Source organism: Lissotriton helveticus, chromosome 1_2, assembly GCF_964261635.1.
Source record: "Lissotriton helveticus chromosome 1_2, aLisHel1.1, whole genome shotgun sequence".
NCBI lineage: Eukaryota > Metazoa > Chordata > Amphibia > Caudata > Salamandridae > Lissotriton > Lissotriton helveticus.
The window spans coordinates 437421424-437709781 of NC_136058.1; the positions used below are offsets into that span (position 1 = coordinate 437421424).

The 288358-nt window shown below is 45.8% G+C and overlaps 2 protein-coding genes across 2 annotated transcripts; one reads left to right on the forward strand and one right to left on the reverse strand.

The window, feature by feature from the left end:
* The first annotated feature begins 1808 nt into the window (after positions 1-1808).
* On the forward strand, positions 1809-220113 carry LOC144807666 (uncharacterized). The gene is given in 2 exon segments (XM_078673299.1): positions 1809-3380; positions 218379-220113. Coding segments are annotated over 2 exon segments (2778 nt in total). The 5' UTR covers positions 1809-2060; the 3' UTR covers positions 219837-220113.
* LOC144807667 (uncharacterized) lies at positions 62635-66823 on the reverse strand. The gene is made up of 2 exons (XM_078673301.1): positions 66791-66823; positions 62635-66254 (listed from the first exon to the last, which is right to left on the reverse strand). The coding sequence occupies exon 2, from the start codon at positions 65349-65351 to the stop codon at positions 63954-63956; it is 1398 nt and encodes a 465-aa protein (XP_078529427.1). The 5' UTR covers positions 65352-66254; positions 66791-66823; the 3' UTR covers positions 62635-63953.
* Positions 220114-288358: the final 68245 nt, after the last annotated feature.

Consider the following 288358-nt stretch of genomic DNA (forward strand, 5'->3'; position numbering starts at 1 on the left):
TATGTGTTAGATGCGGAAGAACTGTCTTAATGATCTACGGAGCTTAGAAAATACAGACTTTCCGGGCCAGAACCGGGTGCTGTAAGCTGCACTAGTTTCAGGGAGATGGACAGATGTTATGGCGATAGGAAACCCTGACAAACCACAATAATGTTCCACTCTTCCAGGTTAGACGAAACCAAAAATGCTTGAACCAAGGGAGCTGTTGAAAGTGTCAAAGGTGACCTATGAACAGCAAGGTAAAGACAGGAGTTGGTATTTGAGATAATCTTAAGTGAATAGGAAAGAAATGAGAAGTGTGTGAATGGAGTTACTTTCGTTGTATACTTCGTAAAGAGTTACTGGAAATTTTGCAACCCCGCCTGGTCCATCTCTTTTTCTAAACTCTATTGTTGTTTGAATGAAATCTTGACCGTATGCATCTATCTTAAGCAAAACTTTAAGCACTTGGGTGCTCTGAGCACCCTTACTTTGCTAAGTTACTCTGTGAACACTGTTAAATCACCTCGTTTTCAGACATAAATAAGATGTCACCTGATCACCAGAACTTTTAGTTAAATATGTGTGTATAATGAAAAATTCCCTACCAAGTTTCAAAGGCGGTCAAGAAGAAGGGGACGATTTACTAAGATTTTGCTTCACAAAAGTGGCACAAAACAGTACAAAATCTTTTTTTCCTAATTTTTTTTCCAGCAAATACCGTAAAAGTAATGTGAAGCATTGCATTGCACTGCTTCGCGTTACTTTGCACCATGGGGCCTGCCACTGGTGGGGCATGGGCGTTCCCGTGCAACCACCCATTATTTCTCACGCTAAACCCAATTTACTAAATACAGTAGATTGGGTTTAGCGTGAGAAAACTGCGCCCTTTTAAACTAGGCGGTTGGAAGGAGAAATGCTTTCATTTCTCCTTCCTTTTCTGACTTTGCATGCATGCTGCACTGTGCAACAATCATACAAAGTTGGAAAAGGTTTCCCTCATGTCTAGGCATCGTATTTTGTACAGGAAAGGTCTCCTTCCTGTACAAAAACTATGCTCGACTCACAGAGCCACACACCCTAGGGCTCTGGTGCTAAGGTGTGTGCATGGCGCAGGGCTGCTGTAATCAGTGCCAGCGCAAGGGAAAGGGGAGGAGAGAGCCATATCTTTGAAAATATGGTGCTCTCCTGCTCCCTCCCTGTCGCGCAACGCAGTGCAGCCTCGCAGGGGGAGGCCTGCGCTGCATTGCGTGGAGATTTGGTAAATCTCCCCAGAAATGTCTTTTACAACCAGTTAAACATTGTGAATTCTCATTCCATTTTGTTTCAATTTAGTAATTTTAAATATCTTTACATCCAACAGAAAACAAGCCTTGAATGTATGAATTGACCATCAATAATGAAGCGAATGCTGTAAATCTTCAATATTTGCAGAAATATTGAGCTACAGTATTCAGGAAAACCTCAGCGCAGTCGGCGACAGAGGAACCTGCACACAAACTGACAGATCCCGGATCAAGCATCAAGGGCAGTTCAGTGATTGTAAGAGGCTGAGCTGTGCACCTCAACGCCACAAGACGAAGAAATGACCTTATGAAAATTAAGGCAACAACAATAACAAACCGCCTCCTGTATAAACAAGTGTCCAACACCAGCTTTGATCCTGGGATCGGTATGATGTGATTACCTCAGTGCTCTATTTTATAAAATGATGACAAGCCATCATTCCGTGCTCTAGGAGAATTGTAAACTCTTTCTGGCCAAACCACAGTAACCAGAGAAGAGCACAACAGAGCGGAGCCAGACAACTGTCGGGTAAAGGAAAGAGGAGTTCTTATATCTACAATACAACAGACTGTCTCGATTTGCACCGCCCAGAAGGAAGATACATCTTTACCCGCACTCGTGCATAGCCATAATCCAATCTAAAGGCACAATCGCCTACAAAGAAACATTCTACGTATTAGGAGTGTGGCAAATATTTGGTGGCTATTGTATTTTATTGTTAAAACAGAAATCAAACATGCAAAATACTGTGCACATATAAAGTGTGTGAGAAAAACACAAGTGCTTTATTAGCCATGTCGGCCCATCAGGAAATGCAGTCAAGGGATGTAGACAAATATATACCCGACCCACAAACACTAACCAAGAAAGAAGAATCATACACATGCAGCAAGAGCTTTAGTTTGACATCACTACGCACGGTTCATCAGCACACGTACACAGGACAAAAACCATTCAAGTGCAGTGAATGTGTCAAGAGCTTTAGTAGGTTATCAAAACTACATAGACACCAGCGAACACACACAGGGGAAAAGCCATACCTTTGCATTGAATGTGGGAAGAGCTTTAGTCAGTTATCAAGCCTTCAAAGTCATCAGAGAACACACACAGGGGAAAAACCATTCAAGTGCAGTGAATGTGCAAAGTGCTTTAGTGAGTTATCAAGCCTTCAAAGTCATCAGCGAACACACACAGGGGAAAAACCATTCAAGTGCAGTGAATGTGCAAAGTGCTTTAGTGAGTTATCAAGCCTTCAAAGTCATCAGCGAACACACACAGGGGAAAAACCATTCAAGTGCTGTGAATGTGCAAAGTGCTTTAGTGAGTTATCAAGCCTTCAAAGTCATCAGCGAACACACACAGGGGAAAAACCATTCAAGTGCAGTGAATGTGCAAAGTGCTTTAGTGAGTTATCAAGCCTTCAAAGACATCAGCGAACACACACAGGGGAAAAACCATTCAAGTGCAGTGAATGTGCAAAGTGCTTTAGTCAGTTATCAACCCTTCAAAGACATCAGCGAACACACACAGGGGAAAAACCATTCAAGTGCAGTGAATGTGTGAAGAGCTTTAGTCGATTATCATACCTTCAAAGTCATCAACGAACACACACGGGGGAAAAACCATTCAAGTGCAGTGAATGTGCAAAGTGCTTTAGTCAGTTATCAGACCTAAACAGTCATCAGCGAACACACACTGGGGAAAAACCCTATCATTGTAGTGAATGTGACAGTAGTTTTCGCTTCTCTTCAGCATTAAGGTATCATCTGCGAACTCACACAGGAAAAAAACCATTCAAGTGCAATGAATGTCTAAAGAGCTTTAGTCAATTATCAGTGCTACAAAGTCATCAGCGAACACACACAGGGGAAAAACCATTGAAGTGCAGTGAATGTGCAAAGTGCTTCAGTAAGTCATCACACCTACAAAATCATCAGCGAACACACACAGGAGAAAAGCCATTTAAATGCTGTGAATGTGGGAAGAGCTTTAGTAAATTAGAAAATCTAGAAACACATCATCGAACTGACACAGGGGAAAAACGATATATTTGCAATGAATGTGAAAGCATTTTTTGTCGTTACTCAACATTAAGGATTCATCAGCGAACACACATAGGGGAATAGCCATTCAAGTGCAATGAATGTGCAAAGTGCTTTAGTCACTTATCAAACCTCTAAACACATCAGCGAATGCACACTGGCGAAAAACCCTATAATTGAAGTGAATGTGACAGTAGTTTTCACTTCTCGTCAGCATTAAGGTATCATCAACAAACTCACACAGGGGAAAAATAATTCAAGTTCTATGAATGTGGGAAGAGTTTTAGTCGATTATCAGAGCTACAAAGCCATCAGCGAACACACACGGGGGAAAACAGAAGGGCACTGAAAGTGAGAAGGGCTTTTATCAATGTTCGATCCCACACAACCCTCTGTGAATACACTGCTTCATTTAACTCAATGGAAATAATCCTATCGATGCAGAGACCCCGAAAAGATTTTAAGAACATCAAAAATAATATTGACCCATCGGAGGACATAGACAAGAGCTGAACAGTGCAGTTATTATGAGAGGAATGAATTACAGAAAAAGATTAAATTCAAATTATGTGGGACATTGAAATACCAGATTATAGAAGACTGGACTAGCAGTAAAGAAGAAAAGCAGATAACAGTATTTGCAGAATTAAAAAAGTGTTTGTATTCGTGATTGTTCACTTCTGTACACATAGCAAAGCATTATGATGTATCAGGACACACAATGGGAGACGAGCACATTGTGGACTAAAAGGAAAGGAACATTCTTGATTTCTATTTGGTGAAGAAGAGATACAAAGAAAAACATTCAATTGCATCTGATCACACTACCTGTAAAAGCAACACTGAAATATACTGGGACTAACAGCGGTACTTTCAGCTAACTTGTAAACCCACCGCATCCAGAGTGGACATGTTGTCAGGGCTCTGGAGATGGAAGCTTCATTGGTAAAATGTATGTATTACTATTAACAAATGCCGCAGCAGTAGATGTGATGAACTAAAGCGAAGCAACGGTGTTCAAGAAATAACCTATTTTTAGATATAAAAGAGAATATACCTTGTTTTTAAGTAATGTTTGCTGCACCTTTTACACACTGTTATCGGTTGATGGATCAGCTTGTGCCTCAGGCCTTATAACACAGTGTGACGCGTGGCTCCTCTCAAGCTTGGCTTTCTCTATTCATTTGGTGACTTGCCATACTCTACTTTTTACCAGAATTGAGCCACTGTAAGCAGCAGACTCTGAATAATTTGGTGAAATAGTGAAATCTCACATCAAAAGCATATATGTCTCAGGACAATCAGTTGCACTCCCAGCAACTCGTCTTCCACACTGATTGTCCCTTGGTCTCAAATGTTCTGAAGGATTTGTTTTATGAATGCCAGAAGTGAAAGTGACATTCATGAAGCTAAAGCTAACAGGAGTGTGTGGGAGATAGAGAGGGGGAGAGATAAAGAGAGCGAGAGAAACAAAGAAAGGGGGATAAAAAGAGAGAAATGGAAGGGGGGAACAGCAAGTGATCTTTATTCACCTAAAAATAGAAGAAGCAGCCGAATACATGTCAATGTGTGACATCACCAGAAAAAACGGGAAGAATACCTGTGAATTTGTATATTTATTTTTAATAGCTATAGACCCATGTCATGCCAATAAACAGGGCACAAGGAAGGAAAATAGTGAAGGAGCCCATTATCATATGCAAATCACAATGACGTCACATGTGGTGCGTCACAAGAAGTGATGTCAGGCCCTTATAACAATTTTCACATGAAAAGTCGACGACCTGATTTAAAAACAAGAAACATAAAATAATGTAAAAAGATTTTGGTATCCGTTTTTATACATCATGTGTTTTTCCCACTATCAGTTTGTAACTAAACTCGGAAATGACTAAGGGCCAGATGTAGATAAATATATTTTACCGACTCATAAATACCGAATGTTACAGATTCGGTATTTATGAATCGGTAAAATATAAGGAGGGAGATGTAGGTAAATCCAGATGTGGATTTACCGAATCTGTAAAAGTCGGTATTTACCGATTCGGTAAATACCGACCGGTAATGCCCATTCATTCCTATGGGCTTTGAAGCCCATAGGAATGAATGGGCATTACCGAATCGTTATTTACCGAATCGGTAAATACCGAATTTCACAAGGGTGCAGGGGGTGTCACTTTGACACCCTCTAGCACCCCCAAAACAGGTTCGGGTGCCATCTGGCAGGCATACCTGCCCTAAGGGCAGGTCTGCCTGTCATATGGCACAGGTGTGCATGCACACATGTGCATGCACACCGGAATCGGTATTTTACCATCAAATTGAATTTGATGGTAAAATACCGATTTGGTAAGGCTTGTGGGACTCAGAAGAGTCCCACCTACATATCAAATTTACCGAATCGGTAATAATACCGATTCGGTATTTTACAGAATCGTTAATTTACCGATCGGTAAATTTACCGATTCTGTTAAAATATGCCCCCTACATCTCAAATTCCATTTACCGGTCAGTAACGGCCGAATTCGGCCGTTACCGACCGGTAAATGCCTACCTACATCTGGCCCTGAAAGTGTAAATATTTTTAAACCGATATGTGGAACTTGGAAATTACATTTTTAAACAGATTTTAGTGAATAAATAAAATGTGCTTTAAATTTGCGTTTGTTTCCTGATGTTGTTCTTTATCCAGCCCCTAAGCCCCAAAGTGTTTCATATTTACGGTGTATTAAGCAATAGAAAGGCTAATTTTGTCTAGATCTCTATTCCTCTCTTGCATCACTCACACAAAAAATAAAAGGGACTAATGGGCTCTGTTCCGGTCTGGCATGCTCAAACCGGCATGCCGGACCAGAACAGAGCCCATTAGTAGGAGTTTTGCCGACGTCTGTCCGTGGTAATAAACACAGTGGAGCTGGTAAAGTTTTTTACGGATAGAACCTTGGCGAAAGGATGCACAACATATACAGCCATTTGAGTCTACTCCTATTTGTGCAAAAGAAATTACACAAAAAGGCCTGTTATAGAACAATAATTCGCTTCCCTGCACAGACAGTACACTGTTCCAATATTTGGAGGCATTGCTAAAGGCTGCACGAAGGCTGTTCGAATTGTCATACTTGAAATTATTTCTCCACTGGCTTGGTAGCTACAGATTAACCCATTTTGGTTTGTTGTTTGAGATTCATTTTATAACAAGGATTGGTCCTGAAGAAGGTGGTGTTGCCACTGAAACGTGCATAGACCAACACATCACCCATGAGGAACGGCCCCTGAGAGGCAGTGACATCACAAACAACTGATGTTTAAGACCTTCCAGTAGTGAACTGTTTGCTCTTTAGGCATTTGTGGGACCCGTCATAGGGTTGAAACTCTTCTTCTTTTAGCTATGAATGAGAGTGTATGAGTGTCTGCACTGCCACACAGGTATTGACTAACTCCTCACTTCAACGTTAGTACTCTCACACGTATGGTGTAGGGACACATATGTTCGCGACTATCATTTTACAAGGCTGGACTTCTGTCAGTTGCATCTATGGCAGTCTTCCCCTTCTGGGCTCATGTGCTTTAATTCCCTTTTAGAGCTATTGTGTATGACTTGTCTCTTCCCTATAAATTGTGGTTCCCATTACATCTGTTCCCCTACTCAGCTTGTCATTGATTATGTGTAATGTTCAAGAGTCTCTCCTCTCATTTTCTCCATTGTACTACATATAGAATTTTGCAATTAGTGTGTTTGTGTTAAGAATTAACATGTAATTTTGCTCAAGTATATTTATTTACATTGCATTTCATGTTCCCACCTTTTGATGTCACCCCAACACCAATATTCACCACTTGTTAGTATTGTTTCTCATTATCATTCCACAATGGTTCTTTTGCTCTCTCCCTTGTGCAGTCACGATTTTTACGCCACGGGGCCTGTCTCCATACTAAGTCACATTTACATTTGTCTGTCCACTTTTCTTCCTAGGGTTTCCACGTGCTATTGGTGGTCTCGATATACATTTCCCCATTGTTGTGTTTATCTTGGTTTTTGCAACAACTAATTCTATGATTTTCTATTATTTTACTATATGTTTGGTATCTTCCCCAGCCCTGAAGAAGTCACGGGTTACTTCCCTTATGTGACAAAACACCTGTTGGCTGGTTGTTTTTCTTTGTTGTATTATTAAATACATTTGCATATTATACTGGTGTCGACCACAGATATTCGTACAATACGAGACATTTCAACCATTGTTATAACCTTATTACGTGTGCCCAGGACTGTGCTTTCAGTATGTGCATATACTCTGAGCAAACGAGATATGCAGTCAATTTTATTCTAGCTAAGAGCGGTGGTGCTTGCACAATAATAGGAGAGCAGTGTGTGGTCGGTATCACGAATAAGGAAAGGAATATCACTCAGCATATTTTAGACATTTTGTAAAATGTTCGAGGAATGGAGAGCGGTTATTTGAGTTGGTCTTTATTTGGTGGTTGGGGTTGGATTCTAGAAAAGGTGATATATTTAATTGTTCTTTTAATTTGTTGCTGTGTCTTGATTCACTGTCTTCCCTTATGCTGTTCATACTGTGCTACATATTTCTCTCCCAAAAGGATTTCAGTTCATGATATTAATTCAACTATAATGCTTCAAAAGGAGCTTGATACTATTATGCAAATAGATGAGTGTTTTTGGTTCAACTACTTCTCTTGCAGGTTCTGTTCCTCATGTTACTCGTACTACTGATGTTTAGTGTCATTTTCTTCCACTCGTTTGCTATGCATATATACATATATTTGTACTTGACATGTTATCGCCTGTATTCATCTATTGTCTCTACTTCTAGAATTGTAACAACCTTTACCTGATAGCAAGAATAAAGATGTCCGTGTTAGCTAATAAATGCTAAAAGGAGGGTCTGTTAGAGTTGAAATGTATTACTCCCATATTACTCGTATTTTACCTGATATTATGGTAGCATTTAAGTAGCTATTTCGTAATATATTCTTGCTGTATGCATATGCAATTAATAAGTAGAGATGTTACGTTAGGTAGGTTGACATCTGTTCCACCATTTTAGCTTTCGAAGACGCCATTTTGTATTATAATCCAAACTTTTACTTGAAACCTTTACCAGAAATGGTCCTTGGTAAGTTTTGTTTCTCAAAGGTTGAATCTTGCTTGTTAATGCATGCTTTTTCTGTTACATAGAGGCCTTCTCCCACCTGTCTAGTGGGGAGGATAAGATAGATGACCTTGGGCAGTAGATAACTTGTGCCAGGCTGTGGAATCGAAATGTATGTTCTGTACCCCCATTGTATTATGACGGCTACCAGTGTTTTTCCATAATAGGCGGGTCTTTGTGGGCTCCGCAACATACATAATGTAACTTTATGACTATAAGGGTCAGTCCCTCGTCAGCCATCATAGGAGGATGGTCAGATTGATTTCCAGTGCAGGGTACTTTGTGAATAAACTAGTTTGCTTCCATTCTCTACTGTGTCATTAAAGTTTAGGCCGAGAGTGACCCGATGGCCCTAGTTGGGTCACTTCCTTCACAACATTTGCTCTTTTCTTTTTACTGGTCTCCACCTCCGTCCATGGCATTCATTCTTCAAAGTGCAGAGCCAGGTTTCTGATTGGCAGTGCTTTAAAGGGAACTACAGAACTGCGGGTACTCACTCTCCAGAGTACCTGCTTGCTACTCAGAAGTGCCGTACTCTCCCATTACAGGTATCCTACCGATACTGGGCAGTGCAGGTGCTCTCCCTTGTGAATGGAAGAGGTGCAGGTGCTGTCCCTTGTGAATGAAGAAGTGCAGGTGTCTACCATGTAAATGAAGGAATTGCAGGTTCTGTCCCTTGTGAATGAAAGAAGTACAGGTGCTGTCCCCTGTGAATGAAAGAAGTACAGGTGTGGTCCCTTGTGAAAGAAGTTCAGGTGTGGTCCCTTGTGAATGAAAGAAGTGCAGGTGCTGTCCCATGTGAATGAAAGAAGTGCAGGTGCTGTCCCCTGTGAATGAAAGAAGTACAGGTGCTGCACCCTAGGAATGAAAGAAGTGCAGAAGCTGTCCCCTGTGTATGAAAGAAGTGCAGGTGCTCTCCCTCGTGAATGAAAGAAGTGCAGGTGCTGTCCCCTGTGAATGAAAGAAGTGCAGGTGCTGTCCCCTGTGAATGAAAGAAGTGCAGGTGCTGCCCCTTGTGAATGAAAGAAGTTCAGGTGCTGCCCCTTGTGAATGAAAGAAGTTCAGGTGCTTTCCCTTGTGAATGTAAGAAGTGCAGGTGTGTCCCTTGTGAGTGCAGTGGTAAGTAGTGCCCAAATAAAAATTAGCTAAAAGTCACAACACCAGCATTCAGCCTGAACAAGATTTAAAACAACGAACCTCTTCACCTCCCGGCTTTCCGCCTCAAGAAAGAAGATTCCAAGCAGTGAGAAATCATTTATGGCACCTTATATCCACATATTTATCTTACATTGCCTCACATAGCACTCTTTCAGTTCAATTCTCTAATGAAGTTCGAAAACCTCTGTGATTTACTAGTTGTTGTTGTTTATTTAAACACATACTGTTTTTATTCCCTTAGATATTTACCCTTACTGTAACTTGATATTTATATTTCTTACCATTGTTTTTTATGCATATAGAATTGTTTTCTATGTGTAATTCTTTTTACTTAAAGCTATTATAGAGTTCAGATTATAGTAGTATGGATATTCTTCCTTTCCTTACCCCCTTCCTCTCCCCTTTTTAGGTTTTCTTTACCTTCCCTTTCCTCCCCTTTCTCTTTTTTTATATTTCTCATATATATCTGATTGCTTGTATATAACGTTCTTTGAATGTAACAAATACTTCGTTTTTATATATATTGCATAATTTTGAACTTTGCTAATAAACTCATATATTAAACTTAAAAAAAAAACAAGGGCCCGTCCTTTACATGCTATCATATAAAATGTGTTAATGGGTAAAATTCAATCTTGTTCAAATTAAGGGATCGAGGATGTTGGTAGGACCCGTTACGGAAGTGGCAGGTGCTGCCAGGGCACAAGTCCTATGAAAAGAAGTGGGGGGACTCACCAAGTTAGACACTATGCAAGTGACATCATGACGCACATGACGTCTCTACGTAGGGCTATAAAACAAATAAAATAGTGCTATTTGAATTATTTGTGTAAATACTGGGACAGACCACCCCATATGAGTTTTACAGTGTCTGCACTTCTACACAGGAACAGAACAAAGGCAAAAACAATCCTCTCTGAAGTACCTGTGAAGAGATAGCAAGCTGTGTGCCTGTGTTTCCCTTCAGTGGTATTTACATATGTGTGACGTTCCAGGCCGCCTCCAGTCAAGAGATTCAAACAAAAGGACGCCTGATGGCCCCTTAACTTCGGCATGGCTGGAGGTAAAAAAAAGCAAGGATTGGCATAGCCAATAGGTCGCCTTTGGGACCTTATAAGTGTTTAGCCACGCAACAGTTGATGTTGTTGCTCCAAGGATATTGTGCTGCATAACTGAATACTTGTAAGGTCCTAAAAGCGAGACCTATTGGCTATGCCAATGCTTCTTAAAGAGTTAACTACTCTTTCGTATAGCTGACAACCATATTTTTATTAGTTCCTACTTTACTTTACTTTTGTTAGTTTGCTGTAGTAGTTTCATAACTACCCGCCCTCGACGAGTACACTCTTCTTGTGTACCAACTGTAAGCATTCCACAATTTATTCCTGGATTATGCCATCCACATAGGAACAACTCCCTTCTAAGAGTGGCCCATTGTGGACTCATGCAGGGAAGCAAGATGGCGGTCGGCTGAGGCAACCGCTTGCAGCTACTCACACCTAGACCAGTTGGGTCCCCCCTGTCATTAGCCCCCCGCAGCATGTGAATAATGTTATCGGACATATTGGAGAACTTGCTGAGGCTTTTAAATAAAAAGACAGGCAATTCTGTCCCTGCATGTAAGATCGCGACAGGACAGCAGGAGCTACTACTGGCATGCACAAAGCTGTACAGCGCTCTGACTTACCCCAATTGCTGCCGTCTGGGGGTGCACTCATCAACTAGGATGAAGCTAAAAAACTCAGCGGTGACCGAGGAAGAGCGACCCAGCACATGAACAGCCCTACAGCAGATGGGATAGCCGCACGTGTCGTGGTGGAGATGGGAGCTGGAGCGGAGACAACGACTTGGCAACATGGATGTCGAGGCCAGACAACAGCCTGGAAGGAAGATGCTCTATACGCAAATGATGCCATAATAATGGATTTAACCCCAATTGGACTGCAAAGACGACTTGGTGAGCTAATTAGGTACACAGAGGATTATTATCTAAAAATACATATTTTAAAAAGCAAAGTTATGATTTTTTGTGATAAAGGATGTGAGGTCAGAAAAAATTAGAATTGGTTCCTGGAAAAGAGAAATTGGAAGTAGTAAAATTGTATCCATATTTAGGAAAAATATATATTTGCTCTAGAGAGGAATTGGAAGGGAGGAGCTGCGCCCCAGCAGGGCCTCACCGGTCCCATGATTGCTTATCTGTTCAGAGGCCCTGTATTGCGGCCTGGACTAGGTCCTGGGACTGGGACCGTGCAGATGCAGGAGCCCCAAGACGAGAACAGAACTAGTGGACACCGGGAGAAGCATGATGAGAAGCAGGATGAGAGGGGTGAGCCTTCCCAAATAGACTCTACAGCTAGGAGCAGGGGGAGCAAAAGAGAGCATGAATGAGCAGAATAGGGGTATATGTAACTACCTCAGCAGCAAAGATCTTGGCGATACTGCCCAAAGTGAAAATATAGTAAACAATGCTGCAGAAGGTTGGTTTCGAAGATCCCTTTAAAAACTCTCTGCAAAGCTGGAAAACCCCAGCACGGGAAGCCTGTATTGCAGACCTTGTTGCCACCGCACTTCCCTGGGCCACAGGACTACAGTGCCCAGCATCCCTTGGGGCCAACGACGGCAGCAGAGCGTGCAAGAAGGTTCCTAAATTTGCAGCAGGGCTCCTGCAGGGCAGGAAGCCCATTTTGCAGACCTTGTTGTCACCACACTTCCTTGGGCCACAGGACTACAGTGCCCAGCATCTCTTGGGGCAGACGATGGGAGCAGAGCGCACCAGGCAGGGCTCCCACAGCACCTGAAGCCCATTTGACAGACCTTGCTGCCACCGCACTTCCCTAGGCCACAGGACTACAGTGCCCAGCATCCCTTGGCGCCGACGACAGCAGCAGAGCGCGTCAGGAGGCGTTTACATTTGAGGCAGGGTTCCAGAAGTGTGGGAAGCCCATTTTGCAGCCCTTGTTATGTTATGTTATGTTATTTTTTTTTTGTATAGCGCAACGGTTACTCAAAAAGAGTGTCCCGGCGCTTTAGGTAAGGAGAACTGATTCGCAATAACATAACACAGTAAAAAGAGAGTACAAAACAAACAGGTAAAAAAGGAACTGCTGGGAGGCCTACTGGGTAAACAACCAGGTTTTAAGACCTCTCCTAAAGTCAAGAAGACTAGTAGCCCCCCGAAGTGGGAGCGGAAGCGAGTTCCACATCTGTGGAGCCAGCAAATGTATAGGCATAAGCTGAAAGAACGGCCGCCCAGGCGCGCTCTCTTAACTCGAGGGACAACCGCCAGGAGTAGAGATTCTGACCTCAGAGAGCGAGCCGGATGGTAAAAGGCCAGTTTCTTTTGGAGATGCTTTGCTCCCACAGCGTGGAGAGCCTTGTAGGCCAAAGTCATAGCCTTAAAGGCGATCCGTTTGCGAATGGGTAGCCAGTGCAGCGTCAGCAATAGACCCGAGACGCTGGCACGTCTGTTTAGACCAAAAATGGCCCTGGCCGCCGCATTCTGCGCAACTTGAAGCCGCTGCAACAGGTACTCTGGTAGGCCCAGGTAAAGAATGTTGGCATAATCCAACCTGGAGCCTACCAGAGCCTGCACAGTCAGCTTCCTGTGCTCCTCCGACAAAAGAGGCAAGAACCTCCGCAGCATCTTTAATAGACCGAAACAAGTGCCGGTCACCCCAAGGATCTGGGCTTTCATCGTCAGCCCCTTGTCCATCTTAACCCCCAAGTTCTTAGCCATAGGGGAAGAACAGGACGGAGGGAACATATCGATGGGCCACCAGGCCTGCCAGCTGGGCTCCGAGTCGCACCCAAAAAAGAGTACCTCGGACTTATCGGAATTGCACTTGAGGCTGTTCAGTTGGAACCATGTGAACACAGCCCCAAGGCAATTCCGGATACTCTCCCCGTCAAAGTCTGCCCCTCTCTCGCAAGAAAAGAGGAGCTGGGTGTCGTCGGCATACGACACGATCCGGGCACCAAACGACTCCGCCACCGCCGCCAAAGGGGTCATGAAGATGTTAAAGAGGGTCGGGCTCAATATAGAGCCCTGAGGGACTCCGACTCCCAAAGGCGGCATCACGGCGGTGTCAGGCGATGTCCAGACCGTTTGCCGGCGGCCAGCTAGAAAGGACGAAAACCAGCTAAGCACCGTCCCCCGAAGGCCAATCTCATAGAGTCTTGCGAGAAGGCCATCATGGGGGACGGTGTCAAAAGCCGCCGACAAGTCCAACAACACCAAAATGACTTTGCGCCCGGTATCCAACACCCCTTTGATGGTTTCAGAAACCTCAAGGAGCGCGGTCTCGGTGCTACGGTTTGAGCGGAAGCCGGACTGGGTGTCATGTAAGATCTCGTGGGTCTTCCGATGTAATGGTCCGAGGAGAAATAAATTCTCTGACTATGGTAAAAATCTCCTTGCAGGAGTTAGAGGCCGCTTCAATTCTCCCCGCAAGATAGGCTTTTTTTTCAAGGCGGATATCCCGGTGGTAAGCCTTAACCACATCCTTGTAGGCCAACCTGTCCATGCTATCATAGTGTGCCCGCCAGGCCCTTTCGGCTACCTTACACTGCTGCCGCTTAGCCCACAGTGCAGTGGTGAACCAAGGGGCCGAAACCCGCTTTGATGTCAAGCGGGGGGGCAACACCGGGGCCAGGTCATTAAGCCTATCGGAAAGCCATGCTTGCAGGGACTCCAAATCTCTCTCCAGCTCACCGGAGAGAAGACAGGGATGATCCAAAGCAGCCTGAGCTAGCATCTCAGGGGTCACTCTGTTGAATGCTCTGAACGCTCGTCCCCGTTGCTGTGGGACAGGAATGGACGACCTGGCAGTGCCACTGATTGCAAATTTGGCAAGCCAATGATCAGACCACAGAACCGGGAGAGTCTCTTTCACCACCAAAGGAGATGTAGAAAAGACCTGGTCAAGCGTATGCCCCTTAACGTGAGTCGGCCCCTGCAAATAAGGAATAAGACCCAGCGGGATCATGGCCTCGGAAAGCTTTATAGCAGCGGGGTCAGACGGATCGTCCATCCGAAAGTTAAAGTCCCCTGCTACTATACAGTGTTCTGCTCTCAGGGCCAGTCCCAGCAACACCGAGTCGAGGTCTGCAAAGAACGTTCCGGGCGGACCAGGGGGTCGATAGACCAGAAGTCCCTTCACTGATTGGTGCGGCGCTAGCGTGATTGAAAAGGCAAGCGATTCCGAGCCGCGGATGTCCTCCGTAGGCAAGACGGTACACATCGTGCCCTTCTTCACCACCAGTGCGACCCCTCCGCCCCTTCCCTTGGCTCTATCCTTCCTGAAGATGTTATAATCAGGCGGAATTGCCATCGCCACGTCAGGGTTAGAGGACTCTCCCCACCAAGTCTCGGTCAACATTAAACAGAGCGGCTTCTCTGTATCGAGAAGCTCGAAGATGTCTTGCGCATGACTGCACGCCGATCTGGTGTTTAGCAGCATGCAGGAATACTCTGCGCCAGCTATGTTACTAATGGGGGCAGATGACAGCGCCCGGTTGGGACGCCAGCCACAACAAGGGCAACGAGACTTACCTCTGTGGCGGACAGGGAAGACAGAGCAGCAGCGGCTCTCCCGATGATTTAGAGAGCACAGCTCCTCGAACGTATAGCGCACAATAGGTGCATCAGCTTTGCACATGCTGGAATAGCAAAGCCCCACCCGCCGACCGAAACGCCTCCGGGACGCTGACGGGCGCAGACGGGCAGGACTCTGGCTTCACTCAGGCGCGAGTCAGGCGCCTCCGCTGCGCGTCACCGCTGCGCGAGGGGGCGAGCTTTAAGTGCAGCCTCCTCGTTCTCCACACGGAGAACTAGAGCGCTGAGTCAGGTGGCGCGCTGCAAGGCGGCAGCCCCAATATGGCGGCCCAAACTTCCTGACCACAATAATGATGCCGGTGATAGCGCTCCGCTTCTGCAAGCGGTGGGGGGCACAATTATAGTGCAAGAATGTGGGCGCTACCGCGCTGTTTAAAAACCAGGTGAGAAATCACTTTTTAACACACATACAAAAACGAGTAATTATTAGCATTTAAAAGCGCTGCGCGCCTACTGCAGCCTAGAGAAGAAGGCGCCAAAGCGAATAGAGGTGTCTCCTTACCGAAAGGTCGAGCAGCTCCCACCAGCTCGCCTTAAGTGCAGCCTCCTCGTTCTCCACATGGAGAACTAGAGCGCTGAGTCAGGTGGCGCGCTGCAAGGCAGCAGCCCCAATATGGCGGCCCAAACTTCCTGACCACAATAATGATGCCGGTGATAGCGCTCCACTTCTGCAAGCGGTGGGGGGCACAATTATAGTGCAAGAATGTGGGCGCTACCGCGCTGTTTAAAAACCAGGTGAGAAATCACTTTTTAACACACATACAAAAACGAGTAATTATTAGCATTTAAAAGCGCTGCGCGCCTACTGCAGCCTAGAGAAGAAGGCGCCAAAGCGAATAGAGGTGTCTCCTTACCTTGTTGCCACTGCACTTCTCTGGGCCACAAGACTGCAGTGCCCAGCATCCCTTGGGGTTGACGACGGCAGCAGAGTGCACCAGGAGGTGTTTAAATTTGTGGCAGGGCTCCCGCAGCGCGTGAAGCCCATTTTGCAGACCTTGTTGGAAACGCACTTCCCTAGGCCACAGGACTACAGTGCCCAGCATCCCTTGTGACCCACAATGGCAGCAGAAAGCGCCAGGAGGCGCTGAAATTCGCTCCAGGGCTCCCGCAGGGCGGGAAGTCCATTTTGCAGACCTCGTTGCAACTACACTACCCTGGGCCAAAGGACTACAGTGCCCAGTATCCCTTGGGGCCGATGACGGCAGCAGAGTGAGCCAGGAGGCGCTTAAATTTGCGGCAGGGCTCCCGCAGCGCAGGACATGCATGGATGGGCCCGTCTGCGCCCATCAGAGGCTGGGCTTGCCCACACCCCTGAAACCTGCAACTGAAGGCTTACCCCACACGCTAAGGGTACTGTGACTGACTTTGACTTCCACCAAGCTATAAAACAGATCCCCTAATAGTGGTCAGCTAGTTATTCTTGGTCTTTTTCTCTCATCTTCTTGCGCTCCTGCTTAACTATGGGGAAAAGGAAAGTAATTGAGGGGGGGCTGGGAGGCGCACTAAAGAAAAAGACTAGGAAACAGACTCTGAATCCTAGCCCTGGGCTTGAGAGGGACTGGGAACGTTGGGGGAATGTGGTGGACCGAATAGAATCCATACTATCTGATTGTGAGAACTTGCTTACGACATCAATACCATCTACTATTACATCTGCTCCCTTCCCGAGGGCCCCCCAAACCTCCACCTCCTCTACAGCTGCATCTGTTACTCCAGGCTTGGCAGTATACCAAGCCTATTCAAAAAGGTAGTTAGCAAGAAACGGCTGGCGAAAGTCACTGAAGATATGAGGCACAGGGTCAGACTGATTTGCATATGGCCATGTTTGAACTGGGGTGGTGGAGTGAGCTAAAGAATGATGATGGATTAAACTCAGATCAGTTGCCTGGTGGTGAGTGTTTGATTTGCTCCAACGCTCCGCGCATCGTCCCCTTTGGTATCACACTGAAGATATCGAGGCGTTCCCTACCGACTCCCCGGGCATTCATAGCGAAGCCCAAGGTGGGATTTTAGTAAACCTACCTTGAGCAATAGAATTGCATCCCTCGAAGAACAACCAGTTACGTCAGACACACCCATTCACAAGGAGAGCTCGCGACCTATGGGCATAGCCCCTGGTGGGATGGATACGACTCTTCACCTCGGTGGTTGCAGGGTGACGAATACTGAAACAATACCAACTAACCTAGAACTTCAGAGGGAAATTCTAGCCCTAAAAGAAACAATAGGGGCTTGCACCACCCACATTTCCAAATTACATCTCATTAGAGAAGATCGCAGTAGCCCAGAGACATTACTATCCACTTACCTTGACTCACTTTCGCTATCCAAGAAAAGGGCTCCTTTTCTCAAGTTCAGGCTAGGCACGCTATCGGGAAATTCCTAGCTCCAATCCTGGCCAAAGGGTTACGGCCAGAGAGATGGGACGTGGGACTATTCTCTAGATGGCCAAGAAACTTTAAAGGATTTTATGTTTCTCTCTGTCAAGTCTTTAGCCCCCCGAAGGTGCTACCTCAGCCCCAGTTCTTAAAATACTGTATGAGGAGCTGTAAGGATACCCTTCCACTGTGGTATAGAACTGATCAGTCAGAGATCTATCAGGCTGTAGCTTCTTATATATATATATATATATATATATATATATATATATATATATATATATATTACGTTTCACCACACGCTAACAAGCGTGAAAATGCACTCGAAATCCAGTAAATGTTCACCATCCAATTATACCATCCAACAAAGTTCGTGGGTATATATCATTTTATTCCAGCATGGAACACAGTTCATGGAACTAAACCCCCAACGCGTTTCAGCGACAACTCGCCTTGGTCACGGGTGAGTAGTGTTAGCAAATTAAACATTTAAATAAAGTTTTCAAACCTTCGTGTATAAACATAAACAAAGGACAATGTGCATGAAGTAAAACACAGCGGCCATCTTGGCATGGTCAAGTACTAATGATAATGTGCCAAAGTAAAAGACATAGCCATTCGACTGTCTAACTCTTGCAATGATATATGCTGTCACCTCTAGCAAAATATCAACAATATAGAATAGTGTGTCAAATACCCACACCATAACAGATCGGAATATTACTTGTCCCAAGTGGGGAAAGAAACCTTTCTAATTGTGCAAAAATCATGAAAAAATCCTGAAAGAATCCATGCTGCCATGTTCATACAATCACATTCAAGGCAGCACGAAGCACATATAATAGACAAGTGCATATTGGTGACAATGAGAAATCGGGCTGTGAGGGCCCCCATACCCCAGTGGGGGAGGGTCTACCTACTAGGTCCCAAGGGAATCATGGAAACAGATTAGGTCACACAGTTTCTAAGGTCAATCATAGTCAAGAAATAGTCAAAATTATATATAAAACCAAAATCATGATGATGTGTCCTTAAGTCCCAAGTGGGAAATTATGAACATGACCCCATGGGTTGATCACATCTTCTGCCCGGTCTATTCTCCACAGATATGTGTCACCTATAGAGAAACAAGAACGGCACATCAGGACTGCTAATGCCATGTACAAGCGGCCTTCAAAAAAATGTGTAAAAAGAAACAAATACAATATGAAGTGATTTAAAAACAGTAGAATCATTGCTAGGAGTTTGAGAAAACAACTGACGTGATATATACATATGTACATCATTATAGGCAGACCATTGTATAGTTTACTCTCCCAAATACCATTTAAGTTCTTCTTCAGAATTTAGCCCTCCTGGGATGCGTGTATCGAGGTCAAGAATATATTTGCTCTCCAATTGACGCAACCTGCGTATTCTGTCGCCACCCCTCCTCATGTTTGGAATTCTATCAATCACAAAGAATTTCAATAGGTTGCGGTTGCCCTTGTGTTTTTCTTCAAAGTGACGGGCGACCGGCGAGCTTTGGTCCCTATTGTCGATCGCCCTCATGTGCTCAAGAATACGTTTTTTCGCAGGGAACATAGTGCTCCCTAAATACTTTTTGGCACATGGACATACCAGCACATATATCACATGATCAGAGAGGCAGTTAAGGTGTTGTGTAATCGGTTTTTCCCTGTCTTCTATAGGATAATAGACTGATTTGACGTTGCTGCTGAACTTACAAGCTTTACACTTCATACAAGTGAAAAAGCCCTTTATCTCATGAGTCTTCCTAGATGTAATATTAACCTCATTTCTGCTCAGCTTGTCCTTAAGAGAATCAGCCTTCAGATAGGTAATGCTTGGGTTACTACCTAAAACCTCGGTAAGTGTCTGTTCAGTGAGTAACACATTCCAGTTTTTTTTTAAGCTTTTCTGTATCTGCCACGAACTGGCATGGTAAGTAGAGATAAATCTGATAACCTCCTGTTCTTCAGGTTTATCGGTCTTAGGTACCAGTAGCGACTCATGGCTGATGGTGCTAGCCTTCACAAAAGCCGCTTCAATCACCTGTGGATTATAACCACGTTCCCTGAAACGTTCTTTCATTATGTCTCCTTCTCTTAAAAAATCCTCATCTCTGCAAATCACTTAATCTCCCTATGCCTAACAAAAATGAATGTGTCCTTGTGTAACGAAACTGGTGCTATGTAAAGTGCTCTGATACCTGATATCTTTGGGCCAAGTTTGCGCTATATAAAACTCTAAAAAATAAAAAAAATTGTTCGACTGGGTTAAGCTAACTTCTTAAGTACTTTTGAGTTAACATCAGGGTACTGGTAGATTGAACTCACCCAAGGAGGAATATCGAAGTCAGCATTTTCAACACCTGAGGACCGTTTTCAATTTAAGATAATGACCTTTGGTTTGTAAAATGGCCTGCCACTTTCCAAGGGTTGATGAATCGAGTTCTTTCAGGACTGGACAACTGTAGTGCAGCATATATGGATGATATTGCTGTATTTAGTTTCATCCCGGAAGGATCACCTGGTCCACCTAAGGGAAGTTTCAAAAGGCCAGTAAGTTACAGATAGGGCCGATTTCTGTAGTCTACGTGGGCCACCTTGTAGGTGGAGGCCAAGTGCAACCTCTAAACCCAAGATCCAGATCATTGCGGAGTGGGAGGCTTTCAAGACCCAGACACAAGTCAGGTTTTTTCCTGGCTTTTCTGGGTACTATAGGAGGTTTGTGAAGGGGTATGAGACCATTGTGGCACCACTCACTGTAGTTACCTCCAAAAAGCAGACTAAGAAGGTCATCTGGAACACAGGATGCCAAAAGTCTTTTGACACCCTAAAGGAGGTTATGTGCTCCGAACCTGTCTCCTGAAGGCACCGGAGTATGGAAAGGAGTTTATTGTCCAAAACAGCATTTATGAACATTGGATTGGGGCAGTGTTGCCACAAACAAATGATGACGGCCATGATCAAGCAGTTGCCAATATTAGAAGGTGACTCCTCACTAGAAAGCAGAGTTGGAGTACAATTAAAGGGGAAGCCTTTGCAGTAGTTTGGTCCATGAAGAAGCTGAGACCCTACCTGTTGGGGACGCACTTCAAGGTTCACACCTACCACAGGCCTCTTCGAGGGCTGATGCAGATGAGAGGAGAGGCCCCCACATTTCTGAGGTGGTTCTTTTCCCTAAAAGGGTATGGACTTCACAGTGGTATACAGACCAGACGGCCTTTCCATGTCCTTACATGGGAATAGATTAGTTGCTCATCACCTTATGGCTGGGGATGCGGGGGTCATGTAAGAAAGTGCCCTTTTCCTGTGGTCACCCCCACACGTTTTGCTCCAATGCTGAAAGTTATGACTCTGAAAGTGCACTGGAGCTTGCCGCCCAGGCCCCAGGGCCAGGGCTTTCTCCCTAAACATGATGAAGCACATTGGTACTCCCAACTGCAAGGACATTAACCCCCCTACAAGTCCCTAGTAAAGTGGTACCAAGAGTACCCAGGGCATAGGTATTAAAGGGGTCACCAGGGCCTGAAGCGCTATTTCTGTCCTCCTGAGTGACCAGAGTAAATAGTTGACCGCAGGCCTGCCATTACAGACTGCAGAAACTGTGCAAACTGATCCAACTCAACCTTGCCCTCACAATGAGTCACATAGTCAAAGCACGATCTTGAATATATGTCAGTACCCCCTAGGGTAGGCCTCCTCAGCCCAGGAGGTAGGGTGCAGTATATTAAAGGGGTGGACATATAAATGTAAGTTTATATGTCCCAATAGTAGCCCTTTCCATTAAGGACTACTACAAGTGATCAGCAGTCCATAGAATAAAATGGGCTGGCACCAGGGCACACTCAAGGTTGCCAGCTCCATTCAGGTACCACTGAATATGATCATGTTTGGTATCAAACGAAGTGCCTGCTCGGGTTTGATGTGGAATGCACCTTAGTGTTTGCCCACCTGGTAGCCCCAGCATTTCCTGTGCTCTGACTGGCAGCGTGCAGCTGCTACAGCCAAGACAGGAATCTGACCTCCTGCCAGGCAGTGTGAACACTCTCAAGAGCCAGAAATAAAGGCTGAGCTGGGAAGGAGGTGACACATCCCACCCTGACAGGATGGCTAGTGAAGTGCCACATCAAGATGATGAGCTTCAAAGCATGCACCATCACTGATATGCATGCAGGCTAACTTCCAAAGGGGAAAGCCACCCCGCCACCCGAGGCACATTTGCACCCAGCCATTTGGGAAATGTAATTGGTCAAGAGGCATACACCCCTGAAGTTTAGCAACACCCCTAGTGTGGGCTACCTAGTCTGTACAGCCAAGGAACGTTCCTGCCATTTTTAGAAGTGGAAGGATACAGGGTTCTGGGTAGAAAAGGGGACACCCCCAGATGTGGTCTCCTGAGGGGCAGATCTGCTGGAGTAAGTAGCCAATTGACCGCTTGCACCTTCATTTAGCATCTATAGGACACCTCTGACACCAGAACCTCAGATCAGTTAAGAATGCAAAGAAGGTCAAACAAAAGAACAGAGTTTGAGACAAAAGAAGCTGCACAAACCAAAGGCAGGATACTCTGCACCTGTGACAACGCTCACAAAACTGCACAAATATGACTCATCCTGGACTAAAGCCTTGCTCCCCAGTCAGGAGGACCCCTTTGAGAGCCAAAAACACCTACAGCCTGCCTTGGACTAGTGGTACTAGTCCCCGGCAACCACAGGTACAATTAACATCCCAGAAGCAAAGAATCTTTGGCTATTGGGTCCTCTGAGGGATTGCCCAAAAGTAAATGGTCCAGGGCATTGTGGGAAACGTAGTCCTGACCTCCCACAAGTTTTAGGCAGCTACCATTTCCCTGCGGTCCTTCAGACGTCAAAGCATCATCTTTCTAACCTTACCAGTACCAAGGAATGTTGGTGACCAGTCTGGTTCCACCATTTTTACTCGATGCTGCAGCAAGAGGGAACCATGTAGCACCTTCAACGGACCACAGCAGTTAGTCCTGGCCCCTTGATATACCTCTGTAAAATAATTGTTGTCCAGAGATATTCATTTTTGATTTGTGTTTTTGTATCATTAAAGAAGTAATTTAACTAGACATTGCTAATCCGGGCTGAATTTTTCTGGACATTTTAAAAAATGGCGGACGTGTTGCAGTGATGCTCTAATATTTCAGGAATCTTGATACCTATATACTTAATTTTGTTGTCAAACATAGGTTTTGGGGACAAGTAGTCTTATAGAGACAGAAAATAACTCCTGGAGCAACTGTGATGTGATTTTCTTAAACATATGTATGCATTTATTGGGGAATTTTGGGAAATGAAAAATATAAATTGAATTGAGTTGAATATTCCTTGTATGGTCTTTTTTTATTTCATTCGGCCACAACAACATTACGTTATTCAATATTGTACACTATCTTGTACATAATTTGCTAGTGGACCATATTGTTGCATGCGCCATACGTTACACAGGTCCTGTTGCCTACCTTGGGTTACTCCATTAGTTTATAATGGCTTAGGCTGTCTAAAGCCTACCCTGGGATCACATATTTACACACTATAGCTCTAGTGACTTGGAGTGGACACCTCATTAAAATTTGTAAAGTACTTACAAATGTGCTTATTGTCACCTGTAACAACCTACGGTACGAACCTGTTCATTACTTCCTGTGGCTCTTTACTTGTTTATCATTATTCACAATGCAAAACATCACACCACCTCCATTCTATATCAACATGCCAGGGGAACCCCCAATATTATGGAGTAAATGGAAAACTCTGTTTGATAATTATCTCACTGTGTGTGGTCCAAATGTGAATATTGACAGGAAAATAGCATTATTGACACGCTGCCTCGGAGCGGAGGGGCAGGAGGTTCTAGCAATGCCTATCAGAACTGAGCATGAGGCAGTAGTTTAACATGCTTATGAAATATGTGTTAAAAATTGGAAAACATTGTTTGCCAAGAATAAGCACCGTCCTGGATAGATATCGTTTTGGTAAAAGAAGTCAGAAAGAGGGTGAGAGTATAGAAGAATTTGTTTCTGATCTAAGAAGACTCGCAGTGATGTGTACGTTTTGGTGTTTCATTAGATGAACTCATCTGTGACCAGTTTCTGTTCAATTGTATTATAGCTAGGATACATGAAGAGTTACGGCTCAAGGATGACCCCCCCCCCCTTTTAATAAAGTGTTAAAGGTTTCAAAGCAAGTGGAATACATGTTGCCCAGTGTAAAAGCAAAATCTGAGAACAAAAGCAGTTCACTTGAAAATAAGAGGGAGGTAAATGTTGTGAAAGAGAAGAAGGAAATAATTAAAATCAATGCCCAGAGCTTCAAAGAGCAGTGCTTCAGGTGTGGTATAACAGGCCATTTGGCTAACTGGAGAGAATGCCCAGAATGAAAGGCTGTGTCTAAGGGTTGTGGCAAAAGGGGCATTATGTTGCATTTTGAAGGTACAAAATGAGAAAAGATATAAAAGTCCCATAGTATCTGAAATATGTGATGAAATAGTCTTGCAAATGAATGAGTCAGGTGAAGGTAGTCCCAAGGATATTGTAGATGCAATGTTTAATTCTTGCTCCAGACTAACCATTATTTCTGACCAGTATTCAGATACAAGTTCAAAGATAGAGCCCGGTTCAATAACATGGACATACAACCTGGTGGGTGTGGGGGCCAACACACCATGAAAGGCTACTTTTTGGAAAATATTCGGGACTGTGGAAAGAAAACCCTAAGCAAAGTGTACTTGTCTAAGTAAGGTGAAAACATTTTAGGATGGCAGTCCAGAAAATCTTAGGTGTAGCTCTTGACCCTAATGCCTCACTACAAATCCAAGTTCAAGCGATCAAAGAAAACTGTTTTGTATATGTGTCCAGAAGTATTTAGCAGAAAATTAGGATGCCTCAAATCATGCATCCACAAAATTAAGTTAAAACCTAATGCAACCCCTGTTGTATCCAAGGTATGTAGACTACCAGTGAAAGTAAAAAGATTTGGTGAGAACTTTAACTTGAGAAATTATGTGAACAGAATGTCATTGAGCCAGTCGAAGCCACAGAGTTGTTAGCTCCCATTGTGGGAGCACGAAAGCTGACAGCAAGGTGAGATTGTGCGTATATTTAAAAGCACTGAACAAGGAAATAGTGTTTGAAAGATTTCGCCTACCCACGATTTATGAAATGTTCACAGCCTTAATGGGAGCAAACGGTTTTCAACCCTCGATTTGGCATCACCCTATTACCAAATAAGGTTGCATCCTGAGTCACAAGACCTCACTGACTTAATCACACCCATAGGCGCTTCCAGGTTCAAACGTATGCCTTTTGGGCTGGTATCTGCAGCATCAGTGTCCCAGAGAGCAATTTCATCAATGCTCAAAGACATTACAGGAGTATCTATTACGAGGAAGATGTATAAGTATGTGGGGCAACCAAAACAGAACACGATGAGAGGACTGTGAAAATACTAGAGAAATGTGAAAGTTTTGGAATCACAGTAAAAGCAGCCAAGTTCAAATTTGCATGTGAATAAATAACTTATGTGGGGCACAAGATCTCCAGGAAAGGCGCTGAACCAAAGGATGACCTGGATAAACTCTAGCATAAACCTAGCCGTTCGAACCAACAAAGATAAACTACGGTCATTCCTTGGCATGGTAGAGTTTTACAATAAATTCCTAAGAAATTTCACAAACAGAACATTCCAAATGAGGTAGCTAATTAAATTACCTCACCTTGCCCAACAATAACCAAATCCACTCTGTCTCTCATGTTTACAGTGTTTCTTTATTATGGATTTCAGTAGCGTTTCTCAGGGTTTTCCAAAACTATGTTTTTCCAGTGTTTACAAAACATGTTTTTGAAGTGATTGCTATAAAGTACATATCTGATTTAAAGGAGATGTAGAGTCTTTCCATTTTGCTGTGTATTCAATGGATCTATGTAAGACCCTTAAGGATAGAAAGTCTGTGTATTGCACGGTTACTCACAGGCACATCTCATTACCCCTCACACGCACTCAGGGCCTGATTACGATCTTGGCAGATGGGTTACTCCATCACAAACAAGAAGGATATCCTGTTCGCCAAATTACAATTCTATTATATCCCATGGAATTGTAATTTGGCGGACTGGATATCTGTCACGGTTGTGACAGAGTAACCTTGTCTGCCAATTTAGTAATACGGCCCTCAGTCTGGTTTATAGGACTGGTTGTGGATTAATAAAGAAAGAGTGCTATATTCAAATGTTTTGATAAAGAACTTCATGGACGCAGTTAAGGGGCCACTCACCTAATCCTTACTATTATGACACTTCAGGAGTGGAACGTTGGCAGAGAACTGCACGGTACCACCTGCAGGCACGCAGGGGTACTGCTGAAGATTTTCCAGATCTACTCTGATGCTAGGGAATATGCAAATGGTCAGAAACCTGCAGCTAAAAGTGTCAGAATTTCAACCTTTGAGGGTTCACTAATAGATTCTCAGAAATTTCAACCTTCAGGAGCGTGGCCAAGATGGTGGTGGAGTAGGAAGTGCTTTCCTGTCCCTCCGGCACCGCCTGACAAATAGCCTTGATTATCACCCTCCCTGGTGCTCATCCACATCGGCCGCGGAGCACTGCTGTACCTGTGTGCTGTCCTGAATCCAGCGGTGCCTCTATTTTTGGGCTGCAAGGTGGGGGGTTGCTGTTTTGGGTGGTCCGGCCCTGACACTGCCTGCATCCATCGTGGCAGAGGGAGTGGGAACCGGCTTACTGCGGTGCGGTGCGATGCCCTGCCTGCTAAGTGTGGCCGCTCCCATATAGGTGTTGCTCTGCCCGGCGCCGTGCTCGGTGCAACGGAGGAGGCGGATGGACGACACTGAGCCCAGTGGCATGGCGGCCATTGTACCAGGCTGCGGCCTGCCCACGAGTGCCGGGCCTGTGGAGGAGCTCGGACCGGGACGGTGAAGAGCTGCTCGGGTGCCCGCCTTGCCGCGGCGGTAGCGGTCGAGACCCCCGCTGGGTGGATGTGTGCTCCCGTGCCGAGGTGGAGCAGTGAGGTATTGCCTGGGCCCAGCTGGCTGCAGAGGAGCGAGGTGAGGAGTGGAGGGGCGGCTGACATTGGGCCCGAAACTCGGTCCGCGAGCTGGCGGACGGTGGGAAGCCCCCGCGGGTGGCCTCGGCGGTGGGTCTCTGCTGTTCATCTGCCCGCAGGTGTGGCGCTCCTGCAGGGGGGCATGGGTGTCCTTCTGGTAGCAGCCTCATTGAACAGTGTGGCTGCGGACCTTGCTGGCTGGCTTCGGCCCGCTGCTTTTGAAGTCTTTGAGGAGCTTTATATCGGCCCATATATCGGCGGGCGGCACTTTGGTGGTCTGCTTCTCCCCCGCTATATTGGGTGCTCCCTGGGGCCAGTGACTAGGAGAGCGCTGCATGCTTGAGACCTTGTGCACTTTGGGACATAGCGGCCCTTACATCGGCCCGCATATCGGCGGACGACACCTTGGAGATCAGCTTTCCCCCACTTTATTGGGAGCTCCCTGAGGCCTGTGATTGTGCGTCGCTGGTGTTGTGGGTACGACGGAGGGGGGAGAGTACGGGAAGGCCCTCGGCGTGGCCTGAGAGGAGGTCTGTGGCTGTGGAGGAGGAGAGTCCTGGCATATCCCTGCCTTGGTATTTGTAGTTGCCCGACTGTGCTGCAGCCTCTGTGGGGTCCGTGGGACCGGGGGTCGGCCTGAGACCCTGAGTGAAGTGCTCCCCCGCCTCAATTGACTGATTGCTGCAGCGAGGTGCTCATAGGTGCCTTGAGCGGAGTGTTGGAACTGACGGCTAGGAGGAGGGGTCGTGGGCAGAGGGTGGACTGTGCTAGCCCTTGCGCTGAGGCGGCCTTGTGGGGTCTATGGTCCTTGGGGCCTCCTGGTGCTGCTCCTCAGCGATGCTGCTGTGGTTAGTGGATTCTGGGACGGTGGGAGGGGCACCATCTGCGTGAATACGTTGGTGCGCTGTTCCAGCAGATTCTTGATGAAGGGGATGAGCAGGACATTCAGCTGGATCGGGTCCATTGCGTTGGCTAGCCGAGGGGTGCCAAGGCCCCACCACCAGACATCCTGGTGTGTGTGCATGACTTTCAGATGAAAGAACGAATTCTTCCCAAAGCTCGAGATCTTAATCCTGTGCAGTTTCGGGGCCATCAACCTGCACTCTTTCAAGACCTGGCATCCTATACTCTTGTCAAGCGCAGAAGCTTCAAGCCTATCACTGCTTATCTGCGGGAGCAGGGCATCACCTATTCGTGGGGACACCCATTTCGAATTATTTTTAAATGCAAGGGCAAACTTCTGCAGATCCGCTTGCTAGATGCAGCCTTCAAGGCTCTGGGACTGGAGCGGCCCGCACCTCGGGCCGAGTCCGCTGGATCACCTCCTCGGCAGTGCAGACGCCCCACCGAATGGCAGCGAGTTGGGAGATTGCCTCCGCCGGTGAAGCTCGACCTGTCTGCGAGCCTCTTGGCGAGGGAAGCAGCTGTTTCTTCTGTGTCGCTGGTGACTGATAACAGGGGGGTTCCTTGAGGGACGCAAGCCTGGTGTGTAGTAGAGAGTGTGTAGCAGAGAGTGGTAGAGTGAGTAGGAGAGAGTCAGTAGTACAGTAGTAGAGAGTGTGTAGTAGAGAGTGTGTAGTAGAGAGTGAGTAGTAGAGAGTGTGTAGTAGAGAGTGTGTAGTTGAGAGTGTGTAGTAGAGAGTGGTAGAGTGAGTAGTAGAGAGTGAGTAGGAGAGTAGTAGAGAGTGTGTAGTGGAGAGTGTTTAGTAGAGAGTGGTAGAGTGAGTAGTAGAGAGTACGTAGTAGAGAGTGTGTAGTAGAGAGTGAGTAGTAAAAAGTGGTAGAGTGAATAGTAGAGAGTCAGTATTACAGTAGTAGAGAGTGTGTAGTAGTGTGTAGTAGAGAGTGTGTAGTAGAGAGTGTGTAGTAGAGAGTGTGTAGTAGAGATTGGTAGAGTGAGTAGTAGACAGTGAGTAGTAGAGTAGTAGAGAGTGTGTAGTAGAGAGTGTGTAGTAGAGTGTGAGTAGTAGAGTAGTAGAGAGTGTGTAGTAGAGAGTGAGTAGTAGAGTAGTAGAGAGTGTGTAGTAGAGAGTGAGTAAGAGAGTAGTAGAGAGTGTGTAGTAGAGAGTGAGTAGTAGAGAGTGCGTAGTAGAGAGTGAGTAGTAGAGAGTGAGTAGTAGAGAGTGAGTAGGAGAGTAGTAGAGAGTGTGTAGTAGAGAGTGAGTAGTAGAGAGTGCATAGTAGAGAGTGAGTAGTAGAGAGTGAGTAGTAGAGAGTGAGTAGTAGAGTAGTAGAGAGTGTGTAGTAGAGAGTGAGTAGGGAGGAGACCCTTCACCTGCTGTGAAGGAGGTACACCTTAACCTCTGTTGCGGGAGGACGTCACTTTCAAAGTGGCCACTGGAAAGAACGGAGGTGCTCTGCTAAAGTGTTATGATGGCTAGCACTGGCCACATGATAGCGCTTTGTTTTTATTATTGTTAGCCATCTCTAAAAACAATTAAGAAAGCCACACAGCTCGCGCAGAGCTATTCGGCTCTGTTAATGTGTTTTTTTAAGATGCTGCACAGCAGCACGGGCTGCTATGCAGCATGGCTTCAAGTAAATAAAGATAAAGCGATACGGCGTGGTCAACGCTGGCTGCGCAATAGCGCTTTGTTTTTATTTACTTTGAGCCATGTTGCGCAGCAGCCAGCGCTGCTGTGCAACATCTTTAAAACATAGATAACGCCAATATGTCTCAAATAGGCGAAACCGAGTGGCTTTGCCTTTGCCAGTAAGTATTTCGATTTCTGTAGCACTTCACACCTCCGACGTGGCATCGACATGCATGAGCGGATGGATAGCACGCGTCACACCTCCGACGTGGCATCGACATGCATGAGCGGACGGATGGCACGCTTCACACCTCCGATGTGGCATCGCCATGCATGAGCGGATGGATAGCACGCTTTACTCCTCCGATGTGGCATCGCCATGCATGAGCGGATGGATAGCACGCTTCACACCTCCGATGTGGCATCGCCATGCATGAGCGGATGGATAGCACGCTTCACACCTCCGATGTGGCATCGACATGCATGAGCGGATGGATAGCACACTTCACACCTCCGATGTGGCATCGACATGCATGAGCGGATGGATAGCACGCTTCACACCTCCGATGTGGCATCGACATGCGTGGAGCGGACGGATAGCACGCTTCACACCTCCGACGTGGCATCGACATGCATGAGAGGACGGATAGCACGCTTGCCCGACCTACTGGAATACGACCTTGTGGGCATTGAAGACCCTTAATGCTCTTGGTGAGCCAAGTGCCTGCTATATAAAACTGCAAATAAAAAAAATAGTACTTCACAGATATTTTAAAAGCTCATTTCAAGGGTATTTTCAAGAAAGGACCCATTGATATTGAAGTGAGAAACCGTGCGCCTCTCTCTAACAAACAGCCACAATTCTATTGCAGGACCGGAGGCTTCAGATTATGCTTCTCAATCTTTACTAGAAGCTCACAGCAGCCAATGAAAATGCTTGCTTTTCATTATCAATAACGTTAAACACTACATATCCCATCATGACTAGTCTGTAGCCACGCCCCCCTAGTCCATAAGAGGCCTCTGCCTGCCGCCATCTTCCTCTTTCTTTGCTGCTCACAGCTGAGCTAAGTGCACTTTGGTTTACTCCCTCTGCTGTTAGCATTTTGTTCCGCTTTATGGCATAGATAATTACGATGGTGTATTGATTTTTATGTCCTAGCTTTCAGGACGAGGCGTATTGCATTGTGATATGTAAATACCGGTCTTTGGGAGTTTTGTTGCACTGGCGGGAGCCTCGGCGCTCCGCTTTCCTCGTTTCCTTTCCTCAGTGGCTGAGAGACGCGCTCAAAGGCGCGAAGGTAGCTGCGGTCTCTGACCGGGGACAGACGGGCTCCGGTTTTCATTGGAGCCGCATTGGGTGTCCCGGTGAATCCCTCGTGTAGCGGCGCGTATCGCGCAGACGCATTCAGCATTCCCTTGTAGCTGATGACGCAGGTAGTGGCCGGGTGGCTCTCGGCCGCGGCGGGCGTCCAAACGCGCTGATTTTGGGCTATTTTTTAGTAGGAATTCAGTCGCATTTGGGCTGCACGTCGCGGCGCGAACCTCAACTGACAGTTTATAGCGTTTGGGACTTCCTTACCTGCCGGTAGTCCCTCTGTCCCTCGTATCGCCTGGGAAGGTTGTATAAATATTAATAGGGCCTTATTGAGTGTGCACACGCTCGTGGTACTTCGTGTTGGCCTGGGTCACTGACCCTCTTGTTTACAGCTTTGCTGAGGGGGTTGAAGATTTTAGTGAGTGAGTGTGCTGAGAGGGCTGACCTCCCCCTAGACCCTCATTGTGGCTGAGCCTCCTGATTAAGGTGTAGTGTAGTTCCTATTATCCCAATAGGCTCTGCGCATTGGAATAATACCTTCAATAGTAAAGGCCTAGACCAGACGTTAACTAGGTCTACTACTGACGATATTAGACTTAAAGTTTTGGGTTTGCCAGCTAGCTCAGAGTTCACTAGAAACTTTCTCGAATGTTCAGGTAGGAATTAACTTCCCTGATTAGACAAGAAGGGATTTAGTTTCTGACAACCATAGAACATGACAACTTTGCTCTCCCCTAATCAAGAGTGTATCTCGAGAGTCGTGTGAACAAAAGGCAATTTATTTTACTCAGTCAGTACGTGCATTCTTAGTCTCATCAAAATGTAGAGAAAAGGAAGAGACGGGCGTGTTCAATAAAAAGGTGTTATTTATTGATCAGTCTCTTTTCTCATACAAGAGAAATGGATCGATATTATTGCAATACTTATAGTTAAGTAAAGTGCATACATTAGAAGCAGAAGTATAAAATAATACTGTAAAAACATTGATATGGTTTCTAAGCCATATGAAGGTTTAAAATGAATAAAATATATTACATACACATATACATTTGACTAAACATACTCAACTGGTGTTTCTAAATACGCCTACCCCGTGTACCTGACCTAAGTCTAATACGTGGGCGGGAATAGAAAGTTACAGTTTAAGTTAAGTTTGTTTTTGCCAAGTGAATAACTAAAGAATTCTCTGCGAGGGGTTATTCAGTTCTGTACCTGGAATTAAGGATGAATGAGGGATGGTATCTCTCTCTCTGGTCTCGATATTCCAGGCTGCCTGCGAGGGCTACCCGGAAGCGCCGGTGCTGGATCTCTCGGCAGGAGAAATCAGCGCGTCTCGTTCTCAGCGCGTCAGGAAGGCGGGGCTGTGCCAGCGGGGTCTGCTCTGCTCTGGGCTTCGGCAAGTATGGCTGCTCCGTCTCGTCACCACCGCGTGTGTTTGCATAGGGCAATATCGGTAATATTTATACCTTTAAGGTGCCGAGATTGACGTAAGGATGGACATAGATACGTCAATAAGGATGTCATACGACTTGCTCGTTAGCACATTCTTTTGCTGAAGTTCTCGGTGAAATCAAAACAATGGCCTCAGGGTTTTTGCCCAGGTTGTCATAGGTTTGATTTGTTATGAGAACTCCGTATGCCTTATCAGGGGCTGGAGGAATATCGCTTGTCTAATTAGATCGCAAGCGTTATGACCTAATCAGATAACACGTTCCTGTGCCGTAGTGTGACTGCGTCAGATAACGGTATCTGCATCATGGGGGTTTTTTCTACCTCATGGGCTGACTGCTAGTTAACTTGTTGGTTTGTTTAACCAGAATAGGGTCAGGAATAGGGGGATCGATTCAGAACCTATAGGAATACATCACACCCACTCCACGCTAACTATGGACATATTTACTAATCTATGCATAGTAAAACATACTATAGAGTATAGTGTATACCTTACCACCCCAAAATACATAAATGCATTTTGAAATTTTCCAAATATACGGAAGAATTGCAATCATATGTATTGTATGCACTCAAGCTGTAGAATAATGCCAAAGTAATCATGCATTTGTATACATTATTGCTATTTGGCATATGATAATTTACACATGAAACGGCTCTTAATACAGAAAAAAGGTTCGAGACCATTCCATCACACAATAAAATATTTATGAACATACCAGCGGGCAGCTAATGTCTATAAGCTGTCTAAAATTTAGAAACCTTAGTTCTCTAAGAATAGTTCGTACTTTAAGCAGAAGATAGTGTCCCGAAAAATATGCAAAAATATTTTGGGGCTGCTGAAAAATTGCTGTCCGTGAACTGGAGGTAAAATTGTTCATGTGACTTTATTTTTAAAGTTGAAGGCCGAATTCAGGGAATGCCGTGTGCGAGCTTGCTCAAAAGTCTTTATTTCTGCTCTGGTGAGAACATCATATCATTTAGGCTTTCGAAAAAGCTGTCAACAGCTTCCTGGGAAAGTTCCACTAACTCGGAAAAAGGTGTAACCATGCATTCGTGCGCATGATTGTTTCCATTGACGTTCTGATTCGCATTGCTGACAGAAGGTCGTACCTGTTCGATGCTGCTTTCATCTTGAACTTCACTACCCCTTAATCGTAGTGGTGAAGCTTCCACGAATGCCGTCATCAGGATTGGTAGCCTTTGAGGGCAGCACAAAGCGTGAACCTTGATCGGGCTCAACAATGTTTCTGCATCCATTGGCGCATCCGATTGTAGCGTCAGACAGGTGTCTAACACGCATTCTTCTCCGCATAGCAGACACCTTAATACAGGTAAAACACATCTTTGCCACATTGGTCGAAATGATAGAAACCAAGTCATGTTCAGGTCTCTAAGCCGGGAGAGTCCCAGGATTTTTGATATCCGGTCCCGGTATCCAATGGCTAGGATTGTTTCTTCCCTTGTCGCAAGAGTTTGGTCTGTGACATGGGTTGCCATAACAAAAAATAAGGACCAAGAATAGTATTCCTGCAATTAGTCCCAAGATCAGGGGAAGTCCGCCAAAAATCGAATGGACGAAATCTGGAAAAATACCCAGTATGGCTTTGAATGGTGTTAATGCCATCGAAAATACTGTCTTAAATACCTTTGAGACCCCATTGGTATCAGAAATATTTAAGATTTCATTCAGGATTTCCGCGAAATGTAAGGGGAATTAGTCGATAACAATGAATGTATCTCTGCAGTCGTCCTTGCGACTTGTAGATCATACGTTTCTTTTGATGACGTGAGCCTTGTAGGCGTCTGAAGAAGCACTGTTTTCATTCTGCTTAAAGTATCTATTCGAATAGAAGTAATTTTCAAGTTGGGCCATGCCCTTGCCTCCCTGTCTGGAAAGGAGCTGGGGAACAATGAGCGTCCACAGCACTTGACCTTCGCAGTCGTAGTTACGAGATAAGGAGTCCCGGGCATAAGACTACAACATCTGCGATCTACAATTAGAATGTAACTCCCATTGTAGAGTCTTTGAAAGAATGGTTCTATCTCTGTTGCAGGTGCGCCTTGCTGGTGACATGAAAGGTTGTATGAATTCCCTTCACAGGCTCCATGCAAACTAATTCCGTTACACAGAAGCGTGCCGCTTAGTGACATCGCACAATTATTGCCACTAAGAAACACTTTCTGTCCTTTATTACTGACACATGCATGTGAATAGGGCAGGTTCCATGTTGTTTTAATGTACCCCTTTCCCAATTTCTCGTACATGCCAGCCTGTATATATTTTTGGCAGTATTGAAATCTGAAGGTTGAGATTGGAATATTTATTATCCCATGTATTATCCATTCACTGACAGGTCGTTCTGACATTGTCACTGGTAATCTTTCGAGTTTTTCAATGCTCAAGATTGTATAATCAGCACCCTTTTGTGCCATACTGATTTGTCTATCAGTAAGGTTAAAGATTTGGAATAGTGACGTTGTGTTGATTAAACGCCAAGGCACATAGCCTGAACGCATATTTTGTAACGTCCAGCCAAGCTGTACAATAGAACGCAATTGAGACTGACCGTGTTGTAATAACAGTAAGTCTTGCGATAATATGTCGATTGCTGAAGACACAATGCTGTCCAAAGAAAAAATTCTGGAGGACAGAGTCATTAACCCATTGTCCACTACAGAAAGTGATTTTTCCAAATTAATACGGTCAATTTCCCGTATTCTCTCTGCTGTTTCAATTTGAGTAACCTTCCAGGCCTCATTGTATGCTGCATATACAGAGGCTGCTATGAAACGTTTTTGACGCTGTTTGCGCGGTCCCATAATGAAATCACGCAAGTCAGCACCATCAGTAAGTAAAGTTAGGTGTTGCTTAATTTCTGTCAGTGTGGAAGTTTGTAGCCATTGAAGGCATAATTTGCCCACACTGTAGGTGGTTATTATCCCTGGGTGATGTCTTTGAGGATATCTAGGGTCTGGCCTGGTCATTTTGAACCCCTGTGTTTTGTTCAGGAATCTGTCTTGACAGTTATTAGTATCTGTGGGCCAGATCAACCACTGTTTCCAATCAGGATGTGTTCTGTATTGTACTGTACTGTATTGGTTTAATACATAATTTACGTCTATCTCCTCATCTGTAGAGGTATTGCTGTACATTGTTGGTTTTAGAATAGACGGTTTATTTAAGTCTTTTATTTTGGCTAGGCCAAGACAGGTAGTTTGTTGAACAGTGTCGTTTAAAAATATCATTTGTTCTGGGATCATGCAGGCTCTAAACAAAGATTCTATACCCTGTACTTGCCATTCTTTTGTGCCCCAAACACTTTTCAATTCAACATTTTTGTCCCAATAATCAAAACCAAAAGTATTCATTTGTTCAAAAAATGAGTCCGAATATATCAATTTTGTGTTTGTTATCATGGTCTTAGTTCCTGTCTTGTTTGACAATTTGAAATAAAATGCTTCAGCATTACTTGTGTTAAAACCTGAAAAGTATGAATATTTGTCATAGAAGGTTCTTGAGCTTCCTTTTGGAGGGGTTGCACAATGTTCCCATTGATTATAATTTAAAACATTTCTAGGTTGTGCAGATCTATGTAAAAAATGGTTACCATAGTGGTTATAACAGTACATACTATCATAATTTGTAGAACCCTGCAAATAATCATGTTTGGTAAATTTAGCAGACATTACTAAGTCAGACATCATATTATTAATGCTTTCGAAGTCCCAATCATCAGCAAATGAGCTTGGTTTTACAAAGTCACTCAATGAGATCTTAATTTGGTGTGGATATTTCAGGATTTCGACCGGACCATAAATTTCATAGTCAGTGTTGTCCCAGGCTACCCCACCCGGTATCGGATTGGCTGTGAAGTTGACTGAAGAAAGTTCTCTTTTCTCGACGTGTGACGATGTGTGTGGTTTGAGGATCAAGTTGATTTTCTGACTTGCTGTGTCCATTTTAGCATATTTTCCCTCAATGAAGCGTCCCAAAGTAAGTACCATGATGAGCCAAAGTATGAGGATAAATGCACCAAAACCCACCCAAAATTCGATCCATGGAGAAATCAGATATGTTTCTTTCAGTTGTTTCAAAAGTTCTTTAGCTTTATCTTGAAAGGTCTTTGATGATGGCTGTGTCTTTGATTCACTGAAGCCTTCAGAGGAATCATCGAAGTTTATGAAGTAGCCGGATGCAGTTCTGTCAATTGTTCCAATTGCTTCAGGATTACTGTTTCTTGCATTTTCGCTTGGTACTTTATTATAGATTGGTGTGTCTCTGCTAAATGTTTTTATTTGGGTTTTCAGAGGTCTGAGTTCTATTGCATTGTTGCATAGTCCTTGTCTCTTCGTTAGGACCTCTGTACTGGTAGCAAACCTTGGTGTTCGGCTACTTATTGGGAGTCCACTTGGCCTACTGTTTGTTATCGGCCACATGATTGTGGTTTTACCAGGTCGATGGATACAACTCGGTTCTCCTTTTTACCAGCAAGTGGCGGTAGTACAACAGATCTTGTCCCGTTGATAGACAAGACAGGAACTGCTTTTCTGTAAGAAGGCCCAAATTCCTTCTTTACCGCAATCTTTTCCCTGACTAGATCCCCGACTTTTGGAATCCAGACAGGTCTTGCTGGGACAGGTGGTGGTTCTTCAGTGGCTGTTGGCTGTTGTTTCAACTTTATGTTGCTCAGGTCTTTTCTTGTTTTGTTTAAGTCCTGCAAAATAGCCAAACGGTCTTTGATATCAAAGCTTTTTTCTTTCACCACTGAAGTCTGACTATCAATGTCAGAGATCAACATCCTAGTTCCAAATAATAATTCGTACGCACTGAATCCCTTCAGAGAATTTCTTGGCAAGTTATTTAGACTACGTTGGACACTTATTAGATGTTTGACCCACCCAGCTCCCGAACCTAATATCCTTTCCGTTATAGATTGCTTTATGCCTTGGTTTTTTCTTTACACCATCCCGTATCCCTCAGGAAGGAAGTGAGAAGATTCCCGCTGTGCTATGCTCATTTGGCCATGTTCCCCATCAGGCTGGAGGGCTAGAGTGAAAACAATGGTCAAACGTAGCATGCTCTTAGCGTATATGGCATTTAGACTCGCAAATCTTTGTATAACAGTCCAGACGTCAGCCGAGTGCTGGTGGCCTACATTATAAGTGGAAACTAGCCTGTATATGTTAATCGCAAGCCTTCCTTTTTACCCTTGATTTTTCCTGGAGTAAAATGACGAGGTATTAAACTGTTTCTCTCCCCACTGCGATCTCTGTTGCAGTTTGGGCAGTTTTTTACAAACATGGTGTGACGCAGGCTCATGCCTGGCCACCAGTACCGTGATTGTAATTCTTCCAGAGAATCTTTTAGTTTGAGGTGTCTGAGACCCTCGCCCATATGTGCGTCTGCGATTAACAAGTTTCTCCTGTCCATGTTTGGAATCACTCTATCCCCCACTCCAGGGATTCGAGCAAAAGGGACGGAGTTTGCATCGATTATGTATGTATAATTGAGTGGATAGTTGATCGGTAGCGCTGAGCAGTCGCCTTTTGATGACGTTTTCACCGCCAGCACTGTTTCACCGTCAATGTATTTTAATGTACGCTTTTTTCGAACTACGGGAGCCGATTTAGTGGCTGCCGCTGTGGCTGTCTCAGCCAATGAATTCCCTGCAACGTGAACGCCATCACGCTGATGACTCAGTGAGTGTGTCACGTGAGTCTTTGGTAGTTCTTTTTGTAAAAGAGCTATTTGTTCCCAGAGCAGTTTCTGCTTTATTGGTGCATCTGTGTCATCTTTGTAACCGTTTTGAATCCATGTCTGCAAATCCTTGTTATATGATTTGACGCAGTAATATGAATCTGACACTATAAGTGTCGGGAATTCGCGATCCGCATTATCTAGCGCCATTTTCAATGCTAGTATTTCAGTTTGTTGTTCTGAATTAGTTTCTACTGAGTGTGTTTTTGTTAATAGAGGTTTTAGTTTACCTCCGCGCCACACTTCTTTTGTAATCCCACATGTGGTGTTGTATGCCTGTTCTCCCCAAACGGGGGGTTGAGCATGTCCGTCTGTATAAATTACACAGGCGTAATGTCGTAAAGGCAGAGGGAATGTTCTTTCATATTCTAGATTTTTTAATTCTTCTAGTTGCTTGGAGTACGGCACATTTTTCTAGAAAATTGTCAGCCAGGCTTTTGCCTTCACTTGATAATTCATATCCTAAGAACAGGACTGTCAGATGGGCAATTCTGGATTTTTTAAAGTTGAATTTGTAACCCTCTGCTGCGAACCCAAGTATTTTGGTGTTCACTCTCTTCAAGTGAGTCTCCAAGTCATCATCTGTTAAGTAAATGTCGTCGACATAAGATAATGCTTCATCATCATATATTTGTAGTAATTCTGTTACTCTCGCTGAGAATACTCCCGGGCTGTTCTTGTACCCCTGGGCTAACCGACAGAATTGTTTTTGAGTGCCATTTATTGAGAACGCAGACAAATATCTGCTCTCTGGTGCTATGTTTTGACAAAAGAATCCATTAGAGATGTCTAATGTTGTTTTGTATTTTTTGCGCACTATGTTATTCATTAGTGCAGCACTATGCGAATTTTGCACTGCAAAAGTTTTGCAACATGTGTTAAGGTGTCGGTAATCCAAAACTAGACGATATGAATTGTCTGGTTTGGAGACCGGAAACAAAGGGTTGTTCATTTGTGAGGTGCAAGTTTCAATCACCCCCTGGTATTCTAGCTGATCTAGTATTTCTTTTACCTGTTTTTTAGCTTCTTGCTTAATTGGGTACTGCCTTTGTGCAGTAGGTTGTGACTTTAACTGGATTTTGTGAGGAGGAGAGTCCTCATCCCATCCCACGTGATTTTTATATAAAGCAGGGGCTAGAGCCACTGCCCACTTTCTAGCAAGTGTGTATTTTTTATGAATTGGGATATGATTTGAGAAGGCAGGCATAATTACTTCTTCGCCATGAGGGCAATCCCTGACAAACTCTGGTGGCCAGTCTTTTTCAGCTAGAAGGATATCATAGCCCTTGGAGAGATTATCCCAAAATAGTCCCCTTATTTTTCTAGTCTTATCCCCCTCTATACGCAATGTTATTTCGTATATTTTGTGAGGTTTGCTAACTCTGGTGTCTGCAGTTTCCACTTGAAGATATTCATTCGTGTCCACTGTCTCCAGATGATTCATAAGGACTTTGCGAGCTATGCTCACTTCTGCTGCGCTGTCTAGCATTGTCTGAGCCCATTCCCCGTTTTTCAGTTGTGTCCTCAGAATTCTCGGCATTGTTAACTATTTTAATGCTGGCTACCTTCTTCTTTGGAAATTGTAATTTCTTTTTTAGCTGAGCAGGTTCCTTATCTTTGGACTTGGTGTGCTCTTCTCTTTGTTCTGATCGTCCTCTTCTTTCCGATTTCTGCGAGGAAGTCTGAAAAGATTGAGAGGGACGTGTATCAATGTCTTGATATCTATCAGGCTTTTTTATATTATCCCTGTTTCTAAGGTTATATCTTTTCCCAGAGGGGTCACTCTGGGGTGACCTGTGTCTTTGGTTCGGAGATTTCTCTCTTCGCCTAGGAGACCTTCCTCTGGACTGGAATTTCTTTTCTTTGGGATTGGATTGTTTGTTTCCATCCCAGCTCTTTTTCTGTGATGTTGAATTATTATTAAAAAATATTTTTTCAGGACTTTCAATCAGTTGTGGTTTTACTGGTATTCCACCTAAACTATCTCTACCTAGTTCCTCATAGGATTTTTCTATGATTCTGGCAATTTCAGCTGGTTGGTCTGCTATATCTGTCTCCTTTAACCTCTGGCGGATCGCCACGTTTGCTGCTTCTCCCTTTATGTTGGCTAACAATATAGCCGAGACCTGCTTGAAGTCTTTTAGTAATTTCATACCAAGAGTTAAAGCGGGTTCTGGACCATATTCATCTTGAATTTGTTTTAGCACATCTGGTATTACCGAAATGGATGGAACACCGTGTGTTTTTGTGTAGATGGAAGCAAAGACTGTACCCCAAGTGTCACAGTCCTCAATGTGTGGTGCGATTCCCATTGGAAGACAGATAGTCAGAATCCTGTGCTTTTCTAGCGGGGTGGTGTCTGGAAACACCGCCTCTATTTGGGTGATTTTCTGGGCTAGCCAGAATGGTATTTGTTCCCGTTTAGCCGGTACTTTACCTAGGCAGGACTGGATGTTCTGTGGTGTAATTTTATTTGTGTTCCCCTGGTGAGGGGTCAGCTGCGGGAGTTTAATCGCTGGCTGAATTGTTGAAGTCCGCATCACATACTGGACTAATTGTCTATGTATTTTTATTAATTGTTTTAGCTGTGTTAATAGGTTAGCTGCAGACATCCCGTCGATGTCTGGATGTGGTGTGTATCCGGCTAGGACCGGCCACGTTGCTCCTGGTCTACCTAAAGGACCGAGCCTGGTGATGTGATTATTATGTTTTAGGGCGCCATCAAATAAGAGCAAATGCTCTTGAAATTTGAGTGGTACTTCCACCTCCTCGAAAGGAGTGTACGTTTCAGGAGGTTCCTCTATTTTGTAATAGTGGAAGTACTTTGTTACAGGATTTGCTGCTGGAAAATTTATCCATGAATAGTATACCTCTGTCTGCCGATATTCGTGTGCCTCAATTACGAATATGACTGTACCACCTCTAGGTGTCAGTCCATTTTCTATAAGTTTTATGGTTATAGATTTCCTTTTGATGACCGGGATGAGTATTATATCCGGGTCTGCGTCTTGCATGGTAGCATCAGCTGCTGCGAGTTCAGTTGCTAATCTAACTGCCTCTCTTTCTCCTTCACTGTCTGACATTATACAGTCCAGAAGGTTATTTTGTTTGTTTGCAGATCAGGTTTCTTTATGGAAACAAAGATTAGATGCACAATATTTTGGAACAGTGTATCCTTCAACGTTGACTATACCAAGAACCATACATAGGAGTTCCCTCCTGCGAGGTCTGGCGGATATGACCTTTTACCCACTCCAGACGTCTTTGGAGTATTATGGGAGAAAGGGGTCTGAGTGAGAGAGCACGACTGAGTTACTTTAAATGTCTTACGTTAGTTTTATCGCCCTTTCCAAACGCGTTGGGCGCCATGTAGTGTAGTTCCTATTATCCCAATAGGCTCTGCGCATTGGAATAATACCTTCAATAGTAAAGGCCTAGACCAGACGTTAACTAGGTCTACTACTGACGATAATAGACTTAAAGTTTTGGGTTTGCCAGCTAGCTCAGAGTTCACTAGAAACTTTCTCGAATGTTCAGGTAGGAATTAACTTCCCTGATTAGACAAGAAGGGATTTAGTTTCTGACAACCATAGAACATGACAACTTTGCTCTCCCCTAATCAAGAGTGTATCTCGAGAGTCGTGTGAACAAAAGGCAATTTATTTTACTCAGTCAGTACGTGCATTCTTAGTCTCATCAGAATGTAGAGAAAAGGAAGAGACGGGCGTGTTCAATAAAAAGGTGTTATTTATTGATCAGTCTCTTTTCTCATACAAGAGAAATGGATCGATATTATTGCAATACTTATAGTTAAGTAAAGTGCATACATTAGAAGCAGAAGTATAAAATAATACTGTAAAAACATTGATATGGTTTCTAAGCCATATGAAGGTTTAAAATGAATAAAATATATTACATACACATATACATTTGACTAAACGTACTCAACTGGTGTTTCTAAATACGCCTACCCCGTGTACCTGACCTAAGTCTAATACGTGGGCGGGAATAGAAAGTTACAGTTTAAGTTAAGTTTGTTTTTGCCAAGTGAATAACTAAAGAATTCTCTGCGAGGGGTTATTCAGTTCTGTACCTGGAATTAAGGATGAATGAGGGATGGTATCTTTCTCTCTGGTCTCGATATTCCAGGCTGCCTGCGAGGGCTACCCGGAAGCGCCGGTGCTGGATCTCTCGGCAGGAGAAATCAGCGCGTCTCGTTCTCAGCGCGTCAGGAAGGCGGGGCTGTGCCAGCGGGGTCTGCTCTGCTCTGGGCTTCGGCAAGTATGGCTGCTCCGTCTCGTCACCACCGCGTGTGTTTGCATAGGGCAATATCGGTAATATTTATACCTTTAAGGTGCCGAGATTGACGTAAGGATGGACATAGATACGTCAATAAGGATGTCATACGACTTGCTCGTTAGCACATTCTTTTGCTGAAGTTCTCGGTGAAATCAAAACAATGGCCGCAGGGTTTTGCCCAGGTTGTCATAGGTTTGATTTGTTATGAGAACTCCGTATGCCTTATCAGGGGCTGGAGGAATATCGCTTGTCTAATTAGATCGCAAGCGTTATGACCTAATCAGATAACACGTTCCTGTGCCGTAGGGTGACTGCGTCAGATAACGGTATCTGCATCATGGGGGTTTTTTCTACCTCATGGGCTGACTGCTAGTTAACTTGTTGGTTTGTTTAACCAGAATAGGGTCAGGAATAGGGGGATCGATTCAGAACCTATAAGAATACATCACAAAGGACTCTCTTGTGGGTTCATTTCTTTAAGCCACCCCATAATGTCGGAATGGGAGCATTATAATGAGGAATATGCAGAGGAGGAGACGTTTGATGCAAGGCAGTCGAATGCCTTGGAGGACAATCTAGTAAGTGCATTGGATGCTTCAGTCCAGTCCTCGGTCAATAGGGCTATGGAGACTACGGTCCCACAGACAGTGCAGCAAGCCCTTGCTTCAGCCCTTCGCCCTATAAGAAGACAGCTTGAGGGCTTCGCCAAGAGGCATGGCTTCGACAAGCCACAGAAGAAGAAAACCGAGGCTTCCACCTCGGGTCAACCTGCGGGTGACTCTGCCACATGGCCTCACGCACAGGCCTTAGCTACCTTGCCAGACATGGCTGACCATTCATATTCAAGCGGTAAGGCCAAAGCAAAGTGTAGGGTCCACGATACGGACACAGACACTAACACTGATACTAACACCGACACGGATACGGATACATCAGAAGAGCATCCCCCTCCTAAGAAGGCTAAGAAGGCGCAAGCAGAAGGCCTTACACCGGTTAATACCCCATTTACCTTTGACCCTTCGGAAATAATGCACCCCAGGTCGCAGGACTGGGTTCCGCCTACGACAGTGGCGGCATATATTCACGACAACCTCCGAAAGAGCTTCCCGAGGGAAGTGCGGAACCGTCTAAAATCAGAATGCCCCAGACCTGACATCCCGAATAAGGTGGCGGAAACGCCAGAGATAGACGCAAGTATTCTAACTTTTTTGAAGAAGTTTACGAAGGACCCCAAACGAGGTTTGGACAGGGCTTGGACAGGGTGCCAAGACAAGATGTTGGATGCTATAGGCCCTTTGGCCAAGATTTTAGAGATGGCCTTGGCGGCCAAAGAAGCTTCTACTCCCATAGACCCAGATGTGTTGGCCGGATGGACCCAAAGAGCCATCTGCTTGTTAGGCAACGCAAATTGTGCCATCTCTTCGGAGAGGAGGAAGTCTTTGCTTATGAAAATGGATACCAACTTGACGGAACTAGCTGATGCGGAGCTAGGGCCCTTGGCTGAGGGACAGTTATTTGGGGACAAATTTGTCAAGGATGTCTCCAAATATGTTGGAACTTTCACAGCGCTAGACAAGGCCCAATCGGGCATCAAAAGAGCGCTAAACCAAAGGGTTTTTACCAGGGCCGGACGAGGCGGGGGTCGCTCGTCAGGCCGAGGAGGTCCTCCAGGCTCCCATAGAGGCGACTTCGGCAGAGGCAGGAATGACTATGATTCCACCCGTGGTGGAACCTTCTACCCTTCCCGTGGGAGGTTCGGCAGGAACCGGTTCCAATCCAATAATAACAGGGGGAACTTCAAGCACCAGCAGAACTCAGGTGAGAATAGCAGATGTTTCTCTTCTTCCTTTGGGGGGACGGACACAGCACTGCCTGGGGCAGTGGAGGGAGCTTACACAAGACGCTTGGGTCTTGCAGACAGTTCAAGGTTTTCACTTGGAGTTTTACTCTCGTCCTGTTCAATCAGGTATGCCGGCAGGTCTCCATTTTTCCCAACTAGATCTCAGTTTTATAGACGAGGAGATCTCAGGCTTGCTGCAGAAACACGCAATAGCACCAAGTCAGCAAGGTCCTCACGGGTTCTGCAGCAATATCTTTATTATACAGAAAAAAGGGGGAGGAAACAGACTGGTGTTGAATCTCAGGGAATTCAACCAGTTTCTCACATACAATCACTTCAAGATGGAAGGCATCCATCTTTTGACAGATTTACTACAGGTAGGGGACTGGATGGTCCGGTTGGACCTGAAGGACGCTTATCTCTCTATTCCAATATTTCCCCCGCATCGCAGATTTCTGCAATTCAAGTGGAGAGACCAATGGTACGAATATTTGGTTCTGCCTTTCGGTCTCTCCTCGGCTCCTTGGTGTTTCACCAAGGCAATGAAGCCGGTGGTGGCATACCTCAGAGAGCGGGGTATACGCCTCATCATATATCTGGACGATATCCTGATAGTGGATCAGTGCCAGCAGACACTCTTGCGGCACCTCACATTGACCACAACATTACTGCAGGATCTAGGCTTTGTGATAAACAACAAAAAATCGGTCATGGTTCCCACTCAAGTGATAGACTTCCTGGGTTTCACAGTGGACTCCAGGACTGCGCAGCTATGCCTCCCGAAGGACAAGCTAAAGGATCTAAAGAAGGAGATCAGGAAACTGCTGAACAGTCAGACAGTCTCCCTCAGGGAACTCGCCAGAATGGTGGGAATATTGGCGTCATCAGTCCAAGCGATATTCCCGGGCCCTCTACATTACAGGGCTCTGCAGCAGCTGAAGATCAGGCATCTTCAGCGGGGTCTCTTGTACTCGGACAGCATCCCTCTCACGCAAGAAGTGAGGACGGAGTTGCAATGGTGGCTGGGGCATGTCGATGCCTGGAACGGCCGAGCTATCTTCGGCTCCCTCCCGGAAATCACGATAGAATCAGATGCCAGCCGCTCGGGCTGGGGCGCACGTTGTGGAGACATCTCCACGGGCGGAAGATGGAATCCGGAAGCTTTCTCTTCATATAAATTGTCTAGAGCTACTCGCGGGGTCGTTCGCGGTGCGGACGTTGTCCCCGAAGCGAACATCCTGTTGTATCCTTCTGCGCTTGGACAATGTGTCAGCAGTGAGGTACATCAACAAGTTGGGCGGCACGAGGTCGTCCATGCTTGTGCAGATAGCCAAGGACTTTTGGCACTACTGCCTTCAAAATCAGATTTTGATAATCGCGGAATATCTACCGGGTCACTCCAACCAGGTGGCGGACTGGAACTCGAGATTCCTCAGGGACTACAGCGACTGGAAGTTGCTCCCGAGGGTATTCCAGTGGCTGGAGATGATTTGGGGTCCGTTCAGGATGGATTTATTTGCGTCCAGACTAACTTACCAGATTCCACGGTTCTTCAGTTGGAGACCGGATCCGTTGGCGCAAGCAACGGACGCATTTCTCCAGGACTGGTCGGAGGGGGTACAGTATGCCTTTTTCCCACTTTTTACTGATCCCCAGAGCAATGTCTCAAGTGATCAAACAACAAGCGGAGGTAGTCATGGTGACTCCTTGGTGGACGTCTCAATCATGGTTCCCCAAGCTGATGCAGTGGAGCTGCGACCTACCCAGACTCCTCCCGGAGTCGATGGCGCTATTGCTGGGCCCTCATCAGGAGAGGCACCCTCTGATAACGGAGGGCAGACTTCTGCTGATGGCCTAGAGGCTTTCAGGGAGCAGTGGCAAGTGCCAGGGGTTTCGAGCAGGGCTTCCGATTTCATCAAGCAAGCCTGGGCACCATCCACGAGGAAAAGATACTCCTCTGCCTGGAAAGGTTGGGTGGGTTGGTGCATGGAGCGACACCTGGATCCCGTGGGGGCAGAGCTACCCCATGTGCTGAATTTCCTATCGGATAAAGCATCCGAGGGTTTGGCTTATAGATCAGTCAACAACTTCAGGTCAGCCATTTCAGCGGGCCATGTCCAGCTGGATGGGAAACCAATAGGTATGCACCCGATTGTGTGCAAATTACTTAAAGGCATTAGGGTGGCAAACCCCCCAAAACCAAAATACTACGGTTTGTGGGACGTATCTTTGGTGTTGGATCTCTTTACCAGATGGCCGGAAAATTCTCTTTTATCCAGGAAGCAGTTATCAGCTAAACTAGCCATGTTACTCTGCCTTTCGGCATGTAGAAGATCGTCAGATGTACGCGCGCTGGATTTAACAGGTAGAGTATTTACTCCGGAAGGTGTTTCTTTTACCATAGTTAGACGCACTAAGACATTATCTAGTCATGTTTCATATAATGCATTTCAGGAAAACGAAAAGTTATGTGTTGTTAAATGTTTGAAAACTTATGAGGAATGTACAGCGGCTATTAGGCCTCAGGGCTGTTCGCAGCTTTTGATTGCCTTACAAAAGCCTTTCAAAGCAGTGGCTGCTGCCACCATTGCCAGATGGCTTCGTTATGTTATGAAAGAAGCTGGCATTGACATCACCATTTTTGGTGCGCATTCTGTTAGAGGAGCCATGGCGTCAAAGTCATTCAGGTTGGGTTCCAGCATTCAGGATATCATGCGTAGTGCAGACTGGTCGTCAGAATCGACCTTCAAAACATATTATTATAAGCCGGTGGGGGATATTACCTCTGTAGTTTTTAATAAGCATTAAACAAGCATAATCTGAAGACTTCGGTACTGCAATAGATTCACAAATTTGCTAGCATTCGCGCCAAGAATTTGCAATTCTATTAAGGACACGGAGGCGAGGATTATCCCACCCGGCATGTTATGTATAAATGCTTGCCCACCCAGTGATTATGGTGGTTACGGTTTCATATCCTTTATTCCAGGTTCTGATAAGAAGAACGACTGAAGGTTAGAGAATGCCAGGATATTACGCCTGAAGATGTTTGGTTCTTCCACGTTGGAGGATTTGCAAGGTTACCCAAGTTGTTGTTGGAGCTGTTCGCCTTAAAGAAAGAGGAAGATGGCGGCAGGCAGAGGCCTCTTATGGACTAGGGGGGCGTGGCTACCGACTAGTCATGATGGTATATGTAGTGTTTAACGTTATTGATAATGAAAAGCAAGCATTTTCATTGGCTGCTGTGAGCTTCTAGTAAAGATTGAGAAGCATAATCCTCGCCTCCGTGTCCTTAATAGAATTGCAAATTCTTGTCGTGAATGCTAGCAAATTTGTGATTCTACAAAAAATGCAAGTGAATCTGCCTTTTTTTCTGTCAATTACATTATCCCGTACCCCAATCCCACCCCCTTTCCAGCAGTAAAAGTAGAAGGCTAGCTACCTGCCAGTTCAGAATCCGTGTGACGAGCATGGCCACGCCCTCTCATTACACTGACAGCTGAATTTTGTAAGTGCTTCATCCAAGCCGGGCCCAATTATACTTTCTTGTTTCTGCCTTCCTCTATTGATGCTACAATATGTTTACAATTTGTAAAGTGTTTTAGCTACCGATCACAGCTACATCTAAGCCCCATAAAACTCATAAATACACCAATAAAAAAACGAGGGGGTGGGGAGGAGATTGGGCCAATCAAATGCCCCTACGCATTTGTCATGTTATGTAAAATATATGTATATCAAAGTGGTAAAAACGCCTCTTTTTTGCCCAGAACCTGCCCCCAAAAAAAGAGGACTGTGCTGTTCATCCATGAAAATAGGGTTGCGACGTGGCTCAATGTCAGCAACATGTGCAGATATGTGACCGGAAGACTACATGTCCCAGAATGCATCAGTTTAAAAACAAACGCCAATGATGGCTGCATGGTTCCACCAGGTACATGACAACTACAATGAGAAGACAGTATGGCACTCAAACAAAGATCGGGTAGACATTTAAATACAGAAATGAAAAAAAGGTGGGTTGAAAAAAACAGCTTTTCTTTTCAACATATATTTGCATTTAAAGTATAGAAAATGGATATAATAGGCTAGGCATATACCTATGGACGACCGACCAAAGGCTGCTACCCATCCACCATATGAAGGATGTGCACCTCGAGAGCGGACGCCGCCCACAATATGGCTCCTCCCTCTGACCCCTACCACAGCATCTCAGAGTGCAGCCTGGCAGCATGAAGGTTATGCAAACACCATGCAAATCTTACCTTACCTTCGTTTATACAGCCCACAATCACAGAGGGCTCTCAGCGCTGAGCGAACAATCACAGCATGAAACAATGCCAAGGTTTCGATTTCTTTCAGAAACTCGATTCGCCTGGATAGCCAGTCCGCACTTAGACAGCGGCCACTGAGGAGGCCTGATGCCTATTCTCGCCAAGCAGACTTTTAAAAAATATATATTTTTATTAAAAGAACAGGCTCCACAAACAATGACATACTATAAAGCATCAGATAGTATGGGGGCGTACAGAAGGCACGGTCATACATAATACAGTTTTGAACGTTTCGATCTGCTTACCAATACAAAGATACAGACACATCATGAGCAAGTTTTGGAGACAGACTGGGTGTCCATTAATTCCCCCCTGTACATTCTCCATGCTGCCCATATTTTCTCCCACTTCTTGGGACACTCTCTACTTTTATAAATCACTTTCTCAGCCCTCTTGCACCAATCTAGGTCATTTTCCCAGTCTTCCACTGTTGGTACCACATTACTACCCCATAGCCTTTCTTTATCCTCTTGGCCACCATGCTCGCTAACGCCAGCCAGATCTTGAATGAATGAATGAAATGTTATTTATCTCCGCGCAACTATGCCCAATGGGCGTCAAGGCGCCTAACTCCAAAACTAGCTGACGGCAAACAGAAACCAGGAGCTCACTGGTAGGCTTTAATGAAGCACCAAGTTTTCAATGCCTTCCTGAAGAGATCCAGTGAAGGCTGTGATTTTATCTCTAAGGGGAGAGCATTCCACAGTTGTGGTGCAAGAATGGAGAAGGCTTTGCTCCCCCATCTCGCCATCCTGGCGCGCGGGACTACCAGTTGGTTAAGCTCGAGAGAGCGGAGGCATCTATTTGGGACATACCTAGTTAACAAAGACCCCAAAGCATCATTCGGGCCTGCCCTCAGGGCGCTGTAGGTAAGGCAAAGAAGCTTAAACGACACTCTGGAAGGGATGGGCAACCAGTGGAGACTCTTCCTTGCCAAGGTTGCAGAGGTCCGCCATGGGAGGGCCAAAACAAAACGTGCCGCGGCGTTTTGAATCACCTGCAGGCGTTGTAGAATACCCTTGTTGGCCCCGGCATAGAGAGAGTTGCAATAATCAAGCCTTGAGCCAACAAGGGCAACCACAACCTGTTTGCGTGCCTGTGGGGACAGATAGTGAGCAATTCTTTTCAGAATTCCAATGACCCCCCAACAGGTGGCCACTGTCCTATTGACCTGAAGCTCCATGGAGAGCCGAGTGTCAAAAATGACGCCTAGGTTCCTAGCAGATTCGGTGGGTGTGGGGCAGATGCCTAACGATGAGGGCCACCACTCACCTGACCACATACCCTGGTCTTTGCCGAAGACCAGGACCTCCGTTTTGTCACCGTTCAACTTTAGTGAGTTGAAGACCATCCATTCTGCAACAAGTTGCATACAGGCTTTAAAGCTGGACGAGGTGACGTTTACGGAGTGGGTCAGGGACACCATAATCTGCGTGTCGTCGGCATACGACACTACCTCCATCCCCTGAGATCTTACTAGCCTTGCAAGGGGGGCCACATAGATATTGAACAGGGTCGGACTCAACGCCGACCCCTGTGGCACCCCACATTGCAAAGACTTAACAGGGGAGAGGTAGTCCCCAAGCATCACTCGCTGCTCTCTCTGATGTAAAAAGGAGTTCAGGAGACTCAGAGCCGGACCTGCTACCCCTGCCTCCCTTAACCTAGATGTTAACGTGGAGGGAGACAGGGTATCAAAAGCCGCTGTAAGATCCAGCAGGACTAGCACAGTGGTCTGCCCAAGGTCGACTTTCCGACGGATGTTATCTGCGACCTTAGTCAGGGCCGACTCCGTGCTGTGCAGCTTTCTGAACCCATGTTGGGACCCATCCAAAAACCCTGAGGCGTCCAAAAAGTTGGACAGATGACAGTTCAGATGAGCCTCCAACATTTTGGCAGGCGCCGGCAGCAGGGAGATGGGCCTAAAGTTCTTCAATAGACCAGGGTCAAGGGTGGGCTTTTTAAGGAGGGGTTTTACAATAGCCCTCTTCCACGCCCCTGGGAAAACACCCTGCTCCAGAGCACCATTCATAATTTCCAACATTGGAGGAAGAATAGTAGCCCTACAGATCTTTAGTATTCTCAACGGGACCGGGTCCACAGGGGAAGCAGATTTTGTTTTATCTAATAGGCGATTAAGACCTTCCAGAGAAAGCATAGGAAATTGATTAAAGACTTGGGGAGTAGCCGCATCCCCAGATTCCAAAAGTTGGACTCTAGAAAAGTCCTCCTCCCCAAGTGAGTTCCTCTGAGATTGAAGAGCCACATAGATATCATCTATTTTTTTATAGAAGAAATCTGAGATGTTATTGCATAGCTCCTGTGAAGTGGCCACAGGGTCGGGCAGCTGGAGTGAGCATAAGGAGTCAACGATCTTGAAAAGCTCTTTGGATGACGTAAGAGAACAGGTTAAGTTGGTGAAGTAGTCCTGTTTCTCCTTGATTACTCTGTTCTTATAATCTCGTAGCAAGCCCTTGTAGACCTCACGGTCTTTGGGATCCCATGATTTACGCCAGCATCGTTCCTTCCTTCTACATTTTTGTCTGAAGGATCTAAGTTCTTCCGTAAACCATGGGGCTGTCGGCTTATGCCGGGCCACATGTTTGAGTGAGGGGGGGGGCAGCTCATCAGCTGCTTTAGTGATGGAGTCTGCGAGTTCTTGGGCCGATCTTCTCCCACTTAGGCCATGTAATGTCAGACGTAACACCTAGGATGTGCCATCGGGCCTCCAGTGGGACCTCAGAGCCAACCACTTCCGACATTATGCTCGCCAGTCTGGACCAATATGCCCGAATCTCAGTGCAGTCCCACAAGATATGGAAGAACCACATCCCTTCAGACAGAACTCTGAGTCAATATATCCTATTCGGTATTGTGTCGTGCACGGGGTGTAGGAGTGGTGTAAGATGCGCAGCTGAGCAAGCCAAAAGCAGGCACGGATTGCCACTTCCCGGGGACTCTGGAGGGCCTCCCTCCAATCGTCTTCCTCCAACAACCCAACCTCGGACTCCCATTTTTCACGCAGAGGCTCCAGTGGATCACTGATGTGATTGATTAGCTTTTTATACATAAGGGAGATGGCCTTATCTATCATGGGATCAAGCAACAACCTATCTTCTAGCGGTGTAGTTGTTCCCCGTGGTGCAGATGATAGTATATGGCATGTCAGAGCTGCTGGTAATGGAGGAACTCCCCCTTTCCCTTTTGGAATTCTGCCTGCAGGGCAGTGACCTCTAGCATGTCCCCTCTTTTCCAGATATCACCTAACACATCAATGCCAATAAGGCTCCATTTGGCAAAGGCCCTTCATTTTGGCTACCTCAGGAAGATAATTCCCAGCCCATAGTGGGGTTTATGCCGTTAGCTTCGCTTCCCACCCCAGCAGTTTATTCGCCCATTTCCACATCTCCACAACTGCGGCAGTTTATTTTGGCAAGGGCGGACTACGTCTACCTCTGCGTTAAAGAGCGGCCAAGTAGGTATCTCCCCCAAAGACCATGCGGTCCACCCTGTAAGCCAGCTCATCCAACGGCACGAACCCTCACCCATTGATGTTGACTAATTGTGCCTCCCAGTAGTAGAGCCTAATGTCTTAAACAGCGAGCCCCCCTCTCGTATGCCCCCCGCTGGAGTTTCTTCAGTGCAATTCTAGGGCACCCCCTTCCCCAAAGAAGTGTGCGCTGCCCGACTCAATTGCCCAGAAGATCCTCTCCGGAACTGGAAAGGGAGCACTTTGCAAAGCATAGAGCAAGCGGGGAAGGGCCATCATTTTGAACGGCACATCCTATCAGAGAGATCGAGAGGGTTCTCCAATGCTCAACGTCCCCTCTTAACCTCTCCAATTGCGCGTATATCTTCAGATGCAGAAACTCTGTCTCCGAGTTCGTGATCCAAATACCTAGATAGCGGAAAGTCTTCTTCCATACCAGCCCTCGACAGTCCTCTGATAAGTTAGGCGTAGGTCCTGCCATCAGATGACCCAGGGACTTTTCCCAATTAATGAGGTAGCCGGAGTACTCGCCAAACTTGCGCAGGATCTGCATGAGTCTGTGGATTGAGTCAGCCGGACTCTGTACGTAGAGTAGTACATCGTCAGCGTATAAGGATATAAGCTCTTCCCAGCCACCCCCTAGGTCGATACCCCGCACCGCAGGATCCGTTCGTACCCGTTCGTACCCAGGCCACCAATGGCTCCAGGGCCAAGGCGAACAACGTCGGGGAGAACGGACAGCCCTGCCTCGTGCTCCGCCCCAATTGAAACTCCCTAGAGAGGGCTCCGTTGACACGAACCCTTGCAAGCGGCGCGGTGTACAGCAACCTTACCCATGCTCGAAAGTTATCACCAAATGCCAGTCTGGCCAAGACCGCATATATATATTGCCATTCAATACTGTCAAAGGCTATATGGGCATCCAGTGACAATAGGGCCGCTGGGACGTTCGTGCGGTCGTACACCGCTTGGAGCACCCCAAACAAGCGACGTAAATCAAGCCTAATGTTTCTGTGCGGCATGAAGCCCGGATGGATTAGGGATTGAATGACCGCCCCCAGTCTAGTGGCTAGGATTTTGCCTAGGACCTTGGTTTCGTAATTAAGGAGTGAGATGGGTCTGTAAGAACTGCATAACTCCTGTGGCTTGCCGGGCTAATGTATCACCACAATCGTTGTAGATCTAAGATCCTTCGGGAGTAGCCCGTCCTGTTTGGCCTCATTAAACATTTTTAGCATGTGGGGTGCTACCCTCCCCACCACACAGCCGAACGCTTCAGCTGGAAACTCTTTGGGGCCCGGTGCTTTCCCTGCTTTCAAATCCCTCATAGCAGCCTCTACCTCCTCCACAGTAATGTCAGAATCTAGGGTATCCCTATCGTCAGGGTCCAGTGTGGGCAGTTGGATGTCCTGCAAGAATTTCTCACACTCCCTTTCCCGCCTCTCTGTGTGCCTCTGATAAATAGCCTCGTAGTATTGAGCAAATGCCTCCGCTATGCCTATCCCTGTATCTCGTGTAGCCCCGTCCAGTGTTCGTATCCCACACACCCAGGTCCGGTCCCTGTTGCGCTTTCGAGCCAGGCTATCATTTTATTAGCTTTGTCCCCCAAATCATAGACGCGCCTCTGCGTGGCAATAGCGCGAAACTTCGCTTGGTCGGTCATGACGTCCCTCAGTTCCTTTTCCTTAAGTCGCAGCTGATGACGTCTTCTGTTCCTGCTCTTGTGTCTCAGGCCTGGCGCTCTCTAAAGGGTGGAACTCTGTTTCCAAACTATCAATTTGCGCATGTTTTTCCTTCTGGCGTCTACCCATCTTCGCCTGCACAAAGTCCCTGACGAGCCCGTCCAAGTGGGCAGTCTCAAAAAGAGAAAAGTGTACGTCATAGAATGCTCTTTCCCAATGGCTGGCCACCGTTTAGTATGTGGTCAGGTGAGCAGTCCCCATTAGGGTAAAAGAGCTTCAACCCCCCAGGGAGGCTGTTTTAGCCAGGGATGCAGCAGCTTCCAAAAGTCAATGGCTCTGGCCCTAATGCCACATCCTCTCCCATCAGTTACGAGAGTGACACCTCAACTTAACTTACTGACTGGCCTTCTTCCAGTGAAGGATGGGCCCGCAGCCACACCGCCCATGAGGAAATGCCCTGCTTGAGGCAACAGCAGAACAATCTTAATTCCTCCCACCACTCCAATTCACCCATAACGGGAAACGCCGCCGGTTCTTGACAAACAGCAAGGGTCAGGGGATGAAAAGTAGCTACTGTAAAAGCGTTGATGGACATGAGCTCCTGTAAAAGCTTTAATCGCTTTGAGGCTTGGAGAGGAACACATGACTGAGGGAGGTCCACACATCTGTCTTCAAATTGGAGGGGTGCGCAATCATTAAGGCATGCTGGGGGTGCTGAAACACCCCCAATGGATACAGGTAATGTGTCTGGGATCAGACTTTTGGTTGCTATACAAATTACAGTCTATGTGATAATAAATGTCATGAAAATCTACAGAAAAAAAATGGCCCACCAGTCCATGAAACAGCCCCACAGGCAGCCAACACCATGGCTCTCATACTGACCTGCGGGACCAGTCCTGGCGCTGCCACACTGTCCTATAGGCCGGTCCATCCCTCGACTGGATGTGGGAACAGAGCATGTGCTCAGGGTCAGAGACACTTTGAACATTGTTTCCGGGCGTGTGCACCGGAAACAATGCCCATATATTGTACAATAAAATTAAACAAATACACGCTGGCTGCACTCAAAACCTCAATGAAAGCCCCTTGAGAAATGCTAAAAAGGTGAGACAAATGTACTTTAGTGCAGGAATGTGGTGAGATGCAGTACAATGCATACATGCCAATAGACCTGATTCAGATGAGAGACACCGATTTTTCAAGCCAAAAATGGCTTTATTTTAGCTGTCTCCCGCCTGAAATTGCATTTTCTACAGTAGAAGTCAATGGGGAATTTTCATTCTCCCGATTTTTTATTTTAAATCTCCCACGTCCCTGTCATGAAATTTTGGCATGTGTGACAATGTGTTACACTAACCCCTGATGCGTGGCACTTGGCACGGCTGATACTTGAAAATGCCTCCTCCCAGGTGGAACATCATGAAAACTCTTGCACCTAAATTCAAAACCAAAGTGAAAAATAGAATCAACAAAGAACAGCTTTCACCTAGTGTAAATACAGAAAGGCAGACTCCCTGATCCCTAGAAGATAAGTGGAAGAAGCCATCAGCACCCACTCCCTATAAATACAACAACATACAAAAGAAAGACCAGTAACATTAAATACAGAAGCTGTTTCCCTAAAGATTAAATAGAAGCACCTAAAAGTGATTGAATTCAGCAAACTCCTCCTTTACTCAAGCATGTCCCTAAATTGCAGATTTGTAAAGTGTGACTTATCACCCCTAAGGGTATCCAGGCGCTGGGGCCGTCAGGGAGATTACGTGAGCTGTTGCCCAGAGTCACATGATGCTGAGCTGCGGCCAATGCTGGGGCTTGAGCAGTGAGCCCTGTGCGCTGGGGTCAGCTGCTCTGGCCGCTGCACCACATCCTGGGCTCCTCTCCCTCCACCTTGGATGGATCTTGGTGGCCCGCAGCTCTCAGACTCCCCCCACATGCACAGACCAAGCATGAAACCTCAGCATCATCCTGGACTCCTCGCTTTCAATGAAGCACCAAATCAACGCTGTTTCATCCTCCTGCTTCCACACGCTCCGCCTCCTTCATAGGACCCCCACTGAGTCCAGGAAAATGGTCACCGATGCGCTCGTCAGCAGCAGACTAGTATACGCCAATGCATTCTACGCCAGCACCACCCAGAAACTCCCACCAAAACTGCAGACCTCCCAGAATGCCTCCCCCCAGACTAATCCTGAACATCCCATGATGCAACCACATCACCCCCATCACTGGCTACCTATCAATAAAAGAATCACCTTCAAGCTCACGCATACCTACAAAGCCCTCCACAACACCAGACCTGCATACCTCAACCAATGCTGCTCCTTCTACGCTCCCACTTGACATCTACGCTCTGCCCAAGTGGCCCTGGCAACCATCCCACGGATCCACAAGACCACGGCTGGAGGAAGATCCGTCTCCTACCTCGCTGCGAAGACCTGGAGCCCTCTGCCTCTGCACCTCAGGCAATCACCATCGCTGCCACAAATCAGGAATGTCCTCAAGACTTGGCTCTTCGACTGAACTGCAGACCGACCCCCACTTGTACACTCAGCGCCTTAAGTCCTTGACTTGTGAGTAGTCATGCTTTATAAGATTTCTGATTGATTGATTGATTGATATCATACCTGGGCAAAGCTGTGATAGAGAACAGCCAAACACAGGGGGAAGGTATGCTGTGCGATCCATCTCAAGAAACTCGATTCACAGGGTTTCTATGTACTGCTTGTGCTATGTTTTAGCATAGAGCTTGAAAGTAGATCTAGGGTGGTAGGATAAAAGAACTTCCCAACCATATTAGAAAAGTTTATATTATTTTTCCTGAGCATGTCATGCACTACTACATTTATTTTCGCCTTCTGTGTGGTTACCGTTCATAATTTATGCAATACACCTAGATTTTATTACTACATATTTTAAAGCATATCCCATGCTTCGTAAAGCAATTTCTAGTGTTATTCACTTATGAAAGAGGGTTCGGATTTTCACTTTGTGTCTGAATTACTTAGTGGGAATGATAACGACCAGAAAACACTTCCTGCACAGCACTGCACAGTGGGCGGTGTATGAACACAGTTCAATGTGGTTTCCCATTCGTATTGGTGCACTGAACTGAGTCCGTGCCCAGGAAGTTTGAAATTCAACCCTTACGGGTCATGGGAGGGTGGAGGCAAGACTGTGGCACTTTCATTCTTGGAAGTTTGAACGTTCAAAGCATCACTCGACTACGCTTTCCCACACACACTAAAGGGCACATTGATCTGTCCAGCCAATGAGGCATAAGTTAGAAAATACCCTCCGCTGTGCATTAAAAAGATATTTCAAGTCACCTCTGAGTTCCATAACCCTAACTCGGAGCTCTGATTGGGCTTAGATGCCGACTGGCCCATCTGACATCATCCTGACAGCTCCCTACACACATAAAAGGCACCGACAAACATCAGGGACCACGCTGAACTTGTGGAGGTGTAGCATGAGTGTCCACACTATTGAAAGACTCTCCAGTGTGCCGTGACCCACCCAGAGAGCCGCAGCCTGCGTGCATCTGTAGCCGTGGTCTCCCGTGGATTGCTCTGGCCACCTGAGGCCGGGTCCGGTCGGCAGTGGAAGAGGGGGAGATATCGCAGAGACGGGCCTAGAGGGCTGCTGGTCTAGATAACACTTGTCACCCCCAGAAGGAGATGCCCTCTAAGAGACGGGCATGGGCAAGAGGCGCAAGCCCTCTGGTCGATCTGCAGGCTGCAGGCCTGGGATACATGCCGAACAGCACCTCCCCAGCCACCACAACAGGGTGCACCATCCTCCCATCGCCCTCGGGGGCTACTATGCGAAACAGAGGACCCTGATCATTGGAACAGGCACGGAAGGCTGGGTATGATGCTTTCCCATAGCATATCTCGTGAACACAAATTGTTGCTGTCTTTCTCAGTGCAGACTAACACATTGGGATGCGCTGAGAACACCTTAAGTGAGTCTGATGCCCTGTCCCGGCGGGACCGAGAAGGATATGGAGCATTCAGACCGACGCGAAGGGTCCCACATGTGAGGACCTTCCCCAGTACTAGAAGCCAGGAGTAATCCAATCACCACCCCAGCACGGAACATTGGACTCCTTTATCGCATTGGTGAGCAACAGATGGGGAAGAGCGAGGCGTCAAAGCGGAGATTCCTTATGCCTACCTGGCAGCAGTGATTGGTGGGGCGGACGTGTCCTACTGATTAGAGGGTTGAAGAGCGGGCACCAGAGGGGAGATTCCTTACACCTACCTGGCAGGAGTGGCTGCTATGGCAGACGCGTCCTATGAAATAGAGGGTTGCACACTGGGCCCTCACCGTACTTCAGACTCGGACCACTCTCAACTCGCTCCTGCACAAAGATGGTCAAAAAAACGACAGCCCAAGGGGGACACGGATAGTGGGGGGAAGGAACCTTTCCATCTTCTAATTGAACAAGAGGCACTGCAGACCACTGCCCCACAGAGCTCACAAACCCAGGGAGAGCACTTTGACAAACATTTGCGGGCAATCAAAGATGTGAAGGCTACACTCAGACATAAACTGGGCACTCTAGGAATAGAGGTGGGGCTGTACAGGTCAACTTTACAGTCAGACTGGAGACGTATGATTGTGTCTTGGTAGGAATGTGCCCTACACTGACCGAGATGCAGTCACACTTCAAGGCCATGCAGGTGAAGGTTGCAAAGCTGTGAGATAGGGTTGAAGATGCAGAGAGTCTCGAAGAAACAACATAAGATTGGTGGGACTCCCAGAGGGGCCAGAGCGGCCTAACATGGAGCTCTTCTTAGAACAATGGCTCCATGACACAGTACTTGGCAGTAAGAGATCAACCTTCTGCTCAAAAGAAAGGGTGCCTAGGGTCCAAGGTAGAGCCTATTCCCCGGACTCCCTGCCGCGGCCAGTATTGGCATGACTCTTCAACTACCGGGATCGCAACCACATTCTACAAGTGGCAAGTACCAATTGCCCATGAAAATTTGAAAATCGCACAGGGACTATATATCCAGGCTATACGGCTGAAGCGGAATGCTTATGGGGTTCCGTCACGTCACGCAAGCAGAAGCTGATTCAACTGAAGCTAAAATACTCGCAAATTTTCCCAGACAAACTGCAAGTAGTGGATGCAGATGCCGCAATAATCTTCGAAACACCGTGGATGCCTGGGAATGGATGAAGACAAAAGGGGTGCCCCAGGTCCCAAGCTGTACTCTCCCACAACAAGACTGGCACAACCCCGGTTAGAAGAGAGGGCTGCGTAGGTCTTCCTATAGCAAGCCTACAAATGGGCAAGCTGCACGCAAACAAGCCAGGGTCATGCTGGAACTGTAATCTTGCAGCAGCTCCACCCCATCACCCACACTTCAGGGGGAGCCTTGCTGCACGGAGAGTTGGCCCTCGCCTTGGAGAACATTCCAGCAGAACTGTGAACGGGCCCTGCTCTTGCCCTGATGACAGAGGACAAGGTGATATGACCCCAGAAACAACACTAGGAACCTGCGTTGACAGCCTTAGACTGAACATAATGAAGGAAAGCAAAGGTGCTCTTGATGTGCAGAAGGGAGGGTGAGAAATGGAGTTACATGAGGTCTTGAACTTTGATTGAACTAACGCCCTACAAAGCCAGCGTCGGTGTTGTCGTCAAGGCTGCCGTCCACAAGAGATGAGAGGAGCTTGTGCTGAAAAACTGCTGTGTTGCAGCGGTTCCAATGGCGTCCTCTGCTGTTGGCTCAGCAGATCTGTGAGGTGTCTGCGAGGGAGAGGGAAGCTAATCGAAGCTGTCTGGTCGGTTATTGGAAGGTCAGGCGTATGCTGATGTATGCTGGCCCTTGGTTGTGCAAGGCCATGTAGGCATGAGTCATCATCTTGAACTGGCCTCTCTTCTGAATCGGGAGCCAGTGTAGTTTCTTGAGATGGGGTGTGACTTGTGTCATTCTGTCAGGGTGAGTATGAGTCTTGCCACTGAGTTCTGTATTGTCTGGAGTCTCATCTGGAGGCGTGCAGTGATTCTTACGCAGATTGTGTTTCCAGTGTTCAGTCTGCTAGTGATGAGGGCTTGCATGATGGTCCTTCTGGTGTTTGCCAGGAGCCATCTGAAGCTCTTGTGGAGCCTGCAAAGGGTGTGGGAGCAGGTTTATGAGATTGCGTTGACTTGTTTCTTCATGGATAGCTTGCTATCCACAATGATGTAGAGGTTGCAGGCATGGTATGTTGATGCGGGGGTATGCCGTGCTACATGGGATACCATGGCTCATTCCATGGTGAGCTGTTGTTCCCAAAAATGAGGACTTCCATCCTGTCTGTGTTGAGTTTGAGACAGGTGTACTTCATCCAAGCCCCTTGATACAAGCCCTGGCAATGCCGAGTATACGTGGTGGGGACTTTAATTCTGCCCATGACACCTCCCTAGATAGATCCTTCCCCCCACCACAAGCCGGGAAGGCAATCAGAATGACTCAGATGTGAAACATCTGGTGACAGATAAATCCTCGTACATGAGAATACTCGTTGCTCTCACCAGTACACTAGCTGCACACCAGAATCGTCTTGCTCCAATGCAATCCCTCTGTGGCTTCCTTGGTTTTGTGACCTGAATGTCTAGGCCACACACTTTCGGACCACAACCACCTCGAAATGATGATTCAGTGGGGCAGATGACATGCACCAGTACCTACTAGGAGGCTGTATGCCCCGGCCCTACAGGACAGAGTCTTCTGTGATACTGAAGGTACACATATCGCAATCTTTGAGGCGAAGGAAAGAACTGCCTCTACGACAGTGATAGAGTGGGATACCTTTAAGGGTTTCACATAAGGCCTGTGCATCAAGATGTAGCACGGTGTAAAACATGCCTTGCGAGACCAGAACCTCTCTCTTGAACAAACAATATGAACAACGGAAATATATCTGGGGTAGCTGCATGAAACTAGAACACCATCACCCCTCTCCGAAAGGAGTAAAGAGAGGAGATGGTCAGACTAGGAACACTACACTATCAGATACTAGCATGGCTCCTAAGGTCGTTGACCTCAAAGACCCCCAGAAAGGCCACCAGATCCCTAGTGGGAGTGATATTGAATGTACAAGCAGATATAAACCAGGCTTTCCTGTAGTACCAGACGTCTGTCTACCAGGCTGTGGTGGGAGTGCAAGCGCCCCAATTCGATGAGTATTTGAACAGACTGTTGATCTCCAGACTTAACCCCCTTCAGGGACATACACCAGATGAAACCCTGACCACTTAGGGAAATTGGCTTCATGATTGACTAGATCGCGTGCAATAAAACTTCTTGGATGGACGGGTTCCCGGTGGACTTTTACTTCACCTACAGAGCAACCCTCTCTCCAAAGCTACTCCAAATGTACCAACAGGCCCGGCAGGAGGGCACATTGCCGGGATCCCTATGGGAGGCTATGATATTGGTACTGCCTAAACCCAAGAGTGACCCTCCTGGAGCTACGGTCCTACTGGCCACTGTACACCAACCACAAGATTTGCAGGAAGGTCCTTGCAAACAGGTTGCTCCCCTGCCTCTCTACATTGGCACCAAGACCAGAATGATTTCGTACCTGGGAGAAAAATATGTCTTAACCTATGGCGCCTCTGCAGCTGATGGAAAGGAATCTTCAAGAATTTGCCTCCATACACAGCACTCTCACTAGATATAGAGAAGGCCTTCAACACCCTGGAAATAGTTTTACTTATCGAAAGTGCTGATGTGCATGAAACTAGGCCCAGAAATATTACACTGGATAAATCTCCTCTACACCAACCCGCTGTCACACATCCGGACAGGCAGAGACCTCAGTTTCTTTTGAAGCATGCAGCAAAGATGCCCGCTGTCGATTACTTTTGCCATAGCCATGGATCTGTTTGCTGCCCTGTTTCGTTCACAGGACCCAGCAATCAATATACCGAGTGAGTCAAATTGAGAGGACATATCACTGTATGCTGATGATGCATTTGTGTACCTCAGGAACGTGCATTCGTATCTACCACAGGTGATGGATGTCCTGGACGATTTTGGTAGGGCTTCTAGACTAAGGCTAAATTGGACCAAATCCAGCTTATATCCCATGCGCAGACTAACAACTTAGAACAGGAAGTGCTGCCCAATTAGCACCGGGGTGGCACCCTGACATCTTCAGGTATTAAGCGATGAACTTACCACACCGACAAAGAACGTATACAGGGCAACTTAGGTGATGTCCAAGTTTTGCAGTTCCCTGTCGTTTTGGGGCTCCCTGCAACTATCGACCCATGGGTAGAGTGGAAGTTGCAAAAATGCTGTTAATACATTTAATACTGCTTCTCAACCCCTCTAGTTTACCTGCCTCGGCGCTTCTTCAGGAAATTGGACTCTGTTTCTGTTCTTATGGACCTAATCTGGGGAGCGGGTTACAAGAGAGTCGTGCTTCGCAAACTATACTCTTCCTTGGAACGGGCTGGGGGATGTACATTTAAAAGACTAATAAAGAACTACAAACTACTGTGTGACTTGGAAGACGATTATTTCTCAATACAGCCCTTGTTTGTGATCTCATTACAGTTCTCACATTATCACCCACACAAGAAGAGATGGGAGCCTGGGGTGTCTGATCACAGAAACTCATTTACATACAAAGGGGGGTGAAAGCCTGTTCACAACGCACAGCACAAGTTGTTTATGTAGCAGGTTTAAGGGATTCAGGTAACAGTGTGTGTGTTGTATGACAGGAGCAGGTAGTCTTAGTTGCTGAGACATGAATCTCTGACGGGTGGATCTTTAGCTCTTTCAAATGTTTGAGAGCGGGTGGCAGACTCAAATTCTGGGGGCACAGATACCAACAGCTTCACTCATAATCTTTGCTTTTTGCATCTACAGGTGGTGCAGATGCCACCTAAGAGAGCAACGTTTCCAGCTAGGCAGTGTGTTTTCTGGAGTCAGCCTGCTTTGATTTTCCCAAACTTTGGTCAGCAAAGGTAAATGTCTCTCCTACTAAAGTGTTCTTAGCTCGCTTTTGGTACCGTGGCTTGAGCAGTATGGCCTAAGGCGCGCTCGAAGGTAAAGCAAAACAGTGGAAGTCACATATTTCAATACAGTTTATTAAAAATAGACTAGGAACTTAAGGATTCAAACCAAGTTTAGATCAAAAAGAATATTTAATATTTATTCAGAAGCAAAATCTAAAGGAGGGCTGTGATTTAAGGATTATTAATTACAAAAACAACTGTCAAAACCAAACAAAAAGGAAAATGAATTAAAAAAAAGCAGATCCACTGAATCAATCAGGAAGTCACCTACAAAATTGTAGCTGACTTCGATAGCTATGCTCGAGAGGACAAAGATACGTTTAGTCTCTGGTAATGATTAACACTGGAATTTGATGCAAGGTTTTTGGCTGAATCAGTCTCAGAAGGTGACGAGCAGCACAGAAGTGACTTGAAGTGCAAAATTCCCACAGAGTAGAGTTGGGTTATAAAGTTGAACTTGAATCCATGGTCATCAAAATGTGGGAAACTTCAAGCAGTTACAACAGCTGCGAAGTCTTCGGCGCTTCCAAGTTATGGATATGGTTCAAGGTTGATGATAAGAGCCAAAGCATGGAACCTGGCAGGCCTGAGGCATGGTTAAAGGGATAGCAGGTTCCATTTGAAACAAAAAGAAGATGGAAAGAGGCCACTCGTGTGGATCTTTGTAATACGAGGCCATGTCCCATTGGAACAGAAGTCATTAGGACTATTTAGGGTGGATCCAAGAGTGGCTTGCATATGGCTGGCCTTGTCTGTAGTTACACAAAGACTAGAGAACGATGTGGTGGGATGTTGCCGAGATTAACTACCAGTTCATCCATCACCTTTAGTTTTCCTCAATGATCAGCCCTACGTGGCACAAACATGAACAGATGTTGGTCCCATCGAGACCTACGACAAAGGGACTCCTGCTGCAGCCCCCTGGTGAGGCTCATTAAGGTTGGAAACAGTTCGAGGTTACATGCATTCCTGATCCTAGCAGCGTGGCCTCAAAGTTCAGGATCGCCTTGGCCTTTGTGGGTCAGAGCCATGGCTTATAAACACTCAGGGAGCAAAACACGCTGAATGGAATGAGGCCACAAATAGTTACAAAAGAATGAGGTTAATTCAAGCATTTCCATCCCACGCTGTGTGCTTCTTTCGGTAGACAGTTTGAAGGACAATCAATGGATCGATGTCTTTGTGGCGGCTTCATGTAAATGTTTTGTGAGGCTGAAAGCTCCATCCTCAGGGTTGACAGTGAGCACCTTTTATTCTCCCACATTGTCTCTCTTATGTGGAAAGGTTACATTCACAACTGAAGTTTTTGTTACATTGAGAGCACTGATCATTTTCTTTCTCGTTGTGGGTTCTCTCTTGTTGAATGATACTGAATCTCCAGCAGACGCTTCCCAGGCATTTAGAACAATGACAAGGTTTTTTTACAGGTAAGTTCTCGCAGGTTGAGTGAGACCAGATTTACGACTGAAATTTTCCAGCATTCAGAGAGCTAAGAAGGTTTTTCCCCAGTGTGAGTTCTCTCATGTCTAGTGAGAGTTGTTTTCAATCTGAAGCTTTTCTGGCATTCAGGGCACTGATACGGTTTATACCCAGTGTGGGTTCTTTCATGTACAGTAAGGTTGGATTTCTGACTGAAGCTTTTCCAGCATTCAGAGCACTGATAAGGTTTTTGTCCAGTGTGTGTTCTCTCATGTGTAGAGAGATTTATTTTCTTACTGAAGCTTTTCCAGCATTCAGAGCACTGATACGGTTTGAGCCCAGTATGGATTCTCTCATGTTGAGTTAAACCGGATTTGTCACAGAAACTTTTCTGGCATTCAGGGCACTGATAAGGCTTTTGTCCAGTGTGGGTTCTTTCATGATTAATTAAACCAGATCTATGTCTAAAGTTTTTTTGGCATTCAGAGCACTGATACGGTTTGAGCCCAGTATGGATTCTCTCATGTTGAGTTAAACTGGATTTGTCACAGAAAATTTTCTGGCATTCAGGGCACTGATAAGGTTTTTGTCCGGTGTGGGTTCTTTCATGATTAATTAAACCGGATCTATGTCTGAAGTTTTTTTGGCATTCAGAGCACTGATACGGTTTGAGCCCAGTGTGGGTCCTTTCATGTCTAGTAAGGTTGGATTTCTGATTGAAGCTTTTCTGGCATTCAGAGCACTGATAAGGTTTTTGTCTAGTGTGAGTTCTCTTGTGTTCAATTAAACTGCATCTCTGACTGAAAGCTTTCTGGCATTCAGAGCACTGATACGGTTTCTGCCCAGTGTGGGTCCTTTCATGTTTAGTAAGGCTGCCTTTCTGACTGAAGCTTTTCCAGCATTCAGAGCACTGATAAGGTTTTTGTCCAGTATGAGCTCTCTCGTGGTGCGAGAGAGCTGATTTACTACTGAAGCTTTTACAGCATTCAGAGCACTGGGACAGTTTATACCCAGTGTGGGTCCTATTATGTACAGAAAGGTTGGATTTACTACTGAAGCTTTTACAGCATTCAGAGCACTGATAAGGTTTTTGTCCAGTGTGAGTTACCTGATGTTGAATCAGACTGCCACTAAAACGGAAGCTTTTTTGGCACGTGGAGCACTGATACGGTTTATGCCCAGTGTGGGTTCTTTCATGTAAAGTGAGACTGGATTTCTGACTGAAGCTTTTCCAGCATTCAGAGCACTGATATGGTTTTTGCCCAGTGTGGGTTCTTTCATGCACAGTAAGGCTGGATTTGCGAGTGAAGCCTTTCCGGCATTCAGGACACTGATGGGGTTTTCGTCCAGTGCTAGTTTTCTCATGTTTAGTGAGGTGGGATTGATGGCTAAAGCTGTTCTCACAGTCATTGCTCTTATTCGAGTTGTTTGTTTCTCCAACTTGGGTCTGTTCCTGGATACATGCCATCTTAAGACTAAATCTGATTCCAGAGTCTGTACTTGTTTATGTTACACTCAACATTAACTTCTAAACTACACTGCAGGTGCTCTTCTTCACATTTGTATTTAACTAATTATAGTTTTTTTTCCTTGAGATCATTTTCCTACCTTTAAAGGCACCTATCTAACTTCTCTTATAAACTTTCATAGAGGAGCCCCTTGTGTTTACTAAGATGCTCCTCATGGATTCATTTTCTCCAAGTTATGCCCGGTGATTTTGTGACTCCAGTTTATCACATTTGATTTAGGAGTTTTAAAAGCACTGATAAGGTCTTTGGGCTTTAGTGTTTGCCTGTTAGGTATGTTTGTTCATACAACTAATGGCAGGTGATCAGGGCATGCCAGGGTGGTTTATGAATTATCAACAGCATATGCTTCCTATATTGGAAATGATAATCCAGCATCTTTGCTGTAACGACATCTGAAAAAGCGTATAAGGAGACGGAGACAAAAGCTTGCACTTTTAAACCAAGTATATTAGTCTTTTGATGGTTCTGTCACATCACAACACGTCTACGGATGCTGATCTGTTGGGGAGGGTTTGGGTCTCCAAAGCATTTCTCATAAACCATCAAACAGAATTTACTACACTGAGTATTCCCAAGTGCACTGCGTGGGGATCAATTATGGCCATTGTTCTCCTCAATTTCAGTTACTGACACTTGGTAAACATGTATGGCCATTTTACTATAGGGATTTGACAACTTTCACATTCACCAGTTTCTTCTTCACCAACATCCTCACCGTTCCTGACACATAGAATTTGTTTCTTCTCTAGAGCTCGAGAATGTTTTAACTTTCCTTGAAATAATCCTTTTAGTTGTTTTTCACTAAATTTAAACCTTCTGTTTTTCTTTCATGCTTCAATCACCTGTAGAAATGGAGTAAAAAATTGTAAATGAACACAAAGAAAAAATATTTGTGACCTTATACTTTGCACAAAGAAAGTATTGACCAAAAACAAGCCAGGAAATCAGTTGAGTATCATTTCTGATAGTGGTGAAACAGCTCGGGGACACTGTAGATCGGGAGCTTCGGATTACTGGAGCTCATGGATGTGAGAGAAAACGTATTTAATATTTAAGAAAGAAACACAAGTTGCGCATATATTGTGACACAGATTCTCAGAAGCACCCAACACTATCAATTTTCAATTTCTGTGGCAAAGGCTGGCATCAAATGAGATATTTGTAATACTTTTAAAGACTTTCAGATGTTATTTACTCCCCTGCCCACCTAGACTGTTAATCTATTCCTTTTTCCAGTGATCTAGGAAGGGACATTTTATTGAACGAAGGAATTCGCCTTGTTGTAATCACTGCTTTAAATGCCACAGTAGACTGACGCTGTGTCCAGTTAGCTGAGTGGAATTCACTATTTCAAATTGTGCGGATGATAAGGACTCACTTGATGGCCCAGAACTCATCAAACTCCTCCGTCAGGACCCAGCTACTGCAACACCTGAAAAGAGAAAAAAACAGCACAACAGTAAAGGAAACCAAAAAGGGTCAAGAAAAGAAAAACCCAAAACAGAGGAAAGAGAAAAACGGCTATCTTCCACTCTCACTACAGGGTCCAGCACAGGAAACTCTGAAGCCGATGCTTGTGAACCCATAAGTTACTTCTAAACACAGTGTCCCCAAGGTCAGCACCAGGTGCAGCTCCACTGGTCGCACCACCCTAAAGCAAGCCCTGTGTGCATGTGTGTCCACACACATGTACTGTGTCTTTTGCTTGTAGTAGAAAAGACAGAAACTGGCAGGATGGGAGGACGCAAAGAGATGGAAGCCAGATCCAGAGATGAAAAATGCCGAAAGAACGGACAGAGGGAGGAAGAGACAAATGTGCCAATAGTTAAGGAGCTGCTGGGCAAAACTGACCTAAAAAGGAACTGGACTTGCACTACACCCCCAACATTTCCAGGAGGAATGTGGCTACATCATATAATTATCAGAAGTTTGATAACAACAAGAATAGTGCACAGAGGGAGTCAAATGTTGAAGTTGAAGAGACAAAAAAAACAGATCAAGAAAGGGAAGAGAGAAAGAAGAAACAGGGGAAAAGGAAACTTAGAGTTATAGGAATCCTTACCTGACAATTATTTTATTTTTTTGTTCCTCCAAGGGTGGCAGCCACGCTGCACTGCCTGGTCATCACAGCATATCTTGAAAGGAAGTAAAGAAATTGTTTTGCGTCAGACGACTATCACACTTCATCACATTTTACAAATAACCGTCCTAAACTTCCAAAACAAAATAATTTCTTGATCTCTGGAGGCCATTGTGAAGCAACTATGGTTAATGAATAAATACTTTTTTGGTTCACCAAGAACCATGATCCCTTGCTGGAAAAGGTCTCTGTGAATATAGAGTGCACCCACAGTCTCAGAGAACAAACCCTAGCAACCCAGTCCATGTCTTCATAACCCCCATCTTTCCATTTACAGACCATGAAACTTTGGAATCAAAACAATCTGGTTTGCAAAGGTATGTTAAAGTCCTTGTATATAATTCTGCCCACCGTTCATAAATCACTCAACCAGACTCTTAGATTTATACAAACCATGCTCTCTGAGCAACTGCAATTCAAGCTCAAGCTGATGCAGAGTTTGAATGCTGAGCAATGTAAGCAACAAGGCATCAATGTGTTGGTGCTTTTGATTGATAAATTATTTAAAGGTGTGATGCGGAGGGTCAGTGTCTTGTGAGCCATATAGGATGGCGACCCAAGGACTAGAATTTGGAATTGAATCTTCACAAGACAAAGCTTATAACATTGAAATGTTGAGAACTCCATTGAAGACAATGGAGCAGCGGCAGCCTATGCAACCTGATCTAGGCCCGCTGCTCTCAACATTACAATGTCCTAATACACAGCCTCTGCCTCTCTGAAATATATGGATTGGGCAGTAGAAGGCAGAAGATAGAGCCTGCATCATGGCACACAAGAGCCTCCCGCAGCTTGCAGTGTCACTGGCGTCTCAGAGGGAAGAGGGGGGTTCTGCTTATCTCCTGCATCTCCCCGGCTCACCTGAATGATGAAAAGCAGTTTAGCCGAACCCAGGGAGAGCCAGGGGCTGACTTCAGCCTCCTTTACCACCTATTGCGGTGAATGCACAAATACAATATATCAAAGATGTAGATGTAATAAGTTGACACCCCTCAAGTTGTGAAAGGGAGGAGGGAGGGATAATGTCAGCCTCCGTGTCTTTAATGAAATCCAGATTCTCTGGTCATGTTAATAGGAGAATCGCAATTTCATTACAAGACCGGAGGCTACATTATGCATGTTCGTAGCCCCGAAGGACCACCTCAGACATATGCTCGATAGGCTTACAGTAATGACGAGCAAAGGTATTAGCATTTGACCAGTCAGCAGCTTTCAGAATATCATCCAACTTACCACCTGACCAGAAGGACTTACTGGCCATAGCTCCTCTGACAGAATGTGCTTGAAACTTAGAGAGGTCAACACCAGCGAGCTTCATGGTAGACTTAACCCATCTAGCAATGGAGGTGGAAGAAACAGGTTTGAAAGGTTTCACAAAGGAAACTAAGAGTTGATTTGCGTCATTGGGGCGCAGGAGAGACATCCTAGCGTCATATTCTTTCATGCAAGCAACCACACAAAGTTTAGGAAAGGTGTCAAAACGAGGATAGAAGATAAAATCTGACATCGTTTTGGTTCTTCTAAGTAATTCGAACTTGACACCAAACATATCATAACATCTATTTGAAATGTCTAAGCTTCTGATGTCAGAAACCCTCCTACAGGAAATTAAGCACAAGAGTGTAGCAAGCTTAAAGGAGAGAAACTTTCTATTAAGGGAAGAATTATCTGGCCAGGAACAAAAAAGGTCTGAAATGCACTTGACATCCCAAAGGGTCTGGTATTTAGGTCTAGGGGGTCTCCTTAGTCTTATACTCTTGAGGACCCTACAAATGAGAGGATTTTTACCTACTGATTTACCGTTGATAGGAGCGTGACCAGCGGAGATTGCGGATCTGAAGCAGTTAATAGAGCGATAGGAAAGGCCTCTGTCAAATTGTTCGACCAGAAAATTAACGATATTCACGACAGGAGTCTCCACGGGATCCAGACTCCTTTCCAGGCACCAATTAAACCATTTCTTCCAAATGCTGTTGTATCTAAGGTGTGTCCCAGGTGCCCAAGATTCTCCGAGAAGAGAGAGAGCTGTCGACGAAAGTCCAGACAGCTCGTTAGATTGCCTGACACTTTCCAGGCAAGAAGGTTCAAATTCCCCTCGAGAATAAGACGGTGATCTTCCCCGTCTGCGTTTGAGACCAGGCCTGGAGAGGCTGGGATCAGAAAGGGGATGTCGCATGCTAGTTCCAGGGCTGTCGGGAACCAGGCTTGGGACGGCCAAAAGGGAGTTATCAGGATCAGGGAGCATTGATCCGATCTGACCTTCTGAAGGACTCTCTGAATCCTGGCGAAAGGAGGAAAGGCATAACCCAGGAAGTGGGACCAGGGTTGGAGAAACGCGTTCACAGCAAGAGCGCCCGGGTCTGGCATCCAACTGAAGTAGTTGGGAAGTTGGAAGGTAAGCCTGCTGGCGAATAGATCCACGTCCATGGGACCCCAAAAGTGGGAGAGGGAATTGAAGACGTTCACATCGAGTTTCCAGTCCGAGAAGTCTATAAGGAATCTCGAATTCCAGTCTGCTGAAATGTTCGATTTCCCGGGGAGATATTCCGCCCTGAGGGAGATTTTGTATTCCAGACAGAACATCCAAAGTCTCCTTGCAAGATTTGAGAGATCCGCAGATCTCGTCCCTCCAAGGCGATTGATATAGGCCACAGCGGAAACGTTGTCCATCTTCAGAACAACGGACCTCCCTTGGATGGAGTGTTTGAAGCTCATAAGAGCGTATAAGCCAGCCGTTAATCCCAGAAAATTTATGTGTTGGGAGGATTCCGATAGGGTCCAAACCCCACCGGTGTCCTGGTCCCCCAAACGAGCACCCCAGCCATGAAGACTGGCGTCTGATTCTAGGACAAAATCCGGGGATGAGCCGAAGATAGCTTTGCCGTTCCAGGCGTCTAAGTTCTCCAGCCACCAAATGAGCTCTGTTCTGGCATCCGGATCCAGAGAGACAAGGTCCCCATACCACAGACCTGAATTGAGAGCATTCCTCTTTATTCTCTGAAGTGCACGGTAGTTCAGAGGGCCGGGAAAAATAGCCTGGATGGAAGAAGAAAGGAGCCCAAGAAGTCTGGCTAGTTCGCGGAGAGTTAAAGACTCTTGTTTCAGAACGGACCTGATCTCCTTCCGGATCTTGGCAATCTTCTTGGCCGGAAGAAGGAGGAGACATTTTGTGGTGTCTAGAGTGAAGCCGAGGAATTCTATAGTTCTGCAGGGAGAGAGCATGGATTTGTCTCTGTTGATGATGAACCCTAGGCTCTCTAACAGGTTCATGGAGGTTTCTAGATCTCTTAGGAGGTCTGAATGTGATTGGGACATGATAAGAATATCGTCCAAGTAAATGATGAGGCGGATACCTCTCTCTCTTAGAATTGTAACGACACACTTCATGATCTTGGTAAAGCACCAAGGGGCAGAAGAGAGGCCGAAGGGAAGAGCTTGGAACTGGTAGAGATGTTCCTTCCAAGCAAATTGAAGGAAGGGTTGATGTTCCTTGTACATGGGAATCGTGAAGTAAGCGTCCTTCAGGTCTAACTTGGCCATCCAGTCCCCTTCCAGAAGGAGATCCCTCAGGAGGTGGATACCCTCCATTTTGAAATGGCGATAAACTAGGAATTTGTTGACTTCTCGAAGGTTTATTACGGGTCTCCAACCCTTGTCCTTTTTCTGAACGAGAAACAGTGTGCTTATGAATCTTGCATCGGACCAGGGAACCTCCACTATTGCGTCCTTTTTGAGCATGGAAGCGATTTCTTCCTCCACGATCTTTTCTTGATCTTCTGAGAGGACAAAGGGGCGGGGTAAGTGTGACTGGACGGGAATCTGTAAGAAGTCTATCCTGAAACCCATGACGGTCTCTAAAACCCATGGGTCTTGGGTAATTGAATCCCAAACATGATAAAACTGTTTTAGCCTGCCCCCTACTATGGGAGGGATAGAAAAAGGAGTAGTACTGACTTGTAGAGTTGGAGGTGTTGGAAGTACCTCGACCTCTTGAGCCGCGGTTTCTCGGGCCTCTTCCTCTCTGGGGAAAGAAGGGTTGTCTAGGGGGGTAGAAGCCCCTGCCTGTTCCTCTGAAGGATGAATAGGGTCGTTGGTTGCCTCGGCCGGAAGAGCGACCCCTTCTACCGGCCTGGCCAAAAAGGTTGTTGTTGAACACCCGCCTCAGGTTACTTTGGGCTCTGTCGAGGGCGGTGAAGGTGGAAACGTATTTGCCAATTTCTTTGATAATGTCCTCTCCGAAGAGGAGGCCCCTGGGGTTCTGGGAGGGCTCTTTTTCAGCCATATCACCTAATTTAGGGTCAATCTTGTTCAAAATGGACCTTCTTCGTTCAATATTTAAGCTCGAGTTGGCATTACCAAGGAGGACGATGGCCCTCTGGCTCCATCCTCGGACAAGATCAGTATTTAAGGGTGTGGAGGAGAGGTGGGATTGCTCGGCCATATCGAGGATCCTAACAAGGGGTCCCAAGACGTCCAGGAGGCGGTCTTGGCAGCCTTTAAGGGCTCTTTCCAATCCTTTTCTGGGGTCTCGCCCTAATTTAAACAAGAATTTGATAAGACTAGGATCTAGGTTGGGGGTTTGACAAACCCTCTCATCGATGGTAGGTCTGGGGGATTCAGACCTCATAGTATTCCTGGTGTTTCTGTCTAAAAGGTTTCTCAACCAACGAGAAACGAATTTAGAAACATGATCCTGCGGGAACCATTTAGAACTGTTGGGGTGAGAGATGTTCAGGGGAGAGAACATCTCCTCTCCGACAGGATTGAGAATAATATTCTTAGAGGAGGGTTCCGGGTCAGGTTGGGAGTTAAAGTCATGGTGGACCTCATCCAGGTCGAAGACGAATTCGTCTGAAAGGTCTTTGGAGGCATTATCATCAAAGGAGGATGAGGAGGAGTCAAGACCAACATTCTTCCTTTTTTCGTTAGCACTATCCCAAAGTGTGTCGCGAGGGACACCATACACATTTGTGCCGCCATGGGCACCGATCAGGGTAGTGTCCCGAGGGACATCAGGTTCAAGTGGGGCGCGATGGCCACCCATCCAAAGCGAGGTGCTAAGACCTCCTGTACTGTGAGAGGCGCTAGGGCCCGCAGTGCTTTCGCAATGTTTGGTCTTTTTGGGTCTCTTACCGTGTAGGGGAGGATCCTGAGGATCACACGGTCTTTTGGAGAGCATAACTTCTTTAAGAGAAGACATCATACATGCTTTAATTTCCTGCTGAAGGAATTTTTTGAGGGAGTTGTCAAGGGGGGCCGGTGAACTAGCAGTGGCGTCATCGGAATCCATGTCAGACATGGTGTAGTAGGGTCAGAAGAGGGTATTAGCAGGTAGAGTAAGCAACTTCTCCTCTTTATTTCCTCCTTCCTCTATCACCTCCTCTTTTTTTTTTTTTTTAGGTATTATTATTGTTTTTTGATATATTTTTTTTTTTTTTTGGTTTGTAAGGGGTAAATCTATTTATGAGGGACGTGTAAATCTAATCAGGGAATATATCACAGGGTAAAGGGGGGGTTTAAGCATGAAAGGGCAGTTACAGCATGTAAGGGCAGTCAATCCGGTTTAAGTACTGTTAATCCGGCTTTAATATGGATTAAAAGAGCCTTGGGGGATGTTTATAGCGTTTGTAGCACTAACGCAATGCGTGGAAGTCTCTCCGGCGGCTGGAGCGGAGCAACTGGCAAAATTGCCGAGGAGTGCTCGAGCTCAGCCGCCGGGGAGAGGAAAGTCGCTTGGGAGGAAAGGCACGCAACGCGGGCGTTGCTAAGGTGCCTTCCTCCAAGCGGCGCTTGCTCCGGGAAACCGGAGAAAAGGAAGCAAAGCAGTCGGGAAGGCGAAAGCGCCGAGAAAGCAGTCGGAAAGGCGAAATCTCAGACGGGTGAGAGGCGGGCAGCGAAGGGGACGCTGCGGGGTCAGACAGGAGAAGGGTGTGAGGGAGAGCGAAGGACGACCATAAATTGGAAGTCCATGGAGGGGGGGGGGGTGGGGGAGGTAGAACCAGCGCCACCCGGGTGATAACAAGAACGTCCCTGGAAGGGGCAGGGCGCAATAGGATTAAAAACTACATAACAATTCAACAATTAAAATTAGCAAAACGACATTTACATAGCGGACCCTGAACACAATATGAAAAAGGCATTAGATAAAGATATAAGCCCAAAATAGCTTAAACAATACAAGGAAATTGCCATAAAATAGCGTATCAAGTAAAGATATGAGAGAGAAAGAAAGTAGTGACTTATCTGCTGGCGAGCCGCTTTTAAAAGAGGCAGATCATCTCCTAGATACATCCTTTGTTATGACTCTAGAACTTTATCCTTTGTGATGTAGTGCGGCTGTGTGAGTTGCTATTAAAGGATAAATGCATAATGTAGCCTCCGGTCTTGTAATGAAATTAACCACTGTGGTCCAGCATGCAGCTGTTAACTGTTGAACATTCATAGCAACAGCTGTGAAACAAAGGTTTCGGAGTACCGGAGGTGTTTCAACCCCCTAGGTCTCTGGGACACCTTTGTTTTATTAATTAACACATTCTGCCCTCATGGGGCAAACAGTGTAATGACCTTATAGTCAGCCATAGCAGGCAATACTACCCATTAAAGTACCGCTCCCTTGATAAAGGCCCTTGCCTTCTGAGCTACAACAAGCTTCAAAGCTATATTACAGGTTTCAAATAATTACTAAAGGCATAAACATGGGTACTCAGTCAGAGAAATAATTATCATAATATTGCAAGAGACTGAGAAAAGACAGACTCAGAAATAACTCTAGCTGTAAAGTCAATAGACAGACCACCATAACAAATGTGTGCTAAGAAATAAGATAATATTTTTCTATAATATCAAATAGCAAACTGATATAGAATCTGCTTAGTTAACAATCAAGGAATCGTTCTTAAGTTTTTAGACAGAGAAACACATTATTGACATGGTTCATGATGAGGTAAAAATGACAGCAATCAATGAATGTTCATGAAAACATGGCACAACAAAATGTAATTTAATAAACTACACCCACAAAATGAATAATTAATTGTGACTCTTCCCCATAAAGCCACAAGTCATTTTACAAGGTAATTCTCTAACATAATAACTGGATCTTAATCACAGTTTAAGTTTGTGGCCATTCATCATTGACCCAATTTGTACGGGAATATTTGCTGACAGCTTATTAGTTGTTTATTAGAAATGCCAATAACTTGGACTCCTTACCCAAGAGGGGTGGGTTGGGAGCTCCTGTAAGTCTGACTGTGGAACGGGTAGCTCTTTTATTGATTAAAAGTGATGCTGGATTCCCATCTACGTCTTCTTCTACAAAAGAGCCACTCTGGGTGACCTCTAGGACTGCACCAAGCATGCCATCCTTCTCCCGTCTCAGGCACCGTCATTGTGTCTGATTCAGTCCAGTAGAAACTCCTAGTGTAGATGCAAGTTGTGGAAAATCCTTATTAATCACTAATGGATTTTGTTGAAATCCTAAATTTGTTGAGAATTTGGCGTTCTATTCTGCATTGGGCTGTGGGACTATCTGGACTGAAGGCATGTTCCAATTTATCTGCCTTTGATTCTGCATGCTCGTCACAGAGGCCAGTTGGGTTGGGTCCATTGACTGAGACATCCCATTCGGTGCCATCTGATTCATGTTCAAGTTTCCCAGATTCCTGCAAACATCGCAAGGATCGTGTCTTATTCTGCACATTATTAGTGTTTGAGGTATTTAAATTGCCACGGTTAGTAAAACCTATACCCTGAGCAGGGCCGGACTGGCCGTAATGGGCTTCGGGTGTTTCCCCGGGAGGCTGGAACAGTGGGGACCAATTCTTCAGTGCTGGGAAACATATTGGTCACTGGGGCTGGTTTTTCTGTGGTGCTGCTATATCGCCCCCCAGCAACAAAAGAAGCAGGGAGCTGGTCCGTCATAATTGTCAGGCCTGGTTTGGGCTCCCAGTCCGGCCCTGACCCAGAGGAACAAAATTTCCTCCTTGCACATACTGAATATCATTACTCTGCACACCAACGCCGTGCATATCCAAATTCACACCAGCAACAAACCCAGAATCAAAACGAGAATACAATCCGTGAGAACCACTTTCGTCACCCGTTTGGTAAAATGTTGTCTGAGCCATCATTATTTTTATTTTGATCTTCTTCTGCTTAGAAATAAAATTGTCACTAGAGTACTTTGGTTACAACAAAGTCTCATCCAGAACGTTGGTCTGCAGCCCCTCACATTTTGCTGGATAGGTGCACTAACCTCTGGATGCAACGCTAAATGATGCGTCCTCTTTTACCCGGTCTTCGACTTTGCAATATTATCTTATAATACATAATAAAATATTTTGAGGCGCTTCACTCTGTGGCTCTTCAATTGGCCAGTTTACAAACAACTTACACTCATTCCACAAATCTCTTGGGACAACAATTAACAAACTTAACTCAGCTCTCGACCACCCTGCCTGGACGAACAGGTCTCATCTCCACTGCATCCCTCCTGGACAGGCCTCACCTCCTCTGCACCCCTGGACAGGCCTCACCTCCTCTGACCCCTGGACAGGCCTCGCCTCCTCTGCACCCCTTGACATGCCTCACCTCCTCTGCACCCCTGGACAGGCCTCTCCCCCTCTGACCCCTGGACAGTCCTCGCCTCCTCTGCACCCCTTGACAGGCCTCACCTCCTCTGCACCCCTAGACAGGCCTCACCTCCTCTGCACCCCTGGACAGGCCTCACCTCCTCTGCACCCCTGGACAGGGCTCACCTCCTCTGACCCCTGGACAGGCCTCGCCTCCTCTGCACTCCTTGACAGGCCTCACCTCCTCTGCACCCCTGGACAGGCCACTCCCCCTCTGACCCCTGGACAGGCCTCGCCTCCTCTGCACCCCTTGACAGGCCTCACCTCCTCTGCACCCCTGGACAGGCCTCTCCCCCTCTGCACCCCTGGACAGGCCTCACGTCCTCTGACCCCTGGACAGGCCTAACCTCCTCTGCACCCCTTGACAGGCCTCACCTGCTCTGCACCCCTGGACAGGCCTCTCCTCCTCTGCACCCCTGAACAGGCCTCTCCTCCTCTGCACCCCTGGACAGACCTCATCTCCTCTGCCCACCTGGACAGGCCTCACCTCCTCTGCACCCCTGGACAGGCCTCACCGCATCTGCACCCCTGGACAGGCCTCGCCCCCTCTGCACCCCTGGATACAGGCCTCACCTCCTCTGACCCCTGGACAGACCTCACCTCCTCTGCACCCCTGGACATGCCTCACCTCCTCTGACCCCTGGATAGGCCTCACCTCCTCTGACCCCTGGACAGGCCTCACCTCCTCTGCACCCCATGACAGGCCTCACCTCCTGGACAGGCCTCACCTCCTCTGCACCACTGGACAGGCCTCACCTCCCCTGCACCCCTGGACAGGCCTCACCTCCTCTGACCCCTGGACAGGCCTCACCTCCTGGACAGGCCTCTCCTCCTCTGCTCCCCCTGGACAGGCCTCACCTCCTCTGACCCCTGGACAGGCCTCTCCTCCTCTGCACCCCTGGACAGCCTCTCCTCCTCTGCACCCCTGGACAGGCCTCTCATCCTCTGCACCCCTGGACAGGCCTCACCTCCTCTGCACCCCTGGACCGGCCTCAGCTCCTCTGCACCCCTGGACAGGCCTCACCTCCTCTGCACCCCTGGACAGGCCTCACCTCCTCTGCATCCCTGGACAGGCCTTCCCTCCTCTGCACCCCTGGACAGGCCTCACCTCCTCTTCATCCCTGGACAAGGCTAACCTCTGATGTAGCCCTGGACAGGCCCAACTTCCGCTGCACCCCATGACAGGCCTCACCTCCTCTTAATCCCTGGACAGGCCACTCTTCCTCTGCTCCCCTGGACAGACCTCACCTCCTCTATACCCCTGAACAGGCCTCACCTCCTCTCCTCCTCTGGACAGACCTCACCTCCTCTGCACCACTGGACAGGCCTCACCTCCTCTGCACCCCTGGACAGGCCTAACCTCCTCTGCACCCCTGGACAGGCTTCACCTCCTCTGCACCCCTGGACAGGCCTCACCTCCTCTGCACCCCTGGACAGGCCTCTCCTCCTCTGTACCACTGGACAGGCCTCAGCTCCTCCGCTACCCACTCAGGCTCAGGGGGGGTGGAATCTGATCCATGGATTCATACATTGCAACCAAGTGAGTTAGCAGCTCTCCTACCATAGCAGAAACCTGTCCAGGCTCTCTCCTCCTCCTAGGAGGGGGGGGGGTCTGCGAGAGTCTGTCAGGCCTCTTTCCTCCTCTGCAGCAGGCTGGACACACAAGGAGAGGCCGAAAGTGATGTCACCACTGCTTCTGGTGCTGTTTCTGCCGCCGCTGACCCGGAAGAGGAAACCCTTCTCCCTTTCATCCAATATGCAGCTCAGTGGGTTTCATCAGTGGGCGAGGAGCGCCCTCTGGTGGCCGCTGACGGAACCACCGCCTCCAGGCTCCAGCAGGGAAACAAGCTTTGGTGACTGTAAAGACCTGGGTTTTTAAATGTCACGGAGGTGTGGACACTCACAGTCCATGACAGGGTCTTGTATGGGAAACAAGCATTGGCGCCTGCAAAGGAACAGACATGACATTCATGAGTGAATTTAAATGACGACTTGTATTTCATTCAATGTGTGCAATGTAGACACAGCTGCTGCAATGAGACTGGGCAGCGTTTCTAATGTTCCTGTTCCTGGGGGTGATTTTTTATATTTGACAGGGCCGTGAATCCTCAAACCATAGCTGCCAAGGTTTCAGATTGCTATGGGTGACATTTTCATAATTTCAGTGAAATTATGAGTGACATTTCAATGACTATGAGTGACACTGACTTGCGGCGGGCAAAATCAAGTAATGAAGATTAGGGAAACAGATAAATATCAGAAATTACCCCCATTTGAGCAACAAGAAACTCTAACAAGGTCTTAAAACTGCAGCAAATCAGCAGAAATGGAAGGAAGGGCACTAACCGGAGACAGCAGCATGACTGCAGCTCTCAGAGACAGAGACGTTTTCCCCCTGAAATAAAACCAAACACATAAGTCCATGGAAAAAGCGAAATATCAGAAATTACTACGCCCTTTAAAACAGTAATAAGCTTTGGAAAGACGTTCAAGCTTCTACATAGCCTCTGAATTGCAAACTTACTAACCTACAGCCCCTTTCTAAGATGAATGTTACTGGAAGGGGGCCTGCTACAAAAGGCATATGTTTTAAAACTCACTATTGACAGGGGAGTGGGTCAAAGAAATTATACAACTCCACCACCCCGAACACCCTAAGGCAAAGTATACAAACAAGAAGGGGTGGAGAGATTAGAGTACACGTGTAACAACACGAGACAGAAAAAATAGATCGGTTTTGAAAACTGCCCTCACTCACACACAAAAGTGTGTGACATGCTTCATCGTCGGGTCTGCTTACAAAACGGCCTGGTGTAGCCACACTCAGGGCGGAGCATAAGGGAAGGTGAAAAACTAATAATGTTTTGAGAACCTAGTCTTCTCTTCTAACACGACCCATCCTCATTCTTTTTAACCCCTTCCATGCTGATGACGACCCCCAGCCATCATACACTACGGGGCTCGTGTGCTGATGACGGCTGGGGGCCATCATAAACCCGCCCACTCGCGATTCTGCCGCACAGGCGCAGAATCACAGCCGCATGGAAGGGGTTAATCCTGGTTGTGGATCCTATAAATAAAGGTTTCATAGGTATCCACAAACCAGTTTTAAAGCACTTTCCCATTAACTGCACTTTGTCTTATCACCATTCCCAGTCACAGGGTGATATTCACTGTTCTATCACTTGGTTTGTTACATTTGTGTTGTGTCTTGTCATTTCTCAATATTTTATTATTTTTTCCCCTTCCCTTATGCTCCGCCCTGAGTGTGGCTCCACCAGGGCGTTTTGTAAGCATATGTTTTAAAACTTCATGGGATATAAATTGCACACAGATGATCAATCATGGTAATTAAGAAATCATTTTTAGAAGCATTAAATGTGAACTGTAACTCGTCCAAGCATGTTTTTTTTTAAGGGACCACTTCTCCATTTCCATCTTCATACTGCTTTTCAAAAAAGGTTTTTGTTTTGGCGTTTATAAAAACAGAAGAGCTCAGGTCTTACAAGCAATACTCTGCTTAGGCCGCATGTGGAGTGCAGGGCACGTGCACACTCCAGTACGGATGACAGCGCTAGGTCAGGTGTAACATGAAAACAAAGTACAGAACTCCCATGATTGCTTTTAGGTGACCTCAAGACGCCACAATGTACTAAAGAAACAGCCCATGGAAAATAAAATGCAATAGTTTAGACAAAAACGCAGTCATGTAGCTAAGAACCGGAGTATGTGCAAAACAAGAGAGGTTCGGTATTAAATACACTCGTATCACTGCTAAACAATTCCCAAGCAGGCCTCTGCAACAGATTATGAAATAACTGCATAACATTATGATGTGAATGCAGAGCCCGCACACTGCCCAGATGAACAGAAGGGCCCTGCACACATTTGTTTTCAGAAGTTGCTGTCACGGAGAGCTACAACATAGATACTGAGCACGTGAACTGAGCTGAATTAAGATCGCTAGAAGAAACCAAGAGAACCCGTTTACTAAATAGATTAATTCAGTCTAAAAACAACGCTACATTGGCACAACTTAGCTGAATAGCTTAACAATTGTGACAAATGAGGCCTCTGTCTTTACAACAATGGAATAAGACACCTACAATGTATTTGCATGTCTTGTAAAAAAAAAGCTCTGCCAGACACGCTAATTACATGATGAAAGAGAGCGCACGACGGGAACGTTGTACCACACATAAATCAAGGACAATTTGCAATTAAAGAAGTTTTTACTTTTTAAGGAACGCTACAAATTGAAGATATTTTCCATTCTTATTGAACGATGCCACTCCAGTAAGCGAAAACATATCCGGGACTGCATAGAAGAGGGTTTCGCTGTGAATAAGCAGCACAAACTTTTACTATTTAGTACAAACAACTCAGGTCACAAACTGGCAGTGAAAGCATTAGGACCGGCAGTACTGGCAGCGCGCTAGCGCTATTAATAAAATGTAAAGTACACTTTGAAGAAAACGGATACCTCTTGGGGAGCAGCAATTGTATGGGCCGGACCTCGCCGCAATGACTACCTCCGACAATCAACTCTCTCCCGCTGCTTTGCACCACATCAGGGTTTGCATTTCTCTGCTGCTTTCTTGTCCACCTCCCTCTTCAGGGGCTCACTCATAAAACAAGGAAAGAAGCAGGTTGTAGTCACAATAAAGTCATGAGACAGAACCATCAGGTGTGACCCACACATGGGTCTCTCACTCAGTGGAGGGGGTCTGAGGATGGAGGGGGTGTTTCACCCACACAGGGGTCTCTCACTCAGTGGAGGGTGTCTGAGGATGGAGGGGGTATTTCCCCCACACAGGGGTCTCTCACTCAGTGGATGGGGTCTGAGGATGGAGGGGGTATTTAACGCACACAGGGGTCTCTCACTCAGTGGATGGGGTCTGAGGACCGAGGGGATATTTCACCCACACAGGGACGGTGGCGAGGGCGAGGGCAAGGTCAGCGGAGCAAAGCTGGCGGTTCGGGGTATAGACGATGAGTCGTCTGCAGAGGTACGCTGGTCCGGTTTTGTGGAGTGCCTTGTATGTTTGGGTGAGGCGCTCGAAGGTGATCCTCTTGTTGACGGGGAGCCAATACAGGTCTCTCAGGTGGGATGTGATGTGGCTGTGGCGGGGGATGTCGAGGCTGAGGCTTGCAGAGGCATTCTGTAGGCGTTGTAGTTGTTTCTGGAGTTTGGCCGAGGTTCCTGCATAGAGGGCGTTGGCGTAGTCCTGCCTGCTGGTGACGAGGGCCTGGGTGACTGTCCTTCTGGTTCCGGTGGGGTTCCATCTGTAGATCTTGCGGAGCATGCGGAGGGTGTTGAAGCAGGAGGAGGATACAGCGTTGACTTGCTGGGTCATTGACAGCGATGAGTCCAGGATGGACCCCAGATTGCTTGCGTGGTCAGTGGGAGTCGATGAAGCTCCCAGTGTGACGGGCCATCAGGAGTCGTCCCAGGTAGACGGGGTGCAGCCGACTTGTCCGAGTTCCGTTTCAGACGGCTGTTCTTCATTCATTCGGTGACTGCCTTCATTCCTTCGTGGAGGTTGGTTTGGGCGGTGGTGGGGGGCTTGGTGAGGGAGATGATCAGCTGGGTGTCGTTGGCGTATGAGATGATGTTGAGGTCATGCGATCGGGCTGTGGGGGTGAGAGGTGCCATGTAGATGTTGAAGAATGTCGTGCTGAGGGATGATCCTTGGGGTACACCGCAGATGATCTTGATGGCTTTAGATCGGAACGGAGGGAGGCGAACACTCTGGGTTCTGCCAGTGAGGGAGGAGATGGTCCAGTCCAGGGCTTTGTCGCGGATCCCTGCGTTGTGGAGGCGTGTGCGTATGGTGTGGTGGCAGACGGTGTTGAAGTCGGTCAAAAGGTCCAGGAGGATGAGGGCCGCAGTTTCTCCATTGTCCAGCAGGTTCCTGATGTCATCGGTGGCGGCGATGAAGGCAGTTTCGATGCTGTGGTTGCTGCGGAATCCGGATTGGGATGGGTCCAGGATGTTGTTCTCCTTGAGGAAGAGGGTCAGTTCCCTGTTGACAATCTTCACAATGACTTTTGCTGGGAACGGGAGTAGGGAGATGGGCCGGAAGTATTTGAGGTCCTTAGGGTTCGCCTTGGATTTCTTGAGTAGGGCGTTGATCTCTGCGTGCTTCCAGCTCTCCGGTAAGGTGGCGGTCTCGAAGGAGTTGTTGATGATCTGGCGGAGATGGGGTGCAATGGTGGAGCTTGCTTTGTTGAAGATGTGGTGCGGGCAGGGGTCTGATGGTAAGCCGAAGTGGATGGTGTTCATGATTTTGATGGTGTTGTCATCGTTGACATGGGTACAGGAGAGCAGGGGGTTGGTGTGGCTGGGGGGCGGTGAGTCGGAGAAGTCGGTGGCTGTTGGGGGGGCCTGGTTGTTGAAGCTGTTGTGGATGTCTGCGATCTTACAGCGGAAGAAGGTGGCTAGGGAGTCGCATAGGTCTTGCGATGGCACGATGTTGTTGGAGTTGGAGCTGGGGTTGGAGAGTTCCTTCATGATGTTGAAGAGCTCTTTGCTGTTCTGTGCGTTGTTGTAAAGCGTTCCTTGAAAGAAGTCCTTTTGGCAGTTTGAATGAGTTGGTGGTGTCTGCGGATGGCACTCTTTTGGGCTGCATTGCTGTCCGGTGTCTGTTCGAGGTGCCACTTCATCTCGACCCTTCAACAGGTCTGCTTGGATGCCTGGAGGTCGGCAGTGAACCAGATGGCTTTTCTGTTGGTGCATCAGTTTGAAGGTTTCTTAATCGGGGCGAGAGTGTTGGCACAGTCGTCGATCCATTGCCTGAGGATGCGGGTAGCAGTATTGGTGTCGGTTTAAACAACAAAAAAGCATCAAGGGTACAAGGCAATATGGCCGCACCTATCTACAATTTGGTCTCTTGTGTACAATGAGAATGGGTGCCAAGAACCTGAAGCCACATACCCCTAGGCTTCCCAGGGCAGTCAACCCAAATTTCACAACAAAACACAATGGTTCAGCACTCCACAGTGAATAATAATGAGCCAATACATTTTGAAGAATCCGTTCAGTAGAGCTTAAAAAATTATTTTATTCTTATTTCTTCATGCAAAGCGTAGCCAACGCGTTTCGTCCAGAGGACTTCTTCAGGGCTACAAAATTAAATATACAGAGATATACATATTACAAACCACTATTTACAGATAAAAAACAGATATTTTAATACTTCAATACACCATAACTTCAAAATACATGATTACTTAGTACAAGTTAAAAAAATGAGACTTTTGCTTTGTAAGCGGACTACAGTCACCTACTAGACGGATTTCCTTACATGTTCATATTCGTTTTACAAAACACATCAGAGCACAGTGATATTTCAGAATTTAACAGAAGGAGAGAAAGAGAGCCTATTTACATATTTCTGTGACTTTACATTTCCAATGGGAAGGCGCTGATCATACATATGTATGTTATGTTTACTTATCAAGTAGATACTATGTTGATCCTAGAATTTTCTACGTTATTCTGATTTCTGATTCTGAAAGGTAGTGAATAGATGTCAACTGTTGATTTTAACGACCAATAGGTGCATTCACGGATGTAATGGTTCAGAGACGCAAAAGTGTGCCGGGATGGCCACCTAGTGTATAGAGAGGAATGTTCTTCTTACTCATACTGATATTTTATGGACATTATGATTGTCCCAGTATCCAACACTAAGGTTTCTACATACCTTGACAATATGTTATTTGTACGTCCTTCGATTATTTGCTTCAATATGTTTAGCAACAACAGGTTCCTTGGATTGTTCAAGGTTTCTCAACCAGTCATTGTGGCGCTTGTAATCCCCCTTTGTAAAAGGATAAATAAATAAAGTCATGTATAGACGTTGTTTGCATTATACGTCCTACACATATTTATGTTAAAAGCATAGAGAAGGACTGAGCCACCAAACATGTGTTGTTACCCATCACGTAATGATAAGGATCAGGAAATACCAGATGTAGGGTGCACTGCTCCTCCGAGCATCCACGGACAGTCTCAAGGGCCCAAGAAACCTGCGATCAAACAAGGGTCCCACCAGCGGCCACAGAGCATATTACGTGCTCCACAGCCGCCGGCGGACCCGCATCAAAACACGGACAACCAAGCTCCAGGAGATCCCCCGGGTGCACCAATTCGCACCGCCCAAAACTAGTATTTCACCGGTCATGTTTTCAATTCCAGAATGGCCAGGACTTACAAAACGATCATAAAATATAAGAAGCCCGTGCTCAAACAACCACTTATAAAAGGATACTACTAGAGTCCAAATCAGTGGGAACACTCAGTGTTAACAGGGTTGTGTTCCAAGACATATCGCTTTGCTGTTAAGCAAGCTCCGTTCGTGGTGACATCGGTTCTAATTTGTAACCCCGAGCCTGCACATAAATGCACGTTAAAGACAATTCTAGATAAAAAATAGAGTACCAAAGGAAGCAATTATTTAAACAGGACCGTTGGATTCCAAAGCAATAGAGACCCCCAACAATGAAACAAAGTGCTCCCAAGATTGGTTCTATTTCATAATATATAATGGTCATGGCAAAGGTAAAGACTAGTCTACTATAAGTAGAGCCTGTTTTAAGTCAAAATACATCCCCACCCTTAAGGTCTTCACTTACTTAAAAATAGTGTCATCATCCTTCACACATCACCGCTTTCAGGAAAAGTCGGTACACACTCATCTCAGAATTGCGGGTTTAAATATCCCGCAATTTGCACTCAGCTGTGATTGATCAACTTCAAAGTGGTAACGAGACCACTCGATTAGAGTCGCCATCTTGAAGTCAACATATATAAATGTAGTATGATTAAGGCACACACAATAGATGTCTTTTAAAGAGGTTAAAGGGAACGGTTCATCAAGATTAAGTACTTTTCTAAGTTAGGAATCAAGGCATGTCCATTGTATACAAAGGGAAATGATCGTGTAACTAAGTCTGATTTATAGACGCCATTTTGGAACGGTCAATCATTCTCTGTATTAGGAAAAATAAGGAATAAGGAAAAATTCTTCAAAATGTATTGGCTCATTATTATTCACTGTGGAGTGCTGAGCCATTGTGTTTTGTTTATTGTTGGTGTCGGTGGTGTCAGTTGGTGGGTTTCGGGCAAGGGTGGCGATTAGCTGGTCTTTGGTGACTTTTGCTCCAACTGCATCGTGGGATCCGTTGTGTGTGGTGGTGCATGGTGGGTTTCTTGAAGGTGAAGTGGATGCAGCGGTGGTCGGTACAGTGGAGTTTGGTGGTGTGGTTGAAGGTGACATAGTTGCTGGCGGAGAAGATGCTGTTGAGCATGTGTCCGGCGGAGTGGGTGGGAGTCATGACTAGCTGGTTGAGTCCGAGGTTGTCGAGGTTGACGAGCAGGGTGGTAGAGCTGCTGTTGAGGTGGAAGTTCAGGTCTTCGAGGCAGATATAGTCCGTGGATGCAAGGGCGTGCGTGCTGACGAAGTCGGGGATGGAGTCGCTGCACTGTGGCCGGGGGATCTGTAGACGAGGGTTCCTCTGATGGTGGTATTGGGGTCAATGTGGATCTGGAAGTGATAGTGTTCGGCGGCGCTGAGAGTGTCGTCGGTGCTGGTCAAGATTCTGAGGGTGTTCCTGTGGATGATGGTGATTCCTCCTCCTTCTCTGTTGGTAAGGTCCCTGCGGGTGATCTTGTAGCCGTTTTGATGGCTATGGCGATGTCGGGTGAAGGGCAGGGGTTCATCCAGGTCTCCGTCAGGAAGGTATTGTCCGGAGAGAATGAGTCGGGTAGGTCCCAGAGTTCAATGGCGTGCTTACGGCAGAGCGGGTGTTGAGTAGTATGCATCTGAGGTGGTGGCGTATTGAAGGCTGGTGAAGCTGCAATTCCGGCAGGAGAAGGATCCTTGGGTGCGCTTTGGGGTGGCCAGGAACCAGGTGTATAATCGCCCGGTGTTGAGTGCGTGGAGGGTGCTGGCGTTGTAGTGGCGATCGGGGTGGCCAGGTGGTCTTGCACTGGGTGCGGTCCAGGCGCGGACGAGCGCAGGCAGGGTTGCATTTGGCGTGCTTTCGGTACAGCCGCCATTAGAAGGGGAGGTGGGAGGGAGGAGCAGGGGACACATCGGCGGGAAGGGGATAGGAAGGCAGGAATGCTGGAGAGCTACAGAGCGAAAAATCGGGACAGAAGCAAAGAATACAAAGAAAAGGACTGTGGTGAAGGGTATTTTTCTTTCTTTGTCTGAAACATATTTTCATTGTCAATTTTGAACACTATGGGTATTTACATATTTTTCTCTACTTTGGTGATGGTTTACTTCACTTTGGTCCTTGTCATTTTTTCTTCACATGACTTGTAAGCTGCTATTTCAAAATCGACTCGACTAGTGCATGCTGTTGTCATGATATAAGCTGACTATGTCTTTGTGTTTTAAATGTATTCTAATTCTGCCTCACTTATGATTATGCCCTTATTTTCCCTTTATTGTACTGTATATCTCCTCATCATATCCCTTTCCGCCCACAGATATGCTTTGTCAGCCAAGACGGTCTTTAGGACACTCACCCATCATTGGTTCTTTCCGAGCTTGAGAGACTGTGCCTATATCATTAATTGTGTTCCGCGCCCTGATGAAGGAAGCTTGAATTGGCACTTTTCCGAAACACGCGTCGGCGCCTTCTGTGGATGTTTATGTTTGAATGTGGTTGTTTGCAGCAGTATGGGAATGTTTTTGGTCTGATTGAATGAGTGAGTGAACTGTATGCCAATCTTTTATTGTTGCTTGTGTCCTATGGCTGATGCTATATTTTTTATGCATGTTTCTTTGAGAAAAATGTATATAAAAATATGAGAAGCAAATATATTTTGCACTAACTATTTTTGATAACTCAGACTAAATAAATTGTGTTTTTTTATGTGAATAAAAAGAAATATTTGATATTACACAGCTGTTCTGTGGGCGTTTCTTAGATTATTGGAGAATTCTCCCTTCTGTATCATTGGGAACTCCACTTTCATGTTGTTTGACTAATTCTCGCCCTGGCGGGTTGTTCCCTTTTTCATTTTGTTTAGGATTCAGGGTCCCTCTTCCATTTTTTGCATCATTACAAAGAAAAGGAATACAACAGTGGGCACAAAATAAAACAGCAGCAGAATACAAAAAAGTAATACAACAGTGGGTAACAGATACCGCAAAAAGTAATACAACAGCATACAAATAACAGGGAAAAAGGAACAGAGCGAACACACAGATACTTACGGCTCACCACTGGGCCAACAGGAATGAGGCGCAGGAGGGAGCCTGCGGGTGGAGGAGGATCTTGAACTCGCAGCAGCAGCGAGATCAGGGACATGTGCACAGACAGGTAGAGCTGTGCGGCATGGGGAGCGACCTGCCTGGATCAGGGTCAAGGGTCGCTCCTTTATCTCACTCTTGATTCATGGCTCTTTAATCCACCACCAGCCACTCCCGGCTCCTTTATCTCATTCTTGATTCCACCTCATGGCGCTTTAATCCACCACAAGCCACTCTCGGCTCCTATATCTCACTCTTGATTCCACCTCACGGCTCTTTAATCCACCCCCAAACACTCACGGCTCCTTTAGCTCACTCTTGATTCCACCTCATGGCTCTTTAATCCACCCCCAGACACTCCCAGCTCCTTTATATCATCTTGATTCCACCTCATGACTCTTTAATCCACCACCGACACTCTTTAATCCACCCCCAGACACTCTTGGCTCCTTTATCTGACTCTTGATTCCACCTCATGGCTCTTTAATCCACCCCAGACACTCTCGGCTCCTTTATCTCACTCTTGATTCCACCTCATGACTCTTTAATCCACCACCCGACACTCTTTAATCCACCCCCAGACACTCTTGGCTCCTTTATCTGACTCTTGATTCCACCTCATGGCTCTTTAATCCACCGCAAGACACTCTCGGCTCCTTTATCCCACTCTTGATTCCACCTCCAGGCTCTATATCCACCCCCAGACACCCTTTAATACACCCCCAGACAATCTCGGCACCTTTATCTCACTCGTGATTCCACCTCTTTGCTCTTTAGTCCACCCCAGACTCTCTCTGCATCTTTATCTCACTCTTGATTCCACCTCGTGGCACTTTAATCCACTGCAAGACACTCTCGGCTCCTTTATCCCACTCTTGATTCCACCTCGAGGCTCTATATCCACCCCCAGACACCCTTTAATACACCCCCAGACAATAGACAATCTCTGCACCTTTATCTCACTCGTGATTCCACCTCTTTGCTCTTTAGTCCACCCCAGACACTCTCTGCATCTTTATCTCACTCTTGATTCCACCTCATGGCTCTTTAATCCACCGCAAGACACTCTCGGCTCCTTTATCCCACTCTTGATTCCACCTCGAGGCTCTATATCCACCCCCAGACACCCTTTAATACACCCCCAGACAATCTCGGCACCTTTATCTCACTCGTGATTCCACCTCTTTGCTCTTTAGTCTACCCCAGACACTCTCTGCATCTTTATCTCACTCTTGATTTCACCTCGTGGCACTTTAATCCACCCTCCGACACTCTCGGCTCCTATATCTCACTCATGTAGGTCCCTGCATTCTCGCTTTGGCACTTTTTTCATCTTTCTCTTCCTCTTTCTTCCCGCTCGTGTGTTTTTCACTCCCTCGTTATGGGTCAAAGTCTGATGAGGGAAAATAAGTGCCGGCCTCCAAAACGAGAGTGCAGATGGGCCCCACCAGCGACCACCGGCTCAAATTAAGCTTTAATCAACATCTTACCTCTTGGTTGATAAATGAAAGAATTTAGGGCAATCGGGCGGGGTGAGGGGAAGAAGAAAAACAGGCAGGAAGGAGAAGAATGAAAGGAAAGAAAACACAAAAAAGAGAATGCTAAAGGAAGAGAATACACACAAGTCACTCCATGACCGCATCTCCTCGACCCATCACTGTGGACTTCAGATACAGCGAATGTCTGCGTCTTAGCTGTTGCTTCTTGCTCAAACGCTATGGAGGTCTCATGATCCTACGGGTGGTCTGGCTCAGGGTGGTCTCATGATCCTACGGGTGGGGGGGGGGGTAATCTGGTCTGTCTCATGGTGGTCTCATGATCCTATGGGTGGGTGGGATAATCTGCTAAATTCTGTGAATAGATTGAATCAAGTGTGATTGTTCTATCTTTGCTTTTTAACGGTATTTTCCAAATTGTCGAAGTCGTGTCAGCAAATGTAAAAACTGTACATTTCTGGTTAATGAACCGTTCGTGGAGAGCGGCGGCATCTACAGTCATCGAGTTGGTATTTTTCAGAAATCAGTCTACAGGGAAGCATTGTTACTGGTTACCTGCTGTTCCTCCAGGTTCCGGGTCTACTAGTTTGGGCAAACCTTTGTTCTCTTTATTGCATCACTTTGTTTACTGTGCGGTAACATGGGCTTCCCCCCTCCACACCTCCACTAAGCGTTATTGCATGGATTCAGAGGAAAGGAGGGATGGCCAGTTCAGACGTTCAGTGCTTCAGGGTCTTTAACCCCTTCGATGCGGATGACAAAGCCAGCTCGTCATGGGCGTTACCAGCGCTACGCGCATGATGAGCTGGCTTTGTGACGGAACGCGGGATTTTCGAATTTTCAGCGCACAGCGGGAAAACCCGCTAGCGCGGTAGCGGTTAACAGCTTTATTTAGCACCGTAATGACTCTTGGTTTGTTTCCAGAATCATGCAAGTCTTCCATATCTGTGGTGACTAACAAGAAAGGGGGGAGAGACGACCCCTCCAACTATCAGCTAATTTCCTTCCTAGACAACATCAGGAAAATCTTTGGGAAACTCTTACAGTCACGACTCGAGACCTGGACAGAGGAGAACTATATTCTCTCTAACCTTCAGGCCCGATCCTGAAAAGGCCAAAGCAGAATCGACCCGGCTCTGAGGTTGTACATGATCTGTATGAAGTACGTGTCCCTGGAAACTCCCCGCTCTTCGTGGTCTTTGGAGACCTAAAATCAGGATTCTATTCTGTTGCCGCTCCGTCCTCCGGAGTCTTCTGGATGAAAGAAGTTCCCTAGCAACTGTTTGAGTATCCGAAAGGATCTGCCCCGCGGCAATCATTCCAGAGTAAGATTCAGTGTAAAAGGAGAATGCACAGAGAAGTTTGAAATAAACATTGGCATTGGGCAGGGTTGCATACTTGCCCCAGCTTTATTCAACATTCACATCAATAGAACTGATTCTCTCAGGAATCTTGGTCTCCATGTTCCGATATTGGAGAAGGAGAATATTCCGATCCCGCTGGTTCCAGATGATACAGTAATATTAGCGCATACTGAAATATCCATGCATCAACTTTTGGAAGGCTTCGAGCTATTCTCTAAAGTACAGAAGTTAATAATCAATAAAGAGAAAAATATATGATAATTAATCCTAAATCAAAGTTATTGTTGACATTCAGGATTGATAGTAAACCAACTAAGCTAATTAAAACATGGCTACCTCGGCATACGAATGGATGACCATTTATATTGGAAAGCTCATCTGTCGAAGTCGTAAACAAACTTGTCGCCACGATTCTACATTTTGCTAACTCAAGCAGCAAGAGACCAATAAAGCTAGCACTGACACATTCAAGACAAATGCACGGGTGGCCTACTCTTATGGTGCTAACTGTGGAATTTTACGAAGGTTCACGATGTTCAAAAACTGTGAAACATCTTCTTGTTACGTGTACTAAACCTGGGTCCTGGCACCCCAATGACAGTATTAACAGCTGAGCTGGGGTTCACCGGAGGATCTCATCCCGTAAGACACCGGGTGCGAGTGTGGTTGACTCCAGCTCTTCCCTCATATAGAATGGTCCTGAAGGAACTGCGACGATGCAGGAATTACAATAGTTTACCCTGGTTCAAGTACGTTACGAACGTTCTAACATACACTAGTTGAGTAGAGCAATAGAATAACCTGGAACTGATGAATAAGGCAACCATAGAACTGGTTAAAAAGAAACATTGGGCATTCATGTGGTGCCAGCAAGAAGCCAGGAAAGGCATCCTTGCGACTAATTACCGGAAAGTAAAATGTGAACCGCACTGGGAGCAGTGCAAGGACTTGCTGGTCCCTCCTGAGAAAAGGGCTTTATATCTCATGTTCAGATTAGGGACTCTTCAGGTGGGGGCCTTTGCTAAATCATGGGTAAATCCCCTGGAGTCAAGTCAAGTCAAGTCAATAAATTTATATAGCGCGCTACATACCCAGAGGGTCTCAAGGCGCTTGAAGAAGGATGGGGAATTACTTGTCAAATAACCACGTTTTAAGTTGCTTTCTGAATGCTAGGTGGTTCTGATTAAGGCGAAGGTGAGTGGGGAGTGAGTTCCAGGTTTTAGCTGCCAGGTAGGAGAAGGATCTACCTCCCATGGTGGTTTTGTTGATGCGAGGTACAGTGGCAAGGGCTTGGTTGGAGGATCGTAGCTGGCGGGGGGGGAGTAGAAGGACAGTCGTGTGTTGAGGCATTCGGGTCCGATTTCGTAGAGTGCTTTGTGTGCGTGGGTAAGGAGCCGGAAAGTGATCCTCTTATTGACGGGGAGCCAGTGGAGGTTTTTCAGGTGACCAGAGATGTGTTCTTTACGCGGGATGTCTAATATGAGCCTGGCTGAAGCGTTCTGGATGCGTTGGAGTTTTTTCTGGAGTTTTGCGGTGGTACCGGCGTAGAGGGTGTTTCCGTAGTCCAGTCGGCTCGTGACCAGAGCGTGTGTGACTGTTTTTCTAGTTTCGGTGGGGATCCAGCGGAATGTTTTTTTGAGCATGCGAAGAATGTTGAAGCAAGATGAAGAAACGGCGTTGACTTGTCTGTTCATCGAGAGTGAGGAATCCAGGATGACGCCCAGGTTCCGTGCGTGGTCCGTCGGGATGGGTGCTTTTCCAAGGGCCACTGGCCACCAGGAGTCATCCCAGGCGGAGGGGGAGGTGCCTAGGATGAGGACTTCTGTTTTGTCTGAGTTCAGTTTCAGACGGCTGTGCTTCATCCATTCTGCTACTTCTTTCATTCCTTCATGCAGGTTGGTTTTGGCAGTGTTAGGGTCTCTGGTGAGTGATAGGATCAGTTGAGTGTCGTCGGCGTAGGAGATGATGTTGAGGTTGTGTTGGCGTGCGATGACCGCGAGGGGGCTCATGTATACGTTGAAGAGGGTGGGGCTGAGTGAAGATCCTTGTGGGACGCCGCAGAAGACTTCAGTGGCCTCTGACTTGAATGGTGGAAGGCGGACTTTCTGGGTTCTTCCGGTGAGGAACGAGGTGATCCATTCCAGTGCTTTTCCTTGGATTCCGACGTTTCTGAGGCGTTGTAAAAGAGTGCTATGGCAGACCGTATCGAAGGCAGCGGAGAGGTCGAGGAGGATGAGGGGGACAGTGTCTCCATTATCCATTAGAGTTCGAATGTCGTCTGTTGCTGCGATGAGGGCGGTTTCAGTGCTGTGCTTGGCTCGGAAGCCGGATTGTGAGGAGTCGAGGGATTTGTTGGTTTCGAGGAATGCTGCGAGTTGGTTGTTGACCGCTTTCTCGATGACTTTGGCCGGGAAAGGAAGGAGTGAGATAGGGTGGTAGTTTTTGAGTTCGGTGGGGTCAGCTGTGGGTTTTTTCAGGAGGGCGCTGAGTTCGGCATGTTTCCAGCTTTCCGGGAAGGTTGCGGAGTTGAGGGAGCAGTTGATGACGTCTCGGAGGTGCGGTGCTATGATGGAGTCTGCTTTGTTAAAGATGTGGTGAGGGCATGGGTCTGTGGGGGATCCTGAGTGGATGGAGTTCATCAGACGGATGGTGTCCTCAGTGGAGATTGGCTTCCAGTCATTGAGGATGTTCAGGGGGGGTGGGGGTCCTGCGGGGGGTTGGTCTTTGGGTCGTTGTCGAAGCTGTTGTGGATGTCTGCAATTTTGTTGTGGAAGAATGAGGCTAGGGAGTCGCAGAGGGCTTGAGAGGGGGTGATGTCGTTGGAGTTGGCTGAGGGGTTGGTAAATTCCTTGACGATGTTGAATAATTCCTTGCTGTTGTGGGCGTTGTTATCTAGTCGGTCCTTGAAAGCGGCTTTCTTGGCATTCCGGATCAGTTGGTGGTGTATGCGGGTGGCGTTTTTGAAGGCGTCCTTGGTGCTGGTGGTTGGGTCTTTTTTCCAGGCCTTCTCAAGGGAGCGACAGAGTTTCTTGGATTTCTTAAGATCATCGTTGAACCAGGAGGCCTTCTTGCTGCCTAGTTTGATTTGTCGTTTTTTCAGTGGTGCTAGGATGTCAGCGCTGTTGGATAACCATTGGGTGAGGTTGGTGGCTGCTTGGTCTGGGTTTGAGGAGTGGGCTGGTGGGTTTTGAAGAAGCGATGAGGAGATCTGGTCGATGGTGATTTTGTTCCAGTTTCTTTGCAAAGTGGGTTGGGGGTGGTTGTTGGATGTGGGCTTGTTGTAGGTAAAGTGAACGCAGCTGTGGTCAGTCCAAAGGAGAGCTGTGGTGTGGCTGAAGGAGACATGTTTGCTGGAGGTGAAGATAGGGTCGAGTGTGTGACCTGCGATGTGGGTGGGGGTAGTGACAAGTTGTTTAAGTCCGAGGTTGGCGAGGTTGTCCAAAAGGGAGGTGGTGTTGCGGTCGTTGTTCTTTTCAAGGTGAAAGTTGAGGTCTCCCAAAAGGATGTAATCCTCGGAGGGGAGCGCGTGTGGAGTGATGAAGTCTGTGATGTCTTCACTAAATTGTGTGCGGGGTCCTGGTGGCCTGTAAAGGAGGGTGCCTCTGAGTGTGGTCTTGGGGTCGATGTGGATCTGGAAGTGAAGGTGTTCAGAGTTGGCGAGATTGACGTCTGAGCTGGTTGAGATGCGGATGGATTTCTTATGGACGATAGCGATGCCTCCTCCTGTGTGGCCGGTACGGTCCTTGCGAATGATCTTATAGCCTTCCGGGATGGCAATGGTGATGTCTGGGGCAGATGTGGCGTTCATCCATGTTTCTGTTAGGAAGGCGACGTCCGGAGAGATGGTGTCTAGTAGATTCCAGAGGTCAATGGCGTGCCTGTGGACCGAGCGGGTGTTGAGCAGGATGCATTGTAGGTGGTTGGGGTTGGATATCTGTTGTGTGTTCGTAGATGAGGAGTTGTTCTTGGTGCCGTCGAACATGCAGGAGATGCAGGAAAAGGGTCCATGGGTGTGTCCAGGAGCGGCTAGGACGCAGTTGGGGGAACGGCCGGGGTTAAGGGCTAGGAGGGTGGTGGCATCGTAAGTAATGTGGGAGGGGTGGACATTACGAGGACCAGGGGCTCTGGCGCTGGGCGCGGTCCAGGCGCGGACGGGCGTAGACGGGCTTACCTTTGGCGCACCTTCGGCGCAACTGGGGCGCGAATGCTGCGCGTGAACGCTGCGCGCAAATGTATCTGTCATATGTGGATGGGAAGGGGGGAGGGGCACGGGAGGGTCAGCAGGGAGGCGGGAGCGGGGAGGAGCCACGGGCTGGGAGTGGAGGCAACAACAACAACAAAAATGGCCTCTTAATGAAGAAACGAAACGGGGCACAGCCGAGATCGTCAATCACAGTTAAATACTTAACACAGTTCAAAATAGCAGTCTCATGCACAGAGCAGCGCTAACGGAACCAAAAACGAGCAGCCTCTACACTAATTATGCAATTTCTGAGTGTCTGGCGAAGAGAAGTGAAAGTAAGTTAATCGTAGGTAGGGCACTCAAAAGCGCTTAGCTGAAACAATACCAGGCGCAGAGGGGGAGCACTCGCAACACGGGTCCAGCAGGGTATCAGGCAGCACTGAGGTAGGCAAGCTGGCAGCAGGCGTGGGAGCGTGTGTGAGCGACCGCTTCGGGACAAGCCCAGGTGGTCACAGCACTAGGAAGGGAGGAGGGACGCTCTTAGTCTGTCTGTGGACGGGAGGGTCAGCAGGGAGGCGGGAGCGGGGAGGAGCCACGGGCTGGGAGTGGAGGCAACAACAACAACAAAAATGACCTCTTAATGAAGAAACGAAACGGGGCACAGCCGAGATCGTCAATCACAGTTAAATACTTAACACAGTTCAAAATAGCAGTCTCATGCACAGAGCAGCGCTAACGGAACCAAAAACGAGCAGCCTCTACACTAATTATGCAATTTCTGAGTGTCTGGCGAAGAGAAGTGAAAGTAAGTTAATCGTAGGTAGGGCACTCAAAAGCGCTTAGCTGAAACAATACCAGGCGCAGAGGGGGAGCACTCGCAACACGGGTCCAGCAGGGTATCAGGCAGCACTGAGGTAGGCAAGCTGGCAGCAGGCGTGGGAGCGTGTGTGAGCGACCGCTTCGGGACAAGCCCAGGTGGCACCTGGAGGCGGGCCGGACACGTGTCCCTATACATAACGGGGGGCCCTGAGTCATTTATGCATTTGATGCTGCTGTGTGATATGCTGCTTAAAATCCAAAGGTACTACCTACGTCCTCTTTTTCTAAAACGTAATCTGAGATGCTGCAGTGCAGCACTTTTCTTATGTTATAGAACTGATCGTATGGAGATTTGCTAGGCAGTTGCTTCGTATATGCAGACCTGCTATAGACAGCAGCGAAGAAAGTGGGTGCAAACCATAAAGCAACTGTAGTGATGGTTTTGCCATTTTCCGAGTTGTCTCTGGGGGCTGTGGTCGTCCTTTGACAGATCTGCCCTCATAAACTGGAGTGTGGCTCGACTCCGGTATTAAAGGCACTAGGGCAAAATGGACGACCAGGAGCCCCTTATTGACAGGACAGGGCATCGAGAGGTATTGTTGCACATTTCTACTTGCACCTGCACTTTATAAAATGCTCGCTTAGGTGTTGGACGTCTATTGGCCCATATCTAAGGGTTAATTTCCATAGGGCTGTCAGCAAAACTGTAACTATTTGGTCAAATCCTCGTTTTTGTAACATAATAGATAACGTTTGCGCAGCAGGCTTGTGCTCTTGTTTTATTTCTGTTGTTTATAAGACAGCTTTCAGGCTTCCTATTAGGTTTAATTGCTCTGAGTGGGCAACAAGCAGACGGAGACACCGGTGTCTGCACCTCGGTATGCGCTTGTTATTTTGGACGCTTTGTAAGATCTAATGACCGCTCTATCTAATTGATTGGTTTTAATAGTGATGTACGTCATCCGTTTGCACTTGCACTTCACGTCAGATCATGGATTATGCGCAAAGTAGTATTTATATGATCTATGCTTAAGTCGTTTTAAATGAACAAGAATTGTGATTGTTTAATTACGTGCTGTAAATATCAATGTTTTAGGCGTTATGGCCAATGTTCCCTCTAATTTTTTTCCTCTGTGTGCGGCAGTGGAGGGTCTCTGTGCGATGCAACCATGGCTATGTGCGCCAGGAACCGAACCTCGCGTGTCTGCGGCGCCAAATGCCACTCGTTTTTGGTGCCCTCCTGCCCTCTGCCCCACTCGCTTTTGGTGCCCTTCTGCCCTCTGCCCCACTCATTTTTGGTGCCCTTCTGCCCCACTCGTTTTTGGTGCCCTTCTTCCCTCTGCCACACTCGCTTTTGGTGCCCTTCTGCCCTCTGTCCCACTCGCTTTTGGTGCCCTTCTGCCCCACTCGTTTTTGGTGCCCTTCTTCCCTCTGCCCCACTCGCTTTTGGTGCCCTTCTGCCCTCTGTCCCACTCGCTTTTGGTGCCCTTCTGCCCCACTCGTTTTTGGTGCCCTTCTGCCCTCTGCCCCACTCATTTTTGGTGCCCTTCTGCCCCACTCGTTTTTGGTGCCCTTCTTCCCTCTGCCCCACTCGCTTTTGGTGCCCTTCTGCCCTCTGTCCCACTCGCTTTTGGTGCCCTTCTGCCCTCTGCCCCACTCGCTTTTGGTGCCCTTCTGCCCTCTGTCCCACTCGCTTTTGGTGCCCTTCTGCCCCACTCGTTTTTGGTGCCCTTCTTCCCTCTGCCCCACTCGCTTTTGGTGCCCTTCTGCCCTCTGTCCCACTCGCTTTTGGTGCCCTTCTGCCCCACTCGTTTTTGGTGCCCTTCTGCCCTCTGCCCCACTCATTTTTGGTGCCCTTCTGCCCCACTCGTTTTTGGTGCCCTTCTTCCCTCTGCCCCACTCGCTTTTGGTGCCCTTCTGCCCTCTGTCCCACTCGCTTTTGGTGCCCTTCTGCCCTCTGCCCCACTCGCTTTTGGTGCCCTTCTGCCCTCTGTCCCACTTGCTTTTGGTGCCCTCCTGCCCTCTGCCCCACTCGCTTTTGGTGCCCTTGTGCCCTCTGCCCCACTCGCTTTTGGTGCCCTCCTGCCCTCTGCCCCACTCGCTTTTGGTGCCCTTCTGCCCTCTGCCCCACTCATTTTTGGTGCCCTTCTGCCCCACTCGTTTTTGGTGCCCTTCTTCCCTCTGCCACACTCGCTTTTGGTGCCCTTCTGCCCTCTGTCCCACTCGCTTTTGGTGCCCTTCTGCCCCACTCGTTTTTGGTGCCCTTCTTCCCTCTGCCCCACTCGCTTTTGGTGCCCTTCTGCCCTCTGCCCCACTCATTTTTGGTGCCCTTCTGCCCCACTCGTTTTTGGTGCCCTTCTTCCCTCTGCCCCACTCGCTTTTGGTGCCCTTCTGCCCTCTGTCCCACTCGCTTTTGGTGCCCTTCTGCCCTCTGCCCCACTCGCTTTTGGTGCCCTTCTGCCCTCTGTCCCACTTGCTTTTGGTGCCCTCCTGCCCTCTGCCCCACTCGCTTTTGGTGCCCTTCTGCCCTCTGCCCCACTCGCTTTTGGTGCCCTCCTGCCCTCTGCCCCACTCGCTTTTGGTGCCCTTCTGCCCCACTCGTTTTTGGTGCCCTTCTGCCCTCTGCCCCACTCATTTTTGGTGCCTTCCTGCCCTCTGTCCCACTCACTTTTTGTGCCCTCCTGCCCTCTGCCCCACTCGCTTTTGGTGCCCTTCTGCCCTCTGCCCCACTTGCTTTTGGTGCCCTCCTGCCCTCTGCCCCACTTTTTGGTGCCCTTCTGCCCTCTGCCCCACTCGTTTTTGGTGCCCTCCTGCCCTCTGCCCCACTCGCTTTTGGTGCCCTCCTGCCCTCTGTCCCACTCGCTTTTGGTGCCCTCCTGCCCTCTGCCCCACTTTTTGGTGCCCTTCTGCCCTCTGCCCCACTCGTTTTTGGTGCCCTCCTGCCCTCTGCCCCACTCGCTTTTGGTGCCCTTCTGCCCTCTGCCCCACTCGCTTTTGGTGCCCTCCTGCCCTCTGCCCCACTTTTTGGTGCCCTTCTGCCCTCTGCCCCACTCGTTTTTGGTGCCCTTCTGCCCTCTGCCCCACTCGTTTTTGGTGCCCTCCTGCCCTCTGTCCCACTCGCTTTTGGTGCCCTCCTGCCCTCTGCCCCACTCGCTTTTGGTGCCCTCCTGCCCTCTGCCCTACTCACCTTTGGTGCCCTCCTGCCCTCTGCCCCACTTGCTTTTGGTGCCCTTCTGCCCCACTTGTTTTTGGTGCCCTCCTGCCGTCTGTCCCACTCGCTTTTGGTGCCCTCCTGCCCTCTGCCCCACTCGCTTTTGGTGCCCTTCTGCCCTCTGCCCCACTCGCTTTGAGTGCCCTTCTGCCCTCTATCCCACTCGCTTTTGGTGCCCTCCTGCCCTCTGCTCACTCGCTTTTGGTGCCCTTCTGCCCTCTGCCCAACTAGCTTTTGGTGCCCTCCTGCCCTCTGCCCCACTTGCTTTTGGTGCCCTTCTGCCCTCTGCCCGCCTCGTTTTTGGTGCCCTCCTGCCCTCTGTCCCACTCGCTTTTGGTGCCCTCCTGCCCTCTGTCCCACTCGTTTTCGTTGTTGCTTTTACTCAGGGCGCCACTCAGCACGGGCAGCATTGTTTGGCAGAGCAGCGCGCTCTTCACAGGCAGGCCCCTCCCTGTTAGTGCACTTCTTAGAGTTTCCTGTTGCTCAAATGGGTGTCATTTTTGATAATTATATGTTTCCCCATATGTTTCATGCTTGATTTTTGCTTCCGATAAAGTGTCACTCATAGTTGTTGAAATGTCACTCGAAATTACAATGAAATTATGAAAATGTGACACATAGCAATTTGTGGCGCTTGAGGCTATGAGGGAGGGTGGGGTAGACTCTGGCCTTTTGTTTATGTATTGCTGTTTATCAGAGCCCCTTCACAGGCTCCGATTAACAGTAATACTTAAACAAAAGGCCAGAGTCTCTCCCGCGCTTTTCTAACAAAAGCGTAGGCAGTTTCCAAACACACGCTGTGTTTGGAAACTGTCTACTCTTTTGTTAGGAAAGCGCGGGGAAGACTCTGGCCTTTTGTTTAAGTATTACTGTTAATCGGAGCCCGTGAAGGGGCTCTGATTAACAGCAATACTTAAACAAAAGGCCAGAGTCTACCCCGCCCTCCCTCATAGCCTCAAGCGCCACAAGCCCTCCCCCCACCTCCTTACCTGCACGCCTCACGACCGCTCCGCCGCATTCGCGCCGCTCTCTTTCAAAGCGGCCGGCGGCTTGACTTCCTGACTGTGTGCGCGCTCCACGCTAGGTGGTGCGTGGTGAGGTCAGGAGCGGTGCGAGCGCGCGCGCACACGCCTTAGAGGGAACGGTGGTTATGGCATAAACCGCTGACAATAAACCTTTGCCATCAAGTACCACACATGCAGGAATGCTCAGTGGGTTGTGCGCTGCTAGATTTAACATGGACGTCTGTGGAAGTGTCCCTCCAGAAAGCAGAGTAGATCATATGGGGGTCAAGAAAGGTTTATTTAAGTATCACAGCTACAGAGACCCCATCCTTCTTCAAGCTAAGACTGAATGACAAATGTCTCTATCCCAGCCCACGGCCCAGCACCCATCCTCACATTCCAGAGTATCATGACACAGGACGACACACCTTCTCCCCCTCACACATTCTAAACTTAAAGAAAATAAAAGGAAACTTAACTATGAATGCAAAGGATACAAAGAACATAATAGAGAATGCATGTAGGAGCTTTGAAAAACTCAACAAAGCGATTTTATAGGCAAAGAGAAAACTGGGGTGCATGGCAAATGGGAAAAGAGCTCACTTTAAGAAACACAATCGTGCAAACGTCGGGGAATACATTTCAAGTGAAGTGGCCCAGAGCCCCTTTCTCCTGCAACAGGCTCTTCCACCTCAGAGCCTGAATCAGGCTCACTCGTCTTTATTGCATTTTTGAAAACCTTGATAACCTTAAACGGAAGACTGAATTTGGATCTGGGAGACTTCATCTTGACCCAGTCTCCCACGTCGACCACTGTTCTCTTCACAGCCCTCCTTTTATCATACAAGATCTGTATTTTTTTATCACCTCTTTCTCTCTTTCCAGTCCTCAATACTGCCCACTGTATGCCTTCAGCATTGGCATGAGACTCCCTTCCACTAGTACTGCCATGTCAACTTGGTAAGTGCACCCACTGAGCAGTCCCTAAACCTTCCCTTTTCGACATGGTAGCCACCCCTAAGGTAGGCCCTAGGGCAGGGTGCATTGTATGTGAGCACTGTGCCACTGCTATTCAGTGCCACAGTGCAAGTGCTCCCTATGTTAATTTGATGTCATGGATTAATGACTCTATGATTGGCTTATTTGGTTTACATGTCAGTCCCTAGTACAGTGCACTGCGTGTGCCCAGGACCTGTAAGTCAAATGCTGCTGGTGGGCTTGCAGCACTGATTGTGCCACCCACAGAAACAGCTTGTAAAGTGTGCCTCAGGCCTGCCATTGCAGAGCCTGTATGCAGTCTAGCACTGCGATGCGGACTTGGTAAGTGCACCCACTCACAGAATTACGTTCATTATTTCTCACAGGGGTTCATTGGGCACATATACACAATAGTAAGCACGGTTATTTTGTCTCACTATCACTTGTGTCACTACTTTTTTTGTGGTTCTCGAAAAGGAGAACAAACACTGTTTTTTCCTGTCTTTTCTTTACTTCTTACACACTCAGAGAGAGAGTTACCGATGATGAGAAGTGGGTAAGCTGGCGATTGTTAGTCAGAAACCCCGTTGGCGGTTCTACCATGAGGTACTTTCTCCCTTCTCTCACATTTTTTTACTGCTGGAAGGTGGGGAGTCTGGATGGTAGCAGTTGTTGTTTTTAGTGAGACACTGTGACAAACAAGAGTAGTTGAACTGTACACACTTGAGGGAATTGAGAAGAGTATTGAAAACCCTGGATTTGTTATTTACGTTAGGACTAAGTGTCTTTTAGGTGAGGCCTTATGTTGTTTATAAAATGCACCCACTGACCAGTCTCTAAACCGTCCCTTTTCTACATGTTAGCCACCCGTAAGGTAGGCCCTAGGGCAGGGTGCATTGTATGTACTGATGTGTGTAGCATGTCCTGGTAGTGAATTACAGCCAATTTTGTTTTTCACTACTGCAAGAATGGCCAGAATGGCAGTTTGGTTATAACACCTTATAATCTTAACTATCCCAAGGAACATGGTAGAAAAACGAATTTAATATGCCTGAACTCAGTATGATAAAATACATATTTTAGTGAAGTTGGTTTTAAACATTCTGTGTTTGAAACTACCACTTTTAGAAATAGGTATTTTCTTGCCTAACCATCCAAGCCTGCTTCTGCAAGGCTGTGTATTCCATGTCTGGTTTGTGAGTGACAGGGGCTGAGGGGGCTCCAGGAGACAGGGTGAGTCAGCACTGGGCTGAATAGACCTATCTGCATGTAGAGTGGTGGGGGAAGTAGCACCTGGGCCTGAATAGGGCTGTGTCTGCCTTCCACAATGCTGGCTCCACCTCCTGTGGTGTGTCTGATGACCCTGGCCCACCCCGACAAAGGAAGAAGCTGTGCACTAGCAGGATGCACCCAGAACTGGTTTATACTAGGTACAGACACTCTCTGCCTTCAGAGACAAAGGATTTGTGTGTATAAAAAGGGGGACCTAGACCCCAGAACTTTAGATCCCTTCTGGGAAACAAGGAGAAGAACAAGAGAATCAGCAGGAGTTATTTGACTACCCCTATACCAGTGTGTTGTTTGCTGGGGATGGCCTGCAGTGGTTTCTTTATTGCCACGGAAAGGAGAAAAGACTTTTATTGAAACTTTCATCATCTTACAGAAAATCTCTAATGGCTAGAATTTGAGCTTGCCTTCTGTCTGAAATCTCAGGGATACAAAGACTTCACCCCATCTGGAACTTTCTTTTCTTGCTGCTACAGAAGGAAATTGCAAAAACCGACGCCGGCGAGCAAAACCATAATCTGCATCGAAGCCGTGAGCGCTGCTCTGACTTACAACGTCGAGCCGACGCCGGCCGCCGTGCCATATCGACACCAACAAGCGACATCGTAACCTGCCACAAGCCCTGAGCGCTGCTCCGACTTTGTGACGTAGACCCGATGCCAGCTGCTATGCTGCATCGCCTCCAAAGCCGACATCATTGTGGAGCCGATCCTCGACGTGGGTGGTCAAGAATCCATCGACATCGTGACATTGTACAGAACCGTGGTTTTGGCGCTATCGTAAGGAACCAACTCCCCTGCTTTGTGCAAGCATCGAGGACCTGACGCATCGCCTCCCCTGAAACAAGGAACCGACGCAGCACAGCGCCAACTACGCTGCGAGCTGTCTTTGTTTTCACTTTTCCCAAGGTACTGTTCTTTGTGGGTCTGTTTTGACTACGCGCTCAAAGCCTTGCACCTCACGGTCGGCGCCGTACTTTGGGATTTCTTTGACCTCGACGTTGTGATAACTCGTCTGTTGCTAAAAACTGCGTTTAATTGAATAACCTATTTTTGAGCTACTTCTACCATCTTATTTCTGCTTACAGTATTGTGGATTTTTGTCGTTTGAGTCTTGTGTTAAGTCTATATTAAGAATACGTATTTTTATAAAACCTGTGTGGTGTACATCTGTAGTGTTTTCCCTGTATTACTGTAAGTGTTCACAAATGCTTCACACACTGCCTCTGAGATAAACCTTCCTGCTCGTGACAAGGTACCACAGGGTTGAGCAGGGGTTATTTTAGGAGTGTCACTCCCTTACTCTGACTAGAATCAAGGGTCCCTATTTGGACAAAGGTGCAAGCCATTGCCGACTAGAGAGTCTGAGACCCCCAGTTCTAAAACCCACCTTTTCATCCACTAAGGTTCTTTTGATCATTACCCACAACAGAGTGACCTCCATGTTGGGGACCCTTCCTTTAAATAAACAAAAGGGAATTTCACCAGTGGACGAACAAGAAGTGAACCTATACTCGCTAATCTACTTCCTCATTGCCATCTCCCAACTTTCACCACAGACAAAAGCTTGTTGCAGAGTCTCTTTAACAACCTTGACAAACCTTTCCATCACACCATTGCTTTGTGGATGGTACAGGGACGCCTTCTTATGCTTGATCCCCCTGGAACTCAGAAACTCTTCCATGACTAAGGTTGTGAACTGAACACCATTGTCTGACAAGAGTGTTAACTGGAAACCCTCACGTTCAAATAACTCTTCTAGAAACTCAATCACTTCACCAGACTCAACGGAATAAACCACCTTTGATATCAGGCCAATGGGAAAACATATCAATACACACGATCAAATAGAGATCCTGAGTCTTCAACTTCACAGGTCCCAAAATATCTATAGAAGTGTCCACCACGGACCATTAGCCTGTTCTCTAATAACCATGGGTTGAGTCCTGCACTTCAATATCCTGTCATAACACGCACATTCAGCACATTCACGCACCAACCTCTCTACATGTACATCCATGGCAGGCCACCAATATTCTTACCTGATACTTTGCTTTGTCTTGGCAATGCCCATGTGCGAGGTGTGAGCAGTCTTTACTAGCTTATCCCTTAGTGCAAGGGGTGCAACCAACTTACTACCACACACGAGGAGACCATCCTCCCCCGCCAGATCTTCCCTAACTTGCCAAAAGCCTTAGAGGACCTCCTCACAGTCCTTCTTCTCACACTAACCACCTTTGACCAAGGTGAGGACTTTCTGCAAGTCTAAATCGATCATGTGATGTTCCCTCCACTCTCTCTCTGAAATCAACCCTTCGCTAATCACACACAAATTAATTCCTTCCTCCAATTATTCACCTCCAAACCTCTCAACATCATCTGTCATTTCATACTCCACACCACGAGTCTTGACAGACGGTGTGCCAGAACTGTAGAGCCACAACCCACTTCCGTATCCCATGGGAGACAGAGTCAATGCCTTTCTTGGAGAAGACCTCCCTAAGAGGTTTGTGGTCAGTACGAATTCTGAACCTTTTCCCCCACAAATCCTTTCTCAGCTTGTGCACTGCCCAGGAAAAACCCAGAGCTTCTTTTTCCACAACAGAACAGTTGCATTCAGCACACCTCAAGGGCCTAGAGAGGAAAATAATCATTTTAACCTCCCCATCAACCTTTTGCAAAAGAACTGCTCCTAACCCCTTTGAGCTGGCATCAGTGATGAGATAAGATTCCTTTGTGGGGTCAAACCTTCATAGACAAGGTGCTTCATTCAGATGTTTCTTAATGCACTCAAACTCTTCCTCACAGCCCTTGGACCAAACACATGTGCCTCCCTTCTTGAGGAGAGACCTCAAACAAGAGGTTTTCCCTGCAAAGTTCGGAACAAACTTGTAATAAATTCAGCCATGCTTAGAAACTTTACAAACTCTTCTTTGTTCAAAGGGCTGTGCAAATTAAAATGGTGCTTACCAATGAGTGTTTAGGTTTGATGCCTGCAGCGGACACAAAACGCCCATGGTACTCTAATTCTTTGACATCAAATTTGCACTGGTCAATAATAAGGGTGAGGTCAGCATCACATAACTTCTTCAATACTGACCTCAGCCTCCCATTATGTTCCTCAAGATCCACACCAAAGATGAGCACATCATCTAGGTACACCTTGAAACCCTGAAGGCTTCCAAGAATGCCCTCCATCGCCCTCTAAAAAATGGAGGCTGCAGAAATCAGTCGAAAGGCATTCTTAGAAACCTAAAGGTACCAAAGGGTGTTACCCAGGAGGTAAGGTCCTGGGAAGAGGTGTGAATGCTCTGAATGTTCTGAAGAGGAGTGAAGGCCGGCCTGGTGATAGGCGGAGGTCAAGTCCAAGGAAGAAAAATGCCTTGCCCACTCAAGAGAACACAGCATTTTAGTTATGTGGGTGAAAGCATAATGATCAACAATAACTGCTTTGTTGAGCTCCCTCAAGCTGACACAGAGCCTAGCCTCCCCATTGGCTTTGCAGGCCATAACAACAGGAGAGACCCACTCCGTTGCTTCAACTTCTTGAATGATAAACTTGGCTAAGAGATTGCCTAATTCAACTTTCATGCTCTCCCTTACTTACAGAGGTGGATTTCTGACCTTAGCTGTTTTTGGAACAGAGTTAGATTTGACCTTTATCCAATGTACATAGTTTTTGAAACAAACACAGTCCACCAGCAAAGACCTCAAGGAATTCCTTGATCCAGTCTCGATTAGCATTACTAACAACCCTAACTGGTGGTAATTATTTTAGGCAGACAGATCTCATTGGGATAAAGGCAGCTATGTAGATCACGTTGATGGAAGCAACTTATGAGCGAGTCCTGCTTCATCGAGACATAGATTTTACCAGGGATGACTCTCCCTTTGAAATCAATTGTGACCCAGAAATAACCCAGCAACTCAATAGTCACCATACCTTAACCTTTTGGTCTAATGTCTGGCTTCAACAGGGTGAGTTTGCCCAGCAGATTACACTCATAAAATGTTTTGGGGACTAGCAGTATCTTGGCCCCAAAGTCGAAGAGCATGCTCACTGGAGCATCATTGAACAAAACTAGCTCCTGAGGGCCATCTCTAGCATTCCCTGTGACAGGGAGAACATTGATTCCTTCCAAATCTTCTTCATAAAGATAAACTTCCCTGACTTTTTTATGCCCGTGGCCCGATCTGCAGCTCTTTGATACGTGACCTTTTCTCTCTTTTTGCACATGGCCTTCCAACCTGGGCAGTCTTTAACCCGTTGACAGTGGCGCGAATTTCACCGCTGTGCGGGCATATTAATGAGTGGGTGCAGTTCGGACAGCCCCTAGTCGTCCTCCGCACATGCCCACTGTGACGTTAGGGGGCCGTCCGACGCACGCAACGGGTTAAAGTTGGCCATATGGCCAGAGTTGCCACACCTGAAGCACTTCCTCTGAAAATTCTTTGTGTTAAAGGGCTTTGAAGTGGTGCTCAATTTGGGTTTAACAAATCTATCCACCACCACCTTGACATTAATGTTCTCCTTTTTATCACCTGAACTGTCTTTGCGTATAATATCAACACACACTTTTGAATGCCCTTGACTTTTGGATATGGTCAGCACTTCTTAAGGCGATGGTGTGTCTTTTTGCCACAGGGCATGTCTCGTTTTGTCGAGGGCGCATCCTAACATGAACTAATCTCTTAAGCGATCCTCTAAAGCGGCACCAAAATTGCATGTGGAAGCCAATGTGCACAAGGTAGTTATGTACTGTTCGACCGACTCATCCTGCCTTTGCATCCTTCTCCCGAAGTTATATCTTACAAGGACAGTACTCACTTTGGGGAGGTGGTGCAGGTGCAACTTGTTGAAGCAGATCTCGTATTCTTTAAGAGTGCCGGAGTCACTATCAGAGTGTTCAGGAAGGTACTCAAAGAATTCTTGTCCCTCAGAGCCCAAGCAATGCATTAACAATGAGGCTTTCCTCTCTGCACTTAAGGAAGTGCCACAGACACGAGCATAATGTGTGGAAACCTTCTTCCACGAGAGAGGAGGAACTTCTGGAGATGTCAACAAGAAGGGAGGGGCAGTGACATTTTGCATGATGTATGAGCTATGTTTGACCTAGTTACTACTTAAGGGTGATTTTCAGTGATCTGCGTACAGTGCACAATATCCACATACCTTATAAGCTGTGCGCATCAGGGGAACTGCGTGAAACTTCAGCAATTAAAATTTCGGCCTATGCGCACAATGCCAGAAACTGTATTTGCTGTGCGCATCAGTAGAACGATCAGCCCGATTACTGATGGCACATATTTATTCAGGGAGGAGTCACTTTAGTTTGGTGCTCAATTCTATGTGTAGATGTAAGTCTGGTGGTGCCTGATAACTGAAAGGCACACATTTGTTTACATACAATTTCATATATGTCTGATTTATTATTCCTATTACAGTGCCTTCTACCTTGAGAAGGCCCGTCCTAGACCAGTGTGAGGACAAAACCCATGCCGACAAATGAGCGACCTGAAGTGTAATACTGAGAAAAAGTAACCTGGAAGATTGCTGTAAATGAAAAAATAATAATAAAGAACTGCATAACAACAGCTGGGTGACCTGGAAGCCGATTGTTTCTCAATATAGTACTAGTTTGTGATTACCTTACAGTGCTCACATTATCATCCACGCTAGAAGAGATGGGAGCCTGGGGTGTCTGGTCACAGAAGCTCATTTACATACAAAGGGGGTGACAGCCTGTTCACAACGCACAGCACAACTTGTTTACGTAAAGTGCTAGTACACAGAACAGGTTACAGTCTTGTGTCTCTTTTTTTCATTTTCTTTAATATATCCTGCACCTTGCTCTGTTCTTCTCTTTCTCTCATTTCAATTCATAGCAAATTACTCAAATTCATTATTGCTTTATCAGCACGGCACAAGTCGGGGGGTAGCCACAGTTTGAAGCGGTCCCCCAACTATTATCTAGAAACGGGACTCAGTTCCACATAGCTCCTTAGCCTGCAACTGGTAATTGTTACTTCGTGCCCCAGCACTGCAGACACAGGCCTCTGAGTGTTTGTTTGTGTGAGTGGCGCAAGAGAGGAACAGAGAACTTGACACAATTAGTCCTTCTATTGCTTAATACAATGGCTGGATAAAGAATAACGTCAGGAAACAAGCGCAAATTAAAAGCATATTTTATTTATTCGCTGAAAACTGTTTAAAAATGTAATTTCCAAGTTCCACATATCTGTTTAAAAATATTTACACTTTCAGTCCTTTTTCGAGTTTAGTTACAAACCAATAGTGGGCAAAACACATGATGTATAAAAACTGAAACCAAAAACTTATGTTTACATTATTTTATGTTTCTTGTTTATTGTTTTTAAAACAGTCCATCAACCTTTCACGTGAAAATTATAAGGGCCTGACATCACTTCTTGTGATGTCACTACCTGTGACGTCACTGTGATTTGCATATGATAATGGGCTCCTTCACTATTTTCCTTACTTGTGCCCTGTTTATTGGCATGGCATGGGTCTATAGGTATTACAAATAAACATTAAATTCACAGGTGTTCAGCCCATTTCTCTGGTGATGTCACATATTGGCATGTATTCGGCTGCTTCTTCTATTTTTAGATGAGTACAAATAACGTACGTTCCCCCTCCTTCCAATTCGTTCTTTTTCTCCCCATTTCTTTGTCTCTCTCACTCTCTTTATCTCTCCCCCTCTTTATTTCCCACACACTCCTGTTAGCTTTAGCTTCATGAATGTCACTGCCACTTCTGGCATTCATACGACAAATCCTTCAGAACATTTGAGGACAAGGGACAATCAAGTGTGGAAGATGAGTTGCTGGGAGTGCAACTGATTGTCCTGGCACATATATGCTTTTGATGTGGGATTTCGCTATTTCACCACATTCTTCAAACAGAGTCTACTGCTTACAGTGGCTCAATTCTGGTAAAAAGTAGAGTTTGGCAAGTCACAAAATGAATAGGGAGAGCCAAGTCGGGGAGGAGCCATGGGTCACACTTAGTTATAAGGCCCGAGACACGAGCTGAGCCATCGACCGAAAACAGTGTGTAAGAGATGCAGCAAACGTTACTTAAAAACAAGGTATATGCTCTTTTATATCTGAAAATAGGTTATTTCTTGAACACCTGTGCTTCGCTTTAATTCTTTATCTACACTGCAGTGGCATTTGTTAATAGTAATACATGCATTTTACCAATGAAGTTTCTCATCTCCAGATCCCTGACAACATGTCCACTCTGGGTGTGTTGGGTTTATAGGTTTTATCACTAATCCGACAAGTTAGCTGAAAATACCACTGTTAGTCCCAGTATTGTTCAGTGTTGCTTTTACAGGTTGTGTGATCAGGTGCGATTAAATGTTTTTCTTTGTATCTCTTCTTCACCAAATAAAAATCAACAATGTTTCTTTTCTTTTAATCCACATTGTGCTTGTCTCCCACTGTGTATCCTGGTACATAATGTCACTTTGCTATGTGTACGGAAGTGAACAATCACTGGAAACAAACACTTTTATAATCCTGCAAATACTGTTATCTGTTTTACTTCTTTACTGCTATTCGGGTCTTTTATCATCTGGTATTTCAATGTCCCACATAATTTGCATTGGATCTTTTTCTGTAATTCATTCCTCTCACAATAACTGCACTGTTTTGCTCTTTTCTATGTCCTCAGAAGGGTCAGAAGTGGAGAAATGTGGCTCAATGGTTAGAGCGGCAGACCCTGATGCAGAGGTCTGGCCCGGGACCTGGGTTCAATTCCCGCCTCGGCGGGTCTTGGGCTCAATTTCCTCGGACCTGATAATTCTCGCCTCGGTGCCTATTCTAATCATGGGTCCCACTCTGCAACTCTGGGCAATAGCTTGCTTAATCTCCACAACGGCCCCAACAGCGCTGGGATGACTGGCTTCACCCTGGGGGTGCCCAGGAGTGGACATTTCACAGGAAAGCCAGGGAGGGTTCCACAGCGTTATGCGTTACAGCACCAGGACACCCCAGTTGGGGTATTAGTGCACTTTACAAGTACAAATTACATTTACATTTACAAGGGTCAATATTATTTTTGATGTTCTTAAGTTCTTTCCGGAATCTCTGCAGCTCTAGGATTATTTCCATGTGAGTTAAATGAAGGAGTGAATTCACTGAGGGCTGTGTGGGATTGAAAATTGACAAAAGCACTTCTCACTTTCAGTGCCCTTCTATGTTTTCCCCCTGTGTGTTTGCTGATGACTTTGTAGCTCTAATCGTCGACTAAAGCTCTTTCCACATTCATTGCACTTGAGTGGCTTTCCCCCTGTGTGTGTTTGTTGATGTTTTCGTAGGGTTGATAACTGACTAAAGCTCTTCAAACATTCACAGCAATCATATAGTTTTTCCCTTGTGTGTGTTCGCTGATGTCTTTGAAGGTGTGATAACTGACTAAAGCTCTTTACACATTCACTGCACTTGAATGGTTTTTCCCCTGTGTGTGTTCGCTGATGACTTTGAAGGTGTGATAACTGACTAAAGCACTTTGCACATTCACTGCACTTGAATGGTTTTTCCCCTGTGTGTGTTCGCTGATGACTTTGAAGGTGTGATAAATGACTAAAGCTCTTCCCACATTCATTGCACTTGAATGGTTTTTCTACTGTGTGAGTTCGCTGATGATACCTTAATGCTGAAGAGCTGCGAAAACTACTGTCACATTCCGAACAATTATAGCGTTTTCCCTCTGTGTTTTATTCGCTGATGTCTTTGTAGTACTGATAATTGACTAAAGCTCTTCCCACATTCAGTGCAATTATATGGTTTTTCTCCAGTGTGTGTTCTCTGATGCTCTTTTAGGTATGATAATCGACTAAAGCTCTTCAAACATTCACTGCACTTGAATGGTTTTTCTCCTGTGTGAGTTCGCTGATGATCCTTTAATGCTGTAGAGAAGCGAAAACTACTGTCACATTCACTACAATGATAGGGTTTTTCCCCTGTGTGTGTTCGCTGATGTCTTTGAAGGGTTGATAACCAACTAAAGCTCCTCCCACATTCACTGCACTTGAATGGTTTTTCCCCTGTGTGTGTTCGCTGATGACTTTGAAGGTGTGATAACCAACTAAAGCTCTTCCCACATTCACTGCACTTCAATGTTTTTTCCCCTGTGTGTGTTCGCTGATGACTTTGAAGGTGTGATAACTGACTGAAGCACTTCCCACATTCACTGCACTTGAATGGTTTTTCTCCTGGGTGTATTCGCTGATGTGTTTGAAGGCTTGATAACTGACTAAAGCATTTCCCACATTCACTGCACTTGAATGGCTTTTCCCCTGTGTGTGTTCGCTGGTGTCTTTGTAGTTCTGATAACCTACTAAAGCACTTTGCACATTCACTGCACTTGAATGGTTTTTCCCCTGTGTGTGTTCGCTGATGACTTTGGAGGTTTGATAACTGACTGAAGCACTTCCCACATTCACTGCACTTGAATGGTTTTTCCCCTGGGTGTATTCGCTGATGTGTTTGAAGGCTTGATAACTGACTAAAGCACTTCCCACATTCACTGCACTTGAATGGCTTTTCCCCTGTGTGTGTTCGCTGGTGTCTTTGTAGTCCTGATAACCTACTAAAGCACTTTGCACATTCACTGCACTTGAATGGCTTTTCCCCTGTGTGTGTTCGCTGATGACTTTGAAGGCTTGATAAGTGACTAAAGCACTTTGCACATTCACTGCACTTGAATGGCTTTTCCCCTGTGTGTGTTCGCTGATGACTTTGTAGTTCTGATAACCTACTAAAGCTCTTTACACATTCACTGCACTTGAATGGTTTTTGTCCTGTGTACATGTGCTGATGAAGCTTGCGTAGTGATGACAAACTAAAGCTCTTGCTGCATGTGTATGATTCTTCTTTCTTGGTTAGTGTCTGTGGGTCGGGTACATATTTGTCTACATCCCATGACTGCATTTCCTGATGGGCCGACATGGCTTATAAAGCACTTGTGTTTTTCTCACACACTTTATATGTGTGCAGTATTTTGCATGTTTTATTTCTGTTTTCACAAAAAATGCGATAGCCACCAAATATTTGCCACACTCCTAATACGTAGAAGGTGTCTTTGTAGGCGATTGTGCCTTTAGATTGGATTATGGCTATGCACGATTGCGGGTAAAGATGTATCTTCCTTCTGACCGGTGCAAATTAGGACAGTCTATTGTATTGTAGCTACAAGAACTCCTCTTTCCTTTACCCGTCAGTTGTCCGGCTCTGCTCTGTTGTGCTTTTCTCTGGTTACTGTGGTTTGTCAGGAAAGAGTTTACAATTCTCCTAGAGCACGGAATGATGGCTTGTCATCATTTTATAAAACAGAGCTCTGCGGTAATCACACCATACAGATCCCATGATATTGGACACTTGTTTATACAGGAGGCGGTTTGTTATTGTTGTTGCCTTAATTTTCCTAAGGTCATTTCTTCGTCTTGTGGCATGGATGTGCACAGCTCAGCGTCTTACAATCACTGAACTGCCCTTGATGCTTGATCCGGGATCTGTCAGTTTGTGTGCAGGTTCCTCTGTCGCCGACTGCGCTGATGTTTTCCTGAATACTGTAGCTCAATATTTCTGCTATTATTGAAGATTTACAGCATTCGCTTTATTATTGATGGTCATTTCACACATTCAAGGCTTGTTTTCTGTTGGATGTAAAAATATTTAAAATTACTAAATTGAAACATAATGGAATGAGAATTCACAATAGTGGTAAAAGACATTTCGGGGAAGATTTACCAAATCTCCACACAATGCAGCACAGCCCTCCCCCCGCGAGGCAGCGCTGTGTGGCGTGACAGGAAGGGAACAGGAGAGCACCATATTTTCAAAGATATGGCTCTCTCCTTCCCTTTCCCTTGCGTCGGCACTGATTACAGCAGCCGTGCGCCATGCACACACCTTAGCACCAGAGCGCTAGGGTGTGTGTGTGAGTCCAGCATCGGTTTTGTACAGGAAGGACACCGTTCCTGTACAAAATACTATGTCAGACATGAAGGAAGGCTTTTCCCACTTTGCATGCATGTTGCACAGTGCAGCACACATGCAAAGTCAGAGAAGGAAGGAGAAATTAATTCAGTTCTCCTTCCTTGTGTCTTGTTTAAAAGGGTGCAGTTTTCTCATGCTTAACCCAATCTACTGATTTTGGTAAAATGGGTTTAGCATGAGAAATCTTGGGTGGTTGCACGGGATTGCCCATGCACCCCCCCTTGGCAGGTCCCAATGTGTGAAGTAATGCGAAGCAGTGCTATGCGCAGTTTCACATTACTTTTACATTATTTCCAGCGCTAAAAAAATTTAGCGCTGGAAAGTAAATTAGGAAAAAAAGATTTTGCGCTGTTTTGTGCCACTTTTGTGATGCAAATACGGCGCAAAATATTAGTAAATCTCCCTCTTCTTCTTTACCACCTTTAAAAATTAGCAAGAAATATTTCATCATACACAGATATTTAACTAAAGGTTCTGTTGATCAGGTGATATCTTATTAATGTCTGAAAAGGAGGTGATTTACCAGCGTTCACAGAGTAACTGAGCAAAGTAAAGGCGCTCACGGGGCACCCAAGTGCTTGAGGTTTTGCTTAAGATAGACGCATATGGTCAAGATTTAATTTAAACAAGAATAGATTTTAGAAAAAGAGATGGATCAGGCTGGGCTGCAAAATTTCCAGTAACTCTTTACGAAGTATACAACGAAAGTAACTCCATTTACACACTTCTTCTTATTCTTTCCGATTCACTTACGATCATCTCAAATACCAACTCCTGTCTTTACCTCGCTGTTCATAAGTCACCATTGACACTTTCAACAGCTACCTTGGTTGAAGCATTTCTGGTTTCTTCTACCCTAGAAGATTGGAACATTATTGTGGGTTGAGGGGGTTCCTATCACCATAACATCTGTCCATCTCCCTGAAACTAGTGCAGCTTACAGAGCCTGGTTCTGGCCTGAAAGACAACTTTAAAAAGCGGTCTTTAGTTCTTCCTAAAGTAGATAAAGTTCTGTAAGATGCAGCTCCTTCCGGGGCTTCTGTGTAAAACCGAACGAGGGGTTCACTGTAAGGCCCGTCCTTTACATTATAAGCGCAGATATGGCAAACAAACGTTGATTCATATAATTTAATATTCAACAATATCAGTCATTTTGTACTTATAGAGAATCCATCACACCCAATAATTTACCTGCCATATCCCCGCAGCAGATGTGTGCATATTACTTTTTTTCCCCCTTTTCCACCATTACATGGCATCTGGTATGACGTTGTCCGTTTGGGGCCCAGGATGCCACTTTGTGACCGGATGGGCATTTGGCAGAGCGGGAGGAGGTCTCAGTTATCCACAGGTGATGCGGCATTTCCACCTTTCCATATTTCACATCTTCTAGTTTATCTCATTTCCTGCCTTCGGTCCCTCTACTGCTCTCTGGCTGCTCACTCACTCTGTGGGGTATATCAGAAGTCAAATAACGGCCTGATACTCACAAGGCCGTGGTTCTCACTTCTTCTACAACACTTATTGTGTCCTAGTTTAGAGTTTGTCCAACAGATTATTGCCTCAAAACTAGGGGTGGGCGAAGAATTCAGCTCTGCCGGCGGAGCTCGCGAATTTTTGCCCAGAGTGCGGAGTTCCAAAAAACTCCATGAAGTAATGCAGAACTGAGTTTTTTTTCTCTAGCAGTTCTCCAACGGTAAGGTGGCGAGCGCTTGTGAGAAAATATAATGCACTAGACCTCCTCCTGGCGAGATTTCTCATTGCGGTAGGTCGCGACCACTCGAGTGTAGAAATCTGCCATTCTCGTTGATGAAGCTGCTACTCGATTAGAATATCAATTTGAGCGGCAGAAAGCAGCAGCGCCCTCTGGCACAACGCGTAGTGCCGTTCGTGCTGCTTTTATAGTACTAGAAACCGGGAATGGGCTTTGGCTCTTAACCAGTCAGGCTAAACCGACCAAACTTTAGATAACAAAACGTGTGCCAGGACTGATAGTTTTTTAGAGACTATTTACTCATGACCTCTATGAACATAACATAAACGTCTGCTTTAACAATTGCATCATTTAATGACCAAGAATTTATTTTTTCAATTTTCAATCTTAGAAAACAAATATATATACTGTGTGTACAACAACATAAACAAGTATTATATATACAATTATATACAATAAATATACAACACATTTGAAATGACGAATTTTTCACTTATACCACATCCATACTTCTTTCATCCTTCCCAAACATACTACAAACAAAACAATCCCTAAGGGCACCAAAATCCAAATACAAAATGAAAATAGATTTAAATCCAAATCTCAATGGTCGAAATTATTCTGAAATGATGTTTAAGGCACTTTTTTTGTAACAAATTCTTGACAAAAAAGCGGATTGAGATGAGCTATGGTGATTCCTTAGAAAGTATGACGTGGGATAATGGTCGACGCGTTTCGAACCCTGAAACTTGTGGGGTTCTCATCAGGACCAAGAAGACTCTACAAAAAACAAAACATAACCATTTGTAGGTGAACTAAAAAATTTACTTAAGTGTGCCTCCCCAATGGCGCTTTCACTACCATGAGTCTTTGCTACCATTCTCCTATGTAGTGGTGGTATATGGGAATCTAAAAAAATTGTTGAAAGTTCTGATTAGGTCCTTCTTTACATGACAAACATTGCATGTTAGTCATATTCATGCATCACATCTCTTATTCTCTCATTCTCTACCCCGACACTTACCCCAATGGGAGGAAGACGATCTGATGGCGGACACACAGCGTGGGCGGCTCGCCTAAGGCTGTTGAGTAGTTCGGATGATCTTTTTCTGTAAGTTTAAAAAAGTAACCACCAATTACGGACTTGTGACCTGCGTTAGCACTTGGTTAGCGCCGAACTGGAAACACGCTCGCATATTGAAACCTTTCTTTGCTGAGCTGCGCGCCACAACCGGTTTTAAAATAGAAGTGATTCCACAATTTTCTTTTGCTTAGCGTCCTGCTTTCTGTTAAAGCAATCTCGGACTTGGATGCAGTCTTACCTGAATCAAGCAAAACTTTCTGAGTTAATCAGAGTCCTAGTTCGACAAAAACGTCCTGGTGAGCCATGGCACAGATTGAATTCAGTCAGTGCCTGAGTGAGTGTGGAAAATTACTTCCTGTATGTCACATGATCGGTCTCACGTAGCAAAGCATTCTGGGACCAGAAGTCCAATGTATATAAAAGGCGGTTCTAAACGAAATGAAAATGTTTTTAAGGTCGTCCTATTGTACCATAGATGGGGCTGTCTGTGTGGGTGTAGAACAATATTCCCTTTATATCGCATAGTCGTTGTTGCGTGAAGCATTGTGGGAACTGAAGTCCTGTATGTCCTGAGGTAGTCCAAATGAAGTGACTGTTGCGCGCGGGAAGTGGGGGTTCTTAGAATTCAAGATATTGCTTTAGGTGAATGTTGCGAGGCACAGGTAGGTGGGCAGTTCTCATGGTGAACCCAATATTTAGTATGAAGGAAAAATATAAAGGTTCGCAGTTCAACCCTTCTCAATCAGTATTCATAGTGTTAGAAAGGCAATGTATATCTTGATGTTATCATCCAGGGGTGCCTTCTGAAAGTTTTGAGGAGGGCCCTCTCAAAGCTTGAAAATTTCAGAAATTTCATTGAGGCCATTTATTGCGGTATTATATTTCATAATTAACAGAGCTTCCCGCTGGCTCAGTCTGGCATCCAGGTCACTGCCGCGTTTGTCATTTTCGATTTTTGATATTACCGTCCATGAGAGTTCAGATTCCTTATGCTCATTTGACATCCAATGGTTGACGAGTGGTGCATTTGCCACATGTCTTCTTATCCGAGATTTGTGCTGGGTAATCCTTTGACGGATCTCTTGCGTGGTCTTCCCAATATACAGTTTTGGACATGGGCATAATATCCCATAAACTACATTTTTCGTTTTGCAGTTAGTAAAGCTTTCATGCTTCCAATGAGTGCCTTCAAAAGAGAAAACTGATCCTTCTACTGTTTGCTCCCACATTTATGATGTCCCAATATTGGAGGGAGTTGAAGCATTTGTCTGAGATTGAGTTGTTGTTCATTGGGCAATGCTGCCCTGACCAGATGGTTTGCCACGTTCATATCTTTCTTAAATGCAAACAATGGCAATTCCGAAAAGTCCTCATGTAGATCTTTAACTAAATGCCAGTTGGTATTGATAATTTTCTTTAGTTGGTGTGCATTGGGACAAAAAGTTGTTACGCACACGATTCTAGTGGATTCCTGTTTTTTCTTTTTTTCAAGCAGCGAGTCCCTGGGGACCCACCATGCTCGTTTAAGGGCGTGTCTCACAAGTTTCTTTCGGTACCCTCTTTCAACCAGTCTTTCGACGAGCTGGGAGGCATGTGCAAAGTACTCATCCTTACAACAACAATTCCTCCGTATCCTCAAGAATTGTCCGAAAGGCAAATTCTGTCGTAGACTTCTTGGGTGGTAACTTGTGTAATGGAGGCTTTTATTTCTGTTCGTTGTTTTCCGATATAGAGTTGTTCCTAAGCCGCCATTTAAGGGAAAAACTTTAACATCCAAGAATGTAATTGCTCGATTTGATGATTCCGCGGTGAATTTAATGTCCTGTGTTTTTGAATTAATCCAGCCGACAAATTCCTCCAGAAGTTCTTGGGATCCGGTCCAGATAAAGAAGACATCGTCTATGTACCTCATATATTTAGAAATGCTGTCCGAGTATGGGTTGTTATTGTAAATGAATTTTTCTTCATATAGTCCCATGTAGAGAACTGCCAGCTCAGGTGCAAAGGGGCAGCCCATGGCTACTCCTTTTACCTGGAAGAAGAATTCGAAGTCGAATGTGAAGAAGTTTCTCTGTAAAGCAAATTTTGCTAAATTTAACAAAAATTCTGTGGGGACCCTTCTGGGGCGTGGTCTAGAATCCAGAAAAAACTCCAACGTCTCCAATGCTTGTTCTTGTGGTATTTGAGTATAAAGTGAAGTGACGTCCATTGTCACCAATAATTGATTTGTAATGTCAAACTGTACAGTCTTTATTCGGTTCAAAAAAGCTGTGGTGTCTTTCAAATGAGCTGGTACTTCGTTGACAAATGGCTTCAGAAAGAAATCAATATATTTCGCCACTGGTTCTATGAGAGCATCACAGCCCGAAACAATTGGGCGTCCTGGCAGATTTGTGTCATCTTTATGTAACTTGGGGAGAACATAGAACACCGGTATTCTGGGACTTGTATTTTGAAGGTAGAGAAATTCTTTAGGACCAAGGATCCCACACTCAAAACCACTTTGAATGATCCTGAAAAGTTCGGATTGTAGATCATTTGTGGGGTTCTTTCCGATCCGACGATAACAGTTGGTATCATTGAGTTGCCTAAATATTTCTTCCTTATATTTGTTTACATCCCAGACCACTATTCCTCCTCCCTTATCGGCCTGTTTTATGACCACAGTTTTGTCATTTTTTAATGTCAATAGGGCATCCTTTTCACTTTTTTGAAGGTTGTATTTGATGTATTGCTTTTTATGTTCAATTGCTGATATTCCTGAAAGCAAAGTCCTTTCAAATGTTAAAACCTCTTTTGGAATTTTATACCCAGAAGGGATAAAGGTAGATTTCTTTTTAAGTCCAGTGACTTCCAACATATTGGAAGGGGGAGAATCTTTAAAGAAAGTTCTGAGTCAAATCTTACGGCAAAACTCCATTGCTTCCAATTTCATCTTAACGAAGTTTGTAGGTTTTGAGGGGACGAAGGATAAACCTTTGTTCAATATGGCAATTTCTGATGAGGTCAATGTGCGTGTGGACAGATTGAAAACTGAGGAGGTTTTTAATTCTTGTAATACTGTCGGCGCATTCTCATTTCCCATGGTTGTTGGTTGTAGCGCATCCGTCCTCGTCCTCTCCGTTGGCCTCTCCCTAAAAAAGTAGTTTGATTTTGTTGTTGTTGTTGTTGGGGATGAGGTTGCTGATCTTGTTGGTTATCCCTTCTGTCTTGATTGTTCCTTGATCCACCAGAATCAGACTCGCCTCCTGATGAGGATGATGAAGTGTCCGAAAATGTAAGGAATTTGTTCCGTGATCTCCCTTGGTTATCTCCAAGGTAGCGTCTTGATTCTGATCTTAAATAGAAGTCTTTGTGCAGATACGGATATGTTGATTCCAGAGAGAAATTCTTTTTGTCAAGATCAAATTTATTACTTTTCGGATTTACTGTAAAGTCCTTAAATTCTAAAATCTCTTTTTCAATTTTATCCAAAAGGGCTTTTGAGTCCGTAATTAATTGGTTGTTTTGGATTTCAGTTTCCAACACATTGATTTCCTCCAATTGTTTAAGTGAAATTCTGTGTGCCGTTTCAACAGTTAAGACCATGAGGTCTCTGCTGCATTTGGTCTCAATGCAGCTAAAGTTTCTTTTATATTCCGGGTCGTCCGTGAAAACCACTGGAATATTGTGTATTTGCAGTCCAGTTGGTATAGTCCCTGCCTTCAAATGTAAAAACAAAAAATGTCCGTGCAAATCCGTCCGGATTTGTTTTTTGCGTAATCTAATTAATTTTTCGGATTCGTTCTGAGTTTTAGCTGAGGTGCTCAATGTAGCAGAAGCGAACACCGGGGGGGCACTAATAAGGTTATGAATATGCTCTTCACTATAAGCGAAAGTATCTTTTTCAGCCATACCCAATATTCAGATATTCCACATAAAAATTGGTTAATGACAAACAAACATACAAACAAATGACACTTACTACCACAGTGGGCCCTACTAATGGAACATGTGTATTACAAACCAATAGCAGGGTTCTTAACTGCCTATTTGAAGTGGTAGCTTGTCACACTTCAAAGTAAGCCTCGCGAGCAGCTGCTCGCTCCTAGACCAGAAACCGGGAATGGGCTTTGGCTCTTAACCAGTCAGGCTAAACCGACCAAACTTTAGATAACAAAACGTGTGCCAGGACTGATAGTTTTTTAGAGACTATTTACTCATGACCTCTATGAACATAACATAAACGTCTGCTTTAACAATTGCATCATTTAATGATCAAGAATTTCTTTTTTCAATTTTCAATCTTAGAACACAAATATATATACTGTGTGTACAACAACATAAACAAGTATTATATATACAATTATATACAATAAATATACAACACATTTGAAATGACAAATTTTTCACTTATACCACATCCATACTTCTTTCATCCTTCCCAAACATACTACAAACAAAACAATCCCTAAGGGCACCAAAATCCAAATATAAAATGAAAATATATTTAAATCCAAATCTCAATGGTCGAAATTATTCTGAAATGATGTTTAAGGCACTTTTTTTGTAACAAATTCTTGACAAAAAAGCGGATTGAGATGAGCTATGGTGATTCCTTAGAAAGGGTGACCTGGGATAATGGTCGACGCGTTTCGAACCCTGAAACTTGTGGGGTTCTCATCAGGACCAAGAAGACTCTACAAAAAACAAAACATAACCATTTGTAGGTGAACTAAAAAATTAACTTAAGTGTGCCTCCCCAATGGCGCTTCCCCTACCATGAGTCTTTGCTACCATTCTCCTATGTAGTGGTGGTATATGGGAATCTAAAAAAATTGTTGAAAGTTCTGATTAGGTCCTTCTTTACATGACAAACATTGCATGTTAGTCATATTCATGCATCACATCTCTTATTCTCTCATTCTCTACCCCGACACTTACCCCAATGGGAGGAAGACGATCTGATGGCGGACACACAGCGTGGGCGGCTCGCCTAAGGCTGTTGAGTAGTTTGGATGATCTTTTTCTGTAAGGTTAAAAAAGTAACCACCAATTACGGACTTGTGACCTGCGTTAGTACTTGGTTAGCGCCGAACTGGAAACGCGCTCGCATATTGAAACCTTTCTTTGCTGAGCTGCGCGCCACAACCGGTATTAAAATAGAAGTGATTCCACAATTTTCTTTTGCTTAGCGTCCTGCTTTCTGTTAAAGCAATCTCGGACTTGGATGCAGTCTTACCTGAATCAAGCAAAACTTTCTGAGTTAATCAGAGTCCTAGTTCGACAAAAACGTCCTGGTGAGCCATGGCACAGATTGAATTCAGTCAGTGCCTGAGTGAGTGTGGAAAATTACTTCCTGTATGTCACATGATCGGTCTCACGTAGCAAAGCATTCTGGGACCAGAAGTCCAATGTATATAAGAGGTGGTTCTAAACGAAATGAAAATGTTTTTAAGGTCGTCCTATTGTACCATAGATGGGGCTGTCTGTGTGGGTGTAGAACAATATTCCCTTTATATTGCATTCTCTACATGGGACTATATGAAGAAAAATTCATTTACAATAACAACCCATACTCGGACAGCATTTCTAAATATATGAGGTACATAGACGATGTCTTCTTTATCTGGACCGGATCCCAAGAACTTCTGGAGGAATTTGTCGGCTGGATTAATTCAAAAACACAGGACATTAAATTCACCGCGGAATCATCAAATCGAGCAATTACATTCTTGGATGTTAAAGTTTTTCCCTTAAATGGCGGCTTAGGAACAACTCTATATCGGAAAACAACGGACAGAAATAAAAGCCTCCATTACACAAGTTACCACCAAGAAGTCTACGACAGAATTTGCCTTTCGGACAATTCTTGAGGATACGGAGGAATTGTTGTAAGGATGAGTACTTTGCACATGCCTCCCAGCTCGTCGAAAGACTGGTTGAAAGAGGGTACCCAAAGAAACTTGTGAGACACGCCCTTGAACGAGCATGGTGGGTCCCCAGGGACTCGCTGCTTGAAAAAAAGAAAAAACAGGAATCCACTAGAATCGTGTGCGTAACAACTTTTTGTCCCAATGCACACCAACTAAAGAAAATGATCAATACCAACTGGCATTTAGTTAAAGATCTACATGAGGACTTTTCGGAATTGCCATTGTTTGCATTTAAGAAAGATATGAACGTGGCAAACCATCTGGTCAGGGCAGCATTGCCCAATGAACAACAACTCAATCTCAGACAAATGCTTCAACTCCCTCCAATATTGGGACATCATAAATGTGGGACCTGTACATGCTGTGAGCAAACAGTAGAAGGATCAGTTTTCTCTTTTGAAGGCACTCATTGGAAGCATGAAAGCTTTACTAACTGCAAAACGAAAAATGTAGTTTATGGGATATTATGCCCATGTCCAAAACTGTATATTGGGAAGACCACGCAAGAGATCCGTCAAAGGATTACCCAGAACAAAGCTCGGATAAGAAGACATGTGGCAAATGCACCACTCGTCAACCATTGGATGTCAAATGAGCATAAGGAATCTGAACTCTCATGGACGGTAATATCAAAAATCGAAAATGACAAACGCGGCAGTGACCTGGATGCCAGACTGAGCCAGCGGGAAGCTCTGTTAATTATGAAATATAATACCGCAATAAATGGCCTCAATGAAATTTCTGAAATTTTCAAGCTTTGAGAGGGCCCTCCTCAAAACTTTCAGAAGGCACCCCTGGATGATAACATCAAGATATACATTGCCTTTCTAACACTATGAATACTGATTGAGAAGGGTTGAACTGCGAACCTTTATATTTTTCCTTCATACTAAATATTGGGTTCACCATGAGAACTGCCCACCTACCTGTGCCTCGCAACATTCACCTAAAGCAATATCTTGAATTCTAAGAACCCCCACTGCCCGCGCGCAACAGTCACTTCATTTGGACTACCTCAGGACATACAGGACTTCAGTTCCCACAATGCTTCACGCAACAACGACTATGCGATATAAAGGGAATATTGTTCTACACCCACACAGACAGCCCCATCTATGGTACAATAGGACGACCTTAAAAACATTTTCATTTCGTTTAGAACCGCCTTTTATATACATTGGACTTCTGGTCCCAGAATGCTTTGCTACGTGAGACCGATCATGTGACATACAGGAAGTAATTTTCCACACTCACTCAGGCACTGACTGAATTCAATCTGTGCCATGGCTCACCAGGACGTTTTTGTCGAACTAGGACTCTGATTAACTCAGAAAGTTTTGCTTGATTCAGGTAAGACTGCATCCAAGTCCGAGATTGCTTTAACAGAAAGCAGGACGCTAAGCAAAAGAAAATTGTGGAATCACTTCTATTTTAAAACCGGTTGTGGCGCGCAGCTCAGCAAAGAAAGGTTTCAATATGCGAGCGTGTTTCCAGTTCGGCGCTAACCAAGTGCTAACGCAGGTCACAAGTCCGTAATTGGTGGTTACTTTTTTAAACTTACAGAAAAAGATCATCCGAACTACTCAACAGCCTTAGGCGAGCCGCCCACGCTGTGTGTCCGCCATCAGATCGTCTTCCTCCCATTGGGGTAAGTGTCGGGGTAGAGAATGAGAGAATAAGAGATGTGATGCATGAATATGACTAACATGCAATGTTTGTCATGTAAAGAAGGACCTAATCAGAACTTTCAAAAAAATTTTTAGATTCCCATATACCACCACTACATAGGAGAATGGTAGCAAAGACTCAAGGTAGGGGAAGCGCCATTGGGGAGGCACACTTAAGTAAATTTTTTAGTTCACCTACAAATGGTTATGTTTTGTTTTTTGTAGAGTCTTCTTGGTCCTGATGAGAACCCCACAAGTTTCAGGGTTCGAAACGCGTCGACCATTATCCCAGGTCACCCTTTCTAAGGAATCACCATAGCTCATCTCAATCCGCTTTTTTGTCAAGAATTTGTTACAAAAAAAGTGCCTTAAACATCATTTCAGAATAATTTCGACCATTGAGATTTGGATTTAAATCTATTTTCATTTTATATTTGGATTTTGGTGCCCTTAGGGATTGTTTTGTTTGTAGTATGTTTGGGAAGGATGAAAGAAGTATGGATGTGGTATAAGTGAAAAATTCGTCATTTCAAATGTGTTGTATATTTATTGTATATAATTGTATATATAATACTTGTTTATGTTGTTGTACACACAGTATATATATTTGTTTTCTAAGATTGAAAATTGAAAAAAGAAATTCTTGGTCATTAAATGATGCAATTGTTAAAGCAGACGTTTATGTTATGTTCATAGAGGTCATGAGTAAATAGTCTCTAAAAAACCTATCAGTCCTGGCACACGTTTTGTTATCTAAAGTTTGGTCGGTTTAGCCTGACTGGTTAAGAGCCAAAGCCCATTCCCGGTTTCTGGTCTAAGAGCGAGCAGCTGCTCGCGAGGCTTACTTTGAAGTGTGACAAGCTACCACTTCAAATAGGCAGTTAAGAACCCTGCTATAGGTTCGTAATACACATGTCCCATTAGTAGGGCCCACTGTGGTAGTAAGTGTCATTTGTTTGTATGTTTGTTTGTCATTAACCAATTTTTATGTGGAATATCTGAATATTGGGTATGGCTGAAAAAGATACTTTCGCTTATAGTGAAGAGCATATTCGTAACCTTATTAGTGCCCCCCCGGTGTTCGCTTCTGCTACATTGAGCACCTCAGCTAAAACTCAGAACGAATCCGAAAAATTAATTAGATTATGCAAAAAACAAATCCGGACGGATTTGCACGGACATTTTTTGTTGTTACATTTGAAGGCAGGGACTATACCAACTGGACTGCAAATACACAATATTCCAGTGGTTTTCACGGACGACCCGGAATATAAAAGAAACTTTAGCTGCATTGAGACCAAATGCAGCAGAGACCTCATGGTCTTAACTGTTGAAACGGCACACAGAATTTCACTTAAACAATTGGAGGAAATCAATGTGTTGGAAACTGAAATCCAAAACAACCAATTAATTACGGACTCAAAAGCCCTTTTGGATAAAATTGAAAAAGAGATTTTAGAATTTAAGGACTTTACAGTAAATCAGAAAAGTAATACATTTGATCTTGACAAAAAGAATTTCTCTCTGGAATCAACATATCCGTATCTGCACAAAGACTTATATTTAAGATCAGAATCAAGACGCTACCTTGGAGATAACCAAGGGAGATCACGGAACAAATTCCTTACATTTTCGGACACTTCATCATCCTCATCAGGAGGCGAGTATGATTCTGGTGGATCAAGGAACAAACAAAACAGAAGGGATAACCAACAAGATCAGCAACCTCATCCCCAACAACAACAACAACAAAATCAAACTACTTTTTTAGGGAGAGGCCAACGGAGAGGACGAGGACGGATGCGCTACAACCAACAACCATGGGAAATGAGAACGCGCTGACAGTATTACAAGAATTAAAAACCTACTCAGTTTTCAATCTGTCCACACGCACATTGACCTCATCAGAAATTGCCATATTGAACAAAGGTTTATCCTTCGTCCCCTCGAAACTGTGGTAAATAAATAATTAATTACCGGTACTATTTTTTAATACAATCAATAAAACAGATAGCTCAATAAATAAGAGTCAGGATTCGAGGTATCTTGAGTCGACAGACTTTAATCAGGCATAAAGGACAGGAACAGGACAGCCTGCAATAGAACGGAATGGCAGCTGCCAGGGAACGGGAAAGGACAAGAGAGGATGGGTAACTTTTTGTAACAGTCCACAGTATATATATATTAAAACAATTGCATTACATTCAATACAGTAGGCGTAGCAGTAGGCGTGACTCGTAGCAGTCGCGAAAGATAAGGGCAAAATGATGTAACAAGAAGGCGTGTACAGGGCGTATACATAGACATGTGATGTAAACGTAACAGAAATGTCATAAACGGGGCGGAAACATGGAGGGGGCTACCTGAGCAGCTGGGACCTCTAACCTAGTGGTGCGCGCAAACGGGCAATGACGTGTTACCAGGGAGAACTGGGGGCTATGACATCTGCGCTAGAAGAGGAGACTAAAGTCTGGAGTGTCAGAGCGACATGTACCCAAGGCATATCTGGTATCTGGTGTTTGGAGTACATATTGATAGAATCCAAAAGTTATCAGGGCAAAGGCTACTAGACACTAAGACTGGTGCATGCATAATTCTACATGTGTTGCGTGTGCGAGGAATATTCTATGAATATTAATACAGTATTTCTCTTACATGGAGACATAAAGGCTAGACCATGACGGAAACTATTGATGCGATGCAGTAGCTTAGGAATGCAGAGAAGGAGGGCTGGACTGATAACTAGAAGCATAACATACTCTTGGCAGACTGGGAGGCAGAGCCAGGCCGGGCCGGGCACTGCGAGGCATGAAGTAAGTGAAGGGTCAGGGATGCAGGTGGGGGCTGTATCGCTCCTCGGAGAGGGTTCAGGAGACAGGAGCTGAATCTGAGTCCGGGCCCTTTTGAGGCCTAGAAACGGGGACAATTCAATGAATTAACGTGCACACTGTGAAATGTGGCAACGTAGGTTTACATAGGCCTAATATTCGTTGCTTTCACGATGACTGGAAACTGGCATACTAGAGATGGACACAACTGTAATTGCGTCTTTAATCGATCAGGAGGGAATACATGCATATCGATCATGCACATATAACATAAGATGGGGAACACGTAGGCACATATAACATGGCAAAATTTACTTTTCCACATTCCCTCCTTGTGCCCTACGTTTCCATCAGGAAACATCAATATTCATGATACCATCTATCATTTCATACAGCATCATCTGCTCGTCTCGAATTGTCTTGGAACGGGATTTAGGACTAGGAATACAAGAGGTAGCACACATGCCGCAAATCGCAGGGCCACATTGTATACAGAGGCAGCAACTGAATATGATCATTACTGCAATACCTAGGAATGACAATACTTTCCATCCCCAGGCAGATATAATACTCCAGAGCCAACCGGACCATGTCCAGGTGCCTGGATTCTGGTGTAACTGATGGGCAATTTTATGAAGTCTGGTTAGAGCTGAATAAACAGACGGCGCGTTATTAGGAATGAAAATGCAGCAACTAGATCCGATGACTCTACATGCTCCTCCTCTATCGGCCAGTATGACGTCAAGAACGAGACGATTTTGGAGCACGACAAATCTCATAGCAGATTGCTCTTCAGTTAAGTTACCTAGAGCAGAAGTAGTCTCATTCACTACTGCTTCAAGGGTTCTGGTTAACCTACGTATTAACTTACTATTCTGGATAGGTCCTATAAAGAAGAAGAAACCTTTATTGAAGTCTTGATACTGTTCTAGGGTAGTTTCAGTTTGATCGACAATTGGGGACTCAATCTCCCTTCTAGGTCTGACGTGTACTAGATGTGTGTTTCTGTGATAATCAGATGGGGCTAGAAAAACTGGTGGCAGTAGGAAGGCAATGTAACATGTTCCATCCCAATCGAGGGGCAGACGAACATATGCGGTCTGACCACAAACAAAATAAGAATGACGTGAGGCTTTAAAAATAGATTTCCCACTGTCACTATACTCGACAGTAGTAGTACAATCACTATGTCCTACATGTGCGGAACCATTCTTTCTGACACATAATTCGCCTTTGACCGGTAGTACTGAAATAGCAGGCAAATCTGGAGTAGTATCAGACTGAACATTCAGGACCATGAAATTCGAGGAATAATTACCTAAATCATATACTTCATTTTCTAGATCTAACCCTGTTCTATGGGAGAGACCTTGCTTGTCTGGAAAACATGTTCTATTCAGAAGGGACATATCATTGGAGGATGACGTTAAAGTGGACCATGCTCCACATGAACCATTATGTGAAAACGGATAAGGAAAGAGTGGCAGAACTCCCTTCGGTGTCTGGAAAGGGGGGAGTCGACCACACACCCAACAATTAGTGGCATTGCTGGTCTGGTGTGAATAGTGTAACATTCGAATGAATGTGTTATTTCGCATAGCAAGACAATAGGATAGCTCGTGAGGAGGCAGATCACTAAATGTGTGCTCTACTGTAGCATTAGAAAACATATGTACATGTGAAATTGGAAAACATAAATGTAAAGCATAACTTGTGCAGGTAACCATAAGACTCAAAAATATCAAGAAAAATAAAATGATAATACATCTTTTAGAGTTTTGACTAACTCTCTCACTATGGGGGTCTATCTCATACATGTCAGGAACGTGTCTAACCGTTTCACCCGAGAGGGACTTAGACAATTAAACTGGCTGACTTTTTTTTACTAGACCGAAGCTTCTCCTTATACTCCTGTTGCGGAGTTTTCTCTAACAGGGGAAGCTTGAGTTCAGAGTCTGTTTTTAGGCAGTCTTTAGGAATAAGGCAGTCCTTAGCAAAAGTCTTTTCTCGTAATCCATGGAATTTTTTGATATGGCTCAGGTGGACCCACCCCTTCCTGCCTTCAAGTTTGACGGCGGTCCTTGTTGTAAGCAACACCATGCGAGGCTCCTTCCAGCGGGGCTCCAGCGGACTTGAACGATCAAAATTCCGGACAAATACGTGATCACCGGGAACGACTTCATGCGGTTTCACCTCGGTGTTGTCTGGAAATGCGGCGGCAACCTGTGAACGACAAGAGTGTAGGGCAGACATCAAGGAAGCTAGGTAATCTGTCAGCATATTACTGGAAACATCTGTAATACTGCGGGGTCTAGGTGTACCCCACATGTTTGGGGGGCGGCCGAATACGACCTCATACGGGGACAGACCTGATCTGGAATGTGCAACCATCCTCATATAAAATAAAGCAACTGGCAGGGCAACCAGCCAGTCTACACCTTTTTCTCTACATACTTTTGCAATGCGGATTTTCAAAGTCTGATTATGTCTCTCTACGAGACCGGCTGCTTCAGGATGGCGTACACAATGGAACTTCCACTGGTACCCTAACAGAAGGGAAACATGTTTCATGAGCTCAGATGAGAATGGCTGGCCGTTATCTGAATACACGACCCTAGGGAGTCCATAGCGGGGAAAGAACTCACGAACCAACTGCCTGGCAGTGGTCGCGGCTGTGTAATCTGGAACTGGATATGCTTCTGTCCACCTGGACAAAGCGCATACAACTACGAGGACATACTTGAAACCTCGACATCGCTCCATCTGAATATAATCCATCTGGAGGACTTCAAAAGGGTGGTCAGGAGGTTGGAATCCACCTTGTTCCACCGGGACACTTTTACCTGGATTGAACTGACAACATATCATACAGGTACGGACATTCTGCTTGGCTGCAGCTCGTAAGTGCTTGTTGAACCAAAGGTTCTGAATACTGTCTAACATAGCTTTTTCTCCTAGATGTGCTGGACTATGTGCGGTATTAATAATGACTTGAACCATAGAGTCGGGGAGAAACCATGTGGCTTTTCCCTTCGTCAACCATCCTTGATCTGTCTGGACCCCTCCTTGTTCTGACCATTTCTTGATTTCTTCGGGAGTAGCGTGTAACTGTATGTCTATGACATCTTGTGTAGGGTCCTTGACTGTCATACAAGTAGTCGGATCTGGAGTGAGTGTCTGTGTCGTGTTAACTAGAATGTCTGGGGTCTGAGCTGTAAGCTTGGCTGTTCGATCTGCTAGATCGTTACCTTGGGAAATGATGTCAGTAACTTTCGTATGTGCCTTGCACTTCATGATAGCGATAGCTGTCGGTAAATGTATTGCCTCTAACAGAGCTTGAATGAGGAGACCATGCTGAATCTTGGTTCCATGAGAAGTCATGAAACCTCTCTCCTGCCAGAGCACTCCAAAGTCGTGTACGACTCCGAATGCGTAACGTGAATCTGTATATATGTTTACTTTCAGGTTCTTGGCACGTATGCAGGCTTGGGTCAGAGCAACTAGCTCTGCTGCTTGAGCAGACAGGGTGTCAATACGATGTGTTTCTATAACTTCAGTTTCAGTAGTCACTGCATACGCGGCTACTAGTTCTCCTGTACTTGTTCTCATACATGAACCATCCACATAAAGTGTCAGGTCGGGATTAGGTAATGCAATGTCTGTCAGGTCTTGTCTTGGCTTTGTCATAGTGTTAACAACTTCCACACATTCATGTGTGGCAGGATTTGAAGTAACTGACGGTAACAGTGTAGCAGGATTTAGAATGTTGCAGCGTCTGATTTCTATGTGTGGCTGAAACAGTGTCAGTTCATAACCTGTTAAACGTGCAATTGTCAAGTGCTGAGTCTGTGTTCGGTTTAAAAGAACTTCCACGGAATGTGGAACTTGTACTGTCAGGGAGTGTCCTAATACTATGGAATCACTTTGTCTGATAGCTAGAGCTGTGGCTGCAACTGACTTGAGGCACGCAGGCAGAGCCTGGGCTACTGGATCTAGTGTGCTCAAAAAATAAGCACAGGGTTTGTACTGTCCTGCTTGATCTTGTGTGAGAACAGATAATGCAGTACCATCACGTTCTGTGACAAAAAGTGTAAAAGGCTTACTGTAGTTCGGTGTTGCTAGAACAGGTGCTTGGCATAAGGCTTTCTTTAATTCATTGAAAACAAGTGTATGTTCCTGGGTCCAAGGGAGGACAGTCGATACGGCTGCCTCCTGTGTCGTTAACTGTATCAGTGGCTTGGCTAGAAATGCATACTGAGGAATCCATTGTCTGCAATAAGAAGTGAGGCCAATAAAAGCTCGTACCTCCTTCTGTGTCTTGGGCTGTGGAAGACTCGCTATTAACTGGATACGGTCTGGTGTCAACTGCCTACCCCACTTGGACAGTAAGTGTCCTAAGTAGACCACTTGCTGGACACAGAATTGTAATTTGGAAGGGGACACCTTGTGCCCCTGCTCGGCCAGAAAATACAGAACCGTGAGTGACGCACGCTCGCAGTCACGTTCAGAACGGGCTGTGATCAGTAGATCATCAACATACTGGAGCAGGGCAGTGTCAGTTGGCATGTGAATATTGTCTAGTTGTCTCTTAAGTGCTTGACTGTAAATACTAGGACTTTCTGTGAAACCTTGAGGAGCTCGTGTGAATTTATAGCTTCTTCCATTTAAACAAAAACCGAAAAGGTACTGGCTGTCTGGATGAATGGGGACACTGAAAAATGCGTTCTTGAGATCGATAACTGTTAAGAATGTAGCTTTAGAATCAATGGCTGTCAATAGGGAAGAAATATCTGGGACTACTGGGTACTGCGGTATGATACATTTATTAAGCTCTCGAAGGTCAATCACTAATCGATATACTGGAGGTGCATTTGGATCAGTACGTTTCAGGACTGGAATGATAGGAGAATTACATACATTGGAGTCAGTTTCTACAACCACTCCTTGAACAATAAGTTCGTCAATAATTTTGGATAAGGCTGCTACAGCCTCAGGTGGCAATCTGTACTGTCTGATTCGTGGCAAAACTATACCTTGCTTGAGAGTCACACGATGGGGTGTGATATGCATACAACCTACATCAGTTGGACCTTGCGCCCATAAATGCTGTGGTACATTCAATAATCTTGGATCAAAATCACGTAATACATAATGACCTTTAAAGTCTCTCAGAAACAATCTGACCCCTTCTGGGGAGCAGCAAATTACTGCACCTAATTCTTTTAATGTTTTAATGCCTAACAAATTTTCTGGACATGATTTCGTAAGTAACAAATCAGTAGTTCGGGACAATGGACCAACTTCTAGAGTGATTGGTTTCGAAATTTCATTAACAATCGGCTTTCCTGAAAATCCAAGGGAAACATTTTTAGAGCCTGAGAGCGGAGCCCCTGGAACCTCGTCATGACTGATAGTAGTCCTACTTGCCCCTGTATCAATCAAAAACTTTCTGTCTTTCCCTAATACTTGACTGTGTACATAGGGACCCTCTTGATCTACAGGTATCTCGATGAGAGGCAAGCCTACCTCCCTCTCTAGGCTGTTTCATGAATACTGCTGATACTCTGGATACTCTGTCTGGGCATACTGGTACATTTGCTGTGTAACATGCTGTGTTGCAGCGATAGGCTGCGGTGCTGGAACTGTCTGTTGTGCATTCTGTGGTGGCTGAGAAGTCTGTGAAACTTGTTCTTGTCTAGGCGGACGTGGTCTTTCTTTAGTCTTGCCAGTAGCTATGTTGTGTTTCAGAACTGCACACTCGTTTATAAAATGACCTGGCTGTTTACAGTAATTGCAAGTCCCTTTAACGGGAGCTGCAGGATGACTGGCTTGATTCGGACCCCTCTTCTGACTGTCTTGTGGAACAGATTGTGCAACTAATACTTTCATTTTCGTGTCTTTCATACGTCTCCTTTCGTGTTCTTGCTCTTCCCTGATTCTGTTCTGGTGATACTGGAGCATTTGTAACATCTGTGACGGAGTATTAGCTTGCCAACTACTTTCGACTTTCAATACTCGATTTTTAACTTGTGGACTTGAATTCTCGACTAGTTTGGTAACAAAAAGATGAGGGTACGATTCACTACTTGTTTTCAAACCACTGTTAATAATAAAACATTTTTCAAATCTAGAATAAAAATCACTAGTGTCTTCATCCTGTTTCTGTTTACAAGCTGAGATTGCATCCCAATCTTCCTTTTTCGTGGCTAGTAACCTTGGCAAAACCTGTATCAATAACTCGGGCAATTCTTTAACTTTACCCCCAAGACCGGTACCTGGTACTCGTGAATTATCTTCAGCTTCTAGAGCTGTCCAATCTATCTTTTTCTCTCCCACCTCCCATTCTTTTTCCTTGAGTTTTTCATATACCCCTGCGGGCAACAGGACCTTTAACATTTTAATGATATCAGGATACGTGTATTCTCCCATACGGAGCATGTCTTTTAATTCTCGATGGAACCCTGCTGGATCTTTGTCGTGACAGGGAATTAACTTTTTCATCTCTAAGAGTTCCATCTTTGTGATAGGGGTGTAAACAAATACTCGTTCTAGCTCACCACCCGCTGTCCTAACTGGGTGTACTTCTCGTAACGGATGCTGTCTATCTATGTAAAATGATTTACTTTCTGGAGGTGAGACACGAACAAAATGCGGATTCAGAAACGTTCGATATTTGTGGCGCTGTTCTAGAATGATACTAATTAAATCAGTACCTAGACCTCTCCATCTATACTGGAGTAACTCGTTCAGAACATCATGTAACGGACCTGGATCAGAATGCTGTCCCTCATACAGTGTAATGAGGTGCTGGATCATATACATACCCACCAGTCGCTGCTCGGCTGGGGGCAGTTTCAGAAACATTCGTGCCACTATTTCGTCTGGAAAAGTGGTAGAATCAGTAGTCCATCGGACTGCTGATCGGGCTAGTTCTTGTTCATGCATGGTACTAAGTTCACTATAACCGATTCGTGATTTCAGAATGTGATCGGTAACTTGAAATACTTGCTCAAGAGAACTTTGTTCTGGTGCTGGAGAAGGGAAAACGTTCTTGTGTTCTAGGCGTGAATGTCGGTCGGGAAGTCTAGTTCTACCTACATACGCTATTCTGGAGGGATTCTCGTCGTCTACCTCTTCAGTATCAGAGTTGTCTTCTTTCTCGGTTACTTGTGCTGCTTCTCGTTTCTCGTGTAACTTTATTATTTCCCTACGGATTTTCTTTTACATACTCTCTATACAGTTCTGTGTCTTGTGTCTTCCCTCGGCTATATGGTCACTCCACCTGGTCAGGACTTTCATTTCTTCCGGATCTTTATCCGGATAATCTTGTTCCCTTATTAAACAATTAATTAGATACTTTAAAAGCATGAGCTGAATCTCGACTTTTCTTTGGACCATGGCGTTGCCAATACTTTCTGGATCTACTCCTGTACGGATGAAACGATATATTCTGTCTAGATATCCTTTCATATTCGGCAGGGTGTCCAAATATTCGGTCACCCGTCTTACACGCAATGAATACAGGACCATATCATCATCGCCTGGGACTGGATCATAACGGCATTCGGTAAGGGCTCGCTTGATATCTGCAACTGACTGAAGCTTGGGCGAACGCTGTAACGCTCGTTCATGTAGCTCGAGTAACGTTAGACGTCTGTGTTGAGGCGGGGTTCCAGGAGGACTTCCCCCCGTGGCCCCTAGACTAGAATTGTCGACGGGTATTGTACGTGCTGGGAGAGTGACTGATGTAGCGGGTACATGTACTGTAGGCTGGACCGGGGGTACCGTAACAGGTGCTGTAACGGGTGCCCCGGTGGCTGGAGGAACAGGAATTACATTATTTACGGGAGCTGGCGGAACAGGATTTGCATATTCTGGGACTGTGTCGTCCAAATAGGACGAGAGAAAAATATCAGCTGCGGTCGGTTTGTGACGTAGCTTGATCGGAACTAATGGCGGCGGAAAATTACATGGTGCTTCCGGGGTTGCTTTCGGCAAGCCCTCCGCAAGAAGAGGATACATACCCTTAATAAGGGCATTTCTCTGTCTGTCTGACTGTTCGGCTTTAACTCGTTCACCTACTTCGATCAATTCCCTTTCTTGGGCTCTTTCTGAGGATTCCCTACTTAATTCTGTTTTTCTGATTTCTTTTTCGGTTCTTCTATGAGATTCTTTGCGCCATAACTCGATGGCGTCTTTCTGGGACTGTCTGGCTTTCTTTTTCCATAATACTTCTTCTACTCGCATGATGCACTCGGCATCCCACGTACCTGATACGGGCCATCTATATTTCTCTTCTAATTCCTTGGTGTAATCCACCCATAAGTCTAGATATAATATGGCACTTAGGCCATGCTTATGATACATAAAATGACCTGGACTGTCCCTAGGCGGGACAGGAACTGCTTCCTCGAGCAATCCTTTTCTGGTTTTTAACTGACGTAATTTCGAGAATAGAGGCATTGCCTAGGCTGGAATCTGGACACAATACAATACACGATAAACACAATAATAACTGGAAAAACAAATCACTCATACCACGACATTGAAAACACATGAAATAACATTTAAAATAACAATTCGGACAGAACACATGAATTTCTCGAGAACAGAACTTACTAGAATGACTAGATGCACTGCTAAAACAGCACGAAACTTACCGGTCCCATAAAGAGACACGTCAGGACCCGCGTCCACCTAGGTGAACACTTCGTGTTGGATCTGCGTACCCAAACCCACGGACCAGAGACAAATTAATTGACCCTGTCTAGATACTACCCCAGCAACGGTACTCACCGGGCAGCAAGAACGGAAGGCCTCGGACTGGACTGCTACGACGACGGACTACGAACTTCGGACTTCAGTTACAGGTGGGCCTCCGGATACCTCGGACCTTGGACTCTCGGCTTGGGCTCTGGTCGGGACTCGCCGCGTTCCTCACCGCCTCGTCTGGATGCTGGACCGCAACCTCCGTCTCCTCCGTGGGCCTGAGGGATACTTGAAGCAGAAATATCTGCCGGTGCGCAGTAGAGTTCCGTCACGGCTGCAGAGGGTCAGGGGGCCTGCGTGGCTTCGCCGGCGCGTGGGGAAAGGGCAAGTCCCTATTCGGGCGCCATTATGTGGTAAATAAATAATTAATTACCGGTACTATTTTTTAATACAATCAATAAAACAGATAGCTCAATAAATAAGAGTCAGGATTCGAGGTATCTTGAGTCGACAGGCTTTAATCAGGCATAAAGGACAGGAACAGGACAGCCTGCAATAGAACGGAATGGCAGCTGCCAGGAAACGGGAAAGGACAAGAGAGGATGGGTAACTTTTTGTAACAGTCCACAGTATATATATATTAAAACAATTGCATTACATTCAATACAGTAGGCGTAGCAGTAGGCGTGACTCGTAGCAGTCGCGAAAGATAAGGGCAAAATGATGTAACAAGAAGGCGTGTACAGGGCGTATACATAGACATGTGATGTAAACGTAACAGAAATGTCATAAACGGGGCGGAAACATGGAGGGGACTACCTGAGCAGCTGGGACCTCTAACCTAGTGGTGCGCGCAAACGGGCAATGACGTGTTACCAGGGAGAACTGGGGGCTATGACATCTGCGCTAGAAGAGGAGACTAAAGTCTGGAGTGTCAGAGCGACATGTACCCAAGGCATATCTGGTATCTGGTGTTTGGAGTACATATTGATAGAATCCAAAAGTTATCAGGGCAAAGGCTACTAGACACTAAGACTGGTGCATGCATAATTCTACATGTGTTGCGTGTGCGAGGAATATTCTATGAATATTAATACAGTATTTCTCTTACATGGAGACATAAAGGCTAGACCATGACGGAAACTATTGATGCGATGCAGTAGCTTAGGAATGCAGAGAAGGAGGGCTGGACTGATAACTAGAAGCATAACATACTCTTGGCAGACTGGGATGCAGAGCCAGGCCGGGCCGGGCACTGCGAGGCATGAAGTAAGTGAAGGGTCAGGGATGCAGGTGGGGGCTGTATCGCTCCTCGGAGAGGGTTCAGGAGACAGGAGCTGAATCTGAGTCCGGGCCCTTTTGAGGCCTAGAAACGGGGACAATTCAATGAATTAACGTGCACACTGTGAAATGTGGCAACGTAGGTTTACATAGGCCTAATATTCATTGCTTTCACGATGACTGGAAACTGGCATACTAGAGATGGACACAACTGTAATTGCGTCTTTAATCGATCAGGAGGGAATACATGCATATCGATCATGCACATATAACATAAGATGGGGAACACGTAGGCACATACAACATGGCAAAATTTACTTTTCCACAAAACCTACAAACTTCGTTAAGATGAAATTGGAAGCAATGGAGTTTTGCCGTATGATTCGACTCAGAACTTTCTTTAAAGATTCTCCCCCTTCCAATATGTTGGAAGTCACTGGACTTAAAAAGAAATCTACCTTTATCCCTCCTGGGTATAAAATTCCAAAAGAGGTTTTAACATTTGAAAGGACTTTGCTTTCAGGAATATCAGCAATTGAACATAAAAAGCAATACATCAAATACAACCTTCAAAAAAGTGAAAAGGATGCCCTATTGACATTAAAAAATGACAAAACTGTGGTCATAAAACAGGCAGATAAGGGAGGAGGAATAGTGGTCTGGGATTTAAACAAATATAAGGAAGAAATATTTAGGCAACTCAATGATACCAACTGTTATCGTCGGATCGGAAAGAACCCCACAAATGATCTACAATCCGAACTTTTCAGGATCATTCAAAGTGGTTTTGAGTGTGGGATCCTTGGTCCTAAAGAATTTCTCTACCTTCAAAATACAAGTCCCAGAATACCGGTGTTCTATGTTCTCCCCAAGTTACATAAAGATGACACAAATCTGCCAGGACGCCCAATTGTTTCGGGCTGTGATTCTCTCATAGAACCAGTGGCGAAATATATTGATTTCTTTCTGAAGCCATTTGTCAACGAAGTACCAGCTCATTTGAAAGACACCACAGCTTTTTTGAACCGAATAAAGACTGTACAGTTTGACATTACAAATCAATTATTGGTGACAATGGACGTCACTTCACTTTATACTCAAATACCACAAGAACAAGCATTGGAGACGTTGGAGTTTTTTCTGGATTCTAGACCACGCCCCAGAAGGGTCCCCACAGAATTTTTGTTAAATTTAGCAAAATTTGCTTTACAGAGAAACTTCTTCACATTCGACTCCGAATTCTTCTTCCAGGTAAAAGGAGTAGCCATGGGCTGCCCCTTTGCACCTGAGCTGGCAGTTCTCTACATGGGACTATATGAAGAAAAATTCATTTACAATAACAACCCATACTCGGACAGCATTTCTAAATATATGAGGTACATAGACGATGTCTTCTTTATCTGGACCGGATCCCAAGAACTTCTGGAGGAATTTGTCGGCTGGATTAATTCAAAAACACAGGACATTAAATTCACTGCGGAATCATCAAATCGAGCAATTACATTCTTGGATGTTAAAGTTTTTCCCTTAAATGGCGGCTTAGGAACAACTCTATATCGGAAAACAACAGACAGAAATAAAAGCCTCCATTACACAAGTTACCACCCAAGAAGTCTACGACAGAATTTGCCTTTCGGACAATTCTTGAGGATACGGAGGAATTGTTGTTGTAAGGATGAGTACTTTGCACATGCCTCCCAGCTCGTCGAAAGACTGGTTGAAAGAGGGTACCCAAAGAAACTTGTGAGACACGCCCTTAAACGAGCATGGTGGGTCCCCAGGGACTCGCTGCTTGAAAAAAAGAAAAAACAGGAATCCACTAGAATCGTGTGCGTAACAGCTTTTTGTCCCAATGCACACCAACTAAAGAAAATGATCAATACCAACTGGCATTTAGTTAAAGATCTACATGAGGACTTTTCGGAATTGCCATTGTTTGCATTTAAGAAAGATATGAACGTGGCAAACCATCTGGTCAGGGCAGCATTGCCCAATGAACAACAACTCAATCTCAGACAAATGCTTCAACTCCCTCCAATATTGGGACATCATAAATGTGGGACCTGTACATGCTGTGAGCAAACAGTAGAAGGATCAGTTTTCTCTTTTGAAGGCACTCATTGGAAGCATGAAAGCTTTACTAACTGCAAAACGAAAAATGTAGTTTATGGGATATTATGCCCATGTCCAAAACTGTATATTGGGAAGACCACGCAAGAGATCCGTCAAAGGATTACCCAGCACAAATCTCGGATAAGAAGACACGTGGCAAATGCACCACTCGTCAGCCATTGGATGTCAAATGAGCATAAGGAATCTGAACTCTCATGGACGGTAATATCAAAAATCGAAAATGACAAACGCGGCAGTGACCTGGATGCCAGACTGAGCCAGCGGGAAGCTCTGTTAATTATGAAATATAATACCGCAATAAATGGCCTCAATGAAATTTCAGAAATTTTCAAGCTTTGAGAGGGCCCTCCTCAAAACTTTCAGAAGGCACCCCTGGATGATAACATCAAGATATACATTGCCTTTCTAACACTATGCATACTGATTGAGAAGTGTTGAACTGCGAACCTTTATATTTTTCCTTCATACTAAATATTGGGTTCACCATGAGAACTGCCCACCTACCTGTGCCTCGCAACATTCACCTAAAGCAATATCTTGAATTCTAAGAACCCCCACTGCCCGTGCGCAACAGTCACTTCATTTGGACTACCTCAGGACATACAGGACTTCAGTTCCCACAATGCTTCACGCAACAACGACTATGCCATATAAAGGGAATATTGTTCTACACCCACACAGACAGCCCCATCTATGGTACAATAGGACGACCTTAAAAACATTTTCATTTCGTTTAGAACCACCTTTTATATACATTGGACTTCTGGTCCCAGAATGCTTTGCTACGTGAGACCGATCATGTGACATACAGGAAGTAATTTTCCACACTCACTCAGGCACTGACTGAATTCAATCTGTGCCATGGCTCACCAGGACGTTTTTGTCGAACTAGGACTCTGATTAACTCAGAAAGTTTTGCTTGATTCAGGTAAGACTGCATCCAAGTCCGAGATTGCTTTAACAGAAAGCAGGACGCTAAGCAAAAGAAAATTGTGGAATCACTTCTATTTTAATACCGGTTGTGGCGCGCAGCTCAGCAAAGAAAGGTTTCAATATGCGAGCGCGTTTCCAGTTCGGCGCTAACCAAGTGCTAACGCAGGTCACAAGTCCGTAATTGGTGGTTACTTTTTTAACCTTACAGAAAAAGATCATCCAAACTACTCAACAGCCTTAGGCGAGCCGCCCACGCTGTGTGTCCGCCATCAGATCATCTTCCTCCCATTGGGGTAAGTGTCGGGGTAGAGAATGAGAGAATAAGAGATGTGATGCATGAATATGACTAACCTGCAATGTTTGTCATGTAAAGAAGGACCTAATCAGAACTTTCAACAATTTTTTTAGATTCCCATATACCACCACTACATAGGAGAATGGTAGCAAAGACTCAAGGTAGGGGAAGCGCCATTGGGGAGGCACACTTAAGTTAATTTTTTAGTTCACCTACAAATGGTTATGTTTTGTTTTTTGTAGAGTCTTCTTGGTCCTGATGAGAACCCCACAAGTTTCAGGGTTCGAAACGCGTCGACCATTATCCCAGGTCACCCTTTCTAAGGAATCACCATAGCTCATCTCAATCCGCTTTTTTGTCAAGAATTTGTTACAAAAAAAGTGCCTTAAACATCATTTCAGAATAATTTCGACCATTGATGATTTGGATTTAAATCTATTTTCATTTTATATTTGGATTTTGGTGCCCTTTGGGATTGTTTTGTTTGTAGTATGTTTGGGAAGGATGAAAGAAGTATGGATGTGGTATAAGTGAAAAATTTGTCATTTCAAATGTGTTGTATATTTATTGTATATAATAGTATATATAATACTTGTTTATGTTGTTGTACACACAGTATATATATTTGTTTTCTAAGATTGAAAATTGAAAAAAGAAATTCTTGATCATTAAATGATGCAATTGTTAAAGCAGGCTTTTATAGTACTGGCACTAAAAATCAGTGAGAGCAGTGCAACTTAATAAACTCTGCACTAGCGGAAGTCTGCAGAGTGCGACAGAGTTTCTATGGCACTTCGTGGAGTTCCGCGGAGTAAAACTCTGCAAACGACGGCAAGGCATTATCAAAACGTGACAGATATCCTGCCTGCCTTATTATAATTGCCACAGGATGTAATGCATTCTTAATGGGGCGGGCAGGATACCTGTCACATTTGTGATGGAATAAACCATCCGCTGAAATCTAAATGAGGCCTTTGGTGTACATTGCGTCCAGTGTGGCTAGCTGGGCTTGACAGATCTTGTGGTTTGTTGGTCTCTCACTGCTTTAAGGTCATCGCCAGGCAGACCTTCTGTCAGCTGCGCCTCGTGCAGATCTTCCTTCCAGGCAGGACTTCTGTCAGCTGCGCCTCGTGCAGATCTTCCTTCCAGGCTGTACTTCTGTCAGCGGCGCCCTGTGCAGATCTTCCTTCCAGTCAGGACTTCTGCCAGCTGCGCCTCGTGCAGATCTTCCTTTCTAGGCAGGACTTCTGTCAGCTGTGCCTTGTGCAGATCTTCCTTCCAGTCAGGACTTCTGCCAGCTGCACCTTGTGTAGATCTTCCTTTCTAGGCAGGACTTCTGTTAGCTGCGCTTCGTGCATATCTTCCTTCCAGGGTGGACTTCTCTCAGCTGTGCCTTGTGCATATCTTCCTTTCTAGGCTGGACTTTTGCCAGCTGCGCCTCGTGCAGATCTTCCTTTCTAGGCAGGACTGCTGCCAGCTGTGCCTTGCGCATATCTTCCTTCCAGGGTGGACTTCTGTCAGCTGCGCCTTGTGCAGATCTTCCTTTCTAGACAGGACTTCTGCCAGCTGTGCCTTGTGCATATCTTCCTTTCTAGGCTGGACTTCTGTCAGCTGTGCCTTGTGCATATCTTCCTTCCAGTCATGACTTCTGCCAGCGGCGCCTCGTGCAGATCTTCCTTTCTAGGCAGGACTTCTGCCAGCTGTGCCATGTGCATATCTTCCTTTCTAGGCAGGACTTCTGTCATCTACGCCTTGTGCAGATCTTCCTTCCAGTCAAGACTTCTGCCAGCTGCGCCTCGTGCAGATCTTCCTTTCTAGGCAGGACTTCTGTCAGCTGTGCCTTGTGCAGATCTTCCTTCCAGGCAGGACTTCTGCCAGCTGCGCCTCGTGCAGATCTTCCTTTCTAGGCAGGACTTCTGTCAGCTGTGCCTTGTGCATATCTTCCTTTCTAGGCTGGACTTCTGTTAGCTGCGCCTCGTGCATATCTTCCTTCCAGGAGGACTTCTATCAGCTGTGCCTTGTGCATATCTTCCTTTCTTGGCAGGACTTCTGCCAGCTGTGCCTTGTGCATATCTTCCTTCCAGGAGGACTTCTATCAGCTGCGCCTTGTGCATATCTTCCTTTCTAGGCAGGACTTCTGCCAGCTGTGCCTTGTGCATATCTTCCTTTCTAGGCAGGACTTCTGTCAGCTGTGCCTTGTGCAGATCTTCCTTCCAGGAAGGGGCTTCGGTCAGCTGTGCCTTGTGCATATCTTCCTTCCAGGGTGGACTTCTGTCAGTCGTACCTTGTGCATATCTTCCTTCCAGGGTGGACTTCTCTCAGCTGTGCCTTGTGCAGATCTTCCTTTCTAGGCAGGACTTCTGTCAGCTGCGCCTTGTGCATATCTTCCTTTCTAGGCAGGACTTCTGTCAGCTGAGCCTTGTGCATATCTTCCTTTCTAGGCAGGACTTCTGTCAGCAGCGCCTTGGGCAGATCTTCCTCCCAGGCAGGGCTTCTGTCAGCTGCACCTTGTGCAGATCTTCTTTTCAGGCAGACCTTCTGTCAGCTGTGCCCTGTGCAGATCTTCCTTCCAGGCAGGGGCATCTGTCAGCTGCACCTTCTGCAGATCTTCCTTCCAGGCAGGACCTTCTGTCAGCTGCGCCTTGTGCAGATCTTCCTCCCAGGCAGGGTCTTCTGTCAGCTGCTCCTTGTGTGGATCTGCTTTCCAGACAAGGACTTATTTCCTCATGGATCCGTTCAAAGGTTGGGAGAGGTAGAACTGGTCAAGGTCATCTTCTTTATTGCAGTTCTACTGGTCAAGCCACAGAGGTCGAGCTCTGAGATGGAGAGTCTGGATTTTCTGAGCTCTATGGAACATTAAGACAGTTCTACCACCTCCAGCACACACTACAAGACTCCAAGAGTCAACGCTACAAGTGCTGCTCCAAGGTTTAATTCAACCAATGTATCTGAACATCCCCTGGCAAATGCCAACTAGAGAAACAATCAGTCATTTGTTAAGCCGGGGGCCGCTACTGATCGAACAGCCAGGTCTTAGTATCCTCCTGAAGGTCAGCAGGTCTTGGGTCTGTCGTAGGCTCAGTGGGAGGGTGTTCAATGTCTTGGCGGCGAGGTCGGAGAAGGATCTCGCGCAGGTGGTCGTTCTTCGGATGCGACGGACGGTGGCGAGTGAGGTCGGCGTAGCGTAGCTGGCAGTTGGGGGTGTAGAAGGAGAGCCGTCTGTTGAGGTAGGCTGGGCCGTTCTTGTGGAGTGCCTTGTGTGCGTGGATGAGGAGCTTGAAGGATATCCTCTTGTTGACGGGGAGCCAGTGTAGGTTTCTCAGGTGGGGGTGATGTGGTACATCGAGGCTCAGTCGTGCCAAGGCATTTTGGATGCATTGTAGTCGATTGATGAGCTTGGTTGGGGCTCCCGCTTAGAGGGCGTTTCCGTAGTCGAGTCTGCTGCTGACGAGGGCCTGGGTGACTGTCTTTCTTGTATCTGTCGGGATCCATCTGTAGATATTGCGGAGCATGCGGAGGGTGTTGAAGCAGGAGGAGGAGACGATGTTGACTTGCTTGGTCATTGGAAGTGTTGAGTCGAGGATGATTCCCAGGTTGCGTGCGTGGAGGTTGGTGGTCGGGGCTGCCCCCAGTGCCGTTGGCCACCAGGAGTCGCCAAGGTTGACGGGTTGGAGCCGAGGATGAGCACCTCCGTCTTGTCAGAGTTCAGCTTCAGACGGCTGATCTTCATCCAGTTGGCAACAGCCTACATTCCGTCATGGAATTTGGCTTTGGCGGTGATGGGGTTCTTGGTGAGGGAGAAGATCAGCTGAGTGTCGTCGGTGTAGGAGATTATATTGAGGTCGTGCTGTCAGGCGACGTGTGCGAGCGGGGCCATGTAAATGTTGAACAGTGTCGGGCTGAGGGAGGATCCTTGAGGTAGGCCGCAGAGGATCTCTGAGGCTTCGGAATGGACCGGGGGGAGGCAGACGCTCTCGGTTCTGCCGAAGAGGAAGGAGGTGGTCCATTCCACGGCCTTGTCTCGGATCCCTGCGGCGTGGAGGCATGCGCGTAGTGTGCGGTGGCAGACTGTGTCGAAGGCGGTGGAGAGGTCTAGGAGGATGAGGGCTGCAGTCTTCCCCTTGTCCAGCAGGGTCCTGATGTCGTCGGTGGCGGCGATGAGGGCTGTCTCGGTGCTGTGGTTGCTGCGGAACCCTGACTGGGAAGGTTCCAGGATTCGGTTGTTTTCGAGGTATCGGGTTAGCTGTCTGTTAACAATTTTCTTGATGACCTTGGCCGGGAAACCATGTCCATGGGTGCAGAGGTGATGAGGTCTGCGAAGCTGGTGCTGAAGAGTTGAGGCCTGTTCCGTGGGGGTGCAGGGGAGGAGAGGCCTGTCCAGGGGTGCAGAGGAGGAGAGGCCTGTCCAGAGGTGCAGAGTAGGAGAGGCCTGTCCAGGGGTGCAGAGGAGGAGAGGCCTGTCCAGAGGTGCAGAGTAGGAGAGGCCTGTCCAGGGGTGCAGGGGAGGTGAAGCCTGTCCAGGGGTGCAGAGGAGGTGAGGCCTGTCCTGAGGGGTGCAGGGGAGATGCCTGTCCAGTGGGAGCAGAGGAGGTGAGGCCTGTCCGGGGTGCAGAGGAGGTGAAGCATTTCCTGTCCATGGGGTTAAGTTCAGGTGAGGCCTGTCCAGGAGTGCAGAGGAGGTGAGGCCCGTCCAGGGGTGCAGAGGAGGAGAGGCCTGTCCTGGGGTGCAGAGGGGAAGAGGTCTGTCCAGGGGTGCAGGGGAGGTGAAGCCTGTCCAGGGGTGCAGAGGACGTGAGGCCTGTCCTGAGGGGTGCAGGGGAGATGCCTGTCTAGGGTGCACAGGAGGTGAAGCATGTCCTGATCATGGAGTTAAGCGCAGAGGAGGCCTGTCCAGGGGTGCAGAGGAGGTGGTACCTGTTCCTGGCTGGGGGTACAGAGGAGGCGAGGCCTGTCCGGGGTGCAGAGGAGGTGAAGCATGTCCTGTCCAGGGGGTTAAGTGCAGGTGAGGCCTGTCCAGGGGTGCAGAGGAGGTGGTACCTGATCCTGGCTGGGGGTGCAGAGGAGGTGAGGCGTATCCGGGAGGGGTGCAGAGTGGTTGAGGCCTGTCCAGGAGGATGCAGAGGATGCAGAGGAGTGGAGGCGAGTCGTCTGCTGGGATGAAACCTGCCCTGTAGGGGTAGGTGGTGAGGCCTGTCCTGTTCTCTTGGTATGAAGAGTGTGGACCGCCTCAGCCGCTGCTCTCACCGCCCAAAGATGCTCCTTTCCAGACATATCATTTTATTTTAAAAGCTCATAATCCAAGTTTTTGAAAAGTATCTGTAGTTACCACAGAGCCTCAGATGGCTCCTGACAAAAGCACACATCTCCTCCAAGCATGGAGTTTATTTTTTAAACCACTGTCTTTAGTAAAGTAATCAAGACTACAACCCCCAGAATGCACTTTTGTATTACATGAAATTACAGGCATGAATATTCGGGGGATCACTCTACGGAAATATTTGTTTCCTCCCGGGGCATCGTGACAGAGACGAGTAGAACAGTTCATGTGGAAGGACGTTCATTCTCAGCCTCTCTCTGCAGATTGTGAGTCCAGTGAGATCTGTGATAATATGAATCTCTCTCAAGGAGATTTTACACAGTTGTATCTGTTTCAGGGAGAAATACAATGAAAAACAGGGGGTGCAAGTCCAGCGCACCAGTCTCTGGTGTCCTTGGATCTCTGAACTGACCCTTCCCTGGTCCTGCAAGAGAGGACAAACCAGGTGTTTAGTCTGGCCTCTCTAAGGCAGCGAGAGCTGGCTCAGTATCCTGGTCCACCAAGTCCCGTCTCCCATCCTGGTCCTCACAAGGCCCCGGCTCACGTCAGGGTTCCAACAGTATCACTCTACATAAATATTTGGTACCTCCCGGGGCATCGTGGCAGAGAAGAGTAGAACAGTTAATGTGCAAGGACATTCATTCTCAGCCTCTTTCTGCAGATTGTAAGTCCAGTGAGATCTGTGATATTATGAATCTCTCTCAAGGAGATTTCACACAGTTTTATCTGTTTCATTGAGAAATACAATGAAAAACAGGGGGTGCAAGTCCAGCGCCGCAGTCTCTGGTGTCCTTGGATCTCTGGACTGGCCCTTGCCTGGTCCTGCAAGAGAGGACGAACCAGGTGTTTAGTCTGGCCTCTCTAAGGGAAGGAGAGCAGGCTCAGCATCCTTGTCCGCACCATACTCTGGCTCATGTCCTGGTCCAGCAGGTCCCGTCTCCCATCGTGGTCCTCACAAGGCCCCGGCTCACGTCCTGGTCCTCAAAAAGCCCTGGCTCATGTCCTGGTCCTCACAATGCCCCAGCTCACATCCTGGTCCTCACAAGGCCCCAGCTCACGTCCTGGTCCTCACATGGCCCCAGCTCACGTCCTGATCCTCACAAGGCCCCAGCTCATGTCCTGGTCCTCACAAGGCCCAGCTCATGTCCTGGTCCTCACAAGGCCCCAGCTCACGTCCTGGTCCTCACAAGGCCCAGCTCATGTCCTGGTCCTCACAAGGCCCCAGCTCACATCCTGGTCCTCACAAGGCCCCAGCTCACGTCCTGGTCCTCACATGGCCCCAGCTCACGTCCTGATCCTCACAAGGCCCCAGCTCATGTCCTGGTCCTCACAAGGCCCCAGCTCATGTCCTGGTCCTCACAAGGCCCCAGCTCACGTCCTGGTCCTCACATGGCCCCAGTTCACGTCCTGATCCTCACAAGGCCCCAGCTCATGTCCTGGTCCTCACATGGCCCCAGCTCACGTCCTGGTCCTCACAAGGCCCCAGCTCATGTCCTGGTCCTCACAAGGCACCGGCTCACGTCCTGGTCCGCCAGGCCCCGGCTCACATCCTGGTCCTCAACAGGCCCTGGCCCAAGTCCTGGTCTTCACAAGGCCCTGGTTCATGTCCTTGTCCTCACAAGGACCTGGCTCACGTCCTGGTCATCACAATGCCCCAGATCACGTCCTGGTCCTCACAAGGCCCCAGCTCAAGTCCTGGTCCTCACAAGGCTCCAGTTCACTTCCTGGTCCTCACAAGGCGCTGACTCACGTCCTGGTCTACCAGGCCCCAGCTCACGTCCTGGTCCTCAAAAGGCCCTGGCTCATGTCCTGGTCCTCACAAGGCCCCAGCTCACGTCCTGGTCCACACAAGGCCACGGCTCACCCTAGCTCACGTCCTGGTCCGCACCAGGCCCTGGCTCAAGTCCTGGTCTTCACTAGGCAATGGATCACGTCCTGTTCCTCACAAGGCCCTGGCTCACTTACTGGTCCTCACAAGGCCCTGGCTCATGTCCTGGCCCACCATACCCCGGATTACATGCTGGTCCATACCAGGCCCAGGCTCATGTCCTGGTCCTCACAAGGCCCCGGCTCACTTCCTTGTCCACCAGGCCCCAGCTCACGTCCTGGTCCGCCAGGCCCTGGCACACATCCTCATCCTCACAAAGCCCTGGCTTACGTCCTGGTCCTCCCAAGGCCCCGGCTCAAGTCATGGACCTCATAAGGCCCTGGCTCACGTCCTGGTCCACCGAGCCCCTGCTCGCATGCTGGTCCATACCAGGCCAAGGCTCACGTCCTGGTCCTCACAAGGTCCTGGCTCACGTCCTGTCCACCAGGCCCTGGCACAAATCCTCATACTCACAAGGCCCAGGCTCATGTCCTGGTCCTCACAAGGACCCGGTTCACATCTTGGTCTTCACCAGGCCCTGATCACATCCTCATCCTCACTAGACTCTGGCTCACATCCAGGTCCTCACCAGACTCCGGCTCACATCCTTGTACTCACAAGGCCCCGGCTCACGTCCTGGCCCTCATCTGGGCCTTGACTGTAGGGTGCGACTTGATTCCAGCGGTGCAGCGAGCACGGGAACCCACATCTGGGCACACCTGGCATATTTATGAATAAGCAAAATGATGGGTGTAATGTTTGAGTTCATCTCTGCCACTTGTAATTACTCTGGGACACATCCCAGCCCAACCTTCTTGCTCTTGTCCTCCGTTGCACCCCAGCCTGCAGCCAATCAGAGTGTTTTAGACGACATTACTTCCAGATGTCTGCTCCAGTAGTCACAGCAGTTCTAACTCTAAGGATCGGCCTGTCTCTTAGAGACATTATGTATGTGGGTGGGGAGGTGGGGGCTCTGATCTGATTAGATCTATCAGAAGCCTTTGACACCATCTCCCACTCCACTTTACTACAGAGATTGCAGATGGTGGGTCTTTGGGGAAAGTGCCTGCTTGGTTTTTATCCTTTTTGAAAGATCTAACCCAAGCGGTGGCATCAGCTAATTTCAGATCAACCCCTAAGACAATTCCCCCTCCCCCGGCTGGTTTTGAGCCCCAATCGTTTCAATCTTTACATGGCCCACTTGGCCTGCCTGATCAAGTCATTCGATATCACCTCTACTCGATGATACACAGATCATTAGATTAGAAGAAAATACACCTGATCGAGTCATTTGATAATCGATATCACATCTACTCGATGATACACAAATCATTAGATTAGAAGAAAATACGCCTGATGGAGCCATTCAATATCACCTCTACTCAAATGTAGACAAATCATTGGTTTAGAATTAAATACAGATAAAATGCTCACTAATTTCAGGAGCTGCCGCCAGGAAGTCGCTGATTGGATGAGCTCAAACTCTTTGGCGCTAAACAGTGGAAAAACGGAAATAGTGGTATTTGGGACCGGAGCCTCATGGCACAAGGGCGGCGGACGGTGTCTTTGGGAGCTCTGTCCACCCCATTCCATCAGGTCAGCAAACTGGAAGTTTGGGTGGACTTACATCTGTCCGTTAAAATCACCTGCTCTACAGGCTTTAGACTGCTGAAAGTTATTAGAAAAATACTTCCATTATCCCTGCTTTATCTAGGAGGGATCTGGTACAGGTTCTGATTCTATCGAGAATGGATTCCTGCATCACTTTATACGTAGGCATATCTGAATATCACCTACTTAGATTGTTGCTGCTACAAAGACAGCAGTTGGGCTTGTTCCGAGGTTAATAAAATCAAGGTCGATCTCCAACAAACTGGTCAAATTGCAACCGCTTCCTGTCCTGAAAAGATGTCAATATAAAGCACTTTATGTCATAAACGCTGTACAATCAGGGGGTTCATTCTTATATGTCCTCGCCTTTTGCCTGGTATCAGCTGGCTGAGGGGTGAGATCCCATCATGCTTTGCGGCGTAAAGTCTCTAAGTTTATAAAAATCAGTATAGATGGCTGCTCTCTGCCTGTGGTGACTGCAGGTACCTGGAATGGAATGCTCTCCCACCTGCCCTGTGTGCCCAAGAAAACACGAGTTCTTTCAGGAAACAAATCAAAACCTTTCTGTTCATGTTCAGAGGCTGTGGGATTTTGATACTTATGTGCTCATACTAGCGCCAGGACACTTCTTTCCCGAACTAGTTATTCAGTGCTATATTAATTTGCTCTCACATCCAGTCATAAGCGATCGATCTCTGGGCAACAGATTGTTGCAGCTATAGACGTCCTAGGAGGAGGAAAGGCTCCGGGATCTGAAAGTCAGGTGTAAAGTTTTACAAAGCTTAGAAAGAAATTCCTGCCTGAGGTGATGCGACACGGCTATCCCTCCTACGAGAGAGTATAGTCTCCCTGATACAATTAGGATTTGTCCCACATAAATCCACAACGGTTCATCTACGGACGGTATTCGCAGTGCTGCATCGGGAAAACACACACATGAAGGCTGGTGATGCCGATAAGGCGTTTGACTCCCTGGAACAGTCTTTTATGATCGAGACGTTTAGGCGCCTTGGTATGTCAGGGAGTTTGAGATCACGTAGGAAGCTGCTGGACACACAGCCTTTGGCCTGAGTTTACGTAAATAAGCTCAACTCAGACGCCATTCATATCACCTGGCAAAACTGGGTATTTGTTCAAATGATTTTAGTCTGACCTATATGAAACAAACATAGAGGTCTGTTTTTTTTAATTTACATCACTAGTTTATTTATTTATTTAAGCACTAGTGGAAATTTTTCTTTTGGTTATATTTTCATTAGAAACCAGTGTTTGGTGTATAAACACAAAATCAGTACAATGACATATTTACAAGTAATACAAAAAACTGTTGTTGTCTAAAGAGTTGAGGACTCGGGAGTCTGATTGATACGCTGCCGATTACCCAGGTTAGGAGCAAAATACTACAAATATCGAAAATAAACATCAATTTCAGTGGTTTAAGTTGTATAACAGTTTCTGCACGTCTACCACGCCAAAGTGCGTTTTTTTTCACCAAATCTAAGATTGTTGGTCCTGAGGAGAACTCCAAATTGGGGAGTTCGAAACGCGTCGACCAGTTGTGTGGTCATTTTGTCAAAAAATTGAAATATTTTTGTTTAAATAGATTCAACAAAAGAAGGTGTAAATATTTTTTTTAAAAAACAAAAATGTAAAATTGTGAATATTGTATATATGTACATTTTCAGAAATTGATATAAGATTTATGTCTATTTTTTTGACATTAGACCTTTAGGATGTGTACTGTTTTTTTTGTTAGATGAATGTAGATGAATGAATGTATCTTGGCCAGTGTGCTAGTTTGGATGTGTGATTTAACCATTGACAAATAGTTTTTTGTATTACTTGTAAATATGTCATTGTACTGATTTTGTGTTTATACACCAAACATTGGTTTCTAATGAAAATATAACCAAAAGAAAAATTTCCACTAGTGCTTAAATAAATAAATAACTAGTGATGTAAATTAAAAAAAACAGACCTCTATGTTTGTTTCATATAGGTCAGACTAAAATCATTTGAACAAATACCCAGTATTGGCAGTTGTTTTGTTGTTTGATAGTTTGGACTCAGCCTTGCTGGTTAGGAGTCACGACCCTGTGTCGTTGTTACACATTCATATCACCTGGGGCACTGGGCAGGGACGCCCTCTGTCATCCGTTCTTTATACCAGGAACAAACCCTTAGGCCTGTGAACTCCAGCAGAGGCATACCATAACCATACTTGGCTGACACCTTTTAGACACTGAAACCAAGAAGAAAACACATCTTTATAAATTGAAAGGTTTATAGTCACGGTGGCCAGGCCTGGAGGTGCGTTGAGAGTTGAGAAGGGCAGACGACGGAACTTCAGAGCTCAATTGTTCGAAATCCTTGAAGTTAGAGGTTTTCTGGACAGGTCCGCTGTCCTCTGGAGGTCTGGTCTTTATTGAAGAGTAGAAAATAAAATATCCTCTTGGAATCAAAAGTATCACAAAATAGGTATAGCCACCATTCAATCCACTCTACTCAATCACATCTACACAAGATCCGTGAATTATACATATATACCACCAAGAAAGAAATTCCATATAATAGCTTTAATATAAAAAAATACAACTCATGTTAGAAGCGTGGCTCAGTGGTTAGAGGCGGCAGACCCGGAAGCTGAGATCGACCGTGGACCAGGGTTCGATTCCCCGCCTCGGCGGGTCTTGGGCTCAAAATTCCACGGACTCGACAATTCTCGCTCTGGTGCCTACTCAAATCACGGGGTCACACTCTGCGACTCTGGGCAATAGCTTGCTTAATCTCCACTACGGCCCCTCGCGGCGGGATGCCTGGCTTTCACCTTGTGGACACCCTGCCGGGGTCTCTCACAGGGGAATACCAGGATGGGTTCCCTAAGCAAGCGCCGGGACGCTTACGGGCAGCTGTGCGCTTTACAAGTCCAACACATTTACATTTACATTTCCTTCATAAGTAAAAAGGAGATTATATATGTGACTCCCTATAAACAGTTCTAATTTTAATCCCCCAGTACAAAATATAATTTGGTGCACTAAAACACTTCAGATAAAAATACATGAGGTACTGGCATCAGTGTGGGTTTAATGTGCTGAGAAGTTTGATACCAAACTTCCCAGGTTTCAGTGTAGCCATTATGGTGTTGTGGAGTTCGTAATGACAAACTCCCAGCACCATATACTCTTAATGGTAGGACTGTACTTACAATGCCCAAGAATGGACTTGGGCACTGTAGGGGTACAGGGCTCTTTCACCTGTACCCTCACCACTGGTATAGTGCACCTAGCTGGAGGGGTGGCTGATCTAGGCCAGGGCAGTGGGTTGTAGGCATGGCTCAGAGGGATGTGTGCCATGTTGACTCTTCACTTTGTTCTGCATCACAACACGCAGCCTGCAAAGGCAGTGTGTGTGTGTAGAGGTACAGGGCCTCTAAAGGTGGCACAATAAGTGCTGCAGCCCTTAGAGGCCTTCTCTGGTCACAGTGCCCTGGGTACCTGTGGTACCATTTACCAGGGGCTGACCTGTGGCCAGATAGGCCAATTTGGTTAGATTTGGGGAAAGAACACAGGCCCTGGGAACCTGATTGGCAGGGTACCAGGGCACATCAAGTCAAATTGCATCAGTGGTCTGGCAAAAAGTGGAGGGGGGGGGTTACTATAACAGAAACCCACTTTCTTTGAACAAAATGTGGAGATGCATACCATGCGTTCTAACTTGTCATTTGCTGGTCTATTTTCCAGAAGAGTCTCTCTTGGAGTCCACCAATCACGTTTCATCGTATTTTTAGCAACTTGTTTGGGCATCCGCGTTCCTTTCATTTGTGCACAAGAATTTCTGTATTCATGAAATAATCACTTTTACCTGAGCAATTCCGTCTTATTCGGAGAAATTGGCCCGAAGGCAAATTGTCACGTAGACTGCATGGATGATGACTAATATAATGCAGGGCATTGTTCCTAACTCTTGATTTGGTAAACAATTAATTTTTTTATAAAGTTCTATAAAGCGCGAACTTAATCCCGAAGGATATCAGAGCGCTTTACAGTTAGAGGGAGAGGAAGGAAAAAGATCACAACAAGACTAAAATGGTGAAACTAATATGCATAAAATCATATAGTGCCAACATAACAGATCCTATCTAATTCAGGGTTAACGTAGAGTGGGCTAGTCAATGATAAAATGACATCAAGGGAGTGATGATACATAATGATGTAAGCGGGGCGAATACAATTATAACAAACAGAATTATTAACCAATGCTGTAGTATTTACAGAGTGATTTGGGTCCATCGTGTTAAGGTAAGAACTTATTAATGAGGAATCTTTTTGCTTCCAATTTGAAAGCATCCTTGGAGGAGATTCTATGAATTTCCGGTGGAAGAGAGTTCCACATTTTTGGTGCAGCGCCAGAGAAGGCTCGTTGATGGTAGTTCATAATCGTCCATTCATCCAAAATTGTGATAGATGACTGGCTACTGGACACACAGAATTGTATATCTACTTATCTGGCATTCAACCATTCAATAAACACATTTAAGATATCATCTTGCCCATCCCAAATGCAAAACATGTCATCAATAAACTGAAACCATTTGTGGATATGATGCACAAATGGATTGCTATCATAGGTAAATTTCTCCTAAAACTTGGCCATGAATAACACGGCCAGTTCTGGGGCAAAGGGACAGACCATCGCTGTCCCTTTGATTTCCTCTCCATGGGCAGCTCGCTGGTGTGACAGTGTCTCCATGAAGACACAGTGAGATGTCTGCCCCAGAACTCATGGCGGAAGGTTGAGTAGTCGCGGTGGAAGGATCTCCTTCTTGGGTCTGAGGTGCTGGTGTTATCGCAGAAGTGCAACAACGGTAGAGTCAGCAGTGGTTGTCTGCTTCTTCCCCCCTACGGTCTCCGAATCAGCTTTTTTTTATTTAGCAGTTGACACTGGCACGTGAGACACAACCGCTACACAGACTTGCTCAGTCAGGGAGACTGGGGGACCCTGGGCACTTCACAGGACTTCTCGACACTCTGCCACATTTCCTCTGTTCCTTCTGGGCCGTTCCTCACAACGGGCTCTGTTGCTGGTCCTCCTCAAAGGGCAGGCCGACTTCTGCCAGACAAGGCTCTCTCCTCTTCCCTCTCATCAGACAGGCAGCTCACAGGGCCACTGCCCGGGGCAATAGTTTCATCCCGGAAGACTTGCAGAAACCAGGCAATGTGCCCTCGCCTAAGGGGGAGTCACTATCAGTGATACTTATCTTGAAACAGCAGCTCTTCGTGTCGGGCAGTAAAGCAATTTGAGTTACAACAAAGCCCATATGATTGTGACACACTTTTCTGTGTTATTTTCAGACCCTGAATGCTTATTCCCTGTCTGGGTTTACCGGTTTCCCTGGTTGCATTTCATCATCCATTTTCTTATGCAACACAAACAAGGACTTTGTGCAGGGTGATTGCTGCTCACAGCAGGTACTGATGATGCTGCCTCCATGCGGGAATACTTACAACATGAGGACAGTAAGTGTGAACCTTCTAAAAGGCGGTCCTGACTCCATCCCTCCACCCTTGTGTCCAAAGTTAAACCCTTCTCGTCTGGATTGCTGACAATATTGCCCGTCTTGTGCCATGTTAGATGATGGGCAATCGCACATGGATGCCACTGTTAACAACATACATACACATTTGTAAACAATATAGAGCCCTGCTACCTTATATTATAAATAGGGCTCCCGGTTTTATGGTATTTATTTTTTATACATTTCCGTCTGTATTTATCCATATTTATTTTGTTATCATTTTATCTGTATTTATCCGCATTTATTTCTGTGGCAAGCAAAAGAAGACGCTGCAGCTAGTATTTTTTCACATTTATTTAAATAGACAATGCACACTTTTTGACGTTTTTTTATAGTATGACTTTGCCCCAGAGGTACTGAAGTGCTTAACATGAGCAACAGTTTGATTACACAAGGTCTTTTTAATTCTTACAGACACTGGCAAATTAAGGGATTTGGTCAGAATCATGGGTTGGTGACGCAAACCCGAGACTTGAGCCTATATATTCACATCTATGGTTGTTAATTCACCCCAGTGCTATGGGTAGTGAAGATGACATCACAATCCTTTTGCCATTGCAGGGTTACATCCACTCTTAGCCCCACGGAAGTCATTTAATTCCTGCTGTGCGGCTAAGAAAATAAAGCTGAGTGAAAATCAAGGCACGTAAACAGGGCTATTAGATTCCTGATTTCTTCCCGTTTTTCCCACAGCAGTGATGACCAGGCAAGTCGGGTGGTTCACTATCTGTACTCCTCACTAACTCTAATTGACCACGGCGTTCAAGTCCCTCCAAATATACTACTCCCATTTCCTTCACCCACCACCTTTTTGGTTGATGTATACACCCATTGCCATATAATTAATAAAATAAATGTAAAGACAGAGCCAACTACGGCCTGGGCTTCGACGAACAATCACGAGGGCTAGCATTCAAGCATTGTTTGAGACGGCACTTGGTGACAGTCGCTAGGGTTAGGTTTCAGATGTGGCAATATCTACTCGCTCGTTTGCATGCCTCTGTGCTTGGCTGGGAGCGAGCATTGCTCTCCAGGGAGAGGCTGCATTCCGGTTTCCTCTCCACCTTGCATCCGAGTGCTCGAGCGTGCATTACCAGGTGATCACTGCATCATGGGAACTCCGGCGGCTTGGGCAGAGCGCTGCACCTCGATCCACCGGTGTGCCAATGAACCTGAACTGCATGCTTGCCTTTGCCACCCTGTAACTAACCTCGGTGCTGGGCTTGGCTCTGGGCTGCAGCTGTGAACCAGGCGCTGCAGCACCTTAGACGTGCAGATGTTCACGTGCACTTTCAGATGCATGGCTGCCTTCCTCGGGCTTCAAATCTACAGTGCTCCAAGGTCAAGTGGCAGACACCGCCCGATATATCTGTCTTTTCTAAAACTGCTTTATGGTGAAGAATGGCTTAGCAAAGGTGCCACGGACACTAAAGAAAACAACCCCCCCTCTCACACCGACCCCCAATACGCTGGTTTCAAACTCATTTTAGGATGGCCGCAGCTTCTTACAGTGAAAATATTCAAAGATTTTGTTCCCCAGACCCTTTCGGAGTTAATGAAGCCATAAACTCGCTGAGGTGCCAGGCCCTCCTTAAACGAGCTCTTGATGGGCCTGTAAGCCTTTAATTTTACATGTAGATCAATAAACAAATGCACTATGAACTATGCCTCCGGACAGGCAGTTACTACGAGCTACGAGTTACTACGAGCTGATGGTGAGACAACAGATGACAATTGTCCTGGTGCTGACAGGATGTCTGGGGGGGCAATTAACCCCCTGGCATGGTCAATAGTGTGTGATCTATTGATAAAGGTTGATAAGCGCTCTCGGCCTGCTGCTGACTGGGAGGGAGAGAGGCTCGCTCATTAACAGATCAGTCTCCCTTGGAAGCAGAGTCTTAGCCCAGACTCTGGAGGGCATGGTGATTTAGAGGGGGGAATAATCTGCAGGACATCAGTAGCAGTTTCAGATTTCTTTCGTGGGCCCCTGTGCGCCTCAGACACTGATTTTCCACAGGGACACATAGACACCATAAAGCGGTTGGTAAGTATTTTTCCGTTTCTATTTATAAATACAGATAAAGGAATACAAGTTTTCCGACTGTATTTATGTGTAAAAATCCGTTTAAACGGAAAACCGGGAGCCCTAATTATAAATACACGTCTTGAAATTCAAACGGGGATGCCAATGCGGGGTCTGGTCATGACACGTGAATGGAACTTTACTCAATGCCCTGTAAGCACCGCAGCCGCCCTCTGACAAGTAAAGTGACCAGTTCAGCTGGTGACCTCTAAGAACATGGCACGCTGCTACCACTACTCACTGTACATAACCAGGGACACAGACCATAGTCTTTGCCCTACCAACAGAGTGGTTGTAGTGTCCGTCAACGTCCCCAGAGCCAGGCTCTGGGTCTTCGGGTCAATTTTGGGCCTATTCATGCAGTGCAAACAAAGTATCTTCTGCCTGCTGAGGCCAAAAAGAAATCAGGATACCAGAGTCACTTGCAGTTCCGTCTCTCAAGGCAAGGGTGCACGGGATTTGGCCGAGGTGGGGGAAAGGGTGACCAAGCAGGGCTCAGCCAGTCTAGATTGTGGTCTTCCCCTAAAACAATTGGCCTCTGATATTTACATTTATTTATGTTAGCCTTTATTTATAAAATCACAATATACTGCAGCAGAACTTTGAGCTGTATGAGAGTCCTACCAATCAGGGAGGAGTGGGAGGAATTGTAATATAATATACACATCTAAAATGAAAATAAAATGCAAGTTAAACTATTCTGTATGAAGTGGTCCATTTGTTAGTGTTATGATTTCTGATGTCTTCGTCTCAAACTAGAGGGGCGCTAATTTGAATCCTGGTTGATGCACTACGGAATAGTGACTTGTATATTTACAGTAATAGGACATCCCTGCCTGTGAGAGAGAGCACTTTGAATATGAAAGCCAATGGTTTAAAGAAAGAATTAAACAACGTAAAATACGCTACACAAATTATAGGATGGGCTGTAGAGAGTATAAGAACAGTCAAGCATATTTTGCAAAAAGAGAGAACATGTAAATGCTTATCGTGATATCAGATGTTACAGTTTTAATAACCGCAATCATACTATAGCTAGTGTTAACCTTTTTTTTAGGTTTCCATGAAAATACTGCATTCCAGAAGTACTGGTAACAACCTTACAGTAGTCTTAAAAATAATTACTCTTTGTCACCGGGAACCTCCAGGTTTGTCGCGTCCTCGGGTGGTCTGCTCCATTGCCCGCACTCATCTAGTGCAGCTCGCTGATGCCAGCACAACTGGAACAGCCTGGCAGGGCACACACAGCTCAGGTATAAAAGCCCTGCTTATTTGGTGCTGGGTGGCAGGAGCTGCCGGGTAGCAAGGATCCCGAAGTGAGTGTCCACATGCCAGTTTGTGGATCGTGTTTGCAACCCAACCCAACCATATCAGCATACTACGAATCTTTGGCCCCACCACACAAGCAAACTGACCCAGGAGTTATAAATTAGCCATGGCGGCTCCAGGCCATTGCTTACATTGATGGCCCCACCCAGGTCTCTGGTCCACTGGACAGCTTTCTAAACAGAGGATGTGTCCTTTTGGGAAGCTGGTAACCCCAGTGCCTCTTTGAAAAGTTCTTTTATCGTGGCGCTCCATTTTAGGCGACCAATTCTCACCCTAGTGGCCTCCTCAACATGGTGCGATGTTTGGGTGACATTCATTCTGTGAAGTTCTGAAGTGTGCATAAAGCACAAGCCCGAAACCCATCAACCTATACCTTTCAGGATCAACACCTAACGAGAAGAACAAACGCAGAACTCAAATGTTTTGATAGACCAATGTCATAGTCACAGTTTGATGCGCTGTAGTCGTTCACCGTATTTGCAGGTCTTTTGTAATTAGGCGCTCCTACCTGGAGACAGTGGTTATGTGGTCACTATTAATAAGGGTTTATTGTCCGCCATTCTGGATACACTGTCTACCTTGACACTTCTGCTTTTCCTTAACCTTTGCGTCTTTGTAAAAGTACCAGTCAACTTTACAAGACAAGTTGGTAAGCTATATAATGTTGTCTATCCGTTGTCGCTTTATCTCCTTTTTGTAAAATATGCCAACCTAACTTGAAATAAGTAAATTTTGTTGTGAGAATAGCTATTGTTGCCAGTGATTTCTTTAATTGCAGCACAGCAATGCCTCCATTCTAAATCGAACATTGATTATACGAAAAGTATTGATTTAATTCCAGAGGTTCTTTTGCACCATTAAGGCGATAAATAATACGTTGACCTCATATTTGAGTTGGATCGGTTTCTCCTATTAGAGTCCCGTCCTTCGTCCTCGTTTTCTAGTGAGCGGCCTAGGCTCTAGAGCAGAGTTATTCAAACTGTGGGGCGGTTCCCCCCTTTGGGGACGTGACGCCATCTCCGGGGGGGTGCGCACTCCACCATAAAATTTCACCTTTCATTGTTTCCCGGCGGAGAGGCAGAGTGGAGCTGCAGAGGCCCTAAGAAGGGGTGCAGACCATCAAAGGCTCATTAACGAGCAAAAGGTCTTTAAAAGACCTGTGAAGTACTCAGGTGCTGCTGTGTGTGCGCCTGCGAAGCTGCCTAATCCCGGGCTGCCACCCACAGACGCAGGAGGGGAGGGTGGGGGGGGTGGGGGGGTGGAGAGAAGCCCTTTAAGTCCAATGGGTGCTGCGCGCCTGTTCTTCACCCATTTCAAATGGGGCTTTTGGAATAGAGAACAGCAGCCGATTAGCACATAGGAATGTCAGTACTGACATGCCACCAATGACGTGGACAGCACCATAGATGGCAGGAAGTGCCGCGAAATTTGCGTGCACAAAGCTTCTGCATACTACTACCTTTTGGTAGTATGGCACTTCTTCACTCCTGCTGTTTGCCCCGTGTGCTGCCTCGCTGTGAAGGATTATGCCTCTGAGCATTTTAAAATCACCAACAGGTAAGTCCGATCTGAAGAGAAAGCGAACAGACAGTCCTTCTTCATAGGGCAACTGCTTGCCTGAAAGTAGTATGTTCACTTTTGGTTTCACAGCATAGTGAACATCGCATACTCCCTGTATCCTATTTTTGACTGTCTCACTTAATGTCTGCCTCTTTCTTTAGTTCTATTGTTTATTTATTTGAGAGTTTTATAACCCCCTGCCAGTAAACGTTTGGTTACTTCACTGGGCAGTTTTGATTTAAACCTGGCACCCTCAGGCATAAAATACCCTAATTAAAGCCCCCTACAACATCCATTGCACGATAGGCAGAGGCTTTGCATCTTCAGGTTTAGCACCCTACTCTAACCTCAGCATCCTAGTCCCTCACCTAGATACGGTGCAGGGTTGTCCTTTTTTTTCAGAGAGGCACCTCTAAATACAGCCCCTTTCTCCAATCTTCACACTCCTGGGACAGACTTGGCATCTTGTGCCAGAGCACCCATAAATACAGCAACATACTAAAATGTACCCCCCAGGGCACCCTTCTACATGTGGTATACACCTGACATTTTTAGGCACAGCTGCTGGGACATTAACCCCCTAGATCACACATCCCAGACACTGGGTATCCTTTGGCCTATTATTATATTTTCAAACTTTCACCCTTCAGAAGCAACTCACTAGCATTATGATAAAAATGCAGGGTCTAGAGCACTACAGAAGTAGGAAGTTCCTTTTCATTGGATGTGAAGGAGAAAGCCGTCAGCCTCAAAGTCTATCCCAGGGATGAACTTGTACCAATCACTACCCCAGAGGAGCCACCTGCTTCACCTGATCCCAGAAATTCTGGCCACTACCATTGTCCCAAAGAAGACACCTGCCTCACTCCCAGGTCCAGGGAACAGGGACATCTTTAGGATTTTGGGGGGGCCATATTCAGAACAGCTTTGAATTTATGATCCAGTTTCAGCTCTTTCATGCCCTCTTCGGTCTGGTCACTGACCGTGCACTGGCACACTGGTCCAAATTCTAAATGTGTTGACATTTCATATTCAGGGATAGTGACGTGTGTATTCAATATTGTAACACAGCGGCAGCTCACTAATATTACTGCAAACAATCTCTGTGACACCCTCCCCTTTCTTGTGTGTGCAGTGCTGTTTTGTTTTAAAATAAACTTTTTTTTATGGGTGTTGCATGAAACTTAAACACATATGTCTGCAAAATGTCTTTAGTAGACTCTCACACAGTAAAAAAATTTTCAAGGAAAATGCTATTTAAAACTATCTGTTTAAGAATGATTCAAGATAGTCAGGGTAAGACTCTCTCCAGAACAGAGCTGGCTCTATCTTGGGTTCCCCTTAAGGGAAGAAACCTGCTACAACCTGTGTATCAAATAAACTGCTTACCTCAATGCCTGGCAGAGGGAGTCAACCGCTTTTTTCATGGAAAGAGAAGCTGTGATAGGATGGGCAGTGCAGGAATGGGGAGTTTTTTCTGGGAGGTGAGAATGGGGCAGTGCTGCTTAGGATGGCCAGAGTTGAAATTGTTTTTTTTTATGCCATTGGAGAGTGCTTCTCAGTGGAGAGCATGGTCTATGATTGATACTCATTTTATTGACCACAGACGTTTCTTTGAGGAAGCTTTGCAAGAATTAAGTGGAGAACCAGTAACAATTTGCACACATTTTATCTTGAAAAATGTAGTTTTGGACTGTGTAGTAAGCCTCTGTCATTTCACCGCACCTACTCGCAAACCTGCAGTTTTCTAAACACTCTTACTGTGTTTAATATTATTAGCCAGATATGGACTGGGAAATGCGGATGACGGTTGATTATGTAGAATACCAGGTTCCAGATTTTTTTTGTCAAGTGGTAGGGGGGGCGGCCCGACATCTAAATAAATTCAGCTGGGGGAGCCCAACCTATAAAAGTTTGAAGACCCCTGCTCTAGAGGGTCATACGGGCTCTCCCCCTCCTTTTGCTTCAACAGTGTTTGCCTTTTGAGATGCTGATATGGAGTTCGGACACCTGCAGTTCTGCAGCTTTAGGATAGGATAGGATAGGATAGGATACATATTTGTAAAGCGCACGAATGCAAACAGCGTCTTGGCGGTAGTGTAAGTGAGGGGATGTTATCCAGATGTCAAACTATGCCTGTAGGAACTGCAGAGTCTTTAAGATCTTCCTGAAAGTTTGATGATTAGGCTGCAGTCGAAAAGTAGATGGCAGCTTATTCCATAATTTGGCTGCCCGATGGGAGAATGCTTTTCCACCCCATCTAGCTCTCCTGATTTTATCTACTTGCATAAGGCAGGCAATGCTAGATCTTAGCGTCCTAGCTGGAATATAGGGCCTGAAAAGTCTCTGTATATCCTTGGCCCTCCCCCATAGAGCACTTTATGAACAGTGCATAAGGCCTTGAACTCCGCTCTTTGCTGTATGGGGAGCCAATGGAGGGCTCTAATTCCCTTTGACGTAGAGCTGCCTTAGGGAATATTTAGCAGCAGCCTAGCAGCTTCATTCTGCAGAGACTGTAATTTGTTATTCTGGGCTTTGTCAATCCCCAGAAGCAGCGCATTGCAATAGTCTAGTTTGGACAGCAGAAGGCCCACTACCACTGTCTTTTGCAGAGGTTGGCCAATGAAAGGGAACATTTTTCTCAATTTCTTTATAAGATAAAAACAGAAAGAAGTAAGACTATGTACCTGCGCTGAAAAATTGAGCTGAGTATCAAAAATTAGCCCCAGATTTCTAACTTTAGGCACCAGCTTAGGGCACTCCCCTGCACTTTTTGGCCACCACGCAGAGTTCCACGAGGATTGTCCTGGCCCAAATTTCATGACTTCCGTCTTATCTGTATTAATCTTTAGGTACGCTTGGTTCATCCAGGTCAGGATCTCCAAAAGGCATCCATGAAACCTGGCTGATGTCCTCGGGTTGTTTGGCCAATGAGATGATTAGCTGCGAATCATCCGCGTAGGATACCATCACAAAGCCATGTTTCCTAACGAGTCTTGGCAGGGGAGTGATGTATATATTAAAAAGCATCGGCGAGAGGGCTGAACCTTGCGGGACGCCACAGGGGAGAGTAAAACCCTCTGATTGCATTCCCTCCCAAACCAGCTTCTGTTCTCTTCCTTCCAAAAATGATGCCAGGAGGGACAAGGCTAAGCCTCCGATACCAATGACCTGAAGCCGTTGGACTAACACCGAGTAATTTACCGTGTCGAAAGCTGCCGACAAATCTAACAAGACGAGAATCGCCTTGCCTCCTGTGTCAACAGTCTTCCGAATCTCTTCAGTTTCAGTTGATACCGTAAGGGCAGTTTCTGTGGAATGGTCGGTACTAAAACCGTGTTGGGTCGAGTCCAACAGATTGTTAGCATCCGAGTACTCGGTTAGAGTATTATTCAGTGTTTTTTCAAGCACTTTAGCTGCCATCGGAAGACCTGCTATGGGGCGATAGTTCTTAAGTTCCGAAGGATCCAAAGTGGGTTTCTTCAGGATGGGTCTGATTATCGCTTTCTTCCAGGCAGTAGGATACCTCCCTGACTCAAGCACCTGATTAATGAGAGGAGTTAATTGGCCGGCAATTTTATTAGCGCCTAAATGCATAATTCTAGGGGAACTGCATCACTAGGTGAGCCTGATTTTATCGAACCTAGTATGTCCAAAATCTCCTCATTCGTGACAACAGGGAAACTAACTAAACTGGCCTGGACTGGTTCTGCCTCAGTATGTAGTTCCTCATCCATGTCTATGCGAGACTTCTGAAGGTCGTCATAGATAAGGTGAACTTTACTTTGGAAATGTGTGGCCATGTTGTTACACATCTCTTGATCTGGCTGAAATCTCTCATCTTGCTGGGGTTTCGATAGGGATGTAATCGCCTTAAACAACTCTTTAGCGGAGTTGCTGGCATTCTCAATCTTCTGCATGTAAATCTGCTGTTTTGCCCGAACGATAGCCTCTTCATACTGTGTAAGGGCCTGATTGTATATCAGTGTACTATCCTTATTGTAATTTTGCCTCCAAAACCGTTCAGCTCTTCTGCAACTGGCTTTCAGGACTTTCAGCTCAGAATTATACCATGGCACCGAGGGCTTAAGTCTCTTACTTGTCACCACTTTCTCCGGGGCCACAGTATCTGCTGCTGCCAAAAGCCATTGATTAAAGACGGCTACTGCAATATCATTGGTCTGACCTGCCCAACACGGAGGTTGTCCTAATGCAGATTCAAAATCATTTAATAGGACCTTATTCCAACCTCTGATTTTTGTTTTCACTACGGCATTCTGCGTATAGCACCCGTCCAAAGTGGTTTTAAACTTAGAATGCACTGCTCTATGATCTGACTAGGGGAGAGCAATCACCTTGGTCACATTCAAGTCTTCATTATTATAGAAAATGCCATCCAATGTATGGTCCGCCTGATGGGTAGACTCCATAACTCGTTGTTTGAAACCAAAGGCTGCCATGTTGTCTAATAATCTGTAGGTATCGGTGTTATTACCTAGATCGAGGTGATAATTAAAATCCCCAAGAATTAGCAAAGAGTCAGAATCCATACGAGATTCCATGTGTGTCATCAGGGCTTGTGAAAAAGCAGCTCTAGGCCCAGGTGGGGGGTAAATAAGAATTTCCTGCAGCTTCCAAAAGTTGTGCACCTTTATAGAGAAACGGAGTGCTTCTGCTGGTTGGTCCGTCACAGGTTCAATGTACACTTTAAAAAGGTCCCAATATATAATTGCTAACCCCCCACTTTATTAATCTCTCTGTCCCGGAACTTCACTGCATAACCCTGTGGTAATGCAATGTTCCAATCCGGCCCCGAGGCATGGTCCGTCCAGGTTTCGGTTAAAAAGAGGATGTCTGGCGAGATATTTTGAATCAGGTCTTCAATTTCATATTTGTTTTTCCCCAATGCCCGTATATTTACTAACACGCACTGAAATTGCTGACATGTAGCTTGCGTCAGCGTATGTTTCCCATTTATATCGGGGGTCAAAATATTATTTGGTGTGTCTTCCATATCGCCCCTTCTGTGAACAGCTGACAGTAATCCCGTCCCAAAGATCCCCTGGTTTTGGGCTTGAGCAGGTCTGTTGACTCTATCGACAACCCCGGGATTAAACACGTATGCACAGCTGGTACAGCCTGACTTTTCTAGGGGCCAGATACCAAATGGCTTGCACTCACAATTCTCAAAATGTAATAGGTGCTGTCTACTGTATGTAGTTACCTGGAAACAGCCCGGGGTCCTGGCCCCGGGCGCGTTTCGGGTGCGGACGGGCGCAGACGTGCTTGCTTTTGGCACGCCGCTGCGCGGTCGCCCCATAGTGTAATTTATACTTCCTGACAGCAACTAGCGCCCCAACCCAGGTGCAGTGCGGTCCCGATTAACATCCGGGTACCGCCAGGGTCAAGCAAGCTAGCCTTTCAACCCGTACAAAAGCAGCAAAGGATGGTGGGGTGCGTAAACAAGAGCAATGTGCCAGATAACGAAAATGTTAAAATTGCAAAGTGCAATGAACTTTTAAAAGAATACTAGCAGAGTGTGGTTCTTGCCAACACAGATACAAATAATACAGCTAACAATGCCGATATTAGCAAGGAGAAACAGCCCAAAACTTACAGGCTGCGCGGTCGCCCCATAGCGCACTTTATGCTACCTGACAGCAACTAGCGCACCAACCCAGGTGCAGTGCGGTCCCGATTAACATCCGGGTACAGCCAGGGTCAAGCAAGCTAGCCTTTCAGCCCATACAGAAGCAGCAAAGGATGGTGGGGTGCGTACACAAGAACAATGTGCCAGATAACGAAAATGGCAAAATTGCAAAGTGCTACGAAGTTTTAAAAGAATACTAGCAGAGTGTGGTTCTTGCCAACACAGATACAAATAATACCGCTAACAATGCCAATATTAGCAAGGAGCAACAGCCCAAAACGTTCGAATGAGTGAATGAAATCCATGCTGGTGGTTTGTACTGGGAATGTGCCTTTTATGTTTATTTCTTCCGTCCAGGCTCCTTTGAGGTGAATACATTGTCATATCAGTGGACAGAGGCACAGAAAGAGTAGGATATGAATACTTCTAAACAGTTTAAGTCTGATGAACGCAGAACTACTTTTTCCTAAGGTTATTACTTGGCCACGTTACATTCTGGTGAATAGTCCATGAGTGTGGGCGCTGTGTAACCCTCCCCCCCACCAGAGGCAATGTCTATGTGGTAATCAAACTCTCGTGTCATCGGTAGGCTAAGTGTAAGATTTATTCACCACTCACCCAACTGCACCAGGAACGTAACTGCTGGGAACACTCCTGGCAACGCATCAACAACATTCCAGGAGCCGCTGGAAGGAATCTATAGTTAAAGAGGCATCACCACAGTCTGGGCCCATTTTTAAAAGCACAGTTTTACTTACAACTCTAGAATAGTTGTAAATACCTCCGATCTTGGACTTAAATGGGGGAGAGGCATAAACTTACTTAGTGATTCCTAAAGCTCACTATATCACAAATTGTAGGTCGGGGTTAAACACAGAGTCTCCTGGTTGCACAGTTTCCTTGTGCAAAACTTACTCCGCCTGCCGTCCCCCTGCAAAACGGGACCACCCGTCATAAGGGCGGGGGTCCTGTGGGGGACATTAAGATGCGCCCGCCACACTGGCGGGCGCATCCTTCATTTTTAGCATAATGCTAAAAATGCACATCATGCATTTCAATGCACAATGTGACAAGCACCGCGCGGTGCCTGCCATGTTGTATATGGAAATGCAGGTACCATGTGCACCCCCCACACCCCTGAATCCCAGGGGGCCCGCACCGGGCCCCGCAAGTGGTTTCCACTTGCCTTTCCGTGGTGGCATTGCCGCCACGGAAAGGCATGTCCCCTCCATTATGCTAATATGGATGGCGGTGTCTCCCAGACACCGCCACCATGTTAGCAGCATTTCCGCCCGGTCGACTCTCTGACCGGGCGGAAAACCGGTGGAAAGTCTTTCCGTCCGCCGGGCGCCCCCGTCATGGTAATGTGGCGGGGGAGAATTCAGTGTGGGCAGAGGTTTTCTGCGGGCAAATGGCCACCGCCATACGGGCGATGGCGATACGCCCGCAATCATAATGGGGCCCTTGGTGTCTATTTCCAGCCTATTTTGGTAAAGTGGTAAAGCCGGGATTAGATGTTATGTCTAGTGGTGTTGTGCGCACACGCCTGTGAATTGCCCACCTCGTTAAGGGTTGTGTCAAGGGTTATTTTTACATCATTTTTCTAGATGTATTGAGCATATTTATAAGTGCCGTCTCACCAATATTTTCATTTAATGGACAAAAGTCAGAAGAAGGTTGAGACCTTTTCTTTTAGCCGTGGAGTAAAAGCTGCTTGTTGTAGGGGACTTCTGTCCCCACAACCAGTCCATGACACTACTAACTAGCGTAGTCAGTTTCCAGTAACGTGTGAGGTACCGGATTTTTAAGAACCGGCACAGAACCGGTAACCCGGCGGTGTCAGGGTACACCCAGAGACCTCGAGTTCTTCCTGATTTAGACCACAGAAACTCAGAGTCTTCTAGGTGAAGTCAAGGACCGATTTTATTGTCTGCAACCAAGGTAACAAGTGTCCTAGAAGTACAACACACGGGGAGTATATGCTCAGGAGACTGCTCAAATTTACAAAGTCAGGCTTCTCTTCTTATACAGAATTTTAAGCTTCAGGCAAACATTCTTGGTTTTTACGGTAGATCATTGACATATTTTCTATACAAAGAGAAAGCAGAGTCATGATGACATGTCCATATTTCACTTCGCCCAGCCCACAACAAATCATCCGGCAAGGCCCAACATTTCATCAGATATCGCTGGACCCCCAATAAAAACGAGCACCTCCCCATCATAAAGCCAGTGAAGCAAAAAGAGTAGAGACAGATGTGAGCAAGATACAGCAGGTGTGTGCGCAATGAGAAGGTTTTATGGCCTGTTGAGCCCTGATGCTATCTTGCTCGGCCACTGGAGAGGAACTGACCTAACAGGTCCGGCCTGGGGCAATGGTTCCGACTTGCATAGGTCATGGAAAAGTCGATCAAGGTGTACGTGTCCTTCTGGGATCGAATTTAGCTGGATTATAAGCCTATGTAAAGGGCAACTCACAAAATGGCTGCCATACATAAAATGGAAGCCGAGGGTTCTGAACGAAAATGACGATTTCAAGGTGAAATCGTCACCCGAATATGCTGAAAATGCTTGTACATGGTGTACTCGTCATTCTCGGTCTTTTGACACCAAATTCATCATGTTTCGACGAAGTTTAATTCTCGAGTCCAGAATTATTTATGTGAGTCCAGAATTTTCAGAACCACAAACCCTCCTTTTGCCCTTACATAGGCAATTAATCTATCCTCATGTTAATCTGAGTCCAGATCTATATTCCTAAAGTCATTGAGATGTTGCTGTAGCATCCTTCTAGTACTTAGTTCATCTCTTGATACAGGCTTCCTTACACATGATGTAACACAGAGGCCACATATTGCAGGAGCACACTGTACGCACAGACAGAACAGGAAAAGAATGGCTAAGACCATCCCAATGACCATCAGAATCTTCCATCCCCAGGCGGATATCAGTTCCCAGAACCATCCCATTAATGACCAATCTCCTTTATCCACATGAATAGATTCGGAAATCTTATGTAGCTTGGAGATGGCCTGGTACACTGTTGGAGCGTTATCTGGGAAGAAAACGCAGCAACTCGATTGGATCAATCTACATACCCCACCTCGGTCTGCAAGTATGACATCTAGAGCGACCCTGTTCTGAAGGGTCATAAGACGATCCGACTGGAGCTCAGCAGTCAAGTTACTAAGGGCACCAGCAGTTTCAGTCACGGTGGACTCAACTATCCTCCCTCGTCAATTGCCTTATGTTCCTGCTGTTTGCCATGGATCCCCAGAACGGCAGAAAACCCTTTGCAAAGTCCCCAAATTCTTGACTTGCAGTGTCTTCTTTGCTCAAGACACCTCTAACTACCCTTGTCCTGTGGTAGTCTGCCGCTGCTGTGTAGGTGGGAGGCAACAGGAAGGAAACAAAACATGAGCCCGAAAAGTGAGGGGGCAACCATGTATAGGCTCTATCATGGCAGATGAAATAAGTACCCTTAGCGGCTAAAAATGCAGGGGAAGTCTGAGACCCAAGAACATACGTTTCTGTACAGACACTTTTCCCTAACTGAGCTCTGGGATTCTTGCCAGTACCTTGCAGACACAGGTGACCCTGATGGGGTACAATCCACAAATCGGGGACGATCCCTTAGCTTGCTGTTTCTCACTCAGAGTAGCTTCATATCCGGTCACGTTCCAATTTATATATGCAAATATCTCATTGTCTGGGGTATGTTCATAAGAGATTTCTCCCTTAATCATGTCGACTATACCCTTAACCAAAGCACTATTCTTGGGATTGTCTTTTGCAGAACGTAGGGGGTGGACTTCACGAGCATATATGAACATTGTTCTGTGTGCCCACACAGAACCATTATGGCTGAAAGGCAGAACTAGATAAGGGATACCTTTATCTGTTGTGTGAGGCATGAGACCACACACCCAACAGTTAGTCGTGTTCATCACTAGTTTATGTTGGTGCAACAGCTGAACAAAGGAGTTATTAATGAACTCTAACCTTCTATTGGATTCATGGTCAGGAAGAGGGTGGAAAGAATGAGAGGAAACGGTAGGAGGAGGTATGGGCGATGCAGTGGGTGCAAATGTTACACGAAAAGAGAATAAAACATAACTTATTAAGAATATCATCATACTGAATAACATACAAATGCACAATATTAGGAAGCTTTTCTTTGTCATCACTTTACACAATTTGTGTTTAAAGTTCGTTGGTTTGGCAGGTCTCTCCACATCGGGAAACTCCATCCTCTCTAAGGTGCTGCCCGCGGTGGGAGGTTGCCTCTGCTAAGGGATGCTTCTGTCAGTCTAGGGCAACTCCCTTGGACCAACCAGAACTACCGACCTAACGTCGTCAGCTGCACCCCAAAGACTTTAATCAACCGCGGCCCTAGCAGCGGAACCCGCATGGCGGTTCAAAAAACAAAAATAAGCAAGTTTCTTAGATGGGAGAGCTGCACTTTCAAAATAGTACTTGGAGGGAAAAAAGATATATTTATTTGTCCATAGGTCTTGGTCTCAAATTGCAAAAAGAAATTACTTTTATTAGTTCGTATTTCTTGGTCTCAAATTGTATCTTCGTTTTCCCGGTACTGTTTGATCCACAAACAAGAGTTCAGGCTCTGTAGTGTTCAAATGCTTGGATGATGGCACAGCCTTTTGCACAATGTTCTCTGTTTTATGTTCAGAGTTAGTTCCTTTTACACGTGCATCGCTGAAAGGTATGACACGTGGCACGGTTTTAAGTTCTGGGTCAGTGACACCCTTCTGGACCCACTGGTCATGTGGCAGAGGTGAAGGGATTCTTTTGCAGTGGACCCCGTGGATCCAGTTGGCCTTCCCCTCCACTCGAACGGCTGACCTTGTGGAAAGAAGGACGAGGTGCGGTCCGGTCCACCTGGGCTGGTCGTTTTTCGTTCTCTGGAAATTCTTAACCAGGATCCAGGAGCCAGGGTCGATGGAGTGACCTGGAGTCTCAGAGACCGGAGGCAGGGTGTCGTGAACCTGTTGATGCAAAACACGCAATTTAGCCATCAATTCATACAGGTAATCCAGCAAACAGGGTGTTCTAGCTCGCTGAACTTAGTGGGTCTAGGCACTCCCCATATATTGGCCGGGCGGCCAAAGACAATTTCGTAAGGGTTAAGTTTCACTCACGAATGCACAGTCATTCTGGTGGATAGGAGTGCTAGAGGGAGAGCGTCGGGCCATTTAAGACCTGTGCTCGCTTGGATTTTGGCCAATTTAAGTTTAAGCGTGCCATTGTAACATTCTACTAATCCAGCTGATTGGGGGTGATTTGCAGCGTGGAACTTTTGCCTAATGCCTAGCCCTTCACATACCTTCTTCATTACACGACCCACAAATTCACTTCCATTATCAGACCAGACCATTCTAGGCATTCCGAATCTAGGGCAGTACTCTTTCACAAGGGCTTTTGCTGTGGATAAGGCAGTGTTGTCTTTTAAGGGATATGCTTCTACCCATCTCGAGAAGGCACAAACGACAACGAGTACATACTTTAAATTGTTGCACCACTCCATGTGGATGAAATCTAGCTGCAAAACCTCGAACGGATTCGTAGGAGGTGCAAAATGACCAGCTGGAGTTGGGGTTCCCCTACTAGGATTGTGTTTCAGACATACCATGCAATTCTTGACCACATTCTCTGCACACTTGGGAATCCCTGAATTTTGCCATACTGGAGCCAACAACTTGCAAATCCCTTTCACACTAATGTGAGTCATTCCATGAGCCATTGTAACTACCGCAAGCACGTACGCATCGGGTAACAACCATCTCTGATGTTCTGACAATTCGATCCAACAACCATTTGCATCCATTCTACCCGTACTTTCTCTCCACATGCTCAACTCTTTCTCTGTGGCCTCAGCTTGAATAGACTTCACACTCTCTATCGTGTCTTCACATATTCCAACATCACCAGTCCATCTTGCAGGGCCTGCAACATACATTCGGCTCATCACATTCCTTGCGGTTTCTTTCGCGGTTTCGTCAGCAAAGGCATTTCCACGACCAACATCATCGGTCACTTTCTTGTGCGCACTACATTTCACAATCGCCACTTGCAAAGTCAGGGTCAGTGATTCAAGAAGCTCATTCACCAACTGACCATGCTGAATCTTAGCTCCATGTGACGTCAGGAACCCACGTTCTCTACACAATCGCCCAAAACTGTGAGCCACACCAAATGCATACTGGCTGTCGGTATAGACAGTCACTTTCATTCCTTTCGACAGCACACATGCTCTCGTAAGTGCAAATAATTCTGCTGCTTGAGCTGAATTATGTGGGATACGTGCAGTTTCAACAACTGTATACAAAGTCGTGACAGCATACGCTGCAGTCGTGTCACCATTCGGAAGCTTGAAGCATGAACCATCCACCCATAATGTACCATCACATTCAGCAAGAGGAGTGTCGTAAAGATCAACTCTTCCTTTTGTCTCTTCTTCTGTTCTAAGAAAACAATCATGCTGTTCTGAAGCATCTGATTCCTCTACAATTGGCAATAACGTAGCTAGGTTTAAAGTACTGCACCTTTTTATGTGCACATGACTTGCTAACAATGTCAATTCGTACCCTGACAATCGAGCACTGGTTAAGTGCTGTGTCTTGGTTCTGTTTAACAACGTGTCTACTGCATGTGGGACCATCACGACTAGTGTATTGTTCATTACTAGGCCAGCAGACTGTCGAATAGAAACAGCTGCTGCCGCTGTGGCTCTTAAACAACTTGGCAATGCTCTAGCTACCGGATCCAAAGTCGACGAAAAATACGCGCATGGACGCTGTTTGTCCCCAAATAACTGAGTCAGCACTGACAATGCACAACCTTCCTTCTCATGGACATACAATGTAAACGGCTTACTGTAGTTGGGGTTACCTAACACAGGAGCCGAACATAATGCTGTGCGCAATTCAGAAAAACTTTTCTGACACTCTTCGGACCAAGGGACGAGATTGGGTGTGTCTTTACATGTTAATGCCACCAAAGGTTTGGCTAATAACGAAAAATTTGGAATCCACTGTCTACAGTACGATGTAATGCCCAAGAAAGCACGCACTTCTCTCTGGGTTCTTGGCACACTCAATTTCGCTATTGTCTGTATTCTTTCTGGGGTCAGTTTCCTTCTCTCCTTCGATAAGAGGTGACCTAAGTAGGTCACTTCTTGTCGGCATTATTGTAATTTGGAAAGTGACACCTTGTGATGAAAATCACACAAATGTCGCAACAATGACAATGTGGCTTTCTTACATATTTCCTCAGTATCTGCAGCAATGAGCAAATCATCAACGTACTGTACAAGAGTAGCATTTTCAGGTAAAACAATCGTATCAAGCTGTGTTTTGAGAGCTTGACTGTATATTGATGGACTTTCACAGTAGCCCTGGGGAGCGCGTTTGAAGCGGAAACTGCGTCCTCCTAAACTGAAGGAAAAAATATCCCTGCTCTCCTCAGCAATCGGGATGCTGAAGAAAGCATTCTTCAGGTCAATCACCGAGAACCACGTTGCAGAAGCTGGAATAATAGTCAATAATGTGGTAATGTCGGGGACAACTGGGAATTGTGGCACAACGATTTTATTCACCTCTCTGAGATCAATCACAAATCTGTACACGGGTGGCTGAGATGGGTCAGTTCGTTTTAAAACAGGTAGAACGGGACTATTGCAAACGTTGCCTCTTGTCTCTTCAATCACATCTCTTTCAATTAACTCATAAACGATCGCTAGCAAAGCTTTCTCGCCCTCACTAGAAATTCTATATTGGGGAATTCGTGGCATTTGAACATTGGCTTTCAATGTTACAACATATGGTGGAATTTCTAAAAGACCGACATCATTAGGACCAGTAGCCCAAAGAATATCTGGAAGGAACGACAATTCTGCTGGAAGTTTGTCTCTCGACAAATACATTGGAGAAACCACTTTCTTACCTAAAGTTAGTTGTACTCCTGAAGGAGAACAGTACAAAGTCGCATACAATCTTTTTAACAGATCCAAACCCAACAAGTTTTCACCACAACCTGTTGTCAGGATAAGGGGTGCTTCTAATTCACGAGGACCAACGGAAAGAGTCAAAGGGTCAGAAATCGGGTTTCTAACCGGGGCGCCAGAAAAACCTACAGAAACATTCATTTCGCCAGACAAAGGTGCGCCAGAGAGTTTGGAGAGCATTATAGAACTCTTCGTAGCACCAGTATCCAACTGAAAAGGTTCTGACACACCTGATGTAATCACCTCAACGTATGGTCCACTCTGATCTACTGGAACTGAAACAACTCCCTCTCTTTGTCTATGGCTGTCCTAGCAATCGTTACCTTCCCAATGTTCATTTTCTGTATAGTAATCATCAACATAGAATTGAGCTGTCCTGTCGGATGCATTATTTTGCTGATCAAACGTATTCATTGACTGTTGCGGTGGAAGGGAATGTGCGTTCTGGGGGACGTTTCCGCGTCCTCTACCTTTAGGCGCTTGCTGAACACCACAGCCTCTTGTATTCGAACCACCATTTGAGCGTTGTAACAGAATAGGGCAATTATACTTGAAATTACCCTCTTCCTTGCAATAAGAGCATTGGTTGGGGCCTATAGGGACACGTGGCTGAGTGTACTCGACTCTTTGCGAGTTCCTGTGATACTGTTGAGGCTGCTGAAAACCATTCTGATAGTTAGTCTGACCACCATCACTCTGATTACCACCACCACGTGGCGGATATGCTTGCTGTAATAAAACCTTCGTTTTCAACTCCTTAGTCTTCTTTTCTGCTCTATCTTTTTCGTCTTTGTCTCTATTTTCGTAATATTGTGCTGTAGCTAATATCTGTGCTGAAGACGAAACTGCCCAAGAACTTTCCGAATCTTTTAACTTTTTACACAACTCTGGAAGCAGATTGTGCACGAATTTATCGACGAATAATCTCTGACCACCTTCTGTGGTAATATCTTGACCACTGTGGTCTATAAAAGTTTCTTCAAACCTGGTGAAGAAATCTGATACCGTTTCATCTTTCTTCTGCTTACACGCAGACAGCTTATCCCAATTTACACGTATTGCAGGCATTATCGTTTTCATGTAATCAATTATTTTACCAGGAAGTTCAGCTATCAAAGGCTCAGGCTTAGCGCCACCAACTTGTCGGGCATCTGCAGTAGCGATATTAGCCCATGAGTCACCTAATTCCTGATCATGATCTGTATGACGAATTTTACTCCATAAAGGCTGTGGAACAACATTTCCAAATAACATATCGATGTCGGCTAAATTCATTATACATGACCCAGCAGTCTGTGACAACTCTTTGTAATACCCTGCAGGATTTTTGCGCGGATCAGGTAATGTCTGTTTAAGGGCTAAAACTTCAGCTCGCTTTCATGGGATATGTACCCACACACGCTGAAAGTGTGGCAGAATAGGTGGGTTAGCAGTTGTGTCACCCTCTCTCCATTGTGGGGGAACTTCTCTCATGGGGTACTGTCGCGCCTTTTTCCTACCAGATGTACCATGTTCAGATTGTGATCCAGAAGTGCCCCCCTTACTCCGATATGATAACAATATCTCAATTGCTTGCTCGACATCAGGACCTACGATCATGCCCTCTCCAAACTTAAACTGTACACAACACAACTCCTGCGGGTTGCATTCTAAATCATTGTCTTCCAAATCCTCGCAGAGGAAAACACACATTTGTTCAAAAACGTATCTCTGCGTCGGTGCTTCCCACTGATGGAAGACTTCCGTGACAGACTCTACATCATATTTTACAGTACCCATAATCCATTTATGAGCTAAACAATTCAATACATCTCTCTCTTGATAGTCAGGCAGTTGACTTCGCAACTGTCTTCGTCCTGTGTTAGGGGTCGTAGTAGGTGACCCGAAAAGAGGTGAGAAAATATTAGTTACAGTGCTGGCCATTCTCTGTCGAACGGAAGGAGAAACTGAAGGGAGAACAGGTGGAAAAACGGGGTAAGATAAGGCAGAAGTAGAGGTGATAGCAGAGGGAGCATTAGGAGAAATAGAAGGTGCACTAGGCAAAGTCGCAGAAGACATAGGTGAAGTAGATGTAGTCCGTGGGCCTTGAGGAGGCTGCACCGAAGAAGCAGGATCCAGCGGAAGAGCAGCTGGTGGTTGCTGTAGAGGAGCAGGAGGCAATGCAATCATAGGTTGCGGAGGTGCTGTAGGATTCTGCGCATAGGGGGGTGGTGAACTTAATAAATGCGTCATTAACGGATCTTTTCCAATATTTTTCGCTGCATCCTGCTTGGGACGCGGCAAAACTGGATAGCACTTATCTATCGCCATTTTACGTTGCCTGTGCAACTGCTCACTCATCTGTTTTTCTTCATTGTCTTTAAACTGCATAGCAGCTTGCATTATGGAAATATTCCCTTCTCTCTTATTTTCTTCTCTAATTTAATTTCCTTCTGTTTGGCTTCTTTACTCCATAGGCGGAAAGAGTCAAACATCGCCGGCCGGGCATTCTTTTTGAAAAGTTTAACTTCGAGGTTATCTAAGATTTCGGTATCAAAGCTACCATATTGGGGCCATTTTAAAACACCATCTTTTCTGGTGTATTTGATCCATACTTCATTGTATGTGATGGGGCGTACTCCGTGTTTGACGTATAATTCGTAAGTTGGAGTTCCAACCGGAGGAACCGGACATGAGTCCTCCAATCGGGAGTCCCTATTACTACAACCAAGACAAAACAAATTTCCAAGTCTAAGACCAGGCATCTTCGCTCTCTAGTCTAGTTCCAAACTTCAAAGGATTATCGATTACGATATTTCTCATGAATACACGAGTCCTTCGGCTTTGGTGCTTTCAAGTACCAACAAAACGTTCCCAAAGGATACCCAAGACTAAGACCAACTAAGGACTGGGAGACGCTCCACTTATACTTAACTGAGATATCGATGACGTCACCAGAAGACTCGTCTTAGTGTTTCGCTCTACCAAACTTCAAGGGTCCAAATCAGGGCGATAGCCAGGGCAGCAGTCTTCTGTAGCCGTCGGGAAGCGGGGAACCTCGCAGCAAAGACCTTCGGACCACATCGACATGCAGGGGTCGATGAAGTGGTTGGCCGTCCTCTGGAATTTTCACACGAAGCTCCTCACGAACCTCTGGCTGGACTGGTACCGCTGGAATCGCCCCACGTTGGGCGCCAATTGAGGTACCGGGTTTTTAAGAACCGGCACAGAACCGGTAACCCGGCGGTGTCAGGGTACACCCAGAGACCTCGAGTTCTTCCTGATTTAGACCACAGAAACTCAGAGTCTTCTAGGTGAAGTCAAGGATCGATTTTATTGGCTGCAACCAAGGTAACAAGTGTCCTACGGGGAGTATATTCTCAGGAGACTGCTCAAATTTACAAAGTCAGGCTTCTCTTCTTATACAGAATTTTAAGCTTCAGGCAAACATTCTTGGTTTTTACGGTAGATCATTGACATATTTTCTATACAAAGAGAAAGCAGAGTCATGATGACATGTCCATATTTCACTTCGCCCAGCCCACAACAAATCATCCGGCAAGGCCCAACATTTCATCAGATATCGCTGGACCCCCAATAAAAACGAGCACCTCCCCATCATAAAGCCAGTGAAGCAAAAAGAGTAGAGACAGATGTGAGCAAGATACAGCAGGTGTGTGCGCAATGAGAAGGTTTTATGGCCTGTTGAGCCCTGATGCTATCTTGCTCGGCCACTGGAGAGGAACTGACCTAACAGGTCCGGCCTGGGGCAATGGTTCCGACTTGCATAGGTCATGGAAAATTCGATCAAGGTGTACGTGTCCTTCTGGGATCGAATTTAGCTGGATTATAAGCCTATGTAAAGGGCAACTCACAAAATGGCTGCCATACATAAAATGGAAGCCGAGGGTTCTGAACGAAAATGACGATTTCAAGGTGAAATCGTCACCCGAATATGCTGAAAATGCTTGTACATGGTGTACTCGTCATTCTCGGTCTTTTGACACCAAATTCATCATGTTTCGACGAAGTTTAATTCTCGAGTCCAGAATTATTTGTGTGAGTCCAGAATTTTCAGAACCACAAACCCTCCTTTTGCCCTTACATAGGCAATTAATCTATCCTCATGTTAATCTGAGTCCAGATCTATATTCCTAAAGTCATTGAGATGTTGCTGTAGCATCCTTCTAGTACTTAGTTCATCTCTTGATACAGGCTTCCTTACACATGATGTAACACAGAGGCCACATATTGCAGGAGCACACTGTACGCACAGACAGAACAGGAAAAGAATGGCTAAGACCATCCCAATGACCATCAGAATCTTCCATCCCCAGGCGGATATCAGTTCCCAGAACCATCCCATTAACGACCAATCTCCTTTATCCACATGAATAGATTCGGAAATCTTATGTAGCTTGGAGATGGCCTGGTACACTGTTGGAGCGTTATCTGGGAAGAAAACGCAGCAACTCGATTGGATCAATCTACATACCCCACCTCGGTCTGCAAGTATGACATCTAGAGCGACCCTGTTCGGAAGGGTCATAAGACGATCCGACTGGAGCTCAGCAGTCAAGTTACTAAGGGCACCAGCAGTTTCAGTCACGGTGGACTCAACTATCCTCCCTCGTCAATTGCCTTATGTTCCTGCTGTTTGCCATGGATCCCCAGAACAGCAGAAAACCCTTTGCAAAGTCCCCAAATTCTTGACTTGCAGTGTCTTCTTTGCTCAAGACACCTCTAACTACCCTTGTCCTGTGGTAGTCTGCCGCTGCTGTGTAGGTGGGAGGCAACAGGAAGGAAACAAAACATGAGCCCGAAAAGTGAGGGGGCAACCATGTATAGGCTCTATCATGGCAGATGAAATAAGTACCCTTAGCGGCTAAAAATGCAGGGGAAGTCTGAGACCCAAGAACATACGTTTCTGTACAGACACTTTTCCCTAACTGAGCTCTGGGATTCTTGCCAGTACCTTGCAGACACAGGTGACCCTGATGGGGTACAATCCACAAATCGGGGACGATCCCTTAGCTTGCTGTTTCTCACTCAGAGTAGCTTCATATCCGGTCACGTTCCAATTTATATATGCAAATATCTCATCGTCTGGGGTATGTTCATAAGAGATTTCTCCCTTAATCATGTCGACTATACCCTTAACCAAAGCACTATTCTTGGGATTGTCTTTTGCAGAACGTAGGGGGTGGACTTCACGAGCATATATGAACATTGTTCTGTGTGCCCACACAGAACCATTATGGCTGAAAGGCAGAACTAGATAAGGGATACCTTTATCTGTTGTGTGAGGCATGAGACCACACACCCAACAGTTAGTCGTGTTCATCACTAGTTGGTGTTGGTGCAACAGCTGAACAAAGGAGTTATTAATGAACTCTAACCTTCTATTGGATTCATGGTCAGGAAGAGGGTGGAAAGAATGAGAGGAAACGGTAGGAGGAGGTATGGGTGATGCAGTGGGTGCAAATGTTACACGAAAAGAGAATAAAACATAACTTATTAAGAATATCATCATACTGAATAACATACAAATGCACAATATTAGGAAGCTTTTCTTTGTCATCACTTTACACAATTTGTGTTTAAAGTTTGTTGGTTTGGCAGGTCTCTCCACATCGGGAAACTCCATCCTCTCTAAAGTGCTGCCCGCGGTGGGAGGTTGCCTCTGCTAAGGGATGCTTCTGTCAGTCTAGGGCAACTCCCTTGGACCAACCAGAACTACCGACCTAACGTCGTCAGCTGCACCCCAAAGACTTTAATCAACCGCGGCCCTAGCAGCGGAACCCGGATGGCGGTTCAAAAAACAAAAATAAGCAAGTTTCTTAGATGGGAGAGCTGCACTTTCAAAATAGTACTTGGAGGGAAAAAAGATATATTTATTTGTCCATAGGTCTTGGTCTCAAATTGCAAAAAGAAATTACTTTTATTAGTTCGTATTTCTTGGTCTCAAATTGTATCTTCGTTTTCCCGGTACTGTTTGATCCACAAACAAGAGTTCAGGCTCTGTAGTGTTCAAATGCTTGGATGATGGCACAGCCTTTTGCACAATGTTCTCCGTTTTATGTTCAGAGTTAGTTCCTTTTACACGTGCATCGCTGAAAGGTATGACACGTGGCACGGTTTTAAGTTCTGGGTCAGTGACACCCTTGTGGACCCACTGGTCATGTGGCAGAGGTGAAGGGATTCTTTTGCAGTGGACCCCGTGGATCCAGTTGGCCTTCCCCTCCACTCGAACGGCTGACCTTGTGGAAAGAAGGACGAGGTGCGGTCCGGTCCACCTGGGCTGGTCGTTTTTCGTTCTCTGGAAATTCTTAACCAGGATCCAGGAGCCAGGGTCGATGGAGTGACCTGGAGTCTCAGAGACCGGAGGCAGGGTGTCGTGAACCTGTTGATGCAAAACACGCAATTTAGCCGTCAATTCATACAGGTAATCCAGCAAACAGGGTGTTCTAGCTCGCTGAACTTAGTGGGTCTAGGCACTCCCCATATATTGGCCGGGCGGCCAAAGACAATTTCGTAAGGGTTAAGTTTCACTCGCGAATGCACAGTCATTCTGGTGGATAGGAGTGCTAGAGGGAGAGCGTCGGGCCATTTAAGACCTGTGCTCGCTTGGATTTTGGCCAATTTAAGTTTAAGCGTGCCATTGTAACATTCTACTAATCCAGCTGATTGGGGGTGATTTGCAGCGTGGAACTTTTGCCTAATGCCTAGCCCTTCACATACCTTCTTCATTACACGACCCACAAATTCACTTCCATTATCAGACCAGACCATTCTAGGCATTCCGAATCTAGGGCAGTACTCTTTCACAAGGGCTTTTGCTGTGGATAAGGCAGTGTTGTCTTTTAAGGGATATGCTTCTACCCATCTCGAGAAGGCACAAACGACAACGAGTACATACTTTAAATTGTTGCACCACTCCATGTGGATGAAATCTAGCTGCAAAACCTCGAACGGATACGTAGGAGGTGCAAAATGACCAGCTGGAGTTGGGTTCCCCTACTAGGATTGTGTTTCAGACATACCATGCAATTCTTGACCACATTCTCTGCACACTTGGGAATCCCTGAATTTTGCCATACTGGAGCCAACAACTTGCAAATCCCTTTCACACTAATGTGAGTCATTCCATGAGCCATTGTAACTACCGCAAGCACGTACGCATCGGGTAACAACCATCTCTGATGTTCTGACAATTCGATCCAACAACCATTTGCATCCATTCTACCCGTACTTTCTCTCCACATGCTCAACTCTTTCTCTGTGGCCTCAGCTTGAATAGACTTCACACTCTCTATCGTGTCTTCACATATTCCAACATCACCAGTCCATCTTGCAGGGCCTGCAACATACATTCGGCTCATCACATTCCTTGCGGTTTCTTTCGCGGTTTCGTCAGCAAAGGCATTTCCACGACCAACATCATCGGTCACTTTCTTGTGCGCACTACATTTCACAATCGCCACTTGCAAAGGCAGGGTCAGTGATTCAAGAAGCTCATTCACCAACTGACCATGCTGAATCTTAGCTCCATGTGACATCAGGAACCCACGTTCTCTACACAATTGCCCAAAACTGTGAGCCACACCAAATGCATACTGGCTGTCAGTATAGACAGTCACTTTCATTCCTTTCGACAGCACACATGCTCTCGTAAGTGCAAATAATTCTGCTGCTTGAGCTGAATTATGTGGGATACGTGCAGTTTCAACAACTGTATACAAAGTCGTGACAGCATACGCTGCAGTCGTGTCACCATTCGGAAGCTTGAAGCATGAACCATCCACCCATAATGTACCATCACATTCAGCAAGAGGAGTGTCTTAAAGAGCAACTCTTCCTTTTGTCTCTTCTTCTGTTCTAAGAAAACAATCATGCTGTTCTGAAGCATCTGATTCCTCTACAATTGGCAATAACGTAGCTAGGTTTAAAGTACTGCACCTTTTTATGTGCACATGACTTGCTAACAATGTCAATTCGTACCCTGACAATCGAGCACTGGCTAAGTGCTGTGTCTTGGTTCTGTTTAACAACGTGTCTACTGCATGTGGGACCATCACGACTAGTGTATTGTTCATTACTAGGCCAGCAGACTGTCGAATAGAAACAGCTGCTGCCGCTGTGGCTCTTAAACAACTTGGCAATGCTCTAGTTACCGGATCCAAAGTCGACGAAAAATACGCGCATGGACGCTGTTTGTCCCCAAATAACTGAGTCAGCACTGACAATGCACAACCTTCCTTCTCATGGACATACAATGTAAACGGCTTACTGTAGTTGGGGTTACCTAACACAGGAGCCGAACATAATGCTGTGCGCAATTCAGAAAAACTTTTCTGACACTCTTCGGACCAAGGGACGAGATTGGGTGTGTCTTTACATGTTAATGCCACCAAAGGTTTGGCTAATAACGAAAAATTTGGAATCCACTGTCTACAGTGCGATGTAATGCCCAAGAAAGCACGCTCTTCTCTCTGGGTTCTTGGCACACTCAATTTCGCTATTGTCTGTATTCTTTCTGGGGTCAGTTTCCTTCTCTCCTTCGATAAGAGGTGACCTAAGTAGGTCACTTCTTGTCGGCAGTATTGTAATTTGGAAAGTGACACCTTGTGATGAAAATCACACAAATGTCGCAACAATGACAATGTGGCTTTCTTACATATTTCCTCAGTATCTGCAGCAATGAGCAAATCATCAACGTACTGTACAAGAGTAGCATTTTCAGGTAAAACAATCGTATCAAGCTGTGTTTTGAGAGCTTGACTGTATATTGATGGACTTTCACAGTAGCCCTGGGGAGCGCGTTTGAAGCGGAAACTGCGTCCTCCTAAACTGAAGGAAAAAATATCCCTGCTCTCCTCAGCAATCGGGATGCTGAAGAAAGCATTCTTCAGGTCAATCACCGAGAACCACGTTGCAGAAGCTGGAATAATAGTCAATAATGTGGTAATGTCAGGGACAACTGGGAATTGTGGCACAACGATTTTATTCACCTCTCTGAGATCAATCACAAATCTGTACACGGGTGGCTGAGATGGGTCAGTTCGTTTTAAAACAGGTAGAACGGGACTATTGCAAACGCTGCCTCTTGTCTCTTCAATCACATCTCTTTCAATTAACTCATAAACGATCGCTAGCAAAGCTTTCTCGCCCTCACTAGAAATTCTATATTGGGGAATTCGTGGCATTTGAACATTGGCTTTCAATGTTACAACATATGGTGGAATTTCTAAAAGACCGACATCATTAGGACCAGTAGCCCAAAGAATATCTGGAAGGAACGACAATTCTGCTGGAAGTTTGTCTCTCGACAAATACATTGGAGAAACCACTTTCTTACCTATAGTTAGTTGTACTCCTGAAGGAGAACAGTACAAAGTCGCATACAATCTTTTTAACAGATCCAATCCCAACAAGTTTTCACCACAACCTGTTGTCAGGATAAGGGGTGCTTCTAATTCACGAGGACCAACGGAAAGAGTCAAAGGGTCAGAAATCGGGTTTCTAACCGGGGCGCCAGAAAAACCTACAGAAACATTCATTTCGCCAGACAAAGGTGCGCCAGAGAGTTTGGAGAGCATTATAGAACTCTTCGTAGCACCAGTATCCAACTGAAAAGGTTCTGACACACCTGATGTAATCACCTCAACGTATGGTCCACTCTGATCTACTGGAACTGAAACAACTCCCTCTCTTTGTCTATGGCTGTCCTAGCAATCGTTACCTTCCCAATGTTCATTTTCTGTATAGTAATCATCAACATAGAATTGAGCTGTCCTGTCGGATGCATTATTTTGCTGATCAAACGTATTCATTGACTGTTGCGGTGGAAGGGAACGTGCGTTCTGGGGGACGTTTCCGCGTCCTCTACCTTTAGGCGCTTGCTGAACACCACAGCCTCTTGTATTCGAACCACCATTTGAGCGTTGTAACAGAATAGGGCAATTATACTTGAAATTACCCTCTTCCTTGCAATAAGAGCATTGGTTGGGGCCTATAGGGACACGTGGCTGAGTGTACTCGACTCTTTGCGAGTTCCTGTGATACTGTTGAGGCTGCTGAAAACCATTCTGATAGTTAGTCTGACCACCATCACTCTGATTACCACCACCACGTGGCGGATATGCTTGCTGTAATAAAACCTTCGTTTTCAACTCCTTAGTCTTCTTTTCTGCTCTATCTTTTTCGTCTTTGTCTCTATTTTCGTAATATTGTGCTGTAGCTAATATCTGTGCTGAAGACGAAACTGCCCAAGAACTTTCCGAATCTTTTAACTTTTTACACAACTCTGGAAGCAGATTGTGCACGAATTTATCGACGAATAATCTCTGACCACCTTCTGTGGTAATATCTTGACCACTGTGGTCTATAAAAGTTTCTTCAAACCTGGTGAAGAAATCTGATACCGTTTCATCTTTCTTCTGCTTACACGCAGACAGCTTATCCCAATTTACACGTATTGCAGGCATTATCGTTTTCATGTAATCAATTATTTTACCAGGAAGTTCAGCTATCAAAGGCTCAGGCTTAGCGCCACCAACTTGTCGGGCATCTGCAGTAGCGCTATTAGCCCATGAGTCACCTAATTCCTGATCATGATCTGTATGACGAATTTTACTCCATAAAGGCTGTGGAACAACATTTCCAAATAACATATCGATGTCGGCTAAATTCATTATACATGACCCAGCAGTCTGTGACAACTCTTTGTAATACCCTGCAGGATTTTTGCGCGGATCAGGTAATGTCTGTTTAAGGGCTAAAACTTCAGCTCGCTTTCATGGGATATGTACCCACACACGCTGAAAGTGTGGCAGAATAGGTGGGTTAGCAGTTGTGTCACCCTCTCTCCATTGTGGGGGAACTTCTCTCATGGGGTACTGTCGCGCCTTTTTCCTACCAGATGTACCATGTTCAGATTGTGATCCAGAAGTGCCCCCCTTACTCCGATATGATAACAATATCTCAATTGCTTGCTCGACATCAGGACCTACGATCATGCCCTCTCCAAACTTAAACCGTACACAACACAACTCCTGCGGGTTGCATTCTAAATCATTGTCTTCCAAATCCTCGCAGAGGAAAACACACATTTGTTCAAAAACATATCTCTGCGTCGGTGCTTCCCACTGATGGAAGACTTCCGTGACAGACTCTACATCATATTTTACAGTACCCATAATCCATTTATGAGCTAAACAATTCAATACATCTCTCTCTTGATAGTCAGGCAGTTGACTTCGCAACTGTCTTCGTCCTGTGTTAGGGGTCATAGTAGGTGACCCGAAAAGAGGTGAGAAAATATTAGTTACAGTGCTGGCCATTCTCTGTCGAACGGAAGGAGAAACTGAAGGGAGAACAGGTGGAAAAACGGGGTAAGATAAGGCAGAAGTAGAGGTGATAGCAGAGGGAGCATTAGGAGAAATAGAAGGTGCACTAGGCAAAGTCGCAGAAGACATAGGTGAAGTAGATGTAGTCCGTGGGCCTTGAGGAGGCTGCACCGAAGAAGCAGGATCCAGCGGAAGAGCAGCTGGTGGTTGCTGTAGAGGAGCAGGAGGCAATGCAATCATAGGTTGCGGAGGTGCTGTAGGATTCTGCGCATAGGGGGGTGGTGAACTTAATAAATGCGTCATTAACGGATCTTTTCCAATATTTTTCGCTGCATCCTGCTTGGGACGCGGCAAAACTGGATAGCACTTATCTATAGCCATTTTACGTTGCCTGTGCAACTGCTCACTCATCTGTTTTTCTTCATTGTCTTTAAACTGCATAGCAGCTTGCATTATGGAAATATTCCCTTCTCTCTTATTTTTCTTCTCTAATTTAATTTCCTTCTGTTTGGCTTCTTTACGCCATAGGCGGAAAGAGTCAAACATCGCCGGCCGGGCTTTCTTTTTGAAAAGTTTAACTTCGAGGTTATCTAAGATTTCGGTATCAAAGCTACCATATTGGGGCCATTTTAAAACACCATCTTTTCTGGTGTATTTGATCCATACTTCATTGTATGTGATGGGGCCTACTCCGTGTTTGACGTATAATTCGTAAGTTGGAGTTCCAACCGGAGGAACCGGACATGAGTCCTTCAATCGGGAGTCCCTATTATTACAACCAAGACAAAACAAATTTCCAAGTCTAAGACCAGGCATCTTCGCTCTCTAGTCTAGTTCCAAACTTCAAAGGATTATCGATTACGATATTTCTCATGAATACACGAGTCCTTCGGCTTTGGTGCTTGCAAGTACCAACAAAACGTTCCCAAAGGATACCCAAGACTAAGACCAACTAAGGACTGGGAGACGCTCCACTTATACTTAACTGAGATATCGATGACGTCACCAGAAGACTCGTCTTAGTGTTTCGCTCTACCAAACTTCAAGGGTCCAAATCAGGGCGATAGCCAGGGCAGCAGTCTTCTGTAGCCGTCGGGAAGCGGGGAACCTCGCAGCAAAGACCTTTGGACCACGTCGACATGCAGGGGTCGATGAAGTGGTTGGCCGTCCTCTGGAATTTTCACACGAAGCTCCTCACGAACCTCTGGCTGGACTGGTACCGCTGGAATCGCCCCACGTTGGGCGCCAATTGAGGTACCGGGTTTTTAAGAACCGGCACAGAACCGGTAACCCGGCGGTGTCAGGGTACACCCAGAGACCTCGAGTTCTTCCTGATTTAGACCACAGAAACTCAGAGTCTTCTAGGTGAAGTCAAGGATCGATTTTATTGGCTGCAACCAAGGTAACAAGTGTCCTACGGGGAGTATATTCTCAGGAGACTGCTCAAATTTACAAAGTCAGGCTTCTCTTCTTATACAGAATTTTAAGCTTCAGGCAAACATTCTTGGTTTTTACGGTAGATCATTGACATATTTTCTATACAAAGAGAAAGCAGAGTCATGATGACATGTCCATATTTCACTTCGCCCAGCCCACAACAAATCATCCGGCAAGGCCCAACATTTCATCAGATATCTCTGGACCCCCAATAAAAACTAGCACCTCCCCATCATAAAGCCAGTGAAGCAAAAAGAGTAGAGACAGATGTGAGCAAGATACGGCAGGTGTGTGCGCAATGAGAAGGCTTTATGGCCTGTTGAGCCCTGATGCTATCTTGCTCGGCCACTGGAGAGGAACTGACCTAACAGGTCCGGCCTGGGGCAATGGTTCCGACTTGCATAGGTCATGGAAAAGTCGATCAATGTGTACGTGTCCTTCTGGGATCGAATTTAGCTGGATTATAAGCCTATGTAAAGGGCAACTCACAAAATGGCTGCCATACATAAAATGGAAGCTGAGGGTTCTGAACGAAAATGACGATTTCAAGGTGAAATCGTCACCCGAATATGCTGAAAATGCTTGTACATGGTGTACTCGTCATTCTCGGTCTTTTGACACCAAATTCATCATGTTTCGACGAAGTTTAATTCTCGAGTCCAGAATTATTTATGTGAGTCCAGAATTTTCAGAACCACACGTGTCCCTGGACACCTACTAGCTCTTCCTTCTATGTTTGTGTTCTGAGCCCCTCCTTCTCCCCTCGGACCCACCAAGGATGTTTGGTCTGTGTGTGAAGGCGCTTTTGTGTACTGGATTCATGTGAGGTGCAGAGCCCATTTCAGGTGTCTCCCTTGTATCTACATAGCCTCTAAAGTTGTGTGCTGTTCCATAACGTTAGTGACAATCTGCATTCTCTCTTCTCACTGCATCCCCCGCTGCTGCTTTTTAGAGTCTCTCCTCGTATTGAAATTCTTTGAAAAGTGATGACCCTTGTAGAGAAGATTATAACCTCTCTGACACCAATTGGTACGTAATATCCCACACCAGGCCCAAAAAAAAGCAGTGCACAGTCAATATATTGATGTTGTAATATCGACCTACCTTAATATCGAGTTTTTTATATCATAGGTACAGAATATCGACAGCAAGAATATCGGTGACCAGAATATCGACCTTAAGGTAAGGAATATTGTTTTATTTAATATCGATGTAAATAATATCTTTAGCAAAAAAATAGTTGGAAATAATATCGAGATTTATATTAGTGTTATGTATTTAAGTATGTTTTTATATGTATGCGTTTAATATATTTAATATTTTTAGTAATGTATTTTATTAATTTTTAAATAAATGTATGAAATGTTTAGAAAATATTAAAATATTTTTCGGTAGATTTTGCGTTTTAGTATTAGAGCGGGTTGTGGGTTTATAGGGGCATAGGGTGGGAAGTAATTTAATTATATTAAATTAATCATTTTTATTAAATATAAATTCATTTTATTAAAATGTTGCGTTTTAGTATCAGATCGGGTTGTGGGTTTATAGGTGAAGAGGGTGGGAAGTAATTTAATTATATTAAATGAAATAAGAATTTTTATTAAATATAAATGAATTGTAATAAAAATGTGCATTTTTGTATTAGAGCGGGTTGTGGGTTTATAGGGGAATAGGGTGGAAAGTAATTAAATTATATTAAATATTAATTTTTATTAAATATAAATTAATTTTAATAAAATATTGTGTTTTAGTTCTGTTGCGGTTTGTGGGTTAATAGGGTAATAGAGTGGGAAGCAATTTTATTATAATTATTTAATTAATATTTGTATTTAATTTTATTTATTAATAATGGATTGTTCATTAATAATTGGCAATCATTTGGATGACTTTATTAATTGATATATATATATTAATTATTCATAATTAGTTATGAATTTTATTTATGGTTATTGCTAATTGCATTATTGTTTATTATTTAATTATTGGTAATTCATTTTTATTAATTGATTAATCGTTAATTATATTCATTTTGTTAATTTTTTATATGTAGCGTGTTGTGTGTTTATAAGGTATCTATGATAATACCACCAAATTGGAATGCACAAACACCTATCCCTACCTGGGTATTTTAATTGACAATAAGTGTAGCTGGTGTCAAGCCATACAAGCAAGGAAACTGTCATTTCTTAGAGCCACTACCGCCCTGGTAACTTTCGCGCAGAACTTGGGGCAGCACCCTTCTCGGGAGTTGCTCCGAATTTACCAAGCAAAATGCTGTTCTGTGGCATTATACGGGGCAGGGGTGTGGGGTTATGTTGCAACCGACATTCTTCAGAAAAAAGAAAATGGTTTCATTAGATACCTCCTGGCTGTCCCTAAAAGCGCGCCGACTTACGGTTGCCATCTGGAATTAAGCTTGGACTATTTATCTGATACCATTGCTAGCCAGTCAATTGTCCTATGTCACCGTATATGGCAACCAAAGGAATGTGACCTGAGCCGCTCTCTGATTATAGATTGTCTAGCCCTAGAAAATTGGAAAACTATCCCTTGGTTGGCCTATGTGGGTAACATTCTTTTAGATATAAATTTAGAAACCTATTTTCTGCACCCAGAAACTACAGCTGCAATATCAAGGGCAAACCCAAAAACCCTATGTCTAACACATTTGCGTGAGCTTCGATTAACGAAGGAGATTTCAAAACCCTCAAATGTCCATCTGATAGCGGCTCAGACCTCTCTTGGGATTCAGCCCTACCTATTACTCTCTATTACAGATTATGACAAATATCTACTAACACGGTTTCGATTCAACATCTACCATCGACTGTTAACATTCCCAAAGCAAAATGATGGGTCTAGTAACCTTCCCCCATGCCATTGTGATGAACTGTCAGAGCAATCACTATTGCACTTGGTCTTTTTCTGTAGTTTATACGAATACCCGCGGAGATATTGGGTTATCCCACTATTAAAACACATGGGTTTGCGCCGCTGTCGGCTGGCGCTTTTAGCCTTGCAATGCTTAGACACCGAATCTAGTGTTAAACCCATAGTTTGTTTTCTGAAGGCCTGTATTAAATATCGAAGAGATTATGATTAGCTCTAAAAAAAAAAAAAGGATTAACTGCTGCTCCGCTATATTTCATGGTCCCAAAAATCGTAAAGAGTGTGGTTCTCCAGTATTTGCTTTTTATGCTGCTAGTTGATTACTACACTCGATTGTACCATTCAATGTAAATGCTTTTGTATCTTTTTGTTTTTAAAATAATGCTGCTTTCCTCAAATGTGTTGCCCATTTACAGTTTCTAGGTAGCTTGCTGTATTCATATAAGAACTGGTCGTACTGCACACCTGTTTTTTTTAAATATTTGTTTATTTGCTGCATCTTTTAAATGTTATATATTTTAATACATTCGTCCTGTAATATTTTAACAAATTTAAAAAAATGTACATGTTATCTGTTATCTTTGTACTTTTATGGAAATATTTTTATCCGAATAAAGTTTTATTGAATTGAATTGTGTGTTTATAGGGGAATAGGGTAGGAACTCATTTATTATAATTAAGTCATTATTAATTTGAAATAATCATTATTTAATAATTACTTATTGTTAAATAATTATTAATTGGTAATATTTTTTTATTACTTGATACAAAATAATTGTGTTCTTTTTTATTTGTAGTGTGTTGTTGGTTTATAGGGTAATATATTTGGAAGTAATATATTATAAATAGGTAATTATTATTTTTAAATAATTAATATGAAATTATTGTTAATTAATTACTAATTGTTAAATATTTTAATTAATTTATAATTAAAATAATGTTCTTTTGTATGTGTAGTGTGTAGTGTATTTATAGGGGAATAGGGTGAGATGTAATTTAATGTTAATTATGTAAACATTTCTTTATTTTTATTGATATTTATTAATAATTATTTTTAATGAAGTTTTTAAAATTTTATTTTTATTAAAATATTAAAATTATAAATGTGTAAAATTAACACCTACGCTATCCACCACTTTCCCTACTGTTGCACTTACTGGAGTGGGAATAGTAATTTTTACCCCAACGCTATCTCACACTTTCTAGACTGTTGCATTTATGGGAGTGGGAATAGTAATTTAAATTTCTACGCTATCCAGCATTTTCCCTACTGTTGCACTCACTGGAGTGGGAATAGTAATTTTAACCCCTACACTATCCAACACTTTCCCTACTGTTGCACTCTCTGGAGTGAGAATAATAATTTTAACCCCTACGCTATCCAACACTTTCCCTACTGTTGCACTCGCTGGAGTGAGAAAAGTAATTTTAACCCCTACGCTATCCAACACTTTCCCTACTGTTAGACTCACTGGATTGGGAATAGTAATTTTAACACATACTCTATCCAACACTTTCCCTACTGTTTCACTTACTGGAGTGGGAATAGTCATTTTAACCTCTACGCTATCCAACACTTTCCCTACTGTTGCAGTCACTGGAGTGGGAATAGTAATTTTTACGATTACGCTATCCAACATTTTCCATACTGTTGCACTCACTGGAGTGGGAATAGTAATTTTAACCCCTATGCTATCCAATACTTTCCCTACTGTTACACTCACTGGAGTGGGAATAGTAATTTTAACACATACTCTATCCAACACTTTCCCTACTGTTTCACTTACTGGAGTGGGAATAGTAATTTTAACCTCTACGCTATCCAACACTTTCCCTACTGTTGCAGTCACTGGAGTGGGAATAGTAATTTTAACCCTTACGCTATCCAACACTTTCCCTACTGTTGCACTCACTGGATTGGGAATAGTAATTTTAACCCCTACGCTATCCAACACTTTCCCTACTGTTGCACTCACTGGAGTGGGAATAGTAATTTTAACCCCTACGCTATCCAACACTTTCCCTACTGTTTCACTTACTGGAGTGGGAATAGTAATTTTTACAGTTACGCTATCCAATATTTACCCGACTGTTTCACTCACTGAAGTGGGAATAGTAATTTTAACCCCTACGCTATCCAACAATTTCTCTACTGTTGCACTCACTGGAGTGAGAATAGTAATTTTAACCCCTGCACTATCCAACGCTTTCCCTACTGTTTCACTTACTGGAGTGGGAATAGTAATTTTTACAGTTATGCTATCCAATATTTACCCGACTGTTTCACTCACTGAAGTGGGAACAGTAATGTTAACCTCTATGCTATCCAACACTTACCCTTCTGTTGCACTCACTGGAGTGGGAATAGTAATTTTAACCCCTACGCTATCCAACACTTACCCTTCTGTTGCACTCACTGGAGTGGGAATAGTAATTTTAACCCCTACGCTATCCAACACTTACCCTTCTGTTGCACTCATTGGAGGGGGAATAGTAATTTTCACAGTTACGGTATCCAATATTTTTCCTACTGTTGCACTCACTGGAGTGGGAATAGTAGTTTTAACCCCCTACGCTATCCAACATTTTCTCTACTCTTTGTTGTAGAGAAAATCGTGAGGGGAGGATAGAATACAGGAAGGATAATGGACTGCCCTAGATGGAAGGGAGTAACCACCTTAGGAAATAAAGGCAGCCCTGGTCCTGAGGACCATCCTTTCAGCATGTATGGTCAGAAACAGGGGTTTGGAACTAAGAGCCTGAAGGTCACTCACCTTCCTGAATGAGGTAATAACCACAAGAAAGACCACCTTAAAAGACAAAAGCCTCAAAAGACAACTATGTAAGAGTTCAAATGGGCAACCCATCAAGAAAGTTAAAACAAGATTCAAATCCCAATGAGGCATCACAAAAGGTGAAGGTGGAAACCTATTAGTGAGGTCTTTAATAAACCTCAAAACTATGGGAGATTTAAATAAGGATGGCTGATCCGGCAAACAAAGAAAGGCCGAAAGAGCCGACAAATGTCCCTTAACAGTGGCCACAGCACATCCCTGCTGAGCCAAGAAAAGTGAAAACTCAAGAACATTCGACAGATGGGCCTTTAAAGGATCAATGAACCTTTCTCCACACCATTTAATAAATCTTGACCATCTATAAGAGTAAATTGACTTAGTGGAGTCTTGCCTGGACGATAAGATAACATTCACTTCATCCGGTGGGAGAGAGAAAGAAATCAGGTTTCCCCGTTCAAGCTCCAGGCATGAAGGTGCAGGCTCTGGAGGTGGGGGTGTAGAACTTGCCTCAGCGACTGCGAGAGGAGGTCTGTCCTGACAGGGAGATGGAGCGGCGGGTGCGATGAGCGGTGAAGTAGATCTGTGTACCACACCCTTCTTGGCCAATCCGGTGCGATTAATATGACTTGGGCCCGTTCTTGGCGAATCTTCCTCAGAACCCAAGGACTTAAGGGTATGGGAGCAAACGCGTAAAGGAGTTGAGAACTCCAATTCAATCGAAAGGCACCCCCCAACAATTCCTGCACCGGATATTGAAGACTGCAGAACAACGGGCAGTGCACGTTCTCGTGAGTGGCAAACAGTTTCAACCGAGGAGTCCAGGACCAGAGTCGCAGAGCCTCTCGGCAGAGACGATACGACCCTACACCTCCCTGCTTGTTGAAGTACCACATCGCGGTAGTGTTGTCCGTCAGGACCTGAACTGACTGAGCACAGAGGGAAGGAAGGAAAGCCTTTAGTGCCAAACGTATGGCCTGCAATTCCAGGAGGATGATATGAAGCAACCTTTCCTCTGGAGACCAAAGACCTTTGACCTCCAGTTCCTTCAGATGAGCACCCCACCCCAGAGTGGAGGCATCCATGATCACTGTAGCCACTGGAGGAGGAGACTGAAAGCGCTTCCCTTGAGTCAGGTTGCCCAGCACACTCCACCAAGTCAGCTCCGCTGCAGCTTCTCTGGAGATCCTGACTGACTCTTTGAGATCTCCGCATGAGTGACCAACAGTATGCAGGAAACAAAGAGACCGAGCAGGCGAAGGACCTTCAGGACCAGAATAACCTCACCATTGTGAAACAAAGGAATCATCTCCTAAATGTCGAGAATTCTTTGAGGAGGAGGAAAGGCTTGACCCACAGTAGTAGCCAGTACTGCCCCTATAAACAGGTTGCGCTGAGAGAGCACCAGGTGAGATTTGGGCACATTTATTGTAAAGCCCAAGTTGAACAACAGTTGAGTTGTTACATGCAGAGGATGAAGCACAATCTCTAGCAACCACGCTTTGAGGACGAAGTCGTCCAGATAAGGGAACACTGGAATCCCGATCTTCTGAGATGAGCCACCACCACTGCCATCACCTTCGTGAAGACCCGAGGAGCAGTAGTAAGACTAAACGGCAGGACCGCAAACTGGTAGTGCTGCGACCCCTCCGTAAAATGGAGATACTTCCTGTGCGACATCAGGATGGGAATGTGAAAATACGCATCCTGTAAATCGATTGACACCATCCAGCCCTCTTGCTGCAGCACCAAGAGAACCTGCGCAAGGGTCTGAATCTTGAATTTCTCCTGTCTGAGGTTAAAAATTCAAGATCCTGGGGTCCAGGATCGGACGTAACCTGCCATCCTTCTTGGGGATCAGGAAATACTGGGAGTAGCATCCCTGACCCATCTCCCGCTCCGGAACCAACTCTATCGCACCTTTCTGTAAAAGCACAAGGACTTCCTTCTGAAGGAGAATTAAATGGTCCTCTGAACAAGAACCCTGGCAAGGAGGGAAAGGTGGAGGAAATTCCTGAAAGGGAAGGGCATACTCATGCTCTACAAGGTTTAAAACCCAAAGGTCTGATGTGACCGATTTCCAACCCTGAAGAAAATGAGACAATTGACCCCCTGCAGGGCCTACATGAATCAGGATGGGGGATCTAGGGCTGCTTTCCTGCATTACCAGGGGAAAGAGGGAAGGTAAAAGAGGAGGAGGAGAGATTACGGGCAGATCCTCCACATGCTCCGCAGGATCTACAAGTGGATCCCCACTGAAACAAGAAGAACGGTCACCCAGGCCCTCGTTAGCAGCAACTTGGACTAAGGAAACACCCTCTATGCAGGAGCCTCGGTCAAACTCCTGAGACAGCTCCTACGCCTCCAGAACGCCTCAGCATGCCTGATCCTTGACGTCCCTCGCTGCAGCCACATCACACTCCACCTGAGAGACCTGCACTGGCTCCCCGTTAACAAGAGGATCACCTTCAAGCTCCTCAACCACGCACACAAGGTACTCTACAACACCAGACCAACTTCCCTCAAAAGACGACTAAGCTTCTACACCCCCACCCGCCAGCTCTGCTCCACCGACCTCGCACTCGCCACAGTCCTCCGCTTCCGAAGAGCGACTTCCGGTGGCAGATCGTTCTCCCACCTCGCCGCTAAGACCTAGAACACCCTCCACATCCAACTTCGGCAGACCCAAGACCTGCTGACCTTCAGAAAACTCCTCAAGACCTGGCTTTTTGAGCAGTAGCAGCATTCCCCCCCCCAGCGCCTTGAGACCCTCACAGGTGAGTAGTGCACTTTACAAGTGATATGATTGATTGATTGATTGATTGATTGATTGATTGATTGGTTCTTCCTCTATAGGACTTATAAAGCGGATTTTGCTGTTGATGTTGTTGTGGCTGACACAAGCTGTGAAAGGAAGACCTTCCAAATCCACAATACTTTTTAGAAGTAAATCCTCTTGACTGGGATTGCAAGCCTAAGTATTTTGCAGTGGCCCTGGCTATCTTTAAACTTCTGAATTGCAGAATCAACTTTCTCCCTGAAAAACTTGACCCATCAAAGAGCAAATCAACCAGAGAAACTTGAACATCCAGAGAAAAACCAGAGGATTTAAGCCAGGCCTCCCTCCTGGTAGCAATCGAAGAACCCATAACTCTGGCCACAGAATCTGCCGTATCCAGGCCAGATTGAATTACCTGTCTAGCAGCAGCTTGAGTATCAGTAAGAACCTCCATAAAATTTCCCCTTTGCTCATAGGGCAACTTGGGTGCCAATTGCTTAGCCGAGTCCATCAAGGCATGAACATAACGGCCCTACAAACAGGTAGCATTGGTAGACTTAAGAGCCATGCTTGAAGATGAAAAGACTTTCTTAGCTGACTGCTTCAGTTTTTCACAGTCCCTGACAGCAAGAGCCAGGGGAAAAGCACCCGAAGACTGTTTAGAGCAGGATGCCTGCACCATCAACCTTTCTGGAGAAGGATAAGAAGACGGAAAAAGAGGATCCCCTGGAGCAGTTCTATATCTTCTTGCCACTGGTTTAGAAACAGGAGAAAAACCACTACTGGGTCTGGGCTCCCAACAGCACAGCTTGCCACAAGCTAATAATAAACAAAAAAGGGGGGGTGCACGTGCCGCTACTCAATTAACCTGGGATTATTTTTTTCAAAACATCCAAATGAAACGCTATGTTTTGTGTTTTTGTTTTCAATTATTTTATTTACTTAAATGATTTATTGAATGATCTTCTATTTGGTATTTCAATTTTTCCAAATTTGCATTTGTTAAGACCTTAAGTACACAACAAAAAAGAACCACAACATTCATATTCACAATAACAATAATACATTTCAAAATGTGTCATTCAAAACTCTCAATCATCCCTCTCTCATACCATTACAGATGAAAAAATATAGAATTTAAATGAGTGCTGGAATAAAAATATTCACAACAAAGCCCTAAACAATTGTTATTCTCAAAAAAAGCCTGTTTGTTCTAATTTCTGTTGCTTTTCTCTATTTTGGGCTTTTAAACAGTCTATGCGTTTCGAACTCGCGTTATATGGGAGTTCTCATCAGGACCATAGTCTCTCTCTCATCAGAGTACAGAGGAAGGTGAATTATCCCCGACGTAATCACAAATTTAGTAACATCAGCCAGTATCCTGCTTTCTCTTTCAACTGCCTGGCACACCCACCACTTAAACGGGGGGCTCAGGCGTCTGTGTGTACACCTCGTGTGCCTCCGCCTTAAGAGTTCGGGGCACGATGCTTCAAAAGGTCTCCTTGTTGATGGAAAACACCGTGTCTCAATCGCGCTGACTTCCGGGTCCGCAAAGGATCACGGGAAAAACACAAAACATAGCGTTTCATTCGGATGTTTTGGAAAAAATAATTCCATGTTAATTGAGTAGCGGCATGTGCACCCCCGCCCCTTTTTGTTTATTACTGGTTTAGACACAGCAGGAGAAGAGAGTGGTTTCCGCCATACCTCCAGAATTGGATCAGTCAAGGCTTCATAAAAAGGTAACAAAGGTTCAACTATCGATGAAGGCGAATGAAGAACCTCAGTGAGCATATTTGGCTTATACTCAACTGTTGGTTAACTATAAGTCCAAAAGCTCAGCCGCCTTTCTTATCACATTATGTTATGGGGCTACCTCTTGAGGTGGAGAAGCCCTTATGGATAAAAGTTCCCACTCAGGAGAAGTGTCCAGCCCACCTGCATCCTGAATGCGTTTTAAAATCATCCACTGATTCCTCTTTGCCACCTTCTTCCACTTCCTGTCTTTGATACTGCTCCTTCTCAAGCAGTCTCTGCGCCTCTCTCCTCGATCGAAGTCTAGGAACTGGAATTGGCGGTGCTGCATGCGGTGCCGACATCCCTGGAGCCCGCGTTGAAGGAGGATCCGAAGGCGGAATCGGTGCCGCACGAAGCTGAGAGGAAACACATAAAACAGTCTTCATGGGGGTCAGTCATGGACATGTGACCGCCACACTCTCTGCCCGGCTTGATTCTAGACTTCCTCGAAGATGACATCCTAAAAGCAACAGTTTACAGAAGAATCTTACTACAATGTATCTCAACAATATGGAGAGAGCCAGAAAAAATGTTACGCGTCGACGGAGCGGAAAAAATGGAACTGACGTCATCACGCCGACGAGGCCCTCTTATGGCTCCGGTGACGTCACACAGAGTCACCTGTGGAGTCGTGGTATTGTGACGTCCTTGTCGGCGTGCAGAACTAGGAAAAAAGTTTCAGTGGAATGCTGGTGCAGGAAATATTCATAAGATGAGGAATCCAAAGGCAGATGTATCCATCAGAAGCTAATGTACTAATATACGCAAAGCCACAATTGGCGTTTTGCTAAATACTTTCGTGCACCCGGAAGATTTCAAAGGAGTATCAGCGATATTCCGCAGGATCTACCACTGAAACAAGAAGAACGGTCACCCAAGCCCTCGTCAGCAAAAGGTTGGACAATGGAAACGCCCTCTATGCAGGAGCCTCGGCCAAACTCCTTTGACTGCTCAAATGCATCCAGACCGGCTCTGCACGCCTGATCCTCGATATACCTCGCCACAGCCACATCACAACCCACCTGAAAGACCTGCACTGGCTCCCCGTCTACAAGAGGATCACCTTCAAGCTCCTCACCCATGCACACAAGGCACTCCACAACACTGGACCAACGTACCTCAACAGACACAGCTTCTACACCCCCACCCGCCAGCTCCATTCCGCCGACTTCACCCTCGCCACAGTCCCCTGCTTCCGAAGAGTGACCTCTGGCTGCAGATCATTCTCCCACCTTGCCGCCAAGACCTGGAACACCCTCTTCATCCACCTACGGCAGACCCAACGCCTGCTGACCTTCAGAAAACTCCTCAAGACCTGGCTTTTCTAACAGTAGCAGCAATCCCCACCCCAGCGCCTTGAAACCCTCATGGGTGAGTAGTGCGCTTTACAAATGATATGATTGATTGATTGATTGGTTCTTCCTCTATAGGACTTATAGAGCGGAGTTTGTTGTTGCTGTTGTTGTGGCTGACACAAGCTGTGAAAGGAAGACCTTCCAAAATCACAATACTTTTTATAAGTAAATCCTTTTGACTGGGGTTGCAATCCTAAGGATTTTGCTGTGGCCCTTCTATCTTTAAACTTCTGAAGTGCAGAATCAGCCTTCTTCAACCCATCAAAGAGCAAATCAACCCGAGAAGCTTGAACATCCAGAGAAAATCAGAGGATTAAAGCCAGGCCTCCCTCCTGGTAGCAATGGAAGAACCCATAACTCTGGCCACATAATCTGCCGTATCCAGGCCAGATTGAATTACCTGTCTAGCAGCAGCCTGAGCATCAGTAAGAACCTCCATAAAATGTCTCCTCTCTTCATTGTAATTGAGTTTATTGTAATTGTAATTGAGTTTATATAGCGCATAAATCACCCGAAGGTCTCAGTGCGCTTGCAGATGCATGAAGGAGTTACCGGAAGTCCGATAGCTAGAAGAGCCATGTTTTTAGGAGTCTGCGGAATCTCATGTGGTTGGGTTCGGTTCTGATGTTTAGGGGAAGGGCATTCCAGGCATCCGGGGCTAGCTTAGAGAAGGATCTGTCACCATTCCTGACAGTGTGAACTTTGGGAATGGTTCGGAGAGACTTGTTGTTGGCGGACCGAAGAGTTCTGACCGGACAGTAGTTGACAAGCTTCTTCTCTAAGTATTTGGGGCCTTGTCCATTGATGGTTTTGTGGACTAGGCAGCAAACTTTGAAGTTTATGCGCTTCCTAACTACAAGCCAGTGGAGGGTTCCAAGATTAGGCATAGATGGGGAGCGGGGGGGGGGTAGATCAAGGACCATCCTAGCTGCCGTATTCTGTAGAACCTGGAGTTTGGCCAGGAGGCTCTCATTGATGGAGGCCAATAGAGAGTTACCATAATCCATCGGCTGATGATGAGGCCTTGGACTAGGGGCATGCGAGAGGAGAGGGGAATCCATTAAAAAATGTTCCTGAGGTTGCGCATCAGCCTGAAACTTGTGTGCACTACCTTGTTGACATGGCTGGCCATGGACAGCTTGTCGTCAATTGTCACCCCAAGGTTTCGGACCGCGGACTTGGAAGGGGGACAGGGCCCTAGTGATGGTGGCCACCATTCATCATTCCAATGTTTGTGGATATTTCCAACCAGCACGATCTCTGTTTTACCAGCGTTAAGCATCAAGAAGTTGTTGGTCATCCAGTCCTTGATTGAGATCATGCACTTTTGGAATCTCAGTTTGGTGTCATTTGGGTCGGGGCCTAGGGTAATCAGTAGCTGCGTGTCGTCGGCGTAGGACACGGTATCAAAGCAGTGGGGACAGAGGAGTGGGATAGTGAAAGATTAAGGGTTTTTGTGAGAACGGGTATCAATGCGGGTGCAATTTTTGCAAGAATATGAGAAGAGGCAGGATCTGTGGGGGATACGGATTTAATTTTATTCAATGAGTGAGCTACTTCGGATTCTGAGAAAGGTTGGAATTCTTTAAGGACTGCAACAGGTGGGTGAGGGGACGAGTCAGCCTGATTGGAAGGTATGTAGGGAGTCATGGTGTTGGTTCGTTTGGGGAAGGATACATGGATAGTATTGATTTTGTCCTGGAAATAAGATGAAAGGGTATTAACCCAGTCCTGGGACTCAATAGGAGGGGGCTGACATGCCTGGGGGTTTGTGAACTCTTTAACTATTTTATATAACTCTTTGTGTGACTTAGTTGCCGAGTTTATCCTGTTCCCCAAATAGGTTCTTTTCGCTACAGCAATCTCATTCATATAGAACCTATGTGCTGCTTTGTAGAGTTGTCTGTCCGATGGATCCTTAGTATGTCGCCATTTGCGTTCGGCAGTCCTAGCCAACTGTTTAGTTATATCTAAGTCGGGGGTGAACCAAGGGGAGAGTTTGTTAGAGCCTCTGGATACCTTTTTAGGGGCAATTACGTCTAAAGTGGAGGTGATTGCTTTTTCTAGGGCCGTTGCTACATCGTTAGGGTCACTGCACTCTGTAATGTGTGGGGAAGAAAAGTGAGTGGTGAAGGATTCGATGTTGATCTTATTCCATGGCCTGCTCCATTCCACATAGGATTTGTCCGGCTGTGAGACATTTGTGGAGATGTAGAACCTAATGACAGAGTGATCTGACCAAAGGACGGGGAGAGTTTGATCAACCACCACTTTGGGTGAGTTTGTGAATAGGAGGTCTAAAGTATGGCCCGCCTTGTGAGTGGGGCCAGTTGCTAACATGTTTAAGCCTAAAGAGTTGATACTGGAGACAAGGTCGCAGGTGTTGGGGTCTAGGGTTAATTCAGCATGATAGTTAAAATCTCCTACCAAGATAAAATTGCTAGAGGCTAGGATGTGCAGGGTTATTGTCTCCATGAGATTGTTGACGACATTGGTTTTGTTGCAAGGGGGCCTGTAGAGAAGAGCTTAGCCAAGTCCATCAAGGCATGAATATAACGGCCCAACAAACAGGTAGCATTGGTAGACTTAAGAGCCATGCTTGAAGATGAAAAGACTTTCTTAGCTGACTGCTTCAGCTTTTTAGAGTCCCTGTCAGCAAGATCCTGGGGAAAAGCACCCGAAGACTGTTTAGAGCAGGATGCCTGCACCACCAAACTTTCTGGAGAAGGATGAGAGGACAGAAAACGAGGATCCCCTGGAGCAGTTCTATATCATCTTCTTCCACTTCCTGCCTTTGATACTGCTCCTTCTCAAGCAGTCTCTGTGCCTCTCTCCTTCTTGATCGAAGTCTAGGAATTGGCTTTGACGGCGTCGCATGCGGTGCCGACTTCTTTGGAGCCCCCGTTGAAGGAGGTTCCGAAGGCGGGATCCGCACTGCACAAGGCCGAGAGAAAGGTCCACTAGACGGCGCCAGGGACTCCATGAATGGCTTTGAAGCCCTCGGAGCTGGAAACTGCCATGATGGAGCTGCCAGCATGAAAGGCACAAAGGGTGCCTGGGCATAGTGCTGAGGCACACCAAGTTGAAGGCCAGCGGATCCACGGTACCCGAAGGTGCTCCGGAGGGGAAGGCTGCACTAGTAAATACTCTGTACATTGCATTTAAAAAATGTGTCGGATCCGAACCTGAGTAGGAAACTGTGGATAAGGATTCGACACAGAATCCAAACGAGGAACCTCCGGAACTGGACCAGCTGGATACACCGGAGCCACTGGATCGACCTCATGCACAGGAATAGCAGGAATTGAAGCAATCTGGAGTGGTAATTCTTCTAAATCCGGCGAACCCCTCAACGCCAAAGACTGTACCGGAGTGCCCTTGAAAGAAGAAGATCTCTCTGGAGTCGTACGAGGAGAAGGAGAAGGTGAAGGAGACACAAAGTCTTTTCAATGACATTGAGGAGCTGGCGAAGGTGACCTCAAAGCCTTACTCTTCGATGAACGGCGCAGAGATCCATATCTTCTCCTCTTTTTGCGTTTCCTCGACTTCAACGAGTGCGAAGCCGACAACTTCGACTTAGCCCTTTTCCAACCTCTTCCTTCCTTCTTCGCCTTAGCCATAAAGAGCTTTGCTTCTCATTCTTTAAGAGCCTTAGGATTCATCTTGCCGCAGCTGGAAGAATCCTCCACGTTGTGATCAGACGACAAACACCATAAACAGTCTTCATGGGGGTCAGTCATGGACATGTGACACCCACACTCTCTGCACAGCTTGAATCCAGACTTCCTTAAAGGCGACATCCTAAAAGCAACAGTTTACAGAAGAATCTCTCTACAATGTATCTCAACATTATGGAGAGAGACAGAAAAACCGTTACGCGTCGACGGTGTGGAAAAAAGGGAACTGACGTCATCACGCCGACGAGGCTCTCTTTTGGCTCCGGTGACGTCACACAGAGTCACGTGTGGAGTCGTGGAATTGTGACGTCCTTGTCGGCGTGCAGAGCTAGGAAAAGTTTCCGTGGAATGCTGGCGCAGGGGATATTCTAAAGGTGGGGAATCCACAGGCAGATGTATCCATCAGAAGATAATGTTCTAATTTACGTGGAGCCACAGTTGTCTTTGTGCTAAATATTTTCGTGCACCCGGAAGATTTCAAAGGAGTATTAGCGGATAGCTGTGGCTGTTCTATACACACTGATGCTTTAATGTCTCTAAACCAGGTTCCATCGCGTAATATTGTTTATTGTGTCCGTGCTGATGACATACTTGAAGACTGCCGATATTGTAGGGAAATAATACTGCTACTGCGCCAGCACATTTATTAGAAATGTTTTAATACAAAAACCCCATGCATAGACTATGGGAGCGCACGCAAGTGCTACATCGCGTTACATGCCTGCCACAGACCTCAGTTCTGCTTATGGGCGCGCAGTCATCAAAAAGCATTGCATCACATCACATTCTTGTCACATCATAAAATGGTGCTTCGTGCCTTTGAGATCAAATCTAAATTAATGCCCTAATAATAAAAACATGACATGCCCCTCCACATGGCTACAGCTGCACGCTGAGGTGTATGTTTTTGCTGTTGTTTAATTTTCCCTGCCCCCCTCACTTTATCAGTCATCAGGGACCCTCGTTTGTTACTGTTACAGCTGTGCGCTGTACTCACGGCTGGGTAATGTGCCTCAGCTGCTGCTGGTTTCCCCCTCACACTTCCTGTAGCCCGGGGGTAGCTGGGGTGGCTCATATACGGTGCACTTAAACCCCTCTGGCTCACTGGCTGAACAACCAACAAGACTGCATAATCAAGAGAGAGAGAGAGGACCAGATAGCTAGTCCTTATCCCCGAGATTATATATGATTTTAATCAAAAGAAGACTAGCTCATAATTAAGAAAATAAATAAAGAGACTCATGTATGTTTTGTCATGGAGTGAGAACACCTGGTGAGTGTGTTCAGAAAGCCCTCACCCACCAACCTAGTTGGTGGCATGCTTCATCATCGGGCCCCACCCAGTGACACCTAGCGTGTCCCGGGTGTGCTTCGACGCCTGATTACAGCGGAGCAGGTATTTTGCTGAGTGTGCAGTGAAGGGTGTTATGAAAGTGAAATTTTAAAACGGCTAGGCGGGGGTCCCAGTATCCGAGGGTAAATTAGACTTTAATACCTGGGCCTCCGTCAGCGGTTAAAAATAAGGCTGTTGGATGTTAGAGGCGAGTTACGACCTCCCACATCCTATGGGTCAACATGTTTCAGCCAGTGCCTTCTATCTATGCTGGCTTTCTTCAGGACCTTAAAAATGTGAGTGCAATTAAACTAGTGAGTGTGTGGTACAGACTATGTGTCTACACGCCCTAAGGTGTTTATCTATGTGTGAGAGGGGGGATTCCCTTCTCAAGAACACCTGTACATGTAACATAAATAGACAGAGACAAAACATACAGGGAAAAAGAGAGTCACTCGGTTGTATGTTATTAGACATATCCGATTGCCGTCACTAGAGCGGTTGGGGTGTAGGCTATAGGAGGCTAGGGTGTAATGGTATTGGTGGTATACCATTACACCCTAGCCTCCTATAGCCTACACCCCAACCGCTCTAGTGACGGCAATCGGACCTCCCACATCCTATGGGTCAACATGTTTCAGCCAGTGCCTTCTATCTATGCTGGCTTTCTTCAGGACCTTAAAAATGTGAGTGCAATTAAACTAGTGGGTGTGTGGTACAGACTATGTGTCTACACGCCCTAAGGTGTTTATCTATGTGTGAGAGGGGGGGATTCCCTTCTCAAGAACACCTGTACATGTAACATAAATAGACAGAGACAAAACATACAGGGAAAAAGAGAGTCACTCGGTTGTATGTTATTAGACATATCCGATTGCCGTCACTAGAGCGGTTGGGGTGTAGGCTATAGGAGGCTAGGGTGTAATGGTATTGGTGGTATACCATTACACCCTAGCCTCCTATAGCCTACACCCCAACCGCTCTAGTGACGGCAATCGGATATGTCTAATAACATACAACCGAGTGACTCTCTTTTTCCCTGTATGTTTTGTCTCTGTCTATTTATGTTACATGTACAGGTGTTCTTGAGAAGGGAATCCCCCCCTCTCACACATAGATAAACACCTTAGGGCGTGTAGACACATAGTCTGTACCACACACCCACTAGTTTAATTGCACTCACATTTTTAAGGTCCTGAAGAAAGCCAGCATAGATATAAGGCACTGGCTGAAACATGTTGACCCATAGGATGTGGGAGGTCGTAACTCGCCTCTAACATCCAACAGCCTTATTTTTAACCGCTGACGGAGGCCCAGGTATTAAAGTCTAATTTACCCTCGGGTACTGGGACCCCCGCCTAGCCGTTTTAAAATTTCACTTTCATAACACCCTTCACTGCACACTCAGCAAAATACCTGCTCCGCTGTAATCAGGCGTCGAAGCACACCCGGGACACGCTAGGTGTCACTGGGTGGGGCCCGATGATGAAGCATGCCACCAACTAGGTTGGTGGGTGAGGGCTTTCTGAACACACTCACCAGGTGTTCTCACTCCATGACAAAACATACATGAGTCTCTTTATTTATTTTCTTAATTATGAGCTAGTCTTCTTTTGATTAAAATCATGAACAACCAACAAGCCAACTGTCTAAAGGCAGACAATGAGGGCTCTCCCCCCCTCCCGCCGCTCAAAGAATGTCATGTTTCCGCCTAGAGCGCCATGCAAGTACACATGGCGGGAAGCACACTCTTGAAAACCGCACCATTGCTCAAAATAAATCCAAGTCTCGGAGGAACCATAACACAGCCCAAGAGAGCGATAATACGAAGTGTCATTTCTGGACGAAGTGGAGCAGGGCACACTGATGTGTGGGATTTCCACGCCCCTCCGACTTTGAAGCTGAGTGAACCGGGTTCGAGTCTGGCAGGAGGCTTATGCTTAGGCAGTGATTTTGCGCAAATCACTCCATGCCTAAATATGATTGTGTTCGTCTGTAGCACAACTGGTGCTAATGTAAAGTGCTCTGATATCTTCGGGCGTAGTTTGCGCTAATTAAAACTGCAACAAAAAAAGGCCAAAGACCACGTAGTATTGCCTATTTTCAACTTTATAATCGTCAAACATTTAAAAAAAAGTTAATTCGACATAGTTATTTAAGAGCCTGTCGCAGAGGCCGTGAAATGTGTTGGTAGGATCAGCATCGAGGGCAAGGATCAGATGCCCATGTAACCTAACATCACCCTTTAAGTTCCTGCTGTTCAACAGCTCCGTAGTTCGGAGGAAGGCTGCTGTCATGTCACGCGCTGGTAAACACACCTCTGATCACAGCTGCTGTCATGTCACGCACTGGTACACACACCTCTGATCACAGCTGCTGTCATGTGACGCTCTGGTACACACACCTCTGATCATAGCTGCTGTCATGTCACGCGCTGGTACACACACCTCTGATCACAGCTGCTGTCATGTCACGCGCTGGTACACACACCTCTGATCACAGCTGCTGTCATGTCACGCACTGGTACACACACCTCTGATCACAGCTGCTGTCATGTCAGGCGCTGGTAAACACACCTCTGATCACAGCTGCTGTCATGTGACGCGCTGGTACACACACCTCTGATCACAGCTGCTGTCATGTGACGCTCTGGTACACACACCTCTGATCATAGCTGCTGTCATGTCACGCGCTGGTACACACACCTCTGATCACAGCTGCTGTCATGTGGCGCTCTGGTACACACACCTATGATCACACCTCCTGTCATGTCAGGCACTGGTAAACACACCTCTGATCACAGCTGCTGTCATGTGATGCGCTGGTACACACACCTCTGATCACAGCTACTGTCATGTGGCGCTCTGGTACACACACCTATGATCATAGCTGCTGATATGTCACACGCTGGTACACACACCTCTGATCACAGCTGCTGTCATGTCAGGCGCTGGTACACACACGTCTGATCACAGCTGCTGTCATGTCACGCGCTGGTACACACACGTCTGATCACAGCTGCTGTCATGTCACGTGCTGGTACACACACCTCTGATCACAGCTGCTGTCATGTCACGCACTGGTACACACACCTCTGATCACAGCTGCTGTCATGTCAGGCGCAGATAAACACAACTCTGATCACAGCTGCTGTCATGTGACGCGCTGGTACACACACCTCTGATCATAGCTGCTTTCATGTCACGCGCTGGTACACACACCTCTCATCACAGCTGCTGTCATGTCAGGTGCTGGTACACACACATCTGATCACAGCTGCTGTCATGTCATGCGCTGGTACACACACGTCTGATCACAGCTGCTGTCATGTCAGGCGCTGGTACACACACCTCTGATCACAGCTGCTGTCATGTGATGCGCTGGTACACACACCTCTGATCACAGCTACTGTCATGTGGCGCTCTGGTACACACACCTATGATCATAGCTGCTGTCATGTCACACGCTGGTACACACACCTCTGATCACAGCTGCTGTCATGTCAGGCGCTGGTACACACACGTCTGATCACAGCTGCTGTCATGTCACGCGCTGGTACACACACGTCTGATCACAGCTGCTGTCATGTCACGTGCTGGTACACACACCTCTGATCACAGCTGCTGTCATGTTACGCACTGGTACACACACCTTTGATCACAGCTGCTGTCATGTCAGGCGCTGGTAAACACAACTCTGATCACAGCTGCTGTCATGTGACGCGCTGGTACACACACCTCTGATCACAGCTCCTGTCATGTGACGCTCTGGTACACACACCTCTGATCATAGCTGCTGTCATGTCACGCACTGGTACACACACCTCTGATCACAGCTGCTGTCATGTCAGGCGCTGGTACACACACCTCTGATCACAGCTGCTGTCATGTCACGCGCTGGTACACACACGTCTGATCACAGCTGCTGTCATGTCACGCGCTGGTACACACACCTCTGATCACAGCTGCTGTCATGTCACGCGCTGGTACACACACCTCTGATCACAGCTGCTGTCATGTCATGCGTTGGTACACACACGTCCGATCACAGCTGCTGTCATGTCACGCGCTGGTACACACACCTCTGATCACAGCTGCTGTCATGTCACGCACTGGTACACACACCTCTGATCACAGCTGCTGTCATGTCAGGCGCTGGTAAACACACCTCTGATCACAGCTGCTGTCATGTGACACGCTGGTACACACACCTCTGATCACAGCTGCTGTCATGTCACGGGCTGGTACACACACGTCCGATCACAGCTGCTGTCATGTCACGCGCTGGTACACACACGTCCGATCACAGCTGCTGTCATGTCACGCGCTGGTACACACACGTCTGATCACAGCTGCTGTCATGTCACGGGCTGGTACACACACCTCTGATCACAGCTGCTGTCATGTCACGCGCTGGTACACACACCTCTGATCACAGCTGCTGTCATGTCATGCGCTGGTACACAGACCTCCGATCACAGCTGCTGTCATGTCACGCGCTGGTACACACACCTCTGATCACAGCTGCTGTCATGTCACGCACTGGTACACACACCTCTGATCACAGCTGCTGTCATGTCAGGCGCTGGTAAACACATCTCTGATCACAGCTGCTGTCATGTGACGCGCTGGTATACACACCTCTGATCAGAGCTGCTGTCATGTGACGCTCTGGTACACACACCTCTGATCATAGCTGCTGTCATGTCACGCGCTGGTACACACACCTCTGATCACAGCTGCTGTCATGTCAGGCGCTGGTACACACACCTCTGATTACAGCTGCTGTCATGTCACGCGCTGGTACACACACCTCTGATTACAGCTGCTGTCATGTCACGCGCTGGTACACACACCTCTGATCACAGCTGCTGTCATGTCACGCGCTGGTACATACACCTCTGATCACAGCTGCTGTCATGTGAAGTGCTGGTACACACACCTCTGATCACAGCTGCTGTCATGTGACGCGCTGGTACACACACCTCTGATCACAGCTGCTGTCATGTCATGCGCTGGTACACAGACCTCCAATCACAGCTGCTGTCATGTCACGCGCTGGTACACACACGTCTGATCACAGCTGCTGTCATGTCATGCACTGGTACACACACCTCTGATCACAGCTGCTGTCATGCCACGCGCTGGTACACACACCTCTGATCACAGCTGCTGTCATGTCACGCGCTGGTACACACACGTCTGATCACAGCTGCTGTCATGTCACGCGCTGGTACACACACCTCTGATCACAGCTGCTGTCATGTGATGCACTGGTACACACACCTCTGATCACAGCTGCTGTCATGTCACACGCTGGTACACACCCCCCTGATCACAGCTGCTGTCATGTGACACGCTGGTGCACACACCTCTGATCACAGCTGCTGTCGTGTCACCGGCTGGTACACACACGTCCGATCACAGCTGCTGTCATGTCACACGCTGGTACACACACGTCTGATCACAGCTGCCTTCATGTCACGCGCTGGTACACACACCTCTGATCACAGCTGCTGTCATGTCATGCGCTGGTACACACACGTCCGATCACAGCTGCTGTCATGTCACGCGCTGGTACACACACATCTGATCACAGCTGCTGTCATGTCATGCACTGGTACACACACCTCTGATCACAGCTGCTGTCATGCCACGCGCTGGTACACACACCTCTGATCACAGCTGCTGTCATGTCACGCGCTGGTACACACACGTCTGATCACAGCTGCTGTCATGTCACGCGCTGGTACACACACCTCTGATCACAGCTGCTGTCATGTGATGCACTGGTACACACACCTCTGATCACAGCTGCTGTCATGTCACGCGCTGGTACACACACCCCTGATCACAGCTGCTGTCATGTGACACGCTGGTGCACACACCTCTGATCACAGCTGCTGTCGTGTCACCGGCTGGTACACACATGTCCGATCACAGCTGCTGTCATGTCACACGCTGGTACACACACGTCTGATCACAGCTGCCTTCATGTCACGCGCTGGTACACACACCTCTGATCACAGCTGCTGTCATGTAATGCACTGGTACAGACACGTACGATCACAGCTGCTGTCATGTCACGCGCTGGTACACACACGTCTGATCACCGCTGCTGTCATGTCATGCGCTGGTACACACACCTCTGATCACAGCTGCTGTCATGTCACGCGCTGGTACACACACCTCTGATCACAGCTGCTGTCATGTCTCTCGCTGGTATACACACGTCCGATCACAGTTGCTGTCATGTGACGCGCTGGTACACACACCTCTGATCACAGCTGCTGTCATGTGACGCGCTGGTACACACACGTCTGATCACAGCTGCTGTACTTGAAGCAGCACGAGCCCTCCTCACATTCTAAGCAGGCTTCCCACCTCCTCCCTCGGACAAGAAGCGGAACACAGCCCCACTTCACCGAGGTCACCCTGCTTTTTAGGGCTCGCCTAGCCATTGGGCTAAGTATAAGAATAACATCTTATTTGAATGCATTCAATGTGCTAATATTATGAGAATATACATTTTATTTTACAATTTAATTTAGAACCGTGGAGAAACTATAGAATTGTTGCAAAATGTTTAAGATGCGATTGTCAGATATTCCTTTTTATGATGGGCACAATCTGATGAGCTTTGTGGGGGTCAACAGGGCGTAAAAGACATTGTCTTTTACAATGCCAATACTTGATTAATGCTTCACAAAGGGAAATAAATAATAATATTAACAATGCCAATAGCTATAAACAATGTCATTGCAAGACCTATTGCATTGTAAATGCTTGTTTATAGGAAGCCAGTGAAGTAAAGGAAGAACATGAGAAACTCATTGGCGTTTGGTTATTGCCATAAGCAGCAGAGTGGCTGCATTTTGGACGACCTGAACTTTATTTTAGAAACTTTTCTAAATGTTGGTGAATTCATCCGCTATAATAATCTATTTTAGCAAGAATAAGTTCTGAGATTTCCGTAAGTCAAAAGGGATAAAGGTAAAGATTTTCTTGAAGATTCGGAATATGAAAAAATGGGAGGAAGTGACAAAATGTCGGTGTCCTTCAAAAGAGTTTGTTCTCAAAGTATACACGAAGATTTTTGACTCAGGTAATCGAGGTAGGCAGCACCCCAACTCCTGCAGCCACCAGGTGGGGCCCAGAACAATGAGTTCCTGCCTAAAAAGCAGAACCTTGATTTTACCCGAGCTCAGTTTTAGACCGTTTTTTTACATCCAACTACGGACTTGTAGCATACACTCATGGAGGTGCAGTGCCATCAGGGTTGCTGGCCACAGACCCCAAAATGTGGGTGTCATCAGCAGAGGATACCATTGCAAAGCCAAAAGATTTTAGAAGGTTAGCCAAAGGGGTTATGTTTAAGTTAAAAAGGGTCGAACTAAGGGCAGAGCCCTGCAGAATCACACACGGTCAACAGAAAAAGGGCGACTTGAAGCCACTGACATCAACAAATTGCTCTATATCTGAAAGGAAAGATTTAACGAGCTTGAGGGCCTTGCCCCTGACCCCTAAAGTGAAGAGACAGTCAATAAGAAGGCTTTGGTTAACTGTTGAAAGCTGCAGAGAGTTCGACAAGATCAGGGCAGCATTTCCACCTGTGTCAAGGGTTTGCCGTATCTCTACTGAGGCAGTAATCAGAGATAGCCCATCTGTTGGCTTCTAAAGTCAAATTGGGTGGCATCCAGAAGTGAATTATTATTAATAAAATTTGAAAGCTCAGAGTTCGCAGCCTTCTCCACAACCTTTGCAGGGAAGGGAAGACGCAAGATAGGCCTGTAATTATTTCTATCGCTACTGACTACGTTTTTTAGGAGAGGTAGAACGGAGGCCATTCTCTATTCCATAGGAAAATAACCAGACGTGAACATCCTGTTGAGGATGTCCCCAAGGAGCCTGGAGATGGCCTCAGGCGGTAAATGAAGAATTCCGGGAGGGCCGGGATCCAAGGGAGAGCTACATATAATTTGGCTAAATAATGATTGAACTTGATCTTCTGATAGAAGATTAAAAGATAGCAGAAACGTATCTCCTGCTGAAGGACGAGCTACCCGTGTCATAGGGCGGGGGGGGCGTGTTTTCTGTTGTACTGATCGAGTCGGGAGGTGGTATCTGCCAGTACCAGACACTCCCTGATCCCAATTCCTTGGCTGGCCTGTTTACTGTTGTTCTGCGAGGTCTGAGGGGGTGGTAGCCATCAGTACCAGTTCAATGCCTGTGTCCTTCTCATTGGTTATACCACAGGGAGGATGCTTGTGCGAACAGGTATTATAGGTAGCTTTGACCATATCTTGAAAAAAAGTTGCTAACAAATTGCAGAAGGATTGGTTGGCTGTAATGTTTTTAGGTCAGGAAGCTTGCTCGGTTTTACCACCGTCGCAAAGAGTTCTTTGGGGATGTTTAAAGAAGATTTAATTTTGACGACACAGTAACTGGATTTTGCTTTAAAAATTATATCATGGTAGGCCTGAATGGCGTGCTTGTATGGGATTTTATCACAGGGATCATAGTGGATGTGCCGTTTTCTTTCTAATGTTTAACTAAACAAGGGGAGTGATTCCTTTAAGGAAGAATGAGGCTGGAATCTAGAAACTAATATCAAAAAAACAAGGTGCCTCAAACACCATAAATAACAAACCATTACTTTATTAGCAGAGGTCCCTTTTATTGACCCTGTATTTATTTCATTTGATCATATTTTCTCTATTTTTATCCCTGTTTAGTATTTCTTCACCATTATATACAACACAAAATATTTGAAAAAGAGGAAGAAAACATGACATTTATATACACAACATGACAAATATGTTACAAAAAACTAATTACACATATACAGCAAAAACTTGTGTTTTGAATTTTTGAAAACTTTTTTCGATTATCACATTTGCAATATTTCATATAAAAAGAAAACAATTTGACACCTTGGGGGCGATTCCGATCCTGGAAAAAAACTGCCCTTATGAAGCGTATCCGGAGCCATCTCCATACGAATAGTACACATCCCGTACGACCCGGCGAGTACGATCCGGACCGGGCTACCAGGACGCGATTCGTACGGTCCACGTCAGGGAGGTAAGATTCGTACGGAAAAGCGCACAATCACACATGCACCGTACGGTGCGTACACCCCAAGATCGCATGGGTACGCTTCGTACCCCTGCGATCATGCGGTGTACGCACCGCACCCCGCGATCGCAGGGTGTACGTACCGTACACCCAGTGAACATGGGGTACGGTGCGTACACCCCAAGATCGCGGGGTACGGTGCGTACACCGCATGATCGCAGGGGTACGCATCGTACCCCTGCGATCATGGAGTGTACGTACCAGACCCAGGGGGTGGGGGGCGTTCTGTACCTGTTTCGAGGCGAACTCTGCCTTTACGGATGTTTTCGGCTCCCATAAAAAAGAGTCGTACGGTGCATACCCGACATGATTCGTACTTGCCGGGTCGGGAATACCAGCCACGAAGCATATGGATGTCGCGTCCGCGGGAAAATCATACAGGGATTCGAGTCGTACGGTCTCTGTACGATTCGTACGGAGTCCAGCCCCTGGTACGAATTGTACTTCCTCATTCGAACAGGGACGTTGAAGGTGTACGATTTGTACGTGAAAAACGCTCCGTACGGCTATACGGAGCATTTTTTTCCGTATCGGAATCGGCCCCCTTGTGTCAGGACTATGTACAATGTTCGTCCTGTCCACCTGTCCTGGCTTATGGTCCTTTTACGGTGGTCTGAAAGAAATTTCTAAAATTATTTACACTAGGGGAGTTTTGTCCTATTTCAATTCAAGCACATGAATAGAGTTCAACTTGTCTTGAAGTAATTCTTTCTAGACCACTTTGTTGTACCAACGCGTTTTGACCTTGCAGCTGTGGGACCAGCACCTTGTTTTGTCTCAAGGTCTTCCTCAGGGCTGATATTGTTTGTAGTGGGACGGGTTTTTGGTGTCGTCGTATTCGTTGAAGAGCTTATTTGCTTCTTCTTTGTTACCCTCTCTTGTGTGGTGGTTATCTTATTCTGGGGTCTGGAATGGCGCTTGAAGTAGCACTTACTTCTTGTCCTTTCAAGTCCGGACTGGGGGTTCTGGCCGCTCTATCCCTCCTGCCTGCTATCTTCCATTTTCAACTTTCTCTCATTCGAGTATTTTTGATATTAGTTTTCTTTCTAGCCTTCTGCAGGCTTGTTTGTGAGCTCTAAGGTTCTCGTCAAACCAAGGTTCGAGGGGAAAAAATTGTTTGTTTTTCTGATTTTTAAATGGAGCAAGCGAATGGAGACTGGAGTCAATCCACTGCTGATAATCATCCGTGGCTGCATCTAAATCTGCAGTATTCTCAAGCATAGATTGATTGACCTGTGCCATCATTAGTTCAGGGGTCATTTTATGCCAGGAGCGGCATAAGGACCACAGCGGCTGAGGATGAACAGTGAGAACATCCGTTTCCAAATTCAGTTGAAGCATAACTGCACGATGGTCTAACCAGAGAAGTGGACATGCAGAAGTGACTTGAAGAGAGGGATTGTCTGAGAAAATACCATCTGAGTGGCCGGCTGAGTGTGTCGGAGCCGTCACTAACGGGGTGAGACCGAGACTTGCCCCAGGGTCTGAGAGATCGATATTATCTTTATCCGCTGAATTTTCAAGATGGAAATTGAAGTCACAGGGTAGAGTGAAATCAAGGGAATTGGATTTAATGTCCTAGAGCTGATTGTTACTATTTGAGAAGGCTGTCCTAGGGTCTGGGGGTCGGTAAATAAGTACCCCATTGAAGGAGTAAGGATTAGAAAGAGGAATTTTATATGCAAGTGCTTCATAATCAGATGCGGCCGGTAATGTCTCAAAGGAGGCATTGAGGTTGTCCCTGTAAATGATTGTTAACCCACCACCCCTTTCCCTAAATGATCATGCCTGAAATTGCACAACAATTAGATCTGGGTGGGATGAAGCATATGCTCAGGTCTCAGTGATGAAAGCAAAATCCAGTGCACAAACTTCTAGAAAGTCCGCAAAATAGGATGCACTCTCTGTTAGAGACCATGCATTAATAAACATGCCTCTGATTTCTCTCTGAGGAGTGGGTAACCTGAAGACATGCGGTGTAGGAGAGCTAAGTGCGACAATCCTAGAGGTGCTCAGAGTGAGCTTTCAATCTGGGCAACTATTCTTGCCGATAGTATCATTCAGAATCAAAGTAGGGCCTAAACAAGGGTTACCTAAAGGTTAGAAAGTGAGCAGCTCATCCTGTACATAGCGGATACGAACAGTCGGTTGGGGGGTGAAACCAACAGGAGGACCGGCGCTGAGCACAGTCTAAGCCTGTACGGGCTTAGACGAGCTTGTCTTAGGCGCCACTTTGGCGCGCCGTAGATCTGTCTTTATAGCACAACCTCCGGGGGGGGTGTCAGAGAGGCATGTACGAAACGAAAGTACTACTCATCACAATATTAGCAAGTTTAAAAGATAATGTGAGGGCAAAATATAAACCTAATTAGGGTCCAGCAACCCCTGCGCCCTTTACACGCTCCCTGGTGAAGAAAATAAATGGTGTCCAACGCTAGCAACACATAAAACAAAAGTCATAACAATCCACCATTGCGCCCTCGCCGCCGTCCCCCGCTTTCGAAGAGCCACCAGAGGGGGAAGGTCCTTCTCCCACCTGGCCGCCAAGACTTGGAACTCCCTCCCGACTCACCTCCGCCTGACCCAGGACCACCTCGCCTTCAGGAAGCAGCTCAAGACCTGGCTGTTCGAGCAGTAGCGGACCCCCCCTCCCCTAGCGCCTTGAGACCCTCCGGGTGAGTAGTGCGCTATATAAATGCAGTGATTGATTGATTGACCATTCCAGTGTGGCGGCAGGGGTGCCAGATACATCCCAAAAGTACATGCTTGTGTAATACAGGGAAATAAAAAATCTGCACATGGTGCTGCTGACAGAAGTCCTGTCTGGAAGGAAGATCTGCACAGGGCACAGCTGACAGAAGTCCCGCCTGGATAGAAGATCCGCACAAGGCACAGTTGACAGAAGTCCTGCCTGGTAGGAACATCAACACAAAGTGCAAGCGACACAAGCCATGCCCGGAAGGAAGGTCTGCACAAGGCGCTGCTGACAGAAGTCCTGTCTGGAAGGAAGATCTGCACAGGGCACAGCTTGCAGAAGTCCCGCCTGGAGGAAAGATCCGCACAAGGCACAGCTGACAGAAGTCATTGACCATTCCAGTGTGGCGGCAGGGGTGCCAGATACATCCCAAAAGTACATGCTTGTGTAATACAGGGAAATAAAAAATCTGCACATGGTGCTGCTGACAGAAGTCCTGTCTGGAAGGAAGATCTGCACAGGGCACAGCTGACAGAAGTCCTGCCTGGAAGGAAGATCCGCACAAGGCGCAGCTGACAGAAGTCCTGCCTAGAAAGGAAGATCTGCACAAGGCGCAGCTGACATCATTTCTGCCTGGTAGTAACCTACAAGCAGTCAGAGACCCACAAACCACAAGATCCTTCAAGTCCAGCTAGCCACACTGGACACAATGTACACCAAAGGCCTGATTTAGATTTCAGCGGATGGTTTATTCCATCACAAATGTGACAGGTATCCTGCCCACCCCATTAAAAATGCATTACATCCTGTGGCAATTATAATGAAGCAGACAGGATATCTGTCACGTTTTGATTAGGCCTTGGTGTAGTTCGCAGAGTATTACTCCGCTGAACTCCACGAAGTGCCAGGGAAACTCCGCCGCACTCCGCGGACTTACGCGAGTGGCAGAGTTTGTTAAGTTGCGCTGCTCTCACTGATTTTTTGGGCCAGGATTTTGTCCCGCACTGTAAAATCAGCACGAACTGCACTACGCGTCATGCCAGAGGGCGCTGCTGCTTTCTGCCGCTCAAATTGACATTCTAGTCGAGTGGCAGCTTCATGAACGAGAATGGCAGATTTCTACACTCGAGTGGTCGCGACCTGCCGCGACCTCCCGCAATGATAAATCTCACCAGGAGGAGGTCTAGCGCGTTATATTTTCTCACAAGTGCTCGTCATCTATCCGTTGGCGAACAGCTTGAGAAAAAAAACTCTGTTCTGCATCACTTTGTGGAGTTTTTTGGAACGGAGAGGGCAAAACTTTTCGAGTTCTGCCGGCAGAGCGGAATTCTTCACCCATCCCTAGTTTTTAGGCAATAATCTGTTGAACAAATTCCTAACTAGGCTCTATGGGCCCGATTCACAGAATGAACTTAAGACTAAATCCTAAACTTACTACTATTTGGTATTCACAGAATACACTTACTACTTTCGGTATTCACAGAATACACTTACTACTTTTGGGATTCACAGAGTGAACTTACTGCTTTCGGTATTCACAGAATAGATTTAAGACTACTAACTTTACGTCTGCACTCGGGCTGGGAATTCCGGCCTGGAGGCGGAGCTTCTGGCTTGGAGGTGGCGCTTGTGGCCCAGAGGCAGGGCTTGCGGCCCGGAGGTGGAGCTTGTCGCTTGGAGGCGGAGCTTCCGGCTCGGATGTGGAGATTTAGCCATGGCTGAAATGTCCACCTCCGGGCCGGAAGCTCCGCCTCTGGGCCGCAAGCCCCGCCCCCAAGCTGAAGCTCCTCCGCCTCCGGGCCGGAATTTCCGGCCCGAGTGCGGACGTAAAGTTAGTAGTCTTAAATCTATTCTGTGAATACCGAAATTAGTAAGTTCATTCTGTGAATCCCGAAAGTAGTAAGTTCACTCTGTGAATCCCGAAATTAGTAAGTGCATTCCGTGAATACCAAATAGTAGTAAGTTTAGGATTTAGTCTTAAGTTCATTCTGTGAATCGGGCCCTATGTCTGCAATAAGTGTTGTAGAAGAAGTGAGATCCATGGCCTTGTGACTATCAGGCCGTTATCTGACTTCTGATGAACCCCACAAAGTGAGTGCGCAGCCAGAAGGCAGTAGAGGGGCAGAAGGACAGGAAATTAGGTAAACTTGAATATGAGAAATATGGAACGGTAGAAATGCTGCATCACCTGTGGATAACAGACACCTCTTCCCGCTCTTCCAAATGCCCATCCGGTCACAAAGTGGCATCCTGGGCCCCAAACGGACAACATCATGCCAAATGCCATGTAATGGTGGAAAAGGGGGAAAAAAAGAGTAATATGCACACATCTGCTGCGGGGATATGTCAGGTAAATTATTGGTTGTGATGGATTCTCTATAAGTACTAAATGACTAATATCGTTGAATATTATATTATATGAATCAACGTTTGTTTGCCTTACCTGCGCATATAATGTACAGGATGGGCCTAACAGTGAACCCCTCGTTCTGTTTTACACAAAAGCCCCAGAAGGAGCTGCATCTTACAGAACTTTATCTACTTTAGGAAGTACTAAAGGCTTGCTTTTGAAAGTTATCTTTCGGGGCCAGAACCGGGTGCTGTAGGCTGCACTAGTTTCAGGGAGATGGACAGATGTTATGGCGATAGGAAACCCCCCTCAACTCACAATAATGTTCCAAACTGCCAGGTTAGAAGAAACCAGATATGCTTGAACCAAGGGAGCTGTTGAAAGTGTCCAAGGTGGCTTATGAACAGCGAGGTAAAGACAGTTGGTATTTGAGATGATCTTAAGTGAATCGGAAAGGAACGAGAAGAAGTGTGTGAATGGAGTTACTTTCTTTGTATACTTCATAAAGAGTTACTGGACATTTTGCAGCCCAGCCTGATCTATCTCTTTTTCTAAAATCCATTGCTGTTTAAATGAAATCTTGACCATATGCGTCTATCTTAAGCTATACCGCTAAGCACTTGGGAGCTCCGTGAGCGCCCTTACTTTGCTAAGTTACTCTGTAAACACTAGTAAGTCACCTCCTTTTCAGACATTAATAAGATGTTACCCTATCAACAGATTTTTTTGTTAAATATCTGTGTATGATGAAATATTCCTTGCTAAGTTTCAAAGGCGGTAAAGAAGAAGGGGGAGATTTACTAACATTTTGTGCCGTATTGTTATCACAAAAGTGGCACAAAACAGCACAAAATCCCTTTTTCCTAATTTCCTTTCAAGCAAATAATGTAAAATTAATGTGAAGCAGCGCATAGTACTGAGTTACATTACTTTGCGCCATGGGGCCTGCCAAGGGTGGTGCATGGCCGTTCCCGTGCAACCACCCAAGGTATCTCACGCTAAACCCAATTTACCAAATACAGTAGATTGAGGTTAGCATGAGAAAAGTGCACTCTTTTAAACTAGGTGCAAGGAAGGAGAAATGCTTTTATTTCTCCTTCCTTTTCTAACTTTGCATGCGTGCTGCAATGTGCAACACGTATACAAAATGGGAAAAGCTTTCCCTCGTGTCTAGGGATCGTATTTTGTACAGGAAGGGTGTTCTTCCTGTACAAAATCTATGCTGGACTCACACACACACACACACACAATCTAGTGCTCTGGTGCTAAGGTGTGTGCATGGTGCAGGGCTGTTGTAATCAGTGCCAGCGCAAGGGAAAGGGAAGGAGAGAGCCATATATTTGAAAATATGGTCCTCTCCTTCTCCCTTCCTGTCGCGCAACGAAGCGCAGCGTAGCCTTGCGCTGGGGGGGGGGGCTGCGCTGCTGTGTGGAGATTTGGTAAATCTCCTCCGAAATTTCTTTTACAACCAGTTAAACATTGTGAATTCTGATTCCATTATGTTTCAATTTAGTAATGCTAAATATCTTTACATCCAACAGAAAACCATCCTTGGATGTATGAAATGACCATCAATAAAGAAGCTAATGCTGTAAATCTTCAATAATAGCAGAAATAATGAGCTACAATATTCAGGAAAACATCAGCGCAGTCGGCGACAGGGGAACCTGCACACAAACTGACAGATCTCGGATGAAGCATCAAGGGCAGTTCAGTGATTGTAAGAGGCCGAACTGTACACCTCCACGCCACAAGACGAAGAAATGAACTTAGGAAAATTAAGGCAACAACAATAACAAATCGCCTCCTGTATAAACAGGTGTCCAACACCACCTTTGATCATGGGATCGGTATGATGTGATTACCGCAGTGCTCTTTTTTTTTCTAATATAATGACAAGCCATCATTTAGTACTCTAGGTGAATTGCAAACTCTTTCTGGGTAACTCACAACAGTCAGAGAAAAGCACAACAGAGCGGAGCCAGACAACTGACGGGTAAAAGAAAGAGGAGTTCTTGCATCTACAATACAACAGACTGTCTCAATTTGCACCGGCCAAACGGAAGATACAGATTTACCCGCAAGCGTGCATAGCCATAATCCAATCTAAAGGCCCAATCGCCTAAAAAGACACCTTCTACATATTAGAAGTGTGGCAAATGTTTGGTGGCTATTGTATTTTATTGTTAAAACAGAAATCAAATGTGTAAAATACCGCACACATATAAAGTGTGTGAGAAAAACACAAGTGCTTTTTCAGCCATGTTGGCCCATCAAGAAATACAGTCAAGGGATGTAGACAAATATATACCCGACCCACAGACACTAACCAAGAAAGAAGAATCATACACATGCAGCGAGAGCTTTAGTTTGTCATCACTACTCAAGATTCATCAGCACATGTACACAGGCGAAAAACCATTCAAGTGCAGTGAATGTGTCAAGAGCTTTAGTAGATTACCAAAACTACAAAGACACCAGCGAACACATACAGGAGAAAAGCCATTCAAGTGCAGTGAATGTGCAAAGAGCTTTAGTCAGTTATCAAACCTTCAAAGTCATCAGCAAACTCACACAGGAGAAAAGCCATTCAAGTGCAGTGAATGTGCAAAGAGCTTTAGTCACTTATCAAACCTACAAAGACACCAGCGAACACACACAGGGGAAAAGCCATTCAAGTGCAGTGAATGTGCAAAGTACTTCAGTGAGTTATGGATCCTTCAAAGACATCAACGAACACACACAGGGGAAAAACCATTCAAGTGCAGTGAATGTGTAAAGAACTTTAGTAACTTATCAAACCTTCAAAGACATCAGCGAACTCACACAGGAGAAAACCCATTCAAGTGCAGTGAATGTGTAAAGAACTTTAGTAACTTATCAAACCTACAAAGACACCAGCGAACACACACAGGGGAAAAGCCATTCAAGTGCAGTGAATGTGTGAAGAGCTTTAGCCAATTATCAGTGCTTAAAAGCCATCAGCGAACACACACGGGGGAAAAACCATTCAAGTGCACTGAATGTACAAAGTGCTTTAGTGAGTTATCAACCCTTCAAAGCCATCAGCGAACACACACGGGGGAAAAACCATTCAAGTGCACTGAATGTGCAAAGTGCTTTAGTGAGTTATCAAGCCTTCGAAGACATCAGCGAACACACACGGGGGCAAAACCCCATCATTGTAGCGAATGTGACAGTAGTTTTCGTGACTCTTCAGCATTAAGGAATCTTCAGCGAACTCACACAGGAGAAAAACCATTCAAGTGCAATGAATGTGGGAAGAGCTTTAGTCAATTATTAGACCTACAAAGACATCAGCGAACACACACAGGGGAAAAGTCATACCATTGCAATGAATGTGTGAACAGCTTTACCCAGTTTTCAAGCCTTTAAAGACACCAGCGTAGACACACAGGGGAAAAGCCATTCAAGTGCAGTGAATGTGCAAAGTGCTTTAGTCAGTTATCAGACCTAAAAAGTCATCAGCGAACACACACGGGGAAAAAGCCCTATGATTGTAGTGAATGTGACAGTAGTTTTCGTTACTCTTCAGCATTAAGGAATCATCAGCAAACTCACACAGGAGAAAAACCATTCAAGTGCAATGAATGTGGGAAGAGCTTTAGTCGATTATCAGACCTACAAAGACATCAGCGAACACACACGGGGGAAAAGCCATACCATTGCAATAAATGTGTGAAGAGCTTTAGTCAGTTATCAAGCCTTCAAAGACACCAGCGTAGACACACAGGGGAAACGCCATTCAAGTGCCGTGAATGTACAAAGTGCTTTAGTCAGTTATCACAACTTCAAACACATAATCGAACACACACAGGGGAAAACCAAATTCAAGTGCACTGAATGTGCAAAGCAAAAACAACAGGTGATGGACAGAATGCAGAACAATGTCATACATTCACCCCAGTACAGAGATCTGGGCCTAAATCCATTGTTTCAGTTGACTGGGGGTGAGTGTTTGTATTGTCAACGCTCCGTCCCTCACCACCTTTGGTTTTTCTTTTTTCTCTGAATGTGCAAAGTGCTTTAGTCATTTATCATGCCTACAAAGTCATCAGCGAACACAGGGGGGGAAAACCATTCAAGCGCAGTGAATGTGTGAAGAGCTTTAGTCAGTTAGGGAAACAACACTTACACTTACAACGCAACTTTTACAACGTACTACCTTTACAACAAAACTTTTACAACGCAACATCCATTACAACGCATGACATTACAACGCAACCATTACAACGCATGTCACTATGACGCATACCACTACAACTAATGCCATTACAACGCATACCATTACAACTCATACACATAGTACTCTTACACTATCCAACACTTACCCTACTGTTGCACCCCCTGGAGTTAGAATAGTAATTTTTATCCCTACACTATCCAACACTTACCCTACTGTTGCACCCCCTGGAGTTAGAATAGTAATTTTTACCCCCTACACTATCCAACACTTACCCTACTGTTGCACCCCACTGGAGTTAGAATAGTAAATTTTACCCCTACACTATCCAATACTTACCATACATGCAATGTAATGGTATGCGTTGTAAAGGTAGTATGCGTTGTAGTGGAATGCGTTGTAAAGGTCGTTTTTAAAGATGCGTTATAATGGCATGCGATGTAATGGGATGCATTGTAATGGATCTTGCGTTTTAAAAAATGCGTTGTAAAGGTATGCGTTGTAAAAGTATGCATTGTAGTGACATACATCCGTCAGTTATCAAGCCTTCAAAGACACCAGCGTAGACACACAGGGGAAAAGCCATTCAAGGGCAGTGAATGTGCAAAGTGCTTTAGTCGCTAATCAAATCTCCAAACACATCAGCGAATACACACAGGTAAAACACCATTCAAGTGCAGTGAATGTACAAAGTGCTTTAGTCAGTTATCACAACTTCAAACACATAATCGAACACACACAGGGGAAAACCAAATTCAAGTGTACTGAATGTGCAAAGTGCTTTAGTCATTTATCAGACCTACAAAGTCGTCAGCGAACACACACGGGTAAAAAACCCTATCATTGTAGCGAATCTGACAGTAGTTTTCGCAGCTCTTCAGCAATAAGGTGTCATCTGCGAACTCACACAGGAGAAAAACCATTCAAGTGCAGTGAATGTGCAAAGTGCTTTAGTTGATTATCACAACTTCTGAGTCGACAGTGAACACACACGGGGGAAAAACCCTATTATTGTAATGAATGTTGCAGTAGTTTTCGCTTCTCTTCAGCATTAAGGTATCATCAGTGAACTCACACAGAAGAAAAACCATTCAAGTGCAATGAATGTGGGAACAGCTTTAGTCACTTATCAGATCACACTTCCTGTAAATACAACACTGAACAATACTGGGACTAACAACGATATTTTCAGCTAACTTGTAGGATTAGTGATAAAACCTATAAACCCAACACACCCAAAGTAGGCATGTTGTTGTCAGGGCTCTGGAGAGGGAAGCTTCATTGGTAAAATGTATATATTACTATTAACAAATGCCACTGCAGTATATGTAATGAACTAAAGCGAAGCACAGGTGTTTAAGAAATAACCTATTTTTAGATATAAAAGAGCATATACCTTGTTTTTAAGTAACATTTGCTCATCTTTTACACACTGTTATCGGTTGTTGGATCAGCTCGTACCTTGGGCCTTATAACTAACTGTGACCCGTGGCTCCTCTCTGACTTGGCTCTCCCTATTCATTTTGTGCCTTGCCAAACTCTACTTTTTACCATAAATGAACGATTGTAAGCAGCAGACTCTAGTTGAACAATGTGGTGAAATAGCGAAATCCCACATCAAATGCATATATGTGCCAGGACAATCAGTTGCACTCCCAGCAACTCGTCTTCCACACTTGATTGCACCTTGTCCTCAAATGTTCTGAAGGATTTGTCGTATGAATGCCAGAAGTGGCAGTGACATTCACGAAGCTAAAACTAACAGGAGTGTGTGGGAGATTGAGAGGGGGAGAGATAAAGAGAGCGCGAGAGACAAAGAAAGGGGGAGAAAAAGAGAGAAATTAAAGGAGGGGGAACAGCATGTTATTTGTACTCACCTAAAAATAGAAGAAGCAGCAGAATACATGTCAATGTGTGACATCACTAGAGAAACGGGCTGAACACCTGTGAATTTATATGTTTATTTTTAATAGCTATAGACTCATGTCATGCCAATAACAGGGCACAAGTAAGGAAAATAGTAAAGGAGCCCATTATCATATCAAATCACAATGACGTCACATGTAGTGACGTCACAAGAAGTGATGTCAGGCCCTTATAATAATTTTCATGTGAAAGGTTAACGGCCTGTTTTAAAAACAAAAGAAAAGAAACATAAAATAATGTAAAAATAAGTTTTTCGTTTCAGTTTTTATACATTATGTGTTTTTCCCACTATTAGTTTATAACTAAACTCGGAAATGACTGAAAGTGTAAATATTTTTAAACAGATATGTGGAACTTGGAAATTTAATTTTTAAACAGTTTTCAGCGAATAAATAAAATGTGCTTTTAATTTGCGCTTGTTTCCTGACGTTATTCTTTATCCAGCCCCTAAGCCCCAAAGTGTTTCACATTTACAATGTATTAAGCAATAGAAGGGCTAATTTTGTCAAGTTCTCTGTTCCTCTCTTGCGCCACTCACACAAACAAACACTCAGAGGCCTGTGTCTGCAGTGCTGGGGCACAAAGTAACAATTACCAGTTGCAGGCTAAGGAGCTAGGTGGAACTGAGTCCTGTTTCTAGATAATAGTGGCGGGACCCCTTCAAACTGTGGCTACCCCCGACTTGTGCCATGCTGATAAAGCAATAGTGAAATTGAGTAATTTATGATGAATTGAAATGAGAGAAAGAGAAGAAGAGAGCGAGGTGCAGGATATATTAAAGAAAATGAAAAAAAAGAGACACAAGACTTTACCCTGCTCCGTGTACAAGCAATTTACGTAAACAAGTTGTGCTGTGCGTTGTGAACAGGCTGTCACCCCCTTTGTATGTAAATGAGCTTCTGTGACCAGACACCCCTGGCTCCCATCTCTTCCAGCGCGAATGATAATGTGAGCCCTGTAAGATAATCACAAACTAGGGCTTTATTGAGAAACAATAGGCTCCCAGGTCACACAGCTGTGGTTATGTAGGTCTTTATTAGTTTTTTCAATTTACTTTAATTTGCAGCAATTCTCCAGGTTTCTTTTTCTCAGTATTACACTTCAGGTCGCTCATAGCTCTCCATCAGTTAACCGTGTTGTTTGATGTAGGATTTGTTGTTGTTGTTCCTAGACCATGTCCCAATCCCTTTGTCCTCGATTTGTCGGCATGTGTTTTGTCCACACACTGGTCTAGGATGGGCCTTCTCAAGGTAGAAGGCGCTGTAATAGGAATAATAAATCATGAATATATGAAATTGTATGTAAATAAATATGTGCCTTTCAGTTATCAGGCACCACCAGACTCACATCTACACATGTAATTGAGCATCAGACTAAAGGGACTCCTCCCTGTATAAATATGTGCCATCAGTAATCAGGTTGATGGTTCAACTGATAATAAATAATAATAATTCTGAGTTTATACAGCGCCTGGTTACACTAACCAGTGTGTCCCCGCGCTAGTCAATGGCCCCAGCATCCCACCTTACAGCTTCCGTGACCCCGTCCACAAACTAGCCCCTAGGGAAAAGAAAGGTTTTTAATTCCTTCCGGAAAGCCACCTCTGAAGTCTCCACACGGAGCCTGAGGGGTAAGGTATTCTATCTGCGTGCCGCCAGGAAACGGAAGGATCTACCTCCCATTCTGGCCCTTCTGGTTTTAGGAACCTGCATCAAACCAGCACCCTGCGACCGCAGCAGCCGAGTAGGAGTGTACGGTGTGAGCAAGTTGCGCAGGAAACAAGGGCCTTTCCCCTGCGCAATCCTATGGCTGACGCAGAGAGCTTTAAACTGGATGCGCTCCCTAGTAGGCAGCCAGTGAAGAGTCTCCAGAGCTTTTTTAGAGGTGGATCTCTTAGGTAGCATCAACACCAGTCGGGCGGCAGCATTCTGAATATGCTGTAGTCTCTGAAGACACCTCACATTTGCTCCCGAGTAGAGGACATTCCTATAGTCCAGCCTGGAAGTAACCAAGGCGTGGACCAGGGCCCTCCTAGCTGACATGGGGAGCAGATCAAGCGTCTTTCTAAGACTCAGAAGAATGCCAAAGCAGGATCCGGCCACACGTCTGGTGTGTTACTCCAAGGAGATTTTAGAATCGATCCAGATTCCGAGATTTTTAACTTGATCCTTGGGTACAGGTAGAGGGCCCAAAGATTGAGGCCACCATGCTGATGTCCCAACAGACTGAGACTTGCCCACAATAAACACCTCCGTTTTGTCCCAGTTCAATCTGAGACAATTATCAGACATCCATCCAGCCAAGTCTTGGAGACTGGACGCAAACCTGCTGGCTGCATGCTCAGCCGGTTGTGTCTAAGCCACAACCAGCTGCGTATCATCTGCATACGTCACCACTTCCACTCCATATTGCTCAGTTATTAATGCCACAGGCGCCATATAAAGGTTAAAAAGGGTAGGACTCAGACTAGAACCCTGAGGTACCCTTTGATTCAAGTCAAAAGACTCCGAACTGTAGGGCCCTTGCTCAACACGAAAGCTGCGCTCGTGGAGAAAAGAGTCCAGCCAGTCCCATGCGTTCCCTACCACTACGCCCCTCCTCAGACACTGCAGCAAGGTGTGATGCGCCACAGTGTCGAACGCGGCACTTAGATCGTGGAGAATCAGTGCCGCGGTCTGAGCCTCAACCACGTCTCCGCAAGGCCTCTGTAGAGAAGAGTAAGGCAGACTCTGTTGAGTGGCAGGCACGAAAACCCGCCTGAGAGGGATGTAGGAGCCTATGGGCTTCAACATGTGCTGTAAGTTGCTGATTAACCAATTTTTCAGCTATTTTGGCAAAGTAGGGAAGGAGTGATATGGGCCGCAAATTGCTCAATTGGGTCATATTAATCTGAGGCTTTTTCCTAAGTGGAAGCACCACAGCTCGTTTCCTGGTTATCGGCACCCTACCAGATCCAAATGACAATGTTAACAGGTGACTAATATAAGGTGCTAATGCCTCAATATTTCCTCTTAGGATTTTAGCTGGAGCTGGATCTTTAGGTGCGCCAGATTTCACACCTCTAGCTACTTTAATCAGCAGATCCTCATCAGGAACCCTGAACACCCTTAGGCAGTCATTTTCTACTGGTCCATCCGCTGGTGTCTCCTCACTACCGGAGCAAGCCCTAGCCTCATTTGGGAAGGTAGAATAAATATCCTTCACTTTATTATAAAAGAATTCCGCTATTTGATTACAAAATTGCGCAAAGCCCGCCTCCTGTTCCCCCAATAGAGGCCAGTGAGGATAGCTCTTTGTAGACCACAAAAAGTTCCTTAGCGGAACAGTCTGCCTTGTCAATCCGCTCAGTGTAGTGGGCAGAGTGAATTTTCCTTATCAAGGCATGGTACCTTCTGAGGCTGGTTTTATACGCAAGTAGCCCTTTCTCCAGATTCTTTCAAGACGCTTGCATGCCGTCTTAGCCTCCCTTAATCCAGCATTACACCACTCTGCAGATTTAGTTTGCAGCATGGAACCCATGCTGGACCAGGGAGCCATTGTATCTAAGGCAAGCTGAATATGCTGGTCCAGGACTTTACAAGCCCCATCAATTGCTGGGCCTAATCCTTCTGGGGGCCCACCCTGCACCAGGCTGGTGCAGAAGTTTTCTGGGGAGAACTTCGCCCATTTTCTCTGCCTTTTATTGGTGCCTCCTACTTTCCCAGAGATGTTTGCCTTGGTATACTGAATTTGGAATGGCACCAAAAAATGGTCCGTCCAAACCATCGGCACAGGAGGATCAGTTTTGAGGGCTTCCCAATTGCAGAAAATTGGGTCCAGCAGATGTCCTAACCAGTGAGTGGGTAGCTCAGACTTTAATACTAATTTTAGGGTTAACAAATCTTGATGAACCTCTTGGGCCAGGGCATTGGAGTCATCGTCGAAATGCAGGTTAAGATCCCCTAACAGAATGAATTTCTCATACCGCATGGCTGGGGCCAGTATATTATGTATGAGGCTAGCAGAAAATTGATTGCTGCCTCCCTGAGGTCTACAAACAAGAAGACCTTTAATTATGTAGTTATTCGATACTGTTATGGAAAAAGCACCAGCTTCACTATCGGATATGGTTACTGGCTCCATAGTACATTTAATATTGTCCTTATGGATCACCGCGATCCCTCCCCCCCTCCCGCAGGGTCTATCCAACCTTCATATCCCATATCCAGGGGGCAAAGTGTCCAATATTTCAGGGGCCGAATCCTCATCTAACCAGGTTTCCGTTATGAAAAGAATGTCCAACTGACTGTCAATCAGAAGGTCCTGTATTTCCACACTGTGTTTCTTGGGTGACCTACAATTAATTAGGGCACAGCTAAGCTCCCTATCAGTCCGTCCTGTATGAACACAGTGGCTAATCGAATACCCACACTTCTCAATGTAGTCTCTCGCATTAAGGTCCATACTGTGTCTACATTTAGACACAGTACCAGTGCGGAAAGCAAACAACTCCTGCTGTTAGTAGGTAAGGCCTACCTGAACTCCTCCAGGGGTCCTGGCTCCGAGCCCCGTCCGGCCGCGGACGGGCGCAGACGGGCTTGCCTTTGACGCGCCTCCGGCGTGCCAGCGGCGCGCCTGCTGCGCACGTCCGCTGCGTGGTCGCTGGGGCATGTGGAATTTATGCAGGATTCTCCCCTGCAGCTAGAGCGCTAACCCTCCAAACCGGAAGTGCCTGACTCTACCTCCCACGCCCTCCACGCAACGGTACTAGCTACCGCGTTGGACCAGGGCGGGTAGGACAGGTCACTGAGATCAGGCGTATGATCCTTCCAGGTAAGGCTAAAGCACCAGGAAGCGCGAGTACAGCAACAGCAAGTATGCCCTTCAGCTATTCAGGTGTCCCCTTCCCGTCTAAAAAATGCGCGATATTAAAATTGCATCCAGAATAAAATGCTGCTCAGTGGGATCACCTTAGGTCACCAAACGAGCGCAGGAGGAAGCTGCCAACGACCCCCTTTACTCACAGCAAATAAAGTTTCTGGGATTGCGCGCATTGGACTAAATTTTAATTGTTGAAGTTTCACACAGTTTCACTGATGCGCACAGCTTATAAGATTTGTGGATATTGCGCACTGTAAGCAGATCACTGAAGTTCACCCTTAAGTAGAAACTAGGTCAAAACATAGTACATACATAATGCAAAATGTCACTGCCCCTCCCTTCTTTTTGACATCTCCAGGAGTTCCTCCTCTCTCGTGGAAGGAGGTTTTCACACATTATGCACGTGTCTGTGGCACTTCCTTAAGTGCAGAGAGGAAAGCCTCATGGTTAATGCATTGTTTGGGCTCTGAGAGAAAAGAATTCTTTGAACACCTTCCTGAACTTTCTGATAGTCTTAATGAATGCGAGATCTGCATCAAAAAGTTGGACTTGCACTACCTCCCCAAAGTGAGTACTGTCCTTGTACGATATCACTTCAGGAGAAGGATGCAAAGGCAGGATGAGTCGGTCAAACAGTACATAACTACCTTGCGCAAATTGGCTTCCACGTGCAATGTTGGTGCAGCTTTAGAGGAGCGCTTAAGAGATCAGTTTTGTCTTGTGATGCCCCCCGACAAAACGAGACACGCCCTGTGGCAAAAAGACACGCCATCGCTTCAAGAAGTGCTGACCATAGCCAAAAGTCACGAGCATTCAAAAGCGCGTGTTGATGTCATACTCAAAGACAGTTCAGGTGATAAAAACAAGAACATTGATGTCAAGGTGCTGGTGGATAGAATCGTTAAACGCAAATCAAGCACCACTTTGCTTGCAATGTATTCCCTGACGTTTGCACGATTGTGTCTCTCAAAGTGTGCTCTTTCCCATTTGCCATGCACCCCAGTATTCTCCTTGCCTATAAAATCGCTTTGTTGAGTTTTTGAAAGATCGTAACTGCATTCTCTATGATGTTCTTTGTATCCTTTTCATTCATAGTTGTTTTCTTTTAAGAAGGTGTGACGTCCTCTGTCATGATATTCTGGAATGTGGGGATGGTTGCTAAGCCATGGGAATTGGTGTTAGCTTGATGATGGATGGGGTCTCTGTAGCTGTGATACTTGAATAAACATTTCTTGACCCCCCCTATGATCTACTGCGCTTTCAGGAGGGACACACTTCCACAGATGTCCATGTTAAATCTAGCAGCGCAAAACCCACTGAGCAATTCTTGCAGGTTTGGTAATTGATGGCAAAGGTTTTTTGTCAGTGGTTTATGCCATAACGCCTAAAACATTGATATTTACAGCACATAATAAAACAATCACAATTCTTATTCACTTAAAACAACTTTAGCACAGTTCATGTAAATACTACACTTTGCCCATAATCCATTATCTGACGTAAAGTGCAAGTGCAAACGGATGACGTACATCACTATTTAAAACCAATCAATTAGATAGCGCGGTCATTAGATCTTATAAAGCGTACCAGGTAACAAGCGCGTTCCTAGGTGCAGATACCGGACCAGTGGGTCTTGAAGACCGTCCAAGGGTACCACACAGAATTCTACGGAACCCGGTCACAAACAGAGAGACCCCACTTTCTGGCCTCTTCCACCCAGGAGATGTTCCTAATAGATCAAGAGGTACAGGACCTTCTGGCCAAGAGTGTGATATGCTTCTCCCACCTTCATCCCAGTGGCTTCCTCAGCAACTTGTTTCTGGTAGAGAAGAGGGACAGGGGGTTCCGCCCATTGATCAAACTCAGGTCTTTCAGCGAGTGGCTGGTTTATCGCCACTTCAAGATGGAGGGTATTCACCTCCTCAGGGACTTGCTGCTTCAAGATGACTGTTTGGAGCGTCTGGATCTAAAAGACGCCTACCTGACGGTTCCCATCTTCCCACCTCACTGCAGATATCTTCAATTTGAACGGAGAGGGCAAATATTTGAGTTCCGGACTTTCCTGTTCGGCCTATCTTCGGCACACTGGTGCTTCACTAAGCTCCTTAAGCCAGTAGTTAAGTACCTCCGGACTCTGGACATCAGATTAATCATCTACCTGGACGACATTCTGCTGATGGACCAATCACGGAACCACCTAATAGCCCACCCAAACACCACCATACATTTCCTGGAAGAACTGGGATTTGACATAAACCAATAGAAGTCGGATCTGACGCCTCAAAAGACCATGACCTTTCTAGGATTCTGTATAGACTCCAGGGTGGCGACCCTGAGCTTACCCAGCCAGAAGTTATCCAAGATCAAAAAAGAACTGAGGAAGGTACTCCGGAGGGACAGGATTTCGCGGCATCAACTGGCGAGGATTGTTGGCTTATTATCGTCCTCGATACAAGCTATCTTCCCGGGCCCATTACTTTACTGGGCTCTCCAGAGGCTGAAGGCAGCTCACCTTGGTTGGGGCCTTACCTATTCAGAGATGGTGACTTTGACGATGGAAGTCAGGACGGAAATGCAGTGGTGGATAGACCACATGGAAGCCTGGAACAGGCAGGCAATCTTCGGATCATTTTCGGACCTGGTGAAAGAGTCGGACGCCCGCCGTCTGGGTTGGGGAACCAAATGCGTCTCGATCTCCATGGGAGGCAGATGGACGGAGGAGGAACTCAGCCTCCACAACAATTGCTTTGAGCTTCTTGCAGGCTCGTTTGGTATACAATACCTCACGAGGGACAGGATATCCTGCTGCGTACTGTTGAGGATGACAAATGTGAGGGAGGACTCCTTTACAAATCCTATAGGGACAAGGAGTAAGATAAGTACTTGAGGTTAGGGGGGTCCCTGATTTCCTCAAAGGAGGAGAGAGTTTTAAGGATACTGCGGTTGGTGAGACGGATACGCACTAGTGCCAAGCCCTACACAATCATTGATACAGTGTACATAAGCAATACCAAAATAAATTGAAATTAGGAGCGGGGGTGACCATACAATTTTTTAAAAAAAGAAGAGTTTAGCAAATTATTCAAGTTATCATGAACGCAATTTATTACATATCCATGTCACAACATGTAAATACACAACATTAAATTAAAATACACCTATGATTTAGATAAAAACTGTGTTGGCGCACAGTGACATTATACAATTAGAATATAAGAAGACAATATAAAAAGAACTAAGGTCGACGCAGCGTTTCGGTGAAGTTTCTTGGCCACCTTCTGCAGCCCAAGCCAGGCGTCAACGGGCCTCTCTGGTGCTGAACACTCTGATTTGGCGTGCACAAGCATGGTTCCTTTCCCTTCTGGAGCTTGCATGGGTCGCGCCGGTACGTCTTCCAACCATTGCCAAGATCTTGACAAATCACCTGGTCCAGCCACACCCACTGGTCCTCGAGGGCCATCTTCATCTCATGGCATGGTGGATTTCAGGCGACACTGGCAGGACTTTGCAAATCAACAGGAAAGAGTAAGGGTTTTTCAACCAATACGTGAGGTGGGAACTCCCCGTCCCCTGAACTCCCGGTCCCCTGCTTAAGTTTTCTACAACAAATGGAGGAGTACCCAGGTCAGTCACACTGGTCCTGAAGAAAACCAACAATCGCTAAATAGTTGAAACATGTAGACCAAACTTCTTTTTAAAAATCACATAGCACACTTCGCTATTTTTAAACACTACACGTCGTAGACACCGCAGCCTACCTAATTAGGCATAGGTGTCACATTCCTTTTTATGGGGGTTGAATCACTCGAGAATAAAGTCTTGTGGTGAGTAGTATTGGCCCCTTTTTAAATTACATATCACCTTAGAATTTCTGCACATATAAAAAGAAAAACAAATACCCACTCCACTGTGGTCAGGTGTCACAGCACACCCTGTTGGCACTCGGCCTTCGGGGTGGGACCCCGATGATGAAGCATGTCACCAACTAGGTTGGTGAGTGAGGGGTCTTCTAAAAGGACATGCTTTGTCCTGTGTAAGGTTGGGGCACGTTGTGCTTCACTGAGCTATAAGCTCTAGGCACAGAGGTTTTCTCTGTGACACCACCAGGGGACACTGGCAGGACGTCAGACTTTCGCAAGGGGCTGAATTTCTCATCCAGCAGGCGTGGGCCCCAGGAACTACCAGGAGTTACTAAGTGGCTTGGAGATGATGGGTTCGTTGGTGTGTGGAGAAACAACTGGATCCCGTGGGCACCAGCGTTACCTGTGAACTTACTGGCAGAACTCTTGTAGTGCGGATACGGTTCGGCCTGCACACATTGCTATGTTAGCATAAGTGAGTTAGTTGCTCAAACGCCATTTTGCTGCTTTTGCACACAGCACTACATGTCTCAGTTTTTGTAAAGACAAACTGCTTGCTTTCATTCACATGAGAACAGTCTGTTTTTCACATCTCTAGACTCACACTGCGACCTCAAGTCTGTACACTGCGTGCAGAAGTCTTCAAGGTCATAATAACAATGTATGCTGTTGATCCAGGTTGATCGGCCCACGCTCTAGACACAACACGCACACAGCTGCAAATATCTGAAACTCAAGTGCCATTAATATTACATTGCAGGCATGTTTTCAGGCACTTGGAAGAAACCCTTCCATCGACAAAGAGCTGTGCTGATCTGGAATGTGATTCACTTCACCTGATTTTGGAGGTATGGGGTTCCCTGTTTTAACCTAGAGATCTTCTATTATTATAATACATAGCTCCTAGCCAAGGGAGAGTGGTACACAAGGCACTGTAGACCTGGTTCCACTATCATTATAATATGATTTTTCCCTTTGTATTTTATGGAATTGTAACAATGCTGATTGTATTGATTTTATGCATCTTTTTACTTATGTTGGGAAAGATACTGCTTCTTAGAGCACTTAGTTGAAATAAACATTTTAAAGTATACCGTGTCTCTGATTACTCAAGTTGTGTACTTTTATGAGAGTAAAAACTGAAAGAGTGTTCTTGATTCCCACAATCCTGAGAGGTTCCTAAGTCGCTTGTTCTGGGTTGTCTAATCATTGGTAGCTTTGCTGTAGTACGGAGAACGAATAAGACACGGATGCAAGTCGGATTAGGGTTCTGGGCACTGAGGTGGGTTCTTGGAACACCATAATACACTGAGGTCCTGGTTTCCTGCGCATACTTCAGTGCACGAGCAGAATCCCAGCAACATGGCACACCTAACGTTTGGTCTTATATTCAAGACAATTGATTAGTGCTTGTATCTGTCCACAATACCCTCACTTCTGTTTCCGGTTAACAGGAGTGACGGATTAACCAACATATACGAATGTGTTATAGGTTCATTCAAGCTTCAGATTTATAAAAAGGTTCACGTTTTGAATTACTACCCTTTTTGTGCTACAATTTATATAAATTGTTTTCCTTCTCGGTGATCTTATGGGCGACATTGATATAGCTCAGCATAGTCACGCAGCGCTCCGGCGTCATTTGACGCAGTTTAGTGTGCCTGACGATGATATGTCTGTCATCTCTGTGGTGAGTGCCGATGCAGCGTTCCCTTCTGACCTTTTCTACTCTTGGGTTATGTTTCCTACAGTAAATGCGGATGATCATACATTCCATACGTACTCTCACACTGCGATACCTGTGAACTATACTCCATATAGGACATAAGAGATTCTGATTTAGGCATGGCAGCATCGTGTTTGGTTGAATGGCGCCCTCCCCCACACCGTAACTCCGGTTCAGTTAGGTCCCTTGTCAACTCCTGGGGCCACTTGGCCAGTCTTCCGGGTTCACACCACATCCACGTTATCTAAATGTCCAGATTGACGACTTGCATCAACTTTATACCTCTTTGATTGGGGTACATAGGGCTTTAGTTCAATAAGTTTCTCGCAATGTCCAGGTGGGGGCACCTGGGGTTGCGGCGCAACCAGTTGGACCGGGCTGTCAATTAGTCCTGTCATGGTTAATTCGGTAAAGGGCAAGCGCCCCCAAACTAAGAACGATATGCCTTATTGGCTTGCTGAGAAACTTGACCAACTGGAAGCAATATTTCCTAATACCACTCCTGTGGAGAAACACAGGATCCTCACAATTAGTTTGCAGAAAGACTTAGTGCCAGAGGTAACAGATTGTGAGAATTGGGGTAAAGTATTTGCAGCAGTATATGCGAAGTGCTTCGGCACACCGTCTATGACTGTCCTCCCTCCGTGATCAAACGTGTTCAAGATGAGCACGGTCCGGAGGCGGGTGTCGTGTTGGGAATGAGGCTTGTTGGAGTGTTTGACGTAGTTGCTGATCTCATCCTTTCGAATGTAAAGGGAGCTGCGGTTAACTTTGAGGTATCAAATGCTTTGCACCTTGTCCCAGATGTGGACAAACCCTGAGCGTTACCGAAAATTATTGTGGAGGCTTATAAGACCATTGGCCACAATAGTTTGGGTGTTTTACTAAATCAGCAGCACAACCGCAAACTCAGACGGCAAAGTCTACTAAAGACGACCGTCCAAATTTTCCAAAACAGAATTGGAAGAATCAAAAACAGGGGAAGCAGCAACAGAAACAAGGGTCACGTCCTGCGTCACCTATACCAGTGTCTACTGAGCACACTTATGATTTGCGCAACTGCACGAGAATTAGGTCTGCTGATAGATTTCAGGTTCCTGATCAACGTTCTCCTCGTTCTTCACAGGAAACATAGGGCATGTAAGCTGGTGGAGGAGAACGCAGAAGAAGTTGGGGCGCCCAACAAGGACGTGAGCAGCCCCGCCCGACTGATGGTAAAGGCAAGCAGGACGACTTTCCATGTCAACGCCCTCAGTTTCAGAAAAAGAAAGTTGCTACGTTAACTGCAAGGTATGCCACAGATAGTGAGAACACAGCTTCGGAACCTGACATGGGCATTAAAAGACTATATGACATTGTTCTTTTGATAGAAGGTGGCATACAACATGTAATAAAAGGGATTTTTTGGGAAAATGTTACCTCTACGTATGACATTCTGTTAGCTGAGGCAGACTGGCACCCGCCTTTCATTTTGGCCCCTCCGAGAGGGGAGGAGGTGATCCTCCATAGTTTTTCGCACACAGCGCCCAAGGAACAGGTGCAGAACTTTGCAGAAGAGTGGGCTCTGGTGCTTGCACCAGCGTTGTATTGTACTCAATTTAATTAAAAAGAAACACTGGGAGTGCTAAAAGTCTTCTTGTAGCTCTTATTTAATTTCACAAATTAACATACAAAGACCCAAATTTGCTTCCAAACAAATAAACTTTACAACAATATACAAGATTAATTTTCTCCTTGTCCTTTTCTCTTCTGTTACAGCCAGTTGCCGACGCGTTTCGTCCTATAGGAAGGACTTCATCAGGGCTGTAAATTTTGAAAACAAACAAAACAATATATATATTCTTAATATACAATCTTGTCCTCAACTTACAATTCAGTATCAAGTGACAATTTTGTCCTCAGACAACAATACTGGTACCCAGGTAACTAGTGTCCACTGTGCACTTCGTTCTGTGTTTATTCACCACACAGCTGTACCTCTAAAAAAACATTATCAAATCACACTTATAAAAGTTCCCAATTAACATAAGTACATTTGTTACTTGAACTATCAACCTTAGATATGCTGGGTTCAGCGAAGGGCAACGATGTTGGAAAGATATAAGTGATCTCAATAGAGTAGGTCCACTGGATATGTCACTAGATATATCTGGTAAGTTCCCAAATATGTGATTACAGTAATAAGTCCGATATGCGCACCTAACTTCTTCCAAAGATATCTGGTCTTTGCTTCGCAGATTTATGACAAACTCTCTCTATCTTCTCCTTCTCGTGAACGAACTGAGTTCAAATAAAAGAGCAATGATTAATGCTCCATACATTGTATTGTGATAGAAAGAGTGTCTATATCGTCATAACCTTTATTGCAGTGTTACCTTAAATTGCAACAAAATATCCCCGGCTGGTGATATCCCACCTGTCACCCCCGAACAGACTTCTTCCAATACTCTTTTAATGTTCTACGCTAGGTTGAATCTGCAAAGAGATTAAGAGACCTTATCTATCATAAAAACAAATGTATCCAAGTTCTTCACTGATCTCTATAAAACTTGTTCCTAACTTGGTAGCGTTAAATGACTTACCCTCAAATTTAAAACATTAGCATTTGTCTTCTTTAAGTCACAGTTTCTTACACAACCTGTGGATATACAAACAGTGCACCTAGTCAGTAAGTTAGGTCCCTAATCCTTCCAGAGTACTATCTTAACCAATAGCAACTATTTCAAGGGTTTACCTCAGAAAATGTGGTTCACTTGGAAATCCTGGTCAGTAACAGGTAGTATCGCCCACTTATATCTTCAAAAAAAGGCCATTCAATCACAAATCAATCTAAAGGCAGTGATAAAATCACACCAATTGTTACTTAGGACCACTTATCCCGTCCTTAACTTAGAACCTACAGCTACTGATATTGTCAAAAATAAAAACTCACCCCAATAATCTTGTTCCTTTGTCTACCTTTCTTTTCTCATGGAGGACCTCCTATGTATAATGGAGCCTACAATGAGAACTTAATATAAATAAATATGGCCCAATAGTCAATCCTCTAATTCCTATTTCAAGTTAGAACATTCTACTCACCATGAGCAAAATCTCGTGATCGTCTCCTGTGTCCGGGTGCGATAAATCCCGCCACAAGGCAGACTTCTATGCTAGTCGTTTTTAAGTCGAGCGCTAGCCAATAAGCGCTCAACAAATGACGCGGCACTCCAACTTGAACTGCATCACCTGCGCGATGCAGTTCTCTTTCACGTCCTCCTCGCATAGCCTGTTTTAGTTGGTTCTTTCTTAATACTCGTACGCATACTTCTCAAAATGTAAACAAAGTTCACCGCTCGACCGCATTGGTCTGACTAAGTATATCCGGTCACATGGTTGAATTTGCACTCCCCCATTGGCCGAACTAAGTCTTTCCGGTCCTGTCATCATACGACTGTATCTGCGGCAAGAAAAATGCCTGAGTTCGTGTCTTCGAAATATTACCTTTAATTTCCTATTGCGCAACTTTGAATAGCTCGTCAGTGAGACGCATTAATACAGGGATTGGAATGTTTGATCAATAAAACCTATAGTCAAAAAACGTGTTTTGTGATCAAGTACAACCGATCACGTGGTTATATGTGCCACTTCTTAAGATGTAAACAAAGTTCACCGCTCGACCGCATTTGTCTGACCAAGCATATCCGGCCACATGGTTTAATTTGCACTCCCCCATTGGCCGAACAAAGTATTTCCGGTCCTCTCATCATACAACTGTTTATGTTTACAGAGCACTGATAACGTTTTTCCCCAGTGTGGATCTTTGTATGCCGTGTGAGATTACGTTTTACACTGAAACATTTCTGGCATTCAGAGCACTGATAAGGTTGTTCCACAGAATGGGTTATTGCATGTTGAGAAAGACGTTGTTTGTTACAAAACCTTTCCTGGCATTCAGAGCACTGATAAGGTTTTTCCCCAGTGTGGAATATCACATGTGCAGTTAGAAGTGATTTAAGTTTGAAATGTTTTGGGCATTCAGAGCACTGATAACGTTTTTCCCCAGTGTGGATCTTTGTATGCCGTGTGAGATTACGTTTTAAACTGAAACATTTCTGGCATTCAGAGCACTGATAAGGTTTTTCCCCACATTGGATTCTTGTATGTTCAGTGAGTCTGCTTTTGTAACTGAAACATTTCTGGCATTCAGAGCACTGAAAAGGTTTATCCCCAGTGTGGGTTCTTCTATGCTGAGTGAGACTGTTTTTCTCAATGAAACATTTCTGGCAATCCGTGCACTGATAAGGTTTATCCCCAGTGTGGGTTCTTATATGCCGAGTGAGACTGTTTTGGTCACTGAGACACTTCTGGCATTCAGGGCACTGGTAAAGTTTTTCCCCAGTGTGGATTCTCATATGCTCAGTGAGATAAGATTTACGCCTGAAACTTTTTTGGCATACTTTGCACTGAGAGTGGTTTTCCCCAGTGAGCATTCTCTCAAATTCAGTGAGATGAGATTTATGGCTGAATCTTTGTTGGCACAGGTAACTTTTTTCCCCAACTTGGGTTATTTTGCTTTGATTGAGACGGGTTTGAACACTGAATTTGTTCTCACAGCCCGTGCTTTTATCAATTGTATTCCTAGAGTTAATATCTCTACTTTTCTCTTGCTTATATGCCACAGTAAGAGTGAACCTGATTTTAGAGTCGGGCTTGTTTAGATAATGTTCAGCACTTATCTCTAAAAGAAATTGTATGTAATCTTCTTAACACTTGAATTGAGCAAAATATGTCTGGAAGCAGCCCTGTAACACCTGTCGAAATGTTTCTAGCAGATATTAGTCTTTTGGTTATAGCCTCTCTGGCAGCAACTTATTTTGTGACTGAAGTTTTTCTCAAATTTATTTGTATAGGTTCTTAGCAATGCAGTGATAAGGTGTTAGTCTGATATTTAATGATTAAGCTGAGAAGTCACTTTTTGCACTGACGTATTGGCAGTAACTGAGGACATTAAAACATGCACAGTACTATTGTGGATCATTAGTCGCAGAACATCAGTTCCTTTTACCCTTTCTATGTTTGGTGTAAGGTTAAGGTTTGTAGTTCTGAAGACGAGGATTTATTTACATTAGCTATAGCACAAAGGTGCTCATTTAATCCATTTTGAAATTTAACAGTTTTACATATCACTCCTGCACAACAGATAATGTTGAGACGATTTACATAGAATTAAAGAACAGTACATAATAAAAAAGGAAACACTCTGAGATGGTCATGAACACAATAAAGTGGTGAATTTTTAAGGTTTTCGCAAGAGTAAGCAGAGTGGATCGAGGTGTTATATCCCGAGGCAGATAGTCTCAAACTTGCGTAACTGGTTAAAAACGGTTGTTGAACAAAGGTGATTTCTAATCTTTTGGTTGTTAGCGTGTCAGCTTCGGAGTCTTCTTTAGTGTCTTGTCTTTGATGGTATCCAGAAGAAACCTTTTGTTATAACTTTCTTTTATGCAGTGTGTCCTTCCTCTCTGGGATTACATGATGCTTTAGATGAACGTTATTCTGTCATGCTGAGGCAATTTGTCTTTCTGATAATATTTCAGATGAGGATGCTGTGATTGGTCTTTCTGGCATTATTTCTGATGCTATGTGCACAGATATGACTTTGCTCTGGGTTAATGAAAAGCAAAATTAGAGACTTCACTTACAGGTATAATACTTTCCTCAGCTCCCACTTCCTCGCCACACCTAGATTTCGGAAATTTTTTAAACTTAGAATGCTGGATGCAGCGTTTCAATTGCCAGGCCACCTACCAGCAAACGGAGCAGTTAGCCATCGGGCAGGGAAGCCGTGAGGTGAACGGCAGGAACAGCGGGACGCGCTGAGAGCGCACTACAGCCCCCAGCAGCACCAGGGGTGACGCGCTCGTGACGCGAGAAGAGCGCCAGGCGGCGCTGAAAGGGAGACGCCGCCGGGAGCCTCGCGGAGCAGCGTTTCAATTGCCAGGCCACCTACCAGCAAACGGAGCAGTTAGCCATCGGGCAGGGAAGCCGTGAGGTGAACGGCAGGAACAGCGGGACGCGCTGAGAGCGCACTACAGCCCCCAGCAGCACCAGGGGTGACGCGCTCGTGACGCGAGAAGAGCGCCAGGCGGCGCTGAAAGGGAGACGCCGCCGGGAGCCTCGCGGAGCAGCGTTTCAATTGCCAGGCCACCTACCAGCAAACGGAGCAGTTAGCCATCGGGCAGGGAAGCCGTGAGGTGAACGGCAGGAACAGCGGGACGCGCTGAGAGCGCACTACAGCCCCCAGCAGCACCAGGGGTGACGCGCTCGTGACGCGAGAAGAGCGCCAGGCGGCGCTGAAAGGGAGACGCCCCCACTCGCCTCGCGAGTCGCGCGCGGGAGAAGCCCGGGACAAGGGCGGGACAGTCTTAGACAGTCCTAGACTGGCCGGGACTGGACTGGGCAACCCCCCTAACATCTGCAATCCAAGCAAGTAAGAGAATTCCCTTTTCTAATAACTTTACTGTGCAGTGTACTCTCGAAAGACTCTCTGTGAGCTTCTAATTAAACTCACTGATACACGCGCTTCATCAAAGTATCTGGTGTCTACTGGCAAAGCCTATACATTATTAGGGCAAATCAACAACACAAACTTAATATGTCTAAAAAAAATAATAAAAAACAGCCCTCTGTTAACTCTAAGCCCATAGTTAACTCTAAGCCCATAGAAAACTATATGCTCCAAGTCATAACTAAAATAAATAAAGATAGAAGAGAATCATTAGGACTAAGTCAGTCGCCTGAACTACAGCTACTAAGCCCAATCCAAAGTCCTCAACATTCAGGTTCTTTACTATTTGATGACTCCACTAACCTAATAGACATTACGGTCCATCCTACTCCAAACTTGGATGATCAGAATAGCCTTATCCTGGATGATGTCGCAAATATAGTGCCACCAGACCAAGGAATAAACATTGAACTTGAACACGAGACTCTGGTGCATAATGTTGATGAATTGCCATCCCCTGAGCAGGAAACTCGACCTTCGAGAAAAAATAGGAAAACTCATCAAAAGCGGATGGGGTTACGCTCAGGTAATAGGAGGAAAAATGCTACTCCGACAGGGAAAAATAAGGCAAAAATCTTAGATGATGGTGTCACTAATGTTCTTGATAAAAGCAATCACGATAAAAGCTATAATGAGGACGATTTGATTCAGAAAATAGCTGACATTATTGATTCTAAAATCAAAACCATCATTAAGCCTTTAATCGCCAAAATTGACAAATTGAACGCGGAGGTAAAAAAGATGAGTGGTCTTCAAGTCAAAGCTGTGGAAGGGGTTGAGACTGTTAATACCCTAGTGACACAAATGGCAAAATCAATCGAACCTAAGGCAAGGAGCTCTATAGAAAAAGAGAGCAGTCCTACGCTCCCTGAAAGTTCAGCCAGGAATGAAACTCATTCTACTAATCGACCCTTGGATACCGCTGGGGTATCAGGACCAAAAGGTAATGTGCCAATAAACTGTCAGGAAACAGATCCTCTTCAATTTATTGAAGAAGCCTCCCCAGTGGTCCTGGTCCTGGCCAATGTTCCCCCGCCAACAGATGCACAATCCGAAACACCAGCATCCTTGTCTAGTAAGGCCCTCTATTGGCTAACAAATAATACGCAAATGGCACCAGGAGGAAAATATCAACTTGCATCCGAGATTAAATCCACTAAGAGGGTGGCGTGGATTGGAAATCGACCGAAAGGATTCAAGGGAGATTGTGTTATAGTGACTTTTTCCCATCCAGGTGTTTTGCCAAATCTCCTAAACCATATCAACCCCCCCCAAAGAAGAGCAGGATCTGTTGTTCCTCTTACGTTAAAATTTTTTTATGGAGAGCAAGAGAATGTGACTTTTCCAAGGACTCCTGGACCTATGTGGAACACTGTGAGAAACAACAGAGGCCCAGGGGTTCCCTTTAATGATTGGGGTGTAGGTAATAGATATGAAGCCCTATCAGGGCTAAATGATTGTGATTGACTGGGCAATAGATTTGAAAACCTTCTAATTCCTGTTGGCATTCATGCTGTCAGGGAAACGGTCACCCGGCCAAATACTGGATTAACTTATGCTTTGATTAATGTAAGCAACATACAGGATGAGTCTGGTAATATGATTAATGCTCACCAGTGTATTGAATGTTCCAAGCATACTGTTAATAATGATATACTTGAGTCAAATGAGAATTTGTCTCCTGAATTGGCTGTTATAGATGATAACATATGTGAATATGATCCTGCCCAGCAACAGTGTGAAGGTCAAACCGATAGTACAAAATCTACCAGTGACAATACCAATATACAACGTACCTTAATGTCCTGGAATGTTGCAGGGTTAAAAAATAAGATTCTCTCACAGGATCTGCTAACTTTCCTGGATTCAAAGGATATAATCCTTTTTCAGGAGACTTGGCAGCTAGAACCCGATCCAATTCAGGGATATTTACATTATTTCATTCCAGCTACCCCGAGCTCAAGGGGAAGGGCAAAAGGTGGCTTGGTAACATGGATTAAGCAGAACAATGACTATTCAGTGTTACAAATAGATACCAATAGTTCTGATATATTACTGGTCAAATTACAGCGACCGCTCAGTAGGGACATCTTTATCTTTAACATCTACTCAAGGGGCCTACCGGGTGGTAAACCCACTAAGGCGGTTGAACTGTTGGATATTCTATTAAAACAACACTGTTTGAATGCCGATATTATTATTGGTGGTGATTTTAATTGTTGTTTTGAACCACTTGATAACCAGGACGTTGACCTCACTTTTGAAGAGGACTTCATTTGGGAAATCCCACAGCTTTCCTTGTTACCCATCAAAAGATGGTCTGAGGCTGCATTACAGTTGAAAGTACTATGTGTTGAGTCTGGGTTGAGGGCCACTAACGGTAGAACATTATCAGATAAGCAGGGTGCCCCTACTTTCTCTAATGGAATTACACATAGTCGTATTGATTATATATTGACTAACAAAGAGAATTGGGGAAATGTTCTTGATATGAGGATTGAGTCAAGGGTGGAAAGTGACCACGACCCATTGATTTTAACTTTTAAATTGTTCGATCTGATGACAAATGAGGAAGAGAGGGAAAATGTTCAGATAAACCTCTCCAACGATCAAAGACACATCAGATGGGCAATCTGTGCAGCTAATGAGGAAAGCATGATAGCTATAAGGGATTTAACAACCCTGGCCATCCAAGAAGTCCAGGATATAAATGATAAAAATACCCCGATAGCTGAAATTAGCAGGATCCATTGTGGTAAATAAATAAATAATACCCTATTTTTGACTAGACTTATAGCATAACAGATAGCTCAATAAATAAGAGTCAAGATTCGAGGTAGTAGGAGTTTCTGCAGGTTTATTACAGCATAAGGACAGGATCAGGACAACCTGCATAGGAACAGAATGACAGGGCCCAGCAGGACAACTGGGGCCCAGCAGGGGAAAAGAGGCCCAGCAGGGGAAAAGAGGCCCAGCAGCTGCTGGGGCTAGGTCTGGGATGAGCGCGCTAACATTCAATAACAAAACATTGACTTATATACATAGCGCAAACACATAGCATTACATTGCAATAGGCGTAACAGTGGGTGGAGTAGAAGGCGTGACGCGTAGCAGTCGCGAGAGATAACAGAAATAAGAGGTGTAACTGGGAGTTTACTTAGACATGTGATGCAAAACGTAACAGAATATGTCATGAATGGGCGGAAACATTGGAGGGGGCTACCTAAGGAGCCGGGACCTCTAACCTAATGGTGCGCGGAAACTAGCAATGACGTGTTACTAGGAGAAGCTGGGGGCTACGAACTCTGTGCTAGGAGCAGAGACTAGAGTCTGGAGGGTCGGAGCGACATGTACCTAAACCCTATCTGGTATCTAATGTTTAGGGAACATGTTGATATAAACTAGAAGTCATGAGGGGAGAGGCTAACCTGACTCTAAGACTGGACCATGCATTATTCTACATGTAGTGCGTGAAGAATATTAAATGACCATTAAATACAGTATTTCTCTAACATGGAGACGAGAAGGCTAGACAATGACGGAAACTATTGATGCAGTTCAGTAGCTTAGGAATGCAGAGGAGGAGGACTGAACTGATAACTGGAACTATAACATACTTTTGGCAGACTCAGAGGCAGAGCCGGGGTGCACCGGGCACTGCAAGGCAGGAAGTAAGTGAAGGGTCGAGGATACAGGTGGGGGCTGTATCGCTCCTCAGCGAGGCTTTCAGGAGACAGGAGCTGAATCTGTGGTCCGGGCCCTTTTTGAGGCCTGGAAACGGGGACTTTATAATTGAATAACGTGCACACTGAGAAACGTGGCAACATTACTTACATAGGCCTGATATTCGTAGTATTCACGAGGACTGGAAACTAACATACTAGAGGTGGACACAACTGTAATTGCGTCTTTAATCAGAAATGGGGAATAACATATGCATATTGATCATGCACACATAACATATGATGGATGAGGCGTAGGGACACAGAACATGGCAAAATTTACTTTTCCACATTCCCTCCTTGTCACTACGTTTCCATCAGGAAACATCAATATTCATGATACCGTCTATCATTTCATACAGTACCATTTGCTCGTCTCGAATTGTCTTGGAACGGGATTTAGAACGGGGCTTGGGACTGGGAATACAAGAGGTAGCACACATGCTGCAAATCGCAGGGCCACATTGTATACAGAGGCAGCAGCTAAATATGATCGCTACTGCAATACCTAAAAAGGACAGGACTTTCCAACCCCATGCGGAAATTATATTCCAGAACCAACCGGACCATGTCCAGGTGCCTGAATCTTGGTGTAACAGATGGGCAATTTTATGGAGTCTGGTTATAGCTGAATAAACAGACGGCGCGTTATTTGGAATGAAAATACAACAACTGGATCCGAGAATTCTACAGGCCCCGCCCCTATCGGCCAGTATGACGTCAAGGACGAGACGATTCTGTAAAACGACAATTCTCATAAAGGACTGCTCTTCAGTTAAGTTACCTAGAGCGGAGGCAGTCTCATCTACTACTGCTTCAAGGGTTCTTGTTAACCTACGAATTAGCTTACTATTTACAACTGTACCTAAATAAGGGAAAACACCTTTATCTATATCAATGAATTGCTCTGCGGCGGTTTCAGTATAATCGACAATCGGGAGATTTCTCTTGTGTCTAGTGTGTACTAAGAAAGAATTCCTATGATAGTCAGGTGGGGCTAGAAAAACAGGTGGCAGTAGGAAAGCAATGTAACAGGTTCCCTCCCAATCGAGGGGCAGACGGACATATGCAGTTTGACCACAAATAAAATAAGAATGACGTGAAGCTTTGAAAATAGATTTCCCACTGTCACTATACTGGATAACAGTAGTACATTCACTATGACCTATATGTACAGAACCATAACTACGGACACATAATTCGCCTTTAACTGGTAGTACTGAAATAGCGGGTGAGCCTGGAGTAGTATCAGACTGAACATTCAGAACCATAAAATTCGACGAATAATTTCCTAAATTATATACTTCGTTTTCTAGATCTAAACCTGTTCTGTGGGGGAGACCTTGCTTGTCTGGGAAACATGTACTGTTAAGAAAAGACATATCTGTTGAGGATGACGTTAACGTGGACCATGCTCCACACGAACCATTGTGTGAGAAGGGATAAGGAAAGAGTGGCAGAACTCCCTTCGGTGTCTGGAAAGGGGGGAGTCGACCACACACCCAACAATTAGTGGCATTGCTGGTCTGGTGTGAATAATGTAACATACGGATAAATGTGTTATTACGCATAGCGAGGCGGTATGCATATTCGTGAGGAGGCAGATCACTAAACGTGTGCTCTACTGTAGCATGAGCAGACATATTTACATGAGGAACTGAAAAACATAGATAGAAGGCATAGCTGGTGCAGGAAATCATTATGCTGAGAAATAATACGAAACTCAGGAAAACGATACATTTGATTGAGCTTTGACTGACTCTCTCACTATGGGGGTCTATTTTATACATGTCAGAAACAGTCTAACCGTTTCACCTAGGGGAGGACTTATACAATCAAACTGGCTGACTTATTAGACCTGAGCTTTAACTTATACTCCTGTTGCGGAGTTTTCTCTAACAAGGGAGGGGTTGTAATAATGTCTTGTGCGGGACAGTCCTTTAAAACAATGTTCTGGCAATCCTTTGAATCCTGGGAAATGTTCTTGGAAATGTTTTTGAAGACTGGTTTCGATCCTTTGAAAAGTTTCACATGAGAAAGGTGGACCCACCCCTTCCTGCCTTCCAACTTGACGGCAGTTCGGGTGGTCAAGAGGACCTGACGTGGCTCCTTCCAACGTGGTTCCAGCGGACTTGATCTGTCGAAATTTCTGATCATCACTAGGGAGCCTGGAACGATCTTGTGCGGTGCCACCTCGGTATTGTCTGGAAATGCGGCGGCAACCTGTGAACGACATGAGTTGAGGGCAGACATCAAGGAAGCTAGGTAATCTGTCAGCATATTACATGAAACATCGGTAATACTTCGGGGTCTAGGAGTACCCCACATATTAGGGGGGCGGCCGAAAACGACCTCATACGGGGACAGACCTGATCTGGAATGTGCGACCATACGCATGTAAAACAGAGCGACTGGCAAAGCTACTAACCAGTCCACACCCTTGTCTTTACAGACTTTTGCTATACGGATTTTCAGAGTCTGATTATGTCTTTCGACTAGTCCAGCGGCTTCTGGATGGCGTACACAATGGAACTTCCACTGGTACCCTAACAAAAGGGAAACGTGTTTCATGAGTTCAGATGAGAATGGCTGGCCGTTATCAGAATATACGACTCTAGGGAGTCCATATCTAGGGAAGAATTCACGAACCAACTGCTTGGCAGTGGTCGCGGCTGTGTAATCTGGGACTGGATATGCTTCTGTCCACCTGGACAAAGCGCATACTACTACAAGGACATACTTGAAACCTCGACATCGCTCCATTTGAATATAATCCATCTGGAGGACCTCAAAAGGGTGGTCAGGGGGCTGGAAACCACCTTGTTCCACCGGGACACTTTTACCTGGATTAAACTGACAACATATCATACAGGTACGGACTTTCTGCTTGGCTGCAGCTCGTAAATGTTTGTTGAACCAAATGGTCTGGATACTGTCTAACATAGCTTTTTCTCCTAAATGTGCTGGACTATGTGCGGTATTGATAATGACTTGAACCATAGAATCGGGGAGAAACCATGTGGCTCTACCCTTCGTTAACCATCCTTGATCTGTCTGGACCCCTCCTTGTACAGACCATTTCTTGATTTCATCAGGAGTAGCATGTGACTGGATATCTATGACATCTTGAGTAGGGTCCTTAACTGTCATGCATATAATCAGATCTGGAATATGTGTCTGTGTCTGATTAACTGGAATGTCTGGAGTCTGTGCTGTAAGCTTGGCTGTGCGGTCTGCTAAATCATTACCTTGGGAAATAATGTCAGTAACTTTCGTATGTGCTTTGCATTTCATGATAGCAATAGATGTCGGTAAATGTATGGCATCTAACAGGGCTTGAATAAGGAGACCATGCTGAATCTTGGTTCCATGAGAAGTCATAAAACCTCTCTCCTGCCAGAGCACTCCGAAGTCGTGTACAACTCCGAATGCGTAACGTGAATCTGTGTAAACATTAACCTTCAGGTTCTTGGCATGTATACAGGCTTGTGTCAGAGCAACTAGCTCTGCTGCTTGAGCGGACAGGGTATCAATACGGTGTGTTTCAATAACTTCAGTGTCAGTAGTCACTGCATACGCGGCGACTAGTTCTCCTGTACTAGTTCTCATACATGAACCATCCACATAAAGTGTCAGGTCAGGATCTGGTAACGGAATATCTGTCAGGTCTTGTCTTGGCTTTGTCGTAATGTTAACTACTTCCACACAATCATGTGTGTCTGGATTTGAACTAACTGATGGTAACAGTGTAGCAGGATTCAAGACGTTGCAGCGTCTAATTTCTATGTGTGGCTGGAACAGTGTCAATTCATAACCTGTTAAACGTGCAATTGTCAAGTGCTGAGTTTGTGTTCGGTTTAAAAGAACTTCTACTGAATGTGGAACTTGTACTGTCAGGGAATGTCCTAAAACTATGGAATCACTTTGTCTGATAGCTAGTGCTGTGGCTGCAACTGACTTGAGGCACGCAGGCAACGCCTGGGCGACTGGATCTAATGTGCTCGAAAAATAAGCACAGGGCTTGTATTGACCTGCTTGATCTTGTGTGAGGACAGATAATGCTGTACCTTCGCGTTCAGTAACGAAAAGTGTAAAAGGCTTACTGTAGTTCGGTGTAGCTAGAACTGGAGCTTGACATAGGGCTTTCTTTAACTCGTTGAAACTAAGTGTATGGTCAGATGTCCAAGGGAGGACAGTCGATACGGCTGCCTCCTGTGTCGTTAACTGTATCAGTGGCTTGGCTAGAAATGCATACTGGGGAATCCATTGTCTACAATAAGAAGTAAGGCCGATAAAGGCACGTACCTCCTTCTGGGTTCTTGGCTGGGGAAGACTCGCTATTAACTGGATACGGTCGGGTGTCAACTGCCTACCCCTCTTGGACAGCAAGTGTCCTAAGTATACCACTTGCTGGACACAGAATTGAAGCTTCGAAGGTGACACCTTGTGCCCCATCTCGGCTAGAAAATACAGAACTGTAAGTGATGCTCGCTCGCAAGCACGTTCAGAACGGGCTGTGATCAGTAGATCATCGACATACTGGAGCAGGGCAGTGTCAGTTGGCATGTGAATATTGTCTAGTTGTCTCTTGAGTGCTTGACTGTAAATACTAGGGCTTTCTGTGAAACCTTGAGGAGCGCGTGTAAACATATAGCTCCTTCCATTTAAACAAAATCCGAAAAGAAACTGGCTGTCTGGATGAATTGGAACACTAAAAAATGCATTCTTGAGGTCAATAACAGTGAAAAACATGGCTTCGGAATCAATGGCTGTTAACAGGGAAGAGATGTCTGGAACAACTGGGTACTGAGGAATAATACATTTGTTAAGCTCTCGTAAATCAATCACTAATCGATATACTGGGGGTGCATTTGGATCAGTACGTTTCATGACTGGAATGATCGGAGAATTGCATACATTAGAGTCAGTTTCTACAACTACTCCTTGAGCCATGAGCTCGTCAATAATTTTGGATAAGGCTGCTACAGCCTCAGGTGGCAATCTGTACTGCCTGATTCGTGGTAACACTACACCTGGTTTGAGAGTCACACGATAGGGTGTGATTTGCATGTAACCTACATCAGTTGGACCTTGCGCCCATAAATGCTGCGGAACATTAGACAATCTTGAATCAAAATCTCGTAATACATAGTGACCCTTAAAGTCACGTAGGAACAGACGTATTCCCTCTGGGGAACAGCATATGACTGCACCTAACTCTTTCAGTGTTTTAATGCCTAATAGATTTTCTGGACATGACTTAGTAAGTAGCAGATCAGTAGTACGGGACAAGGGACCTACTTCTAGAGTAACTGGCTTAGATATTTCATTAACTATGGGTTTTCCTGAAAATCCAAGGGAAACATTTCTTGAGCCTGAGAGCGGAGCCCCTGGAACTTCGGCATGACTAATTGTGGTCCTACTTGCCCCTGTATCGATCAAAAACTTTCTGTCTTTCCCTAATACTTGACTATGAACATAGGGACCTTCTTGGTCTACAGGTATCTCGATGAGAGGCAAGCCTACCTCCCTCTCTAGGCTGTTTCATGAATATGACTGGTACTCTGGATACTCGGACTGTGCATACTGGTACATCTGCGATGTAACGTGCTGTGTTGCAGCAATAGGCTGCGGTACTGTAACTGTCTGTGGTGCATTCTGTGACTGAGGAGTCTGTGAAACTTGTTCTTGTCTCGGCGGACGTGGTCTTTCTTTAGTCTTACCAGTAGCTATGTTGTGCTTCAGAACTGCACACTCGTTTATAAAATGACCTGGCTGTTTACAATAGTTGCAGTTCCCTTTAACGGGAGCTGCAGGATGACTGGCTTGATTCGGACCTCTCTTCTGACTGTCTTGAGGAATAGACTGTGCAACTAGCACTTTCATTTTCGTGTCTTTCATACGTTTTCTTTCGTGTTCTTTCTCTTCTCTAATTCTATTCTGGTGGTATTGGAGCATCTGGAGCATCTGGGACGGAGTATTTGCTTGCCAGGTGCTTTCGACTTTCAGAACTCGGTTTTTAATTTGTGGACTTGAATTCTCGACTAATTTAGTAACGAAAAGATGAGGGTATGACTCACTACTTGTCTTGAGACCACTGTTAATACTGAAACATTTCTCAAATCTAGAATAAAAATCACTAATATCCTCATCTTGTTTCTGTTTACAGGCTGAGATTGCATCCCAGTCTTCTTTCCTAGTTGTCAATAATCTGGGTAAAACTTGAATCAATAATTCTGGTAATTCTTTACATTTATCTCCAAGACCGGTACCTGGTACTCGTGCCTTGTCTTCAGCTTCTAGAGCTGTCCAATCGATCTTTTTCTCTCCCACCTCCCATTCTTTTTCTTTTAACTTTTCATACACCCCTGCGGGTAGCAGGACCTTTAACATTTTAATGATATCTGGGTAAGTGTATTCTCCCATACGGAGCATGTCTTTTAATTCTCTATGGAACCCCGCTGGATCTTTGTCATGACAGGGAATTAATTTCTTCATTTCAAGAAGTTCCATCTTTGATATCGGAGTGTATACAAACACTCGTTGCATTACGCCACCCGCCCCTTGGACTGGGTGGACTTCTCGTAGCGGATTCTGTCTGTCTATGTAGAATGGTTTACTTTCTGGGGGTGAGACATGAACAAAATGCGGGTTCAGGAACGTTCTATACTTGTGGCGCTGTTCTAGAATGACACTAATTAAATCGGTACCTAGACCTCTCCATCTGTACTGGAGTAACTCGTTCAGGATATCATGTAACAGGCCTGGATCAGAATGTTGACCCTCATACAGGGTAATGAGGTGCTGGATCATATACATACCCACCAGTCGTTGCTCGGCTGGGGGCAGTTTCAGAAACATTTGTGCCACTATTTCGTCTGGAAAAGTGGTAGAATCAGTAATCCATCGGACTGCTGATCGGGCTAGTTCTTGTTCGTGCATGGTACTTAATTCGCTATATCCGACTCGTGATTTCAGAATGTGATCGGTAGCTTGAAATACTTGTTCTAAAGAGCTTTGTTCTGGTGCTGGATGATGAAACATAGACTTAGGTTCTGGACGTAAATAGCGATCTGGAAATCTGGATTTTCCTACATACGCTATTCTGGCGGGATTCTCGTCTTCCTCTTCAGGATCAGAGATACTTTCTTTCTCGCTTACTTGTGCTGCTTTACGCTGTTCGTGTAACCTTATTATTTCTTTACGAATTTTCTTGTACATACTTTCCATGGCACTAATGGTCTTGTGCTTACCCTCGGCTATATTATCACTCCACCTTGTCAGGATTCTCATTTCGGCGGGATCTTTAGACGGGTAATCTTGTTCTCTTATTAAACAATTGATCAGGAACTTTAATATCATGAGCTGAATCTCGGCTTTCCTTTGAGACATAATCTCGCCAATACTTTCTGGATCATCCCCTGTACGGATGAAACGATATATTCTGTCTAGATCTTCTTTCATATTTGGTAAGGTGACTAGATACTCGGTCACCCTTCTTACGCGTACGGAATATAAAACCATATTATACTCGCCTGGGACTGTGTCATAGACACATTCGGCAAGGGCTTGTCTGATTTCTGTAACAGACTTATTACTTTTTGGAGTACGCTGTGATGCTTGAGCATGTAATTCGAGTGCTGATAAACGCTTGTGTGGCGGCGGGGTTTGAGGAGGACCTCCTCCTGCGGCCCCTAGACTAGAATCGTCGACTGACATTCTTCGTGCTTGCAGGGTCGGTAATTGTAACGTGGGCTGAACTTGTATGACAGGCTGACCCGGGGGTACCGTAACAGGTACTCCGGTGTCTGGAGGAACGGGAAATGCCTGATTTACAGGGACAGGTGGAGCGCGAACTGGATTTGCATATTCTGGAACTGTGTCGTCCAAATAGGACGAAATAAAAATATCAGCTGCGGTCGGTTGGTGACGTAGCTTGGTCGGAACTAATGGTGGCGGGAAATTACTGGGTGCCTCTGGGGTCGCTTTTGGCAAGCCTTCGGCAAGGAGAGGATACATACCCTTAATAAGGGCATGCCTCTGTCTGTCTGACTGTTCGACTTTGACTTGTTCACCTATCTCGATTAATTCTCTTTCTTGGGCTCGTTCTTGGGATTCTCTACTTAACTCTGACTTTCTGACTTCCTTTTCCGTTCTTCTATGCGCTTCCTTACGCCATAACTCGATGGCATCTTTCTGTGACTGTCTGGCTTTCTTTTTCCATAATGCTTCTTCTACTCGCATGATACATTCGGCATCCCATGTACCCGATACGGGCCATCTATACTTTTCTTCTAACTGTTTGGTATACTCTACCCATAAATCTAGATACAATATGGCGCTTATGCCATGTTTCTGATACATAAAGTGACCTGGACTGTCCCTAGGCGGAACAGGAACTGCTGCTTCCAGCAGACCCTTTCTAGTTTTCAACTGACGTAACTTGGAAAAGAGCGGCATTCTAAACTTGAATCGGAACACAATACAATACACGAAAAACAATAACAATTGGGAAAACAATTCAGGCATACCACGACATTGGAAATACATTAAACAATATCATAACATAACAGTTCGAACAGAATACTACCTGAAAATACTGAAAACAGAAACAGAACAGAATTCTCGAGAACGGAACAGACTAGAGTTACTGGATGCACTGCTGTAACAGTACGGAACATACCGGTCCCATAAAGGAACGCATCAAGACCCGTATCCACCTAGGTGAACACTTCGTTTGTGGGCTTGGGTACCACCAACCCACGGACCAGGAGTCAATTTAGACTGACCCTGTCTAGACACTACCCCAGCAATGGTACTCACCGGGCAGCACGGAACGGAAGGCCTCGGACGGGACTGGACTATGACGACGAACTTCGGACTTCGGACTTCAGTTACGGGTGGGCCTCCGGATACCTCGGACCTTGGACTCTCGGCTTGGGCTCTGGTCGGGACTCGCCGCGTTCCTCCACCGTCTCGTTCGGATGCTGGACCGCCTCCTCCGTCTCCTCCGTGGGCCTGAGGAATACTTTGAAGCAGAAATATCTGCACTTGGCCAGTATGGTTCCGTCACGACTGCAGAGGGTCAGGGGGTCGGCGTGGCTTCACCGACGCGTGGGGAAAGGGCAAGTCCCTATTCGGGCGCCATTATGTGGTAAATAAATAAATAATACCCTATTTTTGACTAGACTTATAGCATAACAGATAGCTCAATAAATAAGAGTCAAGATTCGAGGTAGTAGGAGTTTCTGCAGGTTTATTACAGCATAAGGACAGGATCAGGACAACCTGCATAGGAACAGAATGACAGGGCCCAGCAGGACAACTGGGGCCCAGCAGGGGAAAAGAGGCCCAGCAGGGGAAAAGAGGCCCAGCAGCTGCTGGGGCTAGGTCTGGGATGAGCGCGCTAACATTCAATAACAAAACATTGACTTATATACATAGCGCAAACACATAGCATTACATTGCAATAGGCGTAACAGTGGGTGGAGTAGAAGGCGTGACGCGTAGCAGTCGCGAGAGATAACAGAAATAAGAGGTGTAACTGGGAGTTTACTTAGACATGTGATGCAAAACGTAACAGAATATGTCATGAATGGGCGGAAACATTGGAGGGGGCTACCTAAGGAGCCGGGACCTCTAACCTAATGGTGCGCGGAAACTAGCAATGACGTGTTACTAGGAGAAGCTGGGGGCTACGAACTCTGTGCTAGGAGCAGAGACTAGAGTCTGGAGGGTCGGAGCGACATGTACCTAAACCCTATCTGGTATCTAATGTTTAGGGAACATGTTGATATAAACTAGAAGTCATGAGGGGAGAGGCTAACCTGACTCTAAGACTGGACCATGCATTATTCTACATGTAGTGCGTGAAGAATATTAAATGACCATTAAATACAGTATTTCTCTAACATGGAGACGAGAAGGCTAGACAATGACGGAAACTATTGATGCAGTTCAGTAGCTTAGGAATGCAGAGGAGGAGGACTGAACTGATAACTGGAACTATAACATACTTTTGGCAGACTCAGAGGCAGAGCCGGGGTGCACCGGGCACTGCAAGGCAGGAAGTAAGTGAAGGGTCGAGGATACAGGTGGGGGCTGTATCGCTCCTCAGCGAGGCTTTCAGGAGACAGGAGCTGAATCTGTGGTCCGGGCCCTTTTTGAGGCCTGGAAACGGGGACTTTATAATTGAATAACGTGCACACTGAGAAACGTGGCAACATTACTTACATAGGCCTGATATTCGTAGTATTCACGAGGACTGGAAACTAACATACTAGAGGTGGACACAACTGTAATTGCGTCTTTAATCAGAAATGGGGAATAACATATGCATATTGATCATGCACACATAACATATGATGGATGAGGCGTAGGGACACAGAACATGGCAAAATTTACTTTTCCACACCATGATAAATTTTTTAACAAGTTAAAATTGTTTTTTGTAAAGAAAGCTAAGAAGAAGCCGCGCAGACCGATAAGAAAGGAGGATCAGTGGTATGACAAGACCTGCAGGACTGCCTATAGGTTCCTGTCAGATGCGGTAAAAACTAGAGACAAAATTAAAATAAGGGAGGCCCGAATTATGTACAAAAAAGTGCAATTTAGTGCAAAAAGGGATTGGGAGGAAGGCTACTGGAGGGATCTCCTCGAAGCCAGTAGGGAAAGATCCATGACACCCTTTTGGAACATTGTTAAATGGGGAAGGGGGGCCAATAGAGGAGAACCCACAAATCATGTCTTACCAGAAGCCTGGGTATCCCATTTTTCTACTCACTTTGCTGCTGAGGATGAAGGTGAAGAGGAGTGTCTAGCCTTAGCAGATTCTCTCACGAGCCCCTTACTCTTCTCCAAAGATGACATTCTAAAAACTCTGAGCTGTATACCTAAAGCCAGAGCCCCGGGCCTAGATTTTATCCCTGCAGATTTGTTTATGCACGACAAGGACCTATGGGCCACCTATATTCAGCTGTTAGCCAACGCTATTGCAAAGGGCTCGCCTATTCCTGAGACCTGGAAAGGAGCCGAGATTATCCCCATCTTTAAAAAGGGGGCATGCTCGGATCCAGGCAATTACAGGCCTATTAGCCTGATTGCATGTATACAAAAAGTTGTGGCAAGGTTATTATTACAGCGAATACATGGGTGGATAGATGATTACGATATATTATCTCCCCTGCAGGCTGGTTTCCGCAGCCATACCAGCACTATCGACCAAGTTTTTAGATTTGTTTTATTGTATTGGCGCACAGTTTTACTAGGGGGCGGGATGCTTTTTGCGGCTTTTGTTGATTTAAAATCAGCTTTTGATTTAGTTCCCCGCCATAAGCTGTGGAATATCCTACATGATCAGGGTATTCCAAAAGAAATCCTGTCTCTACTGATCAGGATGCATGAAAACAGTTTTGCACAAGTACGGTGGAATCAGCAGGGTAGTACTACTGAGAAGTTCCCCATTGCGAGGGGTGTACGCCAAGGATGCGTGCTCGCACCAACACTCTTCTCGTTATACATCAACAGGGTGATCAGTTATTTCGAACATCAGCCAACGGATGCCCCAAGGTTGGCAGGAAGGCTGATCCCCCTGTTGATGTTTGCGGACGATACCTTGCTGATATCAAAGACCCAGCAGGGACTTCAAAAGGCCATTAGGGTTTTTGAAGCATTTTGCATTGATCATGGTCTTGTAATTAATACCAGCAAAACTAAATTTATGGTTATGCACAAGCGGAAACACATTAGAGGAAGAGTTATTATGGATGGGGTTCAGCTTGAGCAGACCCAGGTCTTCAAGTACCTTGGTATCAATTTGTCCTACAATCTAGATTGGAAACAGCATATAAATGAACTAGATACAAAACATGCACAACTCGCAGGAGTACTCACAAAGGAGCTTTTTTCATCTTATACCAAACCAATTAGACCTGTCCTAAAAATCTACAATGCTAAGGTCGGAGCAGCTGTTCTTTACGGAGCTGAACTCTGGGGGTCCAGTAATCTTACCAAGTTGACGGTAGCACAGAACAAATTTCTCCGCAACATTACTGGGTTACCAATGTCAACCCCATTGATACCTTTAAAGTATGATTTGGGATTTTATAGCTTTAGGGACATAGCCAGGTATAGAATTGTGGCCTACTGGAGAAGGCTATGGGTAACCCCTGAGCTCTCCCAGTATGCCCAAGGCTTCCTGGAGGTGAGAACCCTGGATAATGCTAGTAAGATAGTCTGGATGAAAGAGGCTAAACTTTTATATAGGGCACTGGGTTTACCCCAATTGTGGGATGATCCCCTAAATAGTGTATTTCCACCGAAGAAGACACTTCGTGAACTCTATTGGAGCATGGTGGAGATTAAGTGCTTTAGGAATCATATTGACCGTACCTTTACATATGATTATTTGGAGCTCAAGCACTCACCGGCCCTCGAATCCTACTGGGATTGGATCACGGTCCCAGGGGACCGGAAGAGGTACCATCAGTTGAGGGTGGGGACACTTCCACTAAATGCCCTAATAGTGAAATGGAATAAGGTACAAACTCCAAGGTGCCCCTTCTGTCCGGACCATAATGAAAACATCGGACATGTGTTATTTGCCTGCCCTGAATATAGAATACCCAGACGCTCATGGCTTAAACCAATTTGTATCCAGTTAGGTTTAAAAACGTCAAACGAGGCTGTCAGGATCTTAAGAACAGACACCTCCCAGCCTGTTGTTATAGCTATGGCAAAATTCCTCCACTGGATGTGGATAATTCGGGCACGCAAAATCTGTTTGGAATAGGTTTAGGATTGTTGTTATTTTCTGTCGTACTGTTTGCGTTTATTTGAATTTCTGATCAGTATATTTTTCTTTGTGATAAACTATGCAAACCATATAAGTAGTTGTTACTTTTTTATTTTTTCGGTTGGCACTAATGAACTTAGCTGGATATTTTAAGATTATGTAAAGATGTAAATAGGATATTTTAAGATTGTGTAACAATGTAAATAGGATGAGATAGGAAGATGTTTATTACTTTTGCTTATTTATTGTATTAACTCACTGTGGATCCTGTATATTTGTGGGGTGGGGGGGAGGGGTGGGATAAAAACAACAAATGCAGTTTTCTTGGTGGCGTGGATCAGTTGGTGGTGTTTGCGGGTGGCGAGCTTGAGGGCAGTCATGTTGTTCGGTGTTGGGTCTCTGCGCTAGGCTTTCTCGAGGGCACGGCAGTTCTTCTTGGAGCTCTTGAGTTCGTCGGTGAACCATGGGGCTTTCTTGCTGCCGGGTCTGCTAGGCGGGGTCTTCAGCGGGGCGAGGTCGTCTGCGCAGTTGCTGATCCACTTCGCGAGGTTGGTGGCCGCCTGGCTTGGGTTTGTTGCGCTGGTGGGAGGGTTCATGCTCAGGGAAGTCGCGAGCTGGTCGGCTGTGATCTTGTTCCAGCTTCTGCGTGCAACCTGTTGCTGGTGGTGGTGGATCGTGGTCCTTCTGAAGCTGAAGTGGACGCAGCTGTGGTCCGTCCAGTGGAGTCCGGTGGCGTGGCTGAAGGTGATGTCCTTGCTGGATGAGAACACGGGGTCGAGTGTGTGTCCGGCGTAGTGGGTGGGGGTGGTCACCAGCTGCTTGAGTCCGAGGTTTGCGAGGTTGTCCAGCAGGGTGGTGGTGTTGCGGTCGTTGTTGTTCTCCAGGTGGAAGTTGAGGTCCCCGAGGAGGATGTAGTCAGCGGAGGGGATAGCGTGCGGGCTGATGAAGTCGGCGAAGTCTTCGCTGAATTGTGTGCGTGGTCCCGGGGGTCTGTAGATGAGGGTGCCTCTGAGGGTGGTCTTGGGGTTGATGTGGATCTGGAAGTGCAGGTGTCCGGCAGGTGCGAGGGTGTCGTCGGTGTTGGTTGTGATGCGGATGGTGTTCCTGTGGATGATGGCGATGCCTCCTCCTGTCTGGTTGACGCGGTCCCTCCGGATGATCTTGTAGCCGTCCGGGATGGAGATGGCGATGTCGGGCGCTGAGGAGGCGTTCATCCAGGTTTCCGTGAGGAAGGCGACGTCTGGGGTTGTGGCGTCGAGCAGGTTCCAGAGCTCGACGGCGTGTCTGTGGATGGAGCGGGTGTTGAGCAGGATGCACTTGAGGTGGTTGCTGCTGGTGCTCGGCTTGGTCGGTGCTGGTGTAGTGTAGGTCCGGATGCAGGTGAACTTGCAGGAGTGGCAGCAGAAGGGTCCGTGGGTGCGTCTCGGGGTGGCTCGATAGCAGTCCGGGATTCGACCGGCATTGAGTGCGTGGAGTTCGGTGGCGTCGTAGGTCCGGCGGGTGGGCTGGTGTCTTTGGGAGCCAGGGGTCCTGGCACTGGGCGTGGTCCAGGCGCGGACGGGCGCGGACGGGCGCAGATGGGCTTACCTTTGGCGCGCCCGCTGCGCGTCAACGCTGCGCGTGAGCACGATCGCCATTTATGGCAAAGTGCAGGGAGGAGGAGGAGCAGCTGGGAGACAGGAGCGGGGAGGGTACAGAAGGAAAGGGGGCGTGTCCACACTCCCGGCGGCGGGAAGTGGGGATCGGGGCGGGTGGGCGCAGGGGGCACTGCACCGGGGGGAACAATAACAATAACACGAGTAAAAGGAGCAAAATGGGAATAAAAACGGTTACAATACAATTACACTGAAAAAACAGAACAGCAAGGAAATGCGGGAACCACGAGCGACGGCAGGGGGCGTGGCCAGGAGAAGGAAGGCTCAGCGAGGCTGAGAGCAGCAGCAGGCGGGGGGCACACGCGACAGTTGGTGGCCGTGCGGCGCGGGGGTGTCCTAAGATTAGGTCACACTCACCTGTGCCGCACGGTCGCCATTTATGGAGAAGTGCAGGGAGGAGGAGCAGCTGGGAGGCGGGAGCGGGGAGGGTACAGAAGGAAAGGGGGCGTGTCCACACTCCCGGCGGCGGGAAGTGGGGATCGAGGCGGGTGGGCGCAGGGGGCACTGCACAGGGGGGGACAATAACAATAACACGAGTAAAAGGAGCAAAATGGGAATAAAAATGGTTACAATACAATTACACTGAAAAAACAGAACAGCAAGTAAATGCGGGAACCACGAGCGACGGCGGGGGGTGTGGCCAGGAGAAGGAAGGCTCAGCGAGGCTGAGAGCAGCGGCAGGCCGGGAGCACACGCGACAGCTGGTGGCCGTGCGGCGTGGGGGTGTCCTAAGATTGGCCAACAACCAATCGATCTCCCTCTCAGGCTTGGCCTGGTGAGTACCTGGACGTGAGTCGGAGTCTAGTGAGGAAGAGGATGTGATCAGGGCCTGTTGAGGACCAGGACGTGAGTCAGGGGCTTGTGAGGACCAGGACGTGAGCCGGAGTCTAGTGAGGACCAGGATGTCATCAGGGCCTTGTGAGGGCCAGGACGTGTGCCGGGGCATTGTGAGGACCAGGACGAGTGTCAGAGCCTGGTAGGGACCAGGACGTGAGCCGGAGTCTAGTGAAGATGAGGATGTGATCAGGGCCAGGTGAAGACCAAGATGTGAACCGGGGTCTTGTGAGGAACAGGACGTGGGCTGGGGCCTTGTAAGGACCAGAACATGAGCCTGGGCTTTGGGAGGATGAGGGTATGTGCCAGGGCATGGTGGACAGGACGTGAGCCAGGAACTTGTGAGGACCAGGATGTGAGCCTTGGCCTGGTATGGACTAGCAGGTGTTCCGGGGTCTGGTGGGCCAGGATGTGAGCCAGGTCCTTGTGAGCACCAGTAAGTGAGCTGGGGCCTTGTGTGGACCAGGATGTGAGCCAGGGCCTTGTGAGGACCAGGACGTGAGTCAGGGCCTTGTGAGGACCAGGACTTGAACCAGGACCTCGTGAGGACCAGAACATGAGCTGGGCCTTGTGAGGACCATGACGTGAGCCAGGGCCTTGTGAGGACCAGGACGTGAGCCAGGGCCTTGTGAGGACCAGGATGCGAGCCAGGGCCTGGCAGACCAGGATGTGAGCTGGCACCTTGTGAAGACCAGGACGTGAGCTGGGGCCTTGTGAAGACCAGGACGTGAGCAAGTGCCTTGTGAGGACCAGGAAGTGAGGTGGGGCCTTATGAGGACCAGGATGCGAGCCAGGGCCTGGCGGACCAGGATATGAGCCGGCACCTTGTGAAGACCAGGACGTGAGCTGGGGCCTTGTGAAGACCAGGACGTGAGCCAGTGCCTTGTGAGGACCAGGACGTGAGCTGGGGCCTTGTGAAGACCAGGACGTGAGCTGAGCCCTTGTGAGGACCAGGAAGTGAGCTGGGGCCTTGTGAAGACCAGGACATGAGCTGGGGTGCTGTGAGGACCAGGACATGAGCCAGAGCCTCGTGAGGACCAGGATGTGAGCTAGGGCCTGGTGAGGACCAGGCTGTGAGCCGGGGCCTTGTGTGGACCAGGACAAGAGACAGGGCCTTGTGAGGACCAGGTCGTGACCCAGGGGCTTGTGTGGACCAGGACATGAGCCGGGGCCTGGTGGAACAGGATGTGAGCTGGAGCATGGTGGACCAGGACAGTAGCCGGGCTTTGTGAGGACCAGGACGTAAGCATGGGCCTGGTAGACCAGGACGTGAGCCACGGTCTGGTGGACCACGACATGACCCAGTGCCTTATGGGGACCAGGGCACGAGCCAGGGCCTTGTGAGGACCAGGACGTGAGCTGGAGCCAGGTAGACCAGGACGTGATCCGGGGTCTGGTGGACCAGAACGTGAGCCGGGTCATTGTGAGGACCAGGACAGGAGCCGGGGCCGTGTGAGGATCAGGACGTAATCCGTGGGCCTTATGAGGATCAGGACATGAGCCGGGGCTTTGTGAGGACCAGTAGGTGAGCATGGGCCTGTGGACCTTGTGAGGACCAGGATGTGAGCGTGGGCCTGGTAGACCAGGACATGAACCGGGGCCTTGTGAGGACCAAGACGTGAGCCAGGGCCTTGAGAGGACCAGGATGTGAGCTGAGGCCTTGTGAGGACCAGGGCGTGAGCCAGGGCCTGGTGAGGACTAGGACGTGAGCCGAGGCCTGGTGGACCAGGACGTGAGCCGGGGCCTTGTGAGGACCAGGACGTGAGCGTGGACCTGGTGGATCTTGTGAGGACCAGGATGTGAGCGTGGGCCTGGTAGACCAGGACGTGAGCCGGGGTCTGGTGGACCATGATGTGACCCGGGGCCTTGTGAGGAACAGGACTTGAGCCAGGGCCTTGTGAGGACCAGGACGTGAGCCGGACCTGGTGGACCAGGATACTGAGCCAGCTCTCGCTCCCTGGGAGAGGCCAGACTAAACACCTGGTTTGTACTCTCTTGCAGGACCAGGGAAGGGTCAGTCCAGAGATCCAATGACACCAGAGACTGGGGCGCTGGACTTCCATCCCCTGTTTTTCATTATATTTCTCCCTGAAACAGATAAAACTGTGTGAAATCTCCTTGAGAGAGATTCATATTATCCCAGATCTCACAGGACTCACAATCTGCAGAAGGAGGCTGAGAATGAACGTCCTTGCACATGAACTGTTCTACTCTTCTCTGCCACGATTCCCCGGGTGGTACCAAATATTTCAATAGAGTGATCCCCTGAATATTCATGCCTGTACTTTCATGTGATACGTAAGTGCATTCTGGGGGTTGTAGTCTTGGTAACTTCACTAAAGCCAGTGGTTTAAAAAATAAACTCCATGCATGGAGGAGATGTGTGCCTTTGTCAGGAGCCATCTGCGGCTCTGTGGTAATTCAGATACTTTTCGAAAACTTAAATTATGAGCTCTTAAAATAAAATGATATGTCTGGAAAGGAGCATCTCTGGGCGGTGAGAGCAGTGGCTGAGGCGGTCCACATTCTTCATACCCGGAAGACAGGACAGGCCTCACCTCCTACCCCTACAGGGCAGGTTTCATCCCAGCAGACGACACGCCTCCACTCCTCTGCATCCTCCCGGACCCGCCTCACCCCCTCTGCACCCCCAGCTTAGGACAGGTACTACCTCCTCTGCACTCCTGGACAGGCCTCACCTGCACTTAACCCCATGGACAGGACATGCTTTACCTCCTCTGCACCCCGGACAGGCCTCGCCTCCTCTGCTCCCCCTGGACAGGCATCTCCCCTGCACCTCTCAGGACAGGCCTCACCTCCTCGGCGCCCCTGGACAGGCTTCACCTCCCCTGCACCTCTAGACAGACCTCTCCTCCTCTGCACCCCTGGACAGGCCTCTCCTCCTCTGCACCCCTGGATGGGCTCACCTCCTCTGTACCCCTGGACAGGCTTCACCCCCCCTGCACACCTGGACAGACCTCTCTTACTCTGCACCTCTGGACAGGCCTCTCCTCCTCTGCACCCCTGGACAGGCCTCTCCTCCTCTGCATCCCTGGATAGGCCTCACCTCCTCTGCACCCCTGGACAGGCCTCGCCTCCTCTGCACCCCTGGACAGGCCTCTCCTCCTCTGCACCCCTGGACAGGCCTCACCTCCTCTATACCCCTGGACATGCCTCACCTCCTCTGCACCCCTGGACAGGCTTCACCTCCTCTGCACACCCCGGGACAGGCCTCACCTTCTCTGCACCCCTGGACAGGCCTCTCCTCTGCATCCCTCAGGACAGGCTTCACCTCTTCTGCTCCCCCTGGACTGGCATCTCCTCTGCACCCCTCAGGACAGGCCTCTCCTCCTCTGCACCCCTGGACAGGCCTCTCCTCCTCTGCACCTCTTGACAGGCGTCACCTTCTTTGCAACCCCCCCTGAAAAGGACATGCCTCACCTCCTTTGCACCCTTTGGACAAGCCTCACCTCCTCTGTACCCCCCTGGAAGGCCTCACCTCCTCTGCATCCCTGGACAGGCCTCACCTCCTCTGCACCCCTGGACAGGCCTCGCCTCCTCTGCACCCCTGGACAGGCCTCTCCTCCTCTGCAGCCCTGGACAGGCCTCACCTCCTTTGCTCCCCTGGACAGGCCTCACCTCCTCTATACCCCTGGACATGCCTCACCTCCTCTGCACCCCTAGACAGGCCTCACCTGCTCTGCACCCCTGGACAGGCCTCTCCTCTGCATCCCTCAGGACAGGCATCACCTCTTCTGCTCCCCCTGGACTGGCATCTCCTCTGCACCCCTCAGGAAAGGCCTCACATCCTCTGCACCCCTGGACAGGCTTCACCTCCCCTGCACACCTGGACAGACCTCTCCTACTCTGCACCTCTGGACAGGCCTCTCCTCCTCTGCACCCATGGACAGGCCTCTCCTCCTCTGCACCTCTTGACAGGCGTCACCTTCTTTGCAACCCCCCCTGAAAAGGACATGCCTCACCTCCTTTGCACCCTTTGGACAAGCCTCACCTCCTCTGTACCCCCCTGGAAGGCCTCACCTCCTCTGCCTCCCTGGACAGGCCTCACCTCCTCTGCACCCCTGGACAGGCCTCGCCTCCTCTGCACCCCTGGACAGGCCTCTCATCCTCTGCACCCCTGGACAGGCCTCACCTCCTCTGCTCCCCTGGACAGGCCTCACCTCCTCTATACCCCTGGACAGGCATCTCCTTTGCACCCCTCAGGACAGGCATAACCTCCTCTGCACCCTTGGACAGGCCTCACCTCCTCTGCACCCCCATGGAACAGGCCTCAACTCTTCTCCACCCGCATTGCAGGCCTCATCACCTCTGCACACATGGACAGGCCTCACCTCCTCTGCACCCCTGGACAGGCCACTCTTCCTCTGCTCCCATGGACAGGCCTCACCTCCTCTGCACCCCTGGACAGGCCTCACCTCCTCTGCACACCCCGGAACAGGCCTCACCTTCTCTGCACCCCTGGACAGGCCTCTCCTCTGCATCCCTCAGGATAGGCATCACCTCTTCTGCTCCCCCTGGACTGGCATCTCCTCTGCACCCCTCAGGACAGGCATCACCTCCTCTGCACTCAGGGACAGGCCTCACCTACTCTGCACCCCTGGACAGGCCTCACTTGCTCTTAACCCCATGGACAGGACAGGCCTCACCTCCTCTGCACCCATGGACAGGCCTCACCTCCTCCCTCCCCCTGGGGAGGCATCACCTCCCCGCACCCCTCGACAGGCCTCACCTCCTCTGCACCCCTGGACAGGCCTCTCCTCCTCTGCATACCCGGACAGGCCTCACCTCCTCTGCTCCCCTGGACAGGTCACATCTCCTCTGCACCCCTGGACAGGCCTCGCCTCCTCGGCATCCCTGGACAGGCCTCGCCTCCTCTGCTCCCCTGGACAGGTCTCACCTCCTCTGCACCCCTGGACAGGCCTCTCCTCCTCTGCACCCCTGGATGGGCCTCACCTCCTCTGCACTCCTGGACAAGTCTCTCCTACTCTGCACCTCTGGACAGGCCTCTCCTCCTCTGCACCCCTGGACAGGCTTCACCCCCCCTGCACACCTGGACAGACCTCTCCTACTCTGCACCTCTGGACAGGCCTCTCCTCCTCTGCACCCCTGGACAGGCCTCTCCTCCTCTGCATCCCTGGACAGGCCTCACCTCCTCTGCACCCCTGGACAGGCCTCGCCTCCTCTGCACCCCTGGACAGGCCTCTCCTCCTCTGCACCCCTGGACAGGCCTCACCTCCTTTGCTCCCCTGGACAGGCCTCACCTCCTCTATACCCCTGGACATGCCTCACCTCCTCTGCACCCCTGGACAGGCCTCACCTCCTCTGCACACCCCGGGACAGGCCTCACCTTCTCTGCACCCCTGGACAGGCCTCTCCTCTGCATCCCTCAGGACAGGCATCACCTCTTCTGCTCCCCCTGGACTGGCATCTCCTCTGCACCCCTCAGGACAGGCCTCACATCCTCTGCACCCCTGGACAGGCTTCACCTCCCCTGCACACCTGGACAGACCTCTCCTACTCTGCACCTCTGGACAGGCCTCTCCTCCTCTGCACCCCTGGACAGGCCTCACCTCCTTTGCTCCCCTGGACAGGCCTCACCTCCTCTATACCCCTGGACATGCCTCACCTCCTCTGCACCCCTAGACAGGCCTAACCTCCTCTGCACACCCGGGATAGGCCTCACCTTCTCTGCACCCCTGGACAGGCCTCTCCTCTGCATCCCTCAGGACAGGCATCACCTCTTCTGCTCCCCCTGGACTGGCATCTCTTCTGCACCCCTCAGGATAGGCCTCACATCCTCTGCACCCCTGGACAGGCTTCACCTCCCCTGCACACCTGGACAGACCTCTCCTACTCTGCACCTCTGGACAGGCCTCTCCTCCTCTGCACCCCTGGACAGGCCTCTCCTCCTCTGCACCTCTTGACAGGCGTCACCTTCTTTGCAACCCCCCCTGAAAAGGACATGCCTCACCTCCTTTGCACCCTTTGGACAAGCCTCACCTCCTCTGTACCCCCCTGGAAGGCCTCACCTCCTCTGCCTCCCTGGACAGGCCTCACCTCCTCTGCACCCCTGGACAGGCCTCTCCTCCTCTGCACCCCTGGACAGGCCTCTCCTCCTCTGCCCCATGGACAGGCCTCACCTCCTCTGCACCCTTGGACAGGCCTCACCTCCTCTGCACCCTTGGACAGGCCTTACCTCCTCTGCACCCCTGGACAGGCCTCACCTCCTCTGCACCCTTGGACAGGCCTCACCTCCTCTGCACCCTTGGACAGGCCTCACCTCCTCTGCACCCCTGGACAGGCCTCTCCTCCTCTGCCCCATGGACAGGCCTCACCTCCTCTGCACCCTTGGACAGGCCTCTCCTCCTCTGCATCACTCACTCACAGGAGGGGGGGGGGGGGGGGGGGAAGGGATCTGATCCATGGATTAATAAATTGCAGCCAAGTGAGTTGGCAGCTCTCCTACCTGATCAGAAACCTGTCCGGGCTCTCTCCTCCTCCTGGGGGGCAGATCTGGGGTCTGGGGGGGGGGGTCAGGGGCAGATCTGGGGTCTGTGAGGGTCTGAAGATGGAGGTAACTGTCCACCAGACAGGGCTCCTTCCTCCTCTGCAGCAGGCTGGACACACCAGGAGAAGGAGGAAGTGATGTCACCACCGCTGCTGGTGCTGTCTCTAACGCCGCTGACCCGGAAGAGGAAACCCTTCTCCCTTGCATACAATGTGCAGCTCAGTGGGTTTCATCAGCAGGTGAGGAGCGCACTCTGGTGGCTGCAGACGGAACCGCTACCTCCAGGCTCCAGCAGTGAATTCATTTCACACAAACAAGCATTTATACCTGTAAAGACCTGGGATTTCAGATGTCACAGACGTGAATGTTTTTAAGGGTCAGGCAGTTCAAGTACAGGGTCTCACACTTGGCAGCTGCTGTAAAAAAGTATTTATAGCTTCACTTCAGATGAGCATCTTTCAAACACTGATGTAAAGGACTGAAGAGTATTTACAGAAAGGTGACACCTGGAAGTGATAGTCCGTATTTCAGTTAATATATCTGTATTTCAATGAATGATATGTATTTCAATGAACATATCTGTATTTCAATGAATATATCTGTATTTCAATGAATATATGAGCATATCGGTCAGTTTTGCAATTAAACTGGGCAGCTTATTTATTTATTTAACTCATGTATTTGCAGTTTTTTAAAACCACAGCGTGGTACATAGGAAAGTAAACAGAGGAAAATACCATGAATTTTAAACACCAGATCAGTGACAATGAGGCACAGGTCATGTGTCAAAGCTGAAGGGGACAGACCTGTATCCTCAGCACTTCTTGAGTGGGGTACAGGGGGGAGTCATCTAGACAGTCACCTTGAGGTTTGTCTTAAGCTTTCTAGAGTGTTCATAGGACTTTGCTCTTTCTGGTCCCTACACGCCGGGAAAGAACGTGCATGTGCGTGATCCAAAGGATCAGAATCAGCTTCCGGCCTGGCCATTGTAATGTCAGCCAAGCGCATTGCTCGCATTCTGGTTGTCTGTTTGTACCATACGTTATCTTAACAGCATCTATCTAACATTTTCTAGCTTTACAATTGCACCTTAATCCGTTCTTATTAATGTCATTCTTTTTTGAAGGCCCTTGGATTTCTATCCATGGGCTGTGTTTGGATGTGTATCATTGGAAGAGATTTCTAAAGTATCAGGTTTTAAATTAGTTATGCCACTGATGGGCGTACGAACCACATATTCCTAAACATAATGGGGTGCATTGTAGTGGCGGCTTGTGACTTTTGAAAGTAGTAAGGCGTAGAAGTTGGGGCTGAGTGTTACATCGGAACCAAGCAAAGCAAGCAAGCCTGATCAACAAAAGGGGATTTGGGGGTTGTCCCCTCTGTGAAAATGTTTAAAAAGAGTGCACTTTAATACAAAATTATTTTACATGCAATTAGACATGGGGACACAAATTTAAAAAAGTTCTAGCAACTGCCTCCTTAAACTGACCGACTTGCGTGCACAACTGTACCTTTTATAATGTGTATATGTAATTGTGATTGTGTGTACATGTAGTGTGTATGAAGCATGAGCTGCTGTACTGTACCTGCTCTGTGTGTGTAAAGCGTGTGCTGTTGTTGCCTGACTGTACATGTCAAATGTAAGTGAGCAAGAGAGCGAGTGAAGCTTTTTCTGATATTGATGTACTGTACCTGATGTGTGTGTGTGTGTTTCTGTATGTTTGTGAAAGCACATGTATGTTCAGTACTGCTTCTGCCAGAGGGTGCCTGCCAGTCATGTGTGTGTGTGTGTGTGTTTCTGTATGTTTGTGAAAGCACATGTATGTCCAGCACTATTTCTGCCAGAGGGTGCCTGCCAGTCATGTGTGTGTGTGTGTGTGTGTGAAGCTTGTGCTACTGTTGCCTGACCGGCTGCTGTTCCGTGTGGGAGAGCAGAATGAAATGGTGAAGCTTCTGCTTGTTAGCGTAATAAGCGAATCTCGAGAACAGTGTTTTCACTACACAAACACTAAAACTGCTGGCCACTGACACTGCTTGCTGCTTTACTCACCAAAACACGGGGTGTGCAGCAGCGCCTACTAGTGCCGAGAGAACCTGCTCTCCGGCGCCTCGGTGACGCTGTTGAGTGGTGAACCACCCTCCACATATCTGACTCTCGCAGGGCTGACTCTACCTGATTAACTGCTCTGAGGGGTTGGAGGAAGTGGGTTTCCAAAGGCCACAATTAAGAGGCAGCCCCATCATTTATCTCAGCGAACCCTATGTAATTGCTGCGCAGTTTGGCTTTTTAAACCGGCTTTCTTGGGGAGAGAGAGGCCCTTCATTACCAGGTCTTAAATACTTGTGTCAACTGATAAGGAGGAGGTGTGAAGGAGCCGGGATAATGCCAAGCCCAGGAGCTGTGTGCTCTGCCCATCGAGGCCTCTGCTGCTGCCTGGCACCGCGGAACAGCTTTGGGGACGGATCTAGGAACCTACAGCCTACCAAACAATCATTAAAAATGCAATAGGTCTCGGCTTTAAATAACTTAAAGCTACTTGCTTTGCTATACAATACCATTAGCAATATCAAATGGCTTTAACTTAATAAAAGGCGAGACCCACTGCATTTTCAATGCTTGTTATCGTATTGCCTCAAGGATTGGACTGCCACCAACCACCTTCGCATTAGTTAAGAGCCTTGGAGTTGTAAGTCTAGCTCAGCCAAGATGACAGTAGCCTTCCTGAGTGACCTTTAATTTGGGATTTAGTGACTACCTGCCATGCCCGGCGTAAGGTCCATTTATCAGTGCAGCTTTTCAATGCAGAGGGCTTTACTTTGGATTTTATTTTAGCCCTTTTAGTTCCAGAGTATCACAAGTCAGCATCTAAAATGGTGTAACCCAGCTAGAAGCTGTGGCCACACCTTGCCCTGCAGAGCCATTGGAAGCACTCGGGGGGAGGGGGCTTCACCAGGCCTAGTGTGGCATACATCTGCATAGCATAGTAACTGGAAACTTCAAAAAAACTTCAATCAAACCACCTGTAGCACATTATACAAAGGACATTTTCAATGGACACAAAACAGCCAGAGATTAATTTTCTACAAACCGCTGAAGACTGTAATCAGAAGCCTGCAAACAATCACACACAGTACCCGCCTTAGCACGAAACACCAGCACGCCCGCTCTTACGTTTGAACAACTTAGATGGACTGAGTCATTCATCCCAAGCCTTTCCAGCTGTTGTGGCCTCAATCAATGCACTCTATGCATACAGAACAGCCTCAATGTACACTGATCGCACAATATATCAATAGCCCAGTGTTCCCCAAAAACATCAGTTTTACAATGGTGGCAATAAACAACAACTGCACATTGATTTCCAAAGACAGCATCAAATACTGCTCACCCAAATAATCCCTTTGCTTAAACTAGGCCATTATGTATTGCGCCACAAAATAGATATAACACATCGGTTTAAAAATATTTTTCTATTACAAGTTATATTTAAAACAAGCATTTGCAATGCAATAGGTCTCGCATTAGGAAAGTTTGAGCTAGTGGTATTGTAAATGACTTTTTTTTTATTTATGTGTTGATTTTGAAAATAGTGAAATTAATAGCTTTGTCATTTACAATGCCAATAGTTTAAACTTTCGCAAACGTGACACTTATAGCATTTGTAATGCAATATTTGTTATATTTACATGACTTAGATGTATTAATATTACAAATAACAATGGCTTTTATTTTTTTAAATAATTAATACTTAAATAACAGGTATTGTAATTTATAATGGCGATACCTTAAACTTGTGTAAATAACTTTTGGGAAGATTATGTTCAGTGTATTTTATTGTGATGAAAATCCAAGAACAGAAGTGAAATATTAACATCTTTTTGTGACACATGTAATAAAGCTTGAAGCATTGAGAGAACATATTAGAACCAGTTGTTATTGAATGGTTGCACAGAGTGATGCTGTGGCGTTCAGTGGTGCTGAGTGATGCTGTGGCCTTCAGTGGTGCTGAGTGATGCTGTGGTGTTCAGTTGGGCTGAGTGATGCTGTGGCGTTCAGTGGTGCTGAGTGATGCTGTGGCGTTCAGTGGTGCTGAGTGATGCTGTGGCGTTGAGTGGTGCTGAGTGATGCTGTGGCGTTGAGTGATGCTGTGGCATTAAGTGATGCTGTGGCATTGAGTAATGCTGTGGCATTCAGTGATGCTTTGGCATTGAGGGATGCTGTGCACTGAGTTGTGCTGTGGCGTTGAGTGGTGCTGTTGAGTGGTGCTGTGGCATTGAGTGGTGCTGTGGCATTGAGTGGTGCTGTGGCATTGAGGGGTGCTGTGGCATTCAGTGGTGCTGAGTGATTCTGTGGCGCTGAGTGATGCTGTGGCATTGAGTGATGCTGTGGCGTTGGGTGGTGCTGTGGTGTTGAGTGGTGCTGTGGTGTTGAGTGGTTCTGTGGCGATGAGTGGTGCTGTGGCATTGAGGGGTGCTGTGGCGTTGAGTGATGCTGTGGCATTGAGTGGTGCTGTGGCATTGAGTGGTGCTGTGGCATTGAGGGGTGCTGTGGCATTGAGGGGTGCTGTGGCATTCAGTGGTGCTGAGTGATTCTGTGGCGCTGAGTGATGCTGTGGCATTGAGTGATGCTGTGGCGTTGAGTGATGCTGTGGCGTTGGGTGGTGCTGTGGTGTTGAGTGGTGCTGTGGTGTTGAGTGGTTCTGTGGCGATGAGTGGTGCTGTGGCATTCAGTGGTGCTGAGTGATTCTGTGGCGCTGAGTGATGCTGTGGCATTGAGTGATGCTGTGGCGTTGAGTGATGCTGTGGCGTTGAGTGATGCTGTGGCAGGATGGATCCCACTGATTTCAGAAAAGGTCAAAGGGTGCGTAATATCACATCTGCCACCACCAGCAGTTTGGTGAATGGGGGACAATAATTGTAAGGTCACAGTGAAGCTTTTATTGTGGAAGTGGAAAGTGCACCTGCCCCTGAGAGCCAGCTACGAGACGGGACAGTAGTGTGTGCCAGCAGTAGCACCACCCTCCTTCGCTTGTGAACTGGGAAACTCTTATCACATGTAAAATCAGAGCAGAACCGTGGAACATATACAGGCGCGGGACTGGAAGCTTCCATCCAGGAACAGCGGGTCAGGGGTCAGGCACTGCAGACACACTCTGGGTATCGGTCAGCATCTCACCTGGAAGGACGATGTGTCCTCTTCTGCAACAGAAAGGGGCAGGTAGAGGGAGGGAGAGCAGGGGCGGGAGAAGCGAGAAATGAAATAGGAGCAGAGAAAACAGATAAGGGAAGGCAGTGTGGACAGAGGAGAAACAAATGCACGAATAAAGTGAGGGAAAGGATAGAAAGAGAGTAGAGTGACAAGATAGAGAAACAGGGACGAGGGGAGACGTTTAGAGAAATATGAGGTTGAGAGAGGATGAGAGGGACAAAGGGAGGTAGAAAAAAAATTAAAGGAACAGAAGGGAGGAGGGGCCAATCGAGAAAGAAGGTGGGGAAACAGGGCACGAGGAAGTAGGAGAGAGGGAGAGAAATAGAGGCGAGAGAGCGAGCAGGCACAGAGAGGGGAAGGGGCAGAGAAAAACGTGTGTTACTTAAGTAAATAAAGCTGATTAAATATCATTTCACAGCGCCTAATCACAAACCTTTAACCCGGATTGGCATATGGCAGCAGGTCAGCACTAAAAGAAAAGGGTGAAAAGTAGCCGGCAGAGGAAAGGCAGCGCTGGGAGGGGGGCTGGGTAACCATGCCAGCATCCCGATTCACGAGCAGATGGTCCTGTTTATGACCTGCGGAGCGCGTGAAGTGGATGGTGGCAAATGGACTCAAAGCGGCTGGTCGCTTTGATGTTCTTGGCTTGCTTTGTGGGATGGCGGGAGTTTCAGATCCTCAACAGAGTCAGCAAGTTTCCAAGTACTAAGTGGAAATGTAGTCCTTAGTACCAGGTTATGGTCCTGTCCAGATTTTCATTCTGCTCCTCTAGTGCACGATGAAACATAACCAAACTAGGGCACAAATTAGAAAAGCAAGACTGCGTTATTCAACATGCACAGGGATATGGACTTGAACATTAAGCAGGCCTCCCAGGTGCACTTTAGAAATGGGGCTGGAGAGCTGTGCAGTCTGGCTGCAGTCCAATATCTATCTATCTTATTTAATATCTGTAACCCTGCTGAAATAACCAGTGATAGGAGCAGAAAAGCACCACTGTTAGTCTGGTACTATAGTAGCTCCTGTTGTGATTGGGATTCTGAAACTGGGGGATCAGGCATGTCAAAAATGAAACAACTGTGAAACAAACTATACTTATAAAAGCAGGACAAATGTATTTGTAAAAGAGTCTGCTAGCAACAAATTGATACTTGCGGTGTGAGTTCAGAGTACTTGGGTCACTGTGAAGCGTGTAGTCAAATATATGATGACATGCTAGCGAAAAAGCACCAAAACTCAGGTAAAAAATACAAAAAAACACACAGGACACATCAATACAATGATCGACCATGGTTTCAAAGAACAAACTCTATATTTTGTTAAGACTTTTGTGAATCTGCCTAATAGGTTGTCATCTTGTCGGGGTGCATTTGTATCCATGTCTACTGTCATAAGGGTGGGGGCTGTAAGCACCAGGTCAGCGATGGTTCGGCATGCTCCCAGGCTTCCAGGAACCTGAGACAGGCCTTGGGTGTTAAGGCCCGAGATAGGATGGCGCTCAAAGGTCACGAAGAGCATATAAGGCTGCTCTAGCAACTCGCGAGTCGGCCCTGAAGATGGAGGCCTGGAGTACACTGAGTAATAGCTCAAAGTTCTGGTGCATTATTAACAGCCCATTTCTATCTGGAAATAATGCTAAATTACTGGAAGCCCATATCACTGAGGACAATTGAGTACATCATTTCGAGGGTATCTTCCAGTCGGATACCCCGCCAACTGAGGGGCAGGAAAGGGTGGAAGGCAAGTCGGAACTTATTTTTACCACCCAAGAGGTAAGAGCTGGTATTCTGGGTCTGTTTAAAAACAAGGCCCCCGTGCCAGATGGGATCCCGCCATATCTCTACATCGCCCACGTAGAAACCTGGGTGCCTGTCCTCACAGCTGTTATCAATGCTGCAGTCCAGGTTGCCGCCCAGATTCTTGGGCTTTATCGATTATAGTCCCGGTATTTTAAAAAGGGATATCGGTACAGTACCTATTGTTATAGGTTCATTTCTCTTCTGGACTCTGTGGTGAAGGTGATGGGCCACATGGTACTTGACACACTTGTATCTTGGGTTGATGAAAACAACTTTTTATCCGATATCCGAAAAGGCTTTCGCCCAGGTAGTTCCACCGTGGAACAGTGTTTTAAACCTGTACATGGTTCTCAACAAATACATTGTGGCTCGTTCCAGCCCCATATACCTAGCCTTCATGGACCAGTCCTCAGCATTCGACTGTGTCAATAGGTCCAAGCTGTGGCAGCTGATGTCCTCCATTGGCATAGACAGTAACATAATTTTATTTCTGCTGGATCTTCACCGTGATTCAACCGCGGTTGTCTGCTATTCAAAGGATCTGAAAGTGTCCAGTCAGCTTGACATCAAGAAAGGGGTGTGTCAGGGGTGCATTTTAGCACCCTTTCTTTTTAACCTCTATATTAACTCCTTAGAGAAGACCCTTTTGGCCACAAATGCTGATTGTCCTCAGGTTGGCAAGCGTAGCCTGCCAGTCCTCCTATACGCAGACGATGCAGTCCTTGGGCGAAGGCAGCTAGGGGCCTACAACTTCTTCTGAATTCTTTTGCCCTTTTTATGAATGACTTGAACCTTTCGTTAAATCATTCAAGTCGTTCATTATGCAGGTGGGACCTCGTAAAGTTAAGCAGTTCACTTTTAAATTCGGACTTTCGTCAATACCGAAGACCAATGTTTTCTCCTATTTGGGAGTTGTGTTTGACGATTCCTTGAGTTGGTGCCCTTTGTTTACTTGGAAGAAAGGTGATCTAGTGAAAGCTTTTTCAGCTGTTTTTAACTTTGCCAGCAGAGTGGGAGGGAAGCCAGTAGGGGCTCTTTTGAATACATATGAAGACAAATATATCTCAAAGGTTAGTTATGGGAGTGAGATATGGGGCCACATTGGGGTAGTGGCAGTGCAAAATGCTAAAAACTCTTTCCTGCGATGGGCCCTTTCTGTCCCACAAAGCACCCCGTTTTATGTTGTGCACGTAGAGTTGGGGATGCCTTTCCTCTCAGATTTACTGGTTTTCCATCCCCTAGCTTTGTGGCTTAATATTTGGGCTAATTAAGAAAATACACTTAGCAAAGACATCCTACGGGAATGCCTTTCACTTGACCATGTCTCAAGCATCCGATGGCTCCAGTATATAAGAGTTGGCCTCTCCAGGGTAGGTAGGAACTATTTGCTAACCCTGAGCGCATTTGTAAGAGAGACCTTTCTCTGGTCAAAGAATGTTTTTTAAAGAATGAGCTGCTGTGATAGAAAGGGAAATTAGCTGTGTAAGCCTAGTGTGCGTAAGTACATTGGGCCACATGCATCAACCTATTTAGGAAGTGCAAACGGTGCGAATCTGTAAATTCGGCCGTTTGCGATTCCTAAATAAGTTTTTGGGATGCATCATACATTTTTGTGAAAATCGCTATTTTTAGTGATTTCCAAAAATGCGATTGCTTTTAAGGAATCGCAAATTTGCGATTCCTTAAAAGCAATGCATGATTGTTTTTCAAATTGCGAATTAGCAATTAGGGGGTGCAAATTACCACGAGGTTGAACCTCGTGGTAATTTGCGAAAAGTTATGAAAATGCTCAAAATTGCATTTTTTAAACTTTCATGTTACAGACACACATGTCCTTAGGACATGTGTGTGTGAAACATGCACTTTAAAATACATTTCAGGGGTGCAGGGGGGGGGTCTTTTGGACCCCCCTCTGCACCCTTGCAATGCATCAAACAAATGGGATTCGCCAAAAAAAAAGTGCAAAACGGCATTGATTCCTATGGGCCTCTAGGCCCATAGGAATCAATGTAATGCCATTCCTTAATTGCGATTCGCAATTAAGGAATCGCAAATACCGAAAATTAAGAAATCCTAAAAACTTTTAGGATTTCTTGATGCCTAGGATTTTGCAATTCCTAAATTGCGATTCCTTAATTTTCGCAATTTAGGAAATGCAAAATCCTACATTGATGCATGTGGCCCATTGTGTTCAAAACTGTACCAACCATCGAACCTTATTTCCTAGGGCTTAAAAGCATCCATGATCTTTTTCTATTCACCCAGTTTCGGCTCAACTTCTTCCATTACCTCTTGGCACACCCTTGCGGCTCTCACAGAGGCCTCGTGCCTCATGCCCTGTGGCTGCAACGGTGAGTCTCCTCAGGACATGATGCACTTTTTTAATGTTTTGTAATTTTAATGCTGTCTTTCATAAAGTTATTTATTATTCCCATTCTCAAAAAAGCGGGGTTTAGGAGGGTGAGACCAGCTCTTAACTTTTTACAACTGCTCTAATGACACTGTTTTGCATACGCTTAACTTTTTACGGGTCACTGTTCAGGTCAAGCTGCGATTAACTTCTGTACTGTAATTCATGAATTTTTATCTTGTGTTCTGATTAACTTGGACGTATTATATTTGTCAATCTGTAACTTGGAAAATGTTTTATCATTTTATGTATGACTTTTAGGGTTTTCTTTTATAAAACCGAATAAAGTTTGTTGCTAATAATCACTAGGGGATTCATTTACAGAGTAGCATGGTATCCCTCACAATAACTTCAGGAGTCACAGTCCACACAATGTATATGCGTTGTTCCCCCTACTTCCAAGTTTACATGTATCCCCAATCACCTGCCCAAACCTCTCCCTGCTGATGCCAATGTGGTACTCCGTCAACCCGCAGACCATATCTTTGGCCCCTTTGAAAGTGCCCATACAATAAAAATGCTGCAGTTGTAAATACATATCAACTACCATTTGTTGTGTTTGAAACATTTTATTGAATAATAAAACCTAATAAACATAAGCTGATTATTAAAGCAAAACAAAACATCAGTTGCCATACACATAAGAGACGATAGTTGTACATAAAAATCAACATAATGTAACACAGCAAAGTTATGTAGAGCACATTTCCTAATTTCGGGCAATCTTTAAAGTTCAACAATAGAAACGTTCATAAAGAACAGGAAAGGAAAGAAAGAAGGTGGGATACAGTAATTTCATTAATGTAATGCTTCCTACATATAGAAAAACAAAATTAATTATTTTCCTTTTTTTTTTATTATTTTTATTGATGCGTTAAAAATCACAGTTACAGACACGTACTCAGTATAATTACAGTGATACATATTAATTATTTTCCTTGAGCAATAATGTCTGCACACTAAAATACTAAGAGAAATATATTGAACAATGAACATTTCATGTGTATAAAGAACAGGAAAGGAAAGAAAGAAGGTGGGATACAGTAATTTCATTAATGTAATGCTTCCTACATATAGAAAAACAAAATTAATTATTTTCCTTAAGCAATAATGTCTGCACACTAAAATACTAAGAGAAATATATTGAACAATGAACATTTCATATGTAATTAGAATTCAATTTGAATATTTTAACCTCCTCAGCATTATTTGACTCATGATTACAACCTGAATGCTTTCTGGAAAGGAACCGCCTCATGGGGTTAAAAATCACATCTTTTCCAACAATAGGATTCAAATGATAAACTTGAATTTCAATTCAATAAATATATACAAAATCCATACACTTTTGTAGAATTGTCACCTAAACTTGAATTCAATCCACCTTTTGATTAAACACTTCCCATTCCAGCAAGCATCACAGGACCACTTGTTGTTATCTTTCCAATTAGTGATAATGTTTCAGATGGCAACAACAATAAATATGTTTAGAATTTTACCTCCGAAAGGAAAAACATGCCATTTCTGAATCATGGTGCACAATAAAATGTAAGAACAGAAGGGCATCTTTCGGTATAGCATTCATTAAGGTTTGACCAGGCTTGAAACCAGAATTCCTGAACTTTTGGACATTTAAATGTCATATTTTAAAAGTTTAAACAGACCCTGGACGAGTTCCGCAAAAAATAGAAGATGACTGAATTGTACTTAGAGAAAATGGGCTGATATGTAATCTATTGATGTAAAATACAGTGGTCAGGCAATGCCGGGGGATCTAAACTATTCAGATTTTAACTCCATAGTTTGTTCAATAAATTGACTGAGCATAATACTTGAAGGTCCATCTCTCAGATCAGTTCGATTACAGTTTTAGTTGAGATAACGCTAAAAGAGATCAATGATAAATAGATTTTAAAAGTCATGGCTGGAATTGATCCTTGGTCTAAATCTAGATTATTGTCTACAATAGAAACCAGTACAGACAGATCAAATCTAAAAGGATTGAATATGTTTATTATAGTGGTTTGGAGTGAACCCAGAAGACACACATTGTTCCTGAAACTCAGAAAATGTATCTTACGATTATGATTACATCTTATTTTATGGCCAGAGACTGCTTTAGCTGCTTTCCTGTTTAAGTGACAACATTTGCAAATATATTTAACAAAACATTAAAGCTGGATGTCAGAAATTCTGTCTTTAAGAATTGTGTAAGAGTTATGTGTGATGGTTTTTATTTGATCTGAAGGAACACTAACCCTAAATATGTACATGCACCTTTTATTATTCAACTAACATTATTAGCAAACTTAATTTGAAGGGAATTGAGAAAAATGGCCTCATGTACCACCGGTTTTATTGTTAAAACAATTCCACTTGTTCGGTAATTCACAGAGTTTGTAAATGCTAAACCCCTTTTTTAAATGTACTAAGCCCATTTAACAATTCAGAATTTGGAAGGGAAATGTTAATAGTTTCCCTTCTGAATATTTAATACATCCTTAAGGTATGTATTAAGCTTTGAAACCATAGGTGGGCTGAAAAACAGTAACAGGAGGTAGTAACCCAAGGGGACATTTGTTATGTTATGTTATGTTATGTTAATATCATTTATTTTGCGCACAGATGCTCCAGCTAAGGAGCGCCCTGGCGCAGGTAATGGTGGACATAACACAACGCTAAAAGAACAGGAAAGTGAATATAAGGAAATTTAAAACAAGTGAGTTTTCAGGGCCCTACGAAATACTAATAAGTCCTCTAACAGGCGGATTTCTAAAGGGAGAGCATTCCAGAGGGTCGCAGCTCTCACACGAAAAGAACGACTGCCCATCCGGCTAAGCCTGAAACGCGGGACAACCACAAGGGATTGCCCGAGAGATCTAAGAGAGCGGGTCGGGACATAGGCGGATACGAGATTATTAAGAATCTCAGGTGCCGACCCTTTTAAAATTTTGAAAGCAAGGCTAAGGGCCTTGAAATGAATTCGACTTTTAATCGGTAGCCAGTGTAGGGACCGCAAAGTATTAGAAGTGGGACAGAACCTTGGCAGACCCACCACTGCTCTTGCAGCCGCGTTCTGTACGCGTTGTAAGCGAACGATCTCCGATTGGTTTGCTCCCAGTAGGAGCGAGCTGGCATAGTCCAGCCGGGACATAATCGTCGCTTGAATGACCAACTGTCTTGTGGGAGCATCAAAAAATTTGAGCACCGGCCTTAGCCCACGCAGGACACCAAAACAGCATGCCGCCACTCTCTTAGTCTGGGTCGTAAAGCAGAGGGTGTGATCTAACCACACTCCCAGGTTTCTGAGTTCCATCACTGGTGTAGGGGTCGGCCCTAACTCACGAGGCCACCAGCTGTCCCCCCAGCTGAATCTGTGAATCTGTGAATCTGAAAGTAAAATGGGGTGCATTAAAAAATGCCTTTTTTTAAAAACAATCACAGACACAGTAGTGTGCTGACTCTACAAACAACCACTTTTTACCAAATGGATTATTAGTACATGAACTTCAGTATTTCCTATATTGCCAAAATGTAGTCTTTAATATTTCTGTAATGTAGTGTAAATATTTGTTCCTGTTATTTCCCATTTCAATATTGTCATGAAATGTACCTATTCTTTTTGTCAAACATATTTAAATATCTTTTTTTTTTTAAATCTGTTTTATTTTGTAAATCAGGAGTAGAACATAGGTCCAGATGTGCACAGCGTTAAGCCCACAACCCATTTAGGGCCGGCCGCATTGCTTTCAAGTGTTTCCCAGCATAGAAAAAGGCAATAATAAACTAGTTGGAACACAACATGTCCCCTACAACCCATAGGCCGGCCGCGTGATCTAGTACACTTCACAATATTCGCGTGTTGTGAGAAGTCTCAGGACCTGTTTAAAACCAATAACATTGAGGTCACGGGCTAGAGGCCCATATAAAGTGGATAGTGGTAGATGGACAGAAAAGGGTCAAAAAAAGACATAGTAGAAAGGAGAGGTATACAGCAAAGTAGGGGGTTGGGTGGACGGACGGGAATAGATGTGTGACGGTTTCAGGTGTGGAGAATGAAGGCCTTAATGCTTGTTGAAGGGGTTGGCGTGCACGACTGTTCTAATTATGTGAGAAGCCTGTTAGGATCTGGCAGGAGTATAGCATCCTCAAAGAGTCGCAGCGCTCTAAGCTTGCAGGGTAAATAGCGAGCATGTTCTATTTTACAGAGGTATTTAACTAAGGGTCGCCAAACAGCGGTGAAGCGGGTGTCTCGTGTTTGCAGTCGCGCTGTAAAAAGTTCCATAGTTATTACATACCACAAACGCACGAACCAAGCAGCAATTGGGGTAGTCTCTGCTTTTTTCCGATATAGTGCTATAAGTTGTTTAGCCGCCCCAAGCATGTGAAGTGCTATAGTCCAATCGCTGCAAGTGAGTGCTTTTAGGTTATCAGGTTTAAGGCCCAAAAGGATCATGGCTGTGGACTCAGGCAGGGGGAAGCCCAGAACTTCCTTAATATGACTAAGGACTTCCTTCCAGAGCATGGTCAGGAGCAGACAATCCCATCAAATGTGAATGAAGTCTCCAGATGCATTCGAACACCTCCAGTACAAGGGGGACGTTGCAGGGAACATTTTGTGCAGTCGAGCGGGCGTGTAATACCATTGAGGCATAACTTTGTATGCATTTTCCCTCTGTGAGATGCTAAGATAGACCCTAGGAATGTCTCGCATTGAAATATCTTTATCACAATTTTTGGGGCACTCTAAAAAGTGTTTTCACTCTCTAACTTGAAGCTTCCTAAGAATAATACTGATGCGCAGTTCCTGGTTTCTCCTAGATCATTTAGCTTTCTCACTAAAACAAGCACAATATTGATTTGAGAGCGGTGGTTATTGTAGTCATACGCACTGGGGTTAGTTTAGAAAAGACCAATATAGAACTTCCTTTATCTCTAGAAATAATACTTGCAAAAGTTTATGTTCAATAATTTCAGATAATTTACTGATAAAGATATCAGATAAAGATCCCCTAATTACTTATACCTTGTGGTATCAAAAATCAGCTAGAATTAACAGACTTCTCTTCTAGATAAATCCAGGTTTGAGAAGGTATTAAATGCGATTATCAACTTTCTGTTATTTTAACACATTTTCTCAGTGCACAGAGTATTTTTCCTACATAGATCACAACATTTCAAGCAATGGTCTGTGCTTGAACGTACAATGAAGGGGTAAAAATGCATTTCTATCACAATCAAGAAACCCCTGGGTCTCTGAGGATTACTGTTTCAAATGAAGACCTAGCTAAGATAAAATATCCCTTTAAAATGATGATTTCCCTCACCCACCATAGTTGGCATGCTTCCTTATTGGGAATATCCTTGCACCATGAAACAACCCCCTCACTGAGAGGGAGGAGTTCAGGCATATTTTGTTATAGAGAAAGATATACTAAATACCACAATAATGAGCTCAGGGTAGTGGGGGCAGCAGAGTGAAAGTTAAAACTTGCTAAAGGGTATGTGGTTTCTATTATTTGTACACCCCTGGGCCAGGATTAAAAATAGGACACTGTGGGAGAAATATATATGCACTGTTAGAGTCAATAGGAGGTCAACATGTTTCAGCCTATTAACCCTCCAAATAGGTGTTTGCGGCATTCTTCAGGACTTAATCAAAAGTTCTGCCGCTCAATGTACTCAATCAATAACAAGCATTGTCAAAGCCAATAGGTCTCGCCTTTGGGACCTTATAAGTGTTTAACCATGCATATTCAGTAACAATGTGAAATAATTACTATTACAAAAAAGAAGACTGTAAAGTAACTAAGCTAGACGTGACTTTCTAACTGGTTAATCAAACGTTTCTGGTAAGAGTACACAACGTCAAAAAATTCAATACTGCTTTTATATTAATATACCTTTGAAAGCTTGAAGTGAAAGACAATTCTAAGTGGCATTTGGTTATGAGTAGGCGCTAATGACTATTTCCGGATGACAATGTAATTAGCATTTTTTGTATAAGATGTGCTAAAAGTATGGGTAGGGAAAATGGCTATTTTGGCCAAAGACTGCCCTTTCTATATGCATGCGAGTTTTAATTTGTAAACAGAATCACAATTTGTTATGTGGTACACTCTAATGTTAGATGAATCTGTTTTACCCTTCTGATAAGCAAGGGATGATGATGAACTGTTTTTTCGTCCCTGGTTTTAAATGGATTCAGGTTGGAACAGAAGAGGTGTTGGTTGACTTTACCTCAGAAAATGGTTGTTTCCCGCATGCTGCTTTCATGCGAATTAAATCCCTTCAGAGGAAGAGGCGGCTGCATGCCTGCATATATGGCCAGATCAGTACTTGGCTGTTTCGGTTCTCCACTGGGGCTAGAATAGAAGCTGTTAAGGGCAGGGGCTTAGCTTCCCATTGGTGCAGCAGGTGCAGTGGCACTAGGTCCCAGATGCCTGAAAGGCCCACTGAACCCTGATAACTGCTGTTTGTCACAGTTCAAACAGAGGCCTGAGGGGCCCACAGAACAACGACTATTGCTGTTTTCCACAGTCCAAATGAACGGCAGAGGTCACATTTCCTTTCTTGCCTTAGGGCCCAAGGCACACTGGCTAGGCCACTGGTTAAGGATGCAGTGGGGAAGAAGTGGCGAGACAGGTGGATTATCTAAACAGCTCGACGATGACTTCATGCCTGGGTATTAAAGTATTCATTACAATTAAAGACTTAAGCAGGAATAAATATCATAATATAGGAAGGCCTATGTACAAATGCAGCTCGATTAGCGGCTGCCTTTAACTTCTGACTTATCACCTCTCCTAATTTACAGTTTTATATTAGATGCAGACTTAAATCGTGACCTATGAATATGTTTATCTATCTTTAGGTTCCAAATGACCCATCTTTTCCATATGCAAGTATCAGTCAGGTCGGAAAAGCCTAATGGCTTTGAACTTGATAAAGCCACATTAATCACTGGTCTTGAAATACAAATGGCAGCATTAGGCACGCAGAGGTGTATTCTACGTAATCTCATTATGTTCAGGGTACGGGAGAGAATTTAGGGCATAAAGCACTTTGACAAAAACATTTCTGCCACCACAGAAATTCAATCTTCCTTGTCCTACCCTAGTATACAAGTAGTACCACATTCTTTGTATACCTGAATTAAATAGGCACACAAAATATTACCGTATTTAAAGGCCCAGTTCAGAATTACATGGAAGGTGCACTGTCCCAGACTACACAACTGTGCAGTTTTCAGTGGGTGCTATCATCCCACAGAGGCGAGCACACCAGATTATGCTGGAAAAAACATGTGGTGCCCCAACGTAGGCGCAGTTGTAAACCACCAGTCTGCTTACATAGTAAACGTCTGGCAGCTATTAAGTGAGGTGGCACGTTTCCCCTGCAGGTGGTTGGGGTCTGTCACCATCCTGTCAGGTGGGGGGTATACAATCAATGCGCCTCTTGACTGCTTGTTTGCCTTTTCGCCTGTGTCAATAATACAGTGCAGTCCTTGGAGGAGGAGTCAATTTGTATTCATGAAAGACACTTGTGTTTCTCGGATGTGTAATCCCCAGATGATGGCTGAACTGTTCCCCAATGGGCTATTTGTACATCGTATTGAATTGTATGGTCTTATGAGGACTGTTAATAATAATAAAAAATATTTAGTGAGTGTTTATTGCCCTCTACTTCTAAGCACCTAATACAGCTGGTACAGTGCTTACTGTCATCTGATCACTTACATTATGCTTATTATGCTTAATATAAATAGTGCACAATTTTGGCGTTTGTGTCTGCCTACAACGTGGACCTGATACAAATAGCAGTACCTACAAGGTGGATGGTACAATTCAACAAGAGTCTAAGATACTCCAGCACAGATGACTTTGCATCAACATTACGGGGCATCAGTCTTGATGGCAAGCCAACTTAAAACTTATCAGTGTTGTATACATTATTATCAGAGACTATACTTGCCTCTTGGATACAACTTTACAACGGAATTTTATTAATTTTTGTACAGTTGTGTGTATACAATAAAACAACCTCCCCACCATAATTGATCTGGCTATTTATCTTGTTGGGATCTGGAGTAGCATGCTACTCGCCTAAAAGCACTTCAACACTTCATCAGGGGTAGCAAGCACTATATAAATGCAAAACCTTCCCTCTTCTATCCCCCCACAATCTTTTTTAACCCAACTAACAGACCAACATGTCCAGCTCTCATATACATTTTATATTTCCCTATACTAATTCACCACTAATCATTTTTGGATCCTAGAGTAGTGTGCTACTCGTCGAAAAAGCGCTTCAAAGTTCGTATGGGGTAGTAAGTGTTATGTAAATCTAAATACATTAAAATTACAGTTTACATTGGGCTGCACTAACACGAGGATAGAAGTAGAGTGGGGATTAGAGTTTATCTGCCCAGAACAAAGCATACTACAGAAAGTGTGGGAACAGTCTATATGTTGTGCACCTGGCAGAGAAAAACACAGCAGAGGTGGGAAGAAGGTAGGTCATCTGATGGTCAGACCTATGTGGAAAGAGGCAATCACTTTGGGCAGAAAAGAGGGCTTACACGGAGGACTACTTTGTTCGGATGGACAGCAAGAAAGGCAGGTCTGGAAGATAAGCCTGAAGCTCACTCATCCTGCAAGCAGAGGTGATGGCAAGCAAAAAACTAGTCTTCTAAGGAGGCGAAGAGGATAATTATGTAGGCGCTCAAAGGAGCACACATAAGATAAGTGAGGTCAACTTCCACTAGGGCATTACGAAAGGAGAAGGAGGAAAGAGATGAGTAATGCACTTCAGAAATCTGTTAACAATAGGATCGAAGGCCATGCTCAAGAGCTCGGGGTACCAGAATTGGAACTGATCGCGTTTGATCTTCTTCAGCAATCTTGGCAGAAGTGGTACAGGAGGCCGCAACTCCACTCACAACGAAAAGGGTCGCCGAGCGAGAGCCGCTTTGGAAACTCTAACACGCAGAACTGCTGACATTGAGCGTTCTCTTCGGTGGCGAATAGATCGAATCAAGGCTCTCCCCACTACTGAAAGAGACCTAGCACGACCTTCGAGTGAAGATGCCATTTGTGATCCATCATGCACCAGCGGCGGAGTTTGACCGCCCTGGCGTTCAGGGAACCTGCCAGGTGTTGAACCACCAGAGATATGCCCTGATGTTCCAGCCATGTCCAAAGGCGAAGAGCCTCTTGAAATACGGTCCACAACCCCACCCTGCCCTGTTTGTTGCAGTACCACATGGCGGTGGTGTTGTCCGTGAACACCTGCACCACTCTTCGTTTGACAAAAAGAAGGAATGCCTTCAGTGCAAGACAAATCGCCCGGAGCTCCAGAGGGTTGATGTGGTGCCTGGACTCCGCCAGAGACCAGAGGTCTTTGATCTCCGCCATTCCCATATGGCTGCCCCAACCCAGGAGTGACGCATCCATCACTACTGTGAACTCAGGTTGGAGAAGGTAGAGGGATCTGCTGTTGACCCAATCCTGGTTCGTGAGCCATCACTGCAACTGACTTGCAGTCCCCTCCGAAATCTGAACGTCATCGGAAAGATTCCCCTGGTGCTGCGCCCACTGAAACTTCAGGTCCCACTGCAGTGCACGTATATGCCATCTGGCATGATGCACCAGCAGGATGCAGGAGGCCATGAGGCCAGCAGCCTCAGGGTCATTCTCACCGAACACCGGGATGGAGGCTGAAACATCGGTATCATAGCCCCAATATACTGGACTTGCTGCTAGGGAGGATAGACCCAAAACTGTGCTGTGTCCAGAACCGCTCTGATGAAAAGGAGCTTATCGGTTGGAATCAGGTGCGACTTCAGCACGTTAACTGAGAACCCCAGCAAATGCAGGAAGTCCGTCGTAGTCTGGAGGTGGGAGCCTTCGACAGCCAGTCGCCGAGATAGGTGAAGACTGGAACCCCTGATCTGCGCAGATGAGCTGCGACCACCGCCATCACTTTCGTGAACACCCAGGGGATGGGTGGCTGGTAAGGTCAAAGGGAAGCGTGGTAAACTAAAAATGCGTGTGGCCTACCGTGAACCATAGGTAATGCCGGTGGGCAGGCAAGACGGGGATGTGAAAGTAAGTGTCCTGCAAGTCCAACGCTACCATCAAATCTCCAGGGTCGAAGGCAGATAAGACCTGAGCCAAGATTAACAACTTGAACTTCTCCTTTCGGAGAAAGCGGATGATGTCCCTGAGAACTAAGCTAGGATGCAGGCCTTTGTCCTTCTTGGGTACCAAGAAGTAGTGGGAGTAGCAACCCCGACCTACTTCTGGCAGAGGGACACGTTTGACAAAGAGATCCATAACTTCCTGGAAGAGAAGGGCCAAATGATCCTCCGACATGGGATGAAATCACCACAAACTGCATGACCCTTACGCACTCTGCTGCTCGCTGAACTCCGCGTAGACCGCCAGAGTTTTTTTGTCACTTTGCGGAGTTCCTCACTGAGGAACTCCGCATAGGCTTAATCTTATCATGAAAAAATAGATATCAGTCATATGTTAAGAAACAAGGGTGAGTAGAAACCTTTTGGGTGGAGTAAAATTTAAGACATTATTATTGTGATTTTTTGGGCAATTAGTTGATTTTTGCAGGCACTAACACTTCTCTGTGTAAAGTAAAGACCTTGAGAGTTTTGTAACTTTCAGATACTCAAATTGTGGATTCTGTTGCAATGAAAAATATTTCCAGGCCTGAAATTTCTTTGGAGGTTGCATGCGGGCAGCCTAAGTTATCCTGCAAGAGTTTCTTGATGAATCCTATTGCAACTACAATATGTGCTCTCTCATGTAAAGTCAGGTTGTTAGAAGCTTTTCTGCAACTCAAGATATGCCTTACTTTTCACCTGGTGTGGATGCATTTCTCATGTTTAGTGATATCTCCTTTCTGAGTACAACGTTTCTGGCTTTCCCCTCCTGTATATGGCTTTAGTCCAGTGTGAATTCCCTCATGTGAAATGACATTGTATTCGAGACTAAACCTTATCTGACATTCAGAACACACATAAGGCATTTTTCCCCCGTGTGAGTTCGCTCATGACAAGTGAGAAGTAATTTGTAACCAAAACATTGCTTGCATTTCGAGCACTCATAAGGTTTTACCCCAGAGTGGGATCTCTCATGAAGCATAACACTGTCTTTCAGATTCAACCTTTTATGGCATAAGGATTTTCTCTAGTGTGGAGTTTCTCATGGTGAAATAGCGTTTTTTTCTGCAGCTTTTCTGGCATTCAGAGCACTCATAAGGTTTTTCATCAGTAGGGAGTCGCTTAGTGAGGCTGTGCCTATCAAATAGGAATTTCTAGCATTCACAGCATTGGTAGTGTTTTTCCCTGTGTGCGTCTGCTCATGTAGAGTGAGATTGAGTTTAAAATTGATGCTTTTCTGGCATTCGGAGAACTGATTATTCTGATGGTGTGTTTTCTTATGGCGCTTGTAACCATCTCTACCTCTGAATCTTTTCTGACATTTAGAGCACTGATCATTTTATTCACCAGTGTGGATTTTCACATGTTCAGTGAGATGAGATTGTTGTCTGAAACATTTTTGGCATTCGGAGCACTGATAAGGTTTTTCCCCAGTGTGGATTCTTATATGCTCAGTGAGACTGCTTTTTTGACTGAAACATATCTGGCATTCAGGGCACTGATAAGGTTTTTCCCCAGTGTGGATTCTTATATGCTGAGTGAGATGCCTTTTTTCACTGAAACATTTGTCGCATTCAGTGCACCGATAACGATTTACCCAAGCGTGGGTCCGTGTATGTTTAGTGAGTCTCATTTTGTCACTGAAACATCTCTGGCATTCAGAGCACTGATAAGGTTTTTCCCCAGTGTGGAATCTCACATGTGCAGTTAGAAGTGATTTAAGTTTGAAATGTTTTGGGCATTCAGAGCACTGGTAAGGTTTTTCCCCAGAGTGGATTCTCATATGTTCAGTGAGATGAGATTTTTGGTTGAAACTTTTTGGGCATTCAGAGCACTGATAACGTTTTTCCCCAGAGTGGGTTAATTCATGTCGATATAGACTCAGTTTGATACTAAACCTTTTCTGACATTCAGAGCACTGAAAAGGTTTTTCCCCAGTGTGGATTCTCATATGCTCAGTGAGATAAGATTTACGGCTGAAACTTTTTTGGCATACTTTGCATGGAGAGTGTTTTCCCCCAGTGTGGATTCTCATATGCTCAGTGAGATAAGATTTACGCCTGAAACTTTTTTGGCATACTTTGCACTGAGAGTGGTTTTCCCCTGTGTGCATTCTTTCAAATTCGGTGAGATAAGATTTATGGCTGTATCTTGGTAACTTTTTTCTCTAACTTCGGTTATTTTGCCTCGATTTTAGAGTCGGGCTTGTTTAGATAATGTTCAGCACTTATCTCTAAAAGAAATTGTGTGTAATCTTCTCAACACTTGAATTGGGCAAAAAATGTCGGGAAGCAGTCCTGTAACACCTGTTGAAATTTTTCTAACAGATAATAGTCTTTAAGTAATAGCCTCTCCGGCAGCAACTTAATTTGTGACTGAAGTTTTTCTCAAATCTATTTGTATAGGTTCTTAGCAATGCAGTAATAAGGTGTTAGTCTGATATTTAATGATTAAACTGATAAGTACCTTTTTGCACTGGTATAATGGCAGTAACTGAGGGCGTTAGAGCGTGCAGAGTACTATTGTGGATGATTAGTCGCAGAACATCAGTTCCTTCTACCCTTTTTATGTTTGGGGTAAGGTTAAGGTTTGTAGTTCTGAGGATGAGGATTTATTTACATTAGATATAGCGCAACGGTGCTCCTTTAATCCATTTTTATATTTAACAGTTTTACATATCATTCCTGCACAACAGATAATGTTGAGGCGATTTACATAGAATTACAGAACAGTACACAATAAAAAGGAAACAATCTGAGATGGTCATTAACACAATAAAGTGGTGAATTCTTAAGGTTTTCGCCAGAGTGAGCAGAGTGGGTCGAGGTCCCGAGGCAGATAGTCTCAAACTTGCGTAACTGGTTAAAAACGGTTGTTGAACAAAGGTGTTTTTCCAATCTTTTGGTTGTTAACGTGTCAGCTTCGGAGTCTTCTTTCAGCGTATTTCTTTGATGGTATCCAGAAGAAACCTTTAGTTGTAACTTTCTTTTATGTAGTGTGTGCTTCCTCTCTAGAATTACAAGATGCTTTAGATGAACGTTATTCTGTCATGCTGAGGCAATTTGTCTTTCTGATAATATTTCAGATAAGGATGCTGAAGCGGTCTTTCTACATTATTTCTGATGCTGTGTTCACAGATATGACTTTGCTCTGGGTTAATGAAATGCAAAATTAAAGACTTCACTTACAGGTATAGTACTTTCCTCGCCACACTTGAATTTTTTGAAATTGTTTAAACGTAGAATGCTGGATGTCCTTCAGTTTTTCAAAATAATCCTTCTTATGCCACTGACATTCAGTTGCTTAGTGCTAAATCTTGCTTTCTTCGTCCGTAATTTCAATCACCTATAGTATTAAAATTAAATAGTTAATACATGTACATTTCCAAAAATATAATTTACAAGCCAAATCAATGCAGAATTTTGAAAATGTTGAGCTGTTTTTCAGACAGAGCAGAGTGTAGAATGGTAGCTTGAGAGTACTTGGATGTAGGAGGGAGGTTTTGTAGAATTTTCAACATTTTACTAAGCTCACAAAGGATACATGTAACCTATGGAGTTGCAACATAGAATCCCAAAGGCAGATATTAAAGTCATATGAACTGGCACCAAACAGATATTAAAAACATATACACTATTAATTAATTTGTAATCCAGATTTCTGGGAAGGGAATGACTCCTCCACGGGCAACAGGCGTTTTCCCCTGCCCTGAGTTACCACCTACTTGTATCTGGTATCCTGACTTGAGTTTTGGCCTCTGCCTCAAGCAAATCTATTGTGTGCAGCGAGGACTATGCCTAGACCAATCCCTCAACTATGGTCCAGAGTATGAATCAAGGGCAATGAAATGAAGGCGTACTTTCATGTGTTCATTTTATTCCACCTGATTATCAGTTGTTAGGTTTTTCTGCACCTGGATGTACCGGGTGCAGAAAAACCAGGACACAATTTTTTTCCCACACAGAAAAATTAGACTGCAAAGACGCATAAGACTCTGGGTGCAGCAGAAGCAGCCAAGACTTATGCTGGGTTTTTTTACTAACGAGGGGAAACACACAATTCTTCCCTCTGTTGGTGTTCACAGTCGTTGTCGGCCTGTGATTCGGCATTGAGTGCAGAGCAAATC

Coding starts and splice junctions, on each gene's coding strand:
- LOC144807667 (XM_078673301.1), bottom strand. CDS start 65,351: ATGGCATGTATCCAGGAACAGACCCAAGTTGGAGAAACAAACAACTCG.